The sequence below is a fragment of the Lonchura striata genome, chromosome 6 (genome assembly GCF_046129695.1).
Source record: "Lonchura striata isolate bLonStr1 chromosome 6, bLonStr1.mat, whole genome shotgun sequence".
Taxonomy (NCBI): Eukaryota; Metazoa; Chordata; class Aves; order Passeriformes; family Estrildidae; genus Lonchura; species Lonchura striata.
The window spans coordinates 50,465,604-50,753,961 of NC_134608.1; the positions used below are offsets into that span (position 1 = coordinate 50,465,604).

The 288,358-nt window shown below is 42.1% G+C and overlaps 4 protein-coding genes and 1 long non-coding RNA gene across 16 annotated transcripts in view; 3 read left to right on the forward strand and 2 right to left on the reverse strand.

Moving 5' to 3' along the window:
- Positions 1-5,551: 5,551 nt before the first annotated feature.
- RRAS2 (RAS related 2) lies at positions 5,552-48,555 on the forward strand. The gene is made up of 6 exons (XM_021529506.3): positions 5,552-5,778; positions 36,207-36,294; positions 36,764-36,866; positions 38,256-38,364; positions 45,509-45,627; positions 46,099-48,555. The coding sequence occupies exons 1-6, from the start codon at positions 5,674-5,676 to the stop codon at positions 46,184-46,186; spliced, it is 612 nt and encodes a 203-aa protein (XP_021385181.1). The 5' UTR covers positions 5,552-5,673; the 3' UTR covers positions 46,187-48,555.
- An 11,437-nt stretch (positions 48,556-59,992) lies between these two features.
- On the forward strand, positions 59,993-204,353 carry TUB (TUB bipartite transcription factor). 6 transcript variants are annotated; one of them, XM_031505069.2, is made up of 13 exons: positions 59,999-60,245; positions 157,951-158,002; positions 159,318-159,480; positions 170,069-170,206; positions 178,562-178,729; positions 182,903-182,974; positions 183,883-184,004; positions 184,749-184,940; positions 185,511-185,623; positions 186,572-186,686; positions 191,411-191,509; positions 191,908-192,079; positions 192,485-204,353. In XM_031505069.2, the coding sequence occupies exons 1-13, from the start codon at positions 60,190-60,192 to the stop codon at positions 192,616-192,618; spliced, it is 1,596 nt and encodes a 531-aa protein (XP_031360929.1). In that variant the 5' UTR covers positions 59,999-60,189; the 3' UTR covers positions 192,619-204,353. The 6 variants fall into 6 exon arrangements, with proteins under 6 accessions (XP_021385178.1, XP_077640408.1, XP_031360929.1 ...); XM_077784281.1 differs by having other exon boundaries at positions 60,009-60,245; positions 170,072-170,206; XM_021529501.3 differs by lacking the exon at positions 59,999-60,245 and adding an exon at positions 129,426-129,662.
- A 3,081-nt stretch (positions 204,354-207,434) lies between these two features.
- Positions 207,435-224,898, reverse strand: RIC3 (RIC3 acetylcholine receptor chaperone). Of its 2 annotated transcripts, none has more exons than XM_021529505.2 (6): positions 224,733-224,898; positions 218,999-219,222; positions 217,948-218,026; positions 216,393-216,486; positions 211,510-211,655; positions 207,435-210,378 (listed from the first exon to the last, which is right to left on the reverse strand). In XM_021529505.2, exons 1-6 carry the CDS (start codon positions 224,860-224,862, stop codon positions 209,891-209,893), a joined length of 1,161 nt encoding a protein of 386 aa, XP_021385180.1. In that variant the 5' UTR covers positions 224,863-224,898; the 3' UTR covers positions 207,435-209,890. The 2 variants fall into 2 exon arrangements, with proteins under 2 accessions (XP_021385180.1, XP_021385179.1); XM_021529504.2 differs by having other exon boundaries at positions 211,510-211,658; positions 224,733-224,897.
- Positions 224,899-226,246: 1,348 nt separating this feature from the next.
- Positions 226,247-227,047, forward strand: LOC116183687 (uncharacterized). Its single transcript, XR_004148353.2, has 2 exons — positions 226,247-226,499; positions 226,607-227,047. It is a non-coding gene; the product is annotated as an uncharacterized LOC116183687 (long non-coding RNA).
- A 40,168-nt stretch (positions 227,048-267,215) lies between these two features.
- Positions 267,216-288,358, reverse strand: part of LMO1 (LIM domain only 1) — a 65,292-nt gene continuing 44,149 nt past the window's right edge. For all 6 annotated transcript variants that reach the window (XM_077784285.1, XM_021529497.2, XM_021529495.3 and 3 more), the window contains 3 exons: positions 283,787-284,000; positions 272,956-273,081; positions 267,216-268,499 (listed from right to left, as the gene is read on the reverse strand). In XM_077784285.1, the coding sequence (XP_077640411.1) occupies positions 268,394-268,499; positions 272,956-273,081; positions 283,787-283,992 (438 nt within the window). In that variant the 5' untranslated portion in view covers positions 283,993-284,000 and the 3' untranslated portion in view covers positions 267,216-268,393. The remainder of the gene's footprint in view (positions 268,500-272,955; positions 273,082-283,786; positions 284,001-288,358) is intronic.

The window sequence follows — 288,358 nt, forward strand, 5'->3', positions numbered from 1 at the left end:
CTTTCACAGCACTGCTGGTTCATCCCCTTCCAAAGCCCCCCACACTGTGCAGTGAGCTGGGCTGCTGAGCCCCACCAGGCTGGAGGGGCCCTCCTGCAGTGTGACAGGAGAGGGGCAGTGTGTGAGAGGGGCAGCTCTGTGGGGCGTGTGTGACTCTGGCACGTTGGGAATTCTCCAAACCACTCTCGTGCAGGTGGCACGTGCTGCCATTAGGGACGCACACCGACGCCGGCACGGGGACAGAGTTTCGGGTGCTACCTCAGCTCTGAACTCTGAACTTGCCACCCATGAGTTCTCTGCAGCAAGTTAGGAGCTGCAGGGCTCTGCACTCTCACTGGGGGCAAGTTGTGGTGCTGCATGGCAGCTGCCTTTCCTGAGAGACAGCCCCCAACCGGCCCCTGCATCGTGGAGTGGTGGATGCAGCTATCCACCAAGGAATGGACGCCACAACGCAATCCCCCTGGGATCTCTCTGACCCAGAGACAGCTCTCAGAAGATGCCATGAAGACCCTGCAAGGGGTACAAACAGCAACCAAGGGCATGTGTGGAGCTCATCAGCCTCTGGGGAATGCTCCCCTCAGGTCCTATAGTGTGAGGAAGATGGGTCAGCCATGACCACACTGGATGGAAAGGGGTTTGTGGTGTAGGGGATGAAAGCATCACCTCCACAGCACAACATGGACATGGCCACTCTGCTCCAGAGGGAATGTCATCTGCTCTGAGCTAACCTCTGTGTCACAACTAAAGTTTGTACCCCTACTTACTGCCTTCATCTTGAAAGGAACCAGGAAAGGTACACACACCTTTCCAACAGAGTAAGAGTCTTCTTTCAAGCAGTAATTCAGTAATTTGGAAGTGATTTGTGGAGAAATTTCCTCTTGGGATCACTTTCTCATTTTTAAGGTCTAAAAGGCACTAATTTAGGTTTCCTGCCTGCCTCTTTTTTATCCTAGTAACATAATTAAATAAATAGATAAATCAATACATGTATAAAAATAGATAAATACATATTATCCCAATATACCTGGAATCACATATATCAAATCAGTCAAGATTGGATTGCTTGGTTTGGTAGAGGGTTGACTGAATGCCCAGGTGTGCAGAACCTGAGCTGCTCACTAAAGAGATGATGCTGGTGCATTCCCTAAAAAAACGCCCATATATTCCCCCTCACATTAATTGCTCAAGGTAGTTATGTAAATGTTAGCGAAAACATATAGCATCACAAATTTTAAACAATCTTGTCTAAACATACTATTCCTACACAGTTTATTTTACTCTTTTCTTATGGGATATTATTTCTCTGTAATTATTACTGGGTATAAACACATGTGAGTTGCTAAGTTAATCATAGTAATTAATAAAAATCGACAAGCCCATCTTAAACATTAAAGAAGAAAACAAAAAAATACAAAAAAAAATTAGGACTTTTGTTTGTAGATCAGTTTCAAGCCTCAAAGAAAATGACACATTTTGAAGTGCTTACTACAGACTACTTTACTGGAATAGGTAGATGTAAAAATAGATGAAGATTTATAAAAAGCTGTAGTTACTTGGCTGAAAATAGTTTTACTTTTTACTCAGATAGAAACTAATAAGTGTGTCTGAGGAGAAACAGCTTATTTTTCTTCCTGTTTCTGGGCATTCATTGCTCATTAAATAGCTTATGTTTTTTGTATAGACAAGAAAAATTATCAGTTCTTTTCTTCTGAATTAGGTCTTACTTTCCTATTCCAAGGAAAACCAAATTTTTTAATGTCTTTTTTTCTCCAAGCTTTTTGTTTTATGGCTTTGAGAAATCCAGTTTCGTCAAATATTCTTATGGTCAAGAGTGGAGTCTTTGATGGGAATTGCAGCACATGGATGTCCTTTAGGTGAAACTATCCACAGGAGAGGTGATGCTTATGTCCTGTTTGAGCAAGGTCAGTAAACAAGGGATAAGAACATATATAATCCTAAATCAGTGGTATAACTCAGAGTTAGAGTTACCTGCCACTTTGACTCATGTCCCAAAGATTTTTGTAACTTTTTTCTGTGCTAAGCCTGAGAAGAAGTTTTTTCTAATTAAGCTTTTAGGTTCTCACGGAGCGCTTTTTAGCTTTCAATATGTCACTTACTGCATACACGTCTCCTAACCTTCCAAACCCACTTCTCTGCAAGGCTGCCAATGTAAAACAAAGTTCTGGATCTTTCCCTCAAGCACTTCCTGAAGTATTTTTTTTCCCTGTCATTACATAAAGCATTATGGTGATCTTTCTTTTAAGCCTGCCATCTGGATGTCATTCTGATTTTGTCTCTTTTTAAATATGCATATTCAGACTAGACCTGAAATGACGCAGCTTCTTTCTATGCAATGCTTCTAAAAGCTGTACTTTCTTTCCCAGCTGCTTCATCAAAACTTTGGTCATGGCTCCACCATCTCAGCTCTTGGTTTTCGAGTTCTTCCTCTCTGTTATGAAATCCCACATTTGCTACCTCCCCAGGGATATGAAAACTGGTGCTGCAAAATTTATTTTCCTGGCTGCATGGAGCACTCCAAATCCTTTTTGCATCATCTTGCCCTGCTGCCTCCTATCAGTCCCAAGTTTCTTGTCTTCACCTGCTGGGTAAAGTGCGTCACCAGTCAAGCCTTTCCCAGGTTAGTGGATCTTGAAATGAATCCTGGAGTGTGTAGCTCCCTCATCTCCATATCTTTATTCACATGTATACTCCTTGTATTCTGAAACCAGGGCTCACAGCAAGGGCTGTTCCTGAGGGAAGACAAGGTGTAGGGACTGGCACTTCCAGGGCTGGACCTGCCCTGGCTGCCCTGGTTTTAGACTGTCTCTATACTTGATATTCTCTCCCTCTACTTGTGTTTATACAGCAAAGAGCAAACAACTCTTATTGACATCTTTGGGTGCAGTTACAAAACTACAAAGCCCATCACTATTCATTAATTGCAATCCATCTCCTGTTTTCCTGTGAGCACTGCTTTGTGCTTTGAAAGAATATAACTCTATTTATAAAACTAGATTTCAAAATTCACAAATGCAAAGATTTTAACAGTATTTTTTTGCAATAGACTCTCTTGATCATAATAGATGATTGTATTACTTTAACCCATTGTCATATCTACCAGTGTCATTTAAAGAACAGCAAGATTTTCTTGCAGAATTCATAAGATTGGATAGCTATATCAGTGACAATACTGATACTGTTTTCAGAATACTAAATTTGTTTTAATTTATGAATGATGAAACTGAAGTCTAAAAAATAAGGGATAATAAAAATGTTTGGCTTCCCATATAACTTTGAACCAAGACTGAGATATCCTATTTCAATAGTTTGCATAGAGATTTTTGTGTCTTTAAAACTCGCTAAAAATCTGCTTTTCGTGTCACTACCATTCCTGGCAGTAGAGTTCAGTGGTCACTGTACTAATGGCCAACTGTGAGATTGTAGCTGTATTTTGATTAAAAACACCCACTACTTGATAAATTAGCTGCAGTTTCACTTCCTCACAATCTGTACTTTTGATTTTTTCTTAGGCTAGAGAATGTAATTAAGAATTAGGGACTTGTCCTGCTGGATTAATACTCACAGTGGCCAGTGATTGATTTGTAGGTGAAAGAACACCAGGACCAGGACACGTGGGAAGAAAGTGGGTTCTTTGTTCAGCAAACATGCCTCCGGGCTGCCAGTGCTTTAGGGGCTTCCCGAGTCAAAACTGTGTCCCTGATCGCTGTGCTTAGTAGCTGCTTTATGCTTTATGCTGCTTTCTGCTCTGCGACTTTGTCTAACCTTTTGTCACTACCATGCAGTTTCATTTTCCACAGCCCCTTGCGGCAGAGATTTCCACAGTGCCATTGATTGTGTCTGTGGAAAAACAGTATCCTTTTTTATCCTTTTTTGTTTGTTTAAACTTGTTTCTTCCCACTATCACTGGGTGTCCCTCAGTTCTCCTATTTTGAGGCTTTCTCTGTTCAACTTCCCTACGCTGCTTAGGAATTTACAGACCTCTGCTTTATCTCCCTCTCACTTATCTTTTTTCCAAACTGGAAAATGTTAGGCTACGTATGCTTTCCTGTGTGAGTTGTTCCTTATTTTTGATCGGCATGTGCAATAAGGAAACGGATGTGAAAAAGCAGCTTATCACTACAGGAGAATACCGAGGCAACTGAGCCTGAGCTGTGGCATTCCTCTTCCAAAATACTGTTGTGAGTCCTGGGGACAAAGTATCTCCTTCTCATACACTTACACCATTAACTCACAAAGTAGCAGTTTGTTTCCTGTGTGTCGGACACTTCTCCCCTGAGACAGAATGGGCGTTGAAGGATGTTGTTCTTGGTTTCAAAGTTTTGGGGTTTTAAGCAGAGAAATTCAGTTAATGAATTGCAAAGCTCAGCATGACAAATTGGGTAATAGTGGAATTCAGGAGTTTTGTTTGTAGGGAGGAGGAGCCTCGCTGATGTGATTATGCCGTTCAGCAACATGATAACAGCTCTGTCATTCTGTGCTGGCAAACGGATGTACAGGTGTGTAAGATTAGACATACGTGGGGTCGTTGCTTTATATCTTCACAAAAAGGAGAGAGGAAGCGAAGAAGGAATTCCCTGAAAAATCCCTGAAAAGCAGAACTTCTGCTTCGTTGTATTATGACCATCTGCCGAGTGTTGGGTGTGCGGAAACACCCTGGGCAGTAAGGTATTACCCAAAGGGGAAGGACACTACTGGAAGATCACAGCAGCCTGTCCCCTGCAGAAGCGGTGGAGATGCAAAGGGTGAATTCACCACGCACTGAAAGCGGAGTGCTCTAACCAAGTGCAGAGGGGGCTGAATATGGGGCTGTGACATCCAGCGGTGGGTGACGCTCAGAGGAGAGGGTGGACTTGATCTGAATGGCTTAAATGAGTGAGAAACCTATTCACGTGCATGCTCGCAAGGAAACATGATGAAGAGTGGCGAAGGGCTTTAGTCACTATACCTTTTTCCCATTTTTCCCTCTTGGTGGGAAGCGACATTAGCGACGCTTTGGCTTTAAACCTCTCCGCGCCTTGGCTCTGCGAAGGGTCACCAACACCTCCCTCCCCATCCCGTGAGCATCCAGAGCCTCATGAATGTTGATGAGGCACTCAGACGGGCGCCCCGCCGGAGCCCGTGGGGACACCGCTAATGAGCTCCGCGGCTCTCTGTCTGCCGGGGGACACCGGGGGACACCGAGGGCCGCCGCCACCCGCACGCCACAAACGGCGGCGCGCCGGTGCCGCGGGCGGGCATCATGCATATGCAAGAGCTCATTAGCATGGCGCTGCGCGGGCCACGCCCCCTCAGCGCGTTCGTACGGCGGCTCCCCGCTGGCCCCGCCCCCGCATACCCACCCTAATTAGCATGCAGATAAGAGTGCCCCGCCCCTCATTAGCATGGCGGCGCGCGGGCCCCGCCCCCGGCGGCCATTAGTGCCGCGGCGCCCTGGCTGCGGGGGCGGGCGGTGCTGCGCGCTCCGCTCCGCTCCGCTCGGCGCTGCCGCTCGCACGGCGGCCCGGGCGCTGCCGCTGCCGCTGCCGGCGGCGCTCGGCGCGGCGGGGCCTGCGGCTGCTCAGCCCCGGCGGCACGACGAGGAGAGCGCCATTGAGAGAGGCGGGCGTCGGACCCCGCGGCGGCGCTGCCGCGATCGCCCCGCTCGGCTCCCCCATGGCCGCGGGCTGCAGGGACGGCCCGGGGCAGGAGAAGTACCGGCTGGTGGTGGTGGGCGGCGGCGGCGTGGGCAAGTCGGCGCTCACCATCCAGTTCATCCAGGTGAGGGGCCGCGGCGCCCGGCGGGGAGCGCTCCGCCCGCCGGGGCCTGGGCGCTGCCCGGCGCGGGGGGGCCGGGGCTGGAGCCGGCGCGGCGGGCGGCAGCTCCCGGCGGCGCCGTGGGATGCTGCCGGCGGGGCAGCGGGAAGCGCGGGGCGGGGAGGCGGCGGCGTGACCTTGAGGGGCTCGGGGCGGCGGCGGCGGGGCCGGTGCGAGCCCCCGGGAAGGTTCCGGAGGGCGGGAAGAGGCCGCCGCCCCCGGCCCGCCGGGCGCCGCCGCCGGGTGGGGTTCGCCGGCCGGGCGCGCTGCGCTCCGGGCGCCGCGGCGCTCGGGACCGGCGGCTCCGGTGCGGCGGGCGCGGCCGGGGAGCGGTGACACCCGGCGTCCGGCTCCGAAATAGCTGCCCCGGGCTGAGCATCTTGTGGTGGCCCGGCAAGGGGCCGGGGAGCTCCCGCGGCTCCCCCCGAGAGGAGGAGTGCTTGGTGCACGCTGTGCGAGCTGGGACCGGCCAGCGCCCACCGCCCCTCGGAGCGCCTGCTGTTCATCCTGCAACTTGCAGACAATTGAACTTTTTCGTCTATTCGTATTTAGTAAAAAACACTCCAGAAAAGGCGATAGTAAGAGTGCGTGTCAGTGTTACGAGGAAGAGCCCGTTTTACTGTTTCGCCACGAATTCAGCCGTACCTCCTTTACTTATTTTCATCCTCTGCCCTGTTGCTGTTAGCTTTTCTACCTCTGTTTATGGTGGTAGGAGGAGACAACTACTTGCGTTCTGCTTGATGCTCTTGCTGACGGCAGAGCAGCAAATCTGGAGAGCATGGCTTCTTGTTTGTTTTCTTTTATTCCACTGTGGACAGCCGGTAATGCTCTACCTACTCCTAAGATGGGCTGCTTGACAGCGGGGCAGATTTGTCTTTTAATGCTTGGGGCAATGATGTTCTCCACTAATATTTTGTTACAACAAAATAGGTGTTGGGTGATCTGATAGCAAATAGACTATTTCTTTATTTCAGTCGGTTTTTTCATTCACATGTGCATCCATGTGTTCATTAGCTCAACTACTCTGTTAAAAATTTAAGCTCTGCAGCATAGACTAACTACATAGAAGACATTACTTTGAATTTTTTGGGTAGGTACTGGATACTAATATGCTTATAAGATCCAATGTTGTAGAGAACATTAAAAGAGAGGACCCTTTGGGAGAATCAGTTCTTTGGAACTAGTTTAGTTTGACTGGTGCCTTTTGAGGTGTATTGCACAGGTGTCTTTTGTCAGATGTGTAGGTGGCTGGTCAGTTTTTGGTAGAATACTGGCTGGTTGGTCTGTTTGAAGGTGATGGGGCTGGAATAAGTGCAGTCCTCTCAGTGTGTGGATTGAATTCCTCATTGCTTGCGTATGGAGATTATGAAACCCGGAGTTTTCTGCAGCTGGTTTAGGGTGCCATTCACTCAAGCATGGCGCTGCTGCTGTAGGTGGTGTTGCCTGTGTCTCGCTGTGGCAGTCATGTGTGCATCTGGATGTGGCTTCAGTTCTCTGATGTTGCTGTTTTGGGAAATGTTGCTGAAGGGATTTCTGGATTGAGGCAGCATTGAGGGCTTTGGGATAACTTTACCTTTGCAGCTGTAATTTCTACTAAAGATGTAAGAGGGGGAAAAAAAGGGAAGCTCACACTTGATGTCTTTGTATAGCCATTTTTTTAAGAGCAGTATGGGGTTCTGCTGAGTACTGAAAAGCTTCAATATTTGAGTACTTGTAGAAAGTAATTCTTCAACCTAATAGTTTGAGCTTACATTAAATATAAATATAAATTTTGGGCCAAGTGCTGTGACTGACACTTGCCTTTCAGCAAATATCTGCAAAAGAGGAACCCGTGTCTGTTTTGTCACATATAAGGATCTTTTCAAATTAACAGCAGAAAAATAAATAGTTCACTTTGAAAGAGTGTTGAGGGAACAGCACTGTGGTGTTAAGCTGACACATTGAGGGTGAATTCTTCAAAACAACTTATTGTCAGTTTGCATTAAGTTATCTCCATCTTTTTGCCCTCTCGGCAGCTTTATCCTGAGATAAAATCTTGCCACTGCAAAGTGAAGTTTAGCAGAAAATTCAGCTTAAAAATTCCCCAAACAGCCCAAAACAAAATTGAATAAAAATAGCTGGGAAATAAAGACCAGGGCAGTACTTCAGGTACCTTAGAGAAGAGTTTTGTGTTGTTTCCGTGCTTGCTGTGTGGTTGTGGACAATAAGAGATGAGGTTTGGTATACTATTTATATCCCACAGCGTCTTCCTGAGCTCTTAAAGCTGTGATGTTATCAAGTGTGTGCTTTGCCATGCAGGCACCTGGGTAGTTTCTGTACAGCTAGTGTATTGCCAAATACGTTGTTTGTCTTTTAAGGCTGCACAGAAACTGCTCCAAGTTGTTTTAAAATTGATTACAAGCAAGTCACGTGCTTCATTTTTGGAATTTCTTAGGATTAAGTGACAAACGTGTAGTGGCCTTCACTAAAACATGGATCAGTACTAGCTTTTGCTACATGACAGATTCTGATGTCAGTGGAGGATTTAAATTTTTTTGCTTCTTTAGTGCTTGTGTTTAAAATAAGGCTGTCACCAACTGAAGCTTAAAAAGGAAAGCTTTTTTCCTCTTACTGATACTAGCAGATATTTCTACATTTGGTATTGCTTTCCTTTTTAATTTTCAGTAAATCAGTATTCAAATACAGCTTTTACTTTGGTGCTGATTGTTTTCCAGTAAATCAGACTTTTGTGGTGATAGGATATCATGAGGAAGCATGTGCCGCAATTTGTATTGTATTTTTGAAAGACAACAGGGGATTCAGACTTGAAAATGGGAAAACTCTTCCTTGATTTCAGATAAAACAAAGGGAAACATGAGAAAGTGAGGATGTAAGAAGAACCAGTTAATCTTCTTTCTTTTGCCAGCTTTCTGGGATGTCTGCACAACTCATCCTTCCCTGCCTTGTTTAGATGCTGGTGGGGAAGCAGAGAGCATCCATTCCTACAGAAGTGGCAGTGGCTGAGGTTGTGGCAGTGCTCCTGTGCTTGCTGTCCTGTGTGTGGGAGTAGCAGCTCCTGATGATTGCTGTGCCTCAGTCTGGCCTGAAGCAGCAACGTGTTTGTAAGGAGGCCAAGTGAGCAAACCCATCCTCTACAGTGGAAGCTCTCTGGTGTCCTGAGTACAGCCTCACTGTGCTAATTAGTGCAGAGCAGAAGTGAGGTGTAACTGGTCACTTGTGTATAACTGCCTGGGTTTGCCTCTCTGACATTCATCTGACACCTTGGAGTAACTTTAGAGTTAATTAGAGCATCAAAGCTTTCAGTGGTTAGATGAGTAGCGCGTTCCTCAAAATTCTTCCTCTAGGGAGGTAACACACAGCTTGATATTGCTGTTGGTGGGCCAGGATTTCATCCTGGAAATATCAGATCATTTCCTTTAAATCAGGATATGATAGATGAATTTACTGCTGTCGAGCCTGTGCACTGGTAAGACAGGAAGTGAAGATGTTTTAATTGTGGAGGAGAGTTAATGGGATGTTGCAGCTATAAATTCTAGGAAAGCAGCAGTGAATGATAGTTCAGCATTACACCACAGCATTTTGTAAAAGGCTAAGTGGTAGAACTAAGCATTCCTTCTGTTATTGAAAACATACACAAATAATCCATCATGCTCGCATCCCAAGAGGCAGAAAACTTTTAAAATGCATTGCAGCCTCTTAGCAGGCTGAGGTATTTGGGAGTATGAGCTGTGCAGAGCACACAGCTGTTGCCACAATAGCTTCTCTCCAGCTGTCATGCAGAGGTCTGTCACAAAATACCCCACATTCCCTTGTAACTCAGCCCTTTGTAATATTCAGGTTTCCTTGCTCAAAGGGAATACAGCCTAGCAACTACCTAATCACCCTCTGATTTTTTTTCTCCTGCAGTTGCCATTTACTTCATGCTTTTTTCCTTTTTTTTTTTTTTGCGAAACTGAACAATATATAGCTAATTTTAGCAGTATGCAGCAATAAAGCCACTATTTTATTCTCTCTAGTCTGCTGTGCAAAATACTGTCTATTTTTGATCAAAATTGATAAATTTATTTGTCCTGGTGTTTTTTTCCTCTTTGTAAAGCTATGGCTTTTGTTTTGTGACAATGACATGTATAGTTTTGCATGCTGAGTAGGCTTTGGTGACTTGTATGAATGTATTAGTTAATAAATGTCACTAGATCCTTGAGATGATATTGAATGGATGTAATTCAATGTGGCTGAGTTAAACTTAGGATGTCAGTCAGCTTAATGTTACCTGTGATAGTGCATGAACGTGTTTGAAACTGCTAAAACACTTAACACAATACAAAAGCTGTGTAGGGTTTCAGTGTTTGGAGCTTTCTTAATTTGTTTACTGATTTCATACTGTATTTACAAGCTCAAATCATACTGCCAAGTTTGTAAAAGAAAATACTTTTCCTACTGCCCTTAACGTGCCTGTAACAAATTCTGATTGCAGCTGAGCTTACTGTTCCACTCACTAGTTAGTAAAATGGGTTGGATGTAGATTTTTGACTCTTTAATTTTAATATCAGACACTTTGTCCAAAAGCAGGCATATGACTTCTAGATGGATGGATGAGCAGTTGTTCAGGCTTTTTTCCCCCTTTTTTCTTTCCTTTTCCAAACTGCTACTTTCACAGGACTGTTCTCATTAACTAGCAATAAACCAAAAGGTGGGTTATCTCAAAGTGTCTTTTATCTCTGAAATAGCTGTTGGGCAACAAAACAGCTTGTTCTGAATTTTATGCTCTATATGTGAATTCCAAGCTCCAAAATAGAGTAGTAAAGTAGATTGAAAAGCAACAACTGAATGTGCAGCTGGTGTTGGAGCCAGCATGCTGGGTGTTTGACAGACCCTGGTGTCTTGGTGCCCCACTTCCCTGTGCTGAACTTGGGGTGTGCAAATCCCTCCACAGTTTCTGGGTATTCTGACTAACCCTCGGTGACAGTCAAAAAATGCTCTTGGAGTAAGCGCGCAAGCAAATTAAAGGAATAAAATGCCACGGATTCCAGGCTGCAGATTCACGCAGGGCTACGCTGGGATTGGTATGCTCACACTGAGATAAAGCCTGGGGCCTCCTTACAGTAACTCTAGGTGACAAAATACAGTTTAGGAGCAACTGATTGTCGACATCTGTTGAGGTTAAAGGTGGGAAATAAAAATCCCAATCAAAACAAAGGACTTGTGGTGCAGTCACCTGGAATAATAAGGGCTGCTTGTCGTCCCTCTTGTGAAACTTGAACTGCTCGGCTCCTTGCTTCCTGCAGCACTGCTACCAAGCAAAGTCTGGGCTCGCTCTGGTTACAGATCCACAGCCTGGGAATGTAGTAAGTGACTTCAGGCTTGCCTTGCAGGCAAGCAGGAAACCTCAGGCTGCACGTGAGTGTTCCAGCATAACCAGCAGTGGCATAATGAATCCTGTCATCCAGCGCTCCTGCCTCCTACTAGTGCACATGCAGGGTAGAGCTGAGCTGCGTTCAAAAGCTGCCATAAATTTGGAGCGGTGCTTAAATTTTGAGATACTCACCATTCTGGTTTTGAGTGATTTACAAATTTTTTTTCCAAAGTGAAATTCCCTTGGGACAACTTAACCCCCGTGGCAGTCCGAGAGCACCTTTCTGTGCTCTAGCTCCTAGCAGCGGTTACTTGTATAGCAAGTAAATATTGACGTACCTTTTGGTTATCAGGTCGTCTTCTACTGCCACTTGCACAAGGAGTCCTGGCACAGTTTCCCAGAGCTCTGCCTGGCATGCCCTTTGCACTCCCAGGGATGAATAGGCAGCCGCTGGCCTCTAGCCCTCTGCCTCCTTCCCATACTAGAGGGAGAGGCTCCTGCCTCTGCTTTTGGCTGGAGCTCTGAATTCCAGTGCTCGGTAGTGGCAGTGGAGGGTGGCTTTTATAAGTAGGGCCCTTATATTCCAAGAGTTTGGAAGGGCCTAAATGGCTCATGTTTGTATACCTTGTGCAACCTGTTCGCACTTAACGAAAGCATTCCCGGCACTGCAAATGTTGTGACTGAGCTCCTTGAAGTATCCAAAGATAAATAGCAGCTTCATGAAGTGGAATGTAGCAGGCTTCTGGAAGCTGGGTTTGCTGCAGACCTTCCCAGATTAGTCAGTCTGCAGGTCTAGACTGGTGTGACACAAGCAGAGAAATTCTCCCTTTGTTCCAACAATTCAGGTGGCTTAACTGCACCGGTTTGGTAGTCTTGTTCTTCAATTGTGGTCAAAAGGCAGTGTTAAAGGAAAATGGAACCAGAGAAATGCACCACTTCTTGTTCTAGTTCAAGAAGTATGTAAAACCAGCATTAAAAGAGAAATCATGCCTGTAATTGGTATTTTTTTTAAACATGTTGCTCTGCATAGGGCATGTCCAAAGATTTCTGGATGCAACAACCAAGACAAACTCTTACTGTGATGAGTAGGAGGCAACCAGATTTAAAAGTTTAATTGCAAATAATGCACTTGGGCAATTTTGGCCTCCAAGTACAAAGCCCTACAAAGTTGCTGGAGTTCTGTTTTGAAATTCTGAGAGATAGCAGTGGTAGCCTGCCACTACAAATTTCTAGTTAGATCCCAAGTGAATTATTTCTGTCTGGGCAGTGGGTGAGATACTTTCTGTTCACCTTGAATGGTATCCTCCTTTATGAGGACATGCTCTGTGACTGTGAAACTTTTTTCATGTCTGTTTTTTATCTTTTCTTTCCCATTTTGTATGCTCTGTGTTATGGCTCGAGTGTGGTTGCAGCTTAGGTTTGGGATAGCCCTGTAGAGTACTTAATGGAAACAGGTAACACAAGGAAAATATTTTTCTTCTTTTTATAACTTGGTTACTTAAAGTAGATAGCAGACAAGTAATGTTTGGTTAATATGTTTGTTTTGCCTTTTCTTACTTTTTTTCCACCATGCACATACTTAAGCTGGTCACATCCTAGCACGTGAAATTCATGGTAAACATTGGTGCTTCTGGATGGAACTTTGGTGAGGTTGAAATTACTGTTTTGTAGATTGCTTGCTTTTACTAGGTTGTTTTTAAGAGGGTTGGCTGGATTGCTGTGCCTGGATTGTTCTTGGTTAAGCTAAAGAAGGTCACATATTCACATTTGGAGTGCTCGATCTTGAGGCTAATCAAGCATTGTGTGCAAGGGCTGTTGTGGCAGCAAGGTCAGGGATGGAATGGGAAAGGCTGGAGAACTTGGACTTCTGGAGAGCCTCAAACCTGACTGAGTGAGGGCTGCTGAGGAGGCCTGCTGCACTTCTCTGGTTGTGTGGGGGAATGCCATAAACTCTGCTTACAGAGGGAGATCCTGTTGGATGATGGAGTTCATGGTGAGTCTTTGTAACACACAAATGTGCTCATACTAAATCTTAAAAAGGACTAAAGAGGAGAAGGTGTGGAGTTCTCCAGAGCTGCAGTTGGCAAGCGAGGGCTGTATGTGCGACCACGAGGGCTGTGCTGATGCAGATGGGGAACTGGAGGGCCTTGAGAGTGAGGGCAAGTTGGTTGTTTGCTTTTTAGAAGGGACTGACAGTGGGGAGGTACAAGGATGGGGAAATGTTTTTGTTCTTCAAGCTTGAAGAAACAGGGCTTTGCTGTAACTGAAGGTTTAATTTGATAAGCTACAACTACAAGTAAGGAAAAATGTTCAAAAGGTCCCTTGCTGCCACAGCAGTTTGCCATTATAGCTATTTACTCCCTCCAGTGCACCGAAACTCCGCAAGCCATCGGAGTTAAAAATAACCAGGGAATGTTTTTACCCGGGATCAGTTACCCTGTCTGGTTCACTGTGCAGCTCTGCAAACAACTTCATCTGGCAGGCAAGCTCATTTAACCAGGCCTGCACCAGCTTCTCAGTTGTGAGCAGAAAGTGAAGTGTAGTTTTCAGTGAATCCAGATAGGAATGAGTTCAGGCGATAGGAATGTATGCAGAAGGGCACTATTAAAGATAGCATAAAGTGCTGGCTGCTGGGACCAGCGTGCTTTAATAATTAACTAGATGTTAGCACTGACACGTAAAAATGGTGCAGTTGAAAGAAGAAAATTAGTGTAACACTTACAAGCAAAGTACTCCACAAAGAGCTTTATTCAGGGGACCTGTGAGAAGCATTATTTCTCAGCAGATTAGCTGTGGATACACACATTAATAATTATCAAATGTGTCACTTTCCTCAAGTCTTCTAAGCCAGAAAATAAACTTGAGCTTCCACACAACTTGCCAGCAAAGTATTCTTCCAGTCCTATTCAGAGTATTCTGTAACTGTAGTGATATAATATGTTGAGTCACCAGTTATATTTGCTAGGAAAAGAAATTTGAAAATCACTCTCGTTACCATGTTGAGTTTTCCTGACAAAGCTAACAACTTAGCTCATATTGCAGAGCATCTTCAGTATTCCTCATTTAAGCAGACATAAATCTATAAACCTGCAAGCAAATCTGAGTGTTTTGCTTCATATGTGGTAAGTAGACCATGAAATGGTAGGATGCCAGTGTGAAAAATCTGGCATCTTTGGGTAGAAAAATGATCTATTACATTTCTTCTGTTATTAGACTTGTTCTGTGCAGGGAAAATAAGTGGGATTACAGTAATATGCACTGCTTGAGGTAGGGAGTTACTTAACTGTGTGTTCATAATATTTCTGTGTTTCTCCCTTCTTTTAAGAAGGTGCTTTATGATCATGTTAAAAGGTACCTGTCTGTGATATACTTGTATACGTGCTGCCAGCAGTACTAAAGCAGCATGCAGTGTTTTCCTCTACTAGCTCACACTAACAAGGCTTCATTAGCAAAACCCAGTAAAGTAATGGTGATGTATTTAAATGGATTCTGGCTTTGCATGACCCAGTATTACTGAGAATGCAATAATGAGTATATTTGAACTTTGCCTTGCAATTTTAGTTGCTGCTTAGGGTTTATTTTCCTAGCAGCTTGTGTTTGAAGTCCTCCAGAAACACGGCATCTTTGCATCCTATTCTGCCTCCTCTCAGACCCCAAACTATGTTAACTGAATCTTGACCGTGTCCTGAGCGATTTCCAAGATGCATCCATGTGTGCTGTATCACTTTGATTTCCCATACTTTGATTTTCCTTAAACTGATATTCCCCCTCCTTCTGAAGCAGGTTTGCATCCTGATGGGAATTCTCAAAATATCTTGGATGGAGGTGATACCCTCTTGTACTCAGCAGCACTCCTGAAGTGTTGCAGCAAATTCTGAAGCTTTTTTCTGACGTGTGTATGCCATGATAAACATTTTCCAGACCCTCCAATTTGAAAGTGAGCCAGTGAGGCCACAATCCTTCGTAGCACATCAGCAAAGTTAACCAACTGAGCTTTGTTTTACCATCTAAGAGTACTTAAAGGAGAACTTTTAAACTGTGGAGATAATCTTCTATCTCTTTAGGGGCCTTAAGAAGGATGTTCCTTGTGGTTTTTAGAAGTAAATTGTTCTGTCTGTGGCATCCAGTGGACCAACCACTTTGAATGTCCTGCCTTGCTGCTTTTATTGCTGGCTCTTAGCAGGTTGTCACCAAGCCACGGTGCTGTTGTCTGTTTAGCTTTGGTTTGGAGTCTTGTGCTTCCAGCTCTTTTGAGTTGGTTTAACTATTTCTCTAGCTGTTGGGACAATATTATTTTATGTTGTACAAGTGATACTACTAACTGAAGGAGTGCTAAACCTTAAAGCTCTTGTCTGGTTTGATTGCTGCATGTTTAAGCTGCATTCCATACCTGGAATACGGGACGTTCAATCCTCTGGAGGCACTCCAGAATCATCAAGAAATTATCAGAAGGGAATCAAACTGCCCACTGTAACTTCTTGAGCATGATTTTAGCATTAAATTTTACATAAAACCCAGGCTTTCTGCTGTAATTAATTTAAGATGCTCCTGCTTCTAGCAGTTATCTGGTTTGTAACTTACTCTGTCATACTGCATCAGCCCCGGAGTGATGCTATAGAAAGGCTCACAAAGGTCCAGGTGGAATTAGAAGAATTCTCTGTAGCCCATGGGAACAAGCAGAGCCATGGTGAGATCCTGGAGCAGGCAGGGTGGGTGGGACAGGCAGCTGCTTCTGCAGCAGATTAACCACAGAAGATGAAGTGTGTACAACTAGCTGCAGCCTTGTGCAATGGGGGGAAGTTGACCCATTCTGGGGTGCAGGCTGAGACTTAAGGGTGGCTGTTCCTCTTGCACAGGGAGAGTTGTGAAATGCCCCCTGTGTGTAATCCTGATGAGCAAGTCCTGCTCTCAGAAAAGAGGGTGTTCAGCTGAAGCCTCTCAGAGGTCAGACTGTGTCAGAGCAGCTAATGGAGCAAGAGGTTTGATTTTGTTCAGGTTGTGATGTCAAGGCAGATCTTAAGTTTTTGAGGTGTGGTCTTCTGCCTGATCAGCTGCTGTAGGAGCCTGCACATCTCTGAGTCTGCCTGGCAGAGGGTTTGCTCTTTGATCTGTCCTGAGAACATTACTTAGTGCAAGGAGACATTTTAAACAGAGTGCTTCGCTTTCATCAAGGATGTTTAAAACCTGAAGCATTTCTGAATTCCTGTATCTGTGACCTAAATCTACTAACTATAGAAAATGTTTTGTCTCACGTGGAGTTTCTGCTTTGTTTTTATCTTGCTGGAGCAGTACACCCAAATATATTGCTGCAGGCATCTCAACTTATTTGAATTTAAAAATGACACTTGAAAGCTCAGCTTTTGAAGTAGCTAAAGACATCTTTTCCTTCAGCTGTCTAGAAGTTTTGGCACCCATTAGAATGGATATAGTGTCTATCAGGTAACTGGCAGATTTGACAAATTATTTTTGTCTGTTAAACTATTTTTAGTCATGTATATCCTACAAAAGTTGACAAAATTCACTAGCATTTGTAAATTTGAAATTGCCCCATGTCTCTGTTGGTGGGACTGTATGGGAAAAGAGCCTCAGATCTGAAGTAGTTGACTTCCTTGTCCCATTATCTGCCTTCTGCCCAGTAGGTTACATTCCACACATTTTTAATAGTGGCTTCCCCTCCTCCTTAGCTGCTTTGACTTGTTTTGTGGGAGGGTTTGAATATTTCAACTGACACTCCAGAGGTTTTCTCCCAAAAAAGGAAAGTGATAATAAAATTGTTCACTTAGAGCAGATTTTTAAAATAATCAAGTCTGTGGTGATCTGGGTGTCCGTTGGAATTGTGACCTGGGGTTTTAAAATCCATTTTTTTTTTGTTGTTTGGTTGGTTTTTGGGTTTTTTTTGTTTGTTTTTGTTTTGTTTTTTTTTTTTCTTTTTTGTCGTTTAAGAGCTAAAATTGTGCCTTGAAATTCTATCTTCTGTGCATTTCTTCAGTTTACGAATACTCTGAAGAAAATAAACAAAAGCCCTCCATCCCTTGAGCTGATCTCCTGAAAAAGATCCTGGATGCCTGCCTGCATGAGGGAAGGTGGTGATCTGGAGGAATTTGTTCAGGGTGATTTCAGAAGATGAATAATTTAAACTGCAGCCACTTTCTTCAGAGTAGATAATTGAGGCTGGGTTTTCCAACAGCTTATGTTCAAACTTTAAAAATTCCCTGCAGCTCATGTACTTTAAGTAGCTGTTTTGTACGTGAGTTAATCCCATGCCAGTTGAGTAGTATGAGAAATTTAAAAGTATCTCAGTTTTTCCCCTGTGCTAGGAGTCATGAGCTGTTGCTGTGACTGCCTAGCACTATTCACCTGGTTATTTATTATCTCTTTGTAAGTTCTTCCTTGAATGGATTGTCTCTCCTCAGTCCAGAAAACACATAATGCATACAGGGAAAGGGACTCGTGTTACTTGATAACAAACCCGGTGTTCTGTTATTGCTGACTGAACATCTCCAAGTTGGAGCAGTGACTTTTGTCAGGCTGTGCTTTGAGGTGTGAGCTGTTGGGCTGCCTGCTCTCCCAGCACTGGGCTGCCACTGCCATTCCCAGGAAGATTTCCCCAGATTTGTTTTTATGTCTTCAGGATCTGACAGTCATTTCCTAAACCTGAAGCATGTAGACTGTCAGTGCCAAAAGTTACTTGAAGAGGTCTTTGTTATAACTCTGCTTTCCTGGTTAAAAAAAAAAAAGTAAATTATATATATATATATATATGAAAAACAATAATGCATTAGTGGGATTTGATTCTGTCCCACATGTTTGTAACTCATACAGTCCCTCCAGGCAGCTTTGAGTTTTGGTCATTATGAAAGGTTGAGTTTAACACATGCACAGGAAATGAGTCTTCTAAGACTTATGACTTAAATTAAAATACTTTCTAATGCTGGAAGAAAGCTCAAAAGAGAAACTACTTGCCTTTAATTGGTAGCATCCAGCCTGTCTTTGTAAATAACATCAGCTTTGCAGCCTGTTAAACACTGGTAGAGCTGTGTGGTGCTAATGCTGTGATCAGAGGGACGTTCACCCTCTGCTACATCCAAGTTAAGCAACAAGAAGATAAGGTCTCTTGAAGGGTTTCTGGACTGCCTGTCCAGAGGCTTCACCTATGATTACTGCAAATCTGAGTAGTCCATTATTCTGAGTGTGAAGAAGTTGAAAAACCTGTTTCTAATCTATAAAAATTGAGAGAAACTAATGTGCTTTCCTGTGGTTTTGGTGCAGAAGGCTGTCTGCCTGTGCATTCCACACTCTGTTTTCTCTTCGCTGAATGCCTTAACCACAAGATCTCTACTTGGTATAATATGGGAGCGGAAATAGCAGTAGGGTTTTTTTTTTAAAAAAAAAAAAAGCCAAGAAAAAACCCCCCTCCGATCAAACCCACTGCATTCTAAAGCTGCTTTCTGTAAGTAAACAAATTGAAGGTCTTTGCATACTGCTCACACATTTTTAGATGGCATTTGCTGTACTGCTGCCTCTTTATACCTTTAAATGGAACATTTGCAGGAGTTCTTTGCTCAAGAAAGCAATCAAATAATGATGCCCTCTGCTTATTTGACACGATACTTCATTATGTGTGCCTGTCAGACCAGGAGAGAATGTTGCAATTTGAATTTAGATGTTGCTCTGTAGATCAATTTCCTAATGAAAACAAGTGGCTTTAGGTGATGGAGTATTTTCTTGCCTTCAGGGCAGGATGTTTTAAGATTTCTTCCCTACGAGATGTATGGTAAAGCCACTTTTTCACGTGCTATTAATCTGTTAGTAGCAAGTTAGCAGAGGTTGGAGTTAAGAGTTAGTAACAGTGCAGAAGGACTGACATGTAGTGAATCTAGTTGGTTTGCTATGAGTCCTTTACTTCTGTACACATTCTGTACTGGGCTTGGGTAATTTACTTGTTAGCTACTCATTTCCTGTCAGTGTGAACTTGCTCACAGAGAGAACAACTTGAATTTCGTTTGTTTCTAATATTTTTGTAATTGCTGCATTTCATGCTACAGAAGCTCTTGGGTTGCCTTCTTTTTTCTTGTTCTTTGCACGAGGTAGCAAGGCCTTTTTGTGCTGTCCCTTCTGCACACTGGAATCAGCCTCTGCAGGACTATGGCCTCCAGAAATAAAGTGAGGAATGGAGGGATTGCTTTGGAGAGGACTAAAAAGCAAGTAAGAGCAGCAAAGAGTGGCATTTCAGGAGTATTGGCTCCCCTCCTGGAAAGTCTTATAGGACTTGTCAAGTCGAAACACTATAAACTAATATAGTGTGGCTGATTATGGCATGTATCACTTGGCATGTTGAGATGATAAACAAAAAGGATCTTCCTTGTAAGTTGGTCCTAGACTGTGGAGAAATCTAATACTTTTTGTGCTGTTTGTGGAATTTGAAGAAGTAGCCTCTTTTCTGAGCTTGCTATATTCCTATGTTGGTCTAACATGGTTTTCAAAGGCAAAATATTTTGATAATAAACAAATTAATTTACTTTTGTGGCAGTGGCTGTTCGCAGTGTCTGTCCTGAAGAAGGTAGCTTACTTCACTGAAGATTTGTTGCTAGACAATAATCATAAAATCAGAGGGAGAGATAGCAGCTGCTAGTGGAACCAGCTTGTCTGAAGTGGAGAAATACAACTAACATGATAAAATTATTTTTCATCAGCCCTTGTCTTTCTTCTCTTTGATCATCCTTGTAGGTGGTTTAGACAATAAACCACCTCGCAGGTGGTTTACTAATGCCTTTCATGAGCTATATTCATCTGATGTGCACCTCTGTTTTTCAGATAATAATGCTTTTCTCCTCAACTAATGTCTGTGAAAGAATAATGTATAGAGAAGTCAGCCTGTATCTTCTAATGCAAATGAAGTAAAAATCATGTGGTCTGGCTGCCTTGTGCAGGCTGGCTTGTAAGTTTAGAAAACAAGTTTTATTTGAGAATTTATGTAAATTCTTTGTAACAATGATTGCACACGGGGCAGAAGGGAAATCACCTTGCTGGAAACCCCCGGAGCAAATCTTGACTACATGCTGTTACTGAAGTATCTGAATTTGAACCCTTAGTTCACACCTTTGACACTCTAAAAATCCCAAAGCCTGCCAGTCTTCATGAGGTGGTGATGATAAACTGGTCAGTGTGAATATGGTATAGGAGAAAAATAAATTCTTTGCATATTTAGGTATGCCTTCCTTTTTCTCCCTTAAATCTTGAAAACCTGATAAAATACTAGATTGTTTTATTCAGAACAGGAGTAGCATGAGAGGGAGAGAAGAATTTATTCTGTTCAAGTGCAAAGGTTTGTGTGGACCTGCCAAAGATTTAGCTCTTAGGAAATGGCGACAGAAAACTGGGCTCAAATCTGTTTAAATAAGCACATGAAGTTACAGTTTTGCAAAAGGATGAGAAAAGTAGTTTGTTTACCTGAATGGAGCTGAGATGTATTGTGTGTAGTCTGATGGTGCTTCTGTCCTCTTCGAGTTGGGCTGGAGCATTTCCCTAAAGCTAAGCATGTGCACAGAGCAAGATCTCTCAGCCAAAAGCCTGTCCTTTCTGTTGATGGTTGGTCTGCTAAACCTTGGGATTCCATTCTAGAGATACCATCTTGTCAGGATTCATGTTCCTGCAGCATATATGGTGACCCAGAGTTTTTTAATATGAGGTGAAGAGCAAGGAAAGAGTGCAGGAAGTTTCTAGATGTGGTGGAGGTTTGCATGCTCTTGATGGTCTCATGTTCAGTAGATGCATTTAATAGTTTTCAGAGTTTGCTGCTGTACTGTTGGAAGAGCATTTTGATGTTAAAGCCCTGTTTGCTGTGTTAATATGCTTGCCCAATTCCTTAAGGAAAGCTGTGTTTACAGGCTTTAGATGACAGAACCAAGAGTGGAGAATGACTGAGGGTCCTGCTGTCACAGCAGGTGTGGCTGGGTTGGTATATGGAGCACTTGTGCTTCAAACAAGGAATTACAATAGCCATTGTTTCATGAGAAAAGCTCGCCACTGGAGAGCTCAGGTTCAGCCCGAGCATCCAGCTCTGGAAGGAAATCAGGCACTGTTTCCCTTCAGCAATTCATGTGCTTCTGAATGGGAAATGTTTGCTCTTAATTTGATCTTTAAACTCTTCTTCCCCTTGGAGGAACTTCACTCACAAATGGGTAGAGAACTATTTTGGAACCTGCTCTAATGTACTGCTAAGTAGGATATTGGAGAAGAAAATACTAAACATATTTTCAGTGATCCTATGGTCTATGTGACTCTAGAAAATGCTTGTAGCTCAAGCTGTGAATTCCTGAAGTAAAGATGGTTTGCCTGTAGATGTGGTGTTCGATACAAATAATATTTTTTATCTGTTACTTAGAATCAGCTTCACCATGGGAAGTGATGGTGCTGGGTGAGAAATTGCTCCAATCTTTCATTTGCCTTCTTTACTGCTACCATAAATGGCCATACTGTAAAAACAGTGTGTAGTGTTTAATTGTGTAGCACCTGAGCTGAATGTTTGCTTGCAGTTTCTTGATGTGGTTCGTCATAGATGTGGCTTTTTGACACGTGAAAGTAGGTGTTTGCACATAAAACTAGTTTGTGGCATGAAGTAGATATTAACATTAGGACAGGTCTCCCAACATGCATCTTGAGTGTGCTGTGTCTTGGGGTTTTAATGGAATGTGAATGGTCCCTTACAGGAGCTGTTTGGCCTTTTTGCTTTAGTTGTAAAAGCATGTGGTTTGGGGTTAATTATATTCTCACTGAGGTAGAACAATCCTTGCTTTTAAGATATACATGCTCTAAAACTGCAAAAGCCAGGATTAACATCCAACTGGGTAGTTCCTCCAACTCAAAGTCATGTGAAATATTCATCTAACAATCACAGAATGAGTTAGTCTGGAAAAGACCTCTGAGATCATCAGGTCCAACCTTTGATCACCACCATATTACCTAGACCATGACACAAAGTGCCTCATCCAGTCTTTTCTTGAACATTTTTAACATTAACATCAGTGCCATAGATATTAATTAATGTTAGTTATCTCCACCTTTTTCAATTCCATGCAGTGTCTGTGACAATTCAAAATGAAAAATAAACTCCCTCTGAGATTTCTACGTGTTTCCCTGCCCTGTGAGTGGGGTGATGCTGACTAAGAGTGGTACTACACCTGCAGGTGCATAAGCGAAGGGGAAGAAACACTGTGGTTGGTTTTAGTGCAACCACATGTTTTGCTGGTAAATAAGTTTTTTTTAGATGGAAATTGTTGCTTGCTTAAATATGTAGACTGACTACTAAGGGCAAAAGCATTTTTAATAAAATTTAAGGACATAAATGTGTTTCCATTTGACACTCTTGACATCTGAAGTTGCTGAGGCTGAAAATTCTGGCACTGCTTTAGAGCATTTTAATTGTGCTTACTGGGGCTTTAGTATCTCTTCCTTTTCCCTGTAGATCTACTAACAAGCTAATTTAGCAAGACAGTGCTTATAACCAGTTCTGTGCTGTGAAATCATAGTTATGTCAGGATCAGCAATGGTAAAACCACTCTGTAGTTTCTGGTTAGGGGAATTTGACTATATGCACATTTTCCTGTATGTGAGTTGTGACAATATTGGTCACATGGTGCTTTTAAAGTCTTGACTAATTGGGAGGTTAATGCTATTCCAGCAGTTGCCTCTGTCAAGCTCCCTAGTGAATATTCCAGTTGTGAATGATTTGGCTTTGTGCTTGGTGGAACAAAAGGGTGGCCATCCCTGCATCTTCTGCCAGGAAAGCATCCTCTGCCCAGACAGCATCTCCTCCTTGCTTGTTCTGTGATTCTGCTGTTGATGGGACTTCATGCACACTGTAAAATAATTCAGGAAAAATAGATACTGCCCTGTTTGATACTCTTCATTTGAGTATAAGTGAGTGTGGATTCTGAAGGAGGGGCACAGCCAACGTTAGGGTTGCACATAAGCTTTGTGTGTCACTCTGCAAATGTGCTGATTTAAAAGTGATCTCACTGAGTAACCTTGTGCCACTGAAGTGCAGGGTCTGGAGATACTGCAGGACAGCATGTTTGGGTTGACTTGTGGGGTGCCGATGCAAAACATGGAGTGGAGCCATAAATTCTGTCTTCCCAATCATGAGTCTGGTGGTTTGGGTTAACTTGTTTTTATTTATATTTCAGATAAAACTTTCTCTTTTACCTCTTGTGTTTCTTCTAAGAACTTTAGCTGTCTGCCTGTGATGTAGAAGTTTCAGTAGACATGGCTTTGCTTCTGAAGAGTCAGAAATGAAGTGCTACGCAGGCTGTTGTAAACAATCCTCATGTGCTGTACTGTGCCTCAGCACTTGATGAGAAAACCAGGGTGAATTACTCTGTTGTCAGATGGGAAGGAGTAATAACCTTTGATCTTGAAATCTGCTGCTGCTGTAATGAGAGAGACTATGAAGGCATTCTCCAAGGACATTAAGATTAAACTTCTCTGCGAGCACTGATTAGGCTGGAAAGGAAAGCATTGTACTCCCCTGGTATCTGTGATGGAAAATACTCTGTATTGCTGTTTTTCAAAGTGGTTTGTCCGGCTGAAACTTTGTTTCAATTACATCGATCAGCACTGCAGGGCCGTGTATTTGCACCCCATGTATTTGATTTCTAAGTTTTGTTCTTCCAGAAACCTGGAATTTTGAGGATGGCGATATTAATTTGAACAATTATTTCTGAACAGTAGTATCCACATCTGTGAGACTAGCCTCTGTATAATATGCCTGTGCTTTCTGACAGGCATCATGCCCCATCACGATCTCAGGTCAGCCTGAGTCACTGAGATATCTGTGCTGGATATCTCCCTGCTCACATGGGGTAGGATTTTCCCATTTGCTCCAAAGATGGAGTGACTTACCCATTGCTTTGCTAAGTTCAGTTCACAATGGCTAAGTCTGCCTTCTTTTTCTTCCCGTCTGTCAGAATCAGATCTGTTGAATGCTGTGCCCAAGCAGTGAGACAAAGCAAAGGCTTGTGTGCCAGGAAGGTCTGAACACACTGTCCCCGGTGAGAAAAGGCTTACACAGCCTGCCCCACCTTGGAAGAGATCCCCTTCCTTCCTTTCTACTCTCGCAATCAGGTGCATTAACCTGACACCTTAGGTTAGAGCCACGATAAAGAATACTCTTAAGATTTTTGTTGTTTGGCTCCAAATCCCAAACTGAGGTTATGAGTGCTTCTCCTTGATGTGTCTGTGTGAAAAATCAGATGGTGAAATTTGAATCTCTTGAAAAACTTCACTTGGCAGAGGGGACATGAAGGTTAAGGAGCTTTTTGCTGGTTTGGGAGTGAGTGGTGTGAAGTGCTTTGTTCTGCCTCCGGTCCCCGTGGGAGCCCATGTGCTGGCCCAGCTCAGAGCAGCCAAATCTGCAAGTACAGATCACATGGAAAAAACCACCTATTGACCAGTGCAAATTCTCCTTATTTCTGAGGTTTGCTGCTTAGTCACAAACTTCTGAGAAATGGTTTCAGGTGGAGGAAGGCACATTTTAATCTTAGAATACAGTGTGATTGATGACTGATATGGATGTGCAAAAAAGCCTGGGTACTCCTGCAACTGAGCTGCTGGGCCTGCAGCATGGGACCAGTGGGCGTTGGGTAATCAGCCTGGCTTTCAGGTCCTGCCACTGTGGTGTGTGGAAAACTTTGGAAACTGATGTGTTAGAAATGTGTGTTTAGTATGGTTTTGCTGTTGGAGTTTTTAGCATTAATTTCTCGTTGATGGCTTGCCACCTGCAAGCTGTTCAGACACCCTTTTCTAAAGGAAAGTTACCCAGTGTGGTTTTATTTTAATTAATTTTGCAGCACATTTTGCCATTATAATATATGCACCATCCAGCCTCTGATACTTGCACTCCTGAATGATTAATACACTTTGAAGGAATCCATTATTTCATGGGCAGGCAACTGATTATTTCATTATCATTTAAAATTGCCATGCTCCAGGATAACTGCTATGTGTTTTACTGAATTGGGTGAGGATCTGGGGGGAAGGCCAGTAATTATTAGCCTTGCTAATGAAAATAGATGACTGTTATGGCTAAATAGCACTTACACAGCTGTAATTTCAGCATTTCTGACACTTCTGGTTATGACACTTTCCAAACTTAAAGATTATAGTAATTGTCTGTAGTCTGCAAAATTAGTCTAGACAGTCTAATCTAAGGCCAAAAGGTTGGAGTTGAATAAATATGTAGTTTGGGTAAATAAAGCTATTAGAGTTGTGCTTATCTTCTTGAAGCAATAGTTCTTATTAGATAGAAGTGCTACGTTTCAGCTTTTTTCTAAGTAATTAGCTTTTAATGATCAGTCAACAAGTCTTTGAAAAATAAAGCACTCCAGACTTTGCTAATGAAACTGTTATTATGTTGGATATTGTCCAAGCTGATGTTCAAAAATTCCATGGAATTTACTGGTTATAGAAAAAATCCTCCAGAACAGGAACTAGTGCATTGCTATCAATGTCTACAATGACCTGGCAGTGTAAATAAAATGTGTTACGGGGTCTGAAAGAGTAATTTCAACGTTTTTGTTTCCCAGCAGAACAAGTGCTAAGATCAAAACTTCTGAAGCTTTCATTCTTTGGGTTCGGTCCCTGTTTGGCATTTACATATTTGAGCAAATTGTGTATTAATAAAGTAGTTGAATACATTGAAGTTAGGTCAAAAGGTATCTCTTGGTGGTATTGTGTGAATTTTATTAAGGTACCTGGACATGTAAATGTGGTTTGCATGGCTAGTATTTATTTGGATGAGGGATTTTTATATTTTTTATGTGGCAATTTGAACTTTCTGATCTCTTGATAATCCTGAAGGCAGCAGGGAATTACAGTGGAATGTCCGCAGGACTGGAGATGATAAAACCTCCCTTTTTCATTAGGAAGTTGCTGTAGTTTAATTGTAGAATGAAATACTATCTTATAAATATTTAATCCTAGTTTGACTCATTCTAGAAAACTCCAGGCTCTGGGTTTAGTGGGCTAGTCAACCTGATTGTATCTCCATGTTAAACAAATGTTTTAAGAGGAAGAATGTGGAGAATTTACCTTCCTCAGGCTTTCTGCCTGACTCTTTCTGATGAATGGAGTCAGAATAAGAAAGGTGTTAACTTCAGAAAGTTTTGATCTTAGCTTGCTGTGGAGTCCCAGGGATCAAAAATTTTCAGGTACCTAAAATGTGAAATATGGGTTAGAGTTGCTGGAGTGCAGCTTTGTTTCACTGACTTGTTGGGCTAGAAAAACATCTTACTTTAATTAATTTAATTAATGTAATTTTCTGTCTCCAAATGTCCATAACTTAAGCTAGACAATCTGAAAAGTCCAAGTTGATCAGAGTTATGAAGTGGCTTCTTTGTTAATAGACTGGAAATGCCCTAAACATGGGTCTCCTTGGAGCCACTAAGCTGCAGTCTGTTGCTGACTGTGGTATAGTTACATCTAAGTTACAGCAGTGAAGAGAGATTTTAATTGACTAAGTCTTCTCCAGTTACTGTGCTTAGTTTATAAACCAAAATATCTTAATTACACCATCTTGAGGTGTTCTAATTTCATCTGTATGAGGAAAAGGTATTCTATGACTTTTGCCTCAACAGGGTATTTTTGGAGCAACCTTACTTTTTCTTCTTACCACTGTAGTCCCCATTATCTGATTATACATAGTCCTAAAATGTACTTAAAAAAAAAATCACTGCTTTCTTGAGAAAAAATTTGAGTTCATCATGAAGAGCCTGTGCGAGCTGCTAGTTTGAAAACTATCTAAACATGGTAACACTTTATGGGTGAAAAGATAGTGTGTCATGAATGTTTTCAGCATTCCTTGAATGACGAGTGGTTAAGATGAGGAAGATGAAGTACCTGGTGTGTACATAGTTCCTGCACATATTTACTGTGAAACAAAAGTGAAATGAAATTAAATCAAGACTCAACTAAGCTTGCAGTATAGAATATGCTTCACAGTCAGACACGTTTCAACTTGAGAAATTGCAGAGCTGCCTTCAAAGAATTCTGTAGGTGCTTACTGGCATTAAAGGGCATTAACTGAAGGCATTACAAAGAAGTCTTCTCAGACAGTGAAAGTGCACCTTCTCTGATCTTGTGCAATGAAAACTGCACCACTAGGAAATACTTGAGAGGCCAAAGTTTAGTGCACATATTGCTGAAACCAGGTATCTGAGTGAGTGTGTTTGGTGTGGTTTGATTTTTGATAATTATAAATTGGAGGGAAATGTTCACAGGCTGGCAAGCAGTTAATACCAAGTTGCTGTCCCATGAGGAGAGCTGTAAGCTGGGAACTGAAAGGAGACCTAAGCACAGTGCAGATTCAGTTTGAGTTTAAAAGGGGGGAAGCTGTCTTTAAAAAGTAGCAATCAGTTGTTTTTTAAGGGAGTTAATATTTTAAAAGATGTTCATATGCACTGCAAAATATATATGAAAAGAAAAACCCACTCTCATCAGTATTCATATGATGTTCATATAGCCAGCATCCATAATTTGAATCATAGACTCATTTAAATTGGAAAAGGCATTTAAAGTCCTCAAGTTGAAACTGTACTGGCATCTGATGGTGTGTTTTAAGCTTGGCAGTATGTTAGCAAAAGGGCATGTAACTTTTCAGAAAAATAGTTTTAATGATTATTCTTGAATTATTCATTCAATAATGAATATTCTGGAATATTACTCATTTTGAAGACATTTTCTTGAAACTGAAATCTATGATGAGTTCTATGATTTGAACATGCACTGAAAGGCTGTCTTAGTCAAAGTGGCAAAGACACTTTCTTTTCCCCAAGCAAATCTACTGTACCTGGGTTTATTTTTTTTTTCCCCTCTGGATCTTGTAATTATCTTTTTAGCAGTTGCACGCTACAGATTTCTACCTGTAAACCCAAGCTATTTTGCCAGCCATGCCTTGGGTGCCAAGGAGGAAAAAAAAAAAAAAAAAAAAAAAAAAGGGTGGGGTTGGAGAAGGTAAAGCTGCTTTTTTAAAAGTAGCAGTTAGGGGAAGGGCAAAAATTAGCAGACAGTTTTTTTAGGCATGTTGAAATGTGTAAGAGCTGATGGATGTTCCCTGTCAGTGCATAAAAGTTAGTTTGATTTCAGGCTTTTTATATCCCTGAGTGTTGGTCCACTACTTGACTGCAGAGTAAGTTGATGTTCCAGAACCAACCCAACTTTTAAATCTGTCAACAAGTCAGTCCTGCTTAACTGGGGCTCAAATCTGGAATTTCCTAGCATATCTAGTTGTCTGGAGAAATATCATTGGAAATGAGTGTGTTAATGGATACAAAATCCAAGTTTTCATTTTGGAAATGCAAAAATTAAAGGTGCATAGACAGATTTATGTGTTAACATTCAAATTGAAGACACTTTACCTTCCATACCCCTTGCCCCCCCCCCCCCCCCCCCCCCCCATCCTAGCTCATCTTTCCCCACACCTGTGGGGGATGCAAAACCAGTTTTGTTATTAGGTATTCTGGGTAGTGAACAGAACAAAGCCCATCTAGAAGAGAGCCATGTTATATTTAGGTATGTGCCTTAACTCTGTTCAGTGCATGGGCATATTTTTCTTAGTTTTCTTTTTCTGATGTGCTCACTCAGTGATCAGTGTCCATGGAGGGAGAGGGATAGAAGAGTCTGTGGCTGTGTAATAGGACTCACACTTTCAGTTTTTCCAGGCTAAGCACAGCTTTTGACAATACTTGCATTGCACAAAAAATTTAAGGAGAAGATTACCTCTACTTAACCAAGTCAGGTGTTTATTTCTGTATCCTACTCTCTTCTGTCTTAGAGTTGTATGTTGGCAGGGGAGTAATCTAATGGATGTACTCTAAGGCTCCCATGGCTTATACAACAGCTTTGCATTTTCCATTATTATTTTCTATTTTAGTAGAACTGTTAAGGTTTGATTAAGCATGTACTTAATCACAATTTAGTGTTATATATATATAAAATACTATTTTGTTATATATATATATAACACTAAATAGTGTGTTGCTATTTTTTCAGGAACAAATAAAAATTTTCAGCTTTTGTATGAATTTCCAAAGGGTTTAGCTTGTACATGTCTTTTCGCTATAACTTCCTGCAGCTTAATCCTCTTCTGTCTTTGTGACTTCATGAAATGAAGCGTTTCACATCACTGGGTAATGGCAGTAATTGAAGTTACAAATGACATCTGTTTCCCTGGACAGCCATAACAATGCTGACAGTACACATTAGGGCAGTGGAAAGTAGTGCAAATTGAGGGAAGCATCATTGATTACTTGCAAGCATTGACTGTCTTTTAATTTATATTTCTTGGAAGAAAGGAATGGGTGCACTTACTTGTTTGTATAATTAAAAGAAAGAACCTCTTAAAGATTTTAGGAATATGGGATGATTGGATGATGACACACTTTGCCTTCTGTAGCATGAGGCAGTTTTCTAATCCTTGTTTCTTTAGTCTAGCTTTTATCAGGATAATTTTAGACCTTTGGTCTCCTATTCTCCCAACATTTAACACCAAAATATTTGCCCTCATTCTGTAAAGTGTGAGTGTTTATGCCAGCAAAGCGTGCTGAATGCAGTCCTGAACATTTGTGTTTGGAGTGGTGCTGGGTTGCTGTGGGTACCTCCTGCAGTCCTTTTCTAGTACTGGTTTGGGCACTGCACAAAACCTTTACAGAGGTTGGCAAACCTGTCATCAACCCCAACAGCATCCACCTCCTGCTTTTCCAGCACCAACCAATTAAGCCTGTCTGGAAATACTTGGTTCTAGTGAACCACCTGCTCCTGGGGAGGTGTGTGTTTGCTATTGGAACAAGCTTGTCAGAGACTGATTAGTGGTGTGCTTTTAGTTTGTTTGGGTTTTTCTTTGACCCAAGTGCTTGGAGCTCTGCAAAATGCTAAATTTGTGTGTTTTGCTCTGTCTGTTCCTTTATTCTGGAATGCAGTCTGGGTTTATGTTTGCTTCTAGAAGTCACTTAAGGGTTTTTTAACTGCATGTTTTCCTTGTTTTCTAGCCAGCCAACTCTAAAAGAATGACTTGTCCTTTGTGCTGTGAAGGGAGGTTCTTTTAATCCCTTGAGGTGCTGGGGCCCTGAGCTGCTGCTTTGCCTGATTGCCACTTTTGCTGGGCAGGTTAGCTCTGGACCAGGGCAGCACAGTGCTTGGGCAAGGTGACAGGTTACTGTCACCCATCATCTAGCAGCTTGCCTGTGGTGGCATGGAACCTGTCTGCTTCCTCCTCCAGAGACAGGAACGGAGATTGGAACTCCTAGAAATGGTCTCTCACTTCCTCTGCAAGCTGGAAGAGGGCACAGTGTGTCACTGGGGTCACTTTAGTGCAGACTTGGCTGCTCTGCCACTTTTAGGTACAAGAGTTGATGGCAGAGGGTATAAGATGTCATGGGAGGGAAGACAGTTTAAGTTTCAAACTGAGTTATGCAGTCAGTCATTTACATCTTAATTCATAGTCTGGGAAGGCTTTTATGGTGTAGTCAAGTACCTCAAAGAGAAAGGTGTCCATCTTTGGCCCTACTAACTGGCCATGGCACTGGAGCCCTGGTCTTAACCTATGGCACTGACTTTGTCTGTGGCTTGGAATGAATGCTGGAAATAATCATTTAAATGAAGAGAACTTAAGTGTCTGTCTTTCAGGGTTAAATATTTCTGATGTGATCAGTGAGGTGTGTGATAGGTCTGTAGATGGTACTGCTGTGTGTTGTATGCCCATGGTGAAGACCTGGCAGTGCGTGCAGGGGGTGAATTGGGCTTCACATTGGTTGAGTGGGGCAAAAGAGTTCTTGAAGTGCACGGGAAATGAGGTAAAACTTAGAGAAGAGATGATAGTGTAAAAGGCAGGCAAAGGAGACACTGCCAGAAGAAATAGAAATACTCTGTCAAGGAGCACAGCAATCTCTTGGGATCTTACATTTCAGGTATTTGTGAACGTATTCAAGTCTAAAGTTGAAGCTTTGGTGTTGGTGGATGCTACACATATTTGTTTTAAATTCTAGCATAAAAATTATAGCTAGGGAGGATTTTTGGGCTTTTGCAATGCTCAAATTGCAGATGCTTATTTAAATCCAGAGCTGGTCTGTAACTGTAGCTGGAGGGTGGAAACCCTTCTATTTCCTTGCCGTTACTGGGTTTGAACCAAAAACTTAAAACATGTGGAAAAAATTTAAATAAGCAACCAGTGGCTCTTTGAAACATTATGTGGATGTTTAGTAAATACAGATGGAGATTATAGAGACAGCAAGGATGAATATATATTTTGGCATGTACCTCTCCTTTAACTTGCTCATAGTGGTGGTGTGCTCTCAGTGTGCTGGGCTGCCTTTCATTGCATGGCCTTCAAGCTTAGTGTGAAGAGAAAGGGGAGAATGTTCTGCAGCCAACCTTGGATTGCAGCTTAGAGCAGCTTCAACAACATCCTACTTCTCTCCCACCCTAAAACATAAAAGTGCAAAAGAAAGTTATCTCCTGACTTTTCATTTCGTGGACTGTTTATTACTTTATGAAGGGTAAATGTGAAAAGAGCATAAGAGCCATGAATTGGCACTGAGGTTTCCATCAAAGGTGTCTTTACTTAGTCATTTTTATTAATTTATGGAGTGGGACTCAAGCTTGTCAGCTAATGGAGGAATTTCTTTATGCATATTAAAGGCAACAAATAAATGGAGGAAGATGATAAACTTAAAAGCAGTTCTCATATCTTCTCCTTACCAAAAGACTTGAGTGATTGAAACAATGACTTAGGGATTGCTATTGCCTAAAACAAAGAGTGCGTCGGCAGTGTTCTGTATAGTGTCATTGTTTCCATGCACTGCAAGTAGAAACTCCTGTGAAGCTCAGGAGATCATTTGAAATGCATTTTAAGATGATGAGTGTGTACATAAGAGGGATTTTAGTGGTGAGTTGCCCAGCTGTAAGTGATGTAGGTAGTGTGGGATCAGGGATTTTTATGTTCTTTTGGTTTTTTTCCCCTTTGCAAAAGTCCTTGGCAGCAGGCTTTCCCATCTCTGGGCTTCATTGCTGCAGCAGTCTTAGAAAGAGAAAACCTAGAAAACCTGTTGCATAATATTCTGGGTAAATTGAATAGTTGATGAGGCTACTGGGCTCAACTCATTTCCATTCCAGGAGATGGGTGGAAAGAGCTTTGATTTTGCTGGTGATTAAGGGAGTGGTGTAACAGGAGAGCGTGTTCAAGTTACTATCTCCTTAGAAAAAATTGATCTGCTTCTAATTCTTTCCTGCAGGCAGTGGCCAGCTGCAGGGGAGCCAGCTGAATGAGTCGTGGCTCTTTGGATTTGTCAGAGCAGCTCAGTGGCTCCTAGAGGAGCAGATCTGACACCCTGGGCTGCATTGGGCCACCCCAGGGAGCTGTGCTGTGTGCTCTGTGCCAGCTCTCACCCCAGGCTCCTGGGACTGCTGTGGCCTGGCAGGGTGGCTGCTCTGAGGTGTTGGGGCTTGCACAGACAGCTTTTATAAAACAGACAGCACTGAGCAGGCCTGGGTATTCCAGCACTCTGGGATGTGCTTGCTCTTCTCATTTATCTAGACTTGGCATCAGTTTGAAACCAGTAGGTTGTCAGTGCTTTGTGTCTGCTAGAACTGGGCTCCTGTTAGGCTTTTAAGCAATTCTGCCACAAACTCCTTGACCTCTACAATGTTATTTATGCTGGTGTAGGGTCTTGTGCTTGCTGGGTGACAGGCACCTTGCCCAGACAGCATTCAGGAACAAAGGGATGGCCTCATGGAATGCTTCAGCATATCTGCCATGCCTTAATTCTTAAACACAGCAGCGGGAAGGTCCATTTCTGCTCAAATTGATAAATACTGTGTCTACTACATCTGGTTTATGTAAATCAACCCTGACTGAATAAGGCCTGCAAGCTGTGGTTGTTTTGTGTCCTGCAGCACATAGTCCCAGTGCAATTTGGGAAGACTCCTTCAAAACCAGCAGCTGTTTCAGGCACATAAGCCTTGCCCAGTGCCTGGAGGTAAACCACAGCACTGATTGCCTTGCAGACCTCTCCTGTAGTGGCTGTGACAGCAGGTTTGGCAGTGCAGCTCCATGGGAGGGAACAAAATACTTGTAAGAGCAATTGTTACATGGGGGATCTGTGGCATCTGCTCATTCTGAATTTGACATGTGGCTGATGCTGGATCAGGATGACTTAATCTTGTTTCCCTTTTTGAGGGAGGAACCACGTTCTATGTCCCTGTACCTAGTCTTGCACTCTTGCTTTGTGTATAGTTGGGTTTTTTTAATTAAAAAAACAAACTAAAAAGGGTGGAGGGAATCACAGAAATGCCCTGCAGATTACAGAACATGCTGTAGTTGTTGGCCCTTGGACAGATAATGAGGAAAATAAGAAGAATCCATCTGAGATCATTATGGCTTTCTTTTTCTGAACTCTCTTAGTGAAAGATACTGCCCTTGCTGGATACAAACTTGCTGCTTTAGGTGTTCTACTAACACTGATTCATGAGAGTAAAATAAATTGATTCCAAATTCTCCCTTTTATTTAAAAGCTGCTATCCTTTACCATTTTGTAGATGTAAAGGTTCAAACAGTACTTTGAATTCTGATGGAGGAATAAAAGCTGAAGCTGGAGAGGGATAGGGAGTAATTTCAGAGTGCAGGCTCTATCTTCCATGGTTTAGTCACCTAATGCTTTTTTATAAATACCACTTTGTTTCCTTAATGAAACATAGGACTTAAATTTCCTTCCTTATGATCATCCCTTTAAAGTCAGATTCTGTAAATGATTTTATTTATATATTTGTATGTTCATGTGTCTCCACGTGAACATACAAATATAACATTCTTTCAAAGTTTGTTAAAGACCACAGAAGTATTGAGACCTTATTTACAGTTCATGTAAATTCATTCCTCAAAGTCTCCTTTTGTGCTCCTGGATAGCACATGTTGGGTCATAGATACAGGCAAAAGAAAAGATCAAGAACAGTTCTGAAGGCTGAATTTTTTCCTCTTTAAATCTTAAAGGGAAGCAAGGTAAAGGGATGAGTTGTAGTTGAAAGAGCTTCTTGTTCTGAAGTGAGTGTTCTGCTGTCTATAGATGGGCACTTTGGCTGTGTGTTGCATTTAGGATCCCATGCCGTTGGTTTACTGGAGTTTATTTAGTGGTAGAAGCTTTGTTAGGGTTTTTGTTTTGTTTTGATTGGTGTGGGTGGGATTGAAGCAGGGAGACTGTTTAGCCTGGGTGCTATCGATGCAGAGCAGCTGTGACTGCTGTGTAGGTGTATCCTGAGAGGACACTGATGTCTGCTTAAAATGCAAAGGAGCTGCTCAGGGTCTCTGCTCTGGGGGCAGCAGTTTTTCAGTGTGGTGCCAGATCTAAATGAACAGATCAACAAAGTCCTCCTGCAGCCAGATTTAAATTAACAGATCAACAAGCTCCTCCTGCAGCCAGCTGCATGATGGCTGTGGTACATGAGCACAGGTCATATATAGCACCCACAGCTGGTCGAGTGTGCCACAGCTGGCGATGTGCTTCTGGCACGAAGGGAGCTGCAGCTCAGTCCCTGAACTCTGCTGGGGAACCCTGGCCATGCTGCTGAACCAGGAGCCTGGCATGGACATGTCCAAGTGGTGGGGTCAGCTGGCTTGTAGTCGGGACAGCATCCTGCAGGCTGTCCTCATGAGCAGTTCCTAACCTGAGCTGCACAAGGGCAAAAACAGCCACATAACTTATCTGCAAAGAACAGAGTTAACTGTGTTCTGCACTGACAGTGGTGTGTCTGGAGAAGGTTAGTGGGCTAGTGCTGTGATTTCAGTTCTTTTTTTTTTTTTTTCTCTCCTTTTTCTTTTGTTTTGTTATCCCAACTGTGAGACCTGTTAACTTGATTTTGGTAAGTTTAGAGGAGCAGAGTGTTGTCTTGTTGGTATCTTTAAGTTTGTGTCATGGAAAAGGTGCTTCAGTAAAGCCTGCCCCCCCCCCTTTTTTTTTTTTTCTTCTTCCTAGGAGTCAATATGTAGTTTCCAAGCATTCCTAATTCCTTACTGGGTTACAGAGCTGAATAATGTACACAGATGGTAGACCTGCAGCTCTGCACAAATTTTGCACTGAGTGCCTGCTGGGAGCATAGATGGAATTTGATCAGGGTTCACATTTGTTATGCCAATGTGATTTCTTCACTTTTAGGTGAAGTTAGTTTTACTATGATTGCATACAAGATAAAACTTCATCCTTTGAATTCTAAACTTGTCTTTTGATGGTGTTGTTAACCCAGTATTCAGTACCAGATGACCTAGTCTCTAGAGAAATGTACCAGAATGTGCTCTGCTCCACAGTGTGGGTGATAAGCAATAGCCTGGCAGTGTCTGGTGGAGGCTTGTGCTTAGGCCATGAGAGGCATTTCATGGCTTATTTTGCTTTCTGGGGCTGTCTGTCTGGAGGGTGTGAGTGCTCAAAGTCATTAAAACCAGGAGATAAATCCTGGCAACAAGGGTGTTCCAACAAACTTCTTTCAGCTAACAAAACTGGGTGCTACTTGTGCTGTGTGGAGCTGTTGCTAGAAATTGTTCTAAAACTGCTAGGGAATTTTAGAAACAGCTGAGAAAGTCCTGGTACTTCCTAGGAAGTTCTGGCTCTGGGATCAGAAGAGGAAGTCCTGTAGATTTGAGAATTTCAAATAACTTCTAAACCCTACCGGACATTCACAAAATTAGAAGAGATCTTAGAAGTCCCTAGAAACTGAAAGTTTCAAGGGATTTCTGAGAAGGCTTAGGAATTGCCAGTAATGTCTAGAAAATGTTAGAAAGGCTGTGGGAATCCAGTTAACTCAGTGACTCTGCTGGTAATCTCTACAATTTATGAGCATTTTATAGGAATAGGGAAACCATTACTGGTTATCTTTGGATGAAGTATCAAACAGTTGTATATGATAAACACACTCGCCTTCCTTATCCTGTCCAGTTTTAGCATCTCCCTCAGGGAGTGTCCTGTGTGTGCTTGTCTAAGACACAAACTTGTTTTCTTGTCTGCAGTCCTACTTTGTTACGGATTATGACCCAACCATTGAGGACTCCTACACCAAGCAATGTGTGATAGACGAGAGAGCTGCACGCTTGGACAGTAAGTAACCCACCCACAGTGCCCCCAGAACTGGGATTTGGAATTGGTGTTATTCCCAGGAATTACCTGGGTGACATGGTGGCATGAAAGACACACCTCTGTGCTGCCTCTCCCAAGTGCAATAGAAATGCTTTGCTTAAAAAAATTCAATTCTTGCATGCTGGTGCAGAATAAACCAACAACCCTCATCCCCACGTATCTCTGAGCATTTTCCATCTGTTTCAAATGGTCAGGAATTAGCAGAAGTCCTCAAGTGTTTTGTTGCTTAGCTTATTTGGTAGGTCTTGAATTGTTCAATCAGTGCAAGAACTTGATGTGAATATTAGAATATCCAGTAGTATCTGCAAAAAGTGGTTTCTGCTTGGTGAGGATGCACAGGAGAGACTTTCACAGTATCTTATCAGGAATCATTTTTCTTTCCGTCTATCAGAACATGAAATGTAGTAATTGATATTTTTCTTATGTTCAGTTCTGGATACAGCAGGACAAGAAGAATTTGGAGCCATGCGTGAGCAGTACATGAGGACAGGGGAGGGCTTTCTGCTTGTTTTCTCAGTCACAGATAGAGGAAGGTAAGCCTGAGGTCAAGTTATTAAAACAAACAAGTTTTAATTATTCTTAAATTGCACATGATCCTTAACTGAAATAATCTCAAACAAAAGATTAAGTATGTGTTCACTCTTAGGTGCAAGGTGTGATGCTCTTTCAGCACTGAAGAAGACCAATCTTGAACCAGTCACTTTGTGAAAGTGTCTGTTTGTTTCAATAGATAACTTGAAAGCATACACAAAAAAGACAGCTCTGTTCAAGAACTTTATTGCAGTCGAGAATACCATTTTCCTGGGAATGTCTGGTACTCAGTCACTTCTTAGGAATATCCCTTTGCCATGTGCAGCATCAAGTAGCTGGCTCTGGGTTTCTGAGTGGGTTTAGAGTATGTGCCTGCACTCTTGCAGGCAGAGGCCCCTCTGCTTACTCCTGTGCATTGACTGAATGGCTGCAGAATGCAGATGAAACATCTTAGAAGCTCAAGGAGAGCTATGCTTAGTGACATACATCCCTTCTAGTCCACCTTTGCATGAGGTGTCTGGCTACCTAGTTCTTTTTAATGTGACTTTTTTACTGGTGATGAACTTGCTTTTAAATTTTAGCTGGCACATTAGGTGTAAATGCCTTCAGACTATATGTCTGGAAGGGTACAAAGAGTTAAGTGATTATCTGCAAACGTCTGTGCTGAAGGTCCTTATGTAGTGATGTAGCTTTAACAATGTTGATTTGAAAGCAGTAATTTATTTATTCATTTTCCAAAAGGCCTTGCTTAGGCCAGAATTAGCTTGTTTAGCATACCATCCTGGAAGAAGTTTTCTGCTCTGCTCACCTTTCCCTAAGCACTGCTGGAATATTCCTTATGTTTGGACAGCATCAGTACCTGGCATAGCTTGATTACTGCAAAGCTTTCTGATCATTTAGCCCTGCCATTTTTCTGTGCTTGATGGAAAACAAAACTTTCCAGCTTTGATAGCTTCCCCCAAAATTCTTAGAAGTACTTCTAGAGGTGGTCAGCTGAAATATCGATCACCAGGGTCTCTGTGCTGTAGTTTGAATATGGATGGAGTAAGAACTCCAGAGTCAATATTTGTAGAATGGACTGTGATTGCTTGATTCTCTGCAGCACACTGGCTGTGGGTCCCTATGGATTGAGACACAGTCAGTGTTTTGCTCACCCTGCAGCCCCACCTCAGCCCAGCGCAGAGGACACTGCTCACTTGGGGATTTTTTTGGTTTGAGTGTTGAATGGTTCTCTGACTGGTCATGCTGTGACTTTGGAGTGCCTGCAGCTGTCTGTGCTTGTGTGTCATGGCAGGGCAAGTCCCAATAGGTGACTCATAATTTCTGAACTTTTTCAGAACCTGAGAATCTGTGAATTAGTGCACTGATGCTCTACTTGTGTTCTTTCACAGCTTTGAAGAAATCTATAAGTTTCAGCGACAGATTCTTAGAGTGAAAGATCGTGATGAGTTTCCAATGATTCTCGTTGGTAATAAAGCAGATTTGGACCACCAAAGACAGGTAATTCATTTGCTGTTAGTTACTGGTCGCTTTCTTCCAGAAAATTCAGTTTTCCCCCCAAAACTAAACTTCCTTCCAGAATGGGAACAAACAAATGAATAAAAGTCATATCATACAAACTAATCCAAATGCAAGAAACTCCACTCAGTTTCTGTACTTGAAGAACCTTAGGAGTGTGATGGTATTCCACACACAGCACATCTTCTGTCTGACTCAGTGGGGTTATGTTGAGACCAAGTCTATTCACAGAGTTGACAGCTTTCTGTCATGACTTGATTACTCAGGCATGAACGTGTCTAATTCCTCAGTTCTGTTACTCACCACTGCACTGTGCCAGCAGAGTGCATTCCAACACTAACTCCAACCATCCTTAGTCTTCAGTACTCTTCCTTTTACCTTTCACTGCTGTTATGGATAAATTAGTAGTTATTCACTGCTTTCTCTTTGGCCACTCATCTTCTGCATAACTGACTTAAAGCTTTAAAGGTTGGAAGTACAGCAACACAGTTTCTGTTATATTTAAATATATAATATGTGATATTCTGTTATATATTAAAGTTTTGAAACCAATAGTTTTCAACCTCGCCTCTAGTCACAAAACTACTTAAAGTATTTAGCTTAGAATGATTTAAAGGACTTTCAAATATGTTTTTCGTAGTTGCTGTTAATTTTTAATGAATCAAACTAATTTGAGCTGAAATGAAAATAACCTTACTATAGCAGCAGGAAAGGAACAGATGTCAAACTTGTATTTTCTTCAGCAATTAATATGAAAAGCTTAATATTTTCTCTTGAGACAGTAAGATGACACCAAAAAGCTTGGTGGCAACCCGTTATTTTCTGGGAATAAAGTAAATTGCTAAAATGGCTGGAATTGTTCTAAGAGTTTTCACAAGGAAAATACCCCATGGCTTAAAGAGCTCAGTGATTTAATTTATGCAACATTGTGTTACAATTACAGTACAAAAAAAAAGTTCCTATTGAATATGGTCCTTTGACTGTCACAGCCTCTTCATCCCAGAAGCTGTGTAGAAAAATCATTACTAAATTGAAAGCTATGCTGAAAGATGCTGCATTGAAAGAAGTTTTCACAGAAGTAGCTCACAAATTCCTCTGAAGTAACTTTGAGTATTCACACATTCACAGAACAGCCTGTCCTGTGATAGGGGACATTTCATTTAATTCCCTTTTATTTTTCAGTTACCATCATGCCCCCATCAAAATTCCTAGATTTAACCTTGCAGGTTCTGGAACATGTGTACTTCATCTCCTGCACAAATGTTGTCATTGAAATTATGGAGATGAAACTGAAGTATACTGCTAATTGTAATTGCTGAAAGACAAACCCCCAGATGCTTTGGGAGGGAAATAACATCATGGCTGTCAGCCCCAGCTCTCAGGATACCTGCAATTGTAGTTGGTAATCCTGGACATCCATTTCTAGAAACAGCTGTGAACTTTGCTCTCTCTCTCCTCCCTCCTCTTGTTATTACACTGCCTCTGTTTCTCTCTTGAAGGCAGAGAGTCACCTGTTCTGCTGGTCTCTCTGCCCTCTTCCAAGCTCCTTTTTCAGGTGGAGATGGGCTGGAGCACATTCAAGCTCAAAGCAGCTTTTTCTAAATTGTCTAACTTTGCAGTTTTGCTGCTTGTATCAATATATGTCTCCAAAATTTCCGTTTGCTTTTTATGGCTATATTAATTGCCTTCATTGATTAGATGCTGGTGGGCAGAGCTTTTTGGTGCTCTCACTCACCATTTATATACCAATTGGTGGACTTCATAAGCTGGGGCTTAGGCAGATGTAGCTGACAGAACTTTTGTGGGTTTGTTTAAACAGCTCCTGCATGTTCTTAACTCTTCCCTGCCCCATCACATGTGCATTTCACTTAGCCTTCAGTCAGTGTGAAGGAATGATTATGGGATGCTGAGCTGACATAATTGGATTCCACCAGGGAGAGGCTCCCCTCCCACTTGACTTCACATTCCCATTCTTTCCCAGATCTCACTTAAAGCACTTTTGGAGTTGAATCATCTCCGTGGATAGGGAGGAGCAGGAATGGCTTCCTGGGACCGGTGTGAGCTAAATCAGCTTGCAGAAAGATTTGAGTGCCAGTGCTGGAAGCATGGGAAGGGGTGGGACTGTGGTTTGGAGCAGAGCAGGGAGGAGTTGGGCTGGGGGGAGCAAGTGAGACCTCGCCCTTTGGCGGCAGCAAGCAGTGAGATGTTATCAGCTGGGTGTTACACAGGGGGTTGTTTTTGCTCCACCGTGTGAGCTCTCAGTACAGCCATCCACCCACTGAGGGGGACCAGCTTGTTCATCTGGATGAAAATTTATCAACTAGTTCTGCCACCAGCTAAACCAACTAATCCAAAAGTGAGGAAAAACTTCAGCCTGACAAGCAAGGTCATCCTGCTCTGGCTGCAGGTTTCTTGGCAGGCAGCTGCCATGGGAGCAGTGGAGTCAAAGGGGAGTACTGGGTGAGTGGGAAGTGTGGGGCATCCCCAGGCTGTAACTTGTGGCCAGAAGCATGATAAGAGCAAGTCCTCTGCATTTTTACACTTTGCCTGCTGTTACGTCAGGCCTCATTGAGCACCACCAAAAATCTTCTAGGCTACGCTTACCTTTTATTTGTCTGGTTTTTTTTCTCTTAACTTGTTTAATCCTAACTGTACATTTTTTCAGCTTCAGAATTAATGTAACATTTTTAGAAAGTCAGGAAGCTGGGTATCAGTTTTTAGACTGCTTGTACTGGGCACCTACCTGCTTTTTCCAAAAGGCAGGAGGCAGACCAATGAAACACATGCAATCTCTGAAAGACTTTAAGCTAAAGAAAGTAATTTAGTGTGTGTTTAGATCAGCAAATGATACTCAACACATCTTCCCAGAACCCAAAAGAGTTAAACATGTGGAAGAGTTCTGGTTGTCTCAAGGGTCTGGCCACACCTTTATCCAAGTAAATATGTGTTGAGGTTGAACAGAGTACAGAGTACTATCTTTGTGACACCATAAATCTGGAGGCTAATGATGCATAACTAATCATCCTCGTGTGGTGGCAACTGTTTCTCAGGAAGTACATGAACTGGGTTGTACAGCAGAAGTGCACAAACAATGGTATCATCTTGATGAATTGTTGGGGCTCACCAAAGGTGTGGTGTAAATTAGTGGGGCTTTATATACCAGAGACCAACTCACAAGTGGTTTTGGGAGGGACGTGAAGGAGTAAGTTTGAAATAGCAATTTGTCATGGTAATAATGGTATAGCTAAATAGACTTTAGCAGCTTTCTTGTGACTTTTGTCTCTCAATCTCCACAGGTTACATTGACAAAGAAAAGTGAGTCTTTAGAGGACAAGCAAGCATTAATCTTTAGAATGTGTGATAAGAAATGAAGCTGCCAGTGTTTCCAAATTCCCCAGTCACAAAATGCTGACTCTGAAACCAGAATTGAAGGACCATCTCTCACTGCTCTTTCCTAAAGTAAATGCTGTGTAGCAGTCTTTCTGTTAAATGGGTTAATTCCTTAGAACTCAACACTAGATGTTTCTACTGTAAGATAATTCAGTAGAGCACCAGATGTTTTAATAATAACCACTAGTTATGGAGGAGTGGACTTGTCAGTGCAGGATATGGATGACTTTCTGTAGATAACTGCTAGCTTAAACTGGGTCAAGTCTGATCATTCCCCAGATGGCAGGGTTTCAAGGAAAATCCATGTTGCAACAGGAAAGTGCTTGGGTTTCATTAAATGCTAGTTCTTGCTTTTGCATTATGATTGAACTAACACAATGACCTAGTGCTGAGATCACCTCTGTTACCTTAAAAGCAAGGTATCTTTAAAGCAAGAAGAGAAAGAGAAATCCATGTGACTTAACTCTTAACTATCTCTTGTATGAAAGTGTGACAATAACTTCTTGCAGTGGTGGATGTTGGGACTGTGTCAAGGGACACCTCTGTGCCCACAGACAGATTGTGCCTTTGAGAGGAGAGTGTGGACAAACTGGAATTAGGGGACAGTGAACTACACCTGTAGGAAAATTGGGATGACAGATGCACTCTTCAAGAGTGATGGAACTCTTGGCAGAAGTGGGCATTGTTTTTGTGCTGGGAGCACTGTAGGGTGACCACAGAGTGGTAGAAATGGATTCCTCTCAAACTTGAGGAAACATTTAATTGTTACCTGTGTGATGTATCCCTTAGTCTTGTCTAAGTGTCCTGGCAAAATACAGGTGCAGTGGCAGGTTAGGCAGCCTTGTAGAGTTGCTTTAGGTGAAGGAAAGCATAGATACTTCAGAAATTAATGTATTTCTGACAGATACCAGACAGAACAGTGAAGAGAGAAGGACCTGTGTTCACAGGATTATTGTGCAGATATTCAAATGGAAACTGTTTCAGAAGAAGAATGTTAATTTAGAGATGGGGGGAATAAGCTTTTCAATGTTTGACTGGCTCACATCTTCTGTAATGAGCTTTCATTTGAGAAACTTTTTACTAACTGTCAGAACAGAGTGAATGAATGATATCCAGAAACAAACAGTAAAATATCCTATAACAAAAAAGGGTGAGTATTATGAGTAGTTCTCATTTGTATTCAGCCTTAAGCTCACTAAAACTGCAGGACCAGCACACACAGATATACTCACAATCACTACCATCAAATCTGTGGTTCTCTTTAGTTCTGTCAAAATAACATCCAGTCTTCTTTGAAGAAAAAAGATTTAGTTTTTATTTTGGTGGTAATGTTAAATAAGCTGTCCCATCACACTTCCTGGAAAACCCATCATGTTACAGGGTTGTCATACTCAAGAAGGGACAACAAAAATATGAAAATTCATGGTTTTATTTGCAAGTATTTCTATGTTTGTACTTACATTTCCCTCAGCTTTGAAGATGGTCGTGATATGTTCTGGCCTCTAATTTACATCTTGGGCACTGCACATGTTTCCATGGTGTTTGCAAACCAAATATTTTTTTAAACTGACTTTTGAGGTCACCAAAATTGACCACAAGTAACTTGACAATATGCTCGTGAGACTGGCAAAAATTATTTTGGTGTTTAACAGTTACAGGTATTCTTGTAAATACAACAAGAACTTTAGTGTATTTGTCATGTTTTAGATGAAGGATATTGTGGGAAGTGTAGCTTAACTTCATTACAGTGTTAGTTTGACTTGTACCTGTAATGTGCTTTAGGTACAATAGTGAAGAGATTCTTTAAGCATATGTTTAAAGATGGAGTTCAGCTTCTCCTAAGAATTATGTGTTCCCTGCAAATTATTTATTTTTGTTGAACTTCAGCCTCTCACTTTCTGGAACTGTAATAAACTGTGTAGGGATGAAGAAAGTAAAAAGAGTTAGTTTTGCTAGAGCTGTTAGAGATATAACTTATTAGTCTGAGGTAGAGATGTACAGAAGGTTCTGGAAGCACTGGTGCAAACTTTAGGAGATTCTACAGTCACTGAAGTGCCAGAAAAGAGCTACGAATATTTGTCCACATGCAGCCTTCATAAGCTTTTCAATTGGAGTATTTCAACATCTGAGGTCAGAGTGGAGGGTTGAAGTGGAATTGTTCTAGCTGGGAGAGCAGGAGTCTTCATTATTTTTCAGTTTTCAAACAGCAGTAGAGGATTGAAGTTCCAGTTCTTCCAGTTCTCTGCAGTGCCCTGCAGTTAAAAAGGCAGCTCCAGTAGCTGATCTTGGGGTTGAGTTGTTTCTGGAGGTTTCTTTTTTTGGCTTCAGCTGGTGATGATAACGCTGAAATGAATGCAGTTGCTGTGAGTGTTTGAGATCAGCACATGCATCCTGAATTACTCCAGCTAATGGCACAGGGTGCTGGGAGCATTTTGTAGAGCTTCACAAGGGTTTAGTGGGAGCAGCTCTGATTTCAGCAGGAGGTGTATTGATATTGTACTAGTGGGATGCTAAGGACAGAGGAATCAAACATGTGGAGATGCTATGCATGAAGGCTCTTAAACCACTGTGTAGCTGTTAAGAAACTATTTTGCAAGCTGCAAAGTACTTCTAGACCATGCACTGTGGTGAATGCTGCTACTACTTTTCTATTCCCATTTCTGTATAGCTGTTTAATCTAATGAATATTCTGAGTTCCTTTTCAGAACTAATTAAAAAATAAACCCTCCTGATTTTTGTTGTTATATCAGTCCTCTACGTGCTGGTTTAATGTTTTTCTTTGAATTCAGTGTAATCTTTGACATTTCTTCCATTAGGCATTGTCTTGGCAAGATCTGTTGTATTTCCTTTTGTCCCTGAAAGCTGCTCTTTCCTCCCTGACCCTGGGGGTCGCCTTCCCGTTGGAGCCTTGCACCACTCAGGGTGGCCTCTGTTCTCTGACCTCACTGCTTTCCACCTCATCCAAAAATACACAGTGGTCTCCTTTGGTTTTGTCTTCTGCCTGACTTACTCCTCCTTCCTAGAATGTTCTACTGGCCTCCAGTGTTCCTAATCCTTGTGTTTTCTCCTGCCTCATCACTTTAAATTTTGTACCAACTTTGCATGATGCTCTGTGTCCTGTTCATCTCCTTTTCCACTGTTGTCTCAAGGAGTCATTATGTGGCCAGGGATTCTTTAATATTTCTGGATTGCCTGAAGACATCAGGCAATTTTTAGAACTCTGGTAATCTAAGCTATGATAAAACTGGCTGTGTTTTGCTATGTCATTAATAGATCTTTATTTTTTTAATGCCTTTTCAAAAGACTTAGAAGCTAAACAGCAGTTGTTGTTTTAATAGTAGTCTGATTTTTTTGTTTTGTTTCTCTAGATTTAGCTGGGACAATGCAAAGGTGAATTTAGTAATAATATTCAGAATTCTGTTAGTAATCCAGCAGACGCTGACTGAAGCACTTGCTTTGAGGAGGAGCAAGGGACTAATGTCTGCCTGTGAAGGAAAACTTGGTTTTATGCAGAACTGAAGGCACCTGGAGGGAGGGGAATTTCTTGAAAAGTCAGTCTTTGTCTATTGCAGAAATTTTCTTTTAAGAAAGTCTTTTTCCCAGCAGTGAAAACTGTGCTTTGCCCAGATAACCATTATGTCTTGAGGGAGCTGGATCCTTAACATGCACATGTAGAGTGTGCTGGCAGAAAGCTGCTGGCAGAACCCTTGAGTTTAATGGCTGATGTCTGTTACAGGTGACACAAGACGAAGGCCAGCAGCTGGCACGGCAACTTAAAGTAACCTACATGGAAGCCTCAGCAAAAATCAGATTGAATGTAGACCAAGCTTTTCATGAACTTGTCAGAGTTATAAGGTATGGTAATTGAGACCACATAATTCATGTCCCTGTATTAATGGATAGCTGCAGCAAAGGTGTTGAAATGCACTGGGAAATTGCTGGGAGGATTCTGCCTGCTATTTCCTCTAAGCTTTAGCCAATGATCTCCATTATAAAACACTCAGGTGCATTAGGAAAAATGCTTACATGAATTTAATATATATTTGAAAGAGAATGTTGTTGTCTTAATCGTTTAGATTTTATTGATCACCCAGTCAGTAAACATGATAAATTGCATCTGAGACTGGCCTTCTGTAAAAAATTTGGTTTCCTAAAAAGAACAACCCCAAAAGGTGAACTCAAAAACTCATTTACTTTATCAGTAATTTGATGTAAGAAGGAAGTGCATGCCCTATGAAAGTACAAAAAGAAAGTGTGCAATATAGTAGTTGTGTTTATTTACCTAAAAATTATTCTATTAATTTAATTTGAAATACCTGCTTACAGGAAATTTCAGGAACAAGAGTGCCCTCCTTCACCAGAGCCAACAAGGAAAGAAAAAGACAAGAAAGGCTGCCATTGTGTTATTTTCTGAGAATCCCAAGAACCAAGCTATCAACTGCCAGATCATTTTTTTTTCTTTCCATCATTTTACATCACTTCTGGTATTGGTCTAGCCTTACATGTGCATGTCCTAAAAGTGGTCACCAGAATAGCCTTAGTCCAAGAAGCTGGCAGAATAGTTCCTGAAGAAGACTCGGTCATCCTGGGGCAGACTTCAAACCAAAACACTAAGGCTGCTTCTCTAATACCACAGTTCCTTCTCTCCCTTCAGAGCTTGCACCTTGTGGAGTTTTATTCGCAAAGGAGGTGAAACAAAACCGTGTAGGACGAGGTGTTGAAGTCATGCATAAGTTGTCTCTTGTGAATTAATTTATTTTTACTTCTGACATTTCATTAGCTATTGCAGAGACCTATATTGGAGTATAGAGAATACTTTTTAAAAAAGGGGTGGATTGGCTTTTTTTTTTTTGTTTCTGCCCTCAGTTAAATTAGACTTGAGTATTCAGCTAGCCTTAAGAAACCTACACTGAATTTCATTGTCAGCAAAAATTTTCATCTCTCATTTATGCTGCAGTTTTATTTCGGTGGCCAAAACATTCTACTGTATTTATTTTTTGAATCCAGAACAGCTACAGGAATGATTACTACTACTATTAGGATATGGCCAAATACCTGAGCTCATTCTGGATTGAGGCATTTCAGCTTATTAAGAAATTTCACATTATGTTTGAAAACAAATTGTGTCTTCCTTTGTATTTCTGGGTAAGGGATTAAGGAAAACTAAAATTGTAGCTGTTTTTGTTTCATGTGATATAAAAATGAATTTGATCTTTCCATTGTCAGAGATGATTAAATGTTTTTGCTATATACTTTTATACATTATTTTCTTATCAAACTAGTTAACAAGTATTTTTATATGTTTGTAAGCAAATATGCTTTCACAGCATAACTTGTGTATATGTAAAGATGAGTATTTAATTCTCACAGTTCACTTTTAACTGACAAAATGTGGGATTTGCCAAACTGTGGTAAAATTCTCCTTACTCTCCCGATTATACCCAAGAATGGCCAATTTGTGCCTGCCCAGCACACCTATAGAATAAAATCTAGTGTTGTGTTTTAATGAATTTCAGTATCCCTCGCTGAAGACTGACCATTATGTGAATTATTAAACTGTAAGAACTTTTAACTGATTGTTTAGTTAAACTGTGGATGGTTGTTTAATTTTGAGTTCTGTGGATTGTGTTTAAACAATTCAAAAGTATGGTCCCTGATATTGAAATACTGAGTGGTATTGCACAGTTGTCACCTTAACTGAATGTGTCCAACAGTTCTTTGAAACTTGATAATTAAGTAAACCCTTGTATAACTTCAGGTGCTAGAATTAAAGATGATCTAACCATTTTCGGGGGGTAAACACACTGCCTCTTTCTGAATCTCTTCCAAAACCTGCATTTTTTGGGGGAGGTAGGGGGGAGAAGGGAGTGATGGAACCTGTCTGGGGAATAGCAACACATATTTGCAACAGCATTTTCCTCAAGCTTGGAAGTAAAGAAACTTTACTTTGAAGAAACATTTCAGCTTAAGTCATGACAGATGACAAAAGCTGATGTTTGCTTTGGCTTGAAGTGTGTACTCAGTGGTCCCATCAACAACCCTTGTGTTTTCAGGCTGTGCTCACTGTCAGGTGCTCTGCCATAAATCTGGAAGTGTCTCCTGAGGAAATGGGGCTGAAACAAGTTCCAGGTACCTTTACAGCAGAATCCATTAAACCTTGGATTCAAGCTACTGCCAGGCATTGCAGAGGAATTTAAGTTTTTTTAATGTAATTTAGAATAGCATATGTCATGCAGTTTTGAGAGAGTGGGCAGCTTCCCCTCCCTGGTGGATTTATTGGTTGATGAAAGGCTACTTAGGAGGAGTGTGTGGAAGATTCAAACAAGGAGTTACAGTGGAAACACATTTGGGAGATGTATTGCATTTTTCAAGTCAAATGTAAGAAATTACAGCCTGTAGCAAACACCACGTGTTTTCTTAACTATGTAAAGCTCTCTGGAGGTAAGTCACTGAATATGTGGTTTTAGAGTGAGTTTAGACAACAGATTACAGCATGTGTGCTGAGACTGAACTTGTTCAGTCAACATATCTTTAGATTTTATAACTTTTTTCCTTTGTTTTTTAACCTTTCTCTCATGGTAAAAAGGCTTTAAATAGTAGAGTGTTACAAAAATAAGTTTTTTTCAATATGCAGTTTCTCAGAGCTGATAGAGAAGGTGGTAGAGCTCCACGTGGAGAGATGGATAAATTTGAGGATGTTGATGCTAAAGAACCTACACCTGCTAAGCCACGTTGTAACCACAGTGAACCTTACAAACAAAATAAACAACCCTGGTACCACCAGCAGCTGCTTTGCAAAGTTTATTAACTAAACATGTGCATGTGCTTTTGAAGGCTTCTCTTGGAGAGAATGTGCAGAGAAATCTGTGTGATGTTATCATCTCTCTTCTGGACTCTGTGGCACTTCGAGGAGGTGTTAAATGCAGGCATTTGGATCCTACTCTTCAGGCATGAAGTAAATATTTAGAAAAGCAATAGGGATTTTTGGTGTGTAATGATGATCTAGGTGGTTGTGAGTTCAAAACAACTGAAGGTGTTTTGGTGATTTGCTTTTCTAATGGTTGTAGCTGAAAGTAATGGTGAAAAATGATGCTTCTGTCCCTGGTGTGATGCTTGAAACAATATAATAGGGACCTTGTCAGTCTTTTAAAAAGTAGTAGCCCTGATCCATAGGCCATGGATTGGTTGTGAATTTACAGCATTGCCACTTTGCTGTAGAATAAAGTTTAGCTGACAGGCCAAGAGAGATTCTTACAACTTTTTGTGGCAGAAGAAATTCTTTAAGATTTTTCACTTATGTTTGTAGTTACTTCAGTTCAAGGCCACATCCATAAATCTGTTAAACTTGCAGTTCAGGAATCTAGAGAGCTTAAAATGTACCCAGAAATTATCTCCTGTTCTTCCTAGATCACAGGGTAGGGTATGGATCTCTGTTTTAAAGCACAAAACACCTCTTTTGGCCTCTCACACTGCTGAACCTGCCACTCCATCAGATGGTGAGTGGGGTTGACGTGCTCATAAGCAAAAGTCCTTTTATGCATGGGAACACGAGATGAGCTATTGTGAAAGGGTTAATAAAGCAAAATATATTTGGAAAGTGTTAACTCCCACTAATGCCAAGGAAAACTCTGATGCATGGCCTTGTGGTTAGTCATCATTGATAAAGTTCAAGTCTGGATTATAACAAAAATTTTGGCTTAGGTTCTTCTGACATCATTTATGTGACATGATTTCACCCGTGGTGTTGTGTAGTCGCTGACTGGCCTTGCCACATCTTGTTACAAGACTCTGATGGGCTTACTCCAAACAGGAGAATTTTGAAGTCAGTCACCACAAGCCCAGCACTGCCAAAAATTATCTGCACTTATTCTTTAGAAGCTCCTTGCTGGGAAAGGGTCAGGCTGAACAGAATGCATTTGCACTTGACTTAGGTATAGATTTTGAAGTTGGTTACCCTCATGTACCAAAAACATGGTGATGAAAGCACTCAAACAGAATTTAGGAAAAGAACCAAGCTGGAAATAGGGGGGAATGGGATTGTTTCCTTCATTACTGCACTGACCACAGCAGGGCAGCAGCCTGCCAAAACATGAAGGCTTAAAATTGTCAAGATGGGCTCTTGCTCAGAGCATCCTGGATGGTAAATGCACTGTTCATCAATTTGTAAGTGTGGCTTTTCCTGCCTTCTTACCTGGGTCTGTTGTAATGTCAAGTTAAAATTGCAGGCTTGAAGTGAACTCTGGGTTTTGCATGGTGGTAAGTAGAGATCCTAATCCCAGTGTTGTGCACACGTGTTGGAAAGCCAGAAAACTTGGGAAAATTCTTGATACTTAAATATCCTTGTAGAGCTCTGACCATGGGAACACTTGCATGCAACAGGTCCAGTGTAGAAATGAGAATGGGGGGGTAGTTAGAGTAGCCTTTAGCTGGGAAGATTAAAAAACTTTACATGAGAAACTATAGATGTGGAAAAGGCAAGGGATTCCACTACAAGGAAAACTTAATAACAGCATTGTGAATATGTGCTGGGCTTGCTTTCTGTTCTAGACTTTTCTGTTTCTTGCTTGCTATTCTAGACTTTTAAGACTTCAGTTATAAAGGGTTTGAGAGACATTTATTTATAGTGACCTTAGCATTTCTTAAATTACTACATTTTAAAAAATGCTTCTGACATTGTAGAGTGAGGAATTAGCAAGCAACGTGCAAACAACCAAAAATTGCAAGTAGAGACGGTGATTAACCTCATAATTCCCTATCTCTTAGTCTAAGGTGTGGATTAGGGTGTGCTAAACCCATTTTTCACATCAGCTAAACTGAACTGAAAACAGTAGAGCACAATTACTTCTCTGAATGCCCCGGGATCTCCTACAGACCACCACGAGATGGCACCAGGGGCAGCCCTACATGCCGCTGGGAAGTGCTGCTTTCCCCGGGATCCCCTACAGAGCTCAAGTGCCTGCTCTTAACAGGCAGGGTAGGAATGCAAAGCTGTTGATCTGTAATAAAACAGGGCCTCCGTGTGTCACAGCTATTTCAGAGTAATTATTTTCCATGGATTCTGTAAAATCCGGATGGTCAGTAGCTGGGGAAAACCAGTGGTTTATAAATAGTATTTCTGAAGAATTTGATATGAAAAGCAGGAAGGATGCTTGCAAGTCTAAAACATTAGATTTATGTTAATTAAAACATTGTACAAATTCTTAATTTCTTAATTTCTTTTTTATAGTTGCCAGCTGTGTTGGGAATATCAGAGACAAAGCAAAAATGAATGATTTGTGTATCGTTAGTAACAATAATAACAATAAAGAACATAAAATTTGCAGTCAGAAAGTTATGTATAAACACTTCATATTCAGCTAAATAACACATCCATGATGATTTCTAAAACCAAATTTTGTTGTGTTTGTAGTGTATCTGGGAAGGCATCTGTTACTGCCAGGTTCTAAGGTTTGGGCTCTTCCATTGCTGCTTTGTGATGACTTCTTTCCAGCAGTATTACTTGTAATAAATGTCCTTGAAGGGCTGGGGAATGGAAATAGAAAAGACACACCTGTTTCTCACTTGTAGCACCTGAGCAGTCCCTTAGAATTCCTATTTGACATCTTCATATTGCTAGGACTGAATGTGACATATTCCAGACCATTCCCCTCTGTTTGTTTGTCTTTTCAGGAGTTAGGTGCAGGACAAGGAAAATGGGGAGTTGTTGCTGGGTGATTTAGTAACAGTAGATACAGCACCCAGAGCCCCCACTGCCTCTTGACCAACCTGATTTCCAAGGTCCGTGTGAGGAGGTGAAATGAGGAGAAGAGGCAGGAGCAGTGGGTAAGGATAAAGGCAGGGGTTATTTTGGGGGGCTCCACCTATACAAATTTATAGAGACTTAATGGAGCCCATCCAAGATGGAGAGAGAACCTGCTGATGCCCTCACAAGGCTGTTGGGACTTCTTTCATGACCATGTTTAATGGAGAGCAGGGAAATTCCTGGTGGCTGGAGGAAAGCAAGTGTTGCCCCCCTCTTCAAGCAAGGCCTGGGAAACAATGTGGGGAACTGCAGGGAGTCATCCTTGCTTCTATGCGTGGAAAGTCATGCAATGAGTCCTCCAGGAACATGTTTCTGGGCACATAAAAGAGAAGTGGTTGGGAGTGATCCGTGTAAATGTATGAATTGACTGGAGTCAGTCACACCTGACCGCCAGGACTGCCCTCTGTGATGAGGTGACTGAATTTGTGGATGAGGAGGGAGTAGTGTATGCTTTTACCTCAACTCAGCAAGCCTTTCAACACTGCTTCCCACCCTATTTTGATACGAAGGTGTTCAGGGTGTTGTGGGCTGGTAAAGCACTGACTGATGGATTGGGCTCAGAGGGAGTGGTGGTCCTCAGAGTGTGCAACAGGCTCACCTCCAGGCAGAGTCTGGTGACAAGGGAAAGGCTGCAGGCATCTCACCTGGCATCTTGAACATTTTGTCAGTGAGCTGAAGGAGACAACTCAGTGCACTCTTAACATGTTTGCAAGTGACACCATGTTGGGGAGAACCAGCTGGTGAACTTGGGTATGGGGCTGCTGGAGGAACAGGTCAAGGGGAGCCTATGGAATTTTACAAGGACAAAGGCAAAGACCTTTTTAAAATCAGAAGGTTTTTTTTAAATCAGCTTAGAACTCCAGCAGAGTTCTATGACTTACCTGGGGGTCAGGTTTGCACTCATGCATGCCAGAAGGTTGGACCATGGTGGCTACCCAAAGCACGCCAGGCTTGCATTTGCTGGCTCCAGCTCATTAGAGATCCAGAAAGAAGAAACAGGAGCAGTGGCTTGTGCAGCTGATGTGTTTTAGAGGTTAATCAGATACTTCTGTTATATTTTTGAATGTGTGAAATGCTGTTTCCCATTTCAGCGAAGTTGCTTGTTGAGTGGGATGTCACGGAGACAAAGTCGTGCAGCTCAGGCTCAGATGTTTTAAATGAGACATGAAATAGGTATTGTATCTTGTGTGCAGAAGGACAAGGGGCTTTGGTCTTTGATTTGGTCTTTAATTTGGGCTGCTGCCTATGAATGAGGAATAAATACAAGGCTTTTACAGTTTGGTTTCCAACTGGTCACCTGCCAGAAGATTCTGCTACTTTGATATCCATACATGGATCCTCTGAAATAATGCCCTGCACAAGAGCAGACCTCTACTGTGGTTTTATGGTCTAGTGAAGGATTTTCATAATTCAAAATTCTTCTCAGCCTGAGCAGGATTAAGTGACTTTTTTTCCATATCTGGCAATTACATTATTAATTTCAGAACAACGTTAAAAGCCTGGAAAGTGTAACTGTTGTGTTCCAGGGTGAAATCTGTCACTGTTTTTCGCAAACCTGAGATGTGAAAGGGCTGACAGCTGCAGGGAGGGGAGATTCATTGATGCTTTTTTGCCTGCTCTAGTGAAAGTTAGTGTTCTTTGCCATTTGAAATGTGGTCACCTCCTCATTTTTGGCTTGTGTCACTATGCTGAGGTGACGAAGTTCCCACTTTCCAGTAGAGGGGACAGCTTGATGCATGTGGGCATGCCTCTGGATTTCAAATTCACTTTTTGATATTTTCCTTTTCTGTTTACCCAAAATAATCCAAAATTCTCATGACATTTAAACAATGATAATGTATTTTGTAAGCTTTAAAAATTACTTTTTAAAAGAGTAAATTGATTGGATTTAAAATTTGTTCTATTTTCACCTCCTCCCCCCCCCCCCCCCTCCCCCCCCCTGCACTCCCCCTTCCCAAATCTGATTGATAAAGCCTGAGGAACCTTTTTTAATGTGCCTGGTACTGAATTCCTTCTCTAGCAAAATGCCTTATGGAAGAAGGCATAATTCTTTACTGTGAAGGTGTTGAGGCACTGGAACAGGTTGCTCAGGGAAGTTGTGGATGTCTCTTTCCTGGAAGTGTTCAAAGCTGGGCTGGCCTTGATTAGCTTAGTCCAGTGGGAGGTGTCACTGCCTGTGGCAGGGGGTTGGAATGAGATCCTCTCTGATTTCCCTCCCAACCCAGCCCATCCTATCTATGGTTTAAAATCTCTCTATTAGAAGCCAGTCAGTGTCAGTCCTTGTTCAGGACAGGGCTGCCTGGCTGGCTACTTCTCCACTGGCTGTGGTAGCTGCAGACATCTGGGAATGCCAGTATGGTGTTTGAGGACACAACCCAATGAGGCATCAGCAGTTTCCTTCTGAATGCTGGAGCCAGCAGGAACCATGGAGGGACAGGAATGAGAACAACACATGTAGTGCAGGGCAGGGATTTAAAACACCATTACTGACACCTGGGGCTGATGCCATTGCTCCTGCAGCATAAATTGGAAAAAAAAACAAACTATTGTGGCTTTGTTGAACCTGAATTTCAGTTGATAAAGCTCAGGACTTCTTTCACAAATAGGAGGATGCCAGTCCAGAGGGATGAATGCAATGTAAAAATCCCCAGCAGATGGGAACTGGAATTTCCCAAAGAGTGGCACTGCCAGCTGGCTCCTGAGGGGCTTCAGGGCTGACACAAGCTGCTGCATCCTTGAGGGAAACATTGGGAAGCTGCTGGTGTCCCAGAGGAGTGGAACGTGGTCAGTTGGAGCATCATTGTCCAGAGCTGCTTTGTGCCTTCTTTAACTCAAGGGAAACTCTAAATTGTCAGAGCAATTTTTGTATTTCAGCTTTTTATTTTTATTGATTAACAAAGCAATTCCTCACAGGAGGCCACTATACTCATCTATTGGCACAGTCTTATGTTTTATGTCCCACCATTTCTGTACATGTGGAAAATTAGGATATATTTCAGAGAGGAGCAGAGGATGAAAAGAGCTAATGAATTACTAAGAGATTGCCTTAGTAGTTCACACTGTACAGATGGATGAAACCACCACGCTGTCCTTTCAGCAATATGGTCCATGAGGGAGACTGAGCCTGCTAAAAAATACAGATAAGCACCCACATTGCTGTGGACTTCCTCTGCTTTAGTAATTATAGTATTTTCTACAGAGCAAGTATAGCATACACATCATATATATATATATTAAATATAGTATTTTCTAGCTCTTAAAAAGAAAGAAGTTGAGCTCTGAAGAATGCATTGCCAGTTTCTTACACTTGTGAAAACTGGGACTTTAAAACCACCATGGGTACCAGGGTCAGGTTTCTAAACACTTCCAGGCAGAAGATTACCAGAGGGTTGGGTCATCCTGTGGCTGTGTAGGAATGGGGGTGTTGCAGGGTGGAGGCTGCAGGGCCAGTGTGGGTGTCTCCTAGGCTGTCTTGGTTGCTGCTAGGAAAGCGGTGCTGCTTCAGGTTCCTTTCTGCAAGATGTAAATTGTCATGCTGGCTTCTTTGCAAAATGCCTGGAGCCTGACGAATGAAGTTGTTTATTTTATCAGGAGCAGCATAAAATCATAATGGCTCTTGGAGGGAATTTTTAGAAGCTGCATTATCCTTTGAAAGGAAGATGAAATACAGAATTATGCCAGATGCACTTAAGGATGTAAATACTCTCTTTTCAGGCAAAATCGTTAAGCCCAACTTTCATAAGCTTTACTTTGGCAGGGTAATGTGAGGGAAAGTGGAAAAGCAGACAGGCACGTTCCTCCTTCCGGTGTTCCCTGCATAAAGCATTATGATGACATAAGCAAGGCACTGGCTTATGGGGTTCCCAGCAGACATGCTGGGTGTCCTGGAGTCACCACTGCTTGTCCCATTGCTGCTTCTCCTCATTTCAATGAGCTGCTCCACAAGCCTTTTGTGATTTGTCTTTTTTTTTTTTTTTTAATTTTAAAATTATGTAGTGTTTTATTCACAGGTATCTCATGCTTCTTGTAAGGTAGCAGTGCTTCTGTGGGGATGCAGACTCTGCAGTACTGTTCCTGTGTCCAGGCCCAAATCTCCTCCTAAGCAAGGTCCAGATGTTTGTTCTGCAGGGGAGTGCACTGTCCAGCTGTGAAAGGGTTTGTAACTGGTTTTCCTGGAGGTTTTCCTGGAGCTGTCTTAGAACCTGTCTGGTTACTGAATGAGAACTGGCGTGTTTTGTTCAAGCCAGCCTGACTCCTCTGGAGCTGCCGTGAGGGCTGGGCTGCAATAGTCTCCTGCTGATGTTCCCAAATGTCACCCTGGCACTGTACCCAGCTGGAGGCAGTGAGTATGGGACAGTAGCGTTCTGAAAAATCTGCTTTAATGGTGCTTAAGAGACCAGATCTCCCCTGTCCTTGCGCTCCCTCCACCTCCTCCTCACCTGCAGAACCCCCTCTGAACGCGGGCAGACCCTCGGGAGGACAAAAGGAGGAACTTCTTTGTGGAAGCAGCAGGGCAGGAACATCAGTGCGCGACCCTGTGGCATGGCAGCGCCTGCAGATCCGGGAGCATCCTCACCTCCAGGCAGCAGCCCCGAGGGCTTGGAGAAATCCCTGCTTGCGTAAGCACTAATTAGCGCTGCTGAAGGACTCTTAATCTCATTGAGCAACTGTTTGGGCTGGTGGGGACAGCGTCGGTCCTGTTGATACAGTATGTATACATAATGAGAGTGAGCATGCCCAAAAAGCACACTTGAAACTCAGAGTGTTTCTAGAATATCTAGTCCAGAGTTTGGGTTGTGTTCTTGACTCTGCACTGTTAAAGCTGCTAGGCTCCATCCAGTGACTCAGCAGGTACTTTGCCATTTGTCTGCAGGGAAATGCAGCAACAGCCTGTTTGCTGCAGCCCTGCTGCCTGTTTAATTTCTGTGGTATTTCAACAGCTCAAGCTAATATTCCAGATCACATTTATTTGGGTGATAAAGTAATTTGCTCTATTCTGAACACCTGAAACAAGGAAGATTTTGTGTCTTTTCAGTGCTCAGTTCCAGTCTTTCTCCCAGCTGGCAGTGGGATAGGGAGTCTGTGAGGCAGCTTCTCACTGCTTTTAAGAAGAACTGAAATGTTATTTCTGCTCCAGCATTCATATGCTGTAACCCAGAAGCCCAGCCACTCACTCCCCACAGATTAAACATTCTTGCTTTGAGATGTCCCTGCATCTGCAGTGGTCAGAGGGAATCTCTGGAAGCAGGGAGCAGACGTGACTCATTCTGGATGTGTGTGGATGCAGCCGTGCTCAAACACATGGTGACATGTGCCCTGAAGCACCGGGAGCAGAATGAATGACAAGAAAACCGTTTCTCTCCCTGACTGAATTCCAGCATGGATCTCGTTTGTGTCGCTGCCCCTTACACAGGCTCATGAGTGCCCTGGCTTCACCATCAAAACCTTTCTGAAAATTTCAGCTTTGAAGTGATATTATCAGCACAGCAGGCTGTGGGGTCAGGGGCAGGAGCAGAGCTGGGACGCTCCAGAGGAAAGTCACTGCCCAGCAGCAAGACCTGGAGCTGCTCACAATCGATCACAGGCAAAGGCTTCACTGTCAGTTATTAGCATTTGGTTTGATTTGCTGAAACAGGAATTGACACACTCCTGAGCAGGTGGGTTGGGAGACTTTGCATTCACCATGTGCAGGAAGCAGGGAGATGCCAGGGTCCCAGGAGGCTAAGTCTGCTGCCCAGAGTATTTTTCTAAGGACTCTCAAGATGTTGTTTACTTGCAGCAGAGCAGTGGAGACCACATTTGGTTCTACTCTGGAGCTCCTTTTCTGTGAGGATGTGTATGAAGGGGTCCCCTGAGGCAGGCACAGGCAAGTTTTCCAAGCACTACTCTGCCAAAATTTGGCGGGGGGGGGGGGAGGGGTTTGGTTCTGCTGTGTTACCTGTATGGAGAGGTTGTTCTTGTCCTGAGGTTCAGCAGGGTCAACCCCAAATCTTTGCATCCCACCTGCCTCAGCATGCTGGGACAAGACAGGTCTGGGTGTATTTGCACTGTCAGAATGAACCACTGTGGTTGAAATTTTACTGCTCAGTGCTTTGGTCCAGGACAAGTGAGAAGGAGCCTGAGGTGCCAGTGAGCTGCACTTTGAATGAGGCATGTACAGAGGAGAGCAGCCAACCTGTGCTCCTTGCTTCTATTGATGTGACTTGAAGGGTTTGTTTCTGACAGAGGTTCCTCTGGGCTGCAGGGACTCATCAGGATGATTTTCCAGCTGCTCCCATGTGGAAAATGGCCTGAGTAATTCCACAGACAAGCAAATGGTTTCAATTTGAGCAGAGCAGGTAGGTGGATGAGATGGGCGGTGAGTAACTGCTTTCCAGGTGGTCCAATTCATCCAGGTCACTCCATGGATTATGAAAGAGATGAAGGGGAATGCACTGTCTATACATCACATCAATGCGGTATATGCAGTTACAAGGAGCAGGGCTCAAGTCTGGGCATTTTAATTGCCATTCCACGGAACTCTGATGTTTTCCCTGTTTGAAAAAGTATGGCCAAATATCACCCATATTCAGAAAGGGTTAGATTTAGTTTAAAACTGGTACATGGTAAAAGTTCTTGGGGTTGTTATGCCTGTCCTGATGCAAAGGGATGGAGGGTTTGCTCTATTCAGCCTTTGATTATAAAGACTGGAAATTTAAAGAGTGATGGCAGGCATTCATTTACTTGAATAAAGGAACTGGATGGTGCAAGAACAATTGGCTAACTGATGTCTGTGAATACTTTTGAGCTAGGAATGGAAAGTCTCTGTCAGCAGGGTGGAACTCCAGGACTTTCAGCTTCTTTCTGGAGCTCTAGGAGCTCTTCTAGCAGCCTCTGGAGGTTCAGCATGAAACCCTCATCAGATACAGTGGTTTGTGAGAAGAGTGACAAGGCCTCATTCACTTAAGTCCCTTCCCGACTTTATTTATGTATCCTTGGGATTTTTATACATTTCTCATGAGAGATCTTACACATAAGAGCAGGGCTGAGCACCCGGCTGGCCAAGCAGTGAATGAAGGAGTCAGAAGATACTAGCACAGGCCAAAGAGTTGGGACTGTCTGGGAAAGGCTTGAGAGCAGTCTTCCACCTCTCTGTGTGTCTGTAGATGTCCTGCATTGCCCTGGGGGCTGGCTGTGCTGACCTGGCACTGCTTCTAGAAGCACCTCCCTTAGCCTAGGGATGGTCAGACCTGGGCAGCCCCATGTGCTGTGGTATTGCAGGAGACGGGGTCATGATTCTGCTGTCTCTGCCTGACAAGGAAAATGGGGAGTTGTTGCTGGGTGATTTAGTGACAGTAGATACAGCACCCAGAGCCTCCACTGCCTCTTGACCAACCTGATTTCCAAGGTCCGTGTGAGGAGGTGACATGAGGAGAAGAGGCAGGAGCAGTGGGTAAGGATAAAGGCAGGGGTTATTTTGGGGGGCTCCACCTGTACAAATTTATAGGGACTTAATGGAGCCCATCCAAGATGGAGAGAGAACCTGCTGATGCCCTCACAAGGCTGTTGGGACTTCTTTCATGACCATGTTTAATGGAGAGCAGGGAAATTCCTGGTGGCTGGAGGAAAGCAAGTGTTGCCCCCCTCTTCAAGCAAGGCCTGGGAAACAATGTGGGGAACTGCAGGGAGTCATCCTTGCTTCTATGCGTGGAAAGTCATGCAATGAGTCCTCCAGGACAGTAGACACTGCCCAGCCAGGCAGCCAAGCCTCACAGCTGTGGGACATCGGGAAGCAGACCTGGTTCCCAACCCCTGGGCAGGCATGGGCACCTGGGAGCACCGTGGGCCCTGCGCTGCTGCCAGAGGCACAGGAGCACCCGAGCCCCGTGCTGCCTTCAGCTGACGGAGGTGACCGAGTGCTCGGACAGGCCCTGGCACTGGGCACCGCTGTCCCCAGCAGGGACGCGTGTGCAGGAGCCACCAAGGTGGTTTGGCCTCGGGTGCCAGCTTAGGAAGAGCCACGTTGAGGCTGGAGGGCTCTCACACCGCTGCCCTGGCGAGCTGGGACCCCGCACAGCGCCAGAGCGGCGGCTGAAGCCGGGAGTGCGAGGGTTTGCTCTGCCCTCCGGGCGCCCTGCCCGCTGCAGGGGCCGGGCGGTGAGGCGAGGCCGCGTCCCCGAGGGGCCGCCCCGGCCCCGGGAAGATCTGCACCGGGCTGGGAGGCGGCTGATGTCAGCGCAACGGGCCCGTATCTGTGGCAACCGGGATAAATAAATAAATAAGGCGCGTGTGCCGGAGCAGGAGGCGCACAAGCCCGGCTGAATATCCCTTAAGCGGCTCAGCAGCCGCGCTCCCGTTTGTCACCTGCGCGTCTCCGGCTGCCTCAGAGCGCCCGGCCCCTCGGCGGGGACCCCGGGAGCCTCCCCTTCTCTTCATCCCTCCCTCTCCTCCTCCTCCCCGGCACCGGCAGTGGTTTGCTCCGAGCAGCGGAGCTCGATGCGAAGGCGCTGCCGGGCGGTGAATTCCGGCGGTGCCGCGCAAGGCCGGAGGCGGCTGCCCCAGCCCCGGGCAGGTGTGTGAGCGCCAGCCCTGCCCGCAGCGCCAGCCATGCCGGGAGCGCGCTAGCCGGGCCGGAGATGGACGGTGTCAGCAGCAACAGGAACATGTCCTACAGTAGATGGAGTTACAACAGGTACCGTCTGTCTTCTAATGGTTTGTTGGGGGTTTTTTTTCTTTTTTTTTTTCTTTTTTTTTTTTCCTTCCTGATATTGTAAAACCATCGCGCTCTTTATATAAACCGAGATGGGGAGCCCTCTTCAGGGAAGGAAAACCCTTTACTGATGCTGCTTTTCCAGTCTTGGGACACCCTGCGTTCCCAGTAACTCCAGCAGCGGCGTTTGAGGATATTTACAAGGTGTTTGTTTGGAAACCAGGCTGCGAATTTCACCCGGGGTGGCCAGACTGGGGGTGCTCCCAGCCCTGAATGCAAATGTTTCCCAGGCTCTCTCCTCTGAGCAGGGCTCTGAGATGCACTGGTCACCTCAGCAGTCACCCAGACTTCTGAAAGGTGATCTGTAGGAACTGCTACTCAAAGCTTTCAACAAATATTAACTAAAGCTTGGGAAATGGAGGTGGCAGGGAGCCAGGATATGGCTAAAGAGTGATGCTTTCAAGTAAGCACTGTGTGCAGCCTGGGTACCACAGAGCTGAGAGGGCTGAATTTGGGAATATTTCAAATTTGAATTTTAAATACTCCCACTGTGTTTCAAACCAGCATGCATGCTTTTCCTCTTCCTGGAAATAGAAATTTATTGTAGCATTAGTTTTGTTTTATGTGATTCGCGGCTGCAACTGACAGGTTCTTCAAGCCTGGATCAAGAAAAAAGAAAAAGGTACAAACTTCACACTATTTTTGTTTTCTTTCTTTCTTTTTTTAATTTTTTTTTGGTTTTGTCTGTGGAAATGTTATACCTGAAATGCTAAGCATAAACAGTGTTAGCACCTCACTGAATCACCACCATAAGCCACCACGATATTCTGCAGAAATAGCCCTTGGAAGTGGTTTTCAGTGGTTAACCAGGTATTCAGCATTGCCCACGCTCCCTGGATGCATGGGTATATATGTTTTATATGTGCATCCAGGGAGTTTCACTCGTTTTTGGTGCATTCCCACTGCCTCAGCAATAAAAATACAGATACAGTGGTGCCAATGGAACAGTATTTTCTTTAAAAAGGTGTGTGTGTTTATGCATATATAAAACTGAGTTACACAACAAGCTGTGATTTTATGTGTGCATTGTCCCATGCAGAAGATCTTTTCCATCTGATGGCACATCCTCAAAGAGCAGCAGTGAGACCCTGAAGAGCTCAGTCTGTCCCATGCAGCCCAAGTTTACAGCAGCTTCAATATTTTTACCCTACAATAAACAACCCAAACATTTCACAGAAATTCCTCTTGGAGGTTTTCTCCCAGAGCTATCACATTGTGATCTAAGCTTATGTATTACTTGCAGTCTATTTCTCTAGTTTTCAGTCTTCCTGACCTTGATGGAGAAATCACTGATGAGTGTTCATCAGTCTTCACCTGGGAACATTCTGCACTTGTGTACTTGTGTGTCCACTCTGCTTGGCTCTCCTGCATCATCTGGGGGCATAAATATAATATTTCAGTGCCTAGGCTGTATTTTGGTGGCCAGTTTTCAGTATTGGGTTTTTTTTCTAATAAATCCAACTGTGTACTATACATACATACATATATATATATATGTACATACATATATATATATTTATACACACACACACACACACACACACACACACACATATTTCAGTGCTGTGAGGATGAAAAGTCCTTTGAGGAATCACAGCTTTTACTCATAGTCTTCTTCTGAAAACCAGTGCAGGGTTGCTCTCTCAGGCTGAGCCATCCACACCCATCTTGTGCCAGGTTCCTGGCAGGAGAAGGAGCTAACTCTCTTTTACCCCAAACCCTGGTGGCTGATGTTTGCTTTTGGATCATGTTCCAGCTTTGGTCTCACTCACCAGTGGCCGCAGGAGTCCCAGAGGCTCTCGGGGTGGCAGCTCTGTGGTAGAGACTTGTGGGACAGCCCTGTGAACAGCCAAGCACTGTGTGACTATCAACATATTTTTCTTGGGAAAAAGACCCAGGTATTCTTGTGTTGGCATCCATGAATCAGCATTGCAGGAATGGAGGGAAAGGGCCAATGGAGCAGGTGCTGCCTCCCATAAATGCAATTGCATCCATAATTAAAAAAGAAAGCAGGTATCATCTATGAAATTAAACTAATTAAACAAAGAGTTTGGCCTCTGGACTCCATAAGATACATGCAGGGATTTTCCCCCGTGGAAATGAGGGGAGTTGCTGTGTCCCTTCTAAATGGCCACACGTGTGTGCAGGTGGCAGATATTTTTCTAATGGGCTTTATTTGACATTTGTTGTGTGTCTCAGCATTTGGCCCTGTGACTGTGGTATTCCCTTAGGCTTGCTGCCCAGGACATCCACAGGCTGTTCCTGCAGATAATTTATGCAACCCAGAGCAAATCCAATCACTTGACTGTGAAACTCGGGGTGAGGGAGCCCTGTTGAGCACAGTTCCCCGCAGCTGCTCTGCTAACCAAGGGGAAGCTTCCCTCCACACCCTCCCCCAGCCTAGACCAGTGTGTATGTGAGAAAGAAGCAGGTACAATTAGAAAAGGCTCTCAATGATCAAGTTTGGCATTTCCACACCTGGCTCCAAAAAGCTGGCCTTATCTCAGGCACATCTTTGCTTTCCTCTCATTTTAGTGCTGTTGTAATTCCCTGGTCACTCTGAACACTGCCAGCTGAAAGCACAGGATAGGCAGAAATTTAAACAAAAACTGGGTATTTTTGATGATCCTAGAAACCCTCAGGAACTCTGGGTTCACATGGCTAATTTCTAGAGTAAAAAAACCTTCTCTTTCACCTTCTGCCTTTGGTGACAAGCTGTTAATTGGGCAGTTTATATTCACTTTCTGTTTGGCTTCTTTTCTTCTTGAGCATCATGCTTACCTGCTCACCATGCCTGCAGTCCCTGGGTGTGCAGAAATGCTCATCTTCCAGGGCAGAGTGAAACTTGTTCTCTTCCAAGCTATCAGTGTTCAGTGCTGCTGCAGGTTTTGGCAGCTGGGCTGGTGTCCATCAGCACTCTTGCTGCCTCCCCCCAGCTTTCTTTGGGAACCATGCAGGCCCTTGCTCTTGGAGAAGCTTGGAACCTCCTTGTGTTGGTGCTATCTGCAAATAGAGGTGCCAAGTAGAGGTTTTACCCAGTGTTTCTCATCGTCCCCAAGTGGAAATGAAAGCTCAGAGAGAAGAGACATTAATATGAATGAAAGGTGAAAGGTCAAAATGGTGAACAGTCTTTGGCTGCTGTAAGACTGAAGAGCCATTCTCATGAGCTGGAACACCTGAGTCCTTCCTAGCTCTCACAGCAGCTGGTTACCAGATTGTTAAATGCTTAAACCTCAACAACACAACCCAAATTTGACCACTGAAGGTCAAAATGGTTCTTGTGAAGGCTTGAGGGAGCTCTAATACCATTCATGTAGTTGAATTCAATTGAAGGCACAATTTAGTGTGCAGATTTCAGTCAACCCATGGGCACAAAAGACTTGTTTGAAATCAAATATATGGGCAAGTACTGCAGAATGGGAATCTGGAGTCCATATTTAGAAAAACTGCAAGGAATCAGTGGTTCTTCATAATTTTGCAAGGTTTTTTTCATTAATCAGTGGACTGTGCTTGGCTCTCATGGGTGGTCCAGAAGGATTTCTTCAGAAGCAGCAGAAGTTTTGCAGAAGGAATGGGTAACCTTCACATCATACCTATGCAAGAACAAAGATTTTCTTTTTACAAAAAAAACCCAAAACAATAAGCCACAGCAAAATACCAGATGTCAAGTCATCCCTCCTTTCTCACACCTCTTCCTGACACCAACAACCAACACATCCATAGTTTTTTCACCCTTTTCTATCTCTTTTTTTGTATCCAGACTTACTTTCTATTTCTTTCCTGGAGAGCTTCAGTGCAGCCATCCCGACCTCAGTAATTACCACACTGTGAATGACAGAGGTTTTATCCAACAGCATTTGGAAGTATATTTTGGGAAACCTACTCTCAGGATGTTTCAGCTGTTGGAGACAGCTTGAAACTTTTTTCCATTGATCTGTATCTTTGTTCTATTCTGGATACCAGTGTTGTTTCTTACTTTCTTTTGAAGCTGCTATTTCTGGTTTTGCCTTTTTTTAGCCTGTGTTGAAAAGCTGTGACAGTGCATCTGGGTCAGAGTTGGAGGGTTTTGATCTTAGATCTTTGTTTTTGAAGGTTTCTGACTCCTCTGTCTTGATTTTTCTGGGACATGTTTTCCTCGATTAATAAATAGGGCTGTCCTCCAAACTTCATCCAAAAAAGTTGTCTTAGAGAAACTTAACTTTCTTTTTCCTTCTCTCCTTTGAAATAGCATCTGTGAAATCCTGACGCATGTACAGATTTGCTGCAGTGAGTGCACTTTAATTACATCAAAGAACAGCTCCTCTCTATTTGCAGCCAAGCCACCCTTCTCTCTTGCCTTCTTGGGTCTTCAGGTGTTTCCTCCTGGATGAGGTACCTTTAAAGCTGTAATCACTGGACAAAGAATCTGGGAGGACAAGAAGAGAAAGTTGTTCTACAGGTCAAAAGGAGAGGTAGAATCAGCCAACCCTCAAGTGGAGCCAGACTAAAACATTTCTGTAACAGATACAGAAATCCTTATAAGTTTATCAGTGTTGTGCATTTAGTTTGCTGGAATTAGGTTCTTTGTTTTTCTTTCATAATAAAGCATCTTGATTTCAATAATGTAGAAGCTAGAGTTTGGGAGTGATGTTTCTTGCCTTAAGCCAAGGCTTTTGGAATGACATGAGGTGAGTTCATGTGCATCCTCCCATGCTCAAGGGTGAATGTTTGTGTTGGTTGGCAGCACGTCCTTGGAGTGTGTGAATCCCTCAGAGACCTGTGACAGCCTTACAGAGAGGTGTGGGAGAGGAAACTTCAGCTCCTGCTTCCCTGAAGAAGAAATTTTAAAGCTTCTTAAACAAAAGTAGCCTGAGAATATAATTTAAAACTACTTGGCTCATATACAGCATGATAATCCTAACAAATGTAAGAATTTCTTCACTGAAAGAGTTGCAAACTCTGGAACAGGCTTCCCAGGGAGCTGGCTGAGTCTCTATCCCTGGAGATATTTAAAAGCTATGTTGATGTGACACTTGGGGACATGGTTAGTGGTGGACTTGGCAGTGCTGGTTTAATGGTTGGATTTGATCTCCATGGTCATTTCCAACATAAATGATTCTGTGGTTGGTGCTTGGAGCAGTAAAAATCACAGCCAGCAGCTCAGTAGTGAGAGTGAAGGGTAAGTTTTCAAAGGAAAGTCAGTGTTACAGCTGGTGTTTGGTTTATCTGTAGTAATGTTATATGTCCAGGTAACATAAGCTAGGAATTTGCAGTAAGAAGGAAAGAATCACTTGAGTTCTTAGCTTGCAATAAGAATCGAAACAAAATATACACATTTTTTGTCAGTGCAGTTATAGATCTCTGTAAAAGTTCCAAGGTCTCTGCAAAGCTTTGTGTTTAAATCCTGCCTTCAGTTTGTCTTTTGAACCATAAAGACAATTCAAGGATTTCTTCAGGATGGAAGGAGGAATATGAAGCCAACAAAACTGCCTGTGAAGAGTGATGTACCATAAGAAATGCTGCTCTGAGTCTCTTATTAACACTTTTCTCTTTCCTTGCTCTGTGGTCTCGTTGCACACTCTGTACGAATGCCTTTTGTTACCATGTCTAAAAGACACATTAAGTGCCTCATCTCTGGTGCCGGAGCATGGAATTGTCACTCTCTGCTGTGCCTGAATCCATGCACAGTGCAGGGAAGATAGAACACTGCAGCTCTGAGCTATCAGATATTCTTTGTGCTCTTGCTGCAGCTCTCAGTGTTAGATTATATCTTAAAGAAAAATCAACCATGTCGCTCATGATCTGCATTATCATAAAAAGAAAACCTTTTCTCTCTCCAATATGTAATTTGTGTTAATGCCACTGCTAACGGAAGTCTGAGGAATAATGTTCATGGCTGAACACCAACAGAGATGGTTTTCCCCTTCAGAAATGAGTCAGGACAGAAGAGCCATCCCAGCTGCTGACACAGTGGGATGTCCAGTGAGATGACCAGGCTGAGTTCAGCCAGCAGCCACCTGTGTTTGTAGAAGAGGGATATTAGCCAGTGCCTGAATATATCTGAAATGTTTGAATGCTGAGGTCAAGAGCAGGGGAAGATTCCAGGAGCTTGTATGAAAACAAAGATGCTCCCAGAGGAGTACAGGTCTTTGAAGAGCAAATTGTCAACAAATCAGCTCAAAATCAATTTCAAAAGTAATTCTTAAGTTGTAATTTGTCTCTAGAAGTATACTGCATAGGTGATCAGGCAGGTAAGTCACCTTGCTTGTAAAAAACCAGTATTATTTATTTTTATGAGCTTGCTGTGTTGTGTGTTTGATTCCTTTTATCCTACTGGTGCTGTGGTGTGTTGCGGTCCTATTACTCTGACAAACTGCCACACTGTGTCAAACATCCAATTACTTACTTACCTGTCAGGTAAATGTACCAGCTCAAATTCCTCCACCAGTTTGTGGCTCCTTAGGGAGACAAGATCATGCCTAGATGTAATTCCAGAGGCAGTGCTCTTCTGTTTTGGAAACAGTCCAGTTTGTTTTGAAGTTTTGCTGTTTCACACATCTCCAGCGCCCTCCTCCTCCACGCTGTGCATTTCTGCTGCCTGTGAACACAAAGGGCTCTTTGGAGGGTGGTACAGTTCCTCGTGGCCCCTCCAGGCACAGATGAAATTGATATTAGAATTGAACTATTGCTCTGTTCTTGAGGAATTGTGTGCAAGCTCACCTAGGTTCACTCTTGTCTTCACAGAGTTTGCTGGCAATCCTTTAAAACATATTTCTCAAAGTGAAACTTTTCCAACTTGAAAATCCTGTTCAAACTTCTTCTGCTGGGACTCCTGGATTATGAAAGCCAATTCCTTAATGTGGCTTGTCTCGATATGCTCTCCCAGGTTGTTTTGCAGAGCTGTAACCTAAAATCCTACTGAAAGCCGGGGAATTTGCTTGGCTGGTGAAAGATGCTCCCAGAGAGTTTTCTGAGGAAGGCTGTGTAAGGAAGAGGTCTGGAGGGATTTGGCAGGAGCTGTCAGTCAGAGAGTCAGTCCAGGATAGGCTGGCTCCACACAGTCTGTTTTGCCTGTTTGCAGGATGCTGTGGTTTCTATTTTGCTTCATTCCTGACTTGAATTTGGTTATTTTTTAATACAGTAGTACATTAAGTACAAGTGAATGAGCTTTCCCAAACTGAACTTCCTGCTTAAAGTTAGTTTATCCCTCCATAATATTTATTTTCATCTTAGGTGGAATAAATAAAAATGCTCTGCTTTTTAGTATAATTTGGCTAGATTAGGAAGAATAATGAAACTTGGGCTTTGTAACAAGGTCTAGTAGAATGGATTTATCTTCTGGATTATGAGACAGTGCACTCAGACTAGAAAATATTTTTTTGGTAGGAAGGTGCAGATGAATCAGAAACAAGAAATGAAGAGAGGAGCCAGTATGGAAACTGGGGGCTGTTCATTATTAAACACTGTAGAGCAGGTGAACTCATTTTTATGAACACATGAGGCAGTGCTGTGACCAAGAATGACATATGTGGTCAGTGAATTTGGTTGGGTTTATTTAGGTGGGTCTGAGTAAATCTCAGAGGAGCTAAATTGCACAGTTCAGATTTCTGGAGGGGGAAAAATCAGCTTTCTAAATAATGAATAGTTTATAGCCTTGTCTTACCAGCAACAAGTGAGTAACAGGTAAATGCTGAGAGGAAACGGAATCAGTAGGATTGGAGTGGGACTCCAGTGTGTTGTGTGAACAGAAGGCTTGAAGGTCTTGGTGGTAGCTTTCCTTTCATGGCATTCTGTGCTTCAGCAGGCCTAAAATCCAGACACTGATGGATAAGTGCCCCCTTCTCTTGGAAGCTGTGATGTTGCCTGCTGTGGTTTTCTCCCCACCTGTGTTCTTCATTGTGCACAGATACCCTGACACATTTTTTCCAGAAACTGCTTTACCCACATCTCCACCACCTCAAATATCACTTCTCTTTTCACCTTCAGCATGCACCATATACATTTTTGTTTCTCTCTGGCACACTTCATTTTTCTTCTCACCTTCCCAGAAATCCCTTGCATGTATTTAACTAGCAAGGATTTTGAAATTCAGTGTGGGCCACTCATGCAAGAAGCAGAGGAGCCAGCCTGGGCTATGAACCCTGTCTGAGGCCAAAGCCCCCTTAAGTCCCTCCTTACAAACCTTCTGTTCTTCTGCTAATCACAGTAAGAGGATTACCTCCAGGAGTATGGGACGCTGGCTACTACAGCCAAAGATGTTCATATCAGACTTTAGGCTATTTTCATTCATCCTTTTGCAAATGTAAAATGATTCCTGAAGCAATGGGTGTACTGAGATCCAAGGCAATTTACTTGTGCCTGGAATGCAGGTGTATGGATAACAAGGAAAGGAACTGTGAATTAAAATATAAAAACTTGTTTAAAATGAGAGCTGAGAATTAATGTTCCAGACTTGTTGAAAACCAGAGATTTTGATTCCACTCTCCACTTATATTTGGTAGTTGTATTACACAGATGTTGTTTCCTCTCTCTTATGAAAAATAATGAGCAACCACACAATATTATACTGCTTTTTTTGGATGTCTGAATTATACCTTAGGTGAAGGTGCACTCTTCCCATCAGCTCTGGGTGCAGGTGAGCTGCTCTTTACAAGAGAGCTGAGGCTAAGCCACAGCTATTTATGTTCGTAATTTTCAGAGCTCCTGGAGTTGAGCTTCAGTCTGACTGCAGGGATTATCAAATATATAATCTCAAATATGGCATCATTAAGTGCAAATATACTGCTTTTTGCCTCTGAGACTGAGAAGGAAGGTGGTGATATTTTCCCGATATTTACTGTCTTCCCTGGGCATCAGGTCTTGGCTGCCAATAAGGCAGAAGGACCTGCTGCCTGCAGCCCCACTCTTTGCTCCTGGGGAAGTGAAGCCAGGATTTGTCCACCAGGCATCCTCCTGGTCAGGCTGGGACTGCAGGCATCTCAAATGCGCCTGGGAGAGAAACTGAAGCTCAAATTTGGTGATCTAACGCTGTTTTGTTCACTGTAATGTCTTTATGATACATTATATGCATTTGATTCATTCACTGGAAAATCTGCACGGACTAAGAGGTTGTTTTAAAATGTAATTCAAGTGAAATACCTGCAAGAGCAGAAGAATTTATTTTGCTCATCCCTTGCAGTGAGGTTTTCCTGTTGTCTTGGCTGAGCTGTAGATTTGTTAACATAAAGCAAAGAGATGCTGAGTTAAGAGTGAAAGAAACCTTGCTCTGAGGGTGGGAGACAAGGATCTGTTCCCATCTCAGTACACAAAAATGTACTTGTTTAGGTGCAAGCTTTTATTGCTAATTAACAAGTGTGAGTGCTGTGCAGTGCTTCTCTGGCCATCCTGTGTGGAGCATTCCCACCCAGCCTGTGGGAACAGCCCTGGATTGTGGGTGCAGGGTGAGGCTGAGGGCAGTTCCTGCTATGCTAAACTCTCTTGATAGAGGAAGCTATGCATTATCTTTGACTCAAATTGATTTTTTTGGCATTGATGATTATCTTCCTGCTAAAAATCTCTTTGCTTTCACCTTGCCCCTATTGAACTGTGAGATCATATCCATGCTATGAAACATGTGCCTAAATCCCTTTCCTGTGGTTCTTATGAATCATGCCAAGAACAACAATGCAAAGAATACTGATTTGCATCTTTACCTTCCTGGCTGGTTATTTGGACCAGACTTTGTCACAAAGAGAAGCTGCTGATATTTTTATGCATATATTCTTCTGATGCATGGTGCAGCATAAAAGTGCTTGTGTTTCCAGTAGCAGTGTGATGCTCCAGCAGTGGTGTGAGGCTCTGAGTGTATTTGAAATTCTGGCTTCTTTACCAACAACTCCTTTTTTCCTACAGTTGTAATGTCCAAATTTACCTTTTTAATGCCATCTCAGTCACAGTGCAGCTGTACAAAAATTCTGAATTCTGTGTACAGTAAATGAAGTATGAACATTTCAATGTCAATGCTGGAAATATAGAAAATCTCTCTTTTTTTTTTAAATTAAGTTTCTCTTCACCTCTCTTGTGTAGGTAGTTGGCAAGTCAGGGTAGATGACTTGGATAAGAATAGGTACGGAGAGAGGGAGTAATAAAACAGATTATTTAGCAGAGAACAATACTAGAGCCCTTTAATGAGCCTCTTCTGAAATATCTCAGATTGAGTCTTTTAATATGGTGCAGAAATTATGCAAAAAGTTTTCTAATGATACTTCAATTGTGTCCACAAGTACTGTCAACTTTTTTCATGCATAAATTACCAGAGGTCTGTAAGTTATAACATGCAATTTTATAACATAGGCACTGTCAAGTTTTAATACGCATAAAATACAGCAGTTTTATAACTTATAACTTTTTTTTTTTTTTTGAGGGGGGACAACTGAAAACCCCATCTCTGTGCAATTAACTATTCAATATATGCTCAGATCCTGATGTGTGTGATATGGGGAGATTTTTTGTAAATGCTTGTTTGTCTGATTTAAAATTCACCTTTGGCTGGATGTTGTGCATGAGGCTTTGCTGAATGAAAGAAAAAGAGCACAGGTACCAGGGAAAGGTCTCACTATAGATTGTTTAAATTTGAGTTCAGCTTTGTTCTGGTTACAGCCTGTAGGCTGACATTTAACTACAGCCTTGTGCTCTCTGCCCTGGCCCCAGGTGGACTTATGAGTACTCCAGTCTGTGGATGTAAAAAGAAAAATAATCTATCATGGAAGACACAGAACATGGCTGTGGAAATGAGAAGTGTTATTCAGCATGTCTTAGGGAATTGGATTGCTGACATCAACCAGCCACCCTCCATCTTTTGCTCACCTATGTGTAGGAGGGATGTTCCTTATTGGATGTTGGGAGAGAGAAAGTCTCTAGAATTAGATGTGAAGTTTACTCCATGACACTCCCTGAGAGCTATGAGCGTGCTCCTTGCTCTGCCATCTTGTTTGTTCTGAGGCTGGGAACTTCACCATTTCTTTGATGCTTTTCAGACATGCTCTGGATATTCCAGGAAATTTTTAGGGCTACCAGATGAGGGATTTTTTTAACCAAATCCATATACTCATCCCTCAGTCTGGAAAGGTGTTGGTGCAGGAAATACCCCTTTAACAATACAGGAAATTTAGAAAGGTGGTTTGTTTACTTCCAGCTCTTTCAACTCCTCTCCTTTATATTATTTTTTTTTTTCTTGCTACTTCACTGTCTTGTCTCTTCTTTCCAGTTTTACTGCAGTTACATCCCTGGTGATAGACCATAATAAAAAAAAAAAAACCAAATGGGTATTATTTTTGATTCACCTTAGCAGTGGACAAGGCTAGAGAAAATGAGGGAGGATCTTCACAGCTTTTCACTTCCCTTAGCTGTTTCATGAAGAATGCTACTGCCTGCTGTATAAAATTTGTGCTGTCTCAATAGTGCATTATCTGACAGTTGGCCAGAGAAATATGAGCTGCTATTTTGAGATATTTTATCCGATTGTGAAATGTTATTATGGTGTGGTGGTTGTGCAGTGAGAGCACGGCTTTGCAGAGCTGGAAGCCTTGGATGTGCAGTGGTAGGTGAGCAGCCAGGCACCCCTGCAGCACAGGAAAGCGCAGCTGAGCAGATGGAGAGGAGCCCTGCTGAGAAGGACTGGGGGATAACGATGGACAAGGGGCTGGACATGACACAGCAATGTGTAAATGTGCACTTGCATCACAGAAATTACCCAGATCCTGGGCTGCATCCAGAGACCCATGGACAGCAGGGCAGGGAGGAGGTTCTGTCCCTCTGCTCTGCTCTGGTGAGAGCCCACCTGCAGAGCTGCATCAGCTCTGGGGTCCCAGCTCTCAGCACAGGAAGGACATGCACCTGTTGGAATGAGTTCAGAGGAGGCCACCAAGATGATCAGATGGAGCATCTCTTCTATCAAAAAAGACTAAGAAAATTTGGATTATTCAGTCTAGAAAAGAGAAGGCTTTGGGTGACCTCACTATAGCCTTCCAGTGCCTGAAGGGAGTCTGTAACAAAGATGGAGAGGGACTTTTCGCAAGGCCATGTAGTGGCAGGACAATGGGGATGGCTTCAGAATGAAAGAGGTGTTTTAGATTGGATATTTCGAAAAACATTTTTACCATGAGAGTGCTGAGGCACTGGCAGAGGTTTCCCAAAGAAGCTGTGGATGCCCCGTCCCTGGAAGTGCTCAAGGTCAGGTTGGATAGGACTCTGAGCAACCTTGTCTAGAGGAAGGTGTTCCTGCCCATGGCAGGGAGGTCAGAATGAGGTGATCTTTAAGGTCCCTTCCAACCCAACCCATTCCATTACTTCTGTGATTCCCCATATAGGAAATTATGTGGGCAGAGGTGTTGATGTCCTGCCTTTCCTCTCCCCCACTCTCAAAATACCTGTTACCAGAGGGGTAGAGGGAATTGGGGAATCTTCCTCCCAAACATGTATCCAATTCCTACTCATGACTTCAGCTGTGCTAAGCTCATGTAGCTCCCCTGCCTCAAATCCTGCACATGCATTCCTTTTTTCCCTCTACCTGCCTAAATTATATCATATTCACCTGCCTTGCTCAGTGTTGCAAGACATAATTCCTTCCCATTTTTAATTAAATCAATTCTAAAGCTCTAATTAGTGGAAGAAACACACCTTTCTCCTATTTGCCGGCTCAAGACACTCATCAGAAACAATATTTTCATCTCAAAGTGAGGTCTCTCCTCAGGAGTTTGCATCCTGAAATCCCCAAATTTCAGGTTCAAGATCCCCCAAATGCCCATATTTGAGCTCTGGAACCCTCAGTTTTGGGTTCTGACCCCCCAAGTTTTGGAGTCCTGACCCTAGATTTTGGAGTTCTGATGCCTCCAATTTTCTGCTACCCCAGAGCCGCTCAATTTGGTATGCCAGCCCCCCCAACCCTCAATTTTGGGTTCCAAACCACCCCCCCCAGTCCCAAATTTGGGCTCTTGAACCCTGAATTTGTGGATCCTGATATCCCAAATGTTGGGGTTCTGACAATAGTGTTGGTGGATTAGAGGGCAGGCAGCTCCTGGGACACGTCACAGCCATCGCTGGGGCTGCTCAGCACTCTTTCAGGTGGAGCTGCCTGGAAATTTAGGAAACGTGTACAAAAATGGACTATCCTTCACCCTCCAGCTGCTGTGAAGCTGTGAGGAATGCAGTCTTGGACAGTTTTCCTGTGCATTCCCCCATTTTGGGCTTGTTTCATGAGTAAATCCCCGAGGGGCTGTTGGGTTACCAAGAATAAGTGTTACCAAGTGTTACTCCAGAGTGCTCAGTCACTCAGCACTGAGCCCCTGTGGCAAAAAATAGCTTTATGTAGATTGCAGGAGGTACTGAGAGGAAGCTAAATCCCCTGAGGCTCTTGTAGGAGGGGGAATGAAAAGGCTTTTTTGTCCATGTCATACTCATGCAGTCATGCCGAGGCGCAGTGGTGCACTGCTCCTGCTTTTCAAAGGCCCCCAAATGCATTGTTTGTCTCCAAAAACAAGATAGCTGCAAGTCACTGTGATAAATGACAGAGCAGGCTTCCTTCCCTCCCTGCAGGTCAAGCCTTTCCAGAGAAGAATAAGGAGGCTGCTAACATGGGGCTGGGATTTCTTCCTGAAACCTGCCAGATCCAGAAACTTTTTTTTCTTTCACTCGGTGCATTTTTTTTTCCGATAATAGAAACTGTCACCTGTAATTGAGAGTATCACTTTGAGTGAGAATGGTGCAGAAGTGTACATAATTTAACTTATTCTGAGCTCATCCCCCTTGCTAGAACAGACAACAGTTTTAGTAACCCTATCCAGTCCTTTCCAGCCAGCTGTAGGTTTTCCTATTAAAACAAGGCAAATCTCCACCACTTAAACTGCAAGGAAAAGGGAGGGATGGTGGACACTGGGTTGGCTCCTTCAGTTTGAGTTATGCCTGTTGGCCTTAGTGGTCATGGAGATTTGCCTTTTTTTCTTTTCAAGCATGGGGCATCAACAGTGCAGGTGGATGATGCTACAACTTCAGGTGGCATAATGGCCCCAGCACAAACCTTGATTTTAAAACTTTTTTTTTAATGTTGTTACATAACCAGTGAATTGCAGGTGGGATTTGGATAAGCAGTTTAATACACCTGTTACTGTGTGTAACTGCATCAGATTTGGCTGACTGATGTTGGTAAAATGCCATTCCTTTTCTACAGCATGCACTAAAGAGCTGGAAAATAAAATAACTAAAACAACAATTTTTCATGGATTTATGACAATTCTGGTATCTATGACCCAACAGAGGTTTTTTATTAGCCCTGCACAGCATGCAGATTTAATAGAGTACCATTTTCTTTGTTGAGGTTTCAGTATATTTTGGATTTCCAAGAAATGGCCCTTGAACTCCAGTTCAGCACTGGCTGCATTAAAGCTGTTTGTTACTAAGTCATTGTAAAGAGGTGTAGGATAACACACACTCATATTGTAAACCCTTTTGATTTTGCAAATGCAAAAGGCAGAAAACTTGAAGCAGACAGAAGGAGCATGGCATTGCATTCAAGGCTTGGTGGCATTAACGAAAATGCCATTTTTATCATCACAAAATCATTGAGATGCTTCTGAAATATTTTTTTCAGCTCCTAGTCTCTCCTGTGTGGAATGTGAAATGGCTTCTGTTATTAGCAGTTATCTTTCATCATAAATATCTCTGTCAAGTCACCTGGAGCTGCTTGCCAGATATACACAATAATGCTTTCTTTGGTGTTTAACAGCAGATTGATGAGATGCTCATTGCTTTTCTGTCACTAATTAGGTAATTGCTTCATCTGGGAGATATGTTGCTTATTTTTCAGATGCTTGATTTTTCAGGTGAGTTGATGTTAAACCCAGGTCACTTGAGTTCACTTTTTAAAACCATGGTTGAGTTAACAAGTTTGTAAGTATTGGTCCTATTTTTTATGACAAATTTCCTGTCCTGTTATGATTGACCTGTGATTTCAGGAGAGCATCAGTCTGCTAAACAAATCCAGGTATGTTTTTCAAATTCTGTAGCATATTTTGAGTGAGCTTAGTTGATCAATCCTCATAATTCTTGATATAAGAAGCACATTTAGGATTTAAAAAAACCCTCCAAAACCTAAGTTAACAAGAGATCTAGCATTTTAAAGGTGTAGGAATTGATAACACTTTGGCTGAAGGCTGAAAAAAATCCCAATCTCTTTAGAGAAGCTCTGAAATCCCTCGGTTTACTGAAAATACTGCATGCAGCTCTTCATGTGTCAGTCCTGATGTCATTCTCCTGTGTCATTAATGATCTTCTGATAAAGAAAAGATGAGCCTGATACTTGCACACACAGGTTGGAAAGGAAAAATATGAAAATAGGCACAAGTTCTCATAAAAATTGAAAACATAACAGTCCCTTTCGTCTGTGACATGCAGGACAAGTGATGTGGCTGATGCTGTGCTTGGTGGCCTGGGGAGCCTGAGGTTGGTTACTGAGATATAGTGCTATGTTCAGCTGACTCTTCTACCCCACTGGACAACAAAATGGACAGGAAAATCATTCATTAAGGACCCCCAAACTCCTTGTAAGGCAATGGCTGAGCCCTGACAGCCCTGCTGGTCAACTTGTTATGGACTTAGGGGCAATTAGAACTGACTTAAACTGGACCCTTACACCCAAATAATCATGAGCAATAAGAAAAAATTGTGGCAAGTGAAGCTAAACTAGAATGTGACAACATTTCCTAATTCCATAGGAAAATGTTTCACAAAGCAGCCTCTTGCTCATATTAAAAACACAGAGGCTTTAATATCAGAAGCTTCAGTGAGTTTGTGCAGTCCCTCAAAAAATAAGAAAATTTCATTCCAAAATCTCCATTCGAGCAGGATAGATCTATATGAAAGAACAAAATAACTTTTCTTAAGGCACTTTTAAGAGGGGTCATGCTGGAATTTAGCAAAATTTATCAGAGCTTGTGAGAGAGCAGAATAAACCAAAAGCATTCACCCCAGCTCCCATCCAAATAATTTACATCCTTAAAACAGTTAAAATACACTTTAAAATACAGAGAGATGGTCAGGCAAAATAAATAGGTATTTTATTTAATTATGATTGCACTGCTTGAAATACATTGGGGAAATGAATAATTAATATCTCGTAAGACTGGCTATATTTGAAGGGGAAAAATTTCAAATATTTTCAAAGGCCTATGAATTAATAAAAATAAAGCATGACTACATACTACTGTGATTTTCCTTCCTCTCCCCACTCATACTTCAATACATTTTAGGCATGTATTTTCTTAAAGTGCAAATATTCTAAAAGAAAACACAGTGAAAGAAATGTTTAAAATTGGAAAGAAACACAAGTGCCTTGTTCCATCAGGAAATGGAGAGCAAATTCTACATGAGCAACACAGTGAACTTCCTCCTACATTAAACAGTGATATCCCTGAAAAGATGGTGACAGTGTAAACAGAGGATGCTGTGTACAAACCATGGAAGGGCTGTACATAGTCATGTTTTATGGATTCCTGTCATGCTGAGACAGGATTGTTTCTCTTGCCAAATTATTAAAAATATTTTTATTTCTCTGTGTGGAGTAACTGTACTCAGCTTTTTGAGGTGGGCAAGTGCAAAGTCACTTTGGCTTTCCACATACCCTAGTGGAAGATTTAACTTGCAATTTTTTGGGTGTGGCCTTCCATGTCAGCTGGCTGGTTGTGCTGTTTAGCACATCCCAGGTATGGCCAGAGATTGTTGCCCTGACAATTCACTGCTGCTGAATCACACTTGTTGTCTAGGCAACTGCTTCCAGCTGGAAAACCATGAGTTAAAAACCAGAATCTTAATAGTGTGAGCTCTCCTAGGGTGGCCTCATCAACACTCAGGGCTCTCCTAAACCCTAATTTTTACAGGTGTGCTCTGTAAGGATGCAGTCCAAGGGCATGAAGGGAAATATGGCATCAACAAGGACTGACTGATGATTTCCTGCAGTGGAGAGCTGCTGCCTCCTCCACAACCAGGGAGGAGGGGGTGGATCTGATTCCTGGACTCCAGATCCTCTGGGGAGGATGCAGAAGGTGGAGTGGGAACACCGGGTGCCCTCTTGTGCCCTGCAGATGTCTGGCATTTCACTCAGTGATATGAAATGTCAAACCCTTTCCCATCTGTTAAAATTTCTGTGCAGGGCAGAGCAGCCTTTTATAAGGTCCAGCACAGACAAGGGAGATGGTTTGCCAGCAGCTGGGCCTGACTCATGACTCTGCTGTCATACTCTTGAGAGTTATAAAAAATAGGGAGAGTAGGGAGAGTGACTTTTGACATGGACTGGTAGTGATAGGAGAAGAGGGAATGTTTTTAAACTAAAAGAGGAGATACTTAGATTAGATACCAGGAAGAAATTCTTTGCTGTGAGGGTGCTGAAGCTCTGGCACAGGTTGCCCAGAGAAGTTTAGGCTGTCCCATCCCTGGAACTTTTCAAGGACAGGTTGAATGAGGCTTTGAGTAAACTTGTCTGCCAGGGGCTTGGAACTAGATGATTTGAAGATCCCTTCCAACCCAACTTTTCTAGGATTGCCAGCAGAATTTTTAAAAAGAAGACAGAGAAAATGCAGTTTCTGGCTTTTCAGTGCAGATGCAGGCAGTGCTGATGGCACGTCCCAGTCCTGGGGCCACCCTGGTATAAGGGAAGATGACAGAGGACAGAAAGAGATCTCCTTGTTCTTCTTCGATGCACAGATATTAAAAAAATGTTGCAAATAACCTAGCTGCTTCTAGCACAGTAGTGGCAAAGTTGCTCATTCAGAATCACATGAAATTAGCTCTGACATGAGAGTTTCATTGCAGGTGCTTTTGAGTGCACAGCTGGGCAGCTGCAAAATAGCACCAGCCAGGAGTACTGAACCTGGAAAACTCACAGTGAATGTGGATGTATTTATGTTGCCCTTTGGCAATTCTGGCTTTACATTGTGTACCAATGTGCTGAATTTATGAATAATCATTTCAGGAATTCCTGTAATTGATAGAAAAATATTACTTCCCTCTCCTGCAATGAGCAGGTTGCACAGAGTCCTGTCCAACCTGTGCTTGAGTGCTTCCAGGGATGTGGCAAATAAAATGTGACCACAACTAACTCCTGTAACAAATATTTTGATGTAGACAGATGAGGTATATTCCATATAAACCTGTAGAAATTGTTACCTGAGACCTCTGAGGCAGAACAGGTTTTGCTGCTGTGCTTCCACCAGAGCCATCAACCATCTTGGCAGTTTGAGTTTCCTGCTGAAATTGAAATGTTTTGTGGGAATTGATTAATTACTGCTAATAATCTTGACAGAATGCTGTCAAATCATGTTGTTTTTGTTTCTATGGAATATAGGAAGCAAGTCAAAATGAATCAATGCTGTTTGAAACAGCACGTTTTGGCATTTTAAATTTAGGGTTCTCTATTCTTCATTAGAATGAGTTCTTAGCAAAAAAACCCCAAAAAACCTTTAAAATTATGGAATAATGACTTTTTCCCGGTTGCTTCTATCTCATTTTTTAATCAAATATATCCAAGGCATATAAAGGAAAATTTAAAATGGAGATTATTGATCTGTGTAAAACCTTTATATGAATGTACTATTCGCTCCAGACTTAAAGCCTGAAAATTTATTGGACATTTTAATTGATGCTGAGGTTCAAAATAGTATGTTTATAACATTTAGGGGGGGAAAAACAATCATCCTTTTTTGGTCACATCTACTGAAATTTTGGAGGGCATTCCTAAGAATATGCTATGCCTGAGATGCTAAGAAAGATTTTGATTCTGCTTTTCAAAGACAGCAGATTCATTTTTTTCTCTAGAAAAAGATGCTACAACAGACCTTCTCAAATGTGTTGCTGATTTCTTTATCAGGAAAAATGAAGCCTGTTGTGGCACAGGACCCCATTCCAGCTGTAGTTCCCTGATGTACTACAAGAGGATTAATGGGATCTGAAAGGAAAACAAAGATTTTCCTTTGTTTCCTTTCAGATCCCATGAAAGGAATGTATTTTGTAATGAAATAGGTGCAGAGGAGTGATGCAATTAATATTGGAAGAGATGAGGGAGAATATTAAAATCTAATTGTGGCTGGAAATGTGTGAGTTAAGTGCAGGGAACAGCTCAGGACCTGCATCCACAGGGGTCTGGCACTTTTCAGATAAACCCAGGCAGCACCAACTTGCAAGTTTTAAAAGTTTGGTTCCTTCATTGAACTCAGAAGGTTCAGGCTCCCCTTGCTGTTTTATAAATTTCTTCTCCTGTTGCACTCCCATGGTAAATACTCCCCTGGCTGGAGTACCTGTGCTCAGTGCCAGATTTCAGCAAAGACCTGGAAGGGTAACACAGGGGTCTGTCTGTCAGAATCTCCTATGTTCAACAATAAAAGATATTTCACTTTTTGGAACAGTGTGTGCACTATACGTCAACAAATACTGGATTTGTCAAAACAGAAAGTGAAAAAGGAAATTGTTTGGCTCATTCCACTGAGCTCAAGTCTGTGGAAGAAGATTGTTTATTCCTCTGGGCATGAGGAAGAATTTTGTGCTCATTTGCTTTAGACTTCTGAACAAAAATGACAGAACCACGTGGGTATCCCTTTTTCTTGAAAAGGAAATCTCCATGAGAAATAAGAATAATTTATGACAGCATTTAATTGTAACTATAAACAAGATTTATTCAGCAGCTTTATAGCCATTTGACTTTTTAAGACTTTTTTTTTGTATCTGTAAACATCTCAGTCTGTTTCTGTGACCCGTGAAGCTCACACAACATTTTCAGACTCCTCATGAAGGGCAGCTGAAGAGGCCAAGCACAAAGATATTTAAAATATCACTGTGGCTCATGCAGGAAATCTGTGAGCGTGGCAGGGCAGGTGTGTTATCAACATACAGCCTGATGCTTAGCATGCAGGCAAATGAATCCAAACTCATTTTCTACTGCCATTAAATGGCTGAGGGAGCTATTTTGATCCACTTTAACAAATACTCTGGCATTCTGTATGCTGTACTAAGGATTAAGATAATGTTTGTCATTGCAATCATAGCAGCCATTATTATTTACATTCTGGAACTGATTTTCCCAGTTTCACTTCATTACTTGACAGCTTTATTTACTTTCTACTTCTCTGTGTTGTTTTCTAGAGATGTAATGAGAATTGTGATTTTGTGAGTTAATGTCAGTGTGAATTATTCTAAAGGAAATTTAGGTGTAGAAGCATAACTTGCTGGATATGTAGTCTATCAACTAAGTCAATTTGCAAGGTGGGATGCAGGAAATTTGCTGTACATGAAATGGGAGAAGGAAATATTGTAAAATCTAGACTACAGTTTAAGACAACCCTAATTTGTGTTTTCTGCACATATCTAATACAAGACTGTTTTAGAAACTAATGTAATTACATGGAATGTAATCTGCATTCCCTTCAAAATTAAAGTGTTAGCATTTCTATTAATAGGGGAGAAAATGAGATGCCACATTGAAATATATCAAATATTTAATATCCATATTTTGAATCTCCTTATGCCTTCAAACTCTCCCGCAGTGCTCCAGCTGCAGATAAACTCACTTATTGTTCTAATTAAAGTAAACAGCACTTGTCATTATGGCAGATTGTGCCACCAGAGAGTTTTTAGCTGGAGCATTTGCTACTTTTCCTGGCAAATTTTAGTTTCATGACAGAGTCAAGAGGTGGTTGAGGCAAGCACTCAGGCAGCTTGGTGCCTACCAGTTTATGGCAGACCTATCTGTAAAGCCCATTGAAACCCACAATTCTGGTGGGGAGGGAGGAGGAGGGAAAGGAAGGAAGGAAGGGACGCTATGGGGTCAAAAATTGTCACTCTTGTCAGCTGCAGTGAGTCCAGATCCTGGCATCTGGAGGGGGCTACTTGTTTTATTTGGGATTCCAGGCAGTTATTCTGAATATTAAAAAAAACCCAAAAAACTCTTTGTGTCTAAGGCTGTTAAAAGCAGCATTTTGTGCAAACCTCAGCTCAAGTAACTGAAAGGGGATTTTCCCCCTCATTGTTTTCCCTTGGTATTTCCAGAAAGCATAATATTTGTGTATAAATACTTACTCTCAAAGGATTTGTGGGGTTTGCCAAGGTCTGTTTGCCTCTCTTATTTGGGGGTGGGGGGGGAAATAAGAGAGAGAACCCTATATATGATGAGCTTTTCCTCTCCTCCCAGTTCAGTGTGTCCTTAAGCCTCAAACTGTTTTATGGTACAAGAGCTAGGAGTCAGAGCAAACCAAGCTAGTGGAGACATGATCAAAACAAGGAAAAGGAAGTGGGTTTTCACACAGCAGGCATCAACGGGGAGCTGCCTGCCAGAGAAAGCTGTGGATGTGAAAGTTTGTCATATGGATCCAGGAAATGCCCTGAACTGAAAATATTTAAAGGCTGAAAAGAGAATTGTCACTTTTAATTTTTTAAATTATTTTTATTTTTTTTTATTTCAAGACATATATTTGCCTTATTCATTTATTTTCCTCTGTGTGTCCACATTTGCTTGTGCTGCAGACAGGATGCTGAGCATTTCACACTCTGCTCTGTTAGTGTTTCCATGGCTTTTATGGAAACAGAATTACACCCCAGAGGTAGCAGCATGCCAGCATGTGCTGATGTAATGCTTCTGAGATGAAAGGAGCTCTTTAAGTAAACACAAAGTCATGCTCTAACCTAGCACTTGTGATGAGACAGTGAAATGATTTACAGGCCAATAAATGTGAATAACTCCCAGCTAGCAGTTCTCTTGCAGATATCCATGCTTCAAGCAAACCAGCATTGTTCTCTGTAGCTCATAATTTCCCACTGAAACAATAACTGAAAGTGGTAAGGATCTTACCTAGAAATCTCTGTGTGGACAACAGAAGCTGCCCATTTTCAAGAAAGAGCTATTCAACCTATCAAAGTTAGGGAAGAATCACAAACAGCATGGACAGAGAAGGATTCTGTAGTGCTGGGTAATCCATCTCCTTCCTAGATCCTTGTGGGCTTTTTACATGCCTCTGTGTGCTCCTTCACTTCCACCTGACTACTCCAGAGTCAGCAAGAAAGGGTCTTGAGCTGTACTTGTCTTGAAAGGGTCTTGAGATAGTACTTGTCCCAGAGACAACTTTTCCCTCTCTGCCCCCTTGGTTTGCAGTCTGGCCTCAGACCAGAAGGATGCTCACTCACTTTGTTGTTCAGGGCAATTCCAATGGAATTTGATAGCCCTGTATTTGGAGAGAAAGGAATTACAGCACTGCTCAGAGTCCAGCAGGGTGAAATCTGCCAGGCTCTGCTCCTATTCATGGTTATTTCCCACTCATCCAAATACTTGTCATCTTAAACCTCTGTGATTAACTACGTGTGCCATATATAGACAAAATGAGTTTATGATTACATGGAGCCTGGCTTTGCTTTCCTTTCTCTTCCATAAAAATAGGGATGAGTGCAAGCAGGCTATAAACAGGAGCTGTTCCCTCATCTTGAGCTCAAATTGTGGCTGAAAATACCCAGGCACCTCGTTGATCTGCTTTTGCTTTGAGTTATTAGTGATAGTTAATCAACAGTGTGTTTATCTGACAAAGTATGAGCAAATGATGCACAAATTGCTTTTCCAAAAGAAAATTAGGTAGTACATCACAGCTGGACTGGATAGGCAGGAGGGCTGCTGGTTTATGTCAGGTGTTTCTCTCATTGTGGAGAAGGACCAAGTTTTGCTGTCTTCACAGGGATAGGTGGGATTTATGGCATGTTATTCCTGCTTCTCTGGAGTAGAAGGATGCATCCTTAGGAGATTTTGGGCTATCCCATGTTAATTGCTAGTTAAGGTACTGAATATTTAAGTAGAAAGCAGAATAGATGAATACAGTGCACAGAAAAGGAGTATGAGAGTTGGAAGAGAAGCAGCTGAAACAGGTTAAGAATATTTGGCAACTCTTCTGAAGGCTGATACATGGGGAATATTTTACTTAATCCATCACAGCAGAACTTCAACCACAGGGAAAGGGGTGGTAACCAAGTCCTGAAAATGCAAAAAGATGAATTGGCTTCTCTGTGTTTAAAAGCCAAGAGGAAATTAATCTCATATTTTCCCTTCTGTTGTACTGTGATTGGAGTTCTTCAAAACGCTTCTCTTGCTTAGTGGGCAGGAAAATACCAGGAAATGTTTAATAATTACAAGACGTCTATACCAAGCTGTTCCTAGCCTAGGAATAGATGCATTAGTTTTATCTATGCTTTTTTTTATTTGACATGGTAACTTTTGTAGGGACAAGAAATCTCAGCTGTGGGGTCGGGTTCTGTTGCCCTCCATGCTTTAAGAACAACCACAGACAAAGGTTTCTCTAACAGATGGTTGCTCTGGGGAGAGAGGAACAAAAAATAAGAATTGCAAAGTCATGTGAGCATAGTTGTCGGAATCTGTGGTATTGATGATTCTGAGATTTAAAAAGTCTCTGTCTTTCAGCCCCATTGCCAAAGCAGAAGCCATCATTTGTCTGTGCTGGTTTCAAGGTTGTTTATTCTGTTTATCTCTAACATGTTCTGCTGCCCTGCCACAGCTCTGTCCTGCAGGGCAGCGTGTGGGGCTCTGCCCTCAGTGGGATGTTACAGACATTAAATACCAGAAACTCCCTGGGCTGGATTTACAATAATGTGCCAATATCTATCATCTACATTGAACAGTGTGTCCCCAACCTAAACCAACAGAAAAATGCCAACACCACAGTGAAACATGGAGGGCATGAAGAAGGAGAAAAAGGATGAGACACACCCAATTTCCTCCATCTTGTCCCCTTTGGACCCCTAATCTAGGATCCTAAAATTCTACTTTTGCACCCATGCCACACTTAATTATTACTGATATCAAACACTCAGAGCTTGTAATTCATCCTGTAAGATTGAAAACTCTTTTCCATGGCCAGAGATCACAGACAGTGTCTCTGGGGGCTCTGTACAGGGGGGTTCCTGACCCCCTGCCAGGGTCCCAGACCTGCCAGGGCAGCCAGAGGGATGCCCTGGATTCCCACACATAGTCTGCATATTTGCATGTCCTTCTTGAGAATACCAGAAAAATATCTGCATTTACATGTTTTGTCAGGGTCATGGCAGAACCCTTGGATCAGAGCCCAGCAAATTAATGAACTCCTGAATCACGGCCTGTGGGTCTTTCCTTTCTTGGCTCTGCTACCAGAGAGCAGAAAGCTGAAGCCAATAACATAAATCTGCTCTTTGGTGCTCACTGTCCTGCCTTACAGGACAGGTCACTTCCTACAGGTGGACAGTGATGTGATGTGTTGTGTTGCTGCAGAATTTCTGCCAGCATTTAGCTCATGTGCCTCTCTCAGGAATAATAAGGAATTAAAGCTGTGACACCAGTAGGATTGTGGGTCAAAAACTCTGGCATTTTCCTTGTGCTGCTAAAGGCTGGCTAAAGGCTAAAGGCTTATTTTTGGAAGGCCACCCAGTCTTGAAAAGTTGCCTGCTTTTGCTTTTATATTTCAACACTAATATTTCTTTGGTAAGTGTTTATTTGCTGTTTTCAAACACTACCTATACCTCAAATGCACCAAAGATTTGAGTAAATTGCTGGAAAAATACCATGACATTGATCAAATTTGTGATATATTAGTGCTGCAATTGGGTGCATTCAGGTATAACCGGAAAGAAATTGAATACCTCCTATGATATTAGTTTAAGAGCCTACTCTCTTGGCATTAAAACCAAATCTAATTCCCAAACTGTCTTTACCACCCTTTAATGATGTTATTGATTTAGTTCCTAGAGACTGGATTATTTTTATCTTGAGAGTGGGGAAGGAGGATTTGTTTTTTAAAATTTCACTGCTTTTTAAATTAAAATATTGGACAGATCTCATTATGTCAGCAGAGAGAGCTGAGAGTTATTTTGTAGAATACTTAAAAAAATTAGGCTTTTTTAATGGAAGGATGTAGGTATGTATCTTCTCACAGAAGTAATCTGCTGCTGTCTTGATGCTATCCAATGAATCTTACTGTAAAATTTAGGCTCAGTTCTCAGTCACCTGAGAGCAAAGCTCTGAGTCTTTTGTGTCTAAAATCCTGCCTAGGCCTGGCTGAGAGAACTCTGAGCAGATGAGGGAGACTGGGGAGGCTCTTCTCTGATGGGGAACCACTGAAGAACGTGAGTTGTGGCAAAAAGATGTAATAAAATGCAATGTTTCCATAAAGGCCAAGGTGGGGGTGCAGCCAGTGTCCCAGAAGAGCTGCTGGCATGGACACAGCTGTGAGCTGGTTCTGCCCAGCCATCCCTGCTTTGTGCCTCTAAGGTTCAGCTCAAATAACTGCCCAACTGAGCATTCAGATGCTTGAGCTCTCCTCCCAGCTCTGCAAGCTTAAATAAACACATGAACATGTTTGGGGCAGAGCAACATTCTGCTGTGCTCTGAGAGGGACAGGGTGGTGCTTGTGTTTACAGGTGGATTGGTGGTTACTGTCAGTCAGTGGGGAAATTTAACTCATTTTCTCCACACAGAAATTCATGTGTGCTACTTCATTTGCATTAAGCATTGCAGACAACCATAGGAATGACCTTTTTTAATTTGCTAGTCAACTTCAGTAAACCTAAGCTGGCAAAACACCTGCTCTAGCTTGATAGCAATGAGAATTTTACAGATTCAACAGTAAAGTTATGCCAGTGCTTTTCCCTTGGTTACAAACACATGCATTTGGGCATTTGCTAGTAGAGAGAAGCAGGAGGAGCTGAAGCATAGCTGTTCGTGTTCAGGGCAGCAAATCAGGGACAAAAACTTCTGGAATACAGCTGGAGTCACCAGGCATTTGATGGAAGGAGGCTGCAATATTGTAGGGAGCAAAGATGTAGGATCAGCTCACCACAGCAAACAAATGGGTTTCTGTCCTGGTACACCATAAAGTACATGATTTAGGGTTTTTCCTAAAGAGGGTCTAAGGAGATAAAATGCCCAAATGTTACTGATATTGATGAAGCAAACAACAGTTAGGTTTCTGGTATATTTCTTCCCAGATTTCAATGTTTTCTAGACAAAAGGCAGTATATAGCAGCTGAGTACCTGTCTCTTCACATCTTTCTGAAGTAACACAGATGTTTATTGTAGGACTGCTCTGCAGCCAAATGCTCTTAGGGCTGACCATGCTTTGTCATGCTTCTTAAATTAATCCCAGCTGAACTAGTCAAGGCCAATACTATTTCTTGGAAGCGGCTGAGTGGGTGAGTCTAGCTGAAGAGGAAGAAGAAAACACACATCTGCTCTGCAAGTAAACATTTATTTCAACTTGAACTTTGGGATATTAATCTTTTGTTTGAGTTGTGGCCTGACCTCAGTCACTTTGTGTTACTGATCAGATGGGCATGAGTACTTAACAAGTATAACTTATATAGCTAAGAAATGTTTATAGAAAAACAGGGAAAGGAGACTTTTATAAGAAAATGTGTCCAGGTAGCTCTTTTAGCCTGTATCTCTGAGGGTGCTGTGATATCAAGGAATATATTTAATACTCAGGTTGGTGCATAAGCTGCAGTGCAAGTTGCACATTGGGCTATCTGCCCTAAATGTATCCCTCAAAAATGAGAGGGAGATTGGCTGTGGGGATGAACAGTTTTATTGAACAACTCATATTTTCAGAATGGCTGTGATGTTTTGCTATATCTTCTTTCAGAAATTGTGTGCAAGCTCTTGGAGAACACAAATTGTCTTATACCATACTGTTGATTGGAAAAATACTTAAGTAGTGAAAGATGTTGAAGAAAACATGGTTTTGCCAGACAAAAGGTATTGCTGTATTTAGATGTTTCAGGTTTTCATGAACTTATTGCTTTCATCTTTTAGAAACTGATTTATCTAAAGAAGGTCTCTCCCCTCTTTCTTGTCTTGATTTCTTTTTGCTCAGTGAAGCTATTTTTTATTTCATTATGAAATAAATTTGTTCAGATCTGTATTTTTATCAAAGACTGATGTTGGTAAATAAGCACAGGCAGCTTCCAAGCAGTTTCTATTTCTGGTTATCTAACAGGTCTTACTTAACTGAGGTAGAAAAGCACTGCTTAGAGGGAAGTACTTCAGATGTAAACTGTTTGCAGCTTATATCAGAGATTTGGTAGTTTCTGCTCTGTGTATTCCAGTGCTTTCTATCTCTTGAGCTGTATGAAGCACAGAAAATTCCTCTCTAGCTGTTAAATGTTGCAATGCTCATGCTTATGAATCAGCAGTGAGGTTTTGTGCTGTGTACTCATGTGGCAAAAAGCCTGTAGTGAGGTCTGCAAGGGCTGAACTTGTGATTAATGGCTCTTGCAGCTCGAGCAGGGCTGTGGATGACATTACAACAGCATGTCAATGCTGCATGCAGATCCTGTAGTGTGCTGGAAACCAGCAGAACAAACAGCATTTTCTCATCCAGTGTTGGAAGTGCTGGAAACCAGCAGAACAAACAGCATTTTCTCATCCAGTGTTGGAAGTGCTGGAAACCAGCAGAACAAACAGCATTTTCTCATCCGGTGTTGGAAGCACTGGAAAAGCAGCCCTTAGCAGGAGGGTGGAAGGCTGGGAATGCATGCTATGGCGTGGTGCTTTGCATCCCTGAGACAAGAAAGAAGTTTCAGGAAAAGCTGGCATATCTTGATTTTTTTAAAAACGTACTTTCTAGACTTTTGTGACTTTGAAGCTTCAATTGTGAATATATGCAACATTTCAGGGTGTTTTTATAGCTGCTCATCCGAGAAACATCTATCTTTTAAGGCATTTTTATGTTCTAGCCTGTGGTCATGATCAAGTGGCACTTTGCAGAGCATGATGATAACTCAGAAAGTTTCCTTTTGAAGCCTTCAACCTTCTGTTACCTGCCCAGCAGCAAGGCTGTGGGAGGATGAAGAAGAATTTATCCTCCTGTACCTGGAGGTGGCTGCTGCCTTGTGCAGGTTACTAGTTGGATGGAGAGGACAGACACAGGAGAAGGTCTCACCAGCTGATGAGGAAATGAAAATGAGTTTTTCTGGTAATAGAATTACAGTGGATCACACAGAACGGCAAGGCAGGAGTGGAAGTAAAGACAACAGGGAGAGGATGATAAATAACTGAAGAGAAGCAAGAAAAACAGATGTTGAAACAAAACAGGGAGAGATAAAATTAAAACTATTTATTTACAGGTATTCCCTGTATATTCCTTGTTATGTGGTAGGCTTTTTGTTTTGCTTTGCTTCTCCCCTGCAGAAGCTGAATTGGCTTTGCTCCCTGTCTGATCAGAGGTGTCTCATGCTCCCACACATCCCCAGGCACAGACCCTGTCCTGCCCCTTGCCCAGTGCAAAACCCCTTGTTTAACTCCTGTTGAAGTGGCACCCCTGGCTGCCAAACTGCAACTGGGAATTAGTCTCAGATTCAAAAAAGAGAAAAGCTGTGTGGGAATTTGTCACTTTAAAACATTGAAATGTTACTTAAAATCTTCATAACAAAAGAATCCATTGCAGGATATGGTCAAATCAGTCTTCAGATCTGTATATCTTCTGCAGTTTTGCTGTAATTTTTTCTAATAGACAGTCTAAAGTGAAAAGCTTTCCAATCCAGGTATCCATTTTTTGTTTGTATTCTTGGAACCAGACCCTGTAAATGTAATATTTTGCTGATGTTTGCTGATCTCTTATCTTACAAAATCAAATTCTATAATTATTTCTTCAGCTATCAGATTCAATCTTTTGCATCAGAAATAATATTGTCTCTTTCAATATTACTAGGTCAAGAAATAAGTTATTCCTTTTATCTTGTCTCTTTAATTTGGGATATAAATGTAAAATAGGTTGTCTGGATTTTTTCCCAGATTATAAAATCTTTGGCTCTGATGAATCAAAAATACAGTATTGTAATGTTGTATCTGTCCCAAAGGATTTAAAATTATACACTGAGGTCAGATTTCAGTACTTAGGGAAACGATTTTTATTTTCTGTAAACACCAGTGGTATTTTTGTTTGAATGGAACTGCAGCTTCAATGTACTTGCAGCAATTTGCCTTCTAGTTCTTTTGTGCCAGTAGGGTAACAATAGGTAAAGTTGGGTTTTCTTTTTCTCTCAAATTGAAATATAGCTGGTGTGGATGTGAGCCTGGACCTGTGTGGGACACTCCAGATTGCTTTTGTACATGGCATCCTTAGGCCTGGCTCAATGCTCTTCTCTTTTTGGTCTGGTTGCCTTACACTTGTTGTAGCTAAATTTAAATTCTGCCCTGTATCTTAGGGTCTTCATAAGGATCCAAGCCATTGCAGAGGGTAAAAAAACCCCTACAAATGACACCGTACAGGTCACAGCAAATTTCTATGTGAATTGAGTCAAGGTGAAGGAGAATGCTCTCCCAAACACATGGGGAAGCCACTTCATCCAAACTCCACATGAGCACACACAAAGAAAGCCAAAGCATACATATGGGAAGGAAACAAACTTCATTCCTGGTGGAAACAATATGGTTTTGTAGGTGAATTGGACTTAAGGTGGCCATGCACTTTTTACTACCTCTGAAGGACATTGGGAGCTTTAATGTTGGAAAGACTGAAAGGTTTAATATATAAAATGTTAATGATAGAAGGGGAGCAGGTGTTTTTTTCTCTCTTAGTAATTCATAATTAATGTTTACAAGGCTGGAGAATGTAGGGGGTTTTGTTTGGGTTTTTTTTTCCTCTCTTTTGAACTTGGGGAATTTCAGGGCACAGTAAACAATGGGTTTTCCATTCCAGTGAACAAACTGTTCTGGGCTCTCAGGCTGCAGCTTTTAGCCCATTAGGTTGAATTCTGCTGGAGTGATGGATGCTGCACCACCATTCAGCTGGCAGTCTGGTGTGTCTCCATGCTTAATTAGTCAGGGAAATCAGCTCAAAAGGCAGCAGTTGCCTTGACAGAAGCACTGAGTGAGGTTGGTTGTCATGTGCTGGGGTTTTCATGCAGTAAATGTTTGCCTCCCATGGGGGGTGACAGTTGGCTGGAGCCTGGAGCAGAGGAGGTAGAAGGGAGTGTGATCACTTAGCCAAGAAGTGTGGGAAATCCTTGGAGTAAGGAGCAAACAGGATTTGGCACTGTTGGCACAAACCTACCAACCTCAGGGCTGGATTTCGAGAGAATATTTGAGATGGGCATGTTGCAATCTGGCCTGGTGTTCTGAGCAGCTGAGTGCCTTCCTCACTCCAGCACATAAACTAGTCATGAAATAATACTGGAATTGCATAAGATGATGATTTTTAATATTCTCAGTACACTCTTGGGCCAAACACCAGCTGGTTCTGGTAATTTGGCTTCATAGGGATTGGGTCCAAATCGTGAATCATTTAGAGATGGCCATATCCTGTGCCCACCTACTCCTTGGCTGCTTTTCAGGAAAGACTGGTCTGTCGCAGCCTCAGCCAGCTGAATATTGGCTCTGAGCACAAGAAACTGTGCTGACAGTGTGTTCTCCTTGCAGAGAAGGCAAACAGTGTCCTGGGCTGCACTGGAAGGAATGTCCCCAAGCAGACCAGGGGAGTGTTTATCTCCACCTGCATGACCCTGGCCAGGCAGACCCAGGGTGCTGCATCCAGCTCTCAGGTGGTGATTCCTCAGTAGCTACCTCTGGCAGTGACTGCAAGCTCTCTGCTTTTATGTGCCTTGCAGTGGTCAGTGCTGCTCACACTGGGCTGGAGAAGGATGAGATTGCCTTGCAGCGTACATAAAGGGCTCTGGTTTTGGGCTAGCAGTTGTCTTTTGAGCTTCATTCCTTACCTGTTTCCATTTCAGGTCTCCCACAGAGACTTTCAACAAGCCCCACAGGGCTCAAGCTCAGCTGGTGTGAATTGTTGCACCTGCTTTGGTTTTAAAAAAAACCAAAACCCATTAAAAAAATACCTTCCCTATTCCAATCCCTGTGTGGAGTCCTTGCTGCTAGATATGAGGTGGCAGGAGGCACATCTGCAGCATAAGCAAGGCAACATATTTAACAAACACACTAATTAAAGCAACTCTTCCAGTGATGTCTGTCTAAATTGCACTCTTGGGTAATTAACTCTTTATTGTTATTATACTTTTTCCAAAGCATCTCCTCAAATAGAGGACTTCCTTCTGCCCATGTTTTTCAAGAATCATATTCTCATGGATTAGCAGAAACAGTTTTCATCCGTGTTCTAACAGTAAATCTCCTGTTGTTAATCAAGTTTTGAATTTTTTTTTTTTTTGGGGGATCCTGTTATTACCAGCTTTTGGACTGATCTCCAGCAATATCTTCATATACCAGAGCATTGCTATTTGTAAGATCACCTTGCCTGTGAGTTGTTGTGAGTGGCTCTGAAGACACAAGTTATGCCTGAACTAACAAAGCTTTTATCTTTTGGGTTCTTTGCCTTGATCCTTGATTTTTATCAGGTCCTAGTCCCAGGCATCCCTTTCCATCAGGGTTTTGCTGCACTGCAGGCACACTTCCACTGCTTGCTTGCTTCCAACAGCTCACAGCCACGCTCTAAAGAGCAATTAAGATGCTGAAACCTTGAGAAAAAGCCCCTTTAGCTAAGGCAACCTCCTAAATTCTTCAGGACCTCAAGGCAATTTAACTAATTGGTACCAGAAACACTCCAGTGGAGGCAGAGAGCCTGACACCTTCTGCCAGAAAACCTCTGAATAGCACCACATGTGAAAAGACCCAAAGGCTGTGTAGCCCAGCAGATTGTTTTGAAGCAAGGAAATGGCTTGTGGCAATGCTAGACTGGAGCTAAGAAAAGCTGTGAAAGTGTCACAGGCAACAAAAGATGGGCAGGCAATGGACTTCCCCGAGTGGTGCCTTGTAAGGGCTGCTGGAAGTGACAGCTATAAAGCCACGCTGTTTGGGGGAAGCTTGAGCAAATTTTGTTTGCTGCTCAGGCAAAAGGTGGCCTTGTCACACTTATAAAAGTTGACACAAGCAGCTCACAGGGAATCAAGGCAACTGCAAACAGAGCAACAGCAGAACATAGAGTAGCAGGGGAGGCAATTCCTTTAGACAGGATTTGATAGGGTGACCCCTCGTGCAGGGAACAGGAACAGCCTGCAGACAGACACCAGGTTTGCAAACAGACTTTGGTAGCCCCAAAATCATAAATTTTCAACACTTTGGTTCTGCTTAATCAGCTCCTGGAGAAAACCAGTCTGTGTCTCCTATGCCCAAAACTAATTGCTTAAATGTTCATTGCTCACAGTAGGAGCTGCATGAAAGTAAGGCTTTGAAATGAAATGAATAATTTCTTATCTCTTTTGTATACGTTTGACTTCTAATCCTATGGTTTGTACATGGATGTTGTACACCACAGCCTGTCAATGTTGTCACCCTTTGTCAGGGCAAGCCTTTTAACCACATAAAAACCCTCACTGCAAAGAACTCAACTTCCCCATAGAACTCTTCAGCTTTAGCTTGGCTGTGGCTTGGAGGGGTTCACAGGAGCAGTCTAATAATTTTTTTTCCCCCAGTACCCAATAATTTTTGCAACATTCTATGTTCTAGAAATGCTGAACTCCCTTTTCTATAGAACCAGGGAAAAAAGCTTTCTTAATACAATGCATTGTGTTACATTTCAGAGCATTTGTGAATTTGATTTCCTTTTGTGTCATTTAATGAAAATTCAGTATTGGTTTGACAGATCTATTTCTCTGTGTGCTGTCCTCCCAAGGCAAAGTCTTTTCCAGCATGTTGGAGTTACTACTTCTCATTGACAATTCACTTTTATTTCTAGTTATTGAGACCTTTCTGGTGTTTGTTTACAGCTCATAATCTGAAGTCCAGAAGCCAATCTATTTTTTTGCAGTTACATCCCTAGGCCTTTATCATTCTAAGATGCAAGACAGGATAATGGCAGTTAAGTACCTTTATCAGAGGAGGGTGTACAGAAATATCTGGGAGGCAGCTGCACCCTAATGTGCTCAAAGACAAATTTTTTTTTTACTGTAAGAATGAAGATGCTTCAGTAATCCCTGCTGTCAGCTCAGCTTCTAAAAGGGGACAAATATCGCCATCTTGAGGTTACTGTTCTGTACGGAATGGTATGGAAAGGAGAGAAGTATTCAGCTTCAGCTAATTTAAAATAAAACACCTTAAATTCTGCTTAAAAGGTTGTGATGGAACACAAAAATAAAGTTGCCACAATAGTGAAGACCTGATTTCTCCGTTGCTGGTTCCTCTTTATATAAAGAAAAAAACATTGGTGAATAGCATTTGTCAGGCTGTCAGAATCCTATTGAACTAGTAAGTGTTTTTTTGTTAAATAAAAGGAAAAAACCCCAAGTGATATATTAGACATCTTTCTTAATTTTAAGACAGCCTAACTACCACTTGTACCTTCATCTAAAAATGCTGCATTCATTTTTACACGTAAAGTACCACAATAGGTTCAGGTTCTTAGCAATTGCTATCATGTAATTTTGTGTGTTTTGACTGTACAAGATGATTCTCTTTTGAGAGTTGTAACTGTGTGTAAATCTACTATTCCTAGAGCCAAACACACACAAAAAAATTATGATTCTATGTTTTATCACTCTGACACTGATCTATTACACATGCAAAGGGGTGGTTTGCTGAAGGTCTGAGCTGCCAGGACAGAGCAATGTAGTCAGAAATATATTCCCAATTCTTTAAGTTATTGATTTAACTGATCCAAGATCTAGGTGAGCAAATGGAAAACAAATGTTACACTCCAGCACTTAAATTGCTTGTAATTTTAGCACAATGTTTCTGGGGTTGAAGTCCAACAGGATTTCACAATACTTCAAAAACAAGCTTGCAGTGCTTGCTTCCAGATGAAATGAAAAGATCACCTGGGAGCGATTTTACAGCTTTTTCTTGCATTCTTGACCTGGTTGCTGGCTTTCTGATTAACTCTGAACTTCTTACTGATGCATGTGTTTGACCTTCCTTGCCTGGAAGGTAAGGTGATTTGCTGCCTGAAATACATAAATAAGAGGAGATAGACAGTATGTGCTGAATGCAGAAACTGGTCAATTTTACACTGGAACAGCTTCTCTCCTTCCCTGTGCTCTGCATTCCTCACAACTGATACCTACTGTGATTTTTAATTTTTTTTTTTTTTATATGGGGAATGGATTTCTTCAATATCCTATTAGTGCCATCATTTCTGCTTGAAAAAGAAAAGAGGGGGCGGAGGAGGGAAGATACTACTCCAAATAGAAGCCTTAGAAGGCCTGATTTCTGAAGCTTTAGGGCTGTTTCAGGTTACAGTAGAGGTCTGACTAGTCTACTAATTTTTCTAACAGCCTCTAGGAGAAGATGCAAAGAGAACAATGTGAGAAGCAGCCAAGTATATTTCACCACCTATTTTTTCCACTCAGGCTATCAAGTCTGTTGGTGAAAGAGCAAAGCAGACGTATTAATATATTTATATTCACATGCACAAGACTCTGGTTAAAGAAATAGCCCAGCCATGCCAAGAATCAATGTCATGGCATGGAATTTAAAGGAAAACACTGGTGCTTTATGGCAGGTGACTGTAAGTATGAATATAATCTTCAAACAAGCAGTGCTGGCTAGGTTGTGGCATCAGCAGTTTCTGGGGTACACTGGGAGTTAGTTCCCTGTGTGTTCTGGATTAACCCAGCAGGCAGCTAAATGAAACAGCCACTCACAGTGGCTGGGAGAGACAATTTGGGGAAAACAGGTAGAAATAATGAGTTGAGATAGAGTTTGATAGGACAGAAAAGAAAGGGAAAATAACAATAAATGAATGCACAAATAAGCGTTGCACAATGGAATCTCACGTTGTCCACTAACCAATGCCCAGCCAGGCCCTGAGCATCAGGCTGACAGCCTCTTCTCAACTCCTCTCAGATTTATTATTCACCCATATGCTGTGGAATATCCCTTTCGCCAGTTTGGGCTAGCTGTCCCAGCTGTGCCCCTTCCCATCTCCTTGTGCCCCCAGCTTCCTTGCTGTCAGAAGCTGAAAAGTCCTTGGCTTGGTGTAAACTCTGTTTGGCAACATCTGAAACATCAGTGGTTATTAAGATTATTCTCATCCTGCCAAAAGGCAGCCTGTACCAGCTACTGGGAAGAAAATAAGTCCACACAAAATCAGGACAGCCTGGTCCATACTGGAGCTCTCTTTATCTCAAAGTGTGTGAAGGGGAACCCTGGAAGAGCTCAAAAGCTGCATGCATGTGGCACTTGGGGATATGGTTCAGTGCTGAGCATGGTGGTGTTGGGCTAATGGTTGGCCTGAGTTACCTTGGAGGCCTTTTCCATCCTCAGTGACTCTTCAATTTTTTGTGAGTGCCTGGAAGAGAATGGAGCAGCTTCTGAGAGAAGGCTCTGCTTTTTGAGCTTGCCATCCCAGATATGACTGAGTCCCTGTGGCTGTTTGTCTCAGGAGATGCACAGCTAAGATTAGAGCCATGCCTGTGAAGATGTGACTCAGTTCTCCACTATAGTCCCTCCTTTTTTGCTCCTAGAAATCACAATTAAGCAGAACAGGCACATGGTAATGAAATAACACAAAACTGTTGTAATCTGTAAGAAATTAAACTAAAAGGATCAGACCCTTTCGTTTCTGTGTTCTTGCTTTCTGTCCTGTCAGGGCAAACTGTGATCCCTCTACTATTCTTGGATGTTGCCATCTAGATGGCAAATACTGTGATTTAGTGCTAAACTGCTGGATCTGCGAATTTATCTATCAACTGTAAGGATGTTTTTAGAAAGACCCCTGAGTTTAAAACTTAATTTTGATGCTTTATTTTGTTAGTAGATTTTTTTCCCCCTGATTTTCAAGCTTTCTTCCGTAAGTCTGGTGGCAGAATACTTTAGAGGAAAGTGGATCTTCTTAACCAGAAGCCCTTCTTTAAGGAAAAAGGTTAAGCATCCTAAGAATCTGGATGAATAAGTTGTTTTCCAAGCTTGTAATTTTTATGATCTTCCCCTTTTCCCTTTGAAGGAAATGACACGTACTTCTCAGAACAACTCTGCTCTAGTTAGAGGTGACTCTGCTCTTAGATGTGTTTGTCCACGTTCTTGGCTCTCCTGCTTGAAGACTGCAGGAGCTTAAGGGACTGTGCTGAGGGTCAGAGGGTTTGGCTTAAGGCCCTGCTCTGTTCCAGCCCTCCCTGTTGCCTGGGTCATGTCCTGTGGATGCTTGCTCCAGGCTTAGGGAGGAGCAATGAGGATATCCTAATGGTGCCCTGAGCAAAGCTGCATTGTTCATTGTTCTGAGACTCATGCTCCTTCTTTCTGGCAAACCAGGTGGGGCAGAGCTCTGCCTTTGTGGTGAGATTTCCAGCACAGAGGTGTTTTCTTCCTGAAGAAAGGTAGCTGGAATTACAGCTCCTCCTGCCCCCCTGAGAGCATCAGCTGTGCACAGAGGCAGAAGGGGAGGGAGGGAGCTGAGTGTGCAGTGCTATTTGAACTCATTCCAAGCCACTCACTTTGCATTTTCTCCTTTTCTTGCCAAATTATAGATCAAAGTACAGGCCTGAGTATGCATGTTAGGAGAAAGCACTCAGATAACTTCTCCTTAATTATGTTACAGCCCGTTACTGCATTAAGACATAATTGTCAATTTCATTAGAGTTAATTGTTGCAATTTTAATGTCACTATCAAAGTGAAGTATCCTGACTGTAAGAAGCAGCACATCATCTTCTTTTGTGTAGTGACTTACGTGTTACTACATGCCTGAGATCAAGACTTGGCTATATTTCTGAAAGACAGATTTGATTTTAACAACAAACCGTCAGGGGATGCTCTGAGTCTCTCCAAGCAGGAGGTCAGAACAGCTCTCCAGGGCCAACTTGTCTGATTGTGGTGAAGCTGAGATACCTGTGGTTCTTTTTGTACTGCTGTTCCTTTTTTTTTTTTTTTTTTAAACCTTTAAAGGGCAGCTGCTTAGTTGTGCTAATGTGTCATTAAGCAGTTAGGCAGGCAGCTCCCAGATCTTTCCATGGATATTGAATTGCCAATTGGATATTGATATTGGGGTTTGTGTTCCCAGAAGATTTATTGGAGCTGCTTTGTTTTTGGATAGTACCTCATGTGAGCAGGCAGTGCACTCCCTGAAGTGGCTTCCACCAAAAACTGCACCTGGCTCATCGTATGAAATATACAATAATTTGATACTTTGGATCAGTGCAAGATCAAATCCAAGCCATGACAGAAATGAAAGCACATGTTACTTAGCTCAGTTTATTATATTATATAACCTTATAATTATTTGTAGCATTGTTGACCTTCTACAAAAGACAGAATAATTAGATGATATCTTTGTTTAAGTGTACTACTACTTCAGCTCCTGAACAGCAGGGAAAAGATGTTAAATATGATTTAGGAGGCACTTGAAATTGTAGAGCAAAGATGCTCCTAGGGATACCTGTGATAAAATGGTCACTTAAGGCTAAAATTAACTGTTTTATCTTAATAAAGGCCAGGATTTGCTCTTCTAATGGCTTTTAGTGCCCATATCCTTTTCAACTAGGCAGAGAGGCAGAATAGTGAGACTGGAAAATCCATCCAATTGAAAGAATGAGCCAGATGTTCCTGGGAAGATGTAGACAGGCTTGTGATTTATTTTCCTTTATTGTTTTCCTCACTGACCACTTTGGGCATGTGCCACTGAGGTGTTCGCCCTCTGCTGAGGTCCTGGGAAGGATGCCTGTGTGAGAGGGAAGGAGCATGTGGCCCATCTGCATCAACAGAGGTGCATCTTCTGGGCTTTAGCGGGCACAGAGCCAGCAAGATTTCCTGCAGCACTGTTTACATCTCTTTCAGTTTTGGATTTATTCAGACACAGATTTTCCTTGGAATAACTAGTCTAAAGACAACAGCTAAACATAGAGAAAAAGACTATTGCCAAGGAAATGCAGCTCCTGTGGGGTGGGATGCCACTGGCTAACTGTGAAGCCTTCCCTCCTGTGGGCCTGGGTGCTTGCTGCATTGCTTGCTTCAAACTAAACAAAGTACCAAACCAAAGCTGGGGATTTTTTATGTTGTTCCTTTCTCAAAGGGCTGAATTCAGACAGCACAGTTTGGCAGAGGCAGGAGGTGGCCTTTTAGAGGGAGCCCTGGCTTGTAGCTAGCCAAACTCCTGATGCCTGGGCAGCCCCAGCAGCCAGTGAAGTGGAGCAGAGTGAGGCAGTGTCTTCAGCCCTGGCAGCATGTCTCAAAAGATCAGTGCCAGTTACAGGGAGGCCAAGTTGCCTTCTCTTGGGAAGTGGGGAAGTCTGTAGGTGCCTTCCAGGTTAGGAATCGGCAGTGCAGTAACAAATCACCTCTGTAATTGGCAGTCGTCACCCCGGTGAGCCCTGCCCTAAGCAGCCTCTGCAGCATCTATTTGCATTCTGCAGTTCCCTGCCATCAGGGTGTCACTCAGCCCCGAGACTGCTCTGCCAGCAGCCACACGGTGCCCGGGGATGCCAGCAGAAGAAGCAAAATGTCATTTTGAGAGAGATGTCATTTCTTTTTCAACACTGCAAAACATCCACCCATCTGTCACAAACATGTCTTCCTTCCCGGAGCTCCAGCATCTCTGCATCAGTCACACACAGAGTGCAGCTCAGCACACAGGAATTTATCAAGTTAATTTTATTGTTCATATGCCAATTTTACTTGGGAGCTCCAGAACCACCTTTCTTTCACCCCTTACCCTCCGGCTAGGGCTTTTATTTTAAGGTCATCCTAGAGAAAAGAGCTGGGGAAAACACAAGTGGGGAAATAGTGCTCAAGTGTCTCTGAAAGATCAAGTTGGCTTGCAGACACATTGAATGTCCATGTCCTGAAGAAAATCTGTTGTCAGATCACAGAGCTGGAGGTAGAACTCTCAAAGCCACATGTAGCTGATTGCTCTCCACATCCTCTCATAGCTCCTTTTTCTTTGGAAACTCAGCCTGGTGTGTTTGGACTGTAGTAGGAGATGTTGATCCCTCACAGGAGAAAAGTGACTTGCCTGGTGAGCTGTCACACCAATAGCAAACCAAGCATCTTCATCCTGTTCATTCTGGAAATTTTGCTGACTCTATTTAAACACTAGCTACCTAGAGCAATTCCATTCTTATGGTACTTATGAATAACTTCACTTAAAAAGGGATAAAGAATATATGGTACACACAGCCACTGTCAAGATCATCAACTTACTGATTTGACCAGATGTTGCTACCAATGTTTAACATCCAACCCTTATGGCACCTTTAGAAATACCTTGTTCTTTGAGACAAATTTTATTTCCTTTGTTGGATATTTATATGTGTGCCTTGGCTACCTGTGAGTGACTGCTGAGATAGAAGTCAGCCATAACAATTCTGGAGAAAATTAATTCTCCTTATGTCTCAGTCACCTAGAATGCTGGTTTCTAGAAGCTGAATTGTATTTGTCATTCTGAGAGTGCTGCTATTTTGTCAACAGGATAACGTGAATACAAGGATTAGTGAAGCTCACACATGGCTTATCAGATAATTCAGTGTATTCATGTTAGCTTCAGAGAATGATGAAGGATGAGGGATTTTTATGCCTTAAGCCTTTGGAAACCTGACTTTCTTTGGAGCACTCATCCTGAAAGGAGAACTCATCTATGTGCTGGTGGTTGTCTGTCATGGGCAATGTGTGCTTACTAAGCAGACCAACAAGGCAGGTCCAAAGGCCTCAGGAGGTTACTTCTCCCCTCCATCAGCTTTTTGACTCTATCTCATATGGAGGGACCCAATTCCTGCTCTTACAACCTCTGAGAGTGAAGTGTCAAACCTGATGGCAAACAGTGGGGTAGTTCTGGCACTCCCAAATTATGAAAACTTCTGGCTCTTGATGTTGGAAGAGGGATAACAAAGAGATTCAGCCCTATTTCTCTGAGAAGAAGGGGCCATTGCCCATGCCCCAGAGACAGGAAGGAGATGCACTAACAGAAGGCAGATTTTTCTTGCTTATTGTAGAGGCTGCTGCCTGAAATAAATAATTGTTTGTATCTCTGAAAATCTTTTCCAGCTAGACAGGAGAGGACGTGGAAGCTGGCCAGAGTGCAGACCAGATTGCATTGAGGTTTATCACTGGGACAATGGTCCAGCTGGACTAAAGAGATGGGCAGGCTGTCTTCTTAGAGAAAAAAAACCCTAAAAGACCACTCCAAAATCCCTCAATCATTTTATCTCCACTATTTTAATTGGCATATCTGAGTTATGGCCAGAATGTGAAAATAGCATACTCAGAATTTTCTACTTTTGTAGTAATAGGTCTGTAGCCAAACTGCCAGTCAAATCCTTATTGCTCCAAAGAAAAGTGTAGAGACAGCTTTTCTGCAATTGAGACTCCATTAGCCATCACCTGAATATGCTACCCAAACAATGCAGCATCCTTCAAATGTCCTGAATCCTTTTATATATTTTTAAGGTATATTTTACTTTTGACTAAGTCATTATAAAAAAATTCTAGTCATCTCTGCTAGCAAAACATAATTCTTTTTAACTTAGAGAATAGGATGAAGCACTCTCACCATCTGAGGATATATTTAAAGATATAGAAAATGCTTTATGCCAGGTTGTTTAGTGTACCTCTTAATGAACTGTCTGAGGGAGAAACTGAAATATTGATTGTGGGGCTTGATGTTATGTAAGGGAGTACAGGTGGAAAGCTGATGGTTTGGGAGGGGATGGTTATTTGTCAGGGGTCTGGAGTGCAAATATGTAGAAATTTCTGAATTAGGTCTTGCATCTCATTGTCCTCATTGTATAGTGTCCAAGTGGGCTGAGTGATTTTGGTGTTCTAAAATGTGATATAGAAGGAAATGACCTTCTACTCATGACCCAGACACAAGTAATGCATGGCTATGGATAAATTCTTATTGCAAATAAACATGATGCTTGATCCCATTTGATTAAGTACCATTCTCAGATTTAAATTCTTCTGAAGGATAATCACTCAGACTTTGTTCAATTTCCCTTTTGAGTTGGTCTGGAAGTAAAATGCTGCTTTTGAAAAAGCTGTGTGATTTAGTTTCCTCATGTTCATTTAAAAACACTTAAAGAACGATTTTTAATTTTGATTTTGGAGGGTGGACAGACTTATGTTGAGAACTTTAATTTACTCCTGCCTAAGCAGCTTGCTAGCTTATTTAAATGCTGAATGTACAACTTAATTCAATAATGACTTCTCTCAGATCAGTGCTGAAGGCATGTTATGATTTAAAAATCTTAATTTGCTTTTCTAATTTAACAATGAGCAATGTTTAAGGGTTACAATAACTTCATCTGGACTTTAGATGGGGATTTGCGGGACAGAAATGTTGTCACAGAGACATCTCTATCAACAGAAGAGAAGTGGGATTCTACCAAGCTAGGAGAAAGGAAGGTGTATTGTGGAAGTAAAGAACTTTACCTATTAGTTCAGAGAGCAGCATATGAGAAGGAAGACAGAATCTCCTCAGACAGTCTGGAACTGGAAGAACTGTGCTAGAGAAGCAAGTTCAAGGACCAAATGTGGTTGTTAAGAAGTACCAGTAAAGCAGATGATTTTGCTAATGTCTGTTCAAATTTGGTGACCAAAGCTAATGAGAATTCTAAAATTACTAGGAAAAAGAAAGAGGGAGAAAGTTTATAGTGCCCTGTTTCTGTTCTGTTACCCATTTTGCATAAACTGGAAAACAGTAGAAGTTTATTATTCTCTTGCATATTTTATTTATAAAGTCAGAAAATGTGGATAAAAGTCTTGGCTGAATTCAAAAGATCTATTTTCATTCAGTTTCTGTGCATCTGTTCAAAGTTGTCTCTATCTTTTCAAGTGTACTAAAAATTGTTTTCTATAAATATTTTTCATTGTTTCTAGTGGCAGCCTGTTAGCATTTTCTCACACACAACCTTAACAAAGGAATCCCAAAGCAATCCTAAATAAGACAAGTTATTGTATGTGTGAGTAGAAAACAGCTGTTAACACCAGTCTAGGTGTAGATGCTACAGTGATGGAGAGGTGATTGTTGTTTGCCTTGTGTCAAAAATTGTGTGTCCAGCAGGAGCAGGGCAGGGATTGTCCCCTGGGCTGGGCACTGGTGAGGTCACACCGCCAGTGCTGTGTCCAGTTCTGGGCCCCTCAGTTGAGAAGGGACATTGAGGGGCTGGAGCAAGTCCAGAGAAGGGAAATGGGAGCTGGTGGAGGGGCTGGGGCACAAGTCCTGTGAGGAGCAGCTGAGGGAGCTGGGGGTGTTCAGCCTGGAGAGAAGGAGATTCAGGGGGTGAGCTCCTTGCTCTCCACAATTACCTGAAAGGAGACTGTAGCCAGGTGGGGGGTGGTCAAGAATGATGGCCTCAAGATGCACCAGGGCTGGACACCAGCATGAATTTCTTTATGGAAAGAGTTGTGTAGCACTGAAATGGGCTGCTCAGGGACATGGTGGAGTCACTGTCCCTGGAGACGTTTAAGAGACTACTGGAAGTGGCACTTGGTGCTGTAGTCTTGTTGACAACTGGTGATTGTTCAGAGGTTGGACTTTATCACCTTGGAGGTGTTTTCCAATCCAAATGTTTCTGTGATTCTGTTTTTGAACACAGTGACTTAGCTTTAAACACTGTGGTCAGTTTGAGTAGGGCCATGTTAAGAATTCCTTCCGTTTTTGTAATAATTAAGAAAACTTGGAGAGGTCTGGTTGGGCTGATTTAGATGTGCAATGTAGTTAAAGCAGTGAAATAGATGAATTATTGTATGCCAGACCACAAACTCTGTAGACTGCCAGCACTGAAATACTGGAATGGGAAATCCTTGTCTAGGACATTCTTATACAGTCCACTTGGAGAAAACCAAGCTGTGTAGTTTCCATAATTTTCTTCATCTAAGAATATAACATCAAATGACACTGCATGGCAGGTCAGAAAAAACCCTAAACCCATCTTTTTTTTTTTTTTTTTTTTACTTATAGAACTTGAAGCAACATCTGAAAATGTAGGCTGTAGATGTTTGGAGAGTAGGACAAAAATAGGAATTTAGATTGGAAGTTATTCTGATTCTTTTTCTATAGATTATAGAAAAGGAAATATGAAATGCATACTAATTTGCTATTCTTAGCTTTTATTTTTGAGTTTTGTTCTTGCATGTAATTGTTTGAACAGACAAACTATAATCCTCCTCCTGAAAATTGTAACTGTGCAGAGAATTATAACACTTAGTTTTATCTCAAAAAATATCCAAAATTACAGATCAGTATCAGCTGAATTATAACCAAAGGTTGTAGACACTTATTGTCAGTATTGTAAATTGAGAAAATTAACATCCTGAAAAAAAAAGTTTAATTACCTTATCTATGAAGAAACATTTAAAAGAAAGTATGTGAGGAAAATCCCAGAAGGTTTCTGCTGAGACACAAATCAGAACTAGTTATCATTAGAAACCAGTAATAGGCAGTAGCACTGCATAGGAATGAAAGCAAAATTCACTTACAAAAGCCTGTGTCTGGTTTTTCAAGATGCCTGATGTTTTCTTTCCTTTAGTATGCTATTTCCAAAATCTTCTAAGCCTTTGGAATTAAAAGCCATCCTTTGGCCAATAGCCAGGTTTTTCAAAATACTGCATGTTTCTGAAAAGTATCAATATTGTGTGGCCAGTGGCACTTTACCATAAGATTATCTAGATGAGGCTCTTGCCACTTTAAACTGAAAAAGCATGAGAACAGCTTGGCAAAGTGATTCCTGATTTATGTATGCATGTCAGCACTTCACAAGTGCTAAAATATAGCATTTGCTGATTTGCATGCTGATGCCCGAGCTGGAAGATACCAATTTAACTGCTGCTGCTTTATTGGCTGCTGGGTCAAGCTTCTCAATACGTTTTATAAAAGTGAAACTGTTTTATCAGTCTGGTCCTTTTTTTTTTTATTATTCACCATATGGAAACTAACATGAATGCTCTCTTCAGCACAGTCTCACTGTGTGCACGAACATTGCTTGAAACACCACACACCTGAATTTTCCAATTGTCCTTGGCTCATCTTTGTGTCTAAATTTGTGCCCTTAACCATCAGTCCTGCTGCTCACAGTCATGACTGGAAAGGTCACTCACTAGTCCAGCTGTGTTGATACCTTGTCATGGGTTACTTAGATACACAGAGAGAGGTTTTCTTGCTTTGTTGCTCCCTGCAGAATCTCTGAATATTCCACAAGGAGGTGCTTTGCAGCAGTTGTGCAGCACAAGGTTGGGTGTGTAATGCAAGGGAGCTCCTGTTTGCTGCTTTTCCAGAAGAAGCCTCCAGATTTAAGTACTCTGCTGATTTCATTCAAGCACTAGAAATGCTTTCATTTCTTTGGCATTCAGCCTGTTTTTTCTCTGCTGTGCCACCTGATGGTGCTTCATCAGGAGAAGGGCTGAGCTGAAGGGATTTGAAGGAGGTGCAATTAAACTGTGCCACAGAAGAATATGTTCATTGGGCTAAAACCAAGACGGAGGTTTCAAAATAAAATATCACCTGGGAGCTGGAGTGTTGCAAGAGCTGGTATACCTTTATATCTGAGGGAATGCATAGAATCATGGTTGCCAAAATAGTTTGAATTTCAAACTCCAGAGTTCAGTTGAACAAATCACATGTTTAGAGGCTTTAAAAATGTATGATAGAACAAACTCTACTGGGTGTTCCTTATTTAGAGCTAATTAGGCTGCCCTGACCTGCAGAGAAATTAGATTAAGAGTTGCTGGGAACAGAGAAAGTATTTTTATGTCAGTTTCTGTCCTGGAGGGAGAGTTTTTGCATGACACCCTTCCATAACATTGATCTTGTTGAATATATTATTTTTATCATGCATGTATCATTTTGATTTACTAATTAGATTACTGTAGCTCTAGCAGGTAATCAGGCCACTTGATTACTAACTTTTTATAGGCACAGTAGAGTTTGAGAGGAAGAAACAAAACCCTAAAGCAATCTGTAAAATGTTCTGCACAATCCACTTTTTCTCCTGCTCCTATTCCTCTTTGCAGTGCTGGCAGTGATAAATGGGGAACAGAGACATTAATGAAACTGGGTATTTTTGAAAGCTTGTTGCTCTCTATACCACCCATCTGGATTGCTTAGTGTGGAAAAATAAAAAATATTTGGCTTAAACTAGACAGGTTTTAGAAGTGGAATATTTGTACATGTCAATGAAAAGCATTAGAGTGCAATGCAGAGGAGAAATATTTATAAAACACAAAAAACCAAGCCACTAGCAACAATGTTGAAGACTGTATCCATACATTTGTAGTGATGGATTCTTATGAATATTTGACCCATCTTTAAAACATGAAATGAAAAACTTTTGGGCTTGGCAGAAGATGTAAAAATATTTGTGTTTATGTTTTGGGTGTGTGTTTTGGTTTTTGTTTTGTTTGGGTTTTTCCCATTTGTCCTTGCTTGGTTTTGTTTTCCAAATTACAGTGACATAGGATAAATTCTCCACTTTGCTTCACTGTGTCTTTTCTGAGAAGCTAAGGACATGAATTTGTCACCAAGTTTTATTTTTTTTAGCTGTCTTTCACTGTCTTTGAAGGCAAATTATAACATCATGATAAATATTAAATTATTTTTTCTTAATCAAATTTTTAGAGATAGAGATCAGAAACAGATTATAGAATTTTTCAAATCAACCATTTTTATTTTGTCATGAGGGCTTCCCTTCCAGTATCTTTTCCAGTTTGCTACATGCTTTTGGAAATGGGAGGGCTAAGTCTGTGCATGGTATTTGAAATATGAGTGAAATGTATATTGGTTATTGAGATAACTGTTCATACTTTCTATTTATTTTCTTTTAAATTCAAACCATCTACTGACTCCCTCTTTCACAAAGTTTCTTTGAGACTTCACTTATGTACAATCATACAAGATTACTTGTTGGTGTAAGCAATGGATTATTTTTCCGAATTGAATTCCCATTCTAGGGCTCTCATTCCTGGCTTTACTGGGCTGCTCTGACACCCAAGAGACTGCTATATCTTGTGTTCACCTGAGATTTTTATTCTGTGTCAAATGGATTTAAAAGCATGGCTATGAACCTATTTATTCCTGAAAGTGTTAGTTAATTCATAAAATTTGCATTACTTTACTTGAGTTACATAAAGTGCTTGTTTTTAAGCAAAAACAATTAAGTATTTTTGTAATGCTAATGCAAGCAGCAGAAACTTGTAATGAGTTTTTCCCAGGAAAGTAACAGACCAGGAATTAAATTCTTGGTTTGGTGAAGGAAACAGTGATGTTTCCATTGGTCTCAGGGATGTGTTCCCTGTGAGCTGCTGAGTAAATTCAAAATACTGAATAGGTTTCTGGACATTGTGGTGTCTTCAAATACACCTTTTGAGCAAAGAAAAGATGAAATGCCCAGATTTGTCTCCACCATAGGCCTGTTGTGAGGGCACTGACAAAGCCCAGGTGAAGTGGTCACACTGCTCCCTCCTTCTCTGTAAACTCAGTTCCCAAAAGCCCAATAGCTCAGCATTGTCAGACTGAGTCAAACTACAAGTGATGAGGTGATATTGATTTAGGGCAGTGTCTGTGGCACTGTTATCTTCTCTCAGTCTATCTCTCTCTTTTTCATATTTTTTTGTTCTTATGGCTTCCCTGTGGGTCAGGGAATTCTTTAAAAAATAATCAAAACCTTGACCAAATGTATAAATGCTTGGCACCCTATGAATTTATATGTTCTACTTAAGGATTTGCTCTTCAGTAGAAAGCAGTTCATTAGAACACTATGGGGAAGATTTTGTGTTCTTCCTTGAAACATGTTGAACATTTTTAATAAAAGAGTAATTATAGTTGTTAGAGTCAGCAGAACAATGTGAAGTCATTTTACTCAGAATGATATGCAAGCACTTGTCAGCTTGCCATTCAGAGGAACCTTTTAAAATGCCACAGTAGTTACTTTCTAATTGCATAAATATTAAGTCACTGGAACACTATTAAAACAGTCCTATTCAGGGAAAGATTCTTGCATTTGGGTTTTGACCACAAAATCCATGGCAGAAAAATCTATGTTTCTAGAAAAGCACTAAAATAACATTCCATTTAAGACAGATTTCTTTCTTAAATGGATGTTAAAAAAAATCCCATGCCAATCACCCCCTCTAGTCTTGCTATAATATTATACTGTCCATACTAGTACTTGACATTAACTTATTTTAAAAAGTGGGTAAAATAGAAAACTCTTGTGCGAATACGTCCATTTTAGAAATGTCCACAATGTGTAGGAAAAGCTGTATTTTGTTCCAGTGGTTTGGGGGTTCTCTGTTTGCAGTTTGCCAGCTGTGATGGATCCCTGCAGCACACTGACTCAGCACTGGGAAGCCCCAGGGTACTGAGCCATGTTGAATGCATTGTGCTATTAGATTCTAAAATGCTTAAATACCAAAATCACATAGCTGGCACTGCTGGCCCTCATTTTCACAAGCCAGGTATTTCTGTGTGATGTTATCCCCCTGATTATTGCTGAGGGCACATAGTACAGGAAGACACATTTTTAGTCCCTATTATGTCTGTGTAAATCCAGCCAAAGTTTATTGAATTCAGTGGACTTCCTGGTGAGATTTTCTCTTGTACAACAGGGCAGAATTTGGGTTGTGTTCTCATTTCCTGCAGGCTTCTGTGCTGCTCCATGCTGGCTGCAAAAAAGGCACTGCACAGCTCAGATAGCTGCATCCCAAAGGCAGAAGTGCTCCTTGACATTTGAGCTCTGGCTCATGGGGGTTTTGTGGCCTTTCTGCTCTCCAGTTTCTGCAGGCTGACTGCATTCATCAGGATGCTGTATTATAAAAATAGACTGGTTGCTAACACATCCATAAGTCACTTCATTTAGAAATAATACATGGAGTTTTTTTGGTGGGGATTTTGGGTGAGTGGATAAAATTGCACAATAAAACCCCAGGGCTGTTTTGGTAGAGTATCAGCTTGGCTTTCAGCTAGATCCTCATGAGACTGGGGATATGAGTAAAGCTGCTGTACTCCTTCTGTGAAATATGCTTCAGGTCGTGGGCTCCTAGAGGATATTTGCCAAAGCCCACGACCTTTGGATGAACCCTTGCCAAACCCACCCTGTTCTCAGCTACACAACATCATGCATAGTCTTTTCCCCAGTGAAAAAGGAAAATGTGTGGTTCAGACATCCAGAAACCTTTCAGCAGACTGTCATGGTATTGCTGTCATCAAAGGTTAAACCAGCTCCATATCCAGAGGGAATGTACCCTGAAAATGGGGTAGTTATTATGTTTAGTGCAGTATTGTTTTTATCTTGAATGGTAGCATGAAGATACTGGTCTGTATTTGTGCCCAGATGTGAGGGTACTTTTTGGGGGACAGAGTAATCTGTGGGTAGCACAGATAGGTTTGCGTGCAGGTGTTAAATATTATTTCTTACATCACATACACACACCAATAAATGTTGACTGCAGGAATGAGGAGGTTCTTTTTGAAAGCATGTTGAAAAACGGAAGATTTTCTTCACACTAGAGAGCCTACAGAAAATTACCTGACACTCAGGCTGTTAATTAAAAGTCTGAAGCAAGACACTATGTTTAAAATACTAGTCATGATATTACTAACCTATTTTTTCACACAAAAAGCTCAAGGATCTTTCTTATTCACTGAATAGATGAATGAAAAATCATGCAGTTTGAGGTTTACACTCATGTTTTTTCTCTTTTAATTAGAAAGCCACATCACACTTCATGTTAATTTTCATAAAATTCCCCAAAATTCAGCTTTAATGATTTGAAGTTAAACTAGGGCTTAGTTTAAGTTAATGCTTTTCTGGTCTTTACAGGAACGTTGGGACTGATGGGAAAGAATATGAGAGCTCAATGACCAAAAGAAATAGAAAAACTGGCTGTGGAAGCAAGAAAATTATTCATTAAAGGACAAAGCAGGGTCAGCTTATCAGGAAGGTCAGAAAAGTGCCCTTTGAGGGATTTGCTTGACAATGGCATGAAGACAAATCCTTGTAAGGAATACTGAAACCTAAGTGTAGAAGGTTTGTGCAATCCAGCAGTTTCTTACATCAAAAGCAAAAATGGTGCTTTTATGTTGGGTGAATATTTTGTGATTAATAATTTTTTTTCTTTCACTGGAACAGTATCTTTCCACATGGCAAAATTTGTGTTACATGAAACAGCAGGTGTGACAGGGCATTAGGAGTATTCAGCTGTAGAAAAGCAAGGAAGAGCTATACATTTAAACTTTACAAGAGTTCTGTGGGGAAAACAGTGTGGCAAGTGTTTCTGTTTCTGAAAAGTATGTGAGACTCCACCATTTTATTTATTTTCTGAATGGATAATGAAATGGGCAATCTCACAGGTGTAGATTGTCTGTAGGGGCAAGAAATGTATTCTCCCACCAACTGTTCACTCAGTGGTAGATTTATGTGTTTAATGCATTGCTTTATCTGTCTCAGGAGAAAGGAATATAATAAACCCCAAGAATATAATAAACCTCATGTCTTTAAAAAGAACATGCCTTTGTATTTAGCCCACAGACAATCCCCTGAGGTCTAACTTCATCAGAGGCTTTTAGTAGCTGGAACATTAATCAGGGCAGGAATGAACCCAGAGCAGAACATAAGCAAACGGGGAAAGTCTGAAATATTCAGGGTGTAGCTGGGAAAACAAGAGCAATGCTGATGTCTGTGGCACTGTTACCTTCTCTCAGTCTGTCTCTCTCCTTTTCATATTTTTTATTCTTATGGCTTCACTGTGGGTCAGGAAATTCTTTAAAAAATAATCAAAACCTTGACCAAATGTATAAATGCTTCATTTGAACTATTCCTTTAAACAAAATATTGTGCTTTAAATTATTAAGGTTCATGGTAATTCTTTCTTCTCTAGCCTGTAGAAAATTGTCCTACATACACTTATAGACCTGTGTGAAAGTGGTGGCAGCTCTTTTGGGATCATGACAAATAAATTCAAAAAGCCCTGAATAAAGATTAAATACTCTGGTATTGAACATGATATTCCACATTGTATCTTTGCCACCAAGCTGCTTTTCCACTTGGTCTGAAGTGATAAAACTGTAATTAGGACAGAACACAGCTGGTGAATTGATTCCAGTCCTGGCTGTGGATCCAAGGCACAGCATCACAGTGAGCCCTTGAGTTGCTGAACTGCAGCATCAGCTGCTAAAGGAGGCACAAATTCTTCCCTCTGAGCCTTGTGTGGTCATTCCTTTCTGTAAAGCATTCAGTATTGTTGTTCCTCCTGTATATGAGCCTTGTATGGTCATTCCTTTCTGTAAAGCATTCAGTATTGTTGTTCCTCCTGCATATTTACAGCTTCCCTTAAATCCAGGTTACCTAAAGCACTGAACATCTCATTAAATGCAACAGGAACCAACCTGGTCCTGAGTGTACAAAATGGACACAGGAGTAAAAACTTGCTCAAGGTCAATGTCAGCCTGTGGCTGAGCCAAGTGGAGAATTCAGGTGTCCTGATGCACAGTACAGTGCTTTTCTACTAGGATGCAACATCATTGTTGTGCAGATAATGCAGTAAGAAAATGAAAGGAAAAAGGGGGGTGATACTTCATCTGGACTTGAATCACCTCTTTTTCAGCATTAGATGAATAGCAAGGTACTACAACAAGGCAGTGAGGCAGTTACCCATGCTTTAAGTGCTTGTGTTACTGCTGGTGCTTTTAAAATACACAAGAGAAAGGGCCATGCTGACTTTTCTAGAAATTTACATTAATGTTATTTTATTTTAATGTCAAGTGCATGTTTTGATCTGTTACAATTCAGCATCCACTTATTGTTCTTGTCCTTCATCCCTTCTCAAAGACTGATGAGAATACCTTTTACCACAGTGTTGCAGTGGGTGATATTCTGGGATCTGAAAAAGAACATGGTCTTCCTTTCACTTTTTTTAAAGAGAAGAAAATTCAAAAATAGAGACTTTATAGCAGTGATGACATTTAGCCAACACTTTCTAGGCCTGTGTCCTCATCAACCTGGCATGCCTCAATTTGAGTAGAAATTGCTCTTCATTAAGGCAATTGTTTAAGGTTAAGCAAGGCAGACCAAGATATTTGAAAATGACACTGTGGCAGCTGGGTCATCTGAGGATGACCCAACTCTGTCACTTGACCATGTGTTTGTCACAGACATGTGAGGCCACGTTGTAGGTGTCCCTTATAGTTTTGAGTTTCAAAAGCCTGTGTCCTGAAATGGTCTATGACTCACCTGTATCTGCAAGGTTTGCCCTTGTGACCAGAGGATTTTATTATTTTAATGTCCTTTTAAGAAAGTTGACAGCAATTCTTCTTCAGAGTTTCTCATTTGTCCAAAATTCAGCTATCTGCTTCCTTGCTGAAGTCAGCAACTGTGCCTATTTTGCTGTTACACTGACAGATTGCCTTTAAGCTGCCCCTTTGTTTTTTGAAGACTTTAATGGATATGCCACTTGGTTTTGTTTGTTTTTCTTTGAGCCTTACGCTTTGAGATTTGCCTTCTAGCGATGTCAGAACAGTTAAGAACCTAAAGCTGTATTTTGTCTTCTGTAGCTTCTAGGAAATTAATTTCCCTTCAACTAAAATGTTGCTGTATTCTCTCTGCTCTCTGCCTTACACTCTTCTGCATCTTTCCACCCTGATGATTGCTGAATGTACATCAAGTTTACATGTAAAACTTGTGCTTTATTCACACTTCCCTCTGACAGAGAGGCGTTTTAAAAATACAGTCATTACATTTCATGATGGTATAGTAGCCTGGAACAGTCCTTCAGGACAAGAGCATGGGGTAACCAGAACTGTTAGTTTAGAAAATGGGCCATGAGAGTCAACTTTGACCCAAGTTTACAAGAGGCAGAGTGCAAACGCATTACTAGATGTGGATGTTAGCCTCAGAACTTGGAACTTCTGGAAGCATTCTTTTCTGAGAACAACTTAAGGTAATTTTAGAACATGTAGCTCTTTAGGAGAAACAAAGTTCTTCTGTAGTATTTTGGTTGACTGATTTGCTAACAGTCTCAGGGCCTGCTTTAAAGGAGACTCCAAAATTTGTTATCTTGGGGCAGGCAAGAATTCTGATTTCCCTTATCCTTGATTGTTCAGTAGCTGAGCAGGTGACAGGCACCACCTTTCAAGTTTTCACACCATGTAAAGGGAGTACCAGCAATGCCCACTGCCTTTCACACTTCCTTCTCTCCTGCAGTTCAGCTCAGCTCCTGCAGGCTTCTCCTGAAGCTTGGAAGTGCCTCAGGCTTCCCAGCACCGAGATTGTGTTATCATGAAAAGGAATGAGGGTAGAACAGCATCTGAATAGCTGTGACTTCCACGTTTAAAACAGGAGTGATGAACCCAAGTTTGGCAACCCTTGGGAATTTGGAGATGAACCTCTGACCTGCATTGTCTGCATACCAGTCCAAGGCCTGCTAGTGCCCCTGTTCTGCAGGGTAGGAGTCCAGCTCACTTTTAATTAAAAATCTGGATTTAATCTGAGTGAAGATGAGCCAGAACAATCTTCTTACTTCCTTTCTGCCCTTTCTTTAGTATCTGTGCTACTTTTCTGTTTCATTTACTCTCACAGGGTTTGTTCAGAGGTGGAGCAGGCGGGTGGCAATCGTGGGATCCCACATGTGCATTTTGTTTGGAAATATTTCCAAGTCACCAGAGTTTTATTTATTGCTTCATAGTTCTATTGCAGGAGTGCCTCCACTCTGTTTTCTCTTTAGGAAGGGGGGAATCAAACTGCTTGGTGAACAGCTGAAGGATGCTTTCTTTGTCAGTGCAACTGTACCCATTGAGAGGACCAGAGCAGGTTGAGAAGCTGACCATATTTTGAACATGTTACCTATTTCTTTGAGCTGTGAGTAACCTCCTGAGGGGTGACACACTTACAAAAGTAGCTCTCCATCTTTTTTGCCACAAGCACTGTCTTGCTGAAAATAGAATCCTCAGGAAAAGCAGAAGACAGTGACTGCAATTGCTTGGAGCCGCCTCACACCATCCACAGAAAATATAAAACCCACAACGTATGCTCAGCTGCTGGTACCAGCTGTCACATTCATTATCATAATTGCTGCCATTAGTGTGCTATTAATATTTCTCTTACAAAATTGCACAAGAAATCAAATGAAAATGTAAAGTCTGCTCCTTCTGCAACCGTTTGTCTTCTTTGTGGGTCAAATCTCACCAGCCACAACTCCTAGCCGTGCTGTCCTCCAAGGAAAGAGCTCTTAGGAGGAATTTCATTTCCCTGAGCTGCTTGTGCAACTTTCATTCTGTGTTGGAGGAGAAAGGCAGCAGGTATATTTGGGAGGGCACAGGGATAGCTGTCGCAGGATCTGCTTGTCTGTTGCAGCAAGTCTGTCACCTTGCAACAAGCAGCAGGAAGATTTCTGGGCTTGTTCTGCCTTTGGTGTAGCTTTGTACAACTTGAAAACCCTGGAGCTGGCAGCAAGTGCAGCCTTTTACCAAAAGGGCCATGGCTAGGTCTATATAGGTGGCTTAGGCTCCAGGCTGGAGGCAGCATGCCAAACCACCCTCAGATGTGGATCTTAGCTGATGTCATTCTGATCATTGTGCAGTGCTCCTAGAATGGCTTTGTTGTGGACCAGGATTTGGCCCTTTTTTTGGTGGAGTTTTACCTTCCCTATCTCTGATTTTTCTGCATTTCTTTGGGGAAATTCTCATCTATGAGAGTGTCATTGAGTTAGCATCTTTCAGGTCATGAGTGCCAGCACTTGACAACAAACACCTGAAAAAAAAAAGTTAATTTCAATTTTATTTTTTGATATGAAATATTACAATGGAGAAAATTGCTGACCTAAATGACATGTTCATCTGAATGATGAATATAGCTGAGAAAAGACTAGTTAATGTTTGTAGTTCACACCACAAGAAAATGCTAAATACTGGAGAAAGTTGCTATATTGGTGGTTCATAGTCTGCACCACATTCCACTGCTGTGAAGAAAAGATTTGATCAGAAGTATATTGGAGGTAAATATTAATTACTTAGTGATCAGTTAATGACTCAAGACTGTATCAGTCTGCTGTTGTCTGCTGTGGAATGTATGTGCTAATGCTGCATACATATGGCTGTAACATGGCTAGTTCATGGTGACTCTGCATTTGGGTTCACTGGTGCTCTCTTAAGCCTGACCATTTACAAGGAAAATACTTCCAGCACTCTACATTGTACATAAAATGTGAAAAGCAGAATTTGAAAGGTAAAATCCAAGAGGCAGATCAAAATAGCCTCACTTTATTGGGGAACAATAAAGTTTTCAAAGCCAGTGCTGCAGCACTGGAGAAGCGTGGCACAGCTTAGGGATGCATGAGCTGCTCGGTGCAGGTGCCATTTTCACAGTGCTGCAGCACTACTTTGAAGCATTAAGAAGCAATAAGTGTGATTTTATTTCTTTCAACTTCCAAAGATGATTGGTGCCTCCTTAAACAGTGTCTCCTGCATGGATAGGTGCCCATCCTTTATTTGGCAGGGATACTGTCTCTCCAGGGTGTGTGAAAGTGCCATTCCCACACTCTTTTCATACCCTTCTCCCCTCTGCCTGGAGGGGAAAGGAAAGGAAAGCTGGTTCTGGGAGTTACCTTCTTCATTATTCTGGATTTCACCTCCATCCTTGCCCAGAGTCAGCTTGTTCACCCTCTGGGCTCAGTGAGAGGGAACTTGTTTGCCCATCAGATAACCCAACTCTCACAGGAATTTTGTGCACCCTCAGAAGTGGAGGAAGGCTATACTCAAAGTGAACTCTAATCTAGGACTAGACCTGAGTACATAATTTGTCCCAGCCAAAAAGCAATCGCCTCAAAGAGAAGCAAAATATAAAATTTGATGGATTTGAAATGAAAGCAGTTTATTCCAGAACTGTCATACGTAGCCCTGATTGAAGCAACAAGGTTTGAGGGAGACCCTGGTTAAGTTTTAGCAGTTCATCATTAGTACTGTATCTATCATGTTTTATGATGACTTAGTATTACAGAAATAAGGGACCAAGCTCTCAGCTGAGGTAAATCTTCACTGCTCACTCCAACTCAGTGAATTTCTGCTACTCCCTTTGGAAATCTGGAGTTTTAGTTGCAGTTTTATTGTTATACTCAGTATTTTCCCTGCTTGCAGAGGCTTTGCAGTATATATTTCAAGTAATATAGACAATATTGGTAAATTCATCTGAATGCAGAATCTTCTCTGCACATAAATAACATGAATTCAGTCTCACCAAAGGAGAAATACCTGACCTTGCATTGCTAATGCAATTAAAAATACTGAAGAGATCTTGGTACAGTATTAGCTATTAGCACTGCAGTTCTTCCATCAAAAATGTAACGTGATGTTTATGCAGCTACAGAAAATTCAGTTCTATTAATTACCAAGTTGCATTCTTTCCATGTGAGAATGCACATTAATTTGTCTTTGATCATCAATTTGATAATTTCTTCTTCCTACTAATATCTATGTGCAGTGTTTTAGATCTGAGAAGTTGAACTGATCTGTTCATTTGCAAAATGACATTTGATGTGACCTCTGTTTCACTTCTGTCATTATATTTTCATCCCACTTCTTCCTACAGTTTGTTGATCTGAGCCAGGAATGTAGAGCTTAATTTTCAGGGCACTCTGCTTCTGAGATGAGAAGAGACAGAGGCATTGTCAGTCACCCCTAGCTGGGAGTAAAAGGAGGAAAAACTCAGCAACGTTTAGAAATTTGGCCTAAAGGAGAGACCTGAACATGTAATGTTGTGGCCCTGGTAGCCTGTCTTCAAATAGATCACGCTGGTCTTAAATCCAAATCCTGTGCGCCAGCAATCTTAGGCAAAGAAATTGAAAAGCTTTGGGCTTGAAATCTGATTTAAATTTAAACCATAATTGATTTTTTTCCTCATTTTGATTTTTATGAACAGATGGACTATAGCTAGCAGTTGCCCTTGAGGAGTCTTTAAAAATTTAGTTCTGTGAACTGTTTCCCTGAAGATTGATACAGCTGCTGCTTCTTCAGCTATCTCTGAATCATCCTCAATTACTATATGTCTTTATAAAATAATTATAGGTTTTATCCAGGAAGAGAGCTTGGCTCTGTACTTTTCATAAAACACTTATGCAGAGTTGGTTAGCAAAAGAGATGATTTAACCCAACTTTTCAATTGCATAGCTTTGAATTTTATTCTCTTATTCAATGTTTTGCTATTATGTAGAAGCTATATTCTCTTGAAACTGAAATGAAAAAGGTTTTGGCTCCTCTATCCATCTCTTTACACTTACTAATTTGTCTGTCAGAGTAAATCACACAGAGAATGAACTTGGGAGAGTTATTAGTTCAGATGAAGCTATTCAGACTCAAACGAATAAATAAATTATGATCTTGCCCTGCAATGTCTCTGCTTGTGCAAATGTTGGTCCACTCTTCTCCTTTCCCTCTGCATGTACGATGGGGAAATACTTTGCAGAAAAGATCAGTTTTAAATGCAATCTGAGAATGAACAGAATGAAAGTACTTGGCATTAGCTGTGGATGACAAGGTGATGGAAGTTGGGGGTAGCCACGTGAAAATGTCGTACGAAGGTGCAAAGTCAGTTCATGATTTCATCAGGTCCTTGTCCCTCTCTACCTCCAGATACATCTTTGACAGTGTCTTGAGCAATGGCAGAGGGGAGGGCAGCAGGTGGAACCTCTGACACAGTCAGATATCCAGGCAAGACAGCTGCTGACACAATAAGGCTGGCAGGTCTCTCTCTCCCTTCTGGTGCCCTAGGAAGTTTGGGCTAGAAAACACTTTGCTAAGGAAATGTTTTGTTCCCTCTGCACCTTCCATTTTTTGCTGCCCTGAAGGACATCTTTTGCTTGTGGCAGAGACTGGGCTAAAGCACCAATGTTTCTTCTGGAGAAATGTGAGGAATTCAGGAGCCATATAGCTTCCATGAGCTTTTCTAGAATGGCACAGTGGGGATTGTTCTTATTTCAAGGTGAGTTACAGATTAGCAGAAGTGTTGCCAGAAAAAGATTTTCAGCTTTATAGAAGTTGTATCTCCATCTTTGTTTTTTTTGTATTATTTTGATGAACATAACCTGTAATTTATAGGTACTGTTAAGGAGGATTGCACATGCTAATCTTTTGCCTGGTGGAATTTTCAGTGTGTATCTCACTGAAATGAAGAATGGAAGGAGTCTAATCCCTAGCTAGCTTTCAGTCCATTGTGCCCAGGGGCTGCTGCTGGAGTTTTGCAGGGCTTCTTAATGGAAGTTGTCACTTCCATCTGAATGTGTTTGGAATAACCTCTGGATTCTGGTGTTTCCAGTACCTTTAGTACCTCAAGAGTGAGTGCTCAATAGGCACATTAGTGATTTGGGCCTTCCTAAAAACCTCACAGATTTTACTTAAATTACAATGGCTTACAAGTTCATCTTAGCATAAGTGATTCCATTTATTTTCCATCTTTGCTTTTTGTTTGTTTGTTTTGCACATCTTTTCCTCCAGATAATGGCACTGCAAGGGCAGACAAACACATTTGGGGGTTGTCCTGCATCACATGTTGGCTGCCTTGGGTGTTTATGCTGTAAACATTGCACAAGGAAAGGGAGACCTAAGGGCGAGGTGACTTGTTCAAAATCACATAATCAGGTCCTGGACTCATTCAGCTGAAATTCAATCTCATGTGCTGCTGCAATCAAATTGTAGTTTGCTGCCTCCTTTGATGCTTTGCTTTGATGCCTGGAGTTCTCTAACTCTTCAGGGACTACAGGTGCTCATAATACTACCTTTGTTCATTAATATTTTCTTTTAAATAAAGGGGAGATAGATTGCTTTGGAGATGCAGCTGATCACAAGATATGAAAGGTAACTCAAGCACCTTTATAAAGAAATATGTGATGTTGAAAACCTGGCATTTTTCAAGATAAATATATTGAATCAATTCTGCTCTTGAGATTGCAATCGAGACAGAGGCACATGTCCCTCTGTACCTGCTTGGAATTCACTTCATGTCAGTGGGGAATGAAAATAAGTTATATTCAGTGACTCAAACCATTGATTGGTAGGTGTTAAAAGAGCCCAGGCTTTCCATTTTAAGTTTGGTCAGAATGTGCCTGTGTCATGTAAGCAGGCAGGAGTACTCATACCACTCAGTATTTTTTACAGCTGCTATTCTGTAGAAGTAAAGTACACTGATCTCAGGGTAGGGTATATATGCACAGAGTCACCCTCTGTTTTACTGTCACCCTAAAATCCCACTGGTGGACAGAGAAGTTTTGTTAAGCAGGATGCCAATATGAAAACCTAAAAATTTTCCAGTACTCTTTTTCTTATTTTCATAAGCCAAAGGTTTAATTTAGAGGAAAATCACATTTGCTGATTCTTCCAAATATTTGAATGAACAAAAATTTTTTTCCAAATATCAAGAGTTAATTGAAAATAATTAAAAATTGTATAATGGAAAGATGGCACTCACTGAGATTAGGAGAACTTGGTATAATACCTCTTGAGGCTGGGTTCCTCTCAGAACCCCCACCCTGATCATGTTAGGCTGACCACAGGATATATTTGCAAAAATAATTCCATGAATTCCAGTGGAAATTCTGGAAATGTCTATTTATTGGCAATTATTTCCTTACAAAACATAATTTTAATCTGAGCCTTCCCTACAATGTCTTACTTCAATGTTATGATGCATTTAGTCAGTTGAAATGCCTGCACACCATGTGAGTAACAAAGGGAAAACCAGGAACTCTTCAAGTGTTTTTTGACAGCTAAGGCAAACAGCAGTGAAACACGTGGCACTCTGTGGGGCTGGGTACTTTTAGCAGAAGTTAGCACCAAAATATATTTTTTTACAAACTGATTTGTTTTTAGAAGACAATCTGAAGTAAAATCTGCTGTTCAGAAAAATATGCAGTATGTTTCCTTTCAAGGGTTGCTCATTTACTGTATGACTGGCATGTGCTGTGCAACAAAATTCATTGCCATGAAGCAGTAAGAAAACAGAAAATAAGAAAGTATAATACCCACCAGCTGCTTCTGTCTACTTCAGGTGCCACATCCCTTTTGCAAAAGTAATCTGTGACACTTTTCTAATTTAGTGACTTATGCCAAGATCCTGTATGTGGTATTTGTGGAGGCTTTTCATTGCTGTAGGGTTGTTGTGGGCTTTTTCCCCCTAGCCTGCTGATATATGAACCTTTTGTGTGTAGTTTCTGTATTTAGTCCATTAACTCCCACTCTGTCTTTTAGACCCGAGTCTACTTCTCGGTGTTTATTTTTATACAATTTCCCCTCTTTTCCACAACAATTTGCCTATTACACCTACATGAACTTTTTCAATGTCTTCTGGATTGGTTGAGTTTTTTTCTGTTTCTCCTTGATTTAACTTTATCCACTGAGTCTTGCTTTTGCTTTAACATTTCTGTATACAGGAAGGGTCTTCCTGTTGAATGGGGTCTGGTAGAGAGTTAAATAGGAACACAAGCCAAGAGGCACAGAAGGGAATTTCTCCAGGTCTGTGTGTCTCAATACATCTCTCGGGTACAATGCAGCACTGGCTGCAAACAGGCTGTTCCATTACCACTCTCCTCATGTAAAGGAAGACAGTGTGGACAAGGATCAATAAATAGCAAATGTCAGAATGAGGAAACTGCTCAGCATTTCCTGAGGAAGAGGCTGTGCTTTGGGCGCAGAGGGTTCTCAAGGACACTGTTAAATTTGGACTCCATGAGAGGGAGCAGAATCATACAGCAGGTATAGCAGGAGTTGTATATATGCATATAAATATATATATATATATATATATACATATACATATATATATATATATATATGGTGTAGCCTGTGCCATCCACTATGTACAACTGCTTCATTATGGCTGCTAGAGGTACAACATGTACATACATTGTATGTATATAGAACACAGCTAAATATACTGCTGTTTTCTGGGAAGGGGGCCATCAGTGTTTTTTGAACAGTTTCCTAGTAAATACAAACAATTTGGTGGCTTCTGTAATGCCTTTTTCTCCCCAGCTCTTTCCTATTGCTTCTTGTTCTTCTTCCAGTCAAAGCATGCTGACCTTCAGAGGTTAACTGTGCTGTGCAGGACAGTACTGCAGAGACAGAGAAATCCCTTCCTAAAGACCTGAACCTCTAGCTTTCCTGAAGAATCTTAATTCTTTAGAGCCAAGAAAATGGGACAGAGCTGTGAAAGGAAGAAATATAAACTGAGACAGTCATACAGGAATGGGAATGGTGGGTGGTACCAGCAGGTCACAGGTTCTGATGTCCTGAGTTCTCATGCCTTTTACCTTTTTCCTCTCCTCAGGTCTTTCACTAAATCCAGCCTTGTGGCTAAGCTTTCATAATTATTATGCTTTTTTAAAAAGTTAATACATCATATCTTTTCCCAACTCAGATAATTTCCCTTGTTTCTTATTCTCCATAGCATGTATCTTCACATTCACTGAAGGAGAGTTGCATTGTTCTCAGTCTCATTTTGATTTAGTCATAAATAATACATTTTGTGTGAAGCTGGAATCATCCTTGTTTTCAGAGAGGGATAATTTGTAACTTGTTGGACCTGAAAGGGAGTTGAAGGGCAAGGTTATAGTCATGTTACCAGTGTTCTGGCCCAGACTGAAATAACAGTGTTTGGTGCATGAATGAAACAGGCTCATGAATACAGCGGGAAGGATAGAAGGAAAAATGCAGTATCCATGCATGGAAAGTGTAATAGGATTTAGCTTGGAAGAACAGGGAACTGTCACTGATAAAGAGGTGCAAAGAAATCCCAAAAAGTTAAAGTAGCAATTTCTGAGTTGGACAGTAAATAGAATATCCGTAAATATCTACCTACAATAATTTCAGATAAAGTTGATGTTGTCTAAAAAGGGTCTGAGAGGCCAAAAAAAGTTTGGTTTATGAAAAGCAAAATGAAGTAAAAGATGTTTCACAGTCATCTCCTTGTATAATAATCTGCACAGGCTCAGATAATTTTGTATCTATGTAATTTTTTTAGAGTTTATTAGAAAGATGTAACCTATTTGATTGACCTTTGGTTTTAATTCTTATCCCAAGATTGCATAAGAAATGTTGCTTTAGGCCACCTTCTGCCATGGAGGGGAAGTCTCTTTGAAGAACTTAATTTTTTAAAGTGGAAGTCTTATTTTAATGCATCTCCAGGCAAAAAAAAAAAAAAAAAAAAAAAAAAAAAAAAAAAAAAAAAAAAAAATCAAAAATCCTGTCCTGGCATTCTCCAGAAGAAACTGGGGGCTTCCCAGCAAAGAGCAGTTAAACTTTGACAGCCACACCACCAAGTAAACACTGAAATAGAGCATTTTATAAGAACATGATGACACACAGAAAGAAAAGGGCTCTTTAGGCTCGACCACATTATTGAACAGTGTCTCACATTTAGCTTATGTTGAGCTATTTGGCCACGGCTTCAGTCATCTATCGAGATAAAGTGGAAAACTGTGTGCTGTAATCAATAACATTAATAGCGTTTGCAAACAGAAATTCTCAGCCAGCAGTTTAAGTTAATTTAGTGTATCTGTGCATTTGAAATTATTACCAGTTGCATTAGATTTGTAATTTAGGAAAACATTGAGTAAGCAACACGCTCTCATCTCGTCCTTGTTCTGGCGACCATGTAGGATTTGGGAAGCGCCTGGCACGCGTTACCCAGAAACTGATTTGTATGCGCTGGGGATGGGTGTTCTGGGAGGATAACTGATCATCCCCAGCACATCCAGAGGCTTTCTGTACAGCTGCAGCCAAACCAAATCATCCAGCTCTTGCCTCAGTTTGTCACCCCTAATGTGAATGCGACATTTTATGGCATTGCAAAGATGATGTAAAGCAGTCATATTATGAATAGTGTCACAGATTGGCCAGAAGTGCAGATGATTGCAGTAAGCCAACTTAATAAGTTGCATAAATTCTGAAGGAAAATCAGGTGTTTCCATGGCAAGATCAAATATATTTAGCCCATTCTACCAGAAAGATTGCAGAAGGACAATAATTTAAATACTTATTTCTGCTCCTTTTGAGAAGTTTTACCAGCTAGATCATTTTAAGGACAGAAAATAAAAATAATAACTTGATAGTATTTAATCTTAAATATAATCTGTAGACTTTGAAGACTGTAGAATGTTTTTTCCCTATAAAAATGCTCAGCTATTCTAAAGCTGGTTTCCAATTTTCCAGCTGCTTTGATTCCAAACAAAACCATTCAAATCTTTTTTCTTTGTACAGTGAATTCAACCTCATTTTAATTTGATTGCAGCTCTGTGCTAAGCTGTAATGGAACGTTAATTCTCTTAAAATCTGAGGCTTTTTATTTTTTTTAATAGGAACTGACTTCTTTGAATAATCATGTTTGATGGAAGAAATCTAGAGGGTATAAAATGAGAGGGTCATTATCATGATGTTCCATCCAAACACCTATGGCAAAGCACTTCTGGTTCTACTTACAAGTTCTGCTGGGAGCATTTCAATTTTCTGGCTCACTGTCAAGTGAAGTTAACAGCTTTTAAGGGCAGATAAGTCACATCTGAGTTTGAACTATCTGTGGAATGGAAACATCCCAGAGATTAGGCAGGATATTTTTTGGCTTTTTGTTTCACTCCCCCACAGCTAAGTATGAACATTTAAAACTAAACTTTCAGCTGGGTAGACAGTTTTAGATGTATAATTTCAATGTTTGGGTGTTTTGTTTTGTTTTGTTTTAACAATAACTGGAAGTAATACCTATGTATACTTTCACAGAATAGTTATGAAGGATGTGCTTAGCTTTAGATTAATCTTGGGGTTTTGCAGTACTAAGTACAGATGCTTCCTCACCATGCTGCAAAGGGAGGACTATTTAATATGAAAACATGCTACTATTTGCTAATAGCTTGCAAGAATTTCAGCCTGGCTCTGCCAGTCTGAGTTGGAAGATCATACTTTTGTCCTGGAAGGACATCTCATGGTCCTCTACACTTGGGGCAAAGGGAGATGCAGTATTTTCCCTTTTTGCTGGCTGAGTGTAAAATGATCTCCAGAAATTAGATTCTTCCATTGCCATCTATCCTGTGACTCCTTGAAAAGAAAACAAAACAGAAAAGGAGTCAGAACTGAAAATGATCCTTGACTTTTAGAAGGCAAAAAACCCACCCCAAAATGACATAATTTTCATGGGCAGTAAATCTGCATTTATTTCCTATGAATTTAGACCTGTCCTATAGGGAAGAGACATGTACTTTGGGCAGGGGTATTTTTTAAAATATGTATTTTTTATTTGGTATTATAACTGTCTTAATTGATATGTAAATAATCTAAATTGTTCAGAAAAGTCCAAAGAGCATAAGTGCTAGAAATGAGGGCAAAATTACAGTGTAAAATTTGGTATAATCATAAATAAAGGAAAAATAAACCTTTCAAAGCAAAACTTAGGTGAAATAGTATGCTGAAATGGCATAGGATTATCCAATTTTGTATTTAAGCACTGTCATAGGAAAATTCATCCTTCATGAACAATCACTTTAGGTATTAGGATGTAAGAATCATGTTAGAGAGCAGTCAAACAGGGAATCTGAAGGGAATATGGAACAGAATCCACTTCTAGTGACCCACTGGATTTAGGTAATTATTCAATGGGACAACAATTCCAAAGATGACAGGAACTCCATTTATGATGATACTAGATTCTCACTCAAGTTTCAGTGGCTTCATGTACACCACTGATGTAGTTTGGTGTCCTGTCAGTAACAGGATTTTTTACTTACACTGGAAAATAAGAATACTGGATGTACCCATTGCAAGACTTTAAGAGAGATGCTGAGTGTGTTACAGGATGTGGTATCAGACTGAATTAAAACTTTAGAAGGTGTTGAAAACAGGCCACCATTGTTGAAAGCAGGCCACCCACACAAGGACAGTGACATATGAGGTTTGCTTTCTAGTGCTGGCAAAGGGAGCTTTACAGCTTTCCCTCCTCAAAAGTTAGCATTTTCTCATACTTTCCTATTCTATAGGAATGTGTAGATGTAGGTGTCAGCTTGATGTTAACTGTTAAAGAAACTGGAATTAGACAGGATCTCCTGGAGCTAGGCAAGCTCAAACTGAAGTGACTAAAGTGAAAAATTACCCTAGGTGGCAAGAGAACTCTATTCTGTTATTGCAGAATAGATTTTATTTCAGGGTGTTACTGATAACTATTTATACTCCACAGCCTCACAATAAAGAAGCAGGAATGAACTTACTGGAATGAGAATAGATGAAATGCAATAAGGAAAGGTGAGCTTTTATGGAGAGATGGAGAGGATCAACCATATTTGATATAAATAAACACTGCGATTAGTCTTTCATATACCAATCTGTTTCCTCCTCAGAGTTTTATCTCCAAATTGTTCACCTTTACCATAAAATTTTCTTGTTATATTTGAAATTGGGTATCAAAAATAATGCTTTTTTGTTTCTCTTACTAGGGAAACAAGATCTAACCTGGGTTTCTTTCTGTTTAAGGCACAATGACAGTGAACTTGGCATAAGCCTCATCTAAAGACCACAACAACAGGCAGAATTACCTCTATCACATCTTTGGTATTACTGAAGTGTTTAAGGCCAAAATTGCCACTCAGGGCTATGATTTTTTTTCTTTTTCATTTTTTGAGAGAATTTTCTTAATTTTTTGATTTGGGAAAACTTTAACTTCCTTACTATCATTATGAGGGTTTGTTCTGAATTTGATTCAATGCATTTTAGAACTCATTGTTTGGGAAGAAATATAGACCCTGATGAATATCAGCTTCATAAAACCTTCAACTTTTGCATCTGGTCCTGGTTACATCCACAGTTTGATTTTCAAACAAGCAAATAAAATATCTTAGATGTTCTCAGAACTGATCTGAGCTTTATACAGAAAAAATCCATGATCATTTTTAGGAGCTCCCAGTTTGTAAGGAGTACAGATAAATTTTATCTGGCATGATTTAACTTCAAATATGATCTCTTGGTTCTAGATACATTGGAATGGAAAAATCTAAACACAACCACTTCTGTAGCCATGCCAGCACAAACACATCCTTCATTATTGCTTGTCAGTTGGAGCTTAAAATTAGAAAATCTCAAGCCAATAAATGAAAGCCCAGAATTTTTACACATTTATGCCAAATCTGTTTTGTTTGTGCTACTATAAGATTTAAAAGGCTAGATAGAAGTATTTCTGCACTGTGCTTGAGCTGACCCAGAGGCAACAAACTGGCAGCTCATGCCCTTTTAAGAGACCTCAAAAGTAAAGATTGTTTTAGTCTCTTAGGTGTCTTTTGAAAGGTTGGGAACTGTGAGTTAGGATGTGTGCTGCACCCCAGCATAAACCGAGGATGGGTTATTGAGTACATCACTACACTTTCCCCTTCCTAAAATCAGCCTCTATCCAGGTCAGCTAAAAAGGCATATGAGGCAGGAATTTAATTCAATACATAACCTGAGCCTATTGTAGCAGCTCTGAGGTTTAGGAAACCTAAGGCACAGGACATGCAGACCTTTCTCTCTGTAGCACACAACCTCTGAACAGTGCCGTGCTCAGCAGTGCAAATATAACAGTGGGCCTAGAAAGAAATACAAAGGACTATAGATAGATAAAAACCCCTCTATAAAAGATACTCTATGCTTCTTTTTCAAATCAGTATATGCATTTACTACTTTTTTTTTTAATGGGCTAAACAATAAAAAATTTAATTTCCCCATCATGTGAAAATTAGACTTAAAATAAATGAATCTGTGAATTTAGGAAAGAGCTTACATCAGTTTGTTATTTTACTGCTTTCTTAGATTCTCCAGGCCTCCTTTCAACAGTGTTTCTGCTTTGATGTCTTGCTCTCTACCCAGATTGCCAGAAGGCTTTCTGTTGCAAATGCAGGTGTTTTCAACTGTTAGATACAGTTGTGTTGTATTATTCATCACCTCAATATAAAAATGTATTAGTGGGACACTTATTTTACACAGAGGACAAAAGAGGGATAATTGGAAAGATGGCAGACTGTATATAGAGGAAGATGTTGCTTAGTGAGACATATTTGGCAGTGGAGGAGACAGGTTTGTGTCTGCCTCACTGCTGTTTCATGTATCAGTCCTTGAACCTTTAAAGCACTGTTTTTCAAACAGACTGCCTTGTCCATCAGGCTGGCATCTGAAACTAATTAAACATGGCTTTTGAGAAGTACAGCTCTATTCACAGAGAGCACCTAGGAATTATAACGGTATGTCAGGGTTATTTGTTACATGCTGGTTCTTTTCCCCGTTTTTTGTTGTTTTAGTGCTTGGTAAAAACCTGTGTGTTTGAGGCCAGGTCTTCCCTGAGCTGCTGGGATTTACTAGAGATACCAGTGAATGGATCTGCAGGTCAAGAACAATCTCGAGGCTTGTTACACAGTAAAATGAACACCTCAGTCCTGCTCCTGACAAGGATTTCTCTGTAACACTTGCCCTGTCATTCAGAGATAGCTCTGTGTGCCACACAGACAAAGCAGAGGGACATCTAGAGAAGGCTGGTGAGTTGTGACCCTGCTCAGAGATGTGCAGTAACCCTGCTCTTAATGCTCCCAGCTGCAGAGAATTGGTATTCACCTTTTACTCCACTCAGCTGCTTCAGAAATGGAGGCAGAGCATTGCTGCTGAGAAAGAGCCAAAGCTCCACAGTGAAACCATATAAAACATAAAGGGTAAAGGGATGAAGGAGAACCAGGGAGGGGGAGGATGAGGAAAAGGGTTGGGGGCATAAGTAAGCCATTTAAAAGCAGATAAAATGCCAGAAAATTGTTTTGCCCTTCTTCCCATAAAATATTCCTTATCTTTCTTCTCCTCTATCAGCTTTGCCTGGATGGACATTATGCTCAGTGCATACCCATCTTTCAGGGCACGCTGTCAGTCTCCCATTTTGAACACTGATAACTCTGTATGCTTTGTATCTCTGAATCCAAACATCATCTTGGGCTGTTAAATGGGCAGTAAGACACTTTCATATTTTGTATCACTCCAAAGTTCAGGGGCATCTTTTTGATGTGTGCATTTGCTCATCTACCAACCTTTACACTTACGGCTTTTTGAAAATAGATATTCTAATCTTCAGTCTTGAGAACTTCTGTCTCTGAACACAAAAAGCCCTTCTTTTGTCTTTCATCTCTTCTGAAGAAGCCTCAGTGTTTAAAAAGCATGCAGCTTAGCACCAGGAGATGGGAATCTCTCCTCAGCCGCCTCCTCATGCTAATAGCACTGCCAGGTGGTGGTGAAGCCGTTGTTTCACAGCTCCAGGTTGTGCCTCACTGGAATGGAGGCAGGTCTGTCCAATCCAATGCCTGACACTGGTCAAGAAAGCAGCACAACATTTTATTTGTATGGATTTATTTGGATTTATTTGGATTTATTTGTATGGAGAATTCTTCCTTAAAAGCAGATCTTGTTTGGACTTCTGGAACAGGTTTAAATTTTGGTTTCTGGTTTTAAAATAGACCCTGACAGCTCATGAGAGTGAGGAACATGATAATGTCTGTGTTGCCTGCTAAGCATGCCATCATCTGTTGACTCTGCTGGCTTCCAGGCCCTAACCATGATCTTTGGTAGTGAATCCAACCATAGAGGAATGTTGAGTGAAAAAGCATCTCCTTCAATCTGTTTCTAATTTTCTAAGTTATAATAGTCTCCTTGCTTTTTATGCTATAAACCCAAAATTAGGGTTCTTTTTCTGTTCTACTCTACCATTTCTAGGCACATACCTCTAAACTCCCCATCTCTGTTTTCTTAGATGAAGCTTTGTTTTTTTTTTGTTTTTTTTTTTTTTTTTTTTTTTGTTTTTTTTTTTTTTGTTTTTTTTTTACTCTCTGCTCAGATGAGCATCTTTCCAAAGCCTTGATCATTCATCTTTTCTTTTAGTTCTGCAGTCCTTGTGATGGGATAACCTGTACCGTAACCTTCTTCCAGATGAGTTCACACATCAGGCAGAAGACCAGTGTTGCAATTTGAGTATGGCTTAGCAGGTCAGAGCTTCACATCTTTGTCACTAAGGTGATCCTCACTATCTAAGCCTTTCCAAAGTACAGTGAGTGCCACATTTAACTCTGGTTGTTTATTTCCCTGTTTTGGTAGAAAAGGTAACTTCAGTTAACTCGCAAGTTTTCTTTAAATATGTCCCCCCATATGCAGTACAAACATTACCTACAACAAAACTTGTGAGATACTAGAGGTCAGACTGGCATTGTACAAAGCAAATAGAGACAGTATTTTCGATTCATCCTTTTCTTCCACTAATTTTTTTACTCACGTCATGTTTCTTCCATGAAGTCGGTAACTGTTTCTATAAGCTTATAATGTCATGGGATTGACATGGTTTAAAAGGGCTTTACTTCTGCTGTGGCTGTAGAGCTGAGGCAGAGCTGGTCTTGTGCTGAAAGGATGAGTGGCCTGTACTACACCCGTGTAGCAAAAGGTGGGTTCCTCAGGGTGCCGTGCCTGTGCTCTGCTCCCAGCCAGCCTCTGCTTCCCACCATGGTTTTCTCGGGAGAGCTGCCGGCGCTCGCGGCCGTGCCAGGGCCAGCAGAGGCGGCTGCGACCACCAGATCCCAAAACCGACCACCAGGTCTCATCACCGCAAGGCATCAGTCCGCTGTAGGCAAACCGAAACCATGGATTCTCCCTTAGGGGCCGCGGTTAGCTCTTACTAGCAGCCCCCAGGCCGTGGTTCCTCGACCATTTTGGGCTGAGTTGATGCAATTCATACATTTTGGCGGTGGGCTGCGTTGAGAGGAACCTGCGTGCAGGCTGCGCTCTCCTCGCACCTCTCCACGCCCCGGTTAGCCGAGGTCTGCCCGGCCAGCGCCCGACTCATGGCTCGGTCTCTGCCGATGCCAGGGCGGGCTGTGCTGTGCCGTGCTGTGCCAGCACGGTCCGTGCCCGTTCCCCACGGCCGCGCCGCCCGCTTATGCCCGGCGGCGGCGCGGCAGAGGGGCAGGGGCGGGCCCGGCATGGAGGGCGGCTCGGCTCGGCTCGGCTCGGCGGGACCCGCCTGGCCCGGGCGATGCCTGAGCGCGGCGGCGGCAGCGTGGGGGCGGGCGGGTAGCGGCAGCGGGGACGCGGCGCTGCTGCCCTGCCTTTCCCTGCCCGCCGCTGGCCCTTCCCCCGCCCCTCCCCGCTCCGGTGCGCGACTCAGCCGCCGCTCCGGGCAGGGAGGAAGGGCTGGGAGCCGCCTCCCGCTGCCCCCGGCCGCCCCCTCCCCATGCAGCCCGGCCCGCCGCTGGGAGCCCTCCCCGGGGGGATGTTTCTGCGGCCGCTGCCGGGATAACCGGCGCGCCGCCCGCCCCCGCCCCGGACGGAGGATGCTGCCCGCGCCGTGGCGGGCTCCGACTCGGGCAGCAGCGGCCGCGTCCGCCTCCTCGGCTCCGGGCAGCGTCGCCGGGGAGAGATGAGTTCGCGGCACCAGGCGGACTGGATCCCTTACAGGTGGGGGGAGACTCCGCGGGAGGCGGCGGGTGGGGCGGAGGCACCGGGGATGCCCCTGGGCAGGAGCCGCTGCCCCTCGAGGGGTCCCCGCCGGAGCCCGCAGCTCGGCCGCGGGGCCGGGGCGGCCGGACCCTCCCCGAGGCGCGGCGGGGCGGCGGTGGGTGCCGCCGGGGGGAGCGGATCGCGGGCCGGCCCGGGCCGGGGCACCCGGTCCCGCCTCCCAACTTCGGGTCGGTGCCGCTCCGCGAAGTTCGGGGGCTGCTCTCGGGGCGAGCCGTCCGCCCCGCGGGGAGCGGGCAGAGCGCGGAGCTGTCCTGCCCTGCGGCCCCGGCGGGCGGGCGGAGCGCCGCGCCGTCGGTGGCGGCCGCCGCGCCTCGGGCGCCGGCCCCGCGCTGCCCCCGCCGGCGGCGGCTCCGGGAGCGCGGCCGCGGGCGGGCGATGCGCGGGGCGGCCGCGGCCGGCGGGGCCGCCATGGCGGGGAGCGGGATCGCCATGGCAGCGCCCGGCCCGCGGCTGCCATTGGCTCCGCCGTTGCCATAAGCTACGGGAGCCGCGGCGCGGCGGCGGCCCGGGAGCCCCGTGCGTCAGCGGAGCCGGCCCCGGGTGCGCGGAGCCCCCTGTCCCTGCAGCCCTGCCCCGTGCTCCCAACGCCCGGCTGTGGAGCGGGAGCATCCGCGCCCGGAACGAGAGAACAGTTGGTGGTCAGACTTGCCGGACCGAGGGGAAACCGAGCCAAATATTTCGCAGCGAGCGGGATGGGCTGTTCTAGTAATAGAGCCCTTTCCGAATCTGCTGTTCTGAGTACATTAACATTATGAGTTTGTTTGTTTTTATTTTTAGTTTTCGTTAAAGTGTCTTTTTCAAGCTGACGTTTTACACGAGGGGTTTGACAAGGTGCTCTGAAAACGACAGAAAGCATGTTTCTTTCATTTGTTTGGTTGTAAGTGAAACAAGGTAGATACAGTAACATAGGAAACGAGGACACAGTCTTACGGTGCGCCAGGGGTGGATTAGGTTGGACACGAGGAAAAAGTTCTTCGCAAAAAGGATGATTGGGTATTGGAATGAGCTGCCCGGGCTGGGGGTGGTGGAGTCACCGTCCCTGGAGGTGTTTAAGGAACGACTGGATGTGGCACTCAGTGCCATGGTCTCGTTAACACGATAGTATTCAGTCATAGGTTGGACTCGGTTTCAGATGTCTATTCCAACCTAGTGGATTCTGTGATAAACCTTTTATTTCTGCTGTCGGTAGAGAATCGTGGAATTAAAAATATGTGCAGAGTGAATTTTAAAAGAAGGATAGCTGTTTAAGCAGGTCAGTTGTAGTTTGCCACATTCTCATTGACAGTGTTTGTAGCAGACGTATGCTACAACAAATGCAACGTGAACACAAATACATCACTCCTTAATACAGAGAAAAAAAACCCTAGGATAACTGCACAAGTCGAAATCTCCTATTTTGATATGTGCACATCATAGTTCAAATCAGTAGAAGAATTAAAAGAAAGAAGCATGATTACAATGAACCTAAGAATATTACCACTCTCTCAGCAATAGCATTTTCAGCTCATGCATTTTGAAAAGATGTAAGGAATTGGCAATAAGGCTTCAAAAATGACTAGTGGATGCATTCTGATGCAATCTGAAGCCTTGTAATGAGGACAGAAATACCATAGGAACAGCTGTTCATGGCTCATCCCAGCAGCAGTGGAAGAGTTTCTCTGTTCTCTCACTGTACACAATGCTCTGCAGAGGCCAATGCCAAAACTTTGCTGAGAGGTTTTATAGCAGTGGCCTCAAAGAAAGAAATAAAACATTTCTATTTCTGCTAAGTGCAGCACAAACAAAGGAAGACAAAGCAGCAAATCTCAGAGAAACACAGATTTGATGATACTCCTATCTTTTCTATTATAATCTTATTCTTGAATGTTAATTATGTGTTTATAGTCAGAAACTGCTGAGGATTGCTCGAAACCAAAAGGCAACCAAACCACAGTTCTGCTCTGAAGTATCTTTATTTAGGTTTCTAACAGTGTTCTCTCGAGAAGCTGACTTATTTTTCAATCTTCAGAGGTAATTTTTGAGTTAGAGGTGTATCATTGCAAATCTTATTGGATTGGACTTGTGTGTGTAAAGCATCTTCCAAGATCCCCCAAAACATACATGCCCAGGAAGCAGTGGCTTCTGAATGCATGTGTGACTGAGTTTACACATGAAAGCACTGTATGAGTAAATTAGGTCAAAGTACCATTTTGAGGGAGTGATATATACAAGGAGAAGGAGAGACCTGATGTGCACCTCTTGGGACAGATCATCTTCTCTCTCAGAGCAAAATACCCCATGCTTATCTGCCCTCTTGCTTCACATTCTTGTTTACTGTGCTGAGTTCAGTGGTTGCTGACTCTCAGAATGAGGTTCAGCACCTTCTTTATGGTCTGGGTGGCATGTGGCAGCCAAGAGTGTCACTGCTGCTTGTGTGGGGGACAGAGCATAGGCTGCTGAAGTCTGGAAAGATGTATCCCTCTGGCACTGGAACATATGTGCAGCCATATATCTGAATTAACTCAAGCAGAGAAGGCTTGTATTTCCACTAGTAAAATGTCATATTTTTCCTTTCAAGTGAAATGGGCCAGAGGGAGTCAGTTCCACGTGTGTCATGTACAATTCATTAAGCAATCCACCTGCGTGTCCACAACTCACAAACTTACACTTCCCCTTTTAAGATGCTGAGAACGTTTTGAGTGAGTTAACAAAAAATAGTAGGCAATTTTTTTCAGTGTGAGTGCTATCTTGTGCTGAGGTCAATAAAAGGTTCATATTATTTGTGAGTTTGTGATTTTAGTGTTTTGCCCTTATGTCTTTTCATCCTCTCTTAAGTATTCTGTTTTTGAAACATTAATAGTCATAGGATGAGATTTCTTTTCACTAGCATTATGAAAAATAATTGGGAAGCTGTTTTTTAAAAGGAGATATATTGCATTTATTTTTGTGAAACCCATATCATAGGTAGAAATTTCAGTATATGATTAAGCACTTCCATGAAGCTGCACACGAGGTACAATGAGGTAGGAATTCTTTAAATGGTACCTGCTTTTAACAATGTCTCTGCTCTTTATTACAAAGAGTCAAAATAGTTTAGATGCAATTAAAAAAAATCAGTTGCAGTCCATGTAGCTACCCCCAGCCCCAGATATGGTTTGCAATGGAAGTTAAGAGTAAGATGTAGCTTCTTGAGGAATTATGTTCTCAAGCACAGTAGTGTTTTCCTTTGGTATCCTTCAGCAGTTTCCAGTAGAAAATACAATGCAGAAGTGTCTGGGAATCATTAAATTCACAGGAGTTCAAGTTTTTTGTTCAAAAGTATGTTTTTGTTTCCGATCTTTTTCTTGAACTAATTTTTAATTTATAGCATTTTTTAAATGTAACATACTCATTTTTATCTTATGCTGGTTTGCCTTGAATAAGTGAAGACATTCCTCATTCTATAAAAACTGCAGTCAAATAAAACTGCTGCTAGGTAAGATGAAAGTATCAGTAAACTCAGTTACAGTAAGGCCCCTGTCTCTATTGTTATTATTTGTTCTTACGTTTTCAGCTGCTTCTTTAACAATAAATCTTGATCCTGTAACTTTAAAAGCAGCATTTACACAACCAGCTAACCTGTTCCATGAGAAATATCTCAACGCCACCAGCTGAAAAACCCAATCCACACATGGAATCAATTTAATGCAAGTCCCTAGAGTTCTCTGTAAAGTATGTGTGATGCTGCTGAGCTTGGTTTGTGTGGCTAAACATGCCATGGCCAGAGGGGACCCCATGTACTGTGCCCTGGGGGGGCCTGGCACTTGGCACTGAAGGCACTGAAGAGAGCAGATCACACGGCCTGCATTTGCAGTGGCATAATATGTCTTGATATGTACATGATGGTGGTAATCATGGACATTATTTTTGTTTGTGACAGGTTTTATTATGCTCAATTTTTGTAGCTTTCATGAATTTGCTCTGAAATTTTAAGGCTGTGCTCAGATATTGCAGCTATAAACAGTCACAAGTTATTTACTTGCAAAGGGAAGGATTACAGTTGGAAGAAAATTGTGGAGCACAGCTGGGTTGTAAATTCATGAATCATCGCAATTAGGGCAGATAAGAAGATTTCTGAAAGTGTGATGTGTAAACAAGTCCTGGAACAAAAATGGCCTTGAAGACCAAGGGTATCCCACACTCATTTCTGTGCATGTTGTTGAGGTATTGGGATATTATAAACCCTTAAGTTTTGGCATTGTGAAGGCAGCAGTGCAGGTGGAGGGCTCACCTTGCTGCAAGGTGCAGTTTGTGAGTGAGAGCATTGCAATGTCGGCAGGCTCGCTCCCAGCCTCCTGCTGTGGGGAATGGCATAGATAATTTACAAGAGCTGCTTTTTTTAAATAAAAGAGTTCAAAGACTGTGTCTGTCCTCTTCTCTGAAACAGGCTGTCTTGTCTCAGGCTATTCAGTGTATAAAATTAGCCTGGTCATGTGCTTTTAAAACATTTACGTTAGAGATCTTCCTTAATGGAATTCTGTGCTCTTGCATGGAGTGTTTCTGCTGTGGTGGTTTGCCTAGCATCAGTGCGAGGAAGATGTCAGAGGCAATTGCTACCCCGAAGCTGGTAGCCTAAATCAACCAGGCAGAAAAAGAGAGGTGAGGAAAATAAGTATCCCAAACCATGGAAGTTGCAGGGTGTTAGCTTAAATGGAAATGGGACAAGGCTCAAGGGAGAAGAACTGCAGAGCTGGGTGTGAAACCTCGTTGTCTTGTGCTTTGCAGTGTGACAGAGGTGGATTTAAGAAAGGGGCTGAAGGGGCTTTTCCACCCCTTGCACAGGCCTTAATGACAGTAAGTGATGCACCAGTTGTCCCAGAGCATGGCCAGCCCCCACCACCTTTGTGGTATCGGCAGCCAGATTGAGATGAAAACTGATTTTTTCACAGGCCAGTGGGTTTCTGGTAGCAACAATCATTTGCAGGTTCCTGGCAGTGACAATCATTTACAAGCCATCTGTGCCAGATTTGGATCACAGCCGGAAAGTGGATGTGAAATGTAATGTCTCTCCTCGTGCACTTCCCTGAGTTGGACAGTTTTGATTCTTATGCCTGAGGGTGTTTGGACATTCCCTGGAGTGGCATCCATTTAGACATGCAAGCAGCAGTTTTTCTGGAAGGTGGTACTTTTTATCTAGTAACTAAAAATTGCCATTCTAGAGAGCTGGATTCTTTTCACACTTCCTCCTCATTTTTCTTCCTCTCACACTAATGACTTATTTTCTAATTCATGCTTTTCTGTTCTTTCCACCGATGAACAGATTTCTTTTCGCCATTTGCCCCTACATCTTGCTCTTCTTGCCTCTTTTTCTGTTCTCTTCTCTTTCTTACCTTGAGATTATTCATGAAAATAGAATTCTGTCTTGCCAGCTGTATGGTGCCTGTAGAAGATACCCTTCTCTGTAAACATTTGCTATTTAATTTGTGTTTTATTGTTTGTAGCTTTTAAAGAAATCCATCCCAATTTCTCATTGTGTTACTTAAGTAGTTAGTACACCTGTGATTTTTTAAAAGCTGAAATTATTTATTTTGTAGATTATTGAGAATTTATTTCAGTGTTTGCAGTGGTGTATTCAAAGATTAATGCCTTAAGCATGGATATTACAATTGGTGTTTATTTTGTATCTCACTTACTGCTGAACATTTTGTTCCTGTAGTACCTGAAGGCCAGTAACTGGGACTAGGAGATGCCCTTCTTGGTGGCAGGTCTGTGTCATGCATGGGGGGTGGCAGGGACAGAAGAACTGTTTTCCTGCAGTTTTGCAATCTCTTTTCTCTTGATGTAATGGCAGGGCGATGATGATACCAGCAAGTTCTGTGCACTCTCAGCTGAGAGTGTAACACCTCTTTGGGCCCTGCTGTCATTTACATAATGCTAATAATATGCAGGTATACAGCAAGGCAGTCAGGCTGGAAAATTTTCAGTTTAGAAGGCAGGTACAAGAGAGGGGCACAAAATCAAATGGAAAGCTCAGGGTGATTGCTGGCATGGGGTTTTTTTTGCTTTCATTTTTGTTGCAGGCATATGATCATTAGCTTCTTTGGAATATCTGCTCTTAAGAAAATGGGAAGTCAGGGGATATCAACTTAGATAAAGAAATGTGCTCTCAGGGAAGGGTGTATGGAGTGTACAAAGGCAGAAGTGGGAGAAGCTGGGAAGTCTGGAATAATTATTTTGGATGAGTACACATCATAAAAGATGAAACTTGTTTTCTTGACGCAGTTATTTTATGCCAGGTTGTTTCATCTAACACTTGATGGCAATGTAATTTTTGTAGTTTATGTCTATGTTGTGTAGCTTCATGACACTTTAAAAGCACAGTTTGCTCCATAATTAAATTACTTTTTAGATTATTTTGTTTGGTTTAATTTTATTCTTTTGTGTTAATAAGAAACGAAAAGATATCTTTCCTTTCCCTTTCAGTGATTACATCAGAAGTAGATTTCATACTTTTGTATTGCTAATAACTTGAGGGATTACATATTTATCTATTTTTTTTATCCTTAAAGAGAAATGGTGACCCAATTGAAAACACTTCCTCCTTCAGGGAAATGCAGTAGTCCCTGCAGAGAAGAGGAGAGTAACTTCTTTTGCCAGGACAAGAAATTTGCAGCATTTTGTGCATTCAGACCAGCATCCTTCCCCCTGAAAGCAAGGATGCTGTAGAGACTAAACCTGCCCTCTGCCATCCGTGCAGTTGTGTGGTTGCTTGCAGGGAGCTGTCACAAAGAGGTGGCACCAGAGCCCTTCTACTGACTCCAAAGGTTAGCTTGGTGTCATCCCCTTCTCTGAGCTCATGTTTTCGCTGAGCAAATAAGGTGTGTAATGCATGAATATGCCAATGTGCTTGTGAGTGACACACTTACCTTGCTCTCTGACAAAGGAAGTGCCCCAGTCATTCTTTCATGAAGTTGAGTTCTAGCTTGGATTCTCAGATGTTTATGAAAATTAACTCTTGAATTGCAAATTTCAGTGGAAACCTCGTGATCCCTTTTGTGATGCATGTTAACACAAGCCTTTGCATATCATAATTCATGATTATTGTAACTCATTTGACACAGGTAATGAAACCACAGCATGAAGTTTTTAATGGTAATTTCAATTCCAATCACAGTTCTAACTACCAGCAGATGAGATATTACAAGATGAAGAAATTCCTTGATTAGGTGCAAATGATGACTAAGATGGAAATTGTATTTGCAAGTGAAATACAAGTATGTTGGTATTTGATCTACACTTAGGGAAGGGATCTGAAGAGTTTTGTCTTTCAAATTTGTTATCAGGTTGAAAGCAAAATGAAGTTAAAGTTATTCCTGTGCTACAGCAAGAAACATAAGGAAAACAGGTCTGTTTTTTTTTTTTTTTTTTCAGAGCAGGTTGTTGCTAGCCCATATTACTACAGCAGCATTTTCACTAGCTGCAGTCACAGCAACAAAAACAAATTACATTGCATCATGTAGCAATTCTCACTTCTTAAAATGTGAGGAAATCATTGAATGTACGGTGGAAATTAAAGAGTAGATAACTTCTCCAGGCAATGACTTAGACTAACTGCTCGGATCAGGTTGAGTGGAAACCGAAAGACTAAGACACATACTGTACCCTGGAATTCATCCCACTATTTTTGGCAGATATAAATCCCAATACTCAAGCCAGGAGTGTGAATTTCCATTAAACAGTGTTTTGCAAACTTAGGAATTGCTTCAAGTCTTCTGTGCTGAAACTTAAGCTCATTTGTATGGGTGAATAATGTCTCTTTTGGGACACTACATCTGTAGTGCAGTGTTAAATAACTTTTAAGGTGTCTCTACACACCATTGAGTCAGACCTTGATAATTGATTCTTCCAGGTTACTGAATTTTAAATCACTCCACTGGCTGCTGTTGCAGACTTAAAAAGTCAAGTGTAAGGTTTTAGAGAAACTTTTTGTGCTTGCCCTAGAATAACATTAACATTGTTTTATTGTCTGTCCTTAAGGCAGAGCTCATGTGCCTCTGCATATGGCATATTGTTATATCTCTGCAATCATAGAATCATTTGGTCAGAAAAGATCTCCAAGATCATCGAGTCCAACCATTTCCCCACATTGCCAAGCCCACTGCTAAACCACGTCCCTAAGGGCCACATCCACACAGCTTTTAAATACCTCCAGGGATGGTGACACCACCATTTCCCTGGACAGCTGTTCCAAGACTTGACAAATATTTCAGTGAAGAAATTTTTCCTCTTCTCCCACCTAAATCTGACCTTTGAGGCTGTTTCCTCTCATCCTATTGCTAATTACTTGGGAGAAGGTACCAACCCCCACCTGGCTACAGTCTCCTTTCAGGTAATTGTGGAGAGCAGTAAGGTCCCCCTGAGCCTCTTCCAGGCTGAACACCCCCCAGCTCCCTCAGCTGCTCCTCACAGGACTTGTGCTCCAGCCCCTCCACCAGCTCCCATTTCCCTTCTCTGGACTTGCTCCAGCTCCTCAATGTCCCTTCTCAACTGAGGGGCCCAGAACTGGACACAGCACTGGTGGTGTGACCTCACCAGTGCCCAGCACAGGGGACAATCCCTGCCCTTCTCCTGCCAGTCTCACTATTGCTGATCCAGGCCAGGATGCCTTCGGCCACTGTGGCCACTTGGCTCATGTTCAGTCTGTGTTGCAGCATCCCCAATCCTTTTTCACTGGGCAGTTTTCCAGCCACTCCTTCCCCACCTGTAGCACTGCCTGGGCTCATTGTGGCCCCAGGACAGAACCCAGCACTTGGCCTTGTTGAACCTCCTGCTGCTGGTCTTGGCCCATCGATCCAGTCTGTCCAGATCCCTCTGCAGAGCCTTCTGCTCTCCAGCAGACCAACCCTCCCACCCAGCTTGGTGTCACCTGTGAACTGGCTGAGGGAGCCCTCGATCCCCTTTTCCAGATCACTGGTAATGGGTCACATCAGAAATGCACAAGTGATTCACTCCTTCGAGTAAGGCGCAGTTCAGTGTGGGAGGAGCTGGGGACTGCCACATTTAAATTGTTTCTGGTATATGTGTTAGATTGTTTACAGCTAGGAATTGTTTACAATTGGGAATCTGCCATAGCACAGTTCACAATGGGCATATAAATGTAATGTAGAATTCATAATCTGGTCTGAAATAAGAATATTCATATTTTGGCTATTAAAAGAGTACTAGCCTCCTATGAGCCACCTAATCTAGGCTCTGGCTTTTCAGAACACTAAGATAATTCTTGGATCTGCCAGATATATTACTTAAGACATACTTTATTAATACCCAGAGAAACTGGGCCATCATATCAGAACAAAAAGATCATGACATTGCTAGAAGTTTGAGGCATCCTGGAAGATGCCTTTTAAATGTTGGCTCTTTCAAATAAGGATATATTTTAGTATCCTGGCAGTCTTGATGCAGCTTGAAAAATTCTTAATTACCTCCTTGGGGCTTGAATATCATTCTCATATTTTGAAGATCAAGAAAAACCAGCACAGGAGAAATTTAATTGAAATTAAAAGTCCTTCCTAACTTCCTTCCTTCCTTTCCTGTGTTGTTCCTTTCCTCCCTTTTCTTTCCTGTTATTCCTGGGTACCCTCTGTTTTTTATTAGTGTAATAAAATTGCCTTAGGATTTGCAATATGTAGGTTGTCCTGAGTAGTATTGGAAGGAAAAAAGTTCTCCTATTCTGTGCACCTTGAGTCAGAGTGATTTCCAGATTGTTCTGTTGGAAAAAATGTGAAGGTATCTTTGCATAAGATGGAAAGTGGGATAAGCAAGTTCAGGTGTTCAAGTCTCTGCTCCTTGTCTCATTCTTTGAAAGGTGTTTCTAATACCTCGGATGAGGGCCTGGATTTTCAGGTTGTTGCTGTGTGCTGGGCCCAAAATTTTGTTCTGAAACTGTGGAGGTCTTTAAGTTTATAAACTTTGGATTTGATAATTTGATATTCTCTTAGAAAGACTTCTGGTAAGAGAATCCAGTGAACTCTAGACTTGGAAGAAAATACTTTTAAAGCTTAGGAAATTAATTTGACTTACAATAGCTGTAGTTTCTGAAAACTGTCCTTTCATTGATATGTCATCAAATAGCGTAAGCTATAACCAAATTGAAGGAGATAGTAAGGCAACTGGGAGCTCACTGGGAATGACTATCCTCTATTGCTTGTTGTATTCTGTTAAAGTATAAAGGTTTTGAAACAGGAGGTTTTAAACCAAGCAGAATAGCTGCATTTTATTCTTAGTCTGGTATAAGCCTTTCAAAGGATGGAATGCTGTGAACCTGTCTATGGCTGGATTTTCAGGAGTGCTCAGATTCTGTTGAAAATACTTAATGTGGTGGAATGAGAAGGGAGGATGAGGACTATTGTGCTGCCGAGTCAAAATTACAAACAGCATGTAACACAGTGTAGTTTTGATGTGTTCTTTGGCAAAACCAACTTATTTTATTCTGAAAAGGCTTATTCTGAAAAAAAATGTAAAATACATTAGGGGCACAGAGATTTTCACTGCATTGTGTGATGGACTGTAAATATGCCCAGTTGACATTGTGAAGCATCCTCAAAGTAAGTCTCTGTGTGTTGGGGTGAAAATTCAGCCCAAAGGCTTTTAGTTTACAGCCAGCTCTGCAATATTGCATTTGCTGTGGTCTTGGATGAACAGTGCCAAACAAGAGCACATATTGCAATAAAGAGTGAACAGAAGGACGTTGTTCTGTATGGTTTTGCTTTTCAGTTTGCACTTGTTGACATCTGTCTTGTTGCTAATTTTTCATGACATGGCTATGATACCGTTTCTGTTTTTTGGTTTTGTGCCATTAGAATAGGTCTATAACTAACAGTGATTGAGTCATTATTAGTAAATCCCTAAGTTATTTACTTTGGGAAGTGAAGGCATTTGTTTTCTTTTTACATTATTAAATGCCTGCCTCTGTTTCCTAAGGGTACTCAATACTTAAGGAAGCTTGCTTTCCTTGTTTCTGTGGTTCTTTCCTTTTTTGTGTGTGTCCTCTGTACCTGGCTGATGTTGGTTTTGGGAGAACAGTTGATGTGCTACTGGGAAAGTGCCTGGCCAGAATGTGGCTTGTGCTAAATTTGTCAGTCAGTGGCAGTATTTCTTATAATCTTCCAGCTCTTCTTAAATTAAATCTTTCAATAATTATAAAGCAGATAAATATTTGAGCAGGATTCCAGGTCTCTGCTGCCATCCAAGAACTGTCAGCAGCAGTCTTTCTAAAGTAGATTCCAAACTCGGGAGGAGGTCCTTCTGTCAGCAGGTGGGAGAGGGGGGAGCAGATGTGTTCCCTGGAGAGCAGCCTGGTTTGCCAGCACACAGAGCTTCAGAAGGGTGGGTGAGCAGTCTCTGGTCACTGCTGGGGTCACTGCTGTGGGCTGGCAGTCCAGAGAGCCACCCTGTGTGCTGCCCAGTTTGATACTAGTGAAGATAAGATCGGGTGCACTCGTAGTGTGCAACGCCATCCCACAATGGTAAACACATTTGGAGGCTCTCATATAGGAAGCTGTTGCTGTCTTATAAATTTTTTAGCCAGCTTTCTTTCCATAATTCTGCTGAACCTCCTCACCCTGCTCCAGTTTTGGCAGAGGTACTGAGTGAGCAAGAAAATGGAGCCCTCTGAGTCTGACAGAATGAAGCTGAGTGACATTCCGTGGATGCTCCTTCAGGTTGAAATGGCTCACCTTGTATCCTGCAATCAACACAAACTCATGGGTTGTGCGCTGAAGTATTAGAGCTATGAAAAATGTGCCAATAACAGTGATCACATGCTGCATCAATTAGACCTTCTGTGCAGTGGGCAATTAGTGTTTCATAAAGAAACCAGAAGATACACAGTCATATGTATTTATCAGAGAGGAGAAGAAAACATCTGCTGGTGTATGTTTTGATTAGACCCAAAGGGGAATCTTAGCTTCACTCCTTTTTAATGGTCCAATAGCTAAAATCATTCTTTCTGCCTTACTTAAATGCATTTGGAAATAGCTTCCCACAGTGCCTGAAGTGGTTTAATTACATCTGATACGGTTAGAAGAGATCTCCAGCTCTGTGTGCCAGAACTTCCTCTAGCTGAGAGGACGCGTGCTCGCTGATTACACCTTTGGTTGTTTCCTTTGCCTGGCAAGCTCCTGGTGATCTACAGTGTGGCTGTGGCTCAAGAGCTCGGTGGGACAGGTCCCTTGGTGTGCTGGATGCACCTTGGCATTGTGCTGGAGTGCACTGCCAGGCTGTGTCTCACTGCCTCGTGTCCTGCTTGGTGTGGAACTCTGGGAGAGATTGTGAAGACAGAGATGTATTACCCCTGTGCTATTGACAGGGACACTGCACATACAGATATGTGGCTTTTCCAGGATGAAAACTCAGTAGCAAGACTGGGAAGGAATTAGATTCGCTTTATCTTCCACCCTTCTTTCCCCCAAAATAAGATTATCTTTTTTATTTCACTTACATTGCTCTTTGTCAAATCCAAAGTGGGCTAGTGAGAACTATGCATAAAAAAAAATGAGCCCAGTTAATTTTCTTCATAATATGTTACTGTTGGAAGGAATCTTCTTATACATATCTGTAAGAAATGGTCCTAGGATCCATATGAAGACTAGGATCCCTGCATTTTAGATAGCAGAATTCCTATAGCTGTCCTTCATAATGTTCCCTATGTGGATTCTCATTGCTCTAGTCATATTATGGAGCTGAGCCCCAAAATGTCCTCTGACAGAGAGACTGCTTAAAGCCTTTACCTCTCTCCAGCCACCATCTTAATTATAAAATCTATTGGATTTAGAAATACTAACCCTCTTTAATTTTAGTTGAAATCAATCAACTGAAGAAATTATTATAGGCATTATGAATGCATAAATCTTTTTTTCATTACAAAACCAGGTAAAACCCCTTCATTATATGAATTTTCAGTGAAAGAATTTAAAGTTTGAGTACTCTGGTCTTATTTTATTTTACAGGTCCCACAGAAATGAGAATTTTCCTGAAACTTCCATAGGTTCCCTGCCTTGTACAAGATGTGAAATTAACATATATGTTTAATGGGAGATAAATAACTTTAATCCTTCTCTGAAAAAGAACCAAATATTTTGAATGTAATTTTAGTTGTATGGTATGATCTAGTTTCTGTTCTAGGAAATCAGCAACCAAGCTGTTAATCACATACCTCTGCTCACATTTTACCCTTTTTAACTGAAAATATTTCATAGGACGGAAGTACCAGGCTTACAGGTGTGTCCAGAGACAAGGCTGTGCACGGCACATCAGTCCCCAGTGGAGATTCCTTTTGCTGTAATTGTTGCTAACAAGCATTCTACCAGGTGAAGTGGAATTATTAAAATGGCAACTTCAGCCAGGTATTAAAAAGATATGAAAAGGGTGGTGGAAGCCCTTTCCTGTAATGGTTTGCTACGGATGTCACAGCACCTGAACAGCTCTTTGTTCAATAAAAACATGTTACATCTTATTCTGCCGAGCCTTTGCTTTGCAAATTAAACACAAGACAGTCTCCTGGCAAGATTTGTATGTTTTTGCTGTGCCTTTCATATCCACAAAAGGTGTTGGTAAACTTTTCTGTGCAGTTTGTCAACACAACCTTTCTTTAGCAGTTAATCTGATCTACTTCAGCTGTGATCTGCTTAGTTACATTTTTAAATGGCACACAGAAGCAAATTAGATTAGGCTTGTTTTCTTTGTTGAAAAATGGAAAACACAAAATCCAAGACGTGCAATATCTTGAATTACCTCAGGACCTGTTTCTGTCACGCTTAAACAAATCTGCTACAAGGGCATGGCTGCATCAGTGGTAGCTCTCTAAAGCTGCACTCGTTTAGAAATCAGAAATTGAAGTGTGTTTAAACAGATTGTTTTTTTATTTTATGATCAAAACATTTGGGGTGGGAAAAAATTTGTACTTTTTCTGAATACATGAAGAGTGACATTTGCTAAATTCTACATTCTGGTTATTCTTTCTATCTTGAAGTTTTTTTATTAAGTTGTAACCACATAGGAAACAGTACTTGTCACAATATAATTGCACATTGGAGATTTGTGTAAGTTCCATACCTTGAATTCACAAGTTGAAGTTCAAAGTGATACTACAGTTCATCTTCCTTTAAAAAACAAAGAAGGGAATAACACAAAACCACCCCCAAAAGTACCCAAACCCAGTGATACCCAATTGTGCCCAAACATCTGAATTATCTTTTAAAGAGGAGAATTTGTCTGTTCTATGCAGTGTGTAGAGTCAGTAGGTTTTTCCTATGTTACTTCTTATCCTTGTCTTTGTGTGGGCTGATAACATGTCTGAATCTTAAAGAAGAAGACATGGAAAACAGATTTTGTGTTAATTGGTAAGTGAAGTGCAGTATCTGTATCTAGCATGAAAGCAGCCATTGGAATTGCAGATTTGGCTATCCATTTTGTTTCTAGGAACTGACAAATGTACAATTTGCAATCCTATGTAATTATGATCTGATTCTAGAGTACTGTAATTTCTACCAGTATCTAGAGATATATAATTTTAGCATAAAATTTCAGTAGAGAATGTGCAGGGATTAGTGGCACAACCTTAGTGAGAATTACACTCTTTAATTCCTTGGATATGATGTTGGCATTGTGTCCTTAATCTATTTTGAGAGGTCATATTATACTGAAAATCTGTAGCAGTACATGAACAGCAAAGGATACTTGTGGCTTTGTGTGAGAGCTGTCCATCAGTTTATAGAACATGCTTTATATACCCCTTTTGCTTAGCCACTGGCACATGGTGAAGGAAAAAATGGATGCTAAACTAAAAACAGTTTAAAAATAGTAGATTGGATAAATGCTGACATCTTTTTGATCTAATTCTTTTGGATATTTTGTTACAGTCACAAATGACAGCTGCTTGCCAGTTTAAGAAGAACAAATACTTAGAATTGACACAGCTTTTTAAATTTGATTATCTTTTGTGTGCTTTATTTCAAAGACAAGGTTACTCTTTTTTCCATGTAATGTATTTGTGCAAATCTTAGGACTTTTCAAAGTAACAATAAAAAGCATCTTAGTGTCTTTTTTTTTTTTTTCATTATTCCTCCTTGGTTACTGTTTGATGGCACTGGTGAATATTTGACAAGCAGTTTAGAAAGCAAAGATAAAAATGCATGATTGTTTTATCAGCTATTTATTCTGATGTTTAACATTCTGTGTGCTATAAGCTTTTATTGTGCAAATACTTAGACATTTGAGCAGGTCTAGATGGCAATATTTATGTTCAGCATTAATAAGTTATGTTAGTCAGTTCAGGATCAGAACCCTGAAAATTAGGTGGTGCATATATCAAACCCTGTTTTCAGTCAAATAAAGTAAAAATGATTTCCCAGAGTCTGAAATGCCTTGCCTGGGGGACTGACTTTGCTCTCGAGCAGTACCACACAGAATATTCATGTGACAGCATTTTAAAGCCCAGAACAATAATTTGAAAAAAGTAAGTTGAAGTTAGAAATATGAATTAGTTGGGTCATGATCATTAGCTCTTAATTTTTCTGTGCTTTGGTAACTGTGTCAGCTATAAGCTGCATACTGCAGAGGAGATTTTCAGCTGGAGATCCAAAGCTTTTTGGGGACACAGATTCCACGTTCTCTGAAGCTGTGAGTTCTGGGCGCTATCTTGACTCCTCTGCCACAGCCTTTCTCATAAGTCTCATTTCTTGCTGGGAGCACACATTCTTGCATGTTGTATACATCTCACAGAGGAAAACTGTGTTTCAAAGGAATTGCTGTATCAATTAACTGCCCAACACTGAAAGAATCCAGCATTTGAGTAATACCAGTTAATGATGATAATTTTACAGACTGTATTAAAAAAAGTAGTAGTTTTCCTGTTTTTCTTTTGTATATATATACACATGTATCTATGCATATATATACACCCATATATCTATGCATATATATTTAAATATGAGGAAATAATGTCTGGTTTCTGTTGAGACATCAAGCTGGATAGAGCAGATAATGTATCACTTTTCTCAAGCTATCACACTTCTTAATAATGGAATGCTTTTAAAATATTTTTCCGTTTATACATCACTGTAGGAAGGCATTTCACTTAGCTTTTTTACATTACCACACTATGTACTATGAAGTGTTTTCACTTAGCTTTTTGTAGCACCACACAATGTACTGTGAAGTGTTGAGAGAATAATCCAGAGTAATTATTAGACTAAGTGATAATTTCATTGGAGGTAGTTAAGGAGAACCAGATGAAGACAATTGTCAGATATAACAAAAATGGTCACAGAGTAGTATGAAAGAAATAGAGTTGGGATTCTGATAATTCATAGTGAAAATGGAACTAAAAATACTGCAATAACATATACCTGACCTGTTTTAGATTTGACTAATTTATTTGAAATACTTGAAGCTGATGTGCTAAACTAGGTGTATAAATTCAAATTGGTGAGCATGGTTAATGTTTATGAAAAACAAAGATGATTGAATTTTATGCAATGTACATATTTTAGTATGCTAGAAAAAGAGTTGTGTTGCATAAGAATACTGAGGCTGTTACTTGGTGTGACACTTCAAAGTACTTTAAATGTAGTGAGTGTATTTTGCTGTTAAAAGGACTATATTTTCTTCAAGTTGAAACAGAAAAAGCATGCCAACATATTTGGGGTTAAATTAAGTATAGCCAGCGTATGTAAATATGGATTGAATGAGACAAGTTAGGTTTTTTCCCTAAATGTGTCAAAAAGTACTACTTGTTCCTTTTTCTATTGCAACCTGTGACATGTGATTCTGTATAGTATTATCCCATGTTATGTTTTTCTCCTCCTGTTTATTTTCTCTCTACAGTTGTTTTTGCTAGAGAAAGCAAACTCCCTTGGCTGAGAGTTACACACAGATGTAGAGAAAAACATTTAATGTAACAAAAGGAAAGAAATGCTGAAATGCATTCCAATAGGGTTGGAAGGGGCCTTTAAAGGACTCATTGGAAAACAGAGCTAGAAAATTTGCTTTCACTGTACACAAACAAGGTGGGTTCACAGCTGCAGCAAACTCTGTGTTGTAAAGTTTTTCTGCTGCTTCTCAGGTCTTGAGAATATATTCCATTTACCACACTTGGTTGCACACAGAAGCAAAGGAAAGGGATTAGCTTAGTTTTGAAATAGACTACAATGCTCTTCAGGTTGTTTACTCACAGGATCATCTTCACACAGGGAACTGATAAATTGGAAGATTAAATATGTAACTTGTTTTGAAATGATCTTTAAATGCTGTAGACATCACTGGAATTGAATACCTGTGTCTCACTAAAGGGGAAGAAAATCACCATCCCAGCCTTATTATTACTATGGTTTTCTAAGATTTATTAAAATCTGAGCAAGAGTCTCTTTCTGTGCAGGCACTGTGTATCCACACTGTGAAAACAATCCTCTGTCTTCAGGAGCTTATAATTAAAAACCCCAGCATGGAGGGATTTATACATATGCATCTTTTTATGCAATGTGAAGTTAGTGGCAACATTCTCATGAGATTGAATTAATGGTTTTGGGGATTCAGGGCCTAGGAATGAAGATCAGGCTGTGTGGAATACCTCATCTGCATAGAGTGCTGTTAGAAATAATGACTTAGTTCTCTTTGTAGGGAACAAAATAGAGGCCAAATGGTGTTTGCTACTTTTGATAGCTATCAGCATCTTGCCAGTCTTGAAATCTATATCCATGTACTTATCCATGAGATCTGACAAAGTCATTTTCCTCTGAAAATGTCCAGGATTGTCAGTATTTGCTACTAGTATAGAAGGTAATACAGAGAAAGAAGACAAACCAAAATGAAAAATCTGCTTTCCTCAGTTCCAGCAAAAGAGTACTAGGTTGGATTATAAAGATAGTATGTGTGGGGGGAAAAGTGACAAAATATTTTGTTTCATGGTTAGTATTTATCATGAAATGACATGTCTTCCCTTAGAAACTGTATTCCATAGAAACTGTAAAACCACCTGTAAAAAGGAAAAGGGAGCTTGGCTGTTTCAATTCACTAGCATCTATCAGAGTTACAATTCTTACTGTATTTTTGTTCAGTTTTGTTTGTTAGAGCAGCAAAGGTAGACTCTTTCACCTTCATGTTTTCAATAAATGGATAGCTTGATTTTACTATTGCTTTAAAAATCCAGTAAATAAAACGCCATCTTTTTCCTATAGACATGCACAGGCAGTGGGATCCATTAATACTTTGCTGCATTAGTGAATTACCTCAAGTATAATCCATTTCAGCAGCAGCATGTTTGATCTACACATTCATGCCTGTGTTTGCACTCCTGCAGCAGGGAGAGACCCCACTGAACACCTGCAGCAGTGACCCTATTGTTGGCATCAGTGTTTTGTTTGTTAAACACTTCACCATTATGCTATTATTTAAAAGGCCAGCATTGTTTCTAGGTTAATTACTGTACCTGTGAGACTTCATTCTTGCTTCACAAAGGTGTTTCCAAGAGGAGTTAAGACTTGTTTGTTACTCTCATTTTACAGGTGTCTTGGAAGATTGTTCTGTTTGATGTACAATAGGCCCAGCAGCTGCCAAATGGACAAACCCAAGTTTCATAGAACAGGTATAGGACAGGGAGGGAAGGGAGCCAGCAGTTATCTTGTGCTGGTTTTCTCTTCATCACAGTGGCTCACGGTGTTTTCCACATCAAAAAAGCAGAGGTCTGTTTTGGGTGATGCCTTTTACCTGGTCAGCAGTAATGGAATGGGAGAATCATTGTGGGCCAGGCAAAGAACTCTTGCTCTGCAGTGTGTGTATGTGTAAGTGCAGTCTCCTTACCCAGACAATGCTTTTCCCTAGTTTCTGCTTGTTTAATTTACTGTTTGTTGTGGTTGGGTGCTTTGTACATTAAGGGGTTTGGTTTGTCTGTGCATATATTTTACTGTTTTAACAGCTGAGATTGGCTGGGTTTTGGTACTGAGAGAGAAACCTGGCTGCCTGGGCTGGATCTTTCCAGTGGCTGGCAGCGATGTGTTTTCAATAAAGGCACTTCATGAAAGTCGTGTCATTTGTCATCTGGATCCATCTGCATTGCAGGTAGTGTATCTCCAGGTCACAGTGGGCTTTTTTTTCCTTCCCAATTTGCTCCTGTTCAGGTACTTCTCGTCAAACTACTTTAAATGTGATTTTAGCATAGATCACCCAAAGGCAATTGTGTTTTACTGCTCCATCATTCATGTTTATTAAATTCACCTGTCTCTTTTGGGACATAGATTCCTTCTCTTATGTTGTGTTCAGAGTTTGTGTCTGCTGAAGCAGGGCAAGAAATAACCCAGCTCTTCCAGTAGGTGATATTTTCATTACCTGCATTTTACTGCCACATGCTATCTTGTTCTGTTCTGTGTAATTGCAGAGAATGAATCTGTACAAATATTAGTTCAACTGATCTTTCCAGGGCAGTAGTTGCAGTCCTGTAGTTCAGTTATTTAAAACATGCAATGTGTGCTGTAGGGAATAGTTTTGTTTTTCATCTCACTAGATCTTATCCTGGCTGCTTATCATCCTCACTGAAAGCTGTCAGCCTAGGCATTTCAGATGGTAAACCGTGGTTTCTTTTTTCTATGACTACAGTTTTGTTCTGATTTTACTCAAAGCTGGATCTCATTACTTCAAAGCATATCTGAAGTATCCGCAGAGCTCCTGTTGTTCCCTTCAGCACTGAGAGTCTCTTGGGTTATTTGCTCAAGAATGGTCAGTGTTTGTTTTTATATATCCTGTAATACATCTGCATCTAACAATTGTAATACAGTGCATCTAACAATGTATTTTACCTGCCTCTGTTGGGTTTTTCAAAACTTAGTCTAAGTAGAACATTTAGAGGATTTGATTTCTATGATTGCTGTTGGTTTCATATACCCCTATGGTTGTAACAACTGAAATCTATTTTGATGAACTGTTCTAATTAAAACAGACCAAAATGCTGTTATGGAATCATAAAATGGTTTGGGTCAGAAGGGACCTTAAAGATCATCTCATTCCAACTTCCCTGCCATGGATAGGGACACTTTCCACTAGATCAGGTTGCTCAAAGCTCTATCCAGCCTGGCCCTGAGCACTGCCAAGGATTTGGCATGTACAGCTTCTCTGGGCAACCTCTGCCAGTGCCCCACCACCCAAACAGTGAAAATGTTTTCCTTAATATCCCGTCTAAATTGACTCTCTCTCAGTTTGAAGCCATTCCCCCATTTCCTGTACTAAATGCCCTTGTAAAATGTCCCTCTCCATTGTTCTTGTAGTTCCCTTCAGGCACTGGAATGCCACAAAAAAGTCTCCTCTGAACCTTCTCTTCTCCAGGCTGAACAACTCTAATTCTCTCAGCCTTTCCTTATAGGATGGTGCTTCATTTCTCTAATCCTCCTTTTGGCCTTCCTCTGGACTTGCTCCCATAGGTCCCTATGCTTCTTATGTTGTGGGCCCCAGAGCTGGACACAGCTGGGGTCTCAGGAGTGCTGAAGAGAGTGGGAGAATCCCTTCCCTCACCCTGCTGTCCACACTACTTTTGATGCAGCCAGGAGACGTTTGGCTTTCTGGGATGAGAGCTCACATGGCTGGGTCCTGTTGAGCTTCTCATCAACCATCACCCCCAAATGCTTCCCTCAGGGCTGCTCAATCCCTTCTCCTCCCAGCCTGTGCTGTGCCCTGACCCAGCTGCAGGACCTTGCACTTGGCTGTATTTAACTTCATGAGGTTCACACTGCTCCACCTCTCCAGCCTGTCAGGGTCCCTCGGGATGGCATCCCTTCCCTCCCGTGTGTCACCACACCACACAGCTTGGTGTTGTTGGCAAATTTACTGAGGGTGTCCTTCATCTCACTGTCCATGTCAGCAACAGCTGCACTAGTCCCAGTACTGACCCCTGGGAATGCCACTCCTGACTGGTCTCTGCTTGGACACCAAGCCATTGACCATGACTCTGAGTGTGACCATCAAACCAGTTCCTCATCCATTGAGGGCTCCATCGTTAAATCCATGCCACCGCAGTTTAGAGACAAGGATTTTGTGCAAGATTGTGTCAAATGCTTTTGAAAAGTTCAGGTAGATTACGTCTGTGTCTCTTCCCTCATTCACCAGTGCTGTAGCCCTGACACAGCAGGCCACCAGATATTTCAGGCAGGATCTGCCCTTATGTCACAGTGTTTGCTGTCACAAATCATCTCCTCATTTTCCATGTACCTGAGTTCAATAGGAACTTCCCTGGACTGCCACATCATCTTGAGTATGATGGGTTAGTGCCTTCTTCTGAAGGTAACTCCTTCTGCCAGTTCCCTCAGGACCTGCAGATGCATCTCATCAGGTGCCATGGGCTCCTGCACCTCCAGGTGCCTGAGATGGGCTCAAACCTGGTTTTTGCCTATGGAAAGCAGTTCTTCATTGTCCTAGTCCCTGCCTTTCCCTTCTGCACTCAGGCTGTGTGGCTGGAGCACTTGCTAGTGAAGTCTGAGTCAGAGAAGTCACTGAGTACCTCAGCCCTCTCCCTGTCCCTGGTAACCAGGTCTCCCATTTCCTTCTGGAGAGGACACATATTTTCCCTTGTCTTCCTTTACTCAGCAATGTACTTACAGAAGCTTGTGTTGCTGTCCTTGACATCTCTGGCCAGATTTAATTCTATCAGGGCTTTAGCTTTCCCAACCTGATCTCTGGCAATTGTGTGGCCATGCTGAGGATTTGGCTGGAGTTAATCTTAACAATTATCTACATGGAATTAAGAAAAAAAAAAATGAATGTGTTCCTCTTGTTACATTTGCTCTCAGTTAATCTGCATAACCGTTGCCAGACATAATGAGTGTCATAAATCTTAATGTACAAAGGACATTTAGATAAACCTTACTGGAGCAAATAGTAACAACAACCTTTCTAGAAGGTCTCATTAATTTGCTGATTTTTAAACTAGTGTGCCATACAGGATTTGAGAAGAAAATAAAGCATTTGGTTCTGTAATTATTTGTGCAACTGCAAATGCAGTCTGCTATCAACCATCTGCCCTGCAGGCATTACTTTCAGTGCCATTTGGATCATCAGCGCAGTGCATGATCCTCTGTATCTTGTGTTTTGTGGCTGGCTTGGTGCTGATACTTCTCTTACTAATATCTGTTTTGTGTTTCTGCCTTTTTACCTTATCCCTTTCCTTTATTATTTTCAGTCTTTTCAAGGGTCTTCTGCACAGTCAGAAGAGGTGATGCTGTACTCCTGGACTGGCATGTTTTTATTTATTATGTGAGATTCACAGTGAAACACTTTATTCCTCTGAAGCTTTGCGTAAGGAATGCAATTTCCATTTCTGCAGGAGTTTCTGGTGTCTGTACTTTCCTGGTCAGTTCAGTGGTGACTGAAGGGTGGCCTGTAAGAGTAGGTGGTTGCCCTCTCTGCCCTTTGAACATGGCATGGGAGAAATCCAACAACTGCTGTTGCTGATCTTTGCAGTAGAAGGGCAAAATAATATTCAGTGTCCTTGGGTTGTTCCTCAATATCCAGACTTCTGCTGGCTTAGGTGGGCCAGCAAAGCTGTCACTCATTTTACTATACAGGACTGCAGGTTTTACTCTAAATCAGGTGACTCAGCAGCTGCTTTAGGGTCACAAAGCCTTGATGATTCCTAGCATGAGGAGAGCCCTTTTAGAGTGCTTTGTCTCATATATAAATCTTTGATTAGCCTATGTACCTGATACAATAATGTTCTCCCAAGTGGCTTCTGCTGTGCTCAGTTTGTGGGGCAGCAGACCTTGTTTTATGTAGGGATTTGCAGGTGTTGGCATATCTGCTGACTTCACTGCTAAGGAGTTGGTTGAATTTCACTTGTTTGAAGAACCTAAATGCGTGCCATTCCCCCCAGAGCATGACTTCAGCCTGCAGGTCCCTAAGCCTGTTAATGGGCTTTTACAGTGGCATTTCATCAGTGCTGCGGGAAAGCTCATTCTTAAGGACTTAACAGTAACATTATTGAGAGCAGTTGGGCCTTATGGAACTACAGAGACTTCCCAGAAATTAAGTGTAATTGGGTGAATATGACAGATGGTGTCCAGTCAGCCAAGCCATTCTTTTTACAGGAATTTTATTTCCTGTGTTTTTGGAGACTGTAATGTTCAAGTGACACATTACATCCATTCTTGTTCTTCTGAGTCTGTTGTGCTCTTAAGGATCCCATAACCTGTTTGTCTTGACACAGCAACATAGCAGCTTTCTTTACAGGAGGAGTGCATGGAAAAGGTCTGAGTGATCTTGAAGATTAGTCTGGTACAGTGTATTTTTTTTTTTTATTTCTATCTGGTTTGATCATCCATTGTTTTTGAATTGCAGCTCACAATATGGCAGAAGAAACTCAGGATGAAAATGCCCCCTCTAATTTTCCATTTGCTTCTAAATGATCAAATTCTTATCCAATTCATCATCTTTTTATAATGTGAACTGTTTGTTTCAGGAATTTTCTCTGCCTATGTATTTTGCTTGTGCAAAGGTTCCTCATTTCACACAGAGTTTTTGGGTGATGCTGTTAGTAATATAAAGCAACAAAAAGAGAAAATGCAAGGGTGACAGTTCTTAAACAATTTGTTAAAGTTGAGTGGTAGTATGAGTCTGCTTGTTTGACCAGCTGTACATTTTGGTGCAGTTAGTGCTGGGCTGCAGAGATGTGTTGGGTGAGATTTTGGACCTTTGTCCTTGTAAAAAATTATTTTAATAGAAAATGTTCCTGTATGAAGCAGTGTCAGGAAGGAAGAAAAAGCATTGCCTTGTTCATCAGGCAGAAGCAATAGAACTGCTTTACTGTGGCAGATTTTTCTTTTAAAAAAAACCCCTTAAATAAAATCAGTGACTACATTTCTTCTTAATTGTTTTTTCTTGCAATGGCTTAATGAAATACAAGCAGTTTGCATTTTCAAAGAACAAAGGCGAAGTACTTGCTGTGAAAAGTGTTATTTGAATTAAGTATTTTCAGATTTTACTTTAACTGAAATCACCCCATGTGGAATTACAGTAAAAATGTAGCAAGATGCTGACTTAAAGAATCTACCTTCATCTCAGCAGTAAAGTGTGGAGCTTTCTCTGATCATGAAGTTCCATCTTTAAAACCTGATCAGTCTTGGGTTTCTCTCTAAATGCTTTTAAGGAACAGAGATTATAAAAAGCTTAGAATGCTAAAAGTTTTTAATATGTTTTCATCTTTGTTATGACATGCAGTACTTTAGTAAGCCTGGCTTACTATAAATTGAATTTAATGTTGAAACTGTTTCTGCAAAATAGATTTTGTGTCTTAAAAGGGTGGTATGAAAAAAAAAAAAACTTTGACTAAAATGTAATTTTTCCCTTTTAAAAACGAGAGTTGAGATGTTTGAATCAAATGCTGTAATTGAAATTTGAAAATAATGCCATCTAAAGATAATACTTAAATCTCTGTTGCCTTTGGTCCAGGCAACTGATAGGAATCTTTACAATAGGTAGCTATAGGCTTGACTTCTTAAATCCAGCACTAGTAACTTCTAAATGGGTGGACTGTTCAAGTTTTGTGTAGAAGGATGGTTTTTTCCTGAATCTGCAAGGAGATACATCCAAGCTCTGATTGGTCAGCTGAATTTGGACTAGACTATTACTGCAGAACTGAAAGGCTCTTTGCAATATTATGTATAGTGTAAAATTGCTTTTTGTTTTAAGTGGGTCAGAGCCATAGCCAAGATGCCAGGCAGATGCATGACCCTTGATCTAATAGGAGAAAAAATTAATCTTACTAGATCTTCAGGATACTTCAGCATGCTGAGCAGATTGCTAATATGTATGCATGCTCTTCAATAATTCAGTTTTCATGAATTATAAAGTTATATTTCTCTATTAAATCCGACTGAGTTTCATGCTGCCCCTGGGATTTTCTAGCATCACATCAAACTTGTAGGCAGAATTGTCCTAACAGCCTCATTCTCTCTCTCTCTCTCTCTCTCTCTCTCTCTCTCTCTCTCTCTCTCTCTCTCTCTATCTCTCTATCTCTCTCTCTCTCTCTCTCTCTCTCTATCTCTATCTCTATCTCTCTCTCTCTCTCTATCTCTATCTCTATCTCTATCTCTCTATCTCTGAGATTATTTCCTGCCATCTTTCAGTCAGTTTTTCTGCTGTACTGGGCCTTTAGTTTCTGACCATCCCAGTTATTTGGACCAGAGTGCAACAAAAAAACTGAGCAGGACAGGCTGGGTCCTCACCAGATTAACAACCCTTCCAGAGGGATGAGCAATTGATTCCTGCTCCTTTGAGGAAGGGCAAAGGCTGTGCTCCTGCTCACATGCTTTTTTGTTTTCCAAAGAAATAAAAGGCAGAAATCAGAACTGATTTCAGCTCTTGGACCCTGGAGCATCCAAGAGAATGCCAGATGCTTTGCTGAGATGATCTGCTAAATCTTTTTGCAAGGACTCACTGAAGTGTGAGAAAAAGGGTCAGTGGCACTTACACACTTCATCTCAGAGTCCTCTGCAGATGTTTTTCAAGGGAGCAAGAGCAAGGGTGTGATGGAATTGCTATGGAAACAGAGCTTAATAAATATAATTTATTTATGCATGCATATATTTAAACCCAGACTTCACTTAATGGCATATCTTGGAACTCACCCAGTTTCAGGAGACTTTGTTAGTTGGAAATTGGGGAACGTGAAATGCTGGCTGCTGGTCAGCAACTCCAAGGTCCAGCAGTTCTGCAGAAAACACTGACAAAGTGCAGGCTGAAAGTGGAGTGTTTACTGTTGTAGCAGAATATATAGGTTAAATTGAACCCCTTTTGTGTTTAGAGTTGCATAAGTGTTATTAGACATCAGGAAAGGGCAGAACTGCAGCTTTCCAGTGATGCTGGAACTGAGTAACTGTTAAAATAGATAGAATTGGTGGTAATAAGGCATTTCTTAACATTATCCTGTGAAGGATTCAGAAGAGTGGTGGGGGCAAGGCATTCTCATGCCAGTCCAGCATCCTGGAGGGAGAGAGGATTGTTGAAGCAACCATATTCTACTGCATCTTGCAGTCAGTAAAGAAAGCTGGAATTCAGTTTTATTTGTTAAATAGTAAATGCAGGGCTTGTCATTAATCAATGCCTAAAAAAGGTTGTGGAAAACTACTCAGAACTTTATAAAATATGAAGTGGGATAAGGAAGGAGCTGGAAGCTTCAGATGACATTGTCATCTGATTTTCAAGGTATGCTGCTCTTGGTCTCAGCTTTGATTGCATATATTCAGAAGCTTTAAAAAAAGTCTTGCAGTAAGAAGGGCAATGTGGAGAGTTTTAGCATTGCAACATCCATAGTTTTTGGATGGAGTTTTATTTTTTTTTGGCAGTCCTCTGGTGTATCTCATAGTTGCTTTGCATTCCTGGAATGCTGAATGCAAATCACACCATTCTCTAACTGGGGCTTGCTGTTTGGTGTTATTTAAACGGCCATGTTTACCATGCTACAGCTGGGCATTAAGAGACATACAGGAACTGTGCCTGAACCTGAATTTGTCTTGTTGTGGCTTCCCATGCAGGCACAGGACATTTTCCTGCCCCCTTGCTCCATGCAATGTGTCATGCCAGGACATGGATGCTAGGATGGCATGTGCATCACTGCCTCTGCAATTCTTGGGGTCTCTGTTAGCATCATTGCATGGTTTTTGCTTTTTTTCATGCATTGTCTAACACGAGGAGGATTTGTTCAGGCCATTGAGCCTGAAACTTTACACTTAGACATCTTTTATGCAATTGTTTGGCTGAAAAATCTCCATTAGGGTAGTTCTACTTTCTGGCTGTGCAGCTAATACTTCCACAATCATAATGAAACACTCTTCTGCCAACTTGATATTGTATACCATGGAGGAATGTGTGTCTTCCTCTTATAACTTCTGTAATTTATAAAATGAAGAATGCTTGATGTAAAGCAGGACATCTTTATAACTGTGAGGGTCTTTTTTCTTTAATCTTTTTTGTAGACTATGGGTAATGCATTACTTCTACAAGAGATAGTAATTTCATACCTGAGGTACTTGAACAGCATAGTTTTAATCTGTGTAACATCAGCCTTTTGTAGCATATAACTTAAGAAAAATTGTAAAAGGCTGATGCTACAAGAAATGCTTAATTATAGGTCTTTGATAATGCTGGCATTGGAAAGGGGGCATTCTGCATGCCTTTATTAGCTGTTCTGTCTAACTCTACTACAGTATTACTGTCTCCTAAAGACTGTGAATTAATACATGAGATTCACTTTTTTCTTTTTTTTCAATTTTCATTGCAATACTCTCGGTTTTTATGTAGGTCAGAATCCAGGTAGGTTTGTCCTGGATCTTTTTTTTTGCTCTTTTGGATTGTTAAGAGTGATATAAGAGAAAGGCCTAACATTTTATGAAAGTGTATTGTAGGAGAAAATTAATTTTCCTTGTAAGAGGCTATTGTTTTTGTTCTATAGCACTATTTTCCTTGTAGATGACCTATTACTGTTTAAAAGATTCAATTATCTATGTTCAATGTTTAACTATAGTGTTCTTACAATAGAGACCTTTGTTCTCCAGAAAAATAAAGCCTAGTCAGTAGTTTGCTAAAGTACTTTGCAAAAATAGCTTTTTGATTTCAATGCCAGTCTTCAATATCTAATTAATGAAAATAATTGAATTCACAGGAGCTAATCTCCCAACAAGCAACAATTAGCAGAGAGAAATATGGCACTGAGCAATGCTGCATATCTTGCCTACCTCTAAACATTGAAGTGTGTGGCAATAAGTGTGACTTCTCAGATATTCAGGAATAAATTATGGTTCTCAGTGTGCAAAAATTAGGTGGTAATTATGCTACCATAGTTTTAAATACTGCTGAATTGCTGAGCAGTTCACTTACACTCCTCCCTTTTTCTAAGCTTTATATGCAAATTTTATATTTCAGTTCTCTGTGCATTGATGTTTTGCATTAGAAGAGAGTGGAAAAGAAACCAAGCTGTAGACAGTGGATTTTGAATTTCTTTTTGAGCTGTCTGATTATATATTTCTGTTGAAGTCTGTGGAGCCAGAGTTTTGCAATTTTTTGTGGACTGCATTTAAATCCTCTGAAGTCAAGTTTTTTCAGTTAGGGCAGGCAGACTTCCATGGAACATAGTGGGAGTTTTGTAGGATAACGGCTGTGAGAGTTTCCTCCATGGGCGCAGTTAGGTGTTGTTTTGAGTGATAAATTTGTTCCAATTATGTACTCTTTGTCTTTGCAGTGTTCTGGATGATGAGGGGAGCAGCCTGCGTCAGCAGAAGCTTGACAGACAGGTAAGATTTTGGAGGAGGGCTCCCTAAATTCTGAATCCTGGAGTAATGAAAACTCTTCTAAGTGATAGAAAATTGCATCCTCTGACTGGGGGAAGCAGAAGAGAGATCTGTGGAGGCTGAAGTTAACTCACAAGTCTAACTTTCATTAAAATTTGTCTTCTGACTGTGGTTTGAGTGATTCCCACTGCCTTGGACTTGTTTTAAGCTTTTGTATAATGTATTTGTTACCCCACTGATGGAGCAGTCACACCAGCCAACAGAGGTTAACCACAAAGTTTTGATTGAGAGGATTTAGCTCTCGTGGCTGTAACCTAGTGGCACTGTGTGCTGTGTTGTTTATTTTCTGACTGCATTCCTACATGACTTGTACAAGGGATTCAGAACATCTGAGGGAATTGTGTCATCAAGCTTTAATGGGAGCTGAGGTTTCTGGTTTTACTTTGATTTCTGTGGTCACCTTCTCAAAATATGTTGCCATTTTTATAGTTAAGCCTTGCAAGTTTAATTTTATCCTGTTCTATTGCCACAATTTCATCAGCCTGTATCTCATTTTCAAATTCAAGTACTATTTATGCCATAATCCTGTACTTACTTCTGATTATGGTGGAGTCATGTTGAGGTGTTAATGCAACTTAGTGAGCTGAAAGAGTTCACTCTCCATTTTTATTCCTCAGTTTTATTGCATCTCCTTCCTAGAAGCTAAAATATCACTGTACAGAAGCAAGGAAGAGGTAAGGTAATAAGTAAAATTAACAGTTCAGTTCTCTGAAGTTGTGGAAGAGGGCTCAAATAAGGTCCCTATGGTACCACTGGATGCCAAAGGTTTCGGTTTTCAGCAGATCTAGCTGAGAAATTTAAGTATTTAATAAAAAAGTTCATCTATTATAGCTGTTAAATTAGGCTCATGTCCAGTATTATCACTCGATTCTAGTTTGCAATTACCTGCTTTTAATTTACAGAAACTAAAATTGGCATCTCTGCCTCATGCCCTTGCTTACCCTCCCATTGCTTCATAGCCAGCATTCTCACACTGTTGTTTTCCCAAGGGTTATTTCCAAGCACGCTCTGACAGCTGGTGGGCTGCTCAGAAAGATGTATTTTAATTATTTGCTGTTTTCAGCAGAAGGTGTTTCAGCAGTGGGTTAGTTGTGGTTTTTTGGAAAGGTTTCCTGTAAAACCCAACATCCCAATCTTCCTCCTGCCAACTGCGGCCGCTGTGGAGCCGGGGAAGGGGTAAAGCTGACCATTGTTTTCCATGCTGGGTTGCTGCTGTTTGGAGTGCAGAAACAGATGCTTTGCTCTGTCTTTTCTCCAGAGAGCACTGCTGGAACAGAAGCAGAAGAAGAAGCGCCAGGAGCCACTGATGGTTCAGTCCAACGTGGACAGCCGGGCGAGGACGCGCAGGACGAAGCATTCGGAGGAGCAGGCCCCGCTGGTCGAATCCTATCTCAACAGCAACAGCAGCACCATATATCACGGTACAGAATGCCACCTCCTGCAGGTGTATTTGCTGAGAGTCCTGCTGCGCTGCTCATTTTATGCTCAGGAGAACAAAGGCTCTTGTTTTGCATGTTTTAGTAAATCATTGATATCCTTCACTTGTGTTTGGGGATAAAACCATCAGAATTTTTCTAATGGAAGGGAGCAAGGTACCCAGGTGCCATTTCAGTGCTGAACTGGGAAAGCGACAGCTTGTCCCTTCTGCTGTGATTATTAAAGTTTCTTCAGGCTCGGTTCCTACTAAGTAAAGCTGATGGGTTCCACTCTGAATATCCCTCTGCATGTAATTTTACTTAAACCTGACAGAGGTAATGATAAATTTGAAACCTATTAACTAAGTTCAGCTAGGACTGAATATAGTAATTTCACAGATTCTGTGTTTCTGCGAAGTCCATTAAAACAGGTAGAGAAGAACATTTCAAACTTGTACAATGTCTCCATGTTCTCATTAAATATTACAGGATCCAGTAGGGATAGAGTCACTTCATGTGTCACACCCACAGGGGAAAAAATTATAATACCATTTCTTTTCAAAGACCTTAATAATCAGAAATAAATCCTAAGGAAATCAGGCATTATTTAGTTCTGTCCTCATATCACCCATGCTTTTTGGCTCTCTAAAGATGGTATGGGCATACTTTTCCTCAGGATTTCCTAAGGGGTAGCTTGGGTAATCCTTGTCCAGAATTTGACTCTTGTAGATATCATTCCAGGTTGCTAACACCTCCAAGACATATTGAGAGTAGTAATTTTCTAGTTTTCTTGTTTTGCAGATCATTAAGTTAAATGTAATTCATAAGCTTCAGTAGCAAAAGGCTTCCTTCCCTGACTATTGATGAGTTTATGGGACAAGAGCTGAATCAATATCTACTGATATTGATTGGGAATGCAGTTGGCAGCTTTCTGGTTGGGAATGGTGTTAGGTGGCAGGATACATAGGTTTTGGGATTAACACATTCAATTTTAAGATGCCTTTGTGACTCTAACTCTGTTAAAAAAAAAAACCAGACCAACCAGTATCCTACTCTTATACAAACAAAAACTTAACTCAGCATTCAGTTCAAATTTCTGTCAGTTTTACTCCATGTGCTGTACTTTTTGTCTCTCTGTTATTTTATTTTCACTTAGTGGTATTATTTTTCCACAAGAATAAGGTGGGTATTTAGTAGACTAACAAATTCAGCTCTGAGAAGAGCAGGTTTCAGCATCTTTCCTCCTGGATAGCAATTGTTGGAAATTTTTAGCTGATTATAGCTACAGAATTTACTGTTAGAATCTGGAAATTGCATTGTTTAAATGTTGAGGTTTTGGTAATAATGGTCCTTTTAAATCTTGTTTCTGCAAGCAGAAAGGATACCATAAGTGGTTTCAGATGGAGAATTATTTTTTCAACTTAGTATTGTTTTAATTATTTTTTTCTAATAAATATTTTTAAAAATATTACTATTTCTTTTACTGACTTTTTCTCAAGATCTGGGATGTAATTTTTTAACATTAAATTGAATTGCTTTCTAGTCTAAACCAAAAAATTTGATTTAGCACAAACATTAGTTTGTTTATTTTTTAATCAGACAAAATAGAAATTCTCTTTTTCCTCTTACACTCAAGAGTTTATCAAAGGTACAGAGCTGTTCTAAGAAATAATATTATAGAGAGAAGGTGCTGTTTACTAAATCCCTTATATTGTCAGTTGATCAGGGTTTTAATTTTCACAAATCAGAGAAAAAGACATTATCATCCCATAATTGGTAACAAATTTCATATATGCATTAACTGAGCTAAATTGTACACCAATTTGCACCAGAGTGGACTTTCCCACTATAAGTGAGATTAACTGTGCTCTCAAGGTAAAAGTGACCCTTCCTGTCATATTATACCACACTATTCATTGGAGCATTTGGGATTTATTCTCCCTAAATCAGTTTGTTCTAAATTTGTCTCTCAAACCCTTTTAATGTTTCACAAGGTTTCAGAGAAGCAAAGAAATATAATGTTTCTCATACTCAAGACGACATTTGTTAATCCTTTGGGACAGCTCTCCTTGTAATAAACCATGCCGTTTGCAAGAGCCAGCTTAGAAGAATTTAATTACCTAGCAGGGTGTTTTATTGCCTTGTAAAATCCCTTGTTAGGCACGTTGCTTTTGAAAATATTACAAGAACTCCCGAAATGTCCATTTTTGGTGTGGCCTTCTCTGGGAATGTGCTTAATGTCTTCAGTTCCAGTTTGCAGGGTACATTTTGGGGTTTGATGACCATTTTTAACTGTGGCATTGAGCTTTAGGGCTGGCGGGTTTTTTTTTCCCCTTCAATGAAAACATTTCTCTGTGGCAGTGTCGGATGCATGAGACAGCTGGGCTGTTTCTAAAGAACTATTCTGCTCTTTTCCGTTCATTTGTTGCTGTTATGGGCATGCTGATTCCAAGTGGAGAATGGCTCTTTGATGGCACTTGATGCTCTGCTGAATGAACTGCACTGCTTGGATGAGCATGTTTGTGAAATCAATTCCTGTGCTAGCAAATGCTACAGAAAGAACACTTCTTTCCACCTATCATCCTGCTCTACTGTCTCTTTTAGCTTGTACTGATTCTGTGTAGCACAAAAGTACTTGTTGATTTCAACAAATAATTGGATGCCTGTGTGGAGATATCTCTATGGTACTTTGAGCAAAGTAGGTCAGAGATAGCATCTCAGCAATTCTCAGATGCTGGGCTTTCAGTGCTGGGAAATTCTCCTTCATGCACTGCCATTGCTTATTCTGATGCCATTATCTGTGCTGGGAAATTCTCCTTCATACACTGCCACTGCTTATTCTGATGCCATTAACTGTGCTGCAATGGTTCCCTCATGGGCAACTCTACTCTGCAGTAAAAACGCATTTAATTCCAGAATAATCATCAGAGCTTGGAGTAGAAAGTCAGTCATTCTTCTTCTGGAATAGAACATCAGCCTGGTGAGCTACTTGTGGGTAGATAGAGAAGAGCATTGTATTTTGCTAGTTAAGCTAATTGTGTATTGCCAGAAATGCCATAATTTTTTTTTTTCTTAGATGACTTCAAGGTAGAGAAATGACATTGGTAGGACAAAATGCTATTTACATTCCCTGCCAAGGGTTGCTAGCAATTCCTCTGGGTACCATGAGACTTTTAAGGAGATGGGTGCTCTTTCAGTGAGGAAGTGGCTTTGCAGAATCCACCATGCGCAGGTCTCCACACAGAACATTTCTTCTCATTTGTCCCATATTTCACCTACAGATAAAAGTCTTCAGATACTGTAGCTTGTAAATGACTTGCATGTAGTGTATCTTTTTTAAACCCTTTTGTTGTTGACATAATGCCTAATGGACTAACAACAACAAAAGTTACCTGCAGGAACTGAGATGAATTAGGCTGAAAAGACCAACATGAGATAAAAACTCCTTGGCACTCAGGTCTGTAAGGGGTTAGCTTGAGCTGGAGTCCCAGCCAGTGGTAACACAGTCATCAGCATCTGTAGATCAGGGAGGTAGAGTTACATTTATCTGCCTGCCCTTCCACTAACTTCCATGATGTTGTTCCATGGCTCTAGCTGGTACTGTTTACAATAAAGCCTCTCTCTTATTACCAAACACAGCTCAATTGCTATCTCTTCATTATAAACAACCACATAAGAACCAATAACATATTTTTGTATTGCTATTAAATTTAAATTCTTAATAAAAGAAAACAAAGGCATTCATTCACCAGAAGAAATTTAATCCTTCTTTGTAGGAGAGATCACTTACACTGTTTTCTCCTCATGTGTTCTGGTTTAGTTTCAATTCAGTGTCCTTCATAAGGACATATTGCTACATGCTTGTTTATAGTTTCTTTAGAATTTTATTTGCTGTTCTGTAATATGTCGCCATTACATCTGCTTGCTTGATTTCATGTATTTCTATTCAACTTATTTTGTGAAGTTTGTTGAAAATCTGAACAAACATTTTAGTCTGATTTGACATTGCAAAATTTTGCTACAAATACAGTTCATTTCAATCTGGATTGCAAATACTGAGCATTCCTGGAGCCAAATAGCATGCAGAGATACACTAATTACTGCAACAATTTAATTACATTATTTAATTACATTTAATGCAGATGCTGAAAGCCCATTTTTACAGAGATTTTACTTCTGTGAAAATGGTGAATTTCCACTAGGGAGTGATTTTTCTTTCCACAGCACTGAGGAAGGCAGAGATTTGAATGAGTGCCAGATATGCTTTCATTAATATTGCCATACTTTGTTGCAGCTGTGGTGTTTTTATGTAAGACTTGAAATTAAAAATGTTTTCAATTAGATACTCTCAGAGTAATTTTCATTGCAACTTCCAATTTAGTGATTTAGATTAACCATGTGTAAAAAGGCAATGACTTTTTTACTTTTCTCCTCTGACTTTTGGCAGCATATCCAGGTGTAATGGCTGTGTGGTGTGTTAAACAGACCTCTGATGACAATTCATAGCTTTGGATTGTTAAATTTGATGTGTCATTCTGCTCTTTACCATGAATGATGAGAGAGAATTTTCTGATGAGTATCCTTAGCTGACAGCTTTAAAAGATGAATCAATTAACTGTCAATTAAAAAAAAAATTTTTTTTCCTGTTCATCAGAAGAATGTCTCTCCATCCCTGTTTTCCAGTGACCTTGGAATGAGTAGGTATTACTTTATTTTTTGAAGAGAGCAAGGAATGTTCTTTGCAAAGGTCTGTTATACTGAGAGATCAGGCAGCACTCCAAACATCATGTGGGAAAAATAATTAATTTCCAATAAGCAGATATTCTGAAATCTTTATTTCGGCTGCAGTCTCTTCACTTTAATCTTTAAAGCATCTTTTTGATTTGTCAGCAGTCCTTACTGCACCAGTGCACTTCCAAAATAAACAAACTAACCCAGCAGCAAGGAGCAGAGTGCAGTAGGTAGCAAGTGTTGCACAGGTCTTTTTGTGGTTCTTGCTGTTGAACGATTTCAGAGGAAAGTTTAGAGGAAATGGCTTGAGAAACTCCCTTCTCTTTCCTTTAATGTCCTCTTAAAGTGTATTTACTTTCAGTTACTACTTGATGTTTAGCTGTTTTCTGTCCTGGGCAGTGTCCCAGGAGGTAGGAGGTGAGGGTGCCCCCAGCACAGCAGATGCCCTGGCAGGCAGAGCTCCATCCCAAAGCAGCAAACAGGGCAGGCAGAGCTGCCAACAGCAGTGCCAGGCATGGCAAGGGATGAAGCAGGGCCCTGCAGGGCACCAGTCAGGGTAGAAAAGAGATGCTGCAGTGCACGTATCTCTGCTGGGCAGAGGATGGCACCTGCAGTGCCAGGATGCTCCCAGGAGGCAGGCTGGGCAGCAGCACCTCCAGCACAGCCCTGGGCTCAGCTGGAAGAAAGCCCATGGACAGGGTGTGGGTGGAACCCCCTGGGAGGCTCCTCAGGGCAATTAAAGCCTAGTCATGCCCTCAAGGCTCCATTATCACAAAGTAATTATGTAATTTATCACTGTCTTTCATCTTCCTGGCATAGGTTTTTCATAGATCATTTTAGCTTTCCTTATTAGCTGTCTGCTTTCCCAAAGTCTAGCTCATTGCTGTCAACTCTCCACATGCTTCCTTTTCCTTCCCCCTCCCCAGGATTAGGCAGCAGGTACTTGGGGGTTTAGAAGAATCTTTTATTTAATTCCTTCCCTTGTTCTCTCTGAGGAACTCTTAGAGCAATGAGCTTTTAATAATGTCCTTAAGCAGCACCAGGTTCCCAGGTACATTGGTTCCTTTCTATTAGAGCACTAAAAAACCCATCCCATTTTGCTTCTGAGTATTTTCAGGTTTGCAACATCAGCCTGGTCATCACATCACTTTAGAGGCATAAACTGAAAGGAGCCTTAGGGAATTTATTGGCAATAAGGTTTTGGGAATCTGGAATCTGACTTGAGGTTACTACCTGAAGGAGTAATGTCTTCGATTATAAGCATTTTGAAACAGGAATCAAATCTTACATTCTTACAGTGAAACACAAGGGCTTCTCAAGCAACAGCAAGAGAAGCACAAAATTCACATGGAGTTCTTAAGGTACACCCTGACTGAACTGTAGTTGATCTTTCTTTGCATGGTACTTGTTCTGGGTTTTACTTTTATTGTTGAGAGAATGTTGATAAATAGAATGAATATTTGCCTTATAATTGCCTCACATACCTCATTGTCTGGTTCAGCTCTTTCTACTTAGTGTTTTCCAGACAGACTGCATGATTTTAGAATTGCTTTTTCTTTTTGTGATTTTTCATTTACTTAATTCTTCGCATAATGGACTGATCAAAAGCACCCTCTTTTAGCACATGGCATTTTTATGTAATAGAGATTGGTAAGTTATGATTCATAGATTTTTTTTTCCTTTCTAAGATCATAAGAGTGTACAAGCACTCATATCAAGAAATATGGTCATACAAATGGCAAAAAGAAATCTGCATTTTCATTCATGCTACTTTGAAACTTATTTCTTGTGTGAACTTCTCATCATGAAGACCAGATGGAAAGACATGTTTTACATTTTCATTCACTCATATAAACATATGTGGGTAATTTATGGATTTGAAAAAGAACTTGAGTTGCCTGCATGATAGTTTACTAACATGCTTATAAACAGCATCCTATTAATTGCCTGTGCATTGTAGCTCTATCCCTGTCACCTGGAGTGTTTTCCATCACAGAGCTGGTTCATGGGGAGGTTTCTTTTTTCCCCTTTCCTGAATTAGACTGCTGGTGGTGCAAGGCAAAGCTGGGACCCTGCCCTTGTCTGCCTTGACAAAGCCCTTCCATACTCACCTGTATTGTGTTAACAGATTATTTGCTGTTTGGTCCTCTTTCTTTTCATCTCAGATCCTGAATTAATATTGCAGTCTGTGCTCCCTTTTGTCTCCTGAAAAATAAGTTTTTTTAATAATTTATTGAGGTTAGTAGTCAGTACTTGATTTCATGAACATAGATGAAAAATAATGAAATTAAAGTCACATGGTTGTTTTAGTTGTAAGCTTGGCATTTATCTCCAAATCATTTTTTTTTACAATTTATTAAGTTCAAACTAGAGTGAAATGCCAGGTCTGAGAGTCCAGTGGATTTTTCTGTTTGGAATGCTGACTCACTACAGCACTTGCTCCTCCATTTTTTTCTTGTCTGAATGCAAATTCTAGTGCAAACAAATAATTCTTATGGAAAAGGAAACTCTGGGTTTTTTAAATGAAAACTTAATAGTCTGGGCTGGGGTATATGAAGTATCAGGATAGATGTTCAAATCTAGTCTCCTATTGTTTAAGATAATGTCAGTAGGGATTTTTAAAGTTGCCTAAATGGGTATCTGTGCTGAAATTAATGCATTTTTGAGCGACAATCTTTGAAATTTCGTCTCCATGTAGCTGCATTTAAGTTCTTAATTTATTTATCCTCTGGTGCTGCCTATCATTGTTTTTAACTTTTTGATGTCCAGCGAAGGACACAATCATATTTTTGTATCAGTGAATATTATTTAGGGAGCCAGTTTCTCTCATTTTCCTTACTCAGGCTTTCTTGCAAAGGAACTGTAAATTGTTTTATGGGCTATCTAGAGCCTGTGGAGAATGTAGGCTAGAGTTAATCTCAAGGTTTCCATCCTGCTGAGAAGGGAAATTCTTGTCAGTCTGTTAGATAATGATCCAAAGATGCAGCAGAGGGCAGAGGGGAAGACATCTGGTCCTCTGACAACGTGGCTGGGGATAAACACTGCCTCTCTGACTTGCTTCATCTCCACAAAGGCAGCCTGGAAGGAATGCTGGTTGGAGAAGTTCAAAGCTGCACATGCTAATGACCAGCTGCAGAGCTGGGCTTAGAAATGGTCCTTCTTCCAGCTCTCGAGGGCAGGAGAAAGCACTGGAAACAGAAAACAGGATTTTTTTTTCACTTTGCTCCACATCCAAGGCTGCTGGACCAGCTGAGCAGGGGAGGCTCATAGACCTGTCCCTTTGGGTTTGCAGGCTGCAAGGATCCAGATCCTGGCTGGCCTGTTGACAGGAGCTTGCCTAAAAGCAAGGATATGCCCTGAACTGAATTGGTACAGAAAGCAAACTTTCTTTGGTATCTGCAGACAACACCAGAGAAAACATGAGTGAGTGGGTGAGCCTTAGCTGAAGTCTGCTTGCTATTAGCTAAAAGCTAAGAATGAGATGATTTAGTGGTGGAGATGGCATGTTGGGATTAAATTTGGATTTATTATAGAGGTAGTACTTTAAACATAATGGTAATGCTCAGAAATGTATTCTTAGGAAACAGGACATTCTGTGCCAATTCCTTTCATGAACCCAGGCACAGTGTCATTATCTTTATGATTTAAATCTTATTTTGCAGCCTCCATCACTTGTGTCTGAAAGGCCCATTTACCACAGACTGCAGCCAAGGTATATGCTCAGAATGGCTACTGGGCTGGAATCCTGTTCTCTGCCTCATAGAGTAAAGCAATGGAAATACTCCCTTCTCTGTCCTTTGGAACTCCCTCACTGAACTTATTATCAGATGCCTCTTGCTCAAAGTTTTGAGGCAAAAATTACTCAAAAAAATGAGGACTTTACTTGTAAGATGAAAGAATGGCTGGCAGGATAGAGAAGATAAGTCTTTAACTTTGCAATTTATAATGTCAGAAAGTTTTATCCTTTGCTGATTGATAATTGCTGTGGAGCAAATAAATGGTGCTTCTGAGTGAATGAATACAGCCAGATTTAAAATGGTTTAGAGAATTGCCTGGCTGTTTATTATAGATTATTTGTAAAGTACTGAATTTAATACTAACATGGATTATCATCTTCAAAACAATTGAAAGAACACAGCCTAGTTTTTAAAGAGAGACTGAGGTACAAATATAGCATAGGTGCTGGGTTGGCAAGTCGCACCTATTTAAAGCCTGTGGGGAACTGACTCTGGTTTCCTGCATAGTCTGAGGCTGCCATGCCTGTGGAGGTAGGACCCAGTGTAGTGTCTTTGATTTTGTCCTATTCATTTCCAGTGCTCCTCTCCACTCAGCAAAGGGATTGCACTCCTGTGATTAGTGTTTGACAAAGGCAGACGTGAAAAATTGGGCAGTGATAAGCTGTTTCTTTGGACTTCAAGTCTCTCCTCTAATAATTTAATGTATATTCTCTGTGGAACAGAACCCTTCCTCTGCACAATGAGAAAAGGAGCGTGTGTTTGAGTGCCTCAGGTGCCTGCTGTGTTGTGAATGCAATGCTACTCATAACAGATTGCTGTGCTGGGGAGGGTAGCAGCGGGTTTGGGAGCTGCAGTCTACACAGACATGACTCAATCTGTTTCATCTTTCTCCTCTGAGAATCTCCCTGGAGTTTCTATTTCTATTTGTGTGCTTGAAGGATTTGCTGAAGAGGAAAGTTGCTCCACAGACCAGAAGCTTAGGGAGAATTTTCCCCTTCAGAGAGAGAATAGTGTCAGTCCACACATCATTGAGAATCATTTAGTCTGTTGGGCATTTAAGAAGTTTGTCTGGATATTTTAAAAGTAATTTTAGGGCAACCAGTTATTTCCCATAATGACCCTTAGTGGACTTTTTTTATTCTTTTAAATAAAGTGCTTTAGTTTTGGGAAGAGGAAAGGGTAGGAGGCCCATATTCCAGGGAGAGAAACCATGGCCACCACATGAAGCCAGTGGGGCTTAGCACTTACCAGTGACCAGTTTCTTTATGCATTTCACAAAGGCAATTATGATATTTATCTAACGTCGAGGTTTGGTCTAGCCAAAGGAAAGAGTTATGGTGTATGTTGCTTTCAGAGACTGAAATATTGACCGCCAAGTGTGTCATGCTTTTAGGAAAATGATAAAGCCTCTCTTTACTTTGAAAACAAGGAACACTGCATGTACTTTGCAAACAAGGAACACTGCATGAATTATGGTGATATTCACAGTTTATGCCATGCATATTTTGTAGAGAGACCTTCCAAGGAATTAATTAATTTGTGTATGCTACAAAGTAGGGAGAGTTTTTAAATTCAGCTTGGGTATAATTTCACCCTAAAATGCATGGCCAATCTGCTCATGATGCTGTGTTACACGACTGTGCAAGATGTGCTTTGAAAGTAACCTTCAGATGATTCCCTGTTTAGAGAGTTAGGATGTAGCTTTAAGCATGGATGCTACAAAATCAAAGGAAAATTTTTCTGCCTTCATGCTGCCACTGTTGGTGATTATTCTGGCAGAGCTTTATTATGAGGAAAAATGCTTCTGCAATAGCTCAGTTACACAATAATATTCTGATGACACTTTTGGACTGGAAATTATGAGTTGATATATTATTGTGAAGAAGAAAAATGAAAGAAAATATATCTCGGCTAACCTGACACTGAGATTTTTACTCCAGCTTTGCAAATTCTGGTTTACTTGGCTCTCCTAACTGCATGAATTGTCTGAAATATCAAACTCTGCTGTGTTTGCTTTCTCTTTTATACCTTTGCAAAGTTCTCAATTCATTCTCTCGTCTCTCTCTGTTTCTCTCTTCTCTCTCTGTTTATTTTCTTCTTTGGTGGGGTACCCTGAATCTCTGAAGCAGTGCAGGAGGCTGAACAGGAAGATGTAAAGGTGGTAGTGGACGCCCAAGCTCCGAAACCAACTAAAAAAACCAAGGCAGCAGCTGCGAGCTGTCAGAGTAGCAGCACCAGAAAGGAGAAAAAAGGGAAACACAAAGGTTAGCTGCATGCAGCTGCATGTCAGATATTAAATTAATTGTTTTGCTGTCAATTATCTCTCTTGTTTTTTATATAATTTATTTGAAAGTCTAAAAATTGTCTAAAAGTAATTTTCTGAAATTTTTCTGAGGTTGGAAAGTGTATGTGACTTGGTCGTGTCTGGGCATGTACAGACTTGGAGTAAAAAAATTTGTAAATGGAGTCTTTTCCAGAGGAGAGTGCTTGTTCAAATTGCAGAGGAGGAAGAAAGTTCTGAAGGAAAGATGATGGTGTTTTCCTGCAGTGGTAAAAAGAAGAGAATCATCTTAGAGGAGTGTGCTTTTTTAAATTATCTGAAACTAATCTTGTTTGGAGAAGCAACCTTAAATTGCAACTGCCTCTGTCCAGTTTAAACCTTCTGAATGAGGTTTAAACTATACAAATTAGAGGTTGAAGGGACATTTTGAAAATCAATTAAACAAAACTGAGATAACATCCTCAAAGGGATTTTTCACATGATTACTTCAGTGTTGCTTTGTCCCACCTGGCTGACAAATGGGATGTGTTTGTATGAAAAGTTTTCTACAGTGACTTTGTGTATGACAAGGTAGACCAAATAAATACACTATTGGTAATAACAAAAGGGTAGGTAGAAATGATATTGCCACTCTTAGATTTACAATTTGACCTAGGTGGAAGAGGTAATGAGCTACTTTACTGGTATTTAAATTTATATATATATATATATATATATAATATATATAATGTGTATATATGTGTGTGTGTACACTCACAGAAAAAGAGAGTCTGTTTGCCACATACAGTTACTTTTCATGTGGTGCTGAATGACTAATGAAATGAAATAACTTTCCAATAATTTGCAGTTCTTGAATAAGGCCACTGTAACACTGTCCTGCCTGTATTCCTGTCTTGTGCATGTCCTGCAATTTCTCCACTGTTGCTTCAATGAGAATGTAGTGTATATCCTTGACAAGTCTTTTTAAAGATAACAATGACTAATAAGGTTAATTATTGAGGTCAAGGTATTGGGGCTTATCTGTAGGGATTTTGCAGGACTTGAGCCTACCTTAGTCAAATCCTTTGCGTACTGCAGCTTAATTCTTGAGATCTGAATCTACAGCATCTCTCTTTCTGTAGTTCTTCTGGCTGCAAGGGAAGCTCTAGGTTATACAGGCTTTAGAGCCTGGGCCTGAGCTAAAGGCTGTTCATATATTTGAGAGAAGATGGTGTGTGTCAAAAGTAAAATTAACTTAATGTTAAAATTATTGGTAATATAAATGAACAGAAAGTGAACGTTTCCCAGTTTAATGTAAAAAGTAATGACATTCCAGCATGGTAATACAAATGCCAGATTTTATTTTGAGGTACATCTTGCTGAGGAATAAAAATTCTTTTGCTAGTTTATAAGAAAACCTGAAAGGGAGCATTATGTGAGCTAATACTTAAATTATACCATAGCCTTGAGGCTCTGTTTTATCTCATATAATACCTCTTTTGACATGCCTGTGTCTGTACTGTGTTGAGAACTGAAGATATTGTGCTGCACAGTTTTTTATTATCCCACAGCAGGTAACACCCAGTATTTTTCTCACATGCCAGTTACAATTTTACTCATCTTCTGAAACAACCCCCAAGCATGGAAATGCTGGCCTATGTTAATAAAAGCAAGTTGTATCAGTAAAAGTGAAGTCACTTTGTGTAGATTGAGAACTTTGGCATGCTGACACTGCTCCATATGTTGGGAACTAATATTTTTAGCCCAAGAAACCTCAGCCTCTGCTGGAATTCTTACTGCTCATCCTGCTCTGCTATGGGAGCTTTTCCCTGTCCTTCAGCATTTGCCCATCAGTTCCAAGTTTTCAGAGAGTGGAGATGTTATTAATCAATTATACGTCAATTATAGCAAAGAAAATGCTGAGTATCTCCTCTCTTGAAGTTCATGTTGATGATTAAAGGCAAATAAAAGCCAGTCAAAGTACGTTCAGAGTGTACACATAGCACCTCATCCAGCTCATCTACTTTTTCTGTACTCTGGGATTTAGCTGTTCATTCATGTATAATTTTACCCTTGGAATAATATCTGGTTTACCTTTGACAATGTTGTGAATCTGGGAGGATTATGACTGGATTTCCAGTCTTCCATCCTTATCAAAGCTGCAAAATAATTTTTTATTGGATGTAAAAGTAAAACTAAATGCATCCTTAAAATTCCAGAGGAATTTTGCTTATAAATCCACTACAGACAGCTAATTTTGAAATTAGGAATGAAGAAAATGCAAGTCGTAAAAGAGTCCTGTTGGGGAGCTTGTATTAATTTTCAGTTACTTTTAAAAATAGATGTGAGTATTAAGGAAAGATTTATTTATAACAGTATTGAATGGGTTTGCTAATAACTTCAGCTCTAACAATAAAAATTGATGAAGGGGGAGTGGTTTTATGCCATGTTGTAGCACAAGAGATTTTGTTGGGGGGGAGTTCATTGGTAATTAGAGCAAATCTTGGGACATTTTAGGTTATGCTTTTAGCTTTGCAATTGCTTTGAGTTTGTCTCCACTCTGAGTGTAACCTTTGTATGTCCTGTAAATGAGCAGGATGAATGCTGAGGGGTAAGTGCACTTAACATGCTAAAATAGCATTTTAAAGGGTTTTGTTAGTATTTAGCTATGGTGGACCTTCCCTTTCTAAGCATAGCCCAGCTCTTTGTGTTTTAAGGAAAAAAGAACACTTAGACCAGATCCTATGAATAAGAAGCTAATTCAGAGCAAAAAATTGTTGAATTATACATGAGTAGCTGTTGGAGCTGTAGTGTAATGACTGCACTCTGGTTTTAGATGTGTAATGCTTTTTTAAGTGGCTTGAAGAGTGATGAAGCTGTGATCAGAACAATGTGCTGAAGACAAACGCGAGAGAAAAATCAGGTTTAATGAGGTTACATTGGCATAGGAAAAGCAATGTAGCTAACTGCTCATGTCAGTGCACTTTGTAATTCTGTGATGGGTAACATGGTATTCAGCATTTTTTTCTAAATCTGTGATTATTACTGGTATTTCTTAATGGCAGTGTGCACTGTGCCTATTTTTAAAAAGAACCATAATTTTTGTGGGACAGAGCCTGTAACTGCAGTAAATTGATGACATTTTGTAGTAGCTTAGCTCATTAAACTGGTATTTCTGAAAGCTTCAGTCTCACAGTTTATTGCTTGGCAAAATATTCAGTATTGGAAAAAAAAAAAAACAGATGTAACAAATGCATATGTAAAATGGTTGTCTTTCAAGTGGAGATAGTGGATTAAATTCTGGTTTGATTTGTGGCAGATTGAGGTGATTCAGGATAACAGTGAACCCAGTGTACAGCATCACTGAGTGCTTCAACAGAAAAATCATGCAAATTAGGAAAAATAATTGCAGCAGGAACTTATGAAAAGTATGCACCCTACATAATATTACAAAACCAGAGCATGTTTAGCTGTCAAAGATCTTGATGAGTCTTTAAAAAAGGAGATTTCATGAAAGTATTGCAGGTACGTAGTGGTGTCATTACTTTGTTTGGAAAGGTTTACAAAGAAGTTAATAAATATACAGGATAAAGTGATTTTTTTTGGCTGTGTGCAGGAAATAAAGCAAATCAGGAAGGAAAAATGAAACTTTAAAAAAAAACCCAGAAAAGCATGAGAAGCCAGGAGTTAATGCAAAGTGAAATCTAATATGAAAATTCAGGAATCATTCTGTGAGACGTTATTAGTGGTTGGTTGGGTTTGGCTTTTCTTCCCAAAACTCTTGCACTTAGACTATGAAAGTCCATTCTAGGAAAATTCTAGAAGATTCTGCTCTGAACTGCCATGAACAACATAAGTGAAAATTTCTTTCTTGTCGGTGAAATCAGGAACTTGAATGTGTTTAAAATATCAAAATAAACAATAATATTGCAGAAATTTTACCTTAAATGTAAGTTGTACATTGTGTATTTCCTGCTGACTTTCTGGGAGCCAGGAAGCCAAGGAGCAGCTCTGACACACAGAGCTTTTCCTGCCAGGGTGGCTATTCCATGTTTTGATTTGCTTGGCTTCTTCTGTGTTTCTTCTCTCTCTTTCACGCCTGTCTGAGTGTTTTGATTTGTGCATCCTGTCCCGTTTTCCTATGTAACAAGCAGCTACATTAACACTGGCTGGCTCAGAAAGCAGCAGCAGTTGTTGGGTAAGGAGCATCATTTCTCACTGTAGCACTTCCTTTCTGATGGGGGAGGGAAGTTCATGTAAAGCAGATTTATCTCAGCTTCCCTGGGCATTAAATAAAAAGGGTAGGAGGAACAACGAGTGAATTTCCACCAAGAAAATTCTTATTATTTCTAGATCTGACAAACCTTTCAGGCTTTGCTTTGGCAACATGTGAACTTGGTTGTGAAGAAGTAATTTTGACCTCCTAAGGATAAAGATTTATGAATGTACAGTTCCTGTTTACTGTTTTAGATTTCATCAAAGTGAATATAGAGCTTTGTGCTCAAGTACTTTCTTTTATTGCCCTGATCTGGTGCTAACAATAGTCCAGTGGAGGTTTGGACTAAATCACCTCTAGACAGCCTTTAAAAAAAAAAAAAATTTCTATTTGCTCCCTTTTCCCTCTAAACAAATCCCTTTGTGATTTTTCAGTTGCTTGAACCCCTATCAGCAGTTGGACAGCCTCTATGAGGACAGGAATATAATGGGAAATGGCTTAGGAAATATTGACAGCAGGGTTAGCCAAGTTCTCTAAAGGATGGAAACTATTTGTTCTGGTGTCAGATCTCCCTGGGATTCCCTGTCCTTGACGTCAGAGCAGGTCATCCTTTAAAGGGTTGTGCTGCCATCCCTCAGCTGGAGGGAGAGCTGCTCTGCAGAGGTCTTGAATAGCATTTGCACCCAGAGCCTGGGGTGTTATCCACATGGATAGGACTCCATTGTCAGTAACTGAGCTCAAGAAATGCACGTTCTCTTCCAGAGGCCTCCTGCCTGACCTTGGTCAACTCTCCAGGTCTGATCTCCAAAGGGTTTAATCATATTCTTAATCTGTGAGCATTGTGGCAAGCTTCATACATCAAACTTGTGCTTTAAATGCTCTATGAAATGAAAACAAGAACTTCCCTGTCCTGCAGCTCTGCATTTGTAATGCAGGGACAGAATTACTTGTGTTTCTATGCTATGTTCCTTTCCTGATACGTAATCTTGTTTGCCATTCAGTAGTGTAGATTACCTGCTTTTAACAGATTGGTGCTGCCTATTTATAAATATTGTCTAGGAGATTTATGTCTAAGAGAATACAGGCATTGATGAATAGTAGCTTGCAGGCTATAAATGCAACACTTATTTATTGATGCTTTTCTTTTTTCTCCAGTATTGCTTTGTTTTCATTTCTGGTACCTCTGGTTTTCATTTGGGACATGATCATGCCAAAGTGTGCCAAAAGGCCTTTTCTGAAGGGTCTGGTATTCTGAGGGTAGTTCCAATCTTCTTTCCTTTCTACCCTCCTTCACATTTGCCTCTCAAAAATTCCTCTTACTTTTTAGCAGGTATTCAAGGCTGTGTCTGTCAGACTTTCTCCCTACCTGATTTTTGGGAAGCACTGTAAAAAATGCTGACCACAGCAATGAAAACTTTTTTGGCACAACCCACTCAGCTTCTTTGCCTCTTTTGGCTATGTCCTTAAGCACAGAAATAATAGATGAGTGTTTTGTTTTATTACAAAGACAACCAATCTTCTAGGGAGTTGATGAAAAGGAGTCAGTGACGCAAAGAGGGGGAGAGATCCACCTTGAATATCATTGGTTACACAAGCTTGGAAGTGTTCTCAGGTGTTCTCAGACATTTGGTAGGTGGTGGCAAAGCTGCCTTTTGAACTATGGTTTACAAAGATGCACTTATATATAGAAAAATGTGTATGTATGCCTGCACTTAATCCCATTTTACACATCCATGTGTAGCTACGAAGATTATGCACACACACAAGTATTAAGTAGCTAATGCTGCATTTGCCACCTACAGTGTTCTAATGCAGCAGAGGTTTTTTTCTTTTCCTCTTTTTTTAAATCCTGTCTTGCTACATATTTCATTCCCTTAAATGTGCTCACCAGTGGAACCATTCCTAACACTTAATAACACACTCTACCAGTGGTGCACTCTTCAGAACACTGAAATTGATTTTTCTTCTCTAAAACTGTGACCTGCCAGTGTAGCCTTTGTCCTGACTCCTAATAATACACAATGTTCCTGACAGCATGGGATGTGAGTGCAGATGTTCTGCAGGCATTGGAAAAAAGCAGCCTCAGTGCAATCTCCAGTGCTGTTGAAGGCATTTCATTTACTGCAGATCAATGTCTGCTTTGAAGAGGAATAATTAAGGTGTTTTGTTCCTTCTCAAAGGAATTCTCAAAATTAGGTTTTTGTATCATCCAATGCTTAATAAGGGGCTAGGTATGATATGCATGAGGCATCTTGTAAACTCATGGATGCTTAACACTTTTAAAATTCAGAGTATTAAGGTAACAACCTATCTTTAGGCAGTGACTTTAATGATAATGGTTAATATTGTAAAGCTGTTAAAAATACCACAGAGAATCTGAGCAGCTACGTATCTGTTCTAGAGCACCTTTGCAGTGGTGCTTCTCCTAGGATAAATTTTAAGAAAAATACAGTTCTCTTCACTGCCGTATTATACCTGCAGCACAAAAGATGATACTATTCATTCTGTAGCATGCAGACCTACTTCTGAAATTGTCATCCTAGCAAGGTCACAGAGACATTTCCATGGACATTTCCATGGACTTCCATAATGCTTCAAGGTTGGATGGACAGATTATTTATGTGCTGTTAGTCGTTGTTGTTAGCTTTGCTGCAAGTAAATCACAATTTGCAGACTTGGTGCAGAGATTTCCAGGGTCTGTGTAATGCAGATGAAGCAATAACTCCTTGTGGTCTTGAACTCTGTGGGTTTAACACCTCTGCAGTGTCAGACTGCATCTCGTTGTGTGGTTGCACACCCAGTGCTGTTCCTGGGGATATGAACCACTCTTTTTTCCACTTATGCTTCGTATTGCAGTGGCAGTGACAGCAGATATTGCAAAGTACAGTTAAGCGTGCTAAATGTATAATCCAGCTGTTTTTTAATGCAAGTTGACAGCTGCTGGCAAAGCAGGATGAAATGGTATTCTTGGAGACTTCTGCTACAGATCACAATCCAAAAAAAAAAAAAAAAAAATCCCAATCCCTGCAGCTTCTTCTCTCAGGGTTTATTCAGCTCTGTTTGGTGTGAGATGCACCATATTCCTTTACTGAATTAGCTTTCTATAGTGCTTGCTAACTCTCCACAATGCTGCTTGCCTATTAACAAAAAAATTCACAACAGCAGCAGTGTACAGCTCATGCTATTTATTATATCTATACATGAAAATATTACCATTTTTATAGATACAGAAGTGCATTTTTATATAGCTGATTTAGTAACATATTCCAGCTCTGTGTCTTCACTAAGAGCTGAAGTACATTCGCAGTCTGATATTTTACCTCATTGTCCTGAAGAAACAAAATGAAGTTGGCTTGTGGTAAGAACACCCCCACCCCTTATTTTCCTTTTCTCTCTTTGGAGGTGATTTACAGCCATAAAGAGGTAAATAGTGTCTTTCTGGCTGTGGTCAGGAGCCACAGGATCACAGCATGGCTGAGGCTGGGAGGTGCCTCTGGGCACTCTCTAGTCTCTCATCACTGCTCACAGCAGGTTTGGGATTTAAGCGTCTCAAGAGGATGGATGTTCCAGGGAATATGTAATATCTTCCTTATAGTTTTGCTCTGATGCATTAACTATATGGAAATTTTGCTAACTCAGAAGGTGTATTTAGGCTTGTTAATATGCTGTCCCTCTGTTGGACACACTGGCAGATCTACTTGTGAGTTTTCCAGGTTTTTGAAACTTTAAAATATTTAATGATAGCAGTGGTATTATTATGTGGATATGGCATAACCTGGGACTCAAGTTCATCTATTTCTGGATCACTTGTGTGCCCTCATTAAAATTCTATCTGTTTTCTTTGTCAGTGGGTTTCTTTTCTTCTTGCTTTTCAGTCGTTCTGGTGCATAGGGTAGGTGTGCTTTGGGGTGAGGAGGGCACTAGTGAAATCCTGATCCTCTCCTGGAGATTTGCCAGTGCAGTATGTGGGGAGTAAAATGTTTGCCTTGGAGGCTAGCTTAGTCTTGTTTAAATCTAGAAATATTATTGAATATGAACAGCCAATCTGTGACTCCTAGAAAAGCTGCTGGTTTTGTGACTGAGCAATTCTCTTTTCAGTAACTTCTTGACACAGAGACAACTAAGCCTTTTGCTGTCTCACAGGAATTGATGGCCCAGCTGCTTTTCAAGATGATGTTCAGAAGATAGGAGGTCAAGTGCAGATTCTCACTGTTGGACAGTCTAGCCACGATGAAGATGATGGCGAGAAAGTGGCTACTGGCCAACAACAGCAAAGCAAGCAAGATCTTAGAACAGCAATGCAGAAGAAAGGTAAGTAATAAAGCTTCCTTCATGTTCTCACTGCTTGCTTGATGGACATTGACTCAATTTCCTATTCTCACTGTCAGCCCTAGTCTAAGCACAGTTTGTTAGTTCTGGGTGTGTTCTCCTCAGAACCTGTTAGCCTCTATTCTGTTTCATAAAAAATCCAAAATACCTAAAGTAATATAAAACAATCAAGTTCTCTCATGCCCCAAGGAACAAGAGCTCTGCAGGTTCTCAGGGACATGACTTCCCCATCTGCAGTGCAGTGCCATTATTAAGGTACCAGGCAGATGCCAATTCTCACATCCATCTGTTCACATTTTTATAATGTACAAGTCTGGAAATCACTTACATGATGGTTAAAAACCAGCACAAAATAGCAAAATTCAAACTAGAATATGAATTTTAGTGGTGGGGTCAGTTACACATTGTTCCTGTTTTCGTAGTGTCTGTTTAGGACTGCAGAGGTGAAAAGTGCACCGCATTCTGCAGCATTTCCCACACAGAATCCTCAAATGTTCTGGAATTTATTTTTCTTTTTACAGAGGCATGCATGCTTTGGGAGATAGATTGTGTATGTACACATTCATGCATCTGCCTCTTCCTTCCTGCACTGTTATCTCCCCTTAGACACAAACTGTAGGAAGGAAAAAATAAAAATCCCCAAACCCTCACAAAGCGTTTTCTGAAGACATTTGCTTTGGAATTGTTCTTCTTCAGTGTACAGCTTTTGAAGCAAAGATGGCTCAAGCCAAGAGTGCTCTGATGCTTTAAGAATAAACTCTTTGTGTATAAAGAGCAAAATGTAAGTGCAAACTTGACTCGTGTAGAATGGACTATTCATACCTAAATGCTGCCTCTTGTCTGCAGAGCAGTTCTCACTAAGATTCATTTTTTCTGGGACGTTACCCTGCAGATGTGAGCAGCTCCAACTGAAATCGGCAGATTTTCTCCAAGTGTGCTATTTCCTGGGCATTTGAGTTGCAGGGGTGTTGGGCATGACTAACAAGTTCTGATCTGTGTGGTGATTGTGTTGCCTTAGACCATGGCTCAGAATATTTAATCATCCAGCACACTACTCAACTAAAGCTGATTGACTTAAAAAGTACCCACAGACTTTGCAAATTAGGTCACAGCACTCAGATTTTTACTCTGGGGACACTTCTGGGTTTGTTAGTTATTTGCCAGGTTATCATATAGTTTTATTCTCCCCAAATTTGTGTTTCATTTTCAATAGAAGCAGAGAGTGGAATTTTTTTTATTTGAATAGCTTCTGTATATTGTCAAATATATGATATGACCTTTCTTACCAGGTCTGAGTATATTCCTGCTCAGAACAGACACTGCTAAGAGTGAACCACTAGTGTGTTTCAAGTTGAGACGAGGAGGACACTTTTATTTAAATGGGAATACTGAAATTTATTTGTTTTTATTAACAACAGAACTATGCTGGCTGAGACACGAAGACAGGTATTAAAATAATGCCAGCATCATCTCTGTAAATTGTTTTTACTGTATGTGTATGGTTTGCTGCTTGATACCAAGAGAGGATGTTTTTGAGTATCCCACCATTAATGTGATATTTTTTGCAGAGATAAAGCTCTACATGTGGATTCCCACTGCCATTTCACTGCTTTGGGGCATGTCCTTACTGGCATGTCGCCTGAAAAGTGTTTAGAGTTGCTTTCTCCCATCAGGGCTTCTCTTGCATGGAATAGGAGCAGAAGGAGAAGTGCACAAAGATAAGGCACTGCAGAAAGGAACCTGGGGGCCCTGGTCCATGACAAGTTGAACAGGAGCCAGCAGTGCCCTGGCAGCCAGGAGGGACAGCCCTGTCCTGGGGGCATCAGGCACAGCATGGCCAGCCAGGCAAGGGAGGAGATTGTCCTGCACTGGGGTAGCCTCACCTTGAATAGCGTGCACAGTTTTGGGTGCCACAATATAGAAAAGACATTAAACTGTTAGAGAGTGTCCAAAGGAGGCCACAAGGATGGTGAATGTCTGGAGGAGAAGCTGTATGAGGAGTTGCTGAGGGCATGTGGTCTCTTCAGCCTGGAGAAAAGGACACTGAGGAGAGACCTCGTTGTGGTCTTCAACATCCTCATGAGGGGAAGAGGAGGGACAAGCACTGATCTTTTCTCTGTAGTGACAGTGACAGGACCTGAGGGAATGGCCTGAAGTTGTGTCAGAGGAGGTTTGGGTTGGATAATAGGAAAAGGTTCTCCACCCAGAGGGTGGTTGGGCACTGGAACAGATTCCTCGGGGCAGTGGTCACAGCACCAAGCCCAACAGAGTTCCAGAAACATTTGGACAGTTCTCTGGGAGACATGGTGTGACTCTTGGGGTGTCCTGTGCAGGGCCAGGAGCTGGACTCCATGATCCTAAAGGTTCTCTTCCAACTCAGCTTATTCTGTGATTCTATGAAATGCTAACTAGTCTCATGGCAAAAGCTGAATCCCACTGGATTTGCAGAGCTCTAATTCATGCCTGTTCTGCTCTTTGGCACTAACCTGGTGGAGAGAAACTTCTCTCAGCACGTGTCTCTCCTTCCCCAATGAGTCAAGCTCTGTAACAAGACAAGAGGTTATAGGCTACCGAGTGTGAAAGGAATATGCCACTTGCAAGAAAATGCCAAATGTTTTATTTGATTTCTCCATCTGTTGGAAATTGCCATCCTAGCATAATTTTCCTCCTGTAGGAAATATTCATCCTTTTAATTTCCAAAGTGTTTATCTGTAGAGTTCCTCCCTGGCAAATGAGTCACTAGGACAGAGTCAGACTTCCATAAGTTTTAACACTGAATAACTAGCATGTAATCCTCACTCTTATCAGTTGCCAGTATGTCTCTGTAAAGGGCATGGAATGAGCAATTGGGTCTTTGCCACCTGAAGTTTTGAGACTTAGGGAAGGGATCAATTTCATTTCTGGATTCCAAAACAGGAGCTCCCTGAAGTATTTTTCCCTGCAGGTTATGACCGCAGATGCTTCTAAGGCTGGGACAGAATTTTCACCACTAAAGTATTGATTGGTGGTGAAATAGTGAGCACAGGTGTGGAAATAAACCAGTTCTGTCTGTGCATATGAATTATGGCTTTATTGTGCAGCTGCCAGCTGAGGAGATGGACTGTGTCCATTACCCATGCATAGAGCTTAGAACACAATTTTCCTTATTGAGAAATAATGCTTGTGATTAATGAGTGTGTGATTAATAATGAATGAATTCTACAGGCTTTGAAAATATCTGTTGACCTGTGAACTCAGGCCTCCCTTGCATAACCAGGTCCTGTTGAAAGGTTTTGCTGTCGTGCTCTGTGGTGTATGTCAGCACTGGGGGAGCTGAAGAAGGGGATAATGAGAGCTTTCACAGGGCAGCTGAATGCAATGCAAGCATTGCTTATGCTCCTGGTTTACTTTTATACCCTCACTCTTACTACTCTGGCGTGTTTCACTATCCAGTGTGCATCTGGATATTCTAAAGGGATATGCACTGAAGTTACTGGAAGCAACAATAAAAGCAAAAAGCATTTTAATGCCTTTTTTGCCGTCTTTTTCTTCATCTGTTCCAAAATTTGAACTGAAGAAAACCATTACTGAATCTGTATCTTCTGTTTATATTTCTATACATCAGTTTGGTTTTGTTTGCTTGTTACAGACCAAGTTCATATTCCAGAAGACTAAACTACAATAAAATCTTTTGATGATGAGGATGCAGTAGGCACAGGGACTGAAGTAGAATCTGAATATGAATCTCAATACTTCTTTCAATGTTATTGACTCAATATTGTGTAGAATCTATGTGTATCACTTATGTTAATCAGGTTTGAGGGTTTTTATTTTGTTAGAATTCCAAAGTAGGCCCAAACCCCACCATGATGGCACATCACGCACAGAAGCGTTGGTGGCACAACTGCTCAGTGTGAATGGTGTTTGCTGAAGCTTCAGCTCTGTGATCCAGGGCTTTTTCACTTTATTCAAGGTACTGAAAGTGAAGATCACAGCAGGTATAAGCAGTAGAAGGTGAATTTGATGGTGCAGTGCAGAAATTGTGAATCCAAGCAGCAGCATTGTGGCCCTGTCCCAGAATCTTTTAGCCCTGTGTGGAGTCCTCTTGCCAGGTTACACTTGTTCACTCAATGAAGGGTTTGCAGAATCAAACCCTTGGATTTTTTCCTTTCTCAGATCCCCATGCAAATACATCCTGGTCCTCTTCCACCTCCCAATCCAGTCTTGTTGCCCTGGATCACGTTCCTGGTGAGTACAGAAGGAAAAAGTTAATTATGTCCATGCTGCTTGGCTGTGGAAATCTGCATTTCATTTATCATTCTACACTGGACTTACCCATAACAGGAGTTCTGGACCAAGTGATGCTTTTTGTTTTTTTTTTTAAAGGATAGAATATAGCCTGTAATATGTGGAATCTAGAGAGCTTGAACTTGGATGTGGAGTGGCTTCATCTGCATGATACTCTTTGAAAAACTAGGCCTGGCAAATGTCCCACCATTGATGTTTTTTGCTGCTAAGACCTATTTGATGTTCAAAGTTGTGTTTCTCTTTGAAATGTCTGAGGTTTTGAATTCCTTTAAAGTCAAATTTTCAAGTGCTGTAAGGCACTTCCCTTGGCCTGGGCTGATACTATTCTTTACATGAAATGATATGCAGGAGAACATTTCCTTGATGTGAATGTTTCTTCTCAGTCTAAGATGTACTCTTCAGCAGATCACACAGCTAAAAGTATGCTGTAAAAGAGTTTATCTTTTAATTGTGAGGGTTTCTAAGTGGCTGTGCTAGGTTGTCCTCTCAGCTCCAATTTCAGCTTTATGATTTTGTGTTGTGTTTGAAGTACTTGATAGGATGAAGATGATATGAATTTAGTTCTTAACCAGATATTTGCTCCTGTATCACTGGGTGACTAGATCCTCTCTGTGGAATGGAAACCATGATGTTTCCTCTCTCTTTTACCTGAATGTTTAGGCTTCTCAGGAGAGCTGCTGTCTGACCCATGTGTTCATGCTGTGCCTCACACAATGAACCACTCTCACACACCCCCTCACTCACCTGTGAGCCTCAGGGTGCAGCGGTCTGATAAGTGGTGTTTTACAGCAAGTATGGGCAGCTTCAATCTATCACTATTTCATATAAGTGTGCTGTTTTCTCCTCAGGCATTTCAAGTAGCATGAATTTTGATGAGGAAGAAGATGAGGAGGATGAAGACAGCTCCAGTTCTTCACAGTTAAACAGTAACACCCGGCCTGGTTCTGCAACGAGCAAGAAATCCAATAAGGTAATGGGAGAGTGGTGAAGAAGGGGTGTGCAAACTGCCATGAACTGTGTGATTCCAGGGACAGGTCTGGCTTTCTTGTTCTGTGCTTATTATGCACTAGAGTCTCTCCAAGGTGATTTACTGTGATACCTCTCAGGCTTTGCAAGAGCAAGTAATGAAAATAACGACTTGGAGAAAAGAATGGCAAATATTGTCTGAACTTGAATGAAGAGGAAGGCAAACAGTAAATATTTACCTTTCTACCTCTTGCAGGTGCTCAGAAGGATCTTTTGTTTCCATTGACTTTTTCTGGGCATTTTCCCACCCTGTTCTCTGCTACAATCTGAACAGATATTCTAAATCACAAAATCCTGCTAAACCAGCTGATGGTGCCCTGCTCTTTTATATACTGCCCTGACTTCTCATCTTTGTTAGATCTCTCTGGAGCTTAAAGTCTTGCTCCCTATCCCATTCCTTCCTTCTATTAAAGGCCACCCCTGTCCTTGAGCACAGCCTTTCTGACAGGAGTGTGGTGAGATGGGAAGGTGTGAGCCAGGGTTTGCTCTGTAAGCCCTGTACAGCACTCTGTCTGTGCAGCCACCCTGTTCTGCTCCATCAGGTGGGTCTGTACACAGAGCACCAGCAAGACAATATAGCCCTTGGTTTGATTTTTTTAGAGTGCAACTTCTATGAAATGCTGTTCCTTTGTGCTTATAACCTTGTAGATGGAAATTAAAAACCCCTGAATTTTGCTTATTGTTTTAGGAAGCGGCCTCAGCCCCCAGTCCTTCTACAAATGAGCCTCTCATAGATGTGGATGACCTGGAGGAGTTTGCTGTCAGACCTGCCCCACAGGGGGTCACCGTCAAGTGCAGGATCACAAGAGACAAGAAGGGAATGGACAGAGGGATGTACCCTACTTATTACCTCCACTTGGAAAGGGAGCATGGTAAAAAGGTCATAACATAACTTGAATGCCATACCAGTTGCATCTGAATATTAAAAAAAAATAATAAAAATCTGAAGGAGTCTTACAAAGAAAATGTAATCTATTTTGGATACATTTTTGCTTTTGATAGATCTACCCTACAGTCTTCCCAAAGCCAAGGAGCAGTATCACTTTGATCCACTGCCTTTCTTCATATGTCTAATCTTTGGCTTTAAATAATCCATGCATGGCACCTTTATGTGACTGCCAGCAGTTGGGGCTCTCTGCATTCTGTGGCCTGAAAAGCATCCACTTTCAATTCAGTTGGAAGAGCCAGAGCAAGTTAGAATGAAACATTTAATAAAATAGATCTGATTTGATTATTTAAACCATAACTAATGGAGTGAGAGGTTGAGAAGTCATTCTCCTATACCACAATTTTTTTTTCCTGGTTTTGCTAAATCCCAGGAGATCTTCTGCTACTTTGCTTGTGATGCTTGAAGACAGAAAAATTGCTTATGATTTCCTTATATCAAAGCAGGAATTGGTGTGTGCTAACCCCTTTAGCATTCTAGAATATGTTTTTTTGCATTGCTTAGGTGTTTCTGTTGGCTGGAAGGAAACGAAAGAAGAGTAAAACCTCTAATTACCTCATCTCTATAGACCCAACTGACCTGTCTCGGGGTGGAGAGAGTTTTATTGGAAAACTGAGGTAAACAGTGATAAGTTTAGGAATTTTCTTTATATAATGTAAAGTTTATTTGATATTAAGAAGCCTGTAATCCACTGTGTCTTCTTAGCTAGAGGAACCAGTATCCAAGGCATGTTTTCAAAAACGTCTCAAGTACTTACAGGATCACATTTTATTAAAAGTCATCAGGACTGAAGCTCTTAAGTGCTCAAAGGCCAAATTCTCAAGGGTGTACCAGCACAACTTATCTTAATGGAATTCTCAGAAGTGCATGAGTACATTGTGTCTAGCCTCTATTGATATAAATACTTTGGAATGCACTGTTTCACAGTCTGAAAATCCCTTTGGCTTTGCCTGTTCCTCAAGGTCCAAATTAGTTATTTACAGGTAGTGGAATTATTTCAGAACCACGTGTTCCTTTCCTGTCTGTCCCCACGTTGTAAAGCCAGTCTGCTGTTGAACTCACCGTGGAGCCTCTGGGTGTATGTTCAGATCATCTGTGCCTGCGCTGTATTTTGCACTTCTTTCCATTGCAGTAGGAGAGATTTGATCTCACTAATGGCTTTATAAAAGTTACTCCCTATATTCTAACAGAGTTCAGTAGTCAGGTAAGAAAGCAGACGGTTTTGTAGCGAGTAAGTGTATTTTAAAAACCAAGCAGACACACAAAATAACCCCACCCAAGTGTTTCCTTACAGCTTTCTTGTATTTCCTAGTTTGCAAGATGTTATCAGAAATCTCTAGCATGATGGTAAGGGACCTTTAGTATACACTTCGGTATTGTACCTTTACATTTTTGTCATTTTGCCCTTTAATCTAGGAATTGCCATGTAGCTGGGATTAGAAATAACAACTCTCCATACTCAGTATTTACCTTTCCTCTGGGGCCACAGTGCAGTAAAGGATAGATGTCTCAGGCAGCATTGCTGACAAATGGTGATTGGATTTTCCATTTTTTTTTCTTGGTAGATCAAATCTTATGGGAACTAAGTTTACAGTTTATGACAATGGAGTAAATCCAATGAAAACAACATCCAGCCTGGAGGCGAGTACCCTGCGTCAGGAGCTAGCTGCTATTTGTTACGTAAGTACTGCTCACAGGCACAGCGTGCAGGAAGGGCAGCTCACTTTCTGAAGCAGCACACTGAATTTCCTTCTCACTTCTGATTATGTAAATCAGCATTCAGACTTTGATGTAACCAGGCAGCTGATCTCCACCAGAGAAACCGGCAGGCTCAGTGCAAAGCAGAGGTGAAAAGCCTTGTGCACTGTACAGGGTTGCCCAGTTCTCACCTTTGGTGAGAAGGAGGTGTTGAAGTTCTTACATAACCCTCTAGAAAGGGCAGGATCACAGCCTGCAGGCACCACCTGAGGGAACCTCCTGAACTGGGAAGAGCTGTGCACATGGCATTACTGCTCTAAAGTATGATTGTTTGCTATGGTGTTTTGGAGGAGGCCTCTCTGATCCAAACCACTGGTGGCTGACAGCTAGGTCTGCAGCAGCTGAGATTGGGATAAAAATTCTAAAACTCCTTTTTACCATGGGAAAAACCCAAGTAAAATCCAAAATTTGATTGAATGAGAGAAATCAGACTCTTACAGGAGAGTAAGTAGCATTTGTCAGGAGCAGTACAATCAAGACTTGAAGCACAGTTGCTGTTGTTTTATGATTGCTGAATGAATAACGTTTTTGGTAAGAGTGTTCTTTCTGTCCAGAAATATTTGGGCCCAAGAAAAACCCTTCCAGTGAAAACTGGTATGTACACTGCTACAGAAAGTCTTCTGGTTTCACAAATCAACAGCTTCAATAAAAATATCCAAGAATGACTTTTCTGAAGAGTTCCTGCCCAGATCTAATCAAGGATGCCTGGAAATCTGTAAGGCTGAGGTCCACCACATACCCAATGTATGCACAGAATGTGTTCCCAGAAGGGTGAACTTTGGGCTGTGGAAAGCAATGCATCTGGAAGATTTCCATGAGCTAGGAAGCTCAGAGCCATCTCTTCCGTGCAAAGTGCTAGGAGTTCTGAAGGAGGGCAGTATTAGCTGCCAGCACATTCTCTTCCTGCTGCTTAGGATGCAGTTTTAATGTGGCAGATGAGCAGATACATATCCCTCCCTTCCTATTGGATTTAAAGTTCTGAGAATTTCCAAAAACTCAGCTTGCAGGATCTAAAACGAGACTCCAGAATTTGAGGTTACTTTAACTGAAGTCTCAGTAGAAGCCCAGCAGAACATACATGTTTAATAAAGGTAGTTTTATGGTTTATATAGGATGGCATTCCCTGGAGCCAGGCAACTAATCTGGTGCAAACTGGAAATGCAAAAAGAAAACCAAAGCAAATTAAAGAAAAAGTTATATATTGAGAAATGCAGGCATTGCTTAAGTCAACAACAAACGATACTTGAATGGTGAACAATACCAAATAAAAGGCTGTTGTGGTCAGCAGAGGTAATTAGAAGTATGAGTGCTGGAAAACCAAACCATAGCCACTGTTTGGAGAATGGGGCTGAGATAAACTGCTTTTATTTGTCTGTAATCAGCAGTTTGAAACTGGTACATTTGTATAAGAAAATTACTTTTTCCATTGATATTTTAGTACTGATGGAGTAAGGCAGCAGGCTTGCAGGTGTGCGCTGTGGCCAGAGGACAAAAGGAAATTTGAATTGTCTTTCATTTCAAACTAGCCAGGTTTGCTGAAGTGAGATTATTGTTCCTGGCTGCAGCAGAACCAGAGCAGAGAGTGCCAGGAAGAGCAGAGCCAAAACACCCTTGTCTTAAGGCAGTATTTTAATTCCTGCCCTGAGATTTCCCCTGCAGCAAAAGTTATAAAAACACTACCTTGAAAGTACCTCTCACTGTCCCTCAGCTCATCTGAGCAAAGTACCCATGTGGAGATCAAGCTGTACCCAACTTACTGAGCATGACCTGCTTAATCATCTCAGCAGGTGTAATTTATACAGGCAAAAGTGGTGATGCATCCGTGGCTGACTGTGGGATAAATGTGGTGGGGGCTCTCTTTGTGGAGCTCACCTTAAGATGTGTTTCAAGCAACAGGAACAAAGCTAGGCAAGGTCAGATCTTCCTCGGGTGCTGTTGACTTTTACTCCCCCTGTGTTGGCAGCCAGCATATTAATAAACCTGCAGCAGCACCTAATGGCTGATTGCAGAATTGTTGTCAAAATTTAACCAGTGAGCAGTGAGCAGCAACTGTGCCACTGGCAGCAGGATTTTCTGTGCTGGATTCCACAGTATCTCACAGTTCAGCTTGTGTCCCATTCCACAACATTCACATTTGTATACTCTGAGGTGTGGCTCAGGTTTCAGTACAGTAGTAAGACTCTGTGTTCCTACTCAAGCCTCAATCACTTGCATTGTGCTCCTCCAGTGTTGTGAGTTCTGTGAGCTGGGCCTTCCTTGGAATAGTAACTTCTACAGAGAATTTTAAGGACAAGGCACAGCTGTATGAAACAAGCCCAGGAAGGGAAGTGACTGCAAGAAAATGGGGGTAATAAAATCGTTAATCTCCTGGGAGCTGCTGAGATATTCACCTTGCTGCTTTTATCATGGCAGCTATTGCCACTAAAGCAACATGCTTACATAATTATTTGAAAGTATGAAATATTCTAAAGGCAGCCCTGGGGAGAAGCTCTTGCAGCCCAGTTTATTGTAAGGTTGATTGGATGGGCTAAGGCAGAGAGTGCAGCAATCCTGGGATAAGTCCTGAGCTGATAAAAATCATTGGTGTCCTGGTTGAGTCAGTTAGTACTTTGCTAGTGAGCAACATTTGTGTTCCTCTGTAAACCAAGACTGTCAGTGGCATTAAAATGGTGCAAAATCAGAATTTGGTTTATGTTCCCCTAATAATACCCTTTGTAGTCTTAAATTTCCACACACAAAAGAATGGAGGAGGGAAATAAAAGAGAAGCAGGGAGTGAAGCAGGAGGTGAGGTAATTTTAATCATTCTCCTCACATATTCCATGTTTATATAATGTCAGTTTGGTACTGTGAGTTTAGCAAAAGGGTAGCATTTGCCAGCACAGTGTGTGATAATTGGTGACGGTGGTAATTGCAACTAGTAACCATTCTCTTATCATCTGCCAGAGGTACCAATTTCAGTGTTTCTGAGTAAACCCAAAGAATATAGTGCTGTTTTTATCCTCTGCTTGCTGGGAGGGAAGTGATTCAGCACTATTATTTAATTTTACCTTCAACAATGTCTTCAACCAGTCAGCATCTAAATTAATTATGTACAGTATAACTGCAGCTCAAGGAGAAGAAAAGCTTGTAAGGCATAGCAGAGAAGCCCAAAATTGTCAGTACTTAGTGGAAAATAAGCATAAGCATGAATCTTTTCTTAGAACTTGTCCTCTGCTGAGCTGAGTCTCTCCTACTTATAAAATCTGCTGGCAGTCATACCAGTTTTCATCTTGCCATGATGCAGAACCAACTGAACTGATAACATGTTTTACTCTGCCAAAGGAGGGGACATGAATGATTCAGAAAAAAGGCAGGATCTTCCCATTAATGTGCAGATTTAGGAAGATATATGAATATGCCTGGATTGCTTCAGGAGCATGCAGTAAAATCATCCAATAGAATGTCTCTTGCATGCATGCAAATCTTAAATGAGTTGTGGAAAATCTCCAGATGATTTGCTGGAACAGGCAAAGTTATTTCAAAGGTGTGGTGATGTCAAAGCTGTGGGTATTTTAGGTGGGTATTTTCAGATGTTTCCAGTGGGTTGAGATACATGGCTTTTTGCTTGCAAAAATAGATGTGTTTTAATAAGTTTAGTGTTCCATGAAATCAGGACATTTTAATTAAAAATATAAAAGCAGAAACAGCTGAATTAATCACTTTTAAATGTCCCAGTGGTAAAAACACACCAGCTGGAGCCTAGGGGTGTCTGGTTCTTAGCATCCTGTGGTATGTTGCTGGAAACAATGGGGATGTTCTTCCTGAGATTCCTTAGTGCATCTCCAAAGCCCTTCATTTCAGTTTGGCAGATGGGGAAAAAAATACACGTGACTGAAAAATCCTATACAAAACATGAGGAGATGGACTTCAAGGTGTCACTGTTTCATTCACTGGGTTAATGCTAAAACTGTGTTTTACTGGAAAATACTGCTCTTTACCTTTTCTAGTTCTCTTGTGAAAAGCTGGTCAGGAAAGCATCAGATCACTTTTGATGGAAGAATTTGTATTTTCCATGGGTTTATTTTTGATGCCCATGTGGTTTCTTTACTTTCCCTGTCTTCATAGCTAGAAAATTTGCCATTATGCTAATGTGTTTGGTTCTTTTACCATGGTCATTTCTAAGCAAACTTTGAAAACCACAGCACTGCTATCAGATGTTCTGACTAGCATTTTGTTTGCTTTTGTGCTGGCTCTGGAATAAATGGAGCTGATCCCATATATTTAATTTTGTCTCACATCAATATGTGTGTCTACATTTTATGATTTTTAAATTGCAACTACTTTATTTTGGGATCTAGCAGTAGCCAAGCAATCTGGTTAATTCATATCCTTTCTTAACAAAGGGATTTTAAAAAAAAATTACATTAAGGTTCCTGGCAGCCAGTGTTAGGAGTGTTTTTGGAAACCTCTCTATTTCCATTTTTCCTGTTGTCGGAGCTTCTAAGACAAAGCTAGAATGTTTGGCAGTGCCAGTGAAGGTGGGAGTTTCAAGATGTTTTTTGAGTTGACTAACAAATAAGTTCCCTGGGCTGCCACAGTGCCTATCTGCTGAAAAAAATTAACTTTAAAATAAAAACATGATGAAATCTTTTCTAAACATTTTTAGGAAACAAATGTCCTGGGGTTTAAAGGACCTCGTAAAATGAGCGTGATCATACCAGGAATGAATATGGATCATGAAAGAGTTTCCATCAGACCACGAAATGTAAGTTTTACCAGCAGCCAGTACTAAGAATTACTTGAATTCTTTTTCAGGTAGAGTTGGGGTTTTTTATTTGCATTTCTGAAGGCCTAGAAGTTAATAAAATAGTATTCAAGCAATTGCAGAACAACGGGAGGTGTGACTACTTATGTTACTCACAAAAGCTTTACAAATAAAGTATTTTGATAACAAAAGGTACAACTAATATTTATCAAACTTCGGAAAGGACTCAAATGCACATTTGCATTTAGATCCTCACAGTTCTCAGTTTCATTTATTGAAGTTTTGACGGTTGAGAATTTAGTCTTTGGGCCAGGATTGATGAATTTTTTCTTCTCTGCTAATGTGTTTTTTATCATGCGAGCATGTTAAACTGAAGAGTGTATCTGTGGTGTGTGCAGGAACATGAGACACTTCTTGCAAGGTGGCAGAACAAAAATACAGAGAGTGTCATTGAGCTGCACAACAAAACCCCAGTCTGGAATGATGACACCCAGTCCTATGTTCTGAATTTCCATGGTCGAGTCACCCAGGCCTCGGTGAAGAACTTCCAGATTATCCATGACAATGATCGTAAGTGGAGCTCTCTGCCTGTAAGGTGTAGGAACAGCACTGCATGCACAGTCTGGGAGGGATTCAGGTTGTCACCTGAGCAGGTTTAATTGAGATCTGTATAAGAGGCTTCAACAGTCTGCACAGAAGCCATCATCTCCCTGTTCTTGGAAAAAGCACTTTTTATATGCGTCACTTTTTTTGACGCTAACAAGTCTTGCAACCCTTTATCACTCAAGCTGTCCTTGCTTCTCGCTCTGCTATCAGCACACCCACTTGCATGAATAAGTGCTGTGAAGTTTGATGAGTGAGCATGTTTGGGTGGTATTTCGTTGCTCTGGGACAGGGGGTAGGGTTTATTATTATTTTTTAGTGAGGGCTGCAAACAGCAGTAATGCTTTTTGCCTTTCCTGACCTTTCTGGCAGCTGACTACATCGTGATGCAGTTTGGCCGCGTGGCTGAGGACGTGTTCACCATGGACTACAACTACCCAATGTGTGCACTACAAGCCTTTTCCATTGCCCTTTCCAGTTTTGACAGCAAGCTGGCTTGTGAGTAAAGGGGCGTGGGTGAGCATCCTCTCGAAGGAAGCAGTTTGCCATATGATTCCCAATTCCTGCTGGTGTCGCTTATGGTCCATACTAAAAAGGTCAGGGAAAAATACAGTTGTGGAGGACCACTCTGTTGCTGAAGAGAAAGTAAAAGGAATCTTCTAAAAATTCAGGACATTCAGGAAATTATATTTTCCTTTTTTTTTTTCTGTCATATTTTTCTGGAAGTGACATCAAGTTTTTGTAAATAGGAGTTGTTTCTCACGTCCCTGGTTATGTTATGGGTGTGTGCCATGATGTACTGTACCGTGGCTCCTGTAGCACCATGACAGTGGTGTCTTTTTTAAAAATCCAGAATGGGCGTGAGCACTCCAAAAGTTTCTTTTTACATTTAAGAATCATTCCGAGGCTGCAATCGTACCTCAAGGTTGCATTCCTGCATCAACTAATCAGAGCTTCACATCATCCAGCATAATAGAAAGATGAGGAAAAAGATGCACTTTTTTTTTTTTTTTTTTTTGATTGTGCAAGGATCTCATGTAGTATAAAGCCGAGTCTGAAGGTTGAAAACCTCTACTGGACTGAACTTGATGCATTGCTATTGTACATGTAGTAGGGCATGATGAATTTTAATTGCAGTAGGAGGGAATGGAGAAGTGGAAAGCACAAAATAATGTTGCACAAGTCACTTGAATTCTAAGCTGTCATTATGTTTTAACATCTACATGCTTTTTAATTTGTTTCAAATGGAAATGTATTTGCAGTACAGAAAGGGAAAAGGAAAACATCTTGATGCCAAGAAAGCATAACTTATGTTGAATTTGGCATTTTGTAGGCTGGGAATTTATATCCTTGTATTGCTGTGGTAATTCAAACACATATTTTGTATGAAGTGATATAAACAATTGGATAAAGGCACTCTGCAGAGAGTCTGATTATTTTGAACAGGCTGTGTAAAGCTGAGGAAGGTAAATGGAAATATTTTATTAAATTTGTCTGGCCTTTTGAGCTTTTACAATTTGTTGATCTCATTTTTTGAACTTTGAGCAACAGCCACTTTTCATATTTATTTCCCATTGTAAGAATGCTTGAAATCAATTGAAATTGTGTATGTTGTTCTCTGATGTAAACGTGCCAGCTACTGAGCTAAATCCTTCTAGGCAAATCTAGTGTATGCTGCATACAAATGAGACACTGGCAGGACACAGAATAGCTTAAAATAGTGCAGATTTTGCATTTCCATTTTTCTGATCTATCTGGAATATATAAACAAATACCATTTCAAAACAAAACACAAGCAAAGAACAAGCCATTGTTATCTTCTGTCCTGAACATTTCAAAAGCCAGGAGCTGCATCTTGAAAGCACATTGTAAAAATAATGGTCACACGTCTTTAAAAATAATGGCCTTGCTGCCGTTTTCTGTGCAATGTTGTCCAGAATGGCACTCAGAGTAATGGAATTTATGGTCACCAGAAGGGTGTGGAAATGTGAATGAAGTAGTAGCTGTGTTTTATACTGTGTGTATTCAGACCCTCCTTTTATTCCTTATAAACTCCTGTACTGCACAACCAGAGATTATACGATGTAAAAATGAGATAAAATCTGACTGTCTCATAGTTGACAGGCCCTTTTTGACTGTAGGGGACAGGCCACAAAACTCTCCTCAAGGTTGTGCCATTTGGACTGTATCATTTCAACTAACTAAAGAAATATGCTCTCTTCACCTTTGCCTTCAGCTTTCCTTCCCAGTATACAGACAAAGGAATTTCAGATAAGAGATGAAAATAAATAATTACCAGCATTTTTTTTCTAATATTTTAAACAATCTCTGGGAAGAAAATCTGCTGGCTTTAAACTGTTTTATTGGTAGACTCAGCATATCAAATATTCTCTTTAATTAACAGGAAGCTCTGTCTTTTTTTTTTTTTTTCCCTCACCTTTTTGCAAGGAGCCTTTCCATGCAATAGTATAAAATGGAAAGACACCTTTTGTTTGAGAGAAAGGAGCATGGGTTCCCTCCATGAGTGATCCAAGTGCTGAGTCATGAGCTGCAGGGCGATTCTTTGGTTTTTCACTGTAGCTGGTGGTTTCCCACAATTTCACATCCCCATGTGTCATCTCACTGTGGATTTAACACAGAAGGCCCTTAGGCCTTTGCTTACCTCATATCAGCCTTTAAAAACTAGCTCCCAGTGATCACCAGAATTTTTTGTTGGCTCTACTACAAAAGCAGTCGGAATTGCCAGTGCTGTTATTTGGGTGTGATGTGGATTTGAAGAGCTCTGCAGCAGGGGAATGGCTGGATCTGCATGGCTCGAGTTCTGTGCCTTGCCAGTCACACGCTTCCTTTAGAGCCTGAGAAAATGGCACCTCACATGGTTTTCTGCCTCTCCGGGCACAAGCTGTGCCAAAGGAACTGAGCGTCTCCTGGTGCAAATGCACAACCTGCTGGCTTTAGTGGAGCTGGTTTAGGAAGGGTTATTTTTAACCCAGATCGTAACAATGGTCCTGACTCACATCATGGTCCCCCCCAGGGAATTGGCATGAAAGGAAACTCATGTGCAGTGAACTCCTGCACAAGGGTGAGAATGAAGGGCTGGGGAAAGGCTGCGAGTTCAGCATCTTGGGACAATTCTGCTGCCAGCGCATTGTGTAACTTCACTCTCACTGCATGTTCTTCCCAGCCAGGTATTTTTTTTTTAACCTGTAACCATGCCAGGAGGAAAGGGGTGACTCAAATTCCCATCATCTGGACGGAATCGTTCGGGGCCATCAGCCAACGAGCTGCTGAGGGAAAAACTCCCCACAATAAATCGAGGTCACTAGAGGGGGATGTTGACTTGGGACTGGGAATGAGGAACTCTCGTTAAATCTGGTTCAGTTAGAATAGGATTTGCTCCTGATGCCCTTTGCCAAAACCCTAATTCCTCACTATTGTTGAGCATGGTACTGGGTTTGACTCACTTGGCCTTCACCATCTGCTCTGGAAGCAGTTTCAGCGATTAATTTTGAATCTATATAATTTCTGATAGATAATTTTTCCTGGATATTTTCTGGTAAAGGTTATGTGCAAAGTGATGCCACAAGCTTTCCAGCACATCTCTAAATTATGTCCTCTTAACTTCAAAGGTCAAACCAGGTTCTTAGCAAAGAGTCATACCTGAAATTACATTTTCCTCACAAAATTGCATTTTCTTCCCCATCAGTAATAAAATCTTGGTACTAGTAAGTATTTTCAGAGGCATGTGCACACTGAAGTAGCCAAGGAGTAGTTGGTGGTACACTCCTGTTAGTAACTTCTGCTGGGCCTGCATTCAGTGTGCAGCAGGGCATAACCTTGTTTATTCAGTGTGACAAAGAATAGAATGGCCCCAAGCTGTGTATTTCCTTCACACAATCTTAGTGAATGCCTGGATACGGTAGATTTAATGTTATTTAAAATCCCAATATTGATGATTTTTTTGCATCTGCTGTTGATTTTGGCAGAGTTGTAAACAAATTCCTTGCCTGAATTGCTTATGGGCAAATGCTGCATGCTTTAATGAGAGTTCTTAATCTAACTTGTCACTCTGTTTACATCAAACAGTTTCTTCCTGGCCCTTTATCTAATTTTCTTCATCTCTGATGTTCTGTTTCCTTCTCATTCTCTTTACAATTCCTTTATCTGCTCTTCAAGGATGTGCAGCTCAAAGGTGTTTGACAATATTGCTCAGTGATCTCTCCACAGACGAATAATGCCTTTGGTGCACATTCAGTGATGCTCCTACAATGGAAGCCTTATCAGAGGGGTGAATTTGGCCCTTTGGCTTTTCAGTAGAGTAAATTAACACATTAAAAGGTAGCAGATAAAAAAGCTTGCCTAAAATATAATCAGAATTTTTCTCAGTAAACATTCAGTTTTCCAAAGCATTGGTTGCAAATCAGTGAGCAGAGCTGTCCACAAGCCTGGAGGCAGGCTGTTAGATTCCCTTTGTAGTGCTGCCTTATTTTTCCTTCTTTTTTTTTTTTTTTTCCCAAAAGGTTGAAAGTGATTTTGTGAACTGAATTGTGTTGGTGGCCTAAAATAGTTTATTTTTTAGAAGCGAGTCATCGCTCTGTTCCTTTTGTAGGATAATATATAGCACATAAAACAGTAGTGTCACAGGCTCTTTTTATAAATTCTGCTGTTAAAAAATCAGTGATAATGTTTTTGTAATAATTACTGGGCAAATCTCTTCAAGTTGCCTTATAATAGTGCTGGAGCTCCCAGCTGGCTGTCCTCATGAGGTCCTAGCACTGAAGGAGTTGGAGTGAAGCTCTGTAATAAAACCTGGTGATTGCACAATTGAAAAATATCATTGTGGAGTCAAATGACACCACAGAATTTTATCAGTCATGGGGAACCAATGCCATCAATTCAAACTTTCTGAGGTTTTGCTCCCTTGTGGTGAATAAAGGAGGGGCTTTAAACAAGAAGAGATACCTTCTCACTCTTAGAGTGAGCTCTCTAAAAGTATTGGGCATTAGACCTACTTTTCTGCTATTAAAATCTTACCCCTACCTGGGTGATGCCCATTAAAAAAATCAGAACATCAATCCAGTCCATACTATGGAAAATCATTCTCAGTTCTTGTGTCATAGCTTTTTACAAATTGTATTATTAATTAATTTGTGATTTCACATAAGGATAAAACAAGGATGGGGAAAGAAGAGTTTTTGTCCTGAAGGCATGATGAGTCTAGAGCAATATCAGATTATTTTGGTTTTCTTTATTGTAGTAGGACAATACATGGGGTTGCCTGGTGTTCTGGGCAGAGGAGGTTTCTCCTAATATATTGCAGGTGTCAGAGGGAAGATTTTGGATTTGATCCTGTGACATTCTAACTATTTGCCCCACACTATCCCATTGCTCTCCTAAAACATAATTTTGAGATTTTTTCCTGCTTTTACAGAAGCCTGTGCTCACCAATCAGATATCTTTGCTTGGCAATTAAGGACAGCACAGCAGTCACCTTTAATAGAATTATGGGCTGATGACTCAGATTTCTCAAAAGGCCTCATTTTGATTACTAGAATAAAGTAGTTTTATACATATAAATCTTGCAGTAGAGTTAATCTAACTGTAGGTGCAGGCTTCTCTTGTATGTGCTACTTAATGCAATCAGGTTCCTGTTGTTCCTCATGTACAAAAAGTACCTTCCAGGGTTCTGCTCCGTGAGTGTTTGAAATTAATTATGTAGGTTGCTTGCCAAGGAACTAAGAAAAGAATTTGCACAACTATCTCAATGCTTTGGTGTTTTGCTATGAACTATAGCTCAGTAGCTGATACTCACAAATGCCTGTATATTGGATGAAAAATGCATTAAAACTTATTTTGTATGTTGTATTTTATTTAACTGCCTATACATTTTCGTTTACCCTTTTTCAGTAAGGGTATGTCTGTCTATACCTGCACTGAGAAGATTTGAATTAAGTGGCTTTTCTGAAACTCTTTAATGGAACCAGTACCCTGGTTTGCTGAATGGCTCTAGGAAGAGGACACTGTTCAGAAAAATTATGCACACATTTTTGAGAGAAAACCTTCCCTATTCACATCATAATTGGATTATACAATAACACTGGAAGCTTATCATGGTTTTATTTAAGTCTTCAATGGCAGTTTGAAAATTACTCTGACAAAAGCTTGTTAAGCACACGGACTGTAACAAAGTCCTGTTGGAGAGTCAGAACCTCACAAGTACCTGGAATACTTGTGATCTATTCTGTGCTTGTGTACAGGCAAAAAAAAAAAAAAAAAAAAGTCCTGAAGAGTCAAAATCTGTGTTAAAGTGTTAAAGTCAACACAGTCTTCTAGGCTGATTCAACACAGGCCTAGGGATTGGGTCACCTGGGCTTTAATCCCAACGGAGTGTCTGACTGTGTGCAAATCTTGGAACCTCTTTGTGCCTCACTTCCAATGGGTTGAATGGAACTCCTGGGTTTTGGCCTGGCTGTGTCCATCTCTGCTCTGCTGAGAGGATTTCCAGGAGTGCTTTGAGGCTGGTGCATGACAGGTGGTGTTGCTGTGCTCAGAACTCAAGTTAACGCTCCCTGAACCAACCAAAATATGAAGTTTTCTGCTTTCTAAGTAGAAACCACGTAACTGACCAATCTCCTAGGATCAAATCTTGATGCTGTTGAATTCTTGTCAAGGATTTAAGTGAGGCTTCATTTTTTTTTTTACCTTGTGTTATTTTTGGTTACTAAAAGTGCAGAAAAAACCAGTAAGGGCAAACCATCTGATACACTATTCCTTCTGACAGTGTGTGTTGTTGGTTGTGTTTTACTTCCCAGCATCTCCTGTTTTAAAACTATTATTCCTGAACACATTGCAGAGGTTCAGTTAATGCAATCACCTATTTATGCTTTTATGTAGCAAACTGAGACACTTGGCAATTGTGCTGCAAATTGCCTTTTTCTATTTTTGTTTGCTTTTTTCCTTTCCCTTGGATGTGACTCAGTTGTTCAGAACTATTGTTACTGCCCCCTTTGACTCTGTCATGCACATCTGATTTAAAAATAATGAGCCTCATGATTTCTACCTTTATACTACCTTTATACTCAGCTGGGATGTTTACAGTGTTTCTCACATTTCACCCTGCATCTGTGGCTTCTTAGTGAGGCTGTCCCAGTTGGCACTATGCCATTAGAAGTGTCAGTAATTTATGAAGTGTAAGAGTAATTCTCAAAGTAACAGAATGTAATTTATAAACATTTTTATAGATTTTAACATTAAATCTAGCTAGGTTTAATGCTTACAGTTTGGATGAAATTACAAGGAGGTTATTTGTTCAGAATTTTCTTTTCTTAAGCTTGGTTTGCAGCTTGAGTTTGCATTTAGGAGATATAGTAAGCTTTAGTAAGCTTCTGATCCTGCAGCTCCATGCAGATTGCCAGACTGTGACTGCAGCAAGCTGTCAGAGTGATGAGGACACACTAAGTGATGACAATTCCAAAGTCCTGGCAAGAGTGCACTTCTTAACTCTCTTAGGCACTCTTGAGCATCATGTAGGTAATCATGTACCTTTCCTATATTGACTTACCAAATAACAGCAGGAATATTTTCACTCCTTTTGAATTTTAAATTATTTTTTTAAGGCCTACTATCTAGGTAAGTGTAATCTTAACATTTACTCTTGATGTGCTGGAAAATTACATCATGAGATCACTTATTTTGCCACTGCACAAAATCTCACCAGTACACGAAACCAGAGTGTGTTGGGTGGGCTTTGGACACTGCTCATGGAATCAGTAAGGTTGGAAAAGACCTTCAAGACCATCAAGTCCAGCCTTTGATGTTCAGTGTTCACAAAATTTTAGGAGCCCTGGCACCTCATAGCAGGAGGTCTTCATTCCTGAAGTCTGAGTCAGAAGAAGATAACCCAATTATTACCATCCTGTTCTCTTCCCTAGGGAGAATCTCCTGGCCTTCTAGAAGTAGAACTTCTTTGATCCTGATGTGTCTTTAAATATTACAGCATTTTTAAGTTATTTTAAAAATATTTTCAAAGATGTGGTTTAAGCTCAAATAAAATAGTCTTTCAAGTAGTTAGAGGTGTACCAAGTGGGCTTGGTTGAGAGGCAGCTGCTTTTTCCAGCAATTTCATCAGCTGTTGTATGAACAGAGCTTGATAGTCCTGCTGGAAAAAAGCATAACATAGCTATTATATTATATATATATATATCAGCATATTATATAATAATATGCTTTCCTTGGGTTTTGCCTAACAATGCTGCTGGTTTGTGCACCATGACATTTTCTGAAGGGCAGAATTTCCAGTACTAAACACAAATAGAGCTGTGTTTTCTAGTAAAGACTCTGCCTCATTTCCTGTTGCCTTACATGTGGTTTGGTATTTGTTACTAAAAATATAAACTTTTCACCCAAGAAAAAAAAGAGGATTTCTAGACAAAATCACTGACATTTAGTGCTGTATGGCTGGATTGGCAGAAGGCTTTTTTTCCCAATCAGGAATGTTATTGTTCCTTACTGTTCCAGCTGTTGCCATGGGTGAGCACTAGGAGACAGAGGGTCTTCATTTTGAACTTCATCCTGAAGACTAAACAGTTTCACTTTAGAATACTGGCAAAGCAAACCATGTAACTACAGAGTTTTCATCAGGCAACTAAGTTGGACTGAAATTTTCATGCAAATTAATTTATGAGAATGACTCCAAACAACATGGGAACACTGAACAAGTGTCAGGAACTGAAAAGTTGCTCAGCAAAATATTTAAATCAAGCCCACTGAGTTTTCCTAAGTAAAAAAAAAACAAAAAAAAAACCACCCACAAACAAACAATGAGGCTCTATTTCATTCCTAATTGTATTTAGTTGGGGATTCAGTGTTTTATAAAAAGAATGAAAAGAAATTTTGTATACTGTTAATTCTAACTTCTGTTTTAAAGTAGGGCTGCAGCAGGGATGTGTAGTCTTACAAGATTTCTAACAGTGTCACTTCATCACTTCAAAAAGCTGATTGTGGAATATAGCTCTAACTAAGGAATTCTCAAGAATTACTGAATCCAGTGATACTATGACAAGGTTTTTTTTGGTTTTCTTTTCTTTCTGAGAAACCCCAAGTCTGTTTTCAAAAGCACCATTTATTCTGTCTTTTGGACTACACTGCACAAGTCCATGAGGTTGAATTCCTATTTGGTATCACTTCAAATACTTTCTTGCAGGTGGTAGATGCTTTTCAGCTTCATGGTAATCTGTGTTACTGAAATTCCTTGTTTTGCTTTAATTTCCCTGATTTTTTTTTTTTTCCATCCCACCTATAACCTTCTCTTCTTTCAAATGTGTAGGTCTTTCCATATGGGGGACACTCCAGAACACTAAGTCAGCGAAAGCTCTATAAAGTCAATATCTGTGAATTAAAGTGTGTTAAATCCCTGTGTATATGTTCTCATTTTGAAGTAGGGTGGCCTTCAATTCTGGTTGCATAATCTTCCACTTGGGTATTCATCAGGTTGGGCAGCTCAAGGTTGTTGGGGAATTTTAAAGTGGTTAACAGGTTTCAGACCAAGCCCTGGTGAACATGTAAAGGGATTCGCCCCTCTGCACTCTCAGGGTGGCACTTAGGATTTACTGTACCACATTTTTTGGCTTCCTGAACCCAAAGCTCAGCACCTGCACAGTAGAGGCCACATTTCCCAAGTCCTGTTTTCCTACTGCAGTTGTTTTCAGCACTCTCTGATTTATTGCCACTTGTATGATGAATTTAAGATTCTTGACAACAGTGTGCTTTCTGCTTGGGATTTTGTGGCTGCCAGGATGCTGTACTAGTGTAGCAGAGCTTGACTCTAGGAGCATGATGTAAACGATGCCCATAGAACTAGGTTTATTTTACAGTGCCCATCGGAGGGCATGCTTGTTTCTCAGAAAATAATCTTCCTTTCTCTTTTTCTTCCTCATTTCTTTCTGCCTGGATCTGGAGGATGAGAGCCCCTGTTAGCATTCATGCAAGCCATGTCAGAAAAGCACACACAGCGGGTTTCTCACGGAGCCATGCAGCTCTCACATGCTCACTGTCACGCTGCTCTGTCACAGTGCATGTTTGTCCCCCTGTGCTGTCCCCTACCTTGTGTGTCTGTCACCACTCAGAGGACACGGCTGCAGAGACTTGCATGGAAGCTTAGCAGAGAAAATGCTGAACCGAAGCCATTAAATTACAGCTCTCCCAATCCTGAAGAAAGAGCTCCTCCTGAAGGCAAAACCCGGGACCTGAGGCTCTTTAAGTTACTTGAACTTTCCTTGTGTTCACATTGCATTTCAGAAGAGATCACCTTGTTGTTATACTTGCACTATTTTGAGCCCTAAACCCAGAAAAAGGCAGCACAGAATCCAAGGAGTGCAGTTGCAGAGAAGCAAACCCAAGTGCAAACAAGCTTCCTTTGCAGATGTGGAGGAAGTCCAGCATGCAGGCTGGGCAGTGGGATGTGCTGGGAATGGCAGGAGGGTGATCCCCTGCCAGAGAATGAATGGGCACACTGGCACTGCTTGGAGGGAGTCATGGGTTCCAGTGTTCAGTGATAGACTGATAGTCACTGCTTATGTTGTGTTATATTGGCAAGAAGGCAGCCCATACTACTTGTTTCTCATCTAAACTGCTTGATTTCTGTACATATTTCTTCATTATATCATTTTTCACTCATTTATTTTCATGTCAGACCTAATCCCCAGCCTGCTGGTGTAGCCAATGTTTCTTTCTAACTTCTGTTGTGTCTCCATAATGCCACACTTGTGTGTCCCTGCCAGAGTCCTCATGTCTTCTTGTCTTTGTTTAAATGTGGGCTTAACTGGATCACAAAAATTGGACATTATTGGCATGAACACTTCAGAAAATTTGATTTGGAAGGGAGGCCAAAATTTGCTCTTACATACATCCCATGAAGACCTGTTGACACTCAAAGGGGGGAAAAATATTCACCTTTTCCATTAAATGTGCTGCCAAGTTCAGTGATGTCATTACTGCTACTCCACAAAGCATCTAGAAAAAACAAAACCTTGCCCATGATTTAAGGGTGAAACTGAACCTGCACAAGAACTAGCAAATTACAGGGAGTTTCCCTAAGAAACAAGGTCGACAAGAAACAAACCTCTTACTTACAGAGGCTTACTGAAAAACATGTATAAAAAAGATGAATATTGGAGCTTTAATGATTTTTTTATTATCATAAAAGTGTAAACATCTTTTCTGGTGATTGAAACTAAGTTTATTTCAAATTCAAATCCTATACTCAGTGACAGAAAAATCAGGCCCTCTGACAGTTGTATGCAAAGTATAAATGGGACATACATACATGCCCAGCAGGATTGTCAGTTTTAAGTGTGGGATGGGTTTAGTGTATGACTTTTCCAACATTTTCTAGGTTTAGATGTGCAAACATTTGTGCACACATGCATATCAATATGGATATAATCTTAAGAACTTAACTCCTTTGGTGATATCTTCTTTCCCCTCTGTTCAGTGAGAGCATAAACCATGTTGTTAGTTTGCCTTGGGGTTAATAATTGCAAAATATCTCTGAAAAAGTCAGTTACTTGAAATTTTTTTAAAAATAATTTTGAGCAAGTGAATTTTTTCTCTTGAAAAGATTACAAAAAGTTGTTCTCTCTCATGCTTTCCATGTGAGTATCTATTACAGAGAACCATTTGCTTTTCCTTTGAGCTGACTTTTCAGTGGGATTCATCCATGCAGTGAGCCAATATTTACCCCATGATCACAAGACTTGGGCTTTTGTTTCTCCTTTTTGAACAATTTCTTACACTCAAAAACAGGGAAATAAAACAAAAAATGTCTGTGGAGGATGTTTTGTAATTTGTTGCACCTCTAGAAGTATCTAGAAGTATCTCAGAAAGTAAATACTCTAGAGGTGGTTTGTTTCTGAGAGCTCCACTGAGCTGATTTGGTACTTTCCAATGCTGTCTTCATCCAGCTCATGACAGTCTGAAAGATCCAGTGTTTGGGAGCAGCTGTAGAAATACTAATTTTAGAATATTTTGAGAGTATATCTGCCTGTAAAGAAAAATAAGCTTTTTTTCTGACTTGTTTACTTAAACTTCAAGAAGTAGAAAATGTGCTACATGAATGTTTCTGTCCCTAGAAAATGAAAAAGCAGATTAGTTATTTTTATTTTTATTTTTTTTATTTCCACAGTAAAAATTTTCTGATTTATCTCTTTGCCTTTCTTAAATAAACCGATGTTATACAGTAGAATTTGAATATGTTATGGTCTGTATTGTCTTTACATTATATGGGGTTTTAAAGAACGGAATCTATCAAATTTGACAAAAAATGACCTAATCATGAGAACTAATATTTAACCAGACATGTTTTTTCACCACAGCTGTAACATGTCAGGCTTGCTTGCACACTAGACTGTCTTGGCCTGTTTTGAGTAGCCAGGCATCTCTCTTTTTCTTCAGACTTTAGAGGGTTTTAGATAAAGCTGCAAGAATGTGCTTTTGCAAATTAAATTTTTTTAAAGAAACTCTTTGGAATTCTGGAGTAAATGTATTTATTTACCACTATGTGCAACGACTGATTTTAGTGTTTGTGACTACAGAACACTGTGCAGAAATATTAAACTTACTTTGTTTGAAACAATAATGTCTTTCCCTACCCAAGGTCAGAAACACCTCAATAAATGACTTCCACTGGATATGGAATTATTTGACATAAGGAGTTTCCAGTGCCATTTAAACTTTGTTTTTGCAATTTCCTCTGTCATGAACAATATAGTTTGGGTAATCTTGCACTTGGGCAGGTGGTTGATCCAAACAGAAAGGAGCAGTGGTCTGTGAGCACTATCTGAGAAAAAGTAGGGGTGTCTCTTTACTCTTTAGGAATCTGTGTCCCCTCCAAAAAACTGATGAAGTTCCAAAGATGAGAAAAATCACTTGACAGACCAGCCTTTCCAGCTGTGTTTGGGATGCTCAGTCTGTCTGATCTGGTGTTGCATTCATTTGCTTTGAAATACATGGTCGGTATAAAACCATTGATATGTAGATGATATTCTAACTCTTACTCAGGTTTTCTTCCTCAATGTTTGTGATACATGAGGTTAGAAACACAGGATTTTATTATTTTTATTAGAATTTGCAAGTAAATGTCATTTAAATAGAAGATTATTGCACTAGATTGTTCTGTGTTCTCAAAGGTAAGCATAGTTTTCTTATTCTTAGCTGGAAAATTAAAAATCCAAAATATGGATGTTAATTGCAAATGCAAAGAGTTAGGTCATAAACTTCTAAAACATTTATGTGTTCTCCACATACTATTTGATAACTAATGCTCTTTAGAGTATTTTTGGGGCCAGCAGTGATCTTACTTTCTGCTTTCTTCCTGATCCCATGGAACGCCCAAAACAATCTGTAACCATTCTCAAATATCCAGGGAGAATTAAGCCCATTTGTGGGTTTTTAAATCTAGTTTTATCATAATATTTAGTTTTAACAACACATGAGCTCTTTCTTTTAGCATAAACAGAAAATACAGCCATTTCATTTGCCAGGTGGGGAACATCACAAGTAAAGGAATGTGTGCTTTTAAAGAGCCTGACTGCTTCCAATGGGCATCGACCTGAGCTTCTGTAACTTTATCTCAAATTTCCAGCTTTGCTGATGTTCTGACCTATGATTTTGATTCACTTACTTCATCAAAGTTCTCTGAGAATCCTGACTTTGATCAGCAAAGCTCTCCTTCAAATTATGAGTGTTCTCTAGTAGAAGTGAGCAGTCAATAGTTGAGAAAGCTGGAGACACTCATTTGATGGTCCTTTTCTAAAATGCTCCTCTAAGTAGGCATTTCTGTGTCAGAGGGGGGAAAGCTGAGGCAAAGGGTGAAAAGGAAATGTTATTCCAACAGGAGGAATCCCAGTTTGAAGGCTGCTGGTGAGCTGCTACAGGAGGCAAGGCTGGCTACGTTCAGAGAGCATTTACTGGTCCCTGGGGCGGGGCTGCCAAGGCCATTGACACCTCAGGGATGAGCTCTCGAGGCTCTCTGACACCTGGCTGCAAAGAAAGGGAAGCCTTTAGCTCTGTCACAGGTGTTAAAAGTAGCCCTAACAACTCCTAAAGTGTAAGGGATTAGAACCCTTGCAAGGCACATGTTAAAGGGAGTTCAGCTCCTTATTTTCCATGTAAAAATGGGGGTTCACATTCTTTTAAGGGCTTGAAACAATGGGAAATAGACCTGGCAATGAAAAGGGGATCCCCTTTGCTGAGGTTTTGCAAACCTGGGAGAAAATGTCTGGTACAGCATAATTATTCTAGGATCACAAAGTAATGCTGTGCCAGGAGGATTGGCAGCTCCCATCTGGAGAACGATGGCCATCACGAGGAGCTCCTGATCAACACAAATCCACTTTCCCCTGGTGATGTCTACCTGGTGGATTCCCAGATTACAAGGATTACTGGTATGTTTGGAACAATTGCACCTGGCAGCTGTGGTGGTGAGGGCAGTTGGTGGGCCAGAGCCATAATTCAGGGATACAGACACTCTGGGGGCTGGGCTGGTGGGGTTGGCATGAAGCAGGGCTGGGTGGTGACTCTGGATGGGGCACAGGCCCTTCCCATGGGCTGCCCCAGCTGTGCGGGGTGGCAATGCCATGGACACACCCCCCACACCCCATCCCAGAACCGATGTGAGCAGTTCTGTGGGGGTGCCCCAGGCTGGCACCCTACCTTGACTGGCACCCATCATGGAGCTGGTGCAGACCAGGGAAATCCAATTAATTTCATTAAAGCAGAGTGTCCCAGAGGCCCCTGGTGGGTGTGTAGATGCAGTGGGACGCCTACCTGGGATGCTCCTGTCTGCCTCAGAGTGTCACAGTTCCAGTGACAGCCAGGGAGCACTCACCAGTCTGTGACAATCCAGGGAAAGGATGTCAGCCTCACACTGGGCTATGCCTGTATCCACAGCAGAGCTGAAGCACATCTCCTACAATTTCCTTGGAAGCACAGGGGAATGATGTAAGGGCTTGACTGAACACTGGGGTGTGGCTGGCACTAGATCAGACTGGCCAAAGCCCCAGCCAACCTGACCTTGAATGTTGACAAGGATGGGGCATCCACACTTTCACTGGGCACCAGCTCCACCACTGCCCCAGCCCTGTGACTAGAGGCAGCTCCCTCGGCCTGCCCTTGCATGCCATGGGCCCCAACTCCTCACCATCTCCAAGGCCTGGGCTGGGCCTATGCCCCACACATCAGTACCTTTCCAGGGCTGTGGAGACCAAGAGGGGACAGAGGATTCCATAGGCACTCACCAAATCCCAAAAAGAGAGGAAGAAAGCAATTTTGCTCTTATTTTTTTTTGGTTTATTGGTTTGGTTTTTTAAAATTTACTTCCCAACACTGAAAAGAACTTCCTATGAAGCAGCTAGAAGGGACCTCCATGTGAAGGCCAGCACTTCTTTCTTCCAAAGAAACAGCTGTCTACTTTCTTGGCTTGGTCTGCTAATATTATTTATGCAAGGCTGACTTCACTCATCCATCAGGGATTGTTGTTGACCTCAGACTGAAGGAAGCCCACCTCCAGACCCCAGGAACCTCAGTGGCCCCCTTGGGAATAGCTCCAGTTACCTCAGCACAGTAGCCTGGTGAAACCAGGTCAGTTCATATCTTTCCCTGAGGAGCTCCAGGAAGGGTGGGGTAGGGGAGAAGGAAGGGTTTATATAATGCATGGCAATCAACAAATGATTGTTGATGCCAGGAGATGGAATGGGTGAGCTAGTAGGACAGGCCCCGTGTGGAGGCTGGAACTCCATAATATTCCGTAGCATGTTTGCAAAGAAGAAATTCCTAGGGCTCCATGCCTTCTTTATGATAACTTTACTCAGTTTAAAAAAAATAGTCTCAAATTGTTGATGCCATAGCCTAAAAAATCCCAGGGTGTAAGGTGGCAGTAGCAAAGCAGGCTATGGACATGGAACTGGAAAGTTTCTAAAGTTTGTAAAAAACACCTCTTATTTCATGGGTCATTGGAGCACAGGTGCTGTCACCAAAGTACCAAATAAGGAGGATGACAGGATTTTCATCCTTGTCTTGTTGCTTATTTTTCAGCCAGGCAGGTGCGGATTTTGAGCCGCCAGAATTCCTGGCGGCACGCGCTGGAGGTCTTTCCTCGCATGTTGGCAATGGCTCTCATGGTGCAAGGGCTGATGCTCCTCCTTCTTCTCCTTCCCCTCCTCCTCCTGCACTGTCGATTGCCATTTTTCAGGCCCAGGGAAAGTGACCCCCTCTTTGGCCGCTGCTGGACACAACTCCGTGCTGTCCCACTGCTCCGGTGGTTCCCTGGCAGGCCGATGTCCCTGGGCTGCACACTGTTCCCTGGTGGGCACAGAGCCAAGCTCTGCATGGCCATGACCAGGGAACTGAGGGCGGTGGCACTCATGGCAGAGGGCTGATTTTGCTCCTCCTCTGCCATGGCCTCCTCCAGGCACATGCCTTCCTCTTCAGTCATCATTGGAAGGGGCCCTGCTGCCGTCCCTGACAAAGCTGGTGTGCCACCCGCCTCGCTGCTCTGGCTTTTCTTTCTTCCAGACATTCATCAAGGGCCTCAGAGCTGGGTGGATGGGGACAGCTGCAGAGGGCCCTGCTTCTGTAGTGCCAGAGAACTCAGGGGACTGGTGACATCACAAACAGCCACTGTGACTGGGCCATCCATGAGCGTGGCTCAGTACGTTGGGTTAAGGTGGGCCTGAAAAGTGCCCAGATATGGGAGAAGCAGGAGAGTCATGAGAGCTGAGGGAACCTTTCCTGGAGCCCATCCCACCTGCCATGCTGCTTGTACAAGAAAAGCTGTCCCTTGGGCACAGGGACCACTGACACCTCTCCTCAGGAGCCCTTGACTCCAGCACTCTCCTCATCCTATACCTGGGGTAGCCTCAACATGACCCTGGCAACAGCATTCCAAGAGCATAAAAAACTCACAGGTTTCCAGGAAGAAGGAAAAGCCAAACTGCTACCTTCGGTCTGAGGGTCCCCCTCATGCTGGTCTCTCCTTTTCAGATAAACCTTAACACTGCTCTTTTGGTTTTAATCTCTAGGGATATTTTTAGTGCTCTTGCACATTGTGGTCCACTTCCTGCAATCATCTGGGAATTTCACCACGGCTAAAGCAAAGTTAAAGCACAACTCACAGAGCTTCAGTCTGGCTCACACAAATAGTACAACATGGATTAGGCTACCGTTCCAACAACACAGAATAAACGGGGAAGAAGCTGTGGGGTAGCAGAGCAGCTTTGTGGATTGTGTGACAGCAAGAGTAGAGAGCAATGACAGAGTTGAGAGAGTCGTGACTGTGATCTGCTCTGCTGACCAGCTAACACTGAGCTAAGAGAAAGAAGGCATATATTGTCCTTCAGCATCCCAGTAAACTCATGTATATTATAAGGATTTGATTAACTCTCCTAACTAGTAGCATACAGATGGTTTTGAAAAAACCAGAAGAGACATTTGGTTAACTCTGGGATGACAAGGAGCAAAACCAAGGACAGCTCATTCAGAATTGAAAAGGAACGAGTCACAAATATCTGCTCCAAAAATCAAAGGTTAAAGCACTGTTGGCAGCATCATGGTAACCCATGACAAGTGCATGAAAGGGGCATTGGCTTCCAGATGATGTGACTGGTACCATAAGAATGCAATAGATATGAGGAGATGAACACAGAGAAGTCCTCAGTGGGAACAAAACTCACATGGATGACAGCTGATGACCTCTACCATTACCATCCAGATGGCTGTCCCTTATCAATTGAGTACTTTGGTGTTGCGCTTTCTCAGTGTGCCAGTCTCCTCTGAATCATTGGGTTTTTGCTTCTCCAGTGTAACATTTTCATTTTCTGACTCCACAGACAGGTCCTCTTGGCTTGTCTCTTCTACTTCACTGTAGCTCTCAGAGTGGAATCCAGCATTCTCTGCTATGACAGCAGGATCATCATCACAGCAACAGCAGCACTCCCCAGTGCTCTGGCTGGGAGGAAGGTCACTCTTCTCCTCCTTGACGAGAGTTACATCATCCTTTTTCTGCACTAAATCCTGACCACCCATTCCCGTGGTGAGATCACTTAGCAGGGTTTCATCATAAGGATACTCCTCATCTTCCATGCCCTCCATTCTTTCTGCCAGCTCTTCTGGAGAGGGCTGGCTTAGGTCGGGGTAATCTACAAGGATCGTGTCCTGTTTGTGCTTGAAGCAATCGGAATTATCGTAGACGGGATAGGTCTCTTCCGGATAACCTTAGGAATAAAGGGATATGCAGCTTGGAGTATTACCAGCATTTAAAAGGAGTCCTGACCTCAGTGGTGGATGCAAAGTTGGCCAGGACAGTTGTTTTTTATTATTGACAGCACAAGTGTCAGCTCTTTAATGCCATGTACACATCACAGTATGAAATCCATGGCAAGAGTGTGCAAAGCATGTCTTCTATGGAGATAATGAAAAAAAATTCACTTACTTTTAGGGAGCCAGGAAATCAACCCTGACTTTCAAGAGTGAAAGAGCTTTGCTGGAAGCTATGGGGACTAAGAGGTAAAAATGGTGTGTCATAGATCTTTAAATGGATCCTTCTTTTTTTTCTGCTTACAGATTGACTGATGCATGATTTGAACACTTGCTATAAACAGCATTACTGAGAAAGTTGAAAAAACAGATACATCAATGACTTTGTGAATTTCATTTTAGAAATAACATCACAAACTTGACTTTATGAACAGACCTCAAGGCCACTGTTTATGTTTTGGATAATTTTTGAAAACTTTTTAGAAAGCAAGAAATTAAGTTTGCATTTAAAATTATGATACAGAGCAACTCAACTAAGATATCTTGAAAACATGTTTATGTAGCAGGTAAACACCAAGGAATGAAAAGAATATTAAAATAAATAGTTTTTAAAAGACTCCCTGGAGTTGACTTTTACAACATTGGAGCTAACAAAGAGCAACTAATCAAGAGTAAAAATTGTAAGCTATCTAAAACATACAGATCTGATTTCCAAGGGTTTTATGACTGTCATGAAATCCAGCCCAGCACAGAAAGGGAAAGATATAAACCCAGAGCAGCCAAGCTCCAGCAGCAGACGGAGCATATGTGAATATTCATATGCCACTTTGGGCAGCAGATAGTGCAGTGTTTACACTAAATGTTGGATACCTCAAAATCTATTTTTTTCTGTTATGTTTTTTTTTTTTTTTTTTTTTGGGGGGGGGGGCGGGCAGGGGAAAGCCAAGCAACCTCTAGCAAAGTTTTGAACACTGGTTTCTGGAAAAGGAAGGATAAAGTTAACCAAAACTTTGAAAGGATCTGGAACTGTGGGTAATCTTTATCCAATTTTTGTTGTAAGGGTAATGGTAAGAAAGGCTCTTGCTTACCTTCCCAATCTGCCATGTAAGGAGCTTCCTCAGCTTCCTTCTCAGGAGAGATGTCATCTATGAATTTTCCTTCTTTCATAACTCTAGTAATTTCTCTGAGTTGTTGAAGTAACATTTTTTCCTGGTCTGTTGTAACATTTTGAGTCCTGCTGGATAATATTAGACATCACAATTTAGTCCACTGTTATTGCAAGCTATGAGAAAACTTTGAACCTGTTTGGTCAATGCCAGCAGCACAGTCTGGAGAAACCTATTGAAGAGTGTGACCCTTCCTCAACATCTGCATGTGCTCTGCACTTCAGCTGGGTACAGTTTATCCCTTTATCCAAAAAGTCTGCAATTTAAACAGGTAAAGGAAGGCAGGTAAAGCCAATGTGAGAGCAAGATGAAAGTGACACACAAAAAAGAGTTAGGGTACAAAAGGCACTACAGAAATTTCCTGCCTTTAAAAGTGCGTTAGGTAAGAATTAGGCTGCAGTGCCTTGTGCACTTAATAATGCTTATAATATTTCATATTATAAGGAAATAAAATTCTGAATCTGTGCTACATATGTAGCTTGTGAGGCCGATGAAAATTTCTCAGTCATTAGGCTCAAGACTCTAAAATCTCTCATTATGACCATTAAATGTGCAAGTTGGACAGATCATCCTGTCATTATAGACAGTCAACAATGCAGCCTGGTGGGGAGGTGGGGGGCAGAAACAGGAAGGAAGATTTAAGAATGGGAAGAAGGTGTTACTTTCAACTGTCACTTGCCCTTTAAAATTAGAGGGAGAGGACTCAGATTTTTATCAGATTGAAAGCAAACTTTTGACTGATTCTACACTGCTGGATCAAGCAATTATTACTGCTTAGGAAATACAACTACTGCTGTAAAAAAATGCTTCCAACAGGTAAGATCATGTAGTCATTACATGTTATTTTTTCTGCAAAGAAACAAGGCTTCTAAAAATCTTATGGACAAAAAGATAGTATTTGGAGGGGGGTGCTCTGCAGTCTGCTAACTTAGTAGGCCAGAATGAGAAAGGCACTGGCTGCCACCAGGGGTGAAAATGGTTCTGACTGTTGGTGCTTGTTTCATCTTGAGTTTAAAATTATGATATCTTAGAGTTTAAGTCATTCTTGATCAGTAATTCCAGTTCAAGCCATTCCTCTGGCACTCTTTTGGATCTGTGTATGAAGCAGAAGCTGTTGCCCTCAGTTAGTTGAAAGGGTGGCCCTTGGCATGCACAGAATGCTGAACTGTATGTGAGGTCAGACAGATGATCTCTGGTGATCCCTGGTCTGGAGAGCAGACAGGCAGATAATCACCAAGAGTAGATTCACTGAGTAGGCTGCTCAGTGAAGTGTAGGGAAGAGATGGGAATAAAGGAGCTGGAGGCAGATTTTGGCTTTTAGGTCATTAGTATCTATGTAAGCCTCATTTTAGTTATCAGAAGTCTAATTAACTTGCAGTGTCCTTCTTCAGGTTTTCTCTTACCAGCTGCTGGGACTGGAGCAGCACTCCAAGAGGTAACTTTGTGCCACTCTGCCTAAATGGGAATGATGGTGACATGTTGGCTACTCCACTAAGGGCAACAAAGTCACACTTGTTTAAAGTAAGATTAGCATCCTACTGCTGGTTGTTGTGATGGTGGTGGAAGTGCTGATCCTGGGCTGGATTTTGTGCACAGCTGCAGGCACAGGTGTCTGTAACTGAACTTAGCTCAGGAGCTGGTTTGATTAGCACCTACCTAGATAAAACTGCTTCCCTGAGATCACTTTTCTGCATTTCCACCAAGAAGCACTCTGCCTCACAGTTTGAAAAGTTGATATCCCTACACTATACTTAGGTTGCACTGATTTCCCCCAGGTTGTGGTGGCAATCTGTGCCACAAACAACTGAATGTGTGAGGCAGCACCTTCCCAAAAGCCTGGCTTATGCAGATGTGGAATCTGAGATGTGAATTAAGAGGCTCACAAAAAAGAATGGTTTCATCAGCCTTTAACCAAAGCTGTGACAGAATTGCTGAAGTAATCCTGCTTAAGAGACAAAACTGTACCCAACTTGAATACATATCACTTGGCTAAGACAGAGAGCCTATCTCTTTAGCACATTGGGCAGATAAGCTGGCTCAGATAACAGGATCAGTCAATGCAGCTGCATCACTGTGGCATTTCATTAGGAAAATTCCTTATGTGTGGGATATCCTCATTAGAAAACACTCCTGTCTTACTGCAACACAAGGGCTCTCTATTTCAGAGTGTTCCTCCTCCAAATACCTTGCTTAAGAGGCGGAATTCCCTGCAGAGAGGGAGAAACTAAAGCCCATGTGTTATTTTGACTTCATTTAAGGCCTCTGGGAAGACTTACTGTAGGTTGCTGGCAGTGTGTAAGACATCTGGCTGCCTGCACATGGGAGATTTACCAGGATATAATGCACTTAGCAATACTCAGAGGATAACAGATGCAGAAGGTTTACAGTGCAAGAAAAGGTCATTATTTTTGCTCTCTGTAGTTGTAGCTCCAATACAACTATTATTTTTCATAATGGCAATACATACACTTTGTAGAGTCCCAAAGAGCTCACTAACAGATAAAGTAAAGGTTTCTTATTCCTACTGTGAGATTAGAACATTTCCTAAAGAGCCATCATGACCGCAGGGAAAATAATCTAAATAATCTAAAATGGCATCTCAGACATGTTAACTGGTATTTTTTTAGCTTCATGATCTTAAAATATTCACTATCAAAATGCAGCTACATCCCAAAAAACGGCACCCCACAGAGTCTCTTCCATATCACCTTTGCTCAGTGTATGATAAAAAGGAAGCTTTTCCAGTTGACAGCCTGGTAAACAAGACTTTAAAAACAGGTAGGTGATCTGCATTATTTCTACCTCTTACCTAACTACCATAAATAGAAATTTTTGGTTACATTGTTGAGGACCTGGCCAGGCAGTTCTTTCTTCCTTTGCTTTCTTTACCTTGCTTCTCAATTTTTCCTACAACATGCTAAGCCTTATTAAAAGCACCTGTACTTGTACTTTTTGATAGTTTTGCATTTCTGGAAGGTTGTTTCTCTACTTAACGGTGTAGCAATTCCAGCTGGTATGCTGGTTTGGGAGGAAGTTTCCTCAGTTAGTTTGGAGGTTGGTGTTCAACTCATTAAAAAAAAAAGCAAATCCAAGTCTCTGGTTGCTGCTTTCTACAATACAGGCTGGCTGTTGCTTTGCCATACCTGGTGTAAAGGGCCATGGTGAGAACCTGGGGTCTTTCAGCATTAGTTGAAACTTGATACTGATTATTTCTGTCTCTGACTTTTCTCTGTAAGGGTTTCTGTTTAACTGCAGATCAATAAATAAAGGTCAAGTAATGTTTACTCTCTTATTCTTTCCTTTTTATTTAAATCTATCAAGGTCCAGATTGAAAAGCCTTGCTCAGTACTCTAACTAAATGTTCTAAACATAGGTTTTATTTTAATAGATTTATCCAGTATTAGTGAAATTAATGAGTAAATTAAGAAAGCTTCAAAGTGTTTTAAAACAGCTATTTGCTCCATCAAGAGGTGCCTTTTCCCTCCTCTTCAAAGAGGCAACACACAGAATTCTTCATTAGATTCAGATTCTCACTTCCCCTGAGACCTTCAGACCCATCTATATAAATAGTCTGGTTGAACAAAGAAGGGAAGTGCTACTAAATAGAGGCTTTGGGCCAATAACATGGAGTAGAACAAATACTGGATCAGACCCTAAACCGATTTTCTCAGTAAAAAAAAAGATTCCATCCTGAGAATCAGCACAATATCGGGGCAGCTCATAAGCCTATTTCTGTCAGCTTAGAGGAACATGTAGAGCATTGTGTCAGCTCTCCAGCACAGAGATGAGTGGCAGCCAAAGCAGGATCCTTCTGTTCCACTAACAAAACCAGGGCAGTTCAGGGGCTCTCCCACTGGGACCTGGCTGAACATGGGCAAGTTTGGCACCTTGTCTGCCCGAGACTGTTCAGGGCACAGCACAAAGTGGGCAAAACTGCACTCAGAGAGAGGGGGTTGAAGCACAAATGAACAAAATGTGCATGTTCAGTACAGAATTCCTACAGGATGGGTTAAAACAGGCCCTGGCTGATCCAGACAAAGTTAACATGATTTACAACCAGAACAGCTCTCATTTTCTGCAAGCCTCACCTTCATATTTATGGTATTTCATATTCACGCTGCAGTTCAGCAGTGTCCTATTGATCTGTTCTTTTTACTCCTTATGAAAAACATAGACTTGTTTCCAGTGTTTCTTTGTAACATAGACTTGTGATATTAGATTTGTAGGAAACAGTAATAAACATAGTAAAATTCTGAATGCTGATTTTACAACCCTTTGTCTTTTATATTTAGAAGCAAATGCATGAATTTAGAGTGGTACTAAGTTATGTAATCATATTATTATACAATTCTGCCTTAAAGAAAAATGTTATGGTTATTCTAATAGGAATTTACATAGATTATAACAGCAGCTCAATTTAGGAAATTAATTCATAGAACTGGAAAATAATAATTCAGGATATTCTAGCCACATAAAACAGGCTGTTTTATGTACTTTAAATCTATATGGTTTATCTTCTGTTTATATATACCTGCCATTTTCTTCCAAATAACACACTGTACAAATGGGGGAGATAGGGATAATTGCTTTTCTAGTTAAGGAAATTAAATTGGAAAAAAATTATTCATTTTATATATAGATACTGAAAAGGGAAAAACTGCAGAACAAGAATTGAGATGTGTAAAATCAAACTTCTATAATGTGAAGTGGTAGTAAAAATACTATTTTAATATAGATAATGGAAGAAAGTTTAATTTCTAATCAGTGTGGAACCTCTCCTTAAAAGAATCTAATTTGAAACATACCTGTCATACATAGGTCCTACTCTGTTGATTAATTTTTCCATTGCTTCTTCTGTCTCTCTCAGTCTTTCCTGAAGTTGAGTGAGCTCATAGTCAGCTGTAAAACAAAACAAAAAAAATCCCAAGATCTGTCACTAGGAGCCTTGAAAATGTATCCCTGTCCCATTATCACAAGTAGCAAATGCTGTACCAAACCAAACTGCCTTTGAGGACACTAAAACATTCAGCTTAGAGAGTTCTACCTACCTGGCCTAAGAAGGTGAAAAACCAATATTACACCCATTTAAGCAGCACAAAGGCACAATGGAACTTCAACATAGTGGGAATGGAGAAATCCATCAGCAAACATCCTGCTTTTAGAAAGACCTCTATCCTGCACAAATTGTCATGACTTAATGCAACACTGATGTAATAATTTTGCATGTCTAAGACTTTAAAGGAAGAGGAAGGGGAATTGGTAAAGAGAAAGGAAGTTACTTCCTCCAAGTCACTATGTGACTCAGTCTTCAGGTTCCTAATCCAGTGACCTGTCCCCTGCTCTGGTACAGCTTGCCATTAATGCTTTAGGAATATAAATGAAGAGCTCTAAAAAAAGGCAGAATAATTTTCACTGTTAGTTCTTTGGGATATAATGATGGCAAAGTTAACTTACTGCAAAGTTACTTTCTTTCACCAAGCATCAGAGAAAAAAAATATAATTACCATTGCTAATGTATTGCCCAAAATTGCCAGGCACAACGCAGCATGAGTGCACTAGAAACACAATCTATAGCACTGAGCACATTAGGTATTCCTAATATGTGCATTAATGTCAAGAAAATTACAGCTAAGTTAAGAGAATTACCTTCCTGCTACCACTTTCTGCAAAGCCCTAAGTACTCTTCTTATTACAGTTTAGCCAGCTAAACACAACACATTTAAATGCTGTAATGGTAACTACTCTTCCTATCCTCAATAGTAAACTTATTAATTTATCTAATAAGTGCCTACAAATACTTGAATCTATCTCACCAATGTTTAGGTAGAATCAAATTAACATTTCAGAATGTTTTGCTCTCTTTATTGCATGCATGAAAACTGCATTACAAAAAAGAGACAAATTAGGGAAGTGTCTGATGATGGCTAAAGAATTCATCAATTCAAAAAATTAAACTAGCTTTCATGGTATCTTTCTATGCTCTTACCAGACTGTTAGGGATTATACAGTAATTATAGCTGGACATCCTATTATCCATTTTTAATCATTAGTGACATGGCTTTTCAGCAAATCTGAGCAGTTAATTCAGCAAACCTCATAAAAAGCCATTTCTACCAGAGGGGCTTGGGATCAGGCTGCTATCACAGCCTCATGGGCTGAATGAGATTACAAAGTGACAGCACAGTAATTCTTTTGAACTCTTGCTCATTCCAACACAGAAGATTCTGGCTTGGTTTTGGAGTTTTTTTGATTTTGGGTGGGAGGGAACATCATCTTTACAGTGCACCCAGAACTGGAAGAACCCTGTTGGACCATTACAGTGTCAACAGCTACACAGACACAACTCAGAGCCATACTCACTGATTTTCCTCTTCATGTTCCCAGGTGTAGCAGGGGTGCATTTCCGCTCTGCAGGAGTCGTTCTTCCCTTGGAGGCCAGCTGATAAGGACAAGAACATGGCCCTTCTATCAGTTACAACAGTTATTACATCCTCAGCCAAAGTAATAGATAAGCCCCAGAGGCAATGGGAAAAAATACAGAAAACTGAAATAGGCCAGAAGGCAGCCATGGAAAAGCACACCCACCAACAAAAACATGAAATATGCCTGGAAGATTTTGCCAGCTGAAAACTCCTGTCAGACTCTAGGAATAAATAACAACATGTGACATATAGAGTAGATATAAAGTGTAGCCACATACAACAGGCAAACAATACTATGTGTATATTCAAGACTAATCTAACATTACTTTGGATGTGAACATTTTCCAGGAGGAAAAAAAACCCTTAAGAAATTTTAAGAAGTCAGAGGTCAATGCAAGATCAGAGAAATCCTTCCCTGCATTCTACAGTCTTTGCAATAGCAAAACCCACAGGATAGTCCAGTCCTTTGACCACCAGGCAAAGGTCCAGCATAAGCATTTTTTGAGCACAGCTGAAATGGAACAATGTACTGAAATGAGAGTATTGTAAATGCAGGCAAACCCATTGGGAAGAAATGACAATGTCTGACTCAATTCAGAAGGCTGAATCATTTCTTTATTATAACTATGCTAAAATACATTAATATGCTATATAAAAGGAGGATACTAAAACTACATAGCTACTTTCTCTAACACAACTCGTGACCCTCTCCTGAGAGTCCAGCCACAGGTGGATTGGACTGGCCATCAGGCTCAAACATTCCTCACCAGAATCCAATCAAGCAATCACTCCAGATAAACAATTCTCCAAACACATTCCACATAGGAAAAACAAGGAGCAGAAATAGAAATTGTTTGCTCTTTCATTTCTCTCTGCGCACCTCTATGAAAAATCCTGAGAGGAAGAGAAATGTGCTTGCCACATGAGTGTATAATTTTTTTTCCCCAAATTTTTTATTTCCCTGACTTTTCAATTTACGTTGGTCTTACCTTAAATAAAATGTACAGAATATATAAGAAGATGCCAAATCCATATATAGGGATAATCTGTCCCACAAGACCTCTTCCACTTCCACCAGTGCTTCCACTACCACCTCCACCTGCCTTGGCTTTGGCAACTGCTTCAGTAAGGTGAGACCTTGGAAAATGAGGGACAGCCCGGCTGTCGGGAGTGGCGTGGGAATGCATCCTCGGAGGAAAGCGACCGAGCTTCCCTGCAAAAAACACACAATGATCATTTCCCTCCTTTTCCTTTCCACCCTTTTACATGTAGCATAAACCTGCAGCAGGTACAAGTGACCTATTTTCTCTGCTTGTAAATTCACCACCACTGATGAGTAAGTAACTTGTTGGACTAAGTCTGTAAGTTCAGCCTTCAGACTCTTGTGATGTGCAGTGCTGGGAGTTAGGTTTTACTTAAAGCCATTTACTCCTAGCAGTTCTACTCCTACACTATTAAGAGTAGAATCATACAATTAAAATATCATGATTTTAAGCAGAGAAAGAGCTGGCAAGGCAATTTACAAAACAGAGATTTTAATAAGTATATTCTTATCCGAATACCAAACAAATTAGCATCTCCAGCAGGATAAAATGTCAGATTCCTACTTGTTTCTCTCCTCAAGATCCCCCAACAATGTATCAGTTTTCCACGGTTAGCCTGATCTTTCAATATCGCCCAAAGGCATTTAATGTGTAAATGTATTAATGTTCAAACCATTAACCACCCTGACACACGACTGCAGTGTTTGCCCAGCACAGATTTTTGGTACTTGCTGTAAGAATAGTATTTTACCTCATTTTACCAAGTGAGTAATGAAATATTAAGAAAAGTGGTTTTACCTCAAGCTGTTCTCCTTAAAAAGTCTAAGGTAAAGCAGTGTGAGAAAGGAGATTGAATATAGCTCAGGACATATTATCTTTGGCATTTTAGAAGGGGAAAAAAATTTAGAGGTTTGTAACCTTTCTAGGCAGAGCTAATTTAACACAAGAAAGGAGAGCAAGCATAAATGGATGTACAGATGCCAGAGTATGACTGCAGAGAGCCTGAAATGGTGCTGCAAATGATTTCACGCAACTGAAGGGCACAAGAACCTCGATAAATTTAAGCTCATGCATTATTCTATTTTCTTGCTGCCATCAATTCAACAGTTTTGCTGTGAAATTCACTGTTTTACTCGACTGTGTAGCTGACATCCTGCTTTCCATCTCCATATCCAGCTTGGATGTGCACCTGCACTCCCATCCACCTACTGGTGTTGAGCTGAGTTACTCAGCTACTCTGCCATGGAATCTGTGGTGGGAGGCGCTGGATGGAAGCACCAGAGATGGGATTGCCAGGCTGGGCTGCAGCTCACTCCCTGATCCCAGCTGGAAACTCCCCCTCCCTGGCACGCGTGGCCTGGACGCTGCTGCCTGGTGCTGGGACAGGCTGCCTGTGCTTGCAGAAGGTAAATGAAAAGCAGGTTTGAAGTGGTGCTGCTAATAGCTGACTTTACTTCGGCAAGTACGCAGCTGCAAGTGCTTTTATGAGACACAAGAGAAAAATTTAATTAACATTTGGTCTTGCTAGGAAACACCATCATCGGCAGCTAAATTCCTGAGCACAGAAAATTGCAGTAAACACTTACTAGGAAGTGGTATCAATAATTCATGAAGTTCCACTATTAAAAACACATTTTTTCTTGTAGATGATAGCACACATTCCATGAGCTCTTTAGTGTAACTGCCAGGGTACACTACCACTGACCAAAGCCACTCTCAGATTAGCTTAATTTTGAGGAAGCTGTTATCATGCACTTAAATTTTAGTGAATTATTCAAAGTCTGTGATGGAAAGCATAGCATCTTATTTACAAGAAAGTCCCCCTGCTCCAGCAACAATGCCCTGCAGCAGTAGGTCACTGTGCAAATGAGTGTGATGTCGTGCAGAGAGAAGCATCACTAAGGCAGGGATGAAGCAGCAGGGTAGGTAAACACTTATAAAACATACTTATGCAAATATTATTTATTTTTTTAAAAAGATATTAAGAAAGCAGAGAATAATTGACAAAGGTGAAAATGTATTTAAAGTGAATAGTTTTCTAAATTATCCACAAGCCCTCGTTTGTGCTTTAAAAGATTCAATTGAATTAAATATAATCAGGGCAAGAGGACAGACACTAGACATTTCATCATCAAGGTTATTTTAAAGGGGAATTTCTTGACTTATATTTGCAAACCTACTCTATTGATTTTACACTTCTATAATTATTTCCTTAATAAACAAATACTATCTTCCATAGTTTTTTTATTGTGAAGAACCCATGCGAATTACACAGGAAACAGAGGGCACGAGCAACTTGAAAACAACATATGCACAAAGCTGTTAAATGCACATTTGAGTACACAGATGGAAAATGTAACAATTTGGGTGCCACTGTGACCTGAACAAGAGTCCACACTTCCAGGGATGAAACAAATGGAGACAATAACATAGAGAAACAATAACGTAACATCAAGAAAATCAAGTGACACTTGAGCACAGAAGGGCATGTCTTGGGTCCTTGTTTGCTGCCCTACCCAGCTGCCAGTGAGGTTGGTGTGTACTTCAACAGAACATTTTCCTGTTGTGGGAATGCTGAGCACTAACTCTGGTTAGCTTTGAAGGGTGCCAAAGCGCTGTTCTGTTTTTGAAATATTTCTCTTCTCCCCTGTGATAGCCCAAGGGCTGCCTTCATGCAGACATTGCTGTGTGTGCTAACTCCCACCAAACTCACCCTACCTGGCTTTGCAATCTTTTTACATAGGATTTATCCTGCACAGTCAATAATGTTGTCAGTTTTAATGCTTCAGATCAACTTTGCAAACCAGCTACAGGGCAAGCAGAGCTTGTTTTGTTTAACCCAGTTCCTTCAGAGCCTGGAGTCAAAAAATGATACTATGCCCCAGCAAACATTTGTGTTGTTTAAAAGGCCGTAGTTTCTGAATGTAGATTAAGTCCTTAATGGCATTTTCACATGAGAATGACTGTGGGGTTTTTAATCTTGTAACAATATTAACGCTCAACTAAAAAGAAGCAATTTTTAAAATCTCTATCTACAACACAGTGAATACAACCAAACCAACCAGATGATGATACTCTGATCATTCAAGCATCTTTTTTCCATTAAAGCTGTTACGTGTTCTACTTAATGGGTTTTAGGAATTGCTACTGAGCTCAACTCAACTATTTATAAAGTCATTTAGACTTATGTTACTGTACTATTCAGCAACTCTTAGTCTAGGTAATATGTGTCTCTGCCACATCGTTTTCTTCAGGACACCAGCAGGCAACAGATGTGTGCATTGCACAAATTTAAGATTTTTTTGGTAATGCTGATGCCACTTGATTATTTGTAAGATTTATCTGAAACTACCAACTTAGGAAGTGACTTTACAGAATGCATAGCATATATTTATGAACACTAGACTTCAAATGTGTTTTAAAACTGCTAGTAGGTCTCCTTTTTACTCCTCTTTTAACAAAATATACACATTCCAATGCCTGTCTATGAAGTCAACTAGGAATGTGATACAAACACAGTAAGTTCTTTACATAAACTTTGTCATATACATGAAATTATAACTGTGAAAAAGAACAACATTCCTAACTGGAAGATAGTATTAACTTCTATAGTTCAATGCTCACCATTTTTCTAAAAGAGACCTCTGAAAATGACTTTATTAGAGAAAGTTCCATTCCCATGCCTAAAACCTGTTTTGATAAAAAGCCTTCTGGTAACATTGAGTTCTAACAAACAGTACTAAATTTTAAGCATGTTTTATTCAGAGATAGTTTGCCCCCCAGACTACCATAAGCACTTTATTAACTTCAAGAATGACATGATTACCTCAAGCCCCTAAAACTCCTGCCAGGTAACTGCAGTTATCAGTGCACCGAGGAGGACAACTAATGACAGAGATATGAATTAAGTGGTTCAATCAAGATTTATTCTTCCAATAAAAAAATAACTTCAGGTGAAATACAATTTGGTCTACAGAGCAGGTGTAATGAAATCTTTGCTATGAAGCTGAAAATATGGGTTATAAACTCTCATCTGAAACCGACCAGCGGAGGTGAGTTATTACATCCTCAGCCAAAGGCAGGTGCTGGGGTGCAAGAGGGGAGCAACGCTGGGAGCCTGTGCTGTCCTGGGATCTCTGCAGGAATGATGGCAAGTATTTACAATACTGAGGATGTAGAGAGTATTTCTGTTACCTATTTTAAGCATTTAACTGCAGCTGTGATTAAGCCACCCTATCACGGCACTGCTCAGGAACAGCTGTGCTAGAATAGGTATCAACATCATTCCTTCAGCAGATGGCACTGAAAATAATCGGGGGTACTGAAAATAACTGGAGGACAAGTTTGTTGTTGGAATTTTAAAAGCCATTTTCTGTCAGATCAACCTGCAGCCAAAGGAAGGAGCACTACAACATTAACTGTTAAGTGTGTAAGACTGCATTGCAGTGGGAAAAGGGTGTGCCAAATTCCATCATCTGGCAGCACTGAGGGATCAGTTGGGAGCTGTGCAGGGGAAGAGGTTAATGGGGAGCCAGGTGTCACCTCCCTGCTCTGGGCAGGTGACTCCACAGTCCTCACCTGTGCTGGCTGCTGGACCTTTATGGGTTTTCAGTGTGAGGAGATCCTCCAATGGAACTGTAAACCTGCCGATCTACAGTGCTGACCAACCTACTCACAATTTCTTAAAGACCAAAAATACACCTGGTAACCATGAAAGGGCTGTTGTGGCATGGAAATCCTGTATTTGGCTTCAAAGTAACACTGTTTTAGCAGCAACTTCAGCCTGAAGGCCCTCAGAAAACCCTGAAATGAAATACTACATGAAATCCATGTCACTGAAGAGTGCAGACATGGAAGAACCAGGCTGTTGGAAGGATATAGAAGACACAGTCAGTGAATTTTGAGTACCTGATGGACAGCACCCTGAAGAACTTTTAAGTTCTCTGTGCTCTCACCAGCCTCACCTATGGCTTGTGGGCACCCCTCTCTGCCAAAACTAGGGGTTATGATACCAGCTACTCTTGTGAAGTGCCTTGGGCAAAAAATAACCTCTACAGTACAAGGCAATGAGCATACAAAGGATGGGAGATGCTTGTATGAACCCACTCCTTGAGAACTTAGAGAGCACATGCAGTGGGAGGGCAGGCACAGAGGACACAGCTTGGGGGGCCACAAGGACAGGACAGGAGCCTGAAATAAGCCACAACGTGGGCACAGCATTATGAGAATGTGGTGCATGAAAACAAAAGTTTAAAACGCTGGCATAGGAAACTGAATAATGAAAACGATTCAAATGAATTTTTTATTTCATATGTAATAACGAAAACATTCCATACGCAAATTACCAATATAACGAAGGGATGTATTGCAATGAAAAAAAAAACAAAACTGAAAAAAGTGGAATGAATATGTCACTTTTTGGGGAAGCTTTAATACCTCGCATATAGATAAAACGATATTTTCAAGTTTCTAAACTACTTAAAAGAAGAAAGTAGATGACAGCGGCAACCACGAATGACTGCTCTGGCACGCCACAGGTCGCTAAGGAAGGGGCACGGGGAGGGGACCGAGGGGGCTACGCGAGGTTAGCACAGCGCAGCTCGCTGCGCGCGGCCCGGCCCCCCGAGCGGCACCGGGGGACGGGGACGCGGAGGGGCGGCGGCGAGGAGCGGCCTCTTACCCTCGGGCGGCGCGGCGCCGGGCTCCTGCCTGCCGCCGGCCCGGGGCAGGAAGGCCCGGGGCAGGAGCAGGGAGAGGCAGAGCACCAGGCAGGACACCGCGGCCACCCGGCAGCACCTCCCGGCCGCCATGGCGGAGCTCCGCGCAGGCGCGCGCAGGCGCGGGGCGGGGAGGCGTGGGACAGGGCGCTGGAATCCTGTGGGGATTGATGGGAATGGGGCTGCGGGAATGGGCTGCGGGAATGGGGCTGATGGAATGGGACTGCGGGGAATGGGACTGATGGAATGGGACTGATGGAATGGGACTGCGGGGAATGGGACTGCGGGAATGGGACTGCGGGAATGGGACTGCGGGAATGGGACTGCGGGAATGGGGCTGATGGAATGGGGCTGATGGAATGGGCTGCGGGAATGGGACTGCGGGAATGGGACTGCGGGAATGGGACTGCGGGAATGGGGCTGCGGGAATGGGCTGCGGGGAATGGGGCTGATGGAATGGGACTGCAGGGAATGGGCTGCGGGAATGGGGCTGATGGAATGGGACTGCAGGGAATGGGCTGCGGGGAATGGGACTGCGGGAATGGGGCTGCGGGAATGGGACTGCGGGGAATGGGGCTGATGGAATGGGACTGCAGGGAATGGGACTGCAGGAATGGGACTGTGGGAATGGGGCTGCGGGGAATGGGCTGCGGGAATGGGCTGCGGGGAATGGGGCTGATGGAATGGGACTGCAGGGAATGGGCTGCGGGAATGGGGCTGATGGAATGGGACTGCAGGGAATGGGCTGCGGGGAATGGGACTGCGGGAATGGGACTGCAGGAATGGGACTGTGGGAATGGGGCTGCGGGGAATGGGCTGCGGGAATGGGACTGCGGGAATGGGACTGCGGGAATGGGGCTGCGGGGAATGGGCTGCGGGAATGGGACTGCGGGAATGGGACTGCGGGAATGGGGCTGCGGGGAATAGGCTGCGGGAATGGGACTGCGGGAATGGGACTGCGGGAATGGGGCTGCGGGAAATGGGCTGCGGGGAATGGGGCTGATGGAATGGGACTGCAGGGAATGGGACTGCGGGAATGGGGCTGATGGACTGCGGGGAATGGGACTGCAAGAATGGGACTGCGGGGAATGGGAACTGCAGGGAATGGGACTGCGGGGAATGGGAACTGCAGGGAATGGGACTGCGGGAATTGGACTGCAGGAATGGGACTGCAGGAATGGGACTGTGGGAATGGGGCTGCGGGAATGGGACTGCGGGAATGGGACTGCGGGAATGGGACTGATGGAATGGGACTGCAGGAAATGGGCTGCAGGGAATGGGCTGCGGGGAATGGGCTGCGGGGAATGGGACTGCAGGAAATGGGCTGCAGGGAATGGGCTGCGGGGAATGGGCTGCGGGGAATGGGACTGCGGGAATGGGCTGCGGGGAATGGGACTGCAGGGAATGGGACTGCGGGAATGGGCTGCGGGGAATGGGGCTGCAGGAATGGGACTGCAGGGATGGGACTGCGGGGAATGGGACTGCAGGGAATGGGCTGCGGCCCTGGAAACGTGTGGGGATTGCAGGGAATGGGCTGGGCTGCAGCCTCGAAGGAGAGCCCTGAGCCTTGGACACGGCTCTTGTCCTCCTGCAGGGAGCTTTAGGGAGGATGGAGAGCGGTCTTTTACGTCTAGTGACAAAACCTATGGGAATGGCTTCGAGCTGAAAGACAGTAGCGTGAAAAATGCGTATTTTGTGATTGGCTTTTCGCAAATGTTCCGATGAATATTGTATGTGTAATGTTAAAAAGTTAATGCTGTGTTAATTCTTGTAAGTAGTGTGGTAAATGTAGTTTTAGGTTACAGCATAATGTTAAAATAGAAACTCTGTGATATAGGATTTGTAACAAGCTCAAGCAAGAAGATGAGATAATCAAGAAACTCTTCACACAGAGATGTCAGTGAAGGGGGCCCATAAAAAGTTACAGCCTCCTTATCAGAAAAGACAAACATTCTTCCACCTTCTCTCCGTCTTTTTTGGAACCAGCAAGATTAAGGAGAAGAAGTTGACAAAAACCAGAAAAGTTCTTAATTTGCAAGGAATTTATGTATCATGTGTGAGATATATGAATATGCAACAGGCTATTGCTTTTAAGGTTATTCCTTTGTTCATAAGGGATGCTTTTCGTGACTTAGTGTCCGAGAGCATCCAGATGTCCATAATTCTTTACTTTTTATTGTCTTGTAATTGTCCTAACTCTAAACTTTATTACTCTAATTGTATTACTATTTTTATAACCATTTTATTATCATTAAACTTTTAAAATTTTAGAAACCAAGTGATTGGTGTTTTTCACAGTAGGCTTAGATAAGATATGGAAAATGTGTGCTAATGTCTCTACAGACAATTCCATGGGTGAAGGAAGGTCTTTGAAATGGATGTTAATGTCTCCACTGGCTTTGGGCAGCGTGTTTCTTGTAGAGTGCAGATTGCTCGGCTCCCGACGTTCACAAGGGAAGGCACAAGCCTCAGCTTCAAAAGTTTGGGGTAAAACAGCGCCTTCAAGGAGGGAATATGTGGTAGGCAGTTTGGGAAGGCTGTGCCTTCTTAGTACCTCAGCAAATAGAGAAAGGAAGAGGGGTCCAGGAATTAGGATAAGAAGAGGCTTTGCCCTCCAAAACCAGCAGGGAGAAAATGCCGTGGGCCTGGTGGACTCGCTTCCTTTATTTGAATGAAGTTGCAGGACTCCTCTTGTCTCTTTTTTTGGGCATAAACCTCTGGCGTTTGTGGATTTTCCTGACAATTGGGTGCTCGGTCTGGGAGGGAGAATAAGGAGATTTTGTTCCTACAGCCCCACCCTTCCCCGGGCCATTTTGGAGCCTGGAGGATTTGAGTTTGTCCATGTAGTACCCCAGGGTCCTGGACAGTGCGGCTGGACGGGGACTGGCTCTGGTGTGTGGTGAGGAGGGTGAGCACAAGGAGGAACAGAGTGGAATATCTGGGAAATGTGGCTTGTATGTGGAAGAATTAGGATTTTCTTTCAGGATTTTCTTTCAATGATTTTGTTTGGGTCACCGGAGAAATGAGTGATTGTGAGCTGTGGGAGAATGAGCACCCACATGCAGTAGGTGGAAGGGCAGAATAAGTCTCTGGATGAACTGGTTAGAAAGATATGAAAGAAGAGATTATGAGGAAAAGGTAAAGGCACGGGCAAGAATAGTGTCAGTTTTTACAAGCCCCAGTGGGAAAAAGTGCTGGGTGCCCCAGGGGCAGCCACCAGGACAGCAATTGGGAAGGAATGAAACATTAGACATGGATCGTCAAGGGTGTCAGGATCTGCTATTATAATTTGAATTTGATGCCAAAGGGGGAACAATTGTTCAAATGTTCTTTTTGTAATTGGGAAAGATGTAGGTGTTTGAGTTTTGCCAGCAAATAAAACTAACATGAAGATGCCTGTGAGATTTTGCTGAATGTGAGACAGGTTTGAAAAGTGTGAGTTCCTGGTTATTCCTAGTTGCGATTGTGGTTTGCAAGGAGTGGATTTGATGGCTGGAGTTGGGAATGTGAGTTAGTGTTGCAAAGGTTGATGAGGAGGCTAGCACTGTTGGAGTGAACCCAGAGGTGTGGGCATTCCCAGGGGAATGTGGAAAACTGGATGTGGAGCCTCTCCACATGACTCTGAGGAAACCTGGACAAAAGGTGTCTAAAAAACACCACCCTGTTTTAAGGGAGGGAAAGTAGGGGTTCCAGCCTGCTGTTGTTAGTCTTTGTTGAAGGCAGGACTTTTGGAGCCACGTGTGTCTTCTTATGACACTGCTGTCCTGACAGGTAGGAAATCAGATGGAACTTAGAGACTCATGCAAGATTATTAAACCCAGGCACTCCACAGTCCCGGATCCTTGTACCATCTTGCACCTGATTCCCTCCTGACACTGCTACTAAAGGATGCTTTCTGGAATGCCCACTTACAGAGCAGAGTCAACAGAATGTTGCCTTTGAGTGGGAGCAAGAGGCAGAAGGGATTATTTGGGCAAGAGGTTAATTTACTCCATCCCTAGGAATGAGGTTATTGCAGTATGTGAAGAACTTGCTCCGCCTGTCAGGAGAATGGGACGAGCTGGTAGGGAAAGGCACTGTGCAATTATTCACTTTTCTGGCTGCGAGGGAGGCTCGGAGTGCCTGAAGGGAAGGCACAGGTGGTGGAGGAAAAGGCTGAATGTTTGGGGCCTATTTTGACTGAAGACTTGGAAGTGTGATGGCTCAGAGGAAGTCCAGGAACTCTTGGAAGTGCCTTTGGCCAGGAGTGAAGGGGAGCTGTGACAATTTTTGGGATGAAGAGGGTATTGCTGGAAGTGGATTAAGGACTTTTTATTCTGTGATTTTTTAACCCAAGATAGTCCCTATGTTGTTGTATAGACACCAGAAGGAAAGCAGAACCTAACATTACAAGAAAGGTTGATTAATGCCCCAGCTTTTGCTCTCCCAGGCCCAGAAAAGAATTGGAATTGTATGTGGATGTTGAACACGGTTGTGCCAAAGGAACAACAGCACCGAGCTTCAACATAACTAATCACCATTTGTTACCTGTACCAACAACATTTAACCTTGCACAGACATTGCTAACAACATCTCCAATCACAACGTGCCACCTGCACCAACAACATTCAACCCCACACACACATCGCCAACCACACCTCCCCAAAAGTTCAAATTTTATTTTTGTTCATAACAGCTTTGATGGTAACTGATGGCAGGTAAAGTCTGGCATCAAATTCTAAAGGGGTGACCAGCACTAGATTGTTCCAGTATGAGAGCCATGTTTAATGGAACAGGAGGATTTGAACCTGAGAAGCAGAAAAGGTGATGGATCTTCAAGAACTATAGGATGAAAAGGAATTACTGGATGTGCTCTAGTAAAAAAAGGGAATTGCAAGAAGGGGGGAAGCTAACATGCACATGGTCAGCACAAGCACAGAACTATAGGCTTTAATAAAAGTCTGCAAAATGTATCAAGGAAAGGTAGTGAATGTATTTCCAGATTAAAAGTATGCAAGTGGGGTGGTTCATGCTTTGGAGAATGATTTCAGAATATGTGATGGTGAAGGCAATGGACTTGGATGGGGGAACTCACTTGACAGGGGGATCCTTGAAGAGATTTGAGAATTCTGTGGGAATTCCATGCCTCCTGGCAACCTGAGAATTCAGGTCAAGTAGAAGGGATGAATGGAGTAATAAAGAAACACGCTTTGAAGCTGGTGACAGAAACTAAGATGCCATGGGTATGGCTTTTGCCATTAGCGTTGGCAAGAATAAGAGCTACACCAGAGGGAATATTCAATGATTCCACTTTGAATTATCTGGGATTCTTACCGTGTTGATTTTTAAAGTGGCAGGGAGGTGAAGATACATATTTAAACCAGTGTGTGACCAGAAGACTGTATCTAGTCTAATCTCTTTGACAGGAAGCCTCGTTAGCAGAGACTCTGCCTTTGGACTTTGCTGTCCAGGACATGCAGCCAGGACTGCAGAGACAGCAGCTGGGAGAGCTGGACATGGGTGGACCCTTGGGTCAAGGTCTCTAAAGGCCTAGAGATTTGGACTTCTCAGCTGGAAGAAAAGGATGGGAGACCTGGGCTGTCAGTAGGCACAGACAAGGACCTCTAGGGATTAATGGAATAATAAGAACTGTCATTGTCTCTTTTATTCTCTGTATTTACTTGCCATGCCTGGTGCAGGGATGGACCAGATGTGGAGAAGTCAGGAGGGTGTGTTCCAAGGGCTCCAGGTTGCTATAAAGGATGAAGTTATTAGTAACTCAGGTTTGTAAAGAGAAATTGAGAAATAAGAGGAGGGATTGAGAGGCAAGTCATGTCTTCACAGACATGTGGACTGGTGAAGGTGTGGGTGTTAACACATTTGAATTGGGTCTCTACAGACTTTCAGACTTTGGGCAGCAGATTTGTTGCAGAGCACAGACAGCTCCTGACATGGACAAGGGACTGCACAAGGCTGAAGTTTTGCACTTTGGGGTAAAGCAAAGGGGGAATATGTTGTAGGCAATTAGGGAAGGCTGTGCCTTCCTGCTACCTCAACCAGTGGGAAAAGGAAGAGGGCAACATGCAGCCAGGATTAGGATAAATGGAGGCTGATCCTTCCAAAATGCAGGTGTACCCCAGGAGACTCTCTTTATTTGAATAAAGCTGAAGGACTCCTCTGTCTCCTTTTTCCACAAAAACCTCTGGAGTTTTTCCTCAAAACAAATGACCTCAAGTAACCCTGGGTTTCAGCCAGAGTCCGGAATGGAGTCAGCAAAAGGGAAAACCCAGATGGGATCACAGCTGGAGTCTGGAATGGAGTCAACAAAAGAGAAAACCTGGTCCAGATTGTGGCTGGAGTCTGGAATGGAGTTGTGTCCCAGACTGAGAAGCAAGATGTATTTCAATTCCCATCTGTATGGCAGTTGTCTTCTGTTAAGTGAGCAGTTTTCCTTCTCTCTTTCGCAACCAGTCCTCTCTCAGGGGAGACATCTGCTGGTAACGGGCTACTGAATGCGTGACTGATAAGAACTGGAACATCTCACTGTGAGATGCTCCACCCAGAGGGAGGTGCCAAGCATTCCTAACTGGATATAATCTGGGTTTCGGGGGCATCAGAGGCAGCCTTTCCACTGGTTCCCAAGAGGGACAGCTGGGGTTTTCAGAGAAAGAGTACACCCTTCTACAGGATCACAGCTCCAACAGAACCACATCTGCCACTCCAGGAGGACTGCAGCCATTCCCAATTTGGACGGCTACCAACACGCTGGCCAAAAGGGTTCCAGGTTGTATTCTGACTCTGTCAGTGGTTTTCCTTTTGTATTGCTGCATGGATTTAGTTTCTTTTCTCTTTTCCTAATAAGTTGGGTTTCTGACTTGGTATCTCTCACCGGTTTTTCTTTCAAACCAGAACTGTTTGGCAAATGGGAAACCCAGGACCGGAGTTCGAAATGGAGTCAGCAAATGGGAAAACCTGGACTGGATTTAGGCTGGAGCCTGGAATTGACTTGGCAAAAGGGAAAACCCGGAGCAGATTGTGGCTGGAATGGAGTAGGCAAATTTCTTCAGGGCAGTTGTATCATCATGGTCTTCAAGATCCCTTCCAACCCTCTGTGATTCTTGCTTGCCCCCCATCACTTTTTCCCAGGCTCTGGTCCTTGCTTTCTTGTAGCAATTTGAACTTTCTGGGGGAAAGAAAAAAATCTCCACTGTGCCCTGTTTTTCACTGCTCTGCAGGTTCTCACCAGGTCTCTACTGATGGCAGTGATGGTTCAGGTGGGCACAGGGTGCACAAGGCTTGGAGCATGCATGGGAGCGTGGTTCCCATTCTCCCTGGTCTGAGAAGGGGCCAAGACCTTTCCTGTGGCAGAACCGCTGGAGTTAGGGCAGCCAGGCTGCAAGGGCAAGAAGGCAGTTTGGCTTAAAGCACTGCTTGAGGCCCTGGCTCACCTGGATTCTCCATGTGGACTTGTTTCCTTCCTTTGAGCATATGGGACAGATGTAGAAAAGTCCAGACGGTATCTAAGCTTAATTCAATTTACTTGAACTATGTTAAACATCAAAAATTAAAAATGTGTATATATGTTCAAAAGAGGGTGTGAAATATGCTTCTTGTCAGTGCATTTGTTTAGGGTGCTGCTTTGCAAAGTCATCTTGAAACCAGCTCCCTACTGCACTAACAATAAAAGATTGAAATGGGAAGTTCAGTGTTTGTACTTGTTCATTTTCACTGACTTAAGCAAAAAACTGCCAGTCATGTCAAATTAAATTATATGGTTTTGTATTTCCATTATATTTATATTACACTGTATTACTGCAGTTGAATTAGGCTATTTTCCATGGGGTCTGGGCTGTGACTACTGAATTTAACTCACTTTACGCAAGAGCTACCCTTAATTAGACTTGAGCTGAGAGCAGAACTGCTTTGTCTAACACTGCAGACCACTGTGGTAGCAGAATACCACAGGCTCTTAAATTACTTCAAAAGAGATATTCACTGTCTGAACAGCTGGAACTGGATGGACAATTCCAGAAATCCTTCTCAGTGAGCACCTTCACCCTAGGAAGACAGCAGTCCTTGGTCAGACCCTGCCAGCCCTTACAAACCAGCCTGGCTGGACTGGCTCCTTCACCCTTCACTCATTCACCAGGTTTCAGGCTTCTCCCTGTAGGATTTCTGGGAGTCCCTGCACTGTTCCTGGAAATGAGAATTGTGGGAGCTGTCGTTTTGTTGTTTGTGCCTCTTTCCTAAACTTGTCAGCAACTCTTGATGCCTCCAGAGGCCAAGTTAACAAGTGAGGGCATCAAAAGGAGCATTGCCTTGATCAGAAATGTGTCATCAGTTCATTAACAACAAAAAATTCCCTCATTCCATCATGAAAAATACATTGTTGTACTCTAGCAGTTTACGTTATTCAGAAACAACACTTAAGGTAGCAAAAATAACCTCTATCCAGTAAAATAGATATTCAGCAGGTACCAATAGAAATCTCAAAAAAAAAATATTTATTTTGAACTTCTGGACAGGAATGTTAAAAAGTAATTAAATTCTATTTTGTATTTATTTAACCCTCCTGTTTTCCCACCTACCTCTCTACTATCACATGCTTACTGACTTTTCCAGTTTCTCCTTATTATGGGACAAAGCTTTAGAGGCAATTTAGCCAGTATGAATCAGAGGTGGGATTTTTTTTCCCCTGTTTTTTTTTGCTTTTTTCTTAAGGATGTTCTTGGGCTATTCTCTTTTGAAAGAAAGCTCAAAACCCAGCAAATGACAGTGGGAGTTGAGGAAATTGTAAACCTTCATGCTGCTATCACCACACTGGCAATAATGAAGTGACCATACCTTTGCACAAGTATTTGTAACTTATTTTAAATTTTACCTTTTGTAGAGGAAGGCTCATCTTCCGAAGGCAGAACATTTTCCACATGTGTAGGTAAGGATGTACACGAACCACAGGAGTACCAAACTTCGGATTATTTAAAGCAATAGTCAACTGTTCTAAGAAACAGGAAAGGCATGAATGCTTGAGAATGATTGCTGATAATTCAGTGAAGAGAAAATTAATGTGAAAGAACTTGAATGAATAATTTAAAGCCTGTCTTTTTATATTTTTTTTTTGTCTGCTCATTCTTGACTGGCCACGTATAAATTGCTATAAAAATGAACAATCTCTGATATAAATGTAAATCAGGCAGAAATTTCTTAACTTAATCAAACTAACAAATGACACGAGCTCCCTCATTTGTCTAGGCTTTGTCAAAAGCTGTGCTACCACAGCTCCTCACCTAAATTAGGGAGGTGCCTATGTGCATGCTGCAAGCATTCCCACTGCAGAGCATCTTAGTAGTAAAGAGCCAAACTCTGCAGTATATGCTAACACCAGTTAGAAGCTTGAGAGCTTGTTTTCTGAGGAAGAATGTAATTCCTTGGCAATTCCCAAAGCTGTTGATTAGCTGCAGAGCAGGGAAAAATTGCTAGCTGGGCTGTGGAGGCAGAGCTCTCAGGGAAGGTCTCAGTGGTCTGCAGCAGGAACTTTGGGCACAGCAGCAAAAATGGGTCACATCCTCCGCGCCTTCTGGGGGCAGCCTGCAACAAGGATGTGGTTTCTCGTCTTCTGTGCATGAGGAAACCCGTTTGGCATCTCTTCAAGTCTTCCCCTCGCTCAGAGCTGGAGGGTTTGCCCCTAAATGAGCAGTGTTGGCTGGTGGCTGCCTGCGTTTTCCAAACTCCGCGGTGAGTTGTTCAGGCAGCGTCTGGCAGCAAGGTGGGATTGCTTGCAGGGCTTAACCCATGGACGAGGTGATGCCTTGCAGTGGGAGCACCCTTCCCTGGCGTTATTGATCAGCAGAAAGAAAGCTCTGATGAATTCTGTGGTCCTTTCTGTCACCAAATAAAAAAACCCCAAAAATAACAAACAAAAAGAGTAGTATCCTGCTCCAATTAATTAAACAAACTGATATGCATTCCGTGCTTAAATCGCACTTTGCATATCCATAATCTCTGCGCTACATTTTATGTATACTTTACCCTTGAGTAAAAATTTGTGAGCATATAAATGCTTTCTCATATAATCTTGCTAAAGCACGCTCTTCCCTATAAATATTCATACTACTGCCAAAACATTTGCAAGCTTTCCCCAAAGGTGAAATATGTGTAATGTACTTTGCCTTCTGGGTATAAATATTATCCAATACATTTTGGTTAATATGAATACACTAATTATTCTTGTAACCCTTTTTAAAAGGGTCATCCTCATGATGTGAATTTTTAAAAAATGTAATTACAGTAATTGGATACTTAATCTAATTAAAATTGGCTTTATCTTTAATAGGAATTTTTCTAAAGAGGCAGAATGACAATTGACTTTCTGATAATCACTGTTTTCTTTCAGCTAGAGGATGCATTTAGTACAGTAGGAACCAGAGAACATGGATTTTTCTACCACATGGCAGCCACCTTTAGGGCCAGTTAAACTACAATTTTATCCATTACCAGTCAAAACTTCCATTTTACTTGGAAATAAAAGTTCTTCATGCTGAATTGATTTCATTGTGGCTCAGGTAGAGATAATTTAGGAAGTGTTTATGGTGCTGATTATGATGCAAGGCATGCCTTAGAGAAGGTGTTGCACAGGGGAAGGTGCCAGCTTCCCAAAGCCTGACTCTGTTCAAGTATGTAGGCACAATCATGTGCAATGAAATCCTCTGTCTTTGGGAGGTGCACCTGGATGGACCCCAGCATGCTTGGGGTGCATGTAAATTCTCCCTGACATCAGCAGAACTCCAGACTATTTGGATTATCTCCTGGATTTATAATTCAGATCAACATTTCTAATGCGCTCTCTCTTAAATTCACTTTCCATGCAGAGTGACAGGCAGGACTGCCACTGTTCAAAGGGGGAAAATGATTTTGAGTCCACACTGCAGCTGTTACTGTGGGAAGCCAAGGAGAACAAGTTAGGAGTTGTATGGGAAAGAGTGGAGAAGTGGGTTCATGTTGCTGCCTTTGGATACCTGTGACATAAACATTTATGTCTGCTATAAAGCTGCTGCACCTTCCGGGGCCTTTGCTTTACTGGAAGCCAGGCAAGAGAGAAAGGCCTTCAAGGAAAATCAATCAACTCTTTTGTAGGTTCAACTTGCCAGTGGTGTATTCCCATATGACTAAAGACAGACATATATTTCATAGAGGAATAAATAATTGTTTTCTAAGAAGGATAATCATCTACATCTACAAATTATTTTCAAAAGAAAGATTAGGGGAAAAAAAGAAAGATTACATAGAATGAGCCAAATCATGACCTAGTGAAGGAGACACCACTGATTTTGATATACATGTATTGGCTGTTCTCAGTGTCTGCTGGGGGATAATCTGATTGCCAGAAGAGTCTTTGGGGTTTTGTCCCTGCAGCCTGGTCTGTGCCAAAGTGAGACCAGACCCCTCTGCAGGATGGCTGTGCCAGTTCTGACAGGAAATCTGTGCCAGTGTCTCAGTGAATGCTCTCTGTGCCTCTCCCATGGGCCCAGCTGCTGTGCCTGGGGAGTCACCTGGGGCTGACAGACCAGAACCACCGGCATCACATTTCCACAGGAAGCTGCTCTTTGTGCCCAGACATTTTGCTTAGGAAGCTGCTCTTTATGCCCAGACATTTTCCTTAGGAAGCTGATCTTTGTGCCCAGACAGTTTCCTTAGGAAGCTGTTCTTTGTGCCCATTTTTCTTAGGAAGCTGCTCTTTGAGCCCAGAGAGCTCCTGCTGAGCTCAGCCCCCTTGCAGCCCCCTCGGGCAGGCAATCAGCTAATGAGCAAAGAGAGAAAGTTGTAATACTGTGCTACTTTTTGGATCAGGAGGAATAAATACTTCTGCTGAGCATGTGAGGTAGCAGTGACGGCCGTGCTGCTGAAGGAAAAGCGTGTGGAGGTGATGCTATGATTGAAACACCGTGTTTCAGCAACAATCTGTATGTGGGACACATGATAGCAAGGGGGCTTCTAAGAGAACCACTTATGTACTGTGAAAGATCATAAATTTTGTAGCGAAATTAGCACTGATTAAAAGAAGCATTTCAATTAAAAAACCAGGAAAAACCAGGTACCAGGGAAAGTTGATCATAAAATGAATGCATAAGTTGTAAAACATCATCAGAAGTACCAAGGAAGCTTCAAGTTTTATCTAAGAACTGCAAGTGGCCTCAAAATTTAGCTTTCAGCTTATGAAAAACATTTGCCCTATAAAAAAATGCTCATGCTGGAAATACTGAAAAGCATGTAATTTCCCATCAGTTTGTTTTATCTTGATATCTTTGTGCAAGCTGAATTCTGGATAAAGAAATAAGGATATTATATGCTAGGCTTCACTAAGCTTGAAGATTCCATGTTGAAATTAAACATGGAAGCAGTACTGAACTTTTCAGTGCACCTTTAGTGGCAGAACCCCAGGGCACTGGCAGGTTAAGTGGTCCTGTACCCAAGAGACACAGACATGGCAGTGTGGGGAGGTTCTGCTGCTCTACAGAAAGTAAATTTTTAGGCCTGGCAGTACTGCAGAAATGCTGCAGGAGGCGAGGAAAGGCAGCACTGTGGTGGCCAGCAGTGTGAACTGCCATTTTTCCAGACCTGAAGAACCTTCTGGTTGGTGTTTTTGTTTTGAGGCCATTATTAGCTACTCAATAAAAAAAAAGCTGAAAGCACAATGACTCACTAGAAAAATCTGAGTTCTTCAGAAATAAATTTTTGGAGTGCCATAGGAATTCCTGTCCCTATTTACAAGGCCAGTTCAAGCTACACTTGTAGGCCTTGTAGTAGCTTGTGACTGAGGAATCTTGGCAGATGCCCATCCGAATACTTAGAAAAACAGAAACTATGTGGATCCACAATCTGTCTTGGGTAAAATCTCTGCACTGCTGATGTGGTCTCCAGATAGGCTTATTGTGAAACTAATATCAAATATTGCTCTAAGCATGAGAGAAAATTATTGCTGGCTGAAAGGAATAGATGTGTCCAGGGAGGGAAAAGAGTCTGTTGCCTGTCTTCTCTTTGCAGACGTGCAAATGTTCCTCATCTATCAGTGGTGCAGTTGCAGCAAGAGACTGGCAAGTAACCAACTTGACATCCATTTATCCTACAAAACCACAGGAAAAGTTTTCTTGCCTAAAAGAAATCTGCTCTTGTCTAAGAGAAAGGTCTATGACAAAGTGTGTTGCAAAAATCTTGCAGAGCAGATCAGGTGTTTCTACTAAAAAGAAGGCCAGACATGACTTTTGCTTTGACCATAGTCAAAAAAGTGGTTGCCACTTTCCAAAATCCTGCTATCCACGGGATTATTTCAGAGAGCAATTCAACACTATGCACAGTGAGAAATGAGCAGGCTGGGCAATTGAGTGCTAGCGACTTCCTTTGCAGCAGCTTTGGTATTCCTCCAACATGCATGGCAGGCAGGAAAAAAATATCAGAACCCAGAGGATTAGTGAAAGGCTGTGCAATTTTTGGATGTCTCTGAGGTCAGCATCCCTGCAGCATATGGAGTGTGGTGGGAGCAGGAGTAGCTGTGTGTGGCTGGCTGGCTGACTGAGCAGCCTATGTACCTGTATTCCAGCGCTGTGGAGATGGGAATGAGCCCAGCTGAGTGTGGATAATAAAACACAAATAGTTCACACATAGCTTCTGCCCAGCAGAGAGACAGGAATTGGAAGTGAAATTTGAGTAGAAAAATCCACTTGGTTTTGATTGAAAATATGAAAATATACTGAAAACAAGGCATAGAAAATGATAAAATTTGAATAATTTGAACCCAGCACCTAGAAACATGGGAAGCGTGCTTGGAAGTGGGGGGAACCTTTCAAAACAGCCAGAACTACTGCTTAGTAAGTTGGTAAGATGTTCAATGCTAATTATCACAGGTTGGCTTAGGAAAGACCAAGAAAGAAGACAAAAATCTACAATGCTATCCCCTTTCAGATGGAAGCTGCAATAGAATCCTCTTTACTGCTAAAATCATGTGTTCAGAAAGCAGCTGTTCCTGGGTAGATGAATGCTGGGGGCATTAAATAAATGATCCTGCAAAATTCCTTGGTGGACAACCCATTTTGTGTTTAGGGTTGTGCTTTGTAAATAAACACCAAACTGCTGGAGCACTTGGTCATTCCCAGCATCTCCTTTTGATAGGAATAGCCCACAAGTCTCCACACATCACATCCATTCTTGTTCCTCAGCAAAATCCTCTGATAACAAAGAGCTGTGCAGCCATTTCTGTGTCAAAACCAGGCATCTCAGCAACACCTAAAGCCTCAAATTTAAGAGCTTGTTGGCTTTTGTACTTAACCTCTTTCTTGCTCTTGAAAAGTTTCTTTCAAGGGGAAAAATTTCGAAGCATAATTTCAGTTTTCCAGGAGATGGCAGTGCCACTACAGAAAATAGCTGAGTGGTTGAGCTACTAAGGTGACTGTTCTGTAATTTGCCAGTTTAAAACTCATATATAACAAGTTTTGATTTTTTTTAAAATAGATGATCAGATAATTATACTTCAATGACTGTCAAAAGCAATAATGATAGCACTCATTACAAGTTTAAAGTGTGTCTGAATTCCCAAGGGCTCACAACAAGCATTAATTCATCTGAATGGAAACAGGAGACGTAATTGGGCAGTAACTCATTTCTATCACATATAGTATATGCTATAACTAATTTTCACCTCACGTTTTCACACTGCATGTTGAACTGGCCTCCTTACCCCCATCTCCTCTGGCTGGGGCAAGTGCAGGTGTTACAGGAGTTGCAGCATCAGGCACGTAGGTAGCAAACTCTGGATGCAATCCAAGGAAACTCCACAGCACATCTGGCAGCACCCAGCAAATGTGAAGTACAAAGCAGGTGAATAACTGTATTGGAAATTAATAAGGAACAGAGGACTGCATCAGAAGCAGTGGTATGCTAAGTACATTGCTAAATAGATTGGAATATGCTAACTAAACTGTCTAAAATATATTTTTGCTTTCATGAACTCTGTGAGCTGATGCCTTTAATTTTCAGGTTGAGCTTGATTTCTGATTATTTTTGTCATATCATATTTCAAGGATTTTGTATTATGATTGCATGTGATTTACTAAAAATAACAGATCAATGAAAAGATGCAGAATTTACTGTGCTTCTCTTTCCATTCACTTATTATATTTTTCATAAGTCTTTCATTACAAAAAAAAAGGCCTCTATTCACACTAGAAAGGCTACCTACCAGTTCAGTGAGAAGAAGGCAAGCAAAGAGTTATTCTACACCCTGCTAACATATTCATATAAAACTCATCCAATTTTGTTAAGACCTTTTGTGGAGGAATCAAAAGTTAGCTAAGATTGCATTGTAATTCCTCTTTCCTGACCTGAAAGTCACACAGCTGGATTCAAGTAGGCCAGAAATATGTGCTTTATAGAAGCACCTTGTGGTTGGGGCCTTTTTTGATGCTCTGAAAGTTTGTGCTGCTGACCCTGCCCCCCGTACCAACGACCGAGTCTCCAGTAGGACCTCACGGCAGAAGACAATTTGTCACAACTGCCAGATAGCTGGCAGAAGGCAGAATCCTCCTTGTTTCATCCATGTCAGCCCCTACGCTTCCCTTGGAACAGGGCAGGAGTTGCACACTTGCCCATTAGACCCGAGAGATTCCGGTTCTGTGGGACACATCAAAATTTAAATACCCCGGAGGAAAATAATTTGCTGCTTGATCCAACAGTGCCTTTTGAAGTCAGTGTAAAAATGTTCATTAGCATCAATGAGATTCAGATTAGATCCCTGTTTCATAGTCAGCAGTAATAGAACATAATTGGCTGCTCAACATCATATTTTGCAAATCATAGGAATTCGTGGAGAGCCATGTCAACAGCAGTCTCATTTGTTAGAGCAGCAGCAGCACATCCAAGCTTTTTACAGCCTGACAGGCACAAATGTTCTATCATTTGCATCCCTCCTAGGTGGTGCTGAACTAGATCCCCACCTGTGTGGGAACAACACTTCACTTGTGGGTGCTGGTAGGAAGGACTGATAAGTTGTGATAATGGACATACCTTGATACAAGATGGAAATTAAGGCATGGCATAGTAAATTTTTTATGTGTAGATTTTAGATCTCATTGTTAATGATGATGGTGAAGTAATCAGTAGTGGTACTTTGCAATATGATATACATGACAAAAACATCAGGAAATGAACATACGTGGCAGCTAATTTCTCCATTATTTATCCCTTTTAATTTACTGCTTAGTCTTTATTAAAAAACATAAATAAGGTATAAATAAGGTATTAAAATGATAATTTTTCAAATATGACATTCCACTTATTAAACTGCACATCAGATGACTAGGTCAGGGCGACACTAAGAGCTAATCAAACAGGGCCTCAGGTCCTATGGCTGATAACGCTCATGTAAGGGAAAAGGAAACTATCACTCATCCTGATTTCTGACTAAGCAGTGTGCCTCGTGAAGATGATGGCATGACTCTGCACTGGTGGGTAAGAGGATTGCTGGGAAGGACTTGAAAACTGCACTTCAGTAGAGCCACCTTGATTTATATCCACTCAGGATTTAATTCAGCTCTTTCAATTCAGCATTTAGCACAAGCAATGCCAGCACAGGTGTCACAGACCGTGCTATTCAGAGGTGTGACTCTGTACATGTGAACAACAACGAGCTCCAAACAGGCCAGGTCATTGCAGAGTGTGGGGCACCAAAACCAGCAGAAGGAGCACAGCAGAAACAGCAAAGTGTCAGGGGTAGAACATTTCTCATGCACGCACCTGATAGCATGCAAATGTCTGTAAAACTCCAACCTAGACCCTGGAAGAACACACTCCCCAAAAAAACTTCATGGAGCTAGAAGCAAACCAGATGAATAAGACTGAGAGCGTGGTCATAGTCATCTGTTGTCACCAAGGTAATTTTCAGAATTGTATTCTGAAGAATGAATTCTGAATCTGAATTCTCAGAAGTAAAACCCTATGCCTTTGAAGGCATGTGCACCTCCCACAGAAGCTGAAGTGCAACTTGTTCTGGGATGTGATTCAATGCCATCCTTCTCATGCAAGAAATACATGTGCAGCCCAGCTCCATACAGCACATCCATCCCTCTGCAGCCCCAGATAGGGTTAGTTACCAAAGGACAGGCAGATCAAAGAGCAGAACATCAACCAGGGTCTCAGGGGACTTGTTATTTCTGGGACAGTTACTCTCCATGTGTCTTCACTGAAGCCATTCAACCTCTCTTGTCTTTAATTTCTGCTTGGTTGGAATCTTCCAATTGCTACCAGGACTTCAACTGTAGTTCCCATTTTATGTTTAAAGCTCAGTTGAAGCCTCTGGGCACACACCACTATTACTACTACTGACAGATGGTTCCCACAAGTGAGGAAAAGAAGAATACCATGAGTATGGCTTGTTTTAGAAAGTCCCATTCTCAGAAACAGGAGAAACACCCTCAAAGAGAGGCACTGGGGCTATGAACACACCGGGATGAAGGAAGATTTAAGGGCTTGGCAAAGAGGGTAGTAGTGATAGGTTGTGTTTTTTCAGTGATTGGCTAAGAAAACATTCAAGTTTAAACAATCTCTGGATGTGAAGCTGTAGGGACAGCTAATACAGAGTTCCCATTAAAAATCTCACAAGAGATCTTGCAAGATTGAATAAAATTAGCCCAAAGGCCCAAATTCTGTCTGCAAATCAGGCATCATCCACTGAAGTGAAAAAGCCCCTGAAGTACACAAGAGCAGCCCAGCCATGTGGGCTGGCACTCGCCCCACGTGTGTCTCCCTGCCTGGCTCCCCACCAACACCTCTTGCCTGTCCTCCCTGCTCCCTCAGCTCTGCTCCCAGCCACTCTCACAGCCCACTCTGAAGCTCATGGCTCTGCTGACACACGCAGTTACACACTGGAAAATGCCTGGAGGAAAGGCAGTTGGTTGATCCCACCAGTTCCAAGGCTGGATGTGCCTGATACCACTGCCATTGAAAACCTGCAAGGTTCGGCATCTGCCTTTTGGGTAGGGATGGCTGCGAGGGGCTGTTTGGCTGGTACTGCCAGCTCATGCTGCAGTGACAAATGATGACAGCATGAAAAATATAGAGAAAATAAATCAAAGAAAGTGAAAAAATCCCAGGGATATTAATGGGTATGAGCTGATGGTACAGGTGTAGGGAAATCTGGGCATACAGGTTTGCCTTACTTCCCCCCGTTACATCCTTAGGCTGTGCAGCAGACTATCACATGGTGCCACAACCTGTGATACAACTCTGGCAGCAAGGCTCTTCTCCTGATGGCAGAGAGATCTCTGGTGGAACTGCTGCTGAGCTGGGGGCAGGAGATCTGCGAGCCACAGCTTTGCAGTGTGCCCAGCTCATCTAACACACTGGCCAAAATGTTTATGCCAGTCATTACTGCTTGCATTTGGCAAATCCTGGCATTGCCAAGTACCTGCACCTGCAAATAATTCCCTGGGAATCGCTGGCGCTGCTGGTGCATCTTGGAGCTCAGCAGCCTCACTGCTGGTCCATTAACTCCAGGAGATGTTTATTATGAAGCAAGAACTTATTCAACCAAATCTCACAACAAATAGAAAGCATAAGAAAAATATTAGGTCAGCACTTGGTAAAACAGTAAAGAATATGCTGTTTGCCAGGGTAGGTCTCAATGCTGTTTAAGTGGTGGCAGGAGGAGACCTGACTGCACAGCTACAAGGCACTGCTTTAAGCAGACTTTTCCTCTCTGATCCACAAGAATACTTCAGTGGGAGTTGCTCACTTGTGCTTCAGTCATTGGAAATGCAAAGCTAAGTCTCTTAAGCCTTACCAAAACCCAGTGGGATTTAGGCTAAGGAGTCCTGTGCGTTTGAGGACATCCAGGCGCCTCAGTCTGGCTGGTTGGGGTGTGGGAGGCAGTGCCAGGCACAGATCCATCCTGATGCACTGGCACACAGTCCAAGATGTGCTGCAGCTTCTCCAGGAGTGCATCCATACACATCCATCTTCAGTAAGGGACAGTTTATAGATCGAAACGGAGGATAATGGGAGGACGGTAATTTAAATCAGAGTAGTTAATTGCACGTAAGGATTCCTACCATCCTCTTAGTTTCCTAATTGCTAATATACTTAACACTGATTTTATCAATAGTCCATGATATATAAAATTACTTCATATCAGCTCATTAGTTAATTAATTATAGGAAGGACACACACATCAAAGCCAAATGTAGACTGAGGACCCAAACTTCTCCTTGAGCACAAGGAGCAGCTCTAGTGCAGTGGTGCCAATTCCCTCTGGTCTGTGTGTTTTTTCCAGATACTTATCGACAGCAATGCAATTTTGCAAAGGACAGGTAAGGAGGAGATGTGGCCACCATGCCAGGACCAGCCTGTCATCTCAGCTTTTTGAGACTTTACCTTTAGGGACAAAGAAGCTCCTGGGTAAACCACAGCTCAGAGGTGCAGCCAGCAGATCAATGGTTATGAGAAAGTACAGAATTAAAATTTATATATATATATATATGTACCATTTTCTGAACCTCCTCCAAATAGCTGAATGAGTATGCTAAGAAACAGGATATACACTTAATTTTTCTATGAGGGTAACTCACTAAAGCAACAGAAAAAAATATGAGTTATAATTAGACAAGCACTCTAAACTATGTTCAGTGATTGCCTTCTCTATGGCTGTTTTTGGTAAGGGTGAAATACTGTACATTTTTCCCACATTATACAAGAATTGGGTGAATTTAGTTTCTGATTTTTTCTGTTTGTTCCAACCCAACAAACAAAGGCGTTTCAAGTCACCACGTTCTACTTCTAAAATAAGTCTAGGAAGGGACAGACACCATTAAACTGATGTGCAACAACCCTCTAAGTGATGGTCTGTCCATAACCTGGAGGTCATCCCACTCATTTATGAGTAAGGGTAGATAGGATTGTTCAGTAGTTTGTGGGGTTTTGCCTTTTTCTTTCCTGGTCAAAGTGGAGTGGAAATGGAGGAAGGCTTCTGCTCCAATAAGGAGTTTTTATCACAGAATAATCTTCTCTTTTATTGTCCAGTAAGTAAAAATTTGTAATTCTCTATTTTAAAGATCATTGACAGAGCAAAATGATCACACTTTCTTCCCAACACTGGCAAATGAATGATTTGAGTTTCCTCATCTAGGATCTCTCCTTTTTATGGGGCTGGAGACCCCTCTGCCCAGCCCACTCTAGTCTTCTTCCCTTCAGCTTCTGCATGCGATAGATACATATATATAAAGTGTGAACAGCCAGCTAAAGTGAACAATATGAATTTTAGATTTGCAGCCTTTCAATTTATTATTTACAGAGAAACCCAAACTCCAGTGTTTGCTTCATGCTGATTACCCTTCTGGGGATTAAAAAAAAAACACCACCAAAAAACTGTTGATTTTTCTTTTACCCTAATTTCCACATTGCTTTTGTGCAGACAGTCTATATACCCCCTTACTTGATTTTTTTCCTCCTGTTGAAGACCAAATTGAGGACTTTTTGCAGCCACGGACTCTTTATGAGTGCCTTGTTTGTCCTATTTCTCACCCCAGCCTACAGTTACCCCTCTGGTTTCATGTGCTGATTTATTGCTAAAGACTGTATTTTCCATTAGGGGAGAAGAAGGGAGGGAGTACCAAACAAACTCCAGTGGCTGCATTCAAAGTGTAATTCTTCTTATCACAAATAATTTAAAAAATGCAAGAACCCCAATTTGCAGCTAGGAGGCCCACTTGAGGGATCAGTTAAAATTTACTCCTTTATACGCATGCCAACTTTGACTTCAAAAAGACTTTATTCCCAAGGATAAACAACCCAATATTTGTGTAATATAATTAAGTGAAGGCATCTTTAAATGTCATACCAGCTTGTGCCATGCTTTAAATTGTTATGCATCAACAGAATTTAACGAGATGGCCAAGGATCCTGCTTCCTGCGTGAATGCGATAAGCCACAAATACTGTATAGCTCTTTAATAGATTGCCAAAATAAAGCATTTTGTATGCAAATTATTCATGGAGTGGCAAAGCTAATATAGTGCCAAAATTACGCCCACTGGTCCCCTGCAATTAGTAGTTAAGTTGAAGTATCTTCAAACTGCAGAATTTCTTTCAGTGTCTCCCAATACTTGAAACATCTTTTCATTTATGAAAATAGGAAATAACAGCTTTTATTTTCTCTTTAAGGTTTAGGGTATGTGTGCTATAGCAAAGAAGTGGCAAGAAGGATCTAATCAGAATAATTGCACATAGGCTACCCAGGAAATAAATATGAAAGTCCAGTGACTTGCAAGAAAGTTGAAGGAGAAAGGAAAAATTTGATTTCCCCCTCCCCAGCCCATACCCCTGAAATAAAGCCTGTGAGCACTGTGAAGTAGGTCTCAAAAAGCTAAGTGGAAAAACCATAGCAGGACTGAAGAGAAATGACAAGCATTTACCAATAGCTGGGAATAGATTTTGGAGTGCCCCCAGGGCCAGCACCTTCCCATCTCCTCCCAGAATCTCCCTGTTCAAAACACACCTGCATTCTCCTGGCAGTGCCAAGAGAAAACTTCCTTGGGGTGTCACCATGAAAGTCCCACACCTGTAAACCATCTAAGCTGTAACTTCACTGGCAAGAAATCACCTGAAATGTTCTTTTCCAGTAGGTTCAGGGATAAGCCATCTATAACCAGGAGTTTCTAGTTTCAGGTTAAGTACACAAATAACCAACAGCCACATCACCTGGGAAATACTTGCAAAACTCTCAATTTTGCTGTCAAGTAATAATGTTCTGAATCCTTTATCAGAAACAGAAAGAAAGAAACAAACAGGATTCCCCAATTTCCAGTGAAAAATCTCTTTCCCTCTATGCTCTCTAAGCCAAATGTAGGGTTGGTGAGGGACCCATGGCAAGGGGGAAAAGCAGCATTGCTCCTTGATGGACAAGTTTTTTGAGAAACCTGAAACTGCAAAGTATCCAGGCTACATTTACCCTCTTTGGTCACTTGCAGCAGCCTGTGAAATGTAGCTTGGTGAAGCAGTGGAGAGGCAGGTAGGTCCTGTAGATCAAGTCCCCATTCTGCAGAGGGAACTCCAGCTGCATTTTCCATTTACAACCTAATCATCAGAGTAGTGTGGTACATGCCAGGGGCCTGGCATGGTAATTTAAAGAGCCTGTGTCAAACTGCTTGGACCTAGATGGCCTTTTCGTGCTAACCTGAAGGATTTATTGCCAGCTAAACAACAAATGTAATTTCACTCGCAAACTGTTCTATGAAATGTTGTGGAATACCATAAACAACCATATTCAGTCCAGTGAACTCCAAAAGCTGTAATCTACAGCACTCTCATAACCTGGGGGGCAGTGGGGACACCCAAAGCCACCAGACCCACTTCCATTTTTGATATTAAGAGAGGGATAGGACAGTAGGCCTTACAGCAGAAAACTGCAGTCCCTTGGAAAAATAAATAAAAGCAGCCACCACCACTTGTAACATAGATCTTGCATTTTGTCACTTTTTATAGCGAGGCAGGTTTAAATGTGTCCTTTTTTATGGCGATGTGGGTTTTAATGTCCTCCCCGCCAAGGGGAGCGTTCCCACAGCATCTCTGCCGGACAAGATTTGGCAGAAGGCACGGGGAGCACACTGCCCCAGCACTTCCATGTGTGCCTGGCCAGCAGCACCCCTGTGCCATGGGGAGCACTTGCCAGATGCTACTGGTCAGGGTCCCACACTGACAACTTGTCATGGATTCTGCCAGGAAAAAAATAAATAAATAAAAAAAATGGCAACCAATGAAAATCAATCTTCTGATGCTCCGCTGCCTTAAATACCACTAGAGCAAACAAACAGCCCTAAACAATACAGCAGAACCCATATATCAATTACCCTAAATGCTCAAGCATTTTTACTTCACAGCCTGCAACATCCGACTGTGGTACCCGCACCCGCTGCGCCGGGATGATAATGGTGCCGCATTGTTCCCGGGCGTCTGGCGGCCTGATAAGGACTGCCTGTGCTTAGATGATAATGAAAGTGGGCAGGCTTAACATTGTGATTGGAAAATTTCTTGGGTCTCAGAAAAAGGTTCTATTAAGCCCACTGACCCCAATTGAATATTAATTAGCTAATTAACAGATTTATTGTTCCACGCAATTTCTGGAGAGGCGATTTTTTTTCAAGTGCCATTATTTTTTTAAATTATTTTTTGCATTGTGTATAATTGAATCTTTGCAGCTGCCAGCATCTTCTGCATGATTTGGCAAAAAAAAGAAAGAAAAAGCACTTATAGCTTTCCTTTTTTTTTTTTTTTTTTTTTGGAGACCCAAATGTTTCCAATCGCTTTAGTGACTGTTTGGAGGTGGGGGAGGGAGGGGGAAAGACACAGCTGATTTATTTTAAGTTCAACGGATATATTTATTCTTAAAAGCTTAACTTAAAAATGTCCACACTTTTTTTTTTTCCTATTATGATTCACTGGTCTGTCTTTTAGCCCGAGGTTACTACACAGTGCACTGCTATTTCCAAGGAAGCCACTGAGGTCTATATCCCTGCCTTTCATACTCATCCATACTCATCAAACATCTGTCCTCACAATTGATATGGTGCAAGAGGGAGTACAGATCTCTTAAGTCCACACACCTGGACTTTGGGCTACGTCTGATGTCCAAACACAGGATTTGCATAATCTCCTGTAGCAAATATGGTTCAAAACCTAGACCTGGGTCTTCTAACAGTGTTTTCTTTTAGGGCCTTCTATGACCATTGTGTATGACCACCAAGACAACTATATGTTGTGGTTAAAAACTGCAAGAAGTGGCACTCTGATAAGACATGTAAAACACTCTCAGGCACTTACATTAATAAAATGCATCCGCCTTGTGCCCTATGGACAGAAGACAATACAAGAGAGACAAGTTCATACCTGCCACAGCTGCAGGGAGATGCAAGGATCAAAGCTCACAGGTAGCTCCTCTTTGGTTTCTCTCTCGAAGTGATGATTTTTCTGTTATTTTTCCTCTTTTTTAAATAAAACTGCCAGCATTCAGTGAAATAATTGATTCGTAGCTTTTAAGCAATTCATATTTTTACAGCTTGCAGTTGTGTTTGGAAACCTGTGAAACGGGTCCTTGATAACTCAAGACACTTTCTGGATCCACAGAAACGCTGCCAGATTAAATGAGTTAAAATACACCTAGTATCTTGCTGCACCAGTGCATATTATGGACTGTATTTGCACAGCAGCATAAAACCCGGCTTCTTGTTTCTGAGGGGGGATGGACACTTTCACTCAGTGTCCAGAACTAAGTTGTATGACCCAGAAGACAGCAAGCCAGTAGAGGCAGCTCTAGGCCCTGCTGAAATTTGGATCCAGCCAACAGTTTGCCCAGTCATGGAGAGAAGTGAAGGTGTTGGGATGCTCTTGTCCATTGATGAGATAACTGAACTGAAATATCAAATCAGAGAATCACAGAATTATTAGGGTTGGGAGAGACCCCTGGGGATCATCCAGTCCAACCCCCCACCAAGGCAGGGTCACAGGAGCAGTGACACAGGAACTCATCAAGGTGGGTTTGAATGTCTGCAGAGATGGAGACTCCATGGCCCCCCTGGGCACCCCTCCCAGTGCTCTGTAACCTCAGTGTGAAGAAGTTCTTCCTCATTTGTGATGGAACTTCCTTTGTTTCAGTTTATGGCCATTGCTCCTCATCCTCCCACCAGGCACCTCTGAAAAGGGTCTGGCACCATTGTCTTAGCCCAACTTTGAGATATTTATAAGCAATAATGAGATCTCCTCTCAGCCTTCTCTGCTCCAAACTAAACGGGCCCATAGCCTCCTCACTCAAAAGATGCTCCAGACCCCTCATCATCTTTGTGGCCTCTGCTGGACCCTCTCCAGTGGCTCTTTGTCTCTCTTGTTCAGAGGAGCCCACAACAGGATACAGCACTGCAGTGGCCTCAGGGGGGTTGACTGGAAGGGCAGGATCAGCTCCCTCAGCCTGCTGGCCAACTCTTCCCAGGGTCCCACTGGCCCTCCTGGCAACAAAGACACACTGCTGGCTCATGGTCAGCTCATCATGCACCGACATTCCCAGGTCCTTCTCCACAGAGCTGCTCTCCAGCAGGTCACCCCCAACCTGTGATGGTACTGGGGCCATTCCTCCCCACGTCAGGACCCTATTGAACCTCATCAAGTTTCCCTCTGGCCTAGGTGAATCAAGACATTTTCATGAAGTGCATTTGACATAAACTTTTTTTCATTCAGATTTCTCTGCCTTTTTTACAGCTATACCCAATCCTGAAGCATGTTAGTGAGGAAGGTGGTGTTTAAACCACATGATCATTTACTTAAAAATGTAAGATGAAACACTGCTGGGGCTCCAAATGAAAACACCACAAAATGGGATTTCTAGTTAAGCTTAAAAACACAGGGAATAGGGAAAAAGAAACATAAAGCTTGCACTAGGCTTATGGAGATGTGTGAACTGTGCCAGCAAAGAGCCTGGACAAGACTCATCAAAAGGTTGGTTGATACTATTTCATAGTGACTTTGACCTTCTACTCTAATGTAATTACTAGGAACAATTTAAATAACTTTCTTTTTTTTTTTTTTCTTTTTTTTTTTTTTTTTTTGTTCCCAGAGGGAAAAAAAAACATTCTCCATGCTTAAAACTGGAAAACAAAATGTTTGATTGAGGTCATCTTGACATCCATTAGTGTGATAAATGAAGTGGAATTCAAGGCTGCTCCATTATCAAGGTTCATTTTCGTTGTTCAGATCTGGTTTCCCCCTCCCCTCTCCCTTCCTTTTTTTTTTTTTAAAAACAACATGGCCTCAGACTCAAGGCTGATTACAATAATTACATTTTCTCCCCTTAATGGTACAAATGATTCAAGGAGTTATTCAGAATGTTTCAATGTCAGCACTTAGATAAATGCTCCTTCTTTCCGAGGGATTGCATTTTTTATGCAGAATGTTAGTTAGCAGCAGCAGTAACGGTGCAGTTGTCAGAAAACCGTGAATTTACGTGCCCAGTCACTATATTCACAATTGTTTGGTACTCAGCCTGGCAACGAGGCTGAATGGGACACCAGATAATTTATAACTGCTCCCCAATACAAGAAGAACAATTATATTGTGTGCAGTATAAAATGGCCATTATTTAGCTCAATTTTTAAAAATTATTTGAACAAAATGCCTATCCTTTGCAGGGCTATTTTCTTCTTGGATCTAATTAGATACCTGAGGAATACAGGACATATAAATTTTAGCCAGCAAATATATTTATGGAATTTTAATTCGCTTCTTGTATACCTCTGCCATAAACCTTGCAAGCCTTCCTTGGGAGGTTTTTAATCTTAAATAAAAAAAAAAAATAAAGGCAAAAAAACCCAAGAGCTGTACAAAAAGCAGCTGCTGTTTTCCTGATGAGCAGCAAGATGCTGGCTGTACATTTCTCCTCTCGCACCATAAAATTACTGCTGTTTTATGAGAACAACTTTGTTTGTGCAGACTTGACAGATTGCAACTCCTGGTAGGGAGGAGCTGGGCAGAGCTTTGGAGGGGTCTCAAGCAGGTTGGGATCCATGGGATTTCCTAGCACTTGAGCTGAAGTTTCCATCCCCAGCCTTCGTCCCCTGCCCCGGTCTTTCCCTTGGCTTTCGTAATGAGCTGGTCAGACTGCTGTGGAAGGAACCTCTCAGGCAAAATCCTCCACGTAGCTGTTCTGACATCTCACAGAAGAGAAAACCACCACCAAAACAGTTCATAAGCTCCTGACTGCAAAGATCAAAACTCCCTTTTTCACATGGAAAAGACAAGGGGTAATGGCTACGAGTTACTCCTGGGGATATTCCAGATAGACACAAGAGGAAATTCTTTCACAATGAGCACAATCAGCCTTTGGAATAATCGCCACAGGGAAATGGTAGATTCTGCAACCTCAGCAACTGCAACCTCTGCAACTTCTAAAATTCAGCTGGGCCTTTTTCTCCAGGTCATGCTTTTGCCCAGAAACATTGGACCAGATGATCCTTGAGGTCCCCTATTCTATGACGAGTTGTGACTGCCCACCTTCCTCTGAAGGTGACAGAGGCAGGGAGGCTCCACAGCACTCAAAACACCTGACTCTGCTACTTGCTGTGCTTTTCCTTTGCAAAACATGGAAATTTTGGTCTAGATGGCAAAATTTATTTCCATTCACAAGGGTGGCACTTTTCCTTACTTTGCTCCAAAGTATTTCAGGGATGAACAAAATGCATGATGAGTAGGAACTGGAGGAAAGTCAGGTTTAACCAGTCTCTGTATACTTTGCACCTAAACAGGAATTCAGGTAGAAAGGGACAGACAAATGTCAGAAAGCTCAGGTTTGTTAATTACTGAGCCCAGTTTAAGACATCATCGAAACTTAAATTTTACCAATTTTGAAAGGGAATTATCCATGCTATTACAATGACGGTCATTCAATCAAAGTCTAAAATTAGGCTTTCTCCTGAATGAAACCTTAAAATATCTGACATATATTAATCTAATCCTGCTGTCTGAGAGTTGATGTCACCCATCACTGTAGAGCCAGGTCACAAAACATTGCATTAACCCCTGCCTTGGAAAGGAGATCTTTCATGGAATTGCATCTGCATCCATCTATCTAAAGCAAATCCAGTCATATGTCTTGCAATGGAAAAAAAATAGTCAAGGGAGACCAGGAAGGCAGCAGGCAGGGGAAGGGCTGCAGTGGTGTCCTGCCAGTATTTCAGCTGCCACAGCTCCCACCTGCCCTTGCCTTCACAGAGTCCAAGGGTACAGATGCAGGAGAGCTGGGATGAGAGGCTGTGCTGAGTGCAATTAATTTATATCTCCATTTAAATAAAACCCTCTCATAGACGTAGCTTGGGAGGAGGCAGCGCCACTTGGCAAACAAAATTGTATTAAGTGCACTCCACTAGAAATGTTTATACTTTGTCCCTGAGAAATGTTTATGCTGGAGTACAGTATTTAACTTATCAATTTGAAAGTGAATGACGAGGAGAGGAGTACAGAGGCTTTCTTCTTTCAGAAGCATTTGTTAAGTGCCTTTCATCCGTGGCAGCTCCAAAGTCAGGGTAAATCATCTTTGCCTGGAGGAGTCTGCAGTGACCAGAGCTGAGTGTGCCTGTAGGGACACTCCAGCAAATGCACACACAAAAATGAATGAAGGTTTGGGGAAATGTCTTCCTTTCTGATTAAATTACTTTCTTCTCACCCTCTCCTGGTGTTGACTTGCCTCAGGAACCCAGAACTATGTTAGAGCAATTGGACCAGGGCTTAAAAGAGAAGACTGCACCCATAAGCATGAACTTGTCCCTGTGGAGCAAACCAGTGCCTTCAAGTTTTGATCAGGGGCCAGCAGCCAGCAGATTCCATCACCAGTGAGGCTGAAATACTCCACATTTTTCTAGGGAAACCTAGAAAAAACTGCCTCTTAACACCTGTGTGCATGAGGAGTGTGTACACAAGGAAGTGCTTGAGTCTATGCTCTTGCTTGTTGCTAACTTAGATTCCTCTCTGGAGAGCCTGCAGGCTTCCTGAGATGAATGTTTTGTCAGAGTTCTCAAAGCATTCTGGAAAGGCAATGCAGCGCTGCAGAAGACACAGTTTTCTGTAGAAAAAAAATCCTAATTAAATGTTGTGTTCTGCAGAAGGACAATGCAGAAGTTTTACGTGTTGGGAATCTTCAGGAGTCTCAAAACCTGGCAGCTGCTTCTCCCACCACACCCCAAAAGACTGTGCTGTCAGCCCCTGTTGCTTTTGCTTGGTGCAATGTGGGAAAGATTAACTAGAGTGGGGGGAAATGAATTAAAAAAAAAAAAAGGAGCAGGAGGGGAAGGAAGATTGCTCACTCTAACCATCATCCATATCGTCGTATTTGATCTTTACATGAGGCTCCCAGGGAGGCAAAGAGGTGGTGTAGGTCTGAATCCAGGAATAACAATGTGCACTTAATAGATCTCACTGCATGATGGAGTGTATGACACTGACATTTTACCAATGTATCTTCAGAGGTTCACGAGGGAAAACCTGCCTGGAGCCGACAGCCCAGGACCTGCCAAATGGGAACTGGTTCTTTCTGTGGGGAGAAGAGACCCCAAAGAGGGAAATCAGAGGCACAGAACAAATCACCTCGTTCAGCTACGTGATATTTCAGTGGTCAACAATGAAGAGCAAAGGGAGGGGAACCTGATGCCAGAGGGGAGGCAATGAGGGAAGTTCAGCAGCTCATGGACAAGGAGTGGGAATAGAGGAAGAAGTGCCACAAGTCCTCATGGCAGTCTCAGCATTGAACATAACATCAAACAGGCTCTTCGTTGTGTCCCTAATGTATCTGTCCCTGATACTTTTTCCATCCTCCAAAGATTTGCTCTAGAATATCCATGACCTAGGTGCCTGAATCAGCAGCATTGTGATTATAGTAATTTAAAAAAAACATTCATGGAGAGTGGGAGAAGCAAGCACAGCCTCTGAGAAACCCAGAAAACTCTGCAACTCTTGGGTATGGGCATTAAATGAGGTTTAAAAGCTTGCCACCCTCTCCAGCCCATGTGTCAAGAACAGACATGGTGGTGAAAGATTTAAGGAGAATAATTTGCAAGGGAGGGGTGTAATTTATCAATTTCTGGGAAGCTCAACACTTTGCTTTGGATGGGAACTAATGGCAAAAATAGCTGGTAGTGATGAACAGGTTTTAAGAGACACCTGCTCCAAAAGTGCTTTGTATTATGCAGAAACAGAAAATAATTATAATTTTAAAATTATTTTGCCTTCCCCATGGCTCATTTGGTGTCCTCTCACCAAATGAATGAGATAAAAAAGAAAAGCACTCTGAGAAAAGCAAATGTGTCTCTGCTGAGGGTGACAGAGCTGCTTCCTTTGGGACATCTTGGTCCAGAGGTTGCACATTTCACCCCCCAACTTATTTTAGGAAGGTTCTGCTTCATTGCTAAGAATAGCATTCTACATGAACAGTTGGAAGCACATATGGTTAGCCTTGAACTACAGGAAAAGTTGTCTCTTGCTAGTGGCACGTGTTCTCAGGGATGAGAAATCCTGATCAGAAGATCAGGTGATGAACCCTGCAATTATTTCTGACTCTGACACGCAGTGAGCTACAGACATAGCATCAAATTTCATTTCAGTGCACTGGAGGAGCTTCACTGGCAGCCCTCAGGGCTTTCCAGAGCAGTGAATCCCCCACACACCTCAAGATCCATCCTATTCCTAGCCCTGGCTGCTTGCAGCATGACCTGACCCAGCCTAGTCCAGCCTCATTGTTCATCTGGGGCTTTGTCCAACACGAGACCAAGACACCAAGTGCCCAAGGCAGGTGTCGTGTGGCCGAGGTCAGGGAGCGTGGGGCTCTCCCCTGATGGTTCCTGGCCATTTTTGATTTCTCCCCAGTGGCTGCCACATGGCACCTGGCTTCATATCAGCCACCCCATGGCTGAAAAAGCCAGCACTCTATACAGAAAAGCCCCAGACCCCAAAGACAGGCCTCTCTCCGAGGGACCAGCACATCTCCTAAATGTGGGGTGGGACTGGCAGCAGGCACAGCTCGGTGTCCACAGCATTCCTGGGAAGCACCAGTGCCGTGTCTCCCCCAGAGCAGCAGAGAAGTCAGGAGAACACAGAGCACTGCCCAGCCTGCCCCAAGGAGAGGAAGCTGCTCCTTTATAAACCCTGCCTGCTCTGGAGCTGGGTCCCTCCCGTTACACGAAGCTGAGATTTATATGGCAGGAGGCAGGGGAGTGCAAGCACACGGGTTGGAGCAACTGGATACCCTCAGATTTATACTCCATTTGGGATGATAATGAGGTGGTTAATACAGAAATACAAGACAGCAATAAACCACTGACTTTTATAGATCTCAGTGTGAATCTGAATCATCATTTGGTGAGCAGGAGATGGGTGATATACGGCTGCCTGTCCCGCCTCGCTCCTCGCGGCTCCCTGGGAGAGCCGCAGCACAAGGGAGCACCAAGGCTGATAAATCCTGCCTGCCTGTGCAGGAACAGTGTCCATGAGATGGGATTTGCTCGTGGAATATGGACCTACTAATCTCAATTAAAAGCATGTTCTTGTTGCACCAAGATCCCTTTTCTTCTACTCAAGTTGTGCTCATTTTGAAACCCTTACATTGCAGTGGAAATGCACGTTGGCAGCTGAAGGCAGATTGTGTTGCTTTCTTTAATAAAGGGACTAAAAATGACTTGATTTCTGATGGGCAAGGAGCATTAACTACCTCTAGATGACCTACTTTCAGGTCACACGAAATCATTTAAATTTGCATCAACCTGTTTATAAGTTCGGAAAAAAAAATCACAAAACTATGGAGCATGTGCTGTAAATGCCTCAAAGTTCACAGGAGCTAAAAAAAAATTAAATAAACAGCAACTTGACAAATTAATGGCTTGAAAGGCCCCTTTACCTTACAATATGACTCCTCCTTACAGCTGCCCCCAAAGCACAAACACTGGAGCCTGGACAAATGTTGTGGGCAGACGCACAGCCCTTGGTGCTCAGTGGTGCTGCTGCAGGGCTCCTCCTGCAACTGTGCCCTTGGTTCTTCCTGCTGACTCTGTTTTCTGGTTGGTTTTTTTTTGGTTTTATTTATACCTTGGACCAGAAAAGCCAAAAAAACCTTCTAGAAATACCTTCCAAAGTAAACCAGGGAGTTTAGGGTATCTGGCTTTAACAGCCTGACTGCTGAGAGCAGACACTGTCAGCAGCTCCCAGCAGCAGGGCCATAAAAAACACAAGCAGCTTCCCAAAGTATTTCTCTTTGTGCATGCATGTACTTTTCTGTGAGAGAGACTTGGAAGCTGAAGTGATATTTCATTAAGGTAGCTGGAGCTAATCCTTCCCATTTCCATTCTCCTCAGAGACAGCACAGGCAGGCAGGGCTGGGCAGCAAGGTTTCTGCTACCTCCACACCCCAGACTCATCAGGAATGGAATATAGGAGGATTTTATTTATATAAGATGGAAGGAAAAAAAATGTTAGAGGAAATGATCCAGAAATGCTGAAATATAAATGAAGGACTGAAGTAATCTACCCCTACTTTATGTAGTGGCATAGATGTAAAAAAAACCTTGGGCTTTATTATTATTATTTTTTTTATTGGGAATCCTTTTTCTTCCTAAGAAAATGGTTTATGTAGAAAATCCCAAGAAGCTTCAATTTTTGTTTATATATCCATATATATGAGTGGTGGTAATTTGAAGCCCTCCAAACAATCACTTGTAAGTTACAGCCTTTCTAAGCAGCAATATATATCCACAAATCAGTCCCAGGACACTGAAGCTATATATGAAAAGGTCAATTTATGTTACTCCAGGCAGAGAAAAAAAACATTGCTCGCTTTTATATAAAAAGAAAACTTCTTATTAACATGTACAGTTAATTGGATAATAAAAAAAAAGACGACCTGGGCTGACTAGAAAGTTGATCTAGTGAACTCCTGAGCAGTGTAATTTACCAGGGCAGCGATCCCACTGCAGGTACAGGTTTACCTGCTGCACAGCCCCAGGTGTGGCTCCTGTGCCCCCCACACACACTGGGAATGCTCCTGTGGCACTGGAGGTGCTCTGCATCACAGCAGTCACCAGGAGGGACTCTGCAAGAAACCCCTGAAAAACTCAGGGCAGAGCCAGCAACAAGAGGAGGGCTTGGAGCAGAACCAGACCCCTAAAATCCCAAATCCACCTCTGACATGTCCAGCAGGCAGGCAGGCAGCCCTGGAGCCTCCTCCTGTCTCAGACCATCTCCAGCCATGGGGAAGGAGCACTGGTTTGAGCTTTTGTTAATGGGGATAAACCTGAGCTTATTTTATTTTCGTGGGGTAGCCAGCCATAACCACACACCCAAGCATGTGCTGCCCATCACTCCTTGCTGCTGAAAAAGGCCCTGCCAAGTTATCTCCTTGGGACCCTGGTTTGGGACATGGATGGGCAGGGTTATCTTCGTCCAGATCCACCCTGCCAGTGCTCTGTGTGCAAGGAAAGATAACAAAGGCTCAAAGCAAGGTGTGTTTGTACCTGCAGCCTTCTCACAGCCTTTATCTCCTGCTGTAAATGCAATGTTTGGGGGCAGCTGAAGGAGGAAAGTCACCACAATGCTGTTTGATCCTGTTATCAACCACAAGTTGAGTTTCCAGGACCTTGAACCTCACCACTTGTAAGAGCAGAGTCCAGATCATACACACACTTTTTAAAATATGCTTTTCCTCAAAGCAAGACTTTAGGAGAAGTTGCTCACAAAGCCAGCACATGACATCAACCAAAGGTACCATTCATCAAGTGGCTTCTTAAGTGGCAGGAGTACTTTATAGAGGCCAAAGCATCTATTTGCTGCACCTTTTCCTTCCATAAATTATACTCTTGGCTTCCTCAGTGGAGCACCACTGGAAACGTGAAAGAAAACTAACAGTTGTATTGGGTCAAACACAAGAAAATAAAAATTAGTAGAAAAAAATGCATCCAGTGTACTTTCTCAAACACTCAGGTGAGTTTAAACATGACTAGCCCTGCTTAGAGGGCTTTTGTCTTCATCTTTCTATAAGCTTTGCCTATAGAGCTATGGAGCTATTAATATTCACTTTTTAATTAAGTGAATATTAATCCTATCCACACCAGTCTTGGCTTTTGCCATATTATCAGGGAATTAGAACATTTCTAGGAAATTTTACCTGACTGTGCAGGGGGAGAGTGCTGGGCAGTACCAGAGAGGCAATTGCTGTGAGCCATTGCAGCTGGCCAGCACAGCCCGAAAATACTCACACACCCCAAACCAAAAGGGAGAAAACAACCCCAAACTCCATTAATTCTGAGTACCAACAGTTTCAGTACAGCATAGCCCCTTTGCAGATATTCAAAAATAGAGTTGTGCTTGTTGAAGGAGTTATTCACTGCGAGTTATTTGCTCTACTAATAAGTTCTTTCCCCTCCACGTGCTTGTAGGAGGTGAGAGCCTCCCCCAGCATCAGGCTTCAACCAGGCCATGTTCTGCAAAGTCACCAGAATCACCCCAAATTCCCAACAGCACTGGGATGAGAAGGCATCATCCACACAGAGGGAAAACGAAGCTGGATCTCAGTGGGAGAGAAGCCCCTCTGCCAGAGCCAGGGCTTGGCATCAGGGGCTGTCACACCACAGGGATATGTCCTGGAGCAGCGCTGGAGCCACCTGGTGCTGCAGCCTGGGAGCAGGACACCAAGGACAGCACGTGCTGGGACACACGGACATGGGGGAAGGTGACACATGCTGGGACACACGGACATGGGGCACGGGGAGAGGGTGATGCACAGAAATAACCACAAAGCCAGCTTTACAGCTGGCACACTTCATGGGCATGCAAATTGTCTCCACTGCAAATTCATTCCCTGCAGTACCCCCACAGCCAGGATGGGGTTACAGGGCACATCCTGCAAGGGACACTGTCCCAGGAGCCCTGTGACACACAAGCAAGGCAGCACAGAGACAGGTCATACACTCTGTTCTCCCCAAAACTGCCCAGTGACAATTGGCACAAGGCTCAGCCTTGAGCCTGCAACCCCTGTCCCACACTGCTGGCCAAAATCAGAGCAGAGCTGACATGTTCTGATCTTGGGGAAATTGCACCCCCTCCAAAAAAAAGGGCTCTCCCTGCTGCAGCATGGGGACATCAGATGCCATCAGGGTTGAAAGCCATTAGGGTTGAAAGGCTTCAATAATTCAAAGGTTTTTGATCTTGGAATAAGCCCTTTGCATAGTGCCACATGGAGCAGGCTTTAATTATAGGGTATTTTGTTAATTGATGTTTCAAAGAAGGAAGGACTGTTTTGGTAGTTTTTGCCTTTTTAAGAGGGGTTTAGTGCTTGTGCTATCCTCAAGCTGCCAGAGCAGTGTGACACTGCTGGACATCATGGCAGCCTGGCAAGAGCCAAGCTCCTGGCCATTAATTGCTGAATGGCTCAGTGTCCTCCAGCTCCTTCCCCCCTTCCAGCTCCAGACATTGATGAATTTTAAGCTAAAAGACCAACTGAATTTATTATCTTCCATTAGTCTAATACAATACAATTTATTTTTAAACAGCTTCGCTCATGCAAAAGCATCCCAAAATGATTCACAGCAGATGACAGGCTCTGCATGCAAATCCAGGCAGTTTATACCCTCCTGCATGAGTTGTCCCACTGGCTGGACCAAAACCAGGAGGATTTAATTATCCACAAAATGGCAGCATTGTTCTTTGTCCCACAGAATGTGCAATCAAAACAAGGTAAATACAGGAAACAACACATATAGGCAGGGCCAGGGGAGAGATGAAAATAGATTAAAATATGAACAAAATGTTGAGAAAATCACACTGCAAAAAAGATGCTGAAGAAGTTGGGAGGGGAGGGAGAAGTAGAGGGAGCAAGCAAGGGAACTGTTTGGAAACCTGTGGCACTGAAAGTGGCATCTGCTATAGAAGAGCAGGGAGCGGACCCAGGACTCAGGGTGAGAGGAATACAGTAGCTTGACAGGCAACAAATTTATTTGCATTAGTTCAGGATCTAGCCCAGTGCCATTTCTACAAACAACACTTTGAGAAGTTTCTTTGACCAAGCCTCTCCCCTAAGTTGTGGTCAGGACAGATTTACTTAAATGACAGAGGGAAAAACTCTCACCACAACAGCCTGACTCAGTCTCTGTCCCAAAACCCAGCAGGAGGGGAGGGAGCTTTGTGACCAAACAGGGCCATCATTCCCTCCCACAGCAAAGACCTGTCCTCCAGCCAAGGGGACTTGTCTTAACCAGTGATTTGACATTCCTTTCCTTACATCCTACTGCAACCCTTAGCAAGAAGCCAGAACAGTGCAGCACCAGCACATACCATGTGTCCATCACATAGCTCACTCCCTTGCCCAGGATGTGCAGACACATCCTGCCCTTTCTCCAGCCCAAACAAAAGCCACTGACCTGTTCCAAGCAGAGACTCACAACATCTCCCCCAAAACCAGCTTCCCCCACCACCTGCGGAAGGTTTAGCCCTGATCATCTTGCTGCAAACCACCTGCAGCAGCTCCAGCACAACCCCTGGGACAATTAAAGAGACAGAGTAAGGACACAGCAGCCTGTCAGAAACCTGCAGGATGTGCCTCAGCATTCCTGGCTGAGCTGGGAGAGCAGGGCCTGCAGGAGGCACGGGAGGAGCAGCATCACTGCCCGTGTGCAGTGCAGCAGTGCAGCCGCGGAGGAGGCAGCGGTCATTGCTTGTGCACCATGTGCAACAACTGCAGGCACAGCACAGCCCTCGGGGAGCCTGCACAGTGAGGTGACACCATGGCAAAGCTCCACAGCCACTGCCAAAACAATGCCCTGCCCATGGCAGGTCCCCTTCCCTGAGCCACCGCCCATGCCACCAGCCCCACTCTGCAGCCCAGGGGCCATCCTCAGCCCTGGCAGCAGCTCTGGGGACACCACCTGGCACACCCAGATTCCATATGTTTGCTCTGGAAAACAACTCTCCGGGGATGATTTCAAGTCAGACACCCCAAAAATCAAAACAGATTAATCCCACATGATTAATTGCATCCCATGTGATTAATAGCATAAAAGCTGTCTCAAATGCCTTGATTATTTTTTTTCTCTCCCCATAAAGAAACAGACACTTATGCCATGTGAGAAATAAATTTTTCCTTCTGATTTTCTCCTTGTCCGTAGAACATTTATAAAGTGGAAAAGCCAGCGGCAAAGCATGTCAGAATTGTCTTTTAAGGGGTTAACATTTGTAAGATGAATGCTGCAAGAACTCTTTTTTTTTTTTTAATTAAAAAATATATTTCTGGAGCAAAAACACAAGCAATAAAGAGTGTTTGCCTGTTGGGAGACTTGTTTTGTAATGCGGTATGAATAACCAGCTGACAATCCATTTTTTTGTTTTCTGTTCGTATGGCCAATGGCCACAAGCCAGCCAACTTTATTGTCCTTGAAATGTCACGATTTTGAGTATGCACAGAATTCTTAACTGCCCAATTTACTGCATAACATCCCTTTTTATTATATGGCAACAATGTGATCCTGGGCTCAAAGACTTACTAGTTAAGAAGATTATGTGTTTTCCTTTTTCTGTTTTGTTAAAGTGCCAAGTCTTGCATTTTTGGCATCTTCTAAAGAATAAAATGTCTTCTGAAATATTCTTTCCAAGCACAGAAGTTACCTCAGAGGAGCTCGGCATGGCAGGGCTTTTCAGTACTTCCTCACTCTCTCAGAAGTTCAGACGCATTTCTTTTCCTCAAAAGCTTCCAATTTTTGTCTCTTTGTGTGTATTGACAGCAAAAAAATTTGTCCTTCATAAGTTTGTGTTTCTTTACTTTACTGATAATTCATTTATCTCTCTTTTTATTCTTTTCCCCCCTTCCCAAGTGTGGAATGTTCGTGCCAGCGAGCGGGAGAGGGCAGGAGACAGGCAGGACGAGGGGGGACTGCCTGCCTGCATCTTTGCCCACATCCCTGCATCCACAGGCTCTTTGTCCTGCAAAGTTTTGGCCTCCCCATCACCCGTGCTGGGAGTGCACACCCCAGACTGGCAGAGTTTTAGCCAAATTCAGCTCTGGCACAAACGTGAAACCCTCCCTTTGTGGGAATAGGCGTGCTCAGAGTGTGACAGCACTGGCTCCAAGCCTGGCACCTAGGGAGCAGGAATATGTTGCAGCTGGAGAGTGCAGGGGTCCATCACTTCTACCCTGGGTTTCAATGTGGCATAAAACAGAGTGACTCTGCATCCCATCTCCTCCAGCTGCCTGTGCTTCCCCGGGAATGGAGCCTTTTAGATATGTTTTCATCAGCTGACATTTAAGTATGAATAAACAACGATTATGCATGCACTAAATATTCATGTTTTACAACATTGCCGTTGCACTGAGGAATTATTTATGAGGCTGCAGCTCCCCGGTGGGGTGAGGGGACCCGGTTCAGGGCAGCCAGGAGCAGCCCCTGGGCTGTCACTGTGGCCACGACCGAGCCACAATGTTGATGTTTATATCTTGCCAAAGGATGGCATTTCCTAGAGCTTCCTCTGAGGTGCAAAGGCAAGGAACCCTGCTCTGGAGGATGTTGTGTCCTGAACCTTTGCATTCCAGCTGAGACTTTGGGGCAGTTTTCCTCCTCCTCCTCCTCTGGCAGAGGTCATTGCCTCAGCCCCCCAGGGCTGCTGTGACTGCACTGTGTGTGCTGCCAAGGCAAGATGCTTCACTGCATCTCTGGGCTCTGTTCAGCAAGAATTTTAAGAAATAATAATTAAAAAAACCCCTAAATTATGACAAAGATACGCTCTTCTCAGAAAAGCAAACTGCAAACAGAAGTCCCTCCTTCTGAACTGAGTACTGACTATGAAAGGTTAAATAACAGACTTACTGAAAAGCCATTCTTGAAGACTGGGGCCCCATCTATAGCTCTGCTAGAGGATGGGGACAGGGACACCCTGGGTGGTGTTTTGAACATCCACTGCCCTTGAGGCACCAACTGGAGGGCAGGGCTTGAGGAGTCATCACTGTGATAGAATCCCAAGAGGTGAAGAGTGATCCAGCAGCTTCCAGGGTGGCTGTCACCAGGGTTTGTCCTTGGAGGGTGGCAACCCATTTCTGAGCAGCACTGATGGCCACTGTATTACCACTAAAAGGCTTATATGTAACTCCAAATGGGATAGACATGGATGGCAAAGTGCATAGGGAAGAATTTTGGGGGTGAAAAAGCCCATGTGAACTGCAGAGGGAGAGGCAGACCAGAGGAAATTGATGCTTTTCCACTGGTGGGGAGCACATGGGCCTGAAGGTTAAGCCCTAGAGTGAAATAGGTTTTGAACAACAATATTTTCATTAAATAAAATCACAATTTTCTAGTTTCTGCAGGGATGTCAAGACCTTTAAGAAAATGCCTGATTCTATTCAGTAATAATAAAGCTATTCTCAAGGTAATTTTCTAAGTAAAATCACCCATAAAAGCCCAGGTTGCATTAGCAACATTTCTTTCCAGCAGTGTTATTATCAAGGACTAAAACAGGCAGCTGGTCCCTCTGCTCCCCTTCAGGCAGACAGCAGGAAGCACCTTCTTCCTCTCCTCAAATAATTTAAGTTAACAGCAAAACATTCCTTCCAGGAAGCTCCTGCAGCTTCAGGTTCATGTGGCCAGTCAGCAGTAGAGGCTGGATGTACATTTATATTTACAATTCCACTGTTTACATCACTTATGAGGGGCTTCATAGTGCTTCTATGGCAAAACTGCTCTGTTTTGGGCACTTGCCCTCCAATCGATCACAAAAATCACCCAATATTTGGTACTTTCATCTACAGCTGATCCCCTACTTCATTCCACCTTTCTGTTCCCTGCTGTTACTCTGGGTTTGGTCCTTCCAGCCCTGCTTTCTCTCAGACCTTCACTAAAAACCTTCAGCACCACAAAACTGCCCTGCCAAATGTCTCAGCCTGGCCAGAGTTGCCCTTGGCACTCTTCATCATTTTGCTATTAAAACCAGAGCAAGACACCCAGGCAGGGGCATTCCCTTCCTTTAAGCTGTGGAAGGCAGCAGCTGCTGGAGGAGGTGGGAGGCCAGGGCCCATAAACAAGGACAGGGTTTAGCAGTGGGACTCAGGGTGAGCTCATGAACAGTGAAGTCAGAAACGTTCACTGGAAAGCCATTTCCACCTCCCACAGCTCCACATTCCCTGACCGAGCTGGGACAGCCCCAGGTACCGGATCATTGACATCACCCCGTGGGGCATCCCCAGCCCCATCCCGCTGCCCACACAGCACATCAGCTGGCACTGCTCCATGGGGCTGCTGGATCATTTGGGGAAGTGGCTTTTGAATGATTGCTTGGAGGGTTTTGCTCACAGCTCCCCACCCCAGCGATTTGGAAGTGAAGTGCAGGGCCCTCACTGTGCTGATGGACAGACAGACCTGGGTGAGTCCCTGGGGCGTGGCAGGGGTTGGTGTGGGAGCTCTCCCTGAAAGCCTGAGGAAGCTGTTGGTGCTGCAGACGTCTGCCCCCGTGCCCATACGTCTGCTGATTTCCATACTAAAGACATTTACTGTATATGTTTGCCGCCAGGGAAAGCTGCTGTCTACGACTCAGCTCTATTACTGGAAGAGCAGCGGCAGCATTTGTGCTACTCTCGATATTGCATTTCCAGGACCTGCTCTGTGGCTTTGGAAATCCTCCTCCCAGCTCCCCACATCCCCCCTGGCCAATTAGGGAAGATGCCTGGTGGGGGTGATGGTCCCCTCCCCTGTGTGGCAGTGCCGTGCCGAGGGACAGGCGCCGAGCACGCGAGCCATCCCTTCTTGGCCTTGGGAAGCGCGGTTCACAAGCCAGTGACAGAGGGATGAAATGCAAATCTAGCATTTCTTGTAAAGTAAATTAAGCTAACAACGAGGTAACAAACCGCTGTTAATATTAGATTAACTTGTTTGGCAAGATATGAAATGGGGTGAGCTGGATTGCCGGTGGCGGAGTGCTCAATAGCGCTAATGCTGCTCAGGGAAGTATAACATCCCTCTGACAGACAGGGGCATGCTCCAAAAATAAAATAAATTAAGTCTGCAGGAAGAGCCAGAACTATGCAGCAATTACACCAGCATTAAAGATGAATGGAGGCGAAGCCTAAGATTTTGATTGCCTTTAAACACTGGCTTGTTTTTTAATCTCAAAATCAGACTGTGCTGTGATCAACCATTAGCCCCAACCACCAAAAGAGAAAGAGACAGAAGATCCTAGATTTTAACATCCGCAGTATGAACTTAAAATTCCTCTTTGATCTAAGATAAGGAGGCAAATGGCAGATAATAGAGAAGTTAAAGCCAGTGAGTGCAGTTGGCAGCTGGGGCTGACATTGGGAACGATAGAGGCTTGGGCAGAGGGGTCACCAGCAGCCGTGTCCTCAACACAGGGACTGAGGCACAGGCTTAAATGTCATACTATATGCCAGTGGTCACTAAACTGATTAAGCAGTGGTTATCTTTAGCAGTAAAAAGGCTATCTGCTAATACTAAATTATTAGCAGCTAAAATGCCATTTACTCTGCTCTGATTCCTTGAATGAATATTTATGCCAAGTGATGACTATAACACCATCAAAAGGTTTCTGTGCTCTGCTCCATAGAGTGGAAGCAATTATTCAAGAGCAGGTCTGCACTCCAGCCCTTGTTTCTATTAAGCAAATTTGCAGCATTCAGACAAGAATTCATGATTGCATTGCCCTCCTGGGATTTTTATTTTTAAAGGTGTCCCACCTCCAATGCCGTTTGGGGCATGGGCTATGGCATGCAGCAGACACAGAAAAGAGGGATGCTGCAATGTTTCTCCCTTGTATTTTTGCTTTTTTAAATATAAGACAATTGGATATTTGCCCCACCCCATTCAGCACTGAGAAATTGTGTCCTGCCCCAGGCTTTCCTCCCATCCACCTGGCCTCTAGCTGGGGCTTTTGCATGAGCCAACAAATTCCACCTAAGGTATCACGAATCAGATCCACAGCAATGATGACAAATCAGAGGGCTGCCCATCAGAAATTAAGTTCTTGCACTCCAGCAGGGGAGCAGTGCCTGCATTTCACAGCAAGGGCAAGTGCAGGGAGGCAATGGGAAACCACTGCTCCTGAGTCATAGCCCATGGTGTAACTAAGGTACCTTTCTCTGGGGGACTCAGTTTTTAAACTGGTACCAAAACTCTCCTTAAGAATCTGAACGGAAACTTAATAGCCCCTCCAGCTTGTTTGGTGAGTGGCTTTGGTTTGGTTTTACTGCTCCCCTCATCCCCACAGGACAGCAGCCTTGCCCTGCCATCGTGCCCCTGTGTGCTGAATTGCAGCAAATCCCATGGGCAGGCAAGCAGGCAGGGATCCATCAATCCAGAGCACAGGCAGGGGTAGGGGGCTGTCTGGCAGCCCATTTCAAAGCAAGGAATGGAAACATTTGGGCAACAAGCTGCTCCTTCCATAGCCCCAGGGTGGCTGCCTCCAATAGCCTCTACAAAAAGAGCATCAACTCTACAGTTTCTCAAAAGACAACCTCCCTCCACCCCAAAAAGCACTAAAACAGAACAGCAGTTTAAATACCACATATCCATAGGCAGCTCTAAGTGGCTCTTTAATTGCTATTCCACGTTTATGGGAATAAAAAAGGACGAGGCTACACATTTTATACTGGGTCTCCCAACCCAAAACATCTGTTTGTGAAGAAAAATCACTCAATCAATCCACATGTCTGAGGTAGCTCTAGATGACGGGTGATATTTTGAAACATGCTAAGTATCTGATGGTATTTGCTTCTGCTTAGCCATTATTAAGCACAGGTGTACATAAAAGCATTTCATGCAACAGGCAGAGCAGCACCAAGCTGCACTGCATCTGGCATTTGCAATTCAGAGAACACACACAAGCGACCCAGGACCAGCAACCAATTAAGTCACATCAGAAAAAAAGTACTTGGTGTCTATTTATTAAAGGAAAGGAGGGTAAATCTAAGAAAAAGCAAGAAGACAAAATAAATAGAATTGCAGCCATCCTTTACAGCTACTGGTGCACTATATTAAAGTGACACTCACTATACAAAGAAATGTGTTTGATACAGTCCAGTGGGTTGCACATGAATTGCATAACCTTGAAAATCATTGCACAAAGCATCGCAGCAGGAACAGAGTTCAGAATTTTTTCTCAGGGAGATGCTTCAAATCTGATCGCTTTTATTTTGTGGGAGGTCAAAGCACCTGGCACCGAGTAAGCAAAAAGGGCTGGGAGCAGGGATCTGCTGCATCAGCGCCTGCTCACGTCCCAGCCCTGACATCAGCTCTCGCAGCAGCTCTGACCTGGACAAGTGATGCCCCATGGGAAAATCCCCCTGCCTAGCAAAGCCTTGAAATTAATATTCTGATCAATGCCCAGGCACCTGTTGGCAGGGCTGCAGGGAGCCTGTTCCTCGCAGCACAGACTGGAGGCACTGGATCAGGCAGCCAGCAGGGATTCCGTGGCAGTGCTCCGTCTGAATCCACAAGGAGCCTCTCAGCCAGCAGCCCAGCACAGCCCAGCAGCCCTGCCAGCGATGCCGACGGTTCCCAGCCACACCTGCCCCCAGCTCATTACCCCCCATTGTACAGGTGGTTGGATGGAAGTCTCCACAACCCTGCAGCAGCATTTCCCCCAGTTATTATGACAGAACCTTCTTCTGCTCTGATAGATGTACACGTTTCCAACAATCTGCTCAGCTAAAGCACAGGAAATACAGGCTTTTGTCACAGGGGGAAGAAACCACGGCAAAGATGACCAGGAAACATTCATAATTTTTAATTCACACCAGTAATAAAATTGCATTACATTTTTCATAAAATAAATGTTCCAGTTTATATACAGAAAACAGACTGTACAGAGCCCTCCCCCAGACCCCAAAAACTCACAAACATACAGGCAATGCAGTGCTCAGCTAAGCAGGCACAACTGTACATCTAAAATTGTAACTGCTTTGTGTTGGGGGGGAAAAGTACTACAATGTATATAGTCCTCTCTGGACCAAGAATTAAAAAAATATTGCAGGCAAGCTGACAGACGCCCTCGCTGCTCGTGCGGCCAAGCGCCCATCCCACAGTGCTCCAGCGAAGCAGGGGCTGTTATTGAACCTGGGACTCGAAGCTCCCGTTCAGCTGCCCTTCCTCATAGTCCATCTGACACAAGATCATGTTGTTCTTCAGGAAAAATTTGTCTCCCACACAGAATCTGGAAGATAAAAAAAAAGGATTAGTGGGTGTGAGCATGAACAGACGTGAGAACTGGCTAAGGGGGGATTTGAGGCAGTTTGGGTCCGAAGGCGACTCTGGTGAGCAGAGTTTGATTTCCAGCTCTGCCAGTGCCTCTTGCCACCCCAGCGTTTTGCTGTCCCTTTCCCTGGCACATCTGTGCTTGGCTCCAAGCCACAGGGAGCAGCTTGGGGAGCAGGTCCCACTCTCTGCAGGGTCCGAGCCAGCTGCAGGAGGAGGTTGGGAGCAGTTCAGGGATTTGTCCCTGCAGATGAGAGGTGTTGGTCTCCAACCAGGAAATCAAGCGGGCAATATCACACTGAGCCTATTTGAAGTTTTTGCTGGTATCCACATTTCCACAGTTCCCTCGGGTGGAGCAGTATTTACACTAATTTCCAGGCAAGGACTGGCTATTAAGTCCTCCCTCACCCCCTTGTGTACAGTGCTGAACAATAAATAGAAATTTCTCGGTGGCTGGACTCCTAACCTTTATCTTCATTGAGCGAAGGGCACTGCTCTCTATATACCATGTAAATTGTTCTGTTTGTCTTGAAGTTGACAGAGAAGCTTGTGATATTTAACAATTTTATTTGACCATTAAGGTCAAAAAAGTTCCACATATAAGATCGGAGAGGTGTGAATTGACAGCCAATAGCTTTTTCCGCCCTGCCTGCTTGCTCAGGAATCAGAAGCTAATCTTTACTTCTTAAGATAACAAATAATGTTCTCTGCACCCAATTCAGGGGCTGGTTTTTGTCCATAACACTGGCAGGGCAATGACAGACCAGAGCACAGGCTGCCCCAAGAGCTGGGTCTGAAATCAGCCTCAGGACCCTAAAGCAGAGAGACACCCTGGGTCAGGCACTGTGCCTCAAGGCAGCTCTGCACTGAGAGAAAGGGGTAGGTACCAGCCTCTGGCAAGGCCAAATATCTACAGGGCTTTGAAGGAAGATCACTGGAGGTGACCCCATCCCCAGAAGACTTAGCAGACCTCAAATTCCCATTTCCCCCGCTCCCAGGCTGTTTTGGCACTGCCTACCCCTTGTCTAAAGTGCTTTCATCATCTGTAACTCAGGCACCTTCAGGCAGAGCATCTCTAGAAAACTGAGTATTTGCTGCTAAAAGAACAGGACTGATAATTTTAGAGCTTCTTTATAGGCCCAGCACAGGCACAAGTTCTCTCCAACTGGACACCTGCAAATAAGCTGATTAATTTGCCAAGTTGGTACAGAGAGAACTGGGCATTGGTTCACACTTCACAGGATTTCACTAAAACCTTCCATCTTCTTCCCTCTGTGGCACATGCTCTAGTAGGTTCTGAAATGTAACCTTTTCTGCATATTAAAAAGATAAAGATTATTCCTAATTTCAACTAACAGCTTTTATGGTAAAAACTGTATTGCACACACTCCCCTTAATACCACCTGCCCCAGGAGCAGGCTTACTCACAATAAATAACAGACACAGCTGCTTGCTTTTCACTACTTATTCCCACCTTAAGCGCCGTATCAATCTCCAGGAAGAGAAATGCAAAAATTACTCTTGCCACCAGCACCGTCAACAGCTGTCTCTTGCCAGACCTGGTTTTGGGTGTAGAGGAGCCAAAGGAGGAGCTGGAGAATCTTGGAGGTGGAAGGCGTAGGGGTGTGTACCAGCACGTGGGTACTGAAATGCTCTACAGGGCATGTGACATGAAGTTTTGGGAGAAGGCTTTGATTCACTGGAAGGGCAACTGTTTCTACCTGCCAGTCCTGCAAACCCAACAGTAAACTGGGATCTCTTTAGCTGATGCATCACAACTGGAGACAAAGGATTTAACAGGGTGACCTCAGGCCCAGTTTCACACTGCCAGCCCCATGCTCAGAGCAGGGATGCTGCAGAGACCATCTGGATGATCAAATTCCAACCAGCAGCAGTGAGATAGGTGCTGAACCTACTGTACCAGTCCCTAAGAGTGATTTTCTTCCCAGCAAACCCACACTTCAGATAATGGCAAGAGAAACAGCTGGATTTCCTGCAACCCTTGTAACACTGACCTATCGGCCAGTCACAGCAGTGATCAGCTTTTATCCAACACTGTGCTGACCATGGCAACTTTAGAACAGTTTAAAGCATGGCAGGATGAGTGGGTAATGCAGGACTTGATGGAAAACTGATGTTTTGGGGAATGAAAGTGATGAAAACATTGCACACTTGGTAAAAATATTAGAGATTTTGCTGTGATAGATTTAGCACTCTATACAGAGCCCAGCTAGAGAAGGGCAAGCAAGCTGGAAGAGAACTGAGGAAAGGTCTTCACCATCAAATATTTCCAGAGCTGAGGAACAGGATGGGATTTCTGGTGAGGTTTCCAATTCAAAACCAGAGCTGGCATCTACCTCTGCAGTTTTAACTTCAGGGTTACTTAATCTCACTGTTCTCAGTTCAGCATCCAGTGCTGTCTGTTACAGGATCATCCATTCTGCCCCTTCAAGCCCAAATCTCCACAGAGAAAGTCATAAAAACTGGCAGCACTCTGACCTCAGCCAAAAGCAAAAATCTACACATAGTCCCTCTTCCAGAACAACTCAGCCTCTCACAAACTGAGCAAATCCCTTGTGCAACACAGCACAACTCTGCCAGAATGGAGGGTTACCTGCACTCTCCTGCTGGGCAGTGACAGGCCTGGAGGTTGTCTGAAGGAGAATGGGACCACGCTGGCAATTGAAGAGGGAAGGGAACGAGAGAGGTGCTTTGGAGCCTTTGAAATAAAGGGTGACATTTAAAAGAAATTACTGAAAATGAGAACTAGGCAGCACTAGGATTTTCTGGGAGGGAAGAAGGGTGAAGTTGGGGTTTGATGGGAGATACTCAGCCTGCAGACTCCAAGGCCAACCAGCACTCCTGACTGCACAGCCCAGAGCCTGAAAGGACATTTATAATGCTCTAGCCCCAGGTTCTACGTGGGGTTTGGGAGCAGCCCTCTCCTGCCCGGCAATCATCAGGAGGCTGAAAAGAGCTGATCCTGAGGGCTGAGCCTGGCAGCACCCGCCACGCTCCCGAGTCTGGAGACAAATGCCAGAACACTGGTGATTGCAGCAGAGTGGAATGAGCATCTCGGGGGATGAGGTGGGATCAGCTCAGGGTTCAGGAGTCACCAAACAAGACTGGGCAACTGGAAGATCCCGCGTGGCTCCCGCAGAGAGCCCAAGGCCAGGAGCCACTAGATGTCACTGCCGCCCCGGCACTGCCACCCGCGCTGCGACAGCATTAATGGGACTTTAGTACCTGAATAAACCTGCCCGCCTCCAGTGAGCCAGCGGCTAAAGCCACCTCATCTGCCTCCTCCCCAGCCAGCTGACACCGACTCCATCCCCAGGGCTGAGCCACTGGCGGACGTGCGAGAGCGGAGTCGGACAGGACCTCCCAAGTTCAGGTTTGCATTCACACGCCTGTATGGCTGCTTCATCTCGGATCCCACTGAGACTCTTTTCTAGACTGAGCAAGGAATGTTTTAAGCCAGGATTTTAGCTTGACTTTTACAGAATTGGGTTCTCCATCTTCCCACAGGTTCTGTCATCTCTCTCATACTTTCCCACGGGATGAGGCATTGCATTCTAGTTTCATCTTTGGGATTCACAGCCACAGATGCAGAGCAGGAACACCAGCACAGCCCTTGGACCTGGCCCTTGGACTACAGCCTGACTAAGCAAGCAGTAAGAACTGCAAGCAGTTCCAGTCTATCTTAGACAAGGATGGACAGATGGATGCATCGAAAGGTGACAAAGCATCTGATTCTGTGGGCTTCCATTCTGCCTATGTTGATCAAAAAACATGGTGCTGGGAAGAGTTTTCACAGCCCTCCCAAACTCACGTGGATACAGGTAGTTCAAGTGAAAACACTGTGCATGGCCCTTTATTATACTCCCTGATTTCCATCTTCCACCCAGCAGAAATAAATAAGCACCACTCAAGATTACACCACACAACAACTAAATGGATTTGTTCCTAGTGTTGGAAAGCACTTAGCTAGAGTATTTTTCTCTTTCCTGTCCCTTCTCTTTATACTTCTTTCCACCACCAGTTTTGAGCATGTCAGAAATGTGACTTAAGCAAGATAATGTCAGTTTGCCAGAGGAGGTCCATTCTTCATCATCTGCCTTCTGCAAAGAGGGTAGCTCCTGAAAGGACACTGGAGTGGTTTGTTTTATTTAGCAGTAGCTGAACAGTCTGTGTCTGTGTTCTCCCTCTTGCCCCTCCAACTCCTACCAGCTCCAAGGGGATTTGCAGTAAAAGGGCTACAGGTACTTACATGCATCCCCCAGGTCAGCCTGGCAACCCAGCCCCAGCCCTGTCACCAGGCTGTAAGCCCAGATGGGCAGCGTGCATCAAACGTTTCCCCTGTTTCACAGGCAAAGGTATAAATTAGTTTGTGTGTACAATAACTGTGTCCTCACCGCTGGTTGCAGAGCTGACAGGCAAAGCAGTCCAAATGGTAAACATTATCTCTGGCCCTCATCACCATCTCAAAGGCAGGGATCAGTTTACTGCAGGCAGCACAATTCCCGGTGGTACCAAAGAGCCTGCCAAAGAAGCACAATCATTAGAAGCCATTTTAATTAAATGGTGGAAGGACTAATTAAGTGTAATTAGCAGTATCAAATACTGTATTGCACCAATAAATAGAAGTTGCAGTCTCCATTTCACTGACCAACCAGCGTGCAGGAACTTGGGATAAAAATGCCTGGTGAGCAGGCTCCAATCATTGAGAAGAAACTTCATTTGGTTTGTGAGCCTAGGGCTAATTTGCTGTCTAATGGAGAAAAGCATTAAACACTTGGAGCACTATTTTGGGGCTCACAAAATTTCAGTCAAAAACTATCTGCCTCTCTGCAGCACTGGGGTAGGTGCTGGGAGCTGCCCATCCTGCTCCACAAGGACTTGCTTAGCCGCAGCCTGGCGGAGGGACAGGCTGGCAGCAGGACACAGAAGTCCTGCAAACTTTGCCAATCCTGGCAGGCAGCGCTGTAACAGAGCTCAGGAAGACCCTCACTTACCTGCTGCTTAAAAAGAAAGAGCACAACTTCTCTTGCAATGAGTGCACAGCATTACACCAGGCATCTCAGAGAGCAAGCCCTCCTCCCCGGCCGTGCCTCCCTCCTCCTGGGAGCCAGCTAAGCCCTTCCACAGCGGCCTGAACAGCATGCTCAGCCGTTCCACTCCAGCTGCCCGCCCTCCAGGACAGCCCTTCAGCACTGGAAGCTTTGCCATTTTCATCTTGGCTTTCACTATCTGTCTCCCCAGATGTCTGCTGCTATTGCAGCTCCTGCCAGGGGACTCAAGCACGACTGCAGCACCCTTCCCGTGGCCCCCTTGCCCGAGGTGTGCCTGCAGCCCCCCGTGTGCCAGGGGCACAGGGCACTGAGCCACGGGCTGGCAGAACCAAGGTTCACCCCAGCCTCTGGTCACGTGTGGTTAGTCACTTTGCCCAGAGGATGACAGAAATGTATTTTGGGGGCGATGAGCCTCAAGACGTACAATCCCTGCTGGCCATTAGCTCTGTGCACGCAACGCGCCGCTGCCCGCGGACAGAGCTGGGCTCGCGGTTTGTTTCAAGCCATCGGTTCTGGCTGATTCCACAACGCGCAGATGAGAAGCATCAGGAAAATCTATAACCAATTTCTAAACCCGCAATTTGCCAGGCAAATCAATACTAATTATTACTGGCCAGTAATTGTGAATTAAAACACCCAGCAGTGTTATAGAAACCTCCCAACACAACTCTCCCACCCTCCTACAGCGCTGCGCTCCCGAAGTCAGTTCGCTCTCCAGCTGTAAGAAAGCCCACCCTTATTTTTCTTTAGAAGTGGTATCAGGGGTCTTTCATTAGGCCTGGCTGGAAAATCCCAGGCCTTCCTATGAAGAAACAGCACTATGTTTTCCTTCAGAGCTAAACACAGGAACCAAAACAGAAACACTCATGCAAGACGCAAAATCCACAAAGGGAGTACCAAAATTTCTTCCCCCGTGACTCCATCATCTGAAGGCTGAAAGGCAGAGCAAAATCCCAACTGTATAATTTGCACCAGCAAAAAGCAATCCCTTTCCCTCTGCAAGCTGACTCCTCTTGCTCCTGTCCCCACAGGAAGGCAAGGCAGGGGAGGCAGCTGGGCACAGGTCTTGGCTGCCTAACACCAGCAGACTGGACTGGAAAAATGTGGCACTGAAAAGCATCCAGGTCTCCACCCTGGAAGACCCTGGCTCTCATTCAGCACCCACTCACAAATCAAACCATTACTGCAGACATCCCTCCCCTCCTCAGCCTAGCTGCCCCTTTCCACTTGGGCACAGCAAAGCCTGACAGCTTTTGCCAGGATTTTCCCATTTCCCATAAAACCAGACATCCGTTTTTAGAGTACCCAAGTCACAGCAAACTCAAAAAAAATGAGTCAAATGCATTAGGCAGGGAAACTGGGAGGTTAATCCTAGATTTGCTCTGTGCCCAGTACTGCTACATGCACAAGTATAAAATATCCATTATTCATTAGCATCACAGTTGTGTGGAGCTCAATCTAGATTAAACAAAATAAAGGGGCCCCAGACAGCACCATTTGCATTGTTAAGCAGGTGCTTTTCTTCAGCCTTCAAATAGGAGACTTTTCTAAATGGAAATGATGGGGAAATTTGGACAGATGCTCACTTAACTATTTAAACAGTTAGCTTAAGAAACATGAAAAATGTATTTGGCATCGTATTCACCTGTCTCCTTTCAGGGGTTTTGGGGGTAAACCAATTGTTAAACAGCTTTGACTGTTTGCATAAGATCTGAAGCTTATGTTCTGTCCAGCTGAAATCGTGTTGCCTTCTAATGTCTACATAACGTGGCTTCCAGCGAGTCAGAGTGCTAATCTTTGTCTCTTCTATCAAGTTTCACAGTCCTCCATACCCTCCCTTTCCCAACAGATGAATGTTTCACACTTATTCTAGCACCTCCTAATTTTATTCTGCTTTTCGGGGAGTGATTTAGAGCCCCATGCATTCACCATGCTTCTAAAAATACGCTGTAACTTGTAGCTCAGTGAACATGACTTTTTTTTAATCTGTTGGAAGAAAATGCAAAATGAACAGAGTATTTTGCCTTTTTTTTTGTTTGCTTGTAGAAAACCTGCCACCTCTGATATCTCCTGATCCAGAAGCTACTTGAGATGAAACTTCCCGAAGTGGGGAGCTTAACGTTATTGGAAGGAGGGAGAGAAGATAAGGGGCAGGAGGAAAAACCTTCCACCCCAAGCCCCATCTGTGGTTAAATTTAAAATAACCCCACACGAACAAACTGATCTGCATTCTGTCCCCCAGACACCTTCGTAACAGATGCAACACTCTCTCACACATTCACACACACGAAGTTGAAATGCATTAGAAAAATCTATCAGAAGTTGTTTAGCCTCTACTTACCAGCTTGGAGCCATTGGCATAAAAGAAGCTGGAAATACAGAAAATTTTCAGTTTGGGGTTGTTTTGCTTCTAAGAAACCCTATTTATTAATTTCCCTTTGAAGTTAAAAGGCAATAATTTTTAAGTACAGATTTATTCCCCTTCATGTAACAGGAAGACCCAGCCAGCTTGTAAATAAGCATAGACTATGCAGATTTAAAATTTAGCACAATTAAACTTTTACCCTGTGGTAGTAATTATGTTTAATGGCTCTTAGCCTGAACTTAACTATGTCTATTGTTGTCAGCCAGTCTAAAAGCAGGAGTTTGTCCAAGGGACAATTTTCTGTAGTTTATGGGCACACTAAAAACCCCACTATGCCCTGTTCTCATTGGCCATTGATGTCAGTGTGTATAGTAAAAATTAAAGCTAATTGGCATACAGGAACAGCCCTGAATGCAAATGAATTAAAGGGAAAAGAAGGGAGTGCTCCTGGAAGCAGTAGGCAATTGTCAGAGGATGGGTTTTATGTAGTCTTGTCTGGGCTAAAGAGCTTGTGATCCAGACCTCAACAACTCTGTGAGTACATCTCAAATTAATTCAAACCACAGTAATGTCACAGCACCCTGCAGGTTTTTTTTTTTTTTTTTTTTTTTGAGGAGGAGGAAGAGAAAGAATGTTAAAGGGTTCTTATGGTAGGGAAAACAGTAAGAAACTTCTCATATGAAAATTTTAAGTTTAGCACCTTTAACAGGTTTTTTGTTCAACCAAGATGTTCAGGGGGCCTGAACTGAGAATCTGTTTGCCTATTTCTGTCTCCACTAGGAACAACAATCTGGTTTAGTCATTGCCTACAAGTAAAGATCCCCATTTCTTCTCGCCCCCTCTAGCCTGGTGTCTGACTAGATAGCAGCTTGCAATCAAAAAAGAAGGTGAAAATCTTCCCTTTGCAGAAAGAGCAAAAATTTTGGAGCTGTTGACTTCATAGGAGACAAAAAAAGACAAAGCAGGACAAGCACATAAAAATAATGAATGGTACAGAAAGGCAAGGTTGGCAGTGTTAACTGGGTTTTTTTAAACACAAGAACAAAACAAGTTTGAAATTCAAACAGTTGAGTGGAGACTGATAATAACCTCCCAAAAAAAGTTTTTGTTAACACTGAAAGTAAGAATTATGAACTAAAGGAGGACTAAACCCCAACCTACAGATAAATATCTACATTTGTAGATACGATGTACAACTCCATGTTTTTCTACGTATTTATACATACAGATTATCTGGATATACAAGTTTTAGAGGAGCTGTGGAACTCCACGCTCATATCCTCCCCACCCACAAGGTGAAATAGGTTTTCCCATAAACCCTCCCTATTTGCATGCTGCTTTTTATTTCTTAGTTTCATCAGGGCCTGCTGTAGAACCAGACTTATTTTATGTAACTGAAATTCACCCTCATGAAATGAAACGGTTTTGCCCCTTTTGAAACAGACCAACAACTGGTTTTTCAGTGAGGGTGGCTCTTAAATACTGCAATCAGTGTCTTTCCCATCTGTGGATATTAGAAATATGCTGAGCTACAAGTGTGATTTGACTGGAATATTGAATATACCAATAAATGCAGGGAAAGCCTGAACATCACTTAAAAAGATAAAAAGAATAATCTTAAAAGCAACTTTGGACAACTTTGCTGCAATCAGCCTTTGTGTAATATTAGAGAAAGCCTCAGTGATAGGACATTCATCAGCACGGTAAAATCATATTAGCTGGTGCACCCTCCTATGCAGGACACCGCTGTGAGTGCTGCAGTGGGAAGTCATGTCAGCTGAAGGAAAGGAAATGCATTTTGATACTAATGAAGTTGGTCAAGCTGTCCTCTCACGAAGCCTTCAAGTTCAATCCCAAAGAATTTACATCTCTCATGCCAAAGGGTTTGGCATTCAAGGACAGCATAGCAGGGGGAGTTGAACCAGTAGAAAAGAGCCCCTGGCCAAGTGACCGCACTGGTTCAGAGACTGCTAGGCCTGAACTTCAAGGTTGCTCAAGGGAGTCTGTTTTCACTTGAAGGACACATCTGGATGTTCATTTATTTTCACTCCTTTGGCCTCTCCCTCCATGTTTTCAGTGGGCATTTACAGAGGGGTTGGGACCACGAGCAGGTAAGAGAAGTCCAAGTCCTCCTCCCCTGCCCCAGCCTTTCCCACGGTGTAACTGAAACCACTGACCTTAAACCCATCCTTGCTCTGGCACTGCTGAGCACAAGTGTAACAGCGTTCTCTTAGGAGAGTTTAAACACAGCAGCCAGAAAACTGTAAAGCTGAAAGTGCTGGAGGCATGCTAGTGTACCACAGCCAGGCAGAATGACTCCCCATTAGCTTTCTTCCACAGTGAGGAGGTTGAAAAAAAGAAAAAGGGCAAAAAGCAAACAATCAAACCAAGTATGGGCACAGGCTGTGAGAAAGTCCTGGACCAGCTACTGCAGGGGGAAAAAAAAATCTGTACTTTAACATCACAAAGCACAGCAATGTTGCCAAGACACACAGTATTTTGAGCCTAATTAATCCTCCTTAATCTGTACAGACACCAAGTTTACAAGTAAGGGTGTCCTATGCATCGTGCAAAATGCTCCCTATTGCGAGGCAAAAACAGCACTTCAGCTCGGTGACATTTTTAGGCTCTGAGCAGACACCATTTGTTCAGCCACACTGCATTTATACCTCTCCTTCCCACACTAAACATGTCCCTTGAAAATCCAGCAGGGCATGCTCTCAGTGCACACATGCACACTGTGCTTCTCCAGAGGGGAAAAAAAAAATCCCATATTCTCTACTGCCTGCTTCAAAGGTGCTATAGCTTCTCCAGGTTAAAGCCACATTCTGAGCAGTAGCGATGTTTTGGGGAGATTAACTTAAATTCTGCCTGTTGGGGCACACACATTGACTTCCCAAAGGCTTGTTCTCACACAGCCACCAGAAGGAGGGAATTTGCCCACATCCTCCTGTGCCAACAGAGCAGGGCACCCATGTTTGTGCTTTTGTCCCACAAGAAAATTTAACCCTTTCTATTTGCCAGATAAAGAACACTTCAGGTAAAGGGCTCTTAAAGTGATTCACTGACAGAATTAACGCCCCGAGACATTTGGAGTAGAGCAAAAACCCCAGGACTTGGCATCTGAGTCTTGGAAGTAGGAGCTGCTGAGGTGGAGTTCATGCCTCTGTGATACAGACAGTGCTGAGGGGTGACAGGGGATGGCAGTCCTGCCAGGAGGTCCCTGTCCCTCAGGTGGGGTGCAGAGGGATGCTCTGCTCCCTGGAGGCACCAACACTATGTGCAGAGTGATGCCATGCTGAGTTTGCAGCCCTGATCCAAATGTGTGGGAAAGTGGGTGAAAAGAACTGCCACAAAACTCACTGAGAACAGCATCAGGATTTCCCGGAAAGCCCTTCACTTTTACCGATTCACCACCATTTTTAAATGCAGGTTTTGAGCTTTCTTTGGAGTCTAATTAAGGCCCCAATCAGTTTACATGATGAAAAATTTTCCCAACACCAGCATATCAAACACACAGAAGCAACAGTTCTGCTCCTCTCAAAGCAAGCCCGACTCGCCTTTGCTCGTGCGAGGGCACCATGCTGAGTAAAAAGGAAAAATCACGTTCTTCATCAGCACTTCACAGTGAAATTTAAGTTGTCAGTTCCTCACGGGAAATCCTGATGCAACACCCAGCCCGTCCCTGTGAAGCGGAGCTTGGTGAATGTTTAATTATGCCTCGGAACAAACACACGTCGCTGCATGGGGGCTGCAAGGAGCCATCTGAGCCTGCATGCTAGGCTGCTCTGTCCCAGAAGCAGTTCCTTCAATAGCATTTGCTTATCAAAAATAATTAGAGGTAGGAATGCTGGAACTGCGATTATGAAACAAATGGTAAATCTATTTGCTGAGATGAAATGTATTGAAAGATACATCGAGACACAGCTGGAGACTGAGGTGATACCACAAGGATAACAACTCGAGATCCAATTTCATCTTTCATGATTAAAAAATGAGCAAGAAAGTGTTTTATGAAAAGTGAAGGTTAACAAATGTTCCTTCACAAGCAATGACGACAGTTTATCTTTTGAAACAAATGATCGGGCTAAGGTCTGCTCACAGCTTCTGGAACAGGCTGAAAAGATTTCTGCTGAAAACCTACCGGGGATCAGCACCCATGGCTGGCAGCCCACCCTGCTCCCAGTGCCTGGGACGAAGCCAGCTCCAAAGGGACGCTGCCACAGCTGGGAAGGAGCTGGCACTGCTCCTGCCCTGACCCTCTGCCACAAGTCCATCCCTAGCCCCAGTCCCTGCAGTGGCTGTGGCTCATCAATACCTGCCCTCAGGAGGGTCCCAGAGCTGCAGATTGACAACAAAACATTCCAGGAGCCTTCTGGCTGAATTCCTCTCACTATTCTCCAGGTAAAATGCTCCCTTTATGGTGCAACCACAGTGTGAAGTATGAAAAGTTATTTTTAGGGATGAATTCTGCTAAAATTTGCCTAGTAGACCAAACACTGTGAGCTGTTTAACGAGGAAGAAAAAAAATGTGGGTAGAGACTCTAAATCTACTCATGTGAAGGAATTATATAATGATGGGAATGGTTAATTCTCCAAGAAGAAAAATTCAAATTACCAGGAGGGAACAGACAGTAGAGAAGATCGTGATGGCAACTTTAGCTCCTTCTATTAATAGAACTAATAGTTAAAATGGAGAAAGAAAGAAATATTATGTGTAGAAGCCAATACAAGATGTTTTAAAGCAAAATCTTTATACTTCTATAAATATGGGACTATGTAGCAATGCCCTTATTCCTATCCTGGGAGCCTGAAAGCGTTCCATAGCATCAGGGGAACAGACTCCAGGAGCTCAGCAGAGCCACTCAAAAAACCCCAGTATAAACTAAATTTACTTATCTGTAAGAATACAAGCCATGATAGCTGTAAAGCTGCCTAAACAGCTGAAGGCAAATTAACAACACTGTTATAGAATTCATGTTATTCCTTCCTAGCTGAGTCTTTGACAAATTTCCCAGGATATGACAATTCTACTGCTCTTCCCAACAAAAAACAGTCAAAGCTCCAATATTCTAAATTCAGATAAAGGGAAAATATTTAATGTAAAGGCCATATAAGTTTTCACAGTTTAACCATGTGGCACAAATAGCAACAGACTTCCCCCTTGTCAGGCCAGGAGCTATTCCAACCTTAGAAAGGGAGACAGAGGTGTTACCAGGCACTTTCCAGGCACAGGAATTTGTTCCAGAGACCACGTTTAACTGGTGCTGTGACAGGAGCTGCTGGGCCATGGTCAAACGTGAGTCCCAAGTTGCCTTCCATGGTTCATGCAATGAGTTGCCCTCTCTTCACCCAGCTGGGACATGGGCCACTTTCTGCAGTCTGCAATGCCTGGCTTCTTTTCCATCTCTAGCACAGGCTTCTGGTGCCCCCCAAAAAAATTCACATCAGCTAGGGGCCAGTGGGAAAATCACAGGTTAAGCTTTTCCACCTCAAAGCAGCATTCTCAGAATAAACCAAGGAAAGAAAGCACTCTACAACTCCAGTGATAAAAAGGCCCTTCTAAACCTACCAGCATCAATACTGCTGTCCTTTGGCACTTTACATGTCTGATTTGATGCCACACATTATTTTTGTTATGAAACTAGAATAAACCAAAATCAATACGGCGCTTATTAAATGGACAAAACATGGGGTAGCTCATAGGTCTCAAAAAGCAAATGTAAATTTGAAACACTGTCTAGCTCAGTATTTCTAGCAGGGTTCTGCAACATATAGAATAAAGCTGAATATCTATCTTCAGAGTCAAATTTAAAAACCAAAACAAAAAAAATCACAAACACAACACTTTTTCCAGACCAGAAATGACAAAGTCAAGTGATAAATAATGAAGTGGAGGATGACAGATGGAGAGACCTAGATCACTTGGCAAGCTGAGTGCAAACAAGATAAAGAAAAGATAATGTATAAAGAAGATAAAGTACAAACAAATACTTCAGAAAATAATGCAGCTGTTCTTCCTGGAAAGAAAACTATTCCTGGAAGTAGCTCTCCTGAGAGATTTTGGGAGTCCCTGTGATAGTATCTAGCATGACCCAATTTGTGATACTGTGATGAAAGGCTTCCTCAAAAAGGGAAGATCAAGAACTGAAATATTCTTCATTGACACATCAGAATTATGTCCACAACACAGAAAGAGTATAGGTGAGCTGAAGAAGAACAATCAAAATGCTAATTTGGGGGTGGAAATCTCTATGTTGAATTTGAACTTCTGGAGCTCTTTTTTTTTTAGCTTAGCACAGACAGGGTTAAGGATGCTTCCAGGGCAAGTGGCTTGTGACATTAGTAAATACTCAGTTTTAAGGAGGGTACAAAAATAATTTCATTATAGTGAAGATAGTTAACTCTTTCTTTTCACACCCTTTCCATTTTTCCAAAGGCTGCTTATCTTGTCTTTTCCACCTCAGAAGTGTTCTCCCTTACCCAAGCTACTCCTTCCTCCTTAGATTTTGGGGACACACCCTACCTAACCAGATGTGGAGCTGCAAGTGCTGCCTGTGTGGCAGCATTTCAGCGGGGATATTTCATATGTACCCTGAAGATTTTCAGCTCTAAAACCCTCCTGTGGGCAGGATGCTCTTGTGCACTGCTGGGCTGAAGAGCAAGGTGACAGCTCCCACATGACACCTGACAGACTCAGCCCTTCTGTTTGGCTCAGTGCATAATCTCTCATCTTTAGAAGGAGAAACTTGTTTGTTCAAGTTTACAAAGGAAATATTTACTAAAGATTTTCAGAAATACACTTTACATTGAAAAACATGAAGCATCTGAGCACTGACACTAATCTAGACAGCCCCTGAACACTGCAAGGTTAGAAGGCATTTTACCTCCCTATCTTACAACAGCATGTGGGGTTTGTTTTGCTTCAGATGTTTTACTGGTTGAGCTTGCCTGGGAAATGCTATCGGTGCTTGAGGAAAAATAAAAGAAAACATACACATTAGCTGGAGATCAAGTACATTCTTCCAAAGGAAAAACAAAGCAAAACTCTGAGTGTTTTGCAGTGTGACCCTCATAATAATGTTTGCATTAGGCCTGCTGTCTTATTAATATTCATTTATGTTTGCATAAAGTATTTTGCACAAAACTCCCATACACACCAGGCAAAAAAATCCCATGTGTCGTTATGTATTGCAGACACACATTGACAGAATGGTTCTAACTCTGAGCTAGTGAAGGTCTCTGCTGATTTCCTCAGACAGAAACATTTTTTGAAATTGATCTGTAATTTTTGAGTTTTGCTCTGTTTAGTTAGGAAAGAGACAAGAGCTCCTTGGGAGCAACCTTACTCAAGATTAGAAGTCTGTCTAAAAGCTGTGACTGAAAAGGAAAAGCTAAAGGTTTGGTCAGGTCTCAGTTAATATGCAGGAGTATAGCATCAGAGATATGCAAGGAGAATTAAAGAGTTTTTCCTAACTTACTCAGCAAGCAGAGGTTGTTCTTGTTGGTCCATAATAACAACAAAAAGTCATGACCTTTTTATCTTCACCCAAAAGCCTTGATAGATGGTGAAGATACAAGGCCGTGTCATGGCCTTGTATCTTCACCTAAAAGCAGGATTTCACCTCCCAGACTACAAAATACGCTAAGTGCAAATAAAAAGCCCTGCCTAGACAGTGGAAGAAACGCGTGTCTCTCCTGGGCAGGGCTGGCCAGACACAAGCACACGCTGTCACATTTTTGGGAAGCCAGACAGCCGGCAGCACCGAGAGGCTTTGGAAAGAGCCTGCAGTACGTCCCTCTATTTACCTCAGGTAATCTCTGCGGCAGAGAATGAGATTTGCTTTTGTGTACAGAGTTGATCCAACCTCTCCAAGACGACAGTCACAGCAGGCACACTTTAGACAGTCTTCATGCCAATACTTATCCAGAGCCTTCAGCAGGTAGCGGTCCTTGATCTTTCGGTTGCAGCCGGCGCAGCCCTTCTGCTTCCCTTTGGGTTGTACGGAGAGCATCGGCACGCCTGCAAGGCAAACACAGCACTCCTTAGAGCACATCCCCACAGCTCGGCCAGGCTCACGGCACTGGGGCAGCTCTGGGGGCAAACTGCTGCTGCTGCCATTGCAAGGAGCTGACAGGCAAAGAAAGCTCACGTTGCATGGAGCTGACAGTCAAAGGAATCCTAGCTTCATCTGCTGTCGCAAATTTGCTGCTGACACCATGCATCAGACTCTTTCTAACCAACACCTCACGGCAGAATAAACTGGCTGAAATTTCAACATTTATTTTCTTCCCCTCATTACCCATACCCTTGTATTGTTAATTGCCTGCCACAGGCAATTAAAAAGAGCAGAAGGGCCATCATGGTATGTACCCCCCTGGTTCAGCATCTCAGTCGAGTTTGATGGGGAAGGGAGAGGAGTGAATTTAAAAAGATGTGGTATGCCACTGTTTTTCCTCTCTTGTGAATCCTGTGGGTGACAGAGGCCTGACTGAAAGCTAGAGCAGGCCAGGGGCTGCTCCAAAATAAATTTGATTCAAAACCCCTTCAGAACAAGCCCATCGGCACCCCTCTGCCACTAATGAAGCCACATTCCTTAAGCAAAGCAGAGCTTTCCTCCTCCTCTTGTATCACTGGAGAAGGTAGCAAAAAGCCAGGAGTTTCATCCTTCCTGGAAACCCCTGCTGGGACGGCAAAGCAGGCATGAGATAGCAGGGTATGAGGTGGTGACAGCACACTCAGCTCAGGAGGCTGGGAGGGAATTGCTGTGTCCAGATTTTTCCTTTTCTCCAAGCAGCCAGTGCCTGCCATGGTGAGCACTGATGCTCGTCACCCTTCTCAGCTGAAGAGCCAGGCAGGAAAGGACTTTATGGAATCAATAGGCAAGGTGGAAAAATAAACAAGGATTGTACTGTGGGTGAGGGACAGGACAGGAAATTACGAAAGAACAAATTAACTCACTGAGAGGCCAGAATTCCATTTGCTCTAGAGCCTTGATTCAATTTGTTATGATTTTTATTTTTGCTGGTGTCAGTCACTAAAAATGACAATGCTAGGCCTGTAACAAACACACTGTGGGTTTAACCAATGCAGAGATGATGAGAAGGGACATTCTGGAACAGCAGCAGGTGTCACTGGTTATATACTTTACACAAAGTTAATCCACCCTTTCTGCAGGAAGCAGCAGCTTGATAATAGAATTATTAACAGTCCCTTAACCAGAGAGGACCGAACCAGTGCCACTGCAGTAAGTGACATTTGCTGCTTTCCTTAAAAGCCAGGATGACCTGAGAGTGGCTAATGGTCAGCACATGTAAACACACCACTCCCACAGTAATAATTGCTTTGTCAGAGCCCGAGCAGACGACAATAGCACCTAGGACACCTCCACACAAACAGTGAGGTATTGATCCATCTGTAATCGAAGTGGTCTCAGCAGCACAGACAGCCCAAGTAACATCCAAAAACCCTTAAAGAACCCTCCTGCCCTCTGCTGCAGTACATTCAAAACCCAAGTCTCTACAAATAAACTTTTGATACCAGTGACAAATCTGCAATAATTAAGTGAAAACCTGTATGGATATTAGACTGCCACATATGCAACCTGTGATGCTCCCGAGGGAAATTCTACAAAGCCACAGAGAAAGACACACACATTTGGAAAGAGGGACAAGACAGGGAAGCATCAGAAGTGGATTATGCTGCAGGTGCCAGAGGTCGGACTGCAGAAGTCTTGTGTGCCTGGTGAAAGATTCTTGTGAGAATGAGGGAAGTGGCCCTGTGGTTCTAGACACACCTCTGTTTGTTTTTTTTTTAATCCAAAATACATTTCAATAATAAAAAAAAGCTTCCATTTTTGAGTAATTTCCATGCTCTTCCCTACTCCACTCCAGGAAAACTGCACATTGTGAGAGGAGTCTGCCTTCTTGTGAGGCAGAGAAGGGCAAGCATGTGAATTTGCATTTGTAAGCTGTGTAAGATCAGTACCAGTGATGAAAGAAAAATAGTTTGCACCTATGAAAACTAGGACCTAGATGTGAGAATTATGTTTTTAGATAGGAGCCCCAGACACCACCAAGTCATTACTCACCCCCCAAACAAGCTCTCTAAATGTGCACCCTTAGAGGCAGAGGAGGATTTCTCACAAGAAGAGGGGGGGGCTGTTATCACACAATTCTTTTGCAAGGTTTGTGCAGGTAACACAAGGATCCTGCATCTGGAAAGATACAGATTTCACATAACCAGCACACCTTAAACTCAAGAGAGCTGCTGCATGGATTGGGTTTGAGACCAGCTCTGTGGTTCAGAAATAAAAGATCCTCAGCCAGATGGGACTTGCCAAAGCCTCACTTTTGAAAGCAGTGCCCTTCCAGAGGTCCAGCTGCCCTCACCCAGAGAGAGGGTGCCGATGCAGCAGCACCATCAACCACAAGAGCGGCTGTGCAGGGATGAAACCCCGGCTGGACCATTAGGAGAGGCTGGTTTGATCATTTAGGGCAGGTGAGGAGGGTCTCTGTGGCAAGCAGGCCTGGATAGCTGAGGGATGACTGCAGGGGCAGTTCTTGTTCCATCTGTGGCCCTCGCTCTCCACAGCCATCTGAGCTCCTCGCTATTGCAAGAGCACCACTGTCTTATGAGAGGCTTCTGCAAGTAAGGGGAATGTAACACTTTGATTTGCTTCTAATAACTAGCAAAGGAAAAGATATAGATATATTTTTAAGCAGTACCTTAAGCAAGGAAGAAAGCTATGTATTTGGTCAGCGTTCAGCAGGGGGCTTTCTAATGAAAAAAGGTACCATTTCAGAGATCATATGATGTTCAAAGCTGCTATTCCCACTCAGATAATAACGAGCAAGGTCAGCCTCTGCCGGTCAGGTTCAGTGTTTTGAAATTACATTTTGGGCTGTGAGGTTTCCCTCCGACATCCCAACCAACCGGTCTGCACGGAGCACACAAGCCACTACAGAAAGTTGCAGCTGCAATTAGCTGGTGAGTTGACACAGCAGGCAAGGCGTGAAACAAAATTTCAAAAACTGCCAAACTTGATCAGCAAGGGTTCCTCAAACACTTGCCATGTCATTTCCAAGCAACAAGAGGGAAGCATCTCAGAAGCTTAACCCTTTTCACGGTGAGAGGCTTGCGCAGAGAGAACACAATCAACACCAAACCCTGCTTTCCTCCTCCTGCCTCCCCCTTCCAGCACACCTGAAGCAGCCTGGGCTCTGCAGGCAGAAACCACCTGGAGAACTGCTCTTTCTTTTTGGTAATTTCCCCACTGCAAGACTGGGATGATGCTTCATTTCTCTGTGTCCATTTTCCCCCAGTACTTGCCTAAAAATGCCAGGATATCCAGTTCAATTTGATAAGGGGCATGTGGCATCTAACTGGGGCTGTCAAGAAACAAAAGGGTCACCTTTGAGAAATTCCACACATGCTCTATGGACAAGAAAATGAGAAGGAGTGTTGCAGAACTAGAAAAATTACCAGCTGGTCACTCACATATTTAAATACGTGATCACAAGGGAACACTGATTATTGCTAGATTCTGAAAGTACCATCAAGTTGTTCTCTTTTCTCCTGTTGCTAGACATCCAGTGCTCTCTTTTCTTAGAAACAGTAGATGAATCCTTTCTATTTCTGGCTACCTACACTCCCTTCTTTGCCCTTTATAGCTTAATAGACTTGCTGCTGGTAAATACAAAACTAAACCCGCTCTGAGTGCTCAGAGCTCCAATACACATTAAAAAATTATAGACACCACCTCTGGACTTACTGAAATTTATGTCTGTGTCTAAAGAGGCTGTTATTGTAGTGAGTAATCTAAACTTTACCACTATTCACAGCTGGACAAACAAGCTTTAATCAGCCTGTATCTGCTCAGAGTCTTTCTGTAAAATGATTCAGCTGGCTTTATAACACAAGTGTCCACTAAGTACACCTCTAAATTTTTCTAAGCCATTTTACTGATATTTCTTTTCACATGGCAATCAGCTGCAGTTCCTCTAAGGGCACTGTTCATAAAGCCTCCTTTCCAAGAGAGCCTGGGAACTTTTCATAAATGGCAGACCTTTTAAATAACAGTTATCTGCACTGGTCCTACGGCGCACGGCTCCACAGTGCTCTGGTCTGCAGCAGAGCTAGAGGTCCCCTCTGAAAGCAAGGAAGTTCACCACCTAATTTCTCTAATGCAACTCTAAAGGTTAATTGGTCTGAAAGAGTAATGGGGGACTGCTAGCTAATGATATATGCCTCAAGGCTTTGCAGCTTGCCTGTATTTTATACAGTCAAGTCCAGAGCATAAAACACAGGTGATATCACCAGGACTTTTCAGACCCCCCTCCAGTCCAACTTGCCCCCCTGAGCCCTCGGCTACACCCACA

Excerpts from the sequence above, each read along its gene's own strand:
- RRAS2 (XM_021529506.3), top strand. The coding sequence starts at position 5,674 with ATGGCCGCGGGCTGCAGGGACGGCCCGGGGCAGGAGAAGTACCGGCTG. Across the intron at positions 5,779-36,206 it reads TCACCATCCAGTTCATCCAG|TCCTACTTTGTTACGGATTA; the intron begins GTGAGGGGCCGC and ends TCTTGTCTGCAG. Across the intron at positions 36,295-36,763 it reads GAGAGCTGCACGCTTGGACA|TTCTGGATACAGCAGGACAA; the intron begins GTAAGTAACCCA and ends TCTTATGTTCAG.
- TUB (XM_031505069.2), top strand. The coding sequence starts at position 60,190 with ATGGACGGTGTCAGCAGCAACAGGAACATGTCCTACAGTAGATGGAGT. Across the intron at positions 60,246-157,950 it reads AGTAGATGGAGTTACAACAG|TGTTCTGGATGATGAGGGGA; the intron begins GTACCGTCTGTC and ends TTGTCTTTGCAG. Across the intron at positions 158,003-159,317 it reads AGCAGAAGCTTGACAGACAG|AGAGCACTGCTGGAACAGAA; the intron begins GTAAGATTTTGG and ends TCTTTTCTCCAG.
- RIC3 (XM_021529504.2), bottom strand. The coding sequence starts at position 224,862 with ATGGCGGCCGGGAGGTGCTGCCGGGTGGCCGCGGTGTCCTGCCTGGTG. Across the intron at positions 218,027-218,998 it reads TTCTGTACATTTTATTTAAG|CTGGCCTCCAAGGGAAGAAC; the intron begins GTAAGACCAACG and ends TGTCCTTATCAG. Across the intron at positions 211,659-216,392 it reads GTAGGACCTATGTATGACAG|CAGGACTCAAAATGTTACAA; the intron begins GTATGTTTCAAA and ends AATATTATCCAG.